This window comes from Tympanuchus pallidicinctus, unplaced genomic scaffold (assembly GCF_026119805.1).
Source record: "Tympanuchus pallidicinctus isolate F22 unplaced genomic scaffold, pur_lepc_1.0 scaffold7, whole genome shotgun sequence".
Lineage (NCBI taxonomy): Eukaryota > Metazoa > Chordata > Aves > Galliformes > Phasianidae > Tympanuchus > Tympanuchus pallidicinctus.
In genome coordinates this window covers 10,588,993-10,877,350 of record NW_026294791.1, presented here as the reverse complement: position 1 = coordinate 10,877,350, position 288,358 = coordinate 10,588,993, and the positions used below count along the sequence as shown (strand labels likewise).

General features: G+C 37.8%; 4 protein-coding genes and 1 long non-coding RNA gene across 10 annotated transcripts in view; 3 read left to right on the top strand and 2 right to left on the bottom strand.

The window, feature by feature from the left end:
- The window catches only part of ZZZ3 (zinc finger ZZ-type containing 3), a 56,565-nt gene extending 16,259 nt beyond the window's left edge, over nt 1-40,306 (top strand). For 2 of the 3 annotated variants that reach the window (XM_052665921.1, XM_052665920.1), the window contains exons 2-13: nt 7,461-7,617; nt 9,156-10,714; nt 22,984-23,122; nt 24,500-24,647; nt 24,730-24,848; nt 25,129-25,200; nt 25,397-25,498; nt 26,334-26,429; nt 30,872-31,024; nt 34,165-34,299; nt 36,666-36,766; nt 37,118-40,306. In XM_052665921.1, coding sequence (XP_052521881.1) covers nt 9,207-10,714; nt 22,984-23,122; nt 24,500-24,647; nt 24,730-24,848; nt 25,129-25,200; nt 25,397-25,498; nt 26,334-26,429; nt 30,872-31,024; nt 34,165-34,299; nt 36,666-36,766; nt 37,118-37,262 — 2,718 coding nt within the window. In that variant the 5' untranslated portion in view covers nt 7,461-7,617; nt 9,156-9,206 and the 3' untranslated portion in view covers nt 37,263-40,306. The remainder of the gene's footprint in view (nt 1-7,460; nt 7,618-9,155; nt 10,715-22,983; nt 23,123-24,499; nt 24,648-24,729; nt 24,849-25,128; nt 25,201-25,396; nt 25,499-26,333; nt 26,430-30,871; nt 31,025-34,164; nt 34,300-36,665; nt 36,767-37,117) is intronic. The other variant, XM_052665922.1, reaches the window with a different exon arrangement.
- Nucleotides 40,307-40,310: 4 nt separating this feature from the next.
- AK5 (adenylate kinase 5) lies at nt 40,311-124,780 on the bottom strand. Of its 2 annotated transcripts, XM_052665924.1 has the most exons (15): nt 124,560-124,780; nt 123,996-124,069; nt 122,827-123,013; nt 121,650-121,817; nt 116,008-116,177; nt 115,767-115,880; nt 104,025-104,216; nt 82,696-82,786; nt 76,580-76,656; nt 61,379-61,421; nt 60,583-60,627; nt 53,503-53,666; nt 52,400-52,516; nt 49,230-49,418; nt 40,311-41,666 (listed from the first exon to the last, which is right to left on the bottom strand). In XM_052665924.1, exons 2-15 carry the CDS (start codon nt 124,014-124,016, stop codon nt 41,562-41,564), a joined length of 1,683 nt encoding a protein of 560 aa, XP_052521884.1. In that variant the 5' UTR covers nt 124,017-124,069; nt 124,560-124,780; the 3' UTR covers nt 40,311-41,561. The 2 variants fall into 2 exon arrangements, with proteins under 2 accessions (XP_052521884.1, XP_052521883.1); XM_052665923.1 differs by lacking the exon at nt 123,996-124,069.
- A 15,298-nt stretch (nt 124,781-140,078) lies between these two features.
- PIGK (phosphatidylinositol glycan anchor biosynthesis class K) lies at nt 140,079-204,602 on the top strand. Of its 3 annotated transcripts, none has more exons than XM_052666080.1 (11): nt 140,079-140,243; nt 141,299-141,352; nt 143,463-143,554; nt 144,945-145,080; nt 146,057-146,168; nt 146,501-146,597; nt 146,941-147,058; nt 148,143-148,253; nt 154,879-155,051; nt 183,257-183,332; nt 203,343-204,602. In XM_052666080.1, the coding sequence occupies exons 1-11, from the start codon at nt 140,094-140,096 to the stop codon at nt 203,457-203,459; spliced, it is 1,236 nt and encodes a 411-aa protein (XP_052522040.1). In that variant the 5' UTR covers nt 140,079-140,093; the 3' UTR covers nt 203,460-204,602. The 3 variants fall into 3 exon arrangements, with proteins under 3 accessions (XP_052522040.1, XP_052522042.1, XP_052522041.1); XM_052666082.1 differs by lacking the exon at nt 203,343-204,602 and adding an exon at nt 189,506-189,553; XM_052666081.1 differs by lacking the exon at nt 140,079-140,243 and adding an exon at nt 140,692-140,811.
- A 7,429-nt stretch (nt 204,603-212,031) lies between these two features.
- Nucleotides 212,032-276,950, bottom strand: ST6GALNAC5 (ST6 N-acetylgalactosaminide alpha-2,6-sialyltransferase 5). Its single transcript, XM_052666083.1, has 5 exons — nt 276,729-276,950; nt 275,950-276,180; nt 224,932-225,341; nt 220,686-220,793; nt 212,032-213,522 (listed from the first exon to the last, which is right to left on the bottom strand). Exons 1-5 carry the CDS (start codon nt 276,792-276,794, stop codon nt 213,291-213,293), a joined length of 1,047 nt encoding a protein of 348 aa, XP_052522043.1. The 5' UTR covers nt 276,795-276,950; the 3' UTR covers nt 212,032-213,290.
- On the top strand, nt 212,148-224,997 carry LOC128072369 (uncharacterized). Its single transcript, XR_008202233.1, has 3 exons — nt 212,148-212,243; nt 221,683-221,852; nt 223,458-224,997. It is a non-coding gene; the product is annotated as an uncharacterized LOC128072369 (long non-coding RNA).
- Nucleotides 276,951-288,358: the final 11,408 nt, after the last annotated feature.

Genomic DNA, 288,358 nt, shown 5'->3' with positions numbered 1-288,358 from the left:
AAAGTAGCATGCTTGCAGTTATTTTGAAAGTGAATCAGAGTGGCATTTCTAATGTTGTACTCTATACATATGAACAGTGGTGCTACAGCTTGCCTTGGGGCTTTTAAGGAAGTCAGACAGCACTGTTTTCCTTCAACTTCTTTTCAAAAATGAACTATTAACACTGTTATTAACTTCTTGATAACTTCTGTCAATAGCTGGGAAATTTGGGAAATGATATCTTTTCTGTGATTAGTATTTTTTGTATGTTAGAGAAATAACAGAAAATAAACCACATTTTTCTTATTTGCTTTATTGTATATGTAAATATGTGGTTAAGAAATTCAGTGCTATTGGAGTCTATTTTACTAGAATAATATTTCAATAAAATGTTATTATAACCAAATCACTGCTACTGATTTTTTTTAATGAGCTGCTTTCCAAAAGCCTGTTTAATCTGTTGTATCTGAGATATTAATCACATAGGTGGTTTTCTTTGCGTAACAGCAAGTTTACTCAGCAGCTGAAAGGTTTCACAAGAAAAGCAGTGAGTTTCACTGGCATGGTATTATGGAATAGATAAATGAGGTAGGAAGGATAGTCAGTGATAACCAAGAAACGTGGTGAAGTATATGATTTTTTTAAGGGGTACATTGAAGTTAATGGTGTAGTCTGTTTTTAATTTTCTTGAGAAGTTAATGGTATTAGACAACAATTACTAAACTTACCAATCATTAAAGTAAGAATGTTTAGTTAAGGCTACTGTCCTTAATCATACTGAATGCAATTATTTATTAATTTGCAAATTTGTATTAAATGATGTTATAGTAGTTGGAATTTTGTGCATTTTTCCTGTAAATTAAAATGAAGCAGTAGTAGGTATATTGAAGCGTGGAATCTAGTTTATTATTCCTGTGGCTTTAGTAGCACCTCACAGAGCTCGCATCTTTTCATTTTATCCATTTAGACACATCTGAAAAGATAAAAGGGAAGCTGATGCTTTCATCTTTGAGCTATTGTTAGATTCATTTCATAATACAGTTCTACAACTATTTGTGTTTACAGAGTTGTCACAAATACATGTGGCAAATCCACGGGGTGACGTGCTGAGGTGCTGTGTGTGCAGCTGTGAGTGGGTGAGCTCCCAGGTTCTGGGAGCCCTCTTTGTCTGCTCCCAGTTGGTCCCAGTTCTGGTTTCTCTCCCGTTCTGTTGCAAGCTTTCTGTCTTCTACAAGTTATTGGTGATTTCCAGTCTCTCCCTCACCCAGTTGTCAGTATCCACTTGCTCTGTTGATCTCACTGCTCTCCTTCCCTGTCTAACATTCCCCTTAGCTTTCTTCCCACTTTCACCAAGCATGGAGGTAGACAAATTCCTTGAACAAAAGGTCAACAGTCTCTTCACCAGTAGGAGGGTTGGTTTGTGTTTGTTTTTTTCTTCTGTATTTGTGCACAGAAATGACTAATTATTTTGACTGAAAATTGAGGTGAAAGGCAGCAGGGTGGGAATAGCAATCCAAGGCAGATGCCTCAGTGTATGATTTCAGCTCAAAATCTAATTTGGCCAAGATACAAGAAACTGAAAGTGGTTTAGGGCTTGTCTATAAGGAGAAGAAATCTGATAGAGTGCTTTCTTGAGCTCTGCTGTGTAGTTACACCTGCATAATTTATACTTGCTTTTATATAAATTGGCAACCTTATCTTAGAATTTGCCTAGGAAAGGGATTATGCCTTTGTCATATCTGTCCTCCCTAATGCGGGTAGCAGCCTTTAGATAAACTACTGCAGACTGGAAGAATTACAAAGAGACAGATGGGCATTGCTAGTCATTCACATGTAACTTGCTGTTTTGACCTTTCTCTTTCATTTGTGGTTTAAAAATCAAAGTTCAATGTAAAACAGTGCAAAAAAAAAGCAGCTTATGGTAGAGAAGAGGAGGTTAAGCTCTTGTTTATATGCTCATGACATGTATTTATTTTTACTCTTGCTTCTTCTAGACTTACGTTATAGCTTTATGCATCTTATTGTTCTGTATTATCTGTGGATGTAGATTGTTTGCTTGTGTTTGATACAGTGTAAATCAGAAAAATATTATGAGTTCTTCTGACAGCTAATTTCTTGTGAATGTAGTTATTTGTAGGAAGAGATGCTGGCATACTTAGTTTTGAGAGACTGGTGGATATAATTTGTTAAATGGAATTGATCCCTAATTTGATAATATCGCTTTGCTAGGAGGCAAAAAGCTTTATTTTTGAGGAGAAACTGAAGTCCTGATAGTCTGAGGTCAGTGAAGGTTCTCTTCTGTTCGAGGTAGTTTTTGTCTTGGGCAAATACTTCTGTAAGTGATTAGATTCTGTTTACTTGAATAGCTACAGATACAATAGGTACAATAAACATCATTTTTGAAAATGTTCTAAATAACACACTGCTGCTTTACAGGGAATTTAAGAGTTGCTGTTTTATAACACAGAGGTGTTTATTAGTTTAGGTGATCCTTTAGTATTCTTCTGAGACGCACTGTATCTCAGCTGTGCTATGCAAGCTTAAAATTTGTAGTCTGATTGCCTTTTCTGTCTCTGAATAAGTGTTTTGGAATGTATAGATGATGAAGAGAAGGCAAATGGTGTAATCATGGGAAACATGCAGCCAGTGAGAACACAAAAGCCTATTCATGGTTCCTTTCATGTAATATTCTGTGGAAAATGCAAAATCATAAGATGTAATAGCACTCCTCCCGCAAACAAATGTGAGTCCTGCTGCTACTAAATCTACTAAAGATTGTGTGCATCTGTAATGCATGGATACAGCAGTTGGTTAACAATTTCTAATGTGCGTGTATGTATGGGGACTGCTGAATCACGGCCTGAACCTCTGATTGATCCCCTGAGGCGAGCCATGAGTCAGCCACAGGAGCACAGGTGAAGGCAATTCAGCTGTGCTGCCGGAAGGGGGGGAGCCTGGCTGCACCTCTCCTAGACCCATTTAAGAGCTGACCACCAGTGGGGAAGGATCTCTTCTGGAGATCCACTCCTCTGGAGTTTCATAAGTGAACCCAGGATGCGGGTAAGCATCCTGTCTTTTCTGCTTTGGTGTAATAACTATGTAGCCAAGCTCTCTGGTATACCTCGTAACTATAACATCTGTACATTCATTGATTGTACAATGTAATTGACAGTAGTCACAGAAATTCATGGTAAATGTTACGCTTTTTTAAACCACTTATAACGTAGAAGACTGAGTTATATGCGCTTGGTCTGATTAAACTTAGCTTTTGTCAATTCTGTTTTGTATCTTGGCGGAAGATTCAGGAATGAGATTTGCGAAAGGCCACTTCTGACAACCAGTTTCATATTGTCACTGTGATACACCAGTGGGAAGCTCTTGGCTTATTGCTCTGTCCTGAAGTGTGAATAGTGGCCAGTGATCCAGAGTGATTTCTGAGAGATTCTAAAGAAAAGCGACAACACTTACAGGCTCAGAAATATGGCAGGCTTTTCTTTACTCTGGTGTAAAAGTCTCTTATTTTAATTGCTCCATACACTGTAGCAGCAGGCTAAAAAAAATTAGGTCAGTGGAAGTAGCATTTCAAAATTAGGGAAGTAGATTGGGATGAGATACAGAATTATCCGGTGGACATTGTGTCAAACTCACTAAGTTATACACGGTCTTAAACTCTGAAGTCACACCGTATTACTTTCATTGGTGTGGATTTTCTCATTTTCTTTTCCTTCCCAGAAAACATTCTGTATTTTGGTATTAAAGAGATATGTGCCAGGGGGATGCTTCTTTTGAAGTGTTAGAAACTGGAAAAGATAATGTAAAATCTGGCAAGGTGTTTTTTTTTTTTTTGTTTTTTTTTAATATTAAAATACAATGCTTTGAAAAAGGATATACATTAAGGACTCTTAGGTTCTGATGACAGAAAGAAATGTGATCAAAGGGTCTTAGAACTGAAATAGAAAATTCTGCAATCTTCCTTTGAGGCAGTGGCAGGCAAGATCCCACACATCTGGAGCAGAAGGAAACTGAAACAGGAGAGGATGGTTATGTATATGTCACATTTGTTCATGTAAATGGTAACTAAACAAATAATAGATTTTGTTTCTGAAGTCATTTTGGAATTTACTGCGGCGTGGGACATGAGAGCCCTGCTGCTAGTAGGAATCTACAGTTGTAATATCCAAGCTGTTGAAAAAGTTTTGATCTTTATCACCATGCATGCAGTGTTATGGTTGTGCAACTGTTGCAGTTTTTTGTTGTGCTCTGCCACCCAGGCATGAGTTGTCTAGTTCTTTGCTTTTTAAGATATTGTATATAATGTTAATGTATCCAAATATATAAAGCACCACCACACAATAATAGTAGAAGCTTATGTTGCTTTGCTCCTTTTTGGGCCTGTTTGCTGATGTAGCCCACATGTTTTCATATTGACCTCTTCTCATTGATACTGCTTTTCTTGCTTAGGTCTATGTTGAACATACTTTCTCTAACTGTGCATGTGTTTCTTAGCTCTTGGGTTTCCTTTAAATTATTGGCTTGTGCTAGGATCCCACATTCCAAGTACTGGCGTAACCCAGTTAGGAAATGGTTTATTCTACGTATGTAGGAAGAAGTTTCTTCATTCTCCTTTCCTCAGCTGTCATCCATGTATGTATAAATTTGTGTCTTTTGTTGCTGGAGGTTTTCATACACACAGCTTGCACCTTTACTAAATAGGATTTTGGTTAATTTAAATAATAATGATCTAACTAGAATTTGTATCAGTGGAGTCCACGTTAATCTGTGTAACACTTCAAAGGTTTTCAAATATTAAAACACATATCCTGAAATGCCATTCTGTGTTCTTATCAAATTGTTAGTTGTACATAAAGTGTATTAATTTCTGTAAGCAAATTAGAGTCTTGCTGTGTCCAAGTGCCACACTGATTAATGTATGCCCACTCCTTGTGAGGTTTCAGTAGCAGCACTTGCTGTCTGACTTCTTACCCATCCTTCCCATTAAGGGACAAATTCAGACTTTTTCTTACTTTAAAGCCTTGTCTCCATCTTCATGATATTCTGCATTCATCTGTGACTTCTCACTCCTTCATTCTAGTAGACTGCACATACCAGACTGTGCTGTTTCTTAGCTGATTCTGTCTTTAGAGTTTGAGTCTTCATTGTGATATTCCCTTCATTAAAAATTGATTTCACTCTCTGAAGAAAAGTTTGAACCTAAAATCATATTAAGTTTCCCTTTCCACACATTTTTCCAAGAGTGGTGTCCAAAACGTTAAATTATGATTGCATCGGACTTTTAGTCATGGAAAAGATAGCTGTTCAAGGTGAAAAAGAAGTTACTGTGTTTGTGAAATATAAATAATTTATCTTCAAGTCATTTTTTTGTTTTCTGGTTTTTAAGCAGCAATTGAGGTGCTGCCATTTCAGTGTGCCTTGCCTGTTTAAAATTTTACTTCCTGCCTCCCCCCCCAGCAGATTCAAAAAGAAATAAAAAATCCCAACTGAGTAAAAACTTTTTTGTTCCCCGTGGTTTCTCCTCATGTGATATTTGTGTTCTTTTTGCTGTTTGAAAAGTCCTCTTTTCCTCCCCAAGGCAACAAGGCACAGCAGGGATGCTTTCCTTCCTGCAGTGAGTAAAACAGGGTTGTTTTAGAGTAAAGTAAATTGGAAGGGATATGAAATATGCAAATCTGTGGAAAGCCTGGTGTTGCTTGTTCAGCCATTCCTGAAACAAAATACACAAATCTATGGACTGGCAATTACGTTTTTTGAGATTAGGCCTTCTTCTGTTTGACTCAACAGTTGTATGTTGTCTCATGCTTTTCCTGTATTTTGTATTTTACCAAACTTAGTGAGCTATGGGATTTTTGTTGGGATATGATGTTTGTTTTCTGTAAGGCTGCCAAAACCTGTCTGTGTTTTTGGAGTTGTGTGTCTTTCCAGTCACTTAAAGGGCTCTATAAAGAACTTGTATATTGGCTTAAGTAACTGAGAATATCAAACAATATAAAAAATAGAAGAAACTTGATGAAGGAGGCAAAAAAAATAGTCTGCAGTTGTGTGTAGTGGAGCTCCTGATGGGGTTCATCTGTGACTGTTCTGGATGTGTTCCTGCTTTGGTTAGATGGCAACTGTTCCTTTTTGTTCATTCCTTTCAGTAATTTGCCTATTGTGTTTTTAAATATTTTTCTTTGCCTTCTTGCTTCTCCATTCTGTATTTGTCTTTTGTTTTGACAGTTCCCTACTGTTCGTTAAATTCAGAAGTTCAACTGAATATTTGAAATCTCATTTGATTTCATTATCTAGATAGAAGAATTGGTGATACTTACGTAACATCACTGTATCTTTAATGAAGTATCTTTCAGTATTTAATTTTGCTGTAACTAGAAACAATTCTGTAAATACAAATAGATACTCATTTTTATTTGTATATACAAACAGATACTCTTCTGCACTTCCTTTGAATTTATGTTTTGAATTGCCAACTTCAGAGGGAATTCATTTTCTACTCTGACCAATAGGAATCATAATTAGGCTCAAAATAAAAAGTCCATTTCACAAGGCTTTGTACATCTGTAATCCAAATGTAATAATGGTGTAGAAAGAAAAGCGTGGAGCAGCTTGTCAGCTTGTGGTTTGCACTATGAAGTTTGTGCTTTGTATGAAAAGCAGTTTACTTTTATGAAGTCAAAAAAAAAAAAAGAAGAAAAATTCAGTAACCTCTGTTCTACAGTGAGCTATAGCATCTCCATAGTACTGGATTTTCTTAGATGTGATTCCAAGTTTTTTTTACTCATTGTAGTTGTTGGGCATCGGCACTGGTGCCCAAATCTGAGAAAACCCAAAGTGCCAAGAATTTTTCGGATCGTTAGATTTATTTCTGTCTTTCACTATCAGAATTGGTTCACTTCTGCTATTAAGAAGGTAGTAAATGGTGGTATTTTCCTTGTGAGAAAAATAGTATGAACTCTGGGAAGTTGTTCACTTGTAGCGTGCCTATTAAGGGTAATTCTGGGATTTGAAGTCATTGTAGATTTTGATTTTCTGCTCAGCAGATAAAAGTTAAATAGCAGAAATAATTATTTTTCACTCTGTGTCTAGTTATATTTGACTATGTATTTCAGAATTCATTACAGTAAACTATATTTTTTACTACTTGCTTTCTTGTGTCTCGTGAAGTATGTTTTGAGGCCTGAACACGTTCATGTGGGGCTCTGTTGTGAATTCATTTTGTTGCACGTCTTCAGTGAGCTATACTGAATCACTTAATCCAAGAAGGATATTTTACATTTGAAATTTCAATTAGCATTTCACATTAGCATTCTTAATTACTTTATAACATACTGTTCTGTATGTGGGGCACTCTTAAAGCTGGTAATTGCTTCTTAAAAAAGAGCTCCTATTAAATACTGTGGCATCTTTTTCTTAATTTTAATGAAGTAATTTACATGTTTTATTGATGTCCTTTGTCCTTTTCTCAACAGTTCTCAAAATCTTGCTAATGTGATGGCGTAAACTAGTAAAAAGGCATTTGCATAACATCATGGATGTCAGCAATGGTGTGTGATATTACTGAGGTGGTACAGTGAGAGTCTACTGTGTGAAACATCAGAAGTTTATATTTCTTCTAATTTTGCAATGGTAAGATTTTTATTTTCTTGTAAGTAATAGATTTTTAGAAAGTAACAGCAAAACAATATTTTTGTCTTGTCAGAAATTAAAAATAATATACAAGTTTGACAGTAAGTACTTGCCAAAATGTACATTGGCTTTTTTTTATTTATTATACTATAATGGTATCCATTTTGAACATCAGTTACTAATCCTCGAGTATATTGGTAGAGCAGTGTAGGTGGAGTATCTAAATGATCTTGTCTTTCACATTTGTGTTTGTCCACAAATGAGAATGCACTCTGGAAAGCAATGAGCTTGTATGTTAAAAGGAAGTATACAAGCACCAGTTCATGCATATGAAGTATAAGTACGAAATCACCACTGTAGACACAGTAGGAACACCAAGCAGACAACGTTGTTAATTAAAGTGTCAAACTTAATTGCTTAAGAGGTGTATCCTTCTTGTTCTATTCTGCTCTAAGACTACATGACACCAAGTAGTAGAATTTTGAGAATTTATACTCTCACTTATGTCTCTTCATGAGACATAAGTCATTTCTGAAATGAAAATAACTTCATGAAACAGTTTTCTTCCATTTGTCATTTAAGCCTTCCTAAAATAAACATATAAAAGGTTTGGTTCTGTACTTAAAATTTTAAGTTTTCACATCATATGACAACTGAGCGGGTCTCTGAAATCAGGAATTTGGCTATGTGGAGGAGGGAAGCAATACAGTTATGCACAAATGTGCATCTACTGATGATCATGTATATTATGACACTTGTGGTAAAGTGCTGTTTGATATGTTGACTTTTTAAAGATGAAATGAACAGAAGAGGTACAAGACTAAACTGATGCTTATGAAAAATGCTATTTTGAGTTTGGGCAAATTGAGTACTCCCGCTTTTCACCCTGAAGGCTCAAATACATCCACTCCCAAACTGGTTGTTTTTAGTTTAGCATTGAGTCTGAATTTACTTCAGTGTTGGTAATGATTCATCCAACCAATTGCATGGAAAGTTTAAAAATGGAGAGAACTTGGTAGATAGCATTCTAGTACCTCAGAGGAGGAAAATACTGACAGTATAGCCAGGCTTTTCATTGATGTAAATGTGCAAAAACTGGAGACAGTGATCATAAATTGAAACAGAGGAGGCCTGACCTGTATGTGAGAAAAAAAATATTTTCTTTGTGAGGTCAAACACTGGAACAGGTTACCAAGAAAAGCTGTGGAATATCTGTACGTAACGGTTTTCAAGGCCCAACTGGATGTAGTCTTATGTAACCTCATTTGAATGTTATTTGAGCAGCAGGTTGCTTCTCAAAGTCCCTGCCAACCAGTGAATGATTTTGTGATTCTGATTCCGACATTAAAAATAACTATTTTTTTACAGGTGTAATTTCTTGGCACAGAAGAGGTATTAATACATAGCACAGACATGTTTATTTTGACACTAGATAGGTGTGATAATATGTTCTTCAGGATTGCTTTTTCTATGGTTGTTCTTGGATGTTCTATGGATGTTATAATTTTTTTCATTGTGGATTTTTTTTTTTTTTTAAGGTTTCCCAATGAGTGGATCAGGATGAACATACTTTAGGGACTTGCCATAGTATGGCTGCTTCTCGATCTACTCGTGTTACAAGATCAACAGTGGGTTTAAATGGCTTGGATGAAAACTTTTGTGGTCGAACATTAAGAAATCGTAGTATTGCTCATCCGGAGGAGGTTTCACCCCATCCCCAAGTACGGTCAAGGTCACCAAAGAAGAGGCCAGATTCTGTGCAAACTCAGAAGGGAAGTAATGGTGGAAGAACTACTGATTTGAAACAACAGAGTGCTCGGGAATCATGGGTGAGCCCTAGAAAGAGAGGACTCTCTACTTCAGAAAAAGACAATGTTGATAAACAAACTGTGGAAAATTGTGAGAAAAGACAAGGAGAACCTGTATCACCAGTTTTGAAAAGAATTAAACGCTGTCTACGTTCAGAGGTACCCAACAGTTCAGAAGAAGACTTGCCTACTAAAACAGAAAAGGAATCTTTGGAGCGTAAAAGCTTAGTGTCGGACAATGATGCAGTCTCTCCTGGGACTAAGAGAGCTTGTCGATGTCTTATATTGGATGACTGTGACAAAAGGGAAGTTAAAAAGGTGAATATCTGTGCAGAGGGATTTAATAATTCTGCAATAGTTGAAGAAATCACAGGCTATCAGACTGTCAATGGAGTTGGTGAGAGAGACTCAAATTCTCTAAACTGTGATGACTGTCAGTTTGATGGGAACTCTAAGCAAAACAGTGCTGGCTCCTGTATACCCAAGGACAAAACAGTAGCAGAAAATGGAAACTCATTTGCCCATTCTTCATTGTTGCTTAATAGCAGCAAGGAGGACGGTGTTGTAGACCATTATGTGCCTTGCACAAACTCTCAAGAACAGGTAAAGTTAGAGGACCACAAAATAATAAGTGACTGTTTGCCTGAGGAGCATGCTAATCAGGCAGATGAGCCAGCTACGGGGTCCTTTTCTGAAATCCAGTCAACTTTGTTGAGGGATTCTGAGGAGGAAGTAGATGTAGTAGGAGATAGCAGTGCCTCTAAGGAACAGTGTGCTGAAAACACCACCAACAACCCGAATACTCATCATGACAGTACATCAATCTCAGGTGAACCTGAACCACATTCTTCATTGCTGGACTGTGTTTCAGCTCAGATGACATCTATTTCAGAACTTCAAGAACACAGATACACATTGAGAACTTCACCACGAAGGGCTGCTCCTGCCAGAAGTAGCCCTACTAAAAATAACTCTCCTTGTAGAGAAAATGGACAAGTTGAGGAAAATAATCTTAGTCCCACTGAAAAGAATGTACCTGTAGGTATTAATAATATCAATGGATCTCCCAAAAATTCTGAAGAGATTAAACAGAATGAAAAAGAGAGAAATTGTAATACAGATAATGGGAGTGACGGACTAAGAAAGCCATTTTCAGAGGCTAGGCTTGTTGCTGGATATGTACCATCTGCCAAAGAGAGTGCCAACAACCACACTGCAGAGGATGAGGAGGAAGAGCCTGATGTGTATTACTTTGAGTCAGATCATGTGGCATTGAAACACAACAAAGAGTATGTGTAACTATGGTAACCATGAATTCTGCTTTTGTCTTATAAAAATACATAATAAGTATTTAAAGTACTTTCAGAAAAACTTAACTGCTTTATAATTTTTGTGTTCTTCAGTACTCATTTTTCTTTCTTGCTTCTACTTCAAACAAAATTAAACTATTTAATATGCAGTATGGTACAGCAATGTGGTTTATACATCTCTCATGATGTGAGTTCTTTGGACAGAAATTGTTTTTGGAAACACATTTGTTTTTTCTCTAGAAAACTAGCTGGAAGCAAAACCAAAGGATTAATAACTCTGTAATTAAAGAGCTCAGTTACGTATCAATCTGTGACAGAGCACAGACAGTTTGAAGATTTGTCATTCTATTGTACGTAGAATTTAAGGTTAGATACCTTGTTTTCTTGCTCATGGGAAAGACCATTATCATATTAAGAAAGATGAATTTACTAACTGTAGCAGTTTGAGAACTTCCTCTGGAGTAAGTTACACCTGCATTGTTTTGCATTTAAATGCAAATGTGTACATTCTAATTTTTAGAAAAGAGCACTGACTTGTTTTTACATCTACTTAGGTATCTGTAAGTAGAATTGTGGTAATTGTAAATATATGATATCTGTGACAGTGATCCTTAAAACAGAAGTATACTTCTCTCAGTGAAGAAAGTCTACATAGAAAAAAATTGTCTTCAAATAGTAAATTGGTCCAGATTTTCTTGAACAGTCTTTGTACTGCTCTACTGAGTTCTGCATCTTTTGTAGTTGCAATGTTTGCTTCTCTTTCTGTTGTGAGTACTGAAAGGCCAAATGCAGGTGAACTTCAGTTTGCTCCATATTAAGAGCTAAAGACACTGCTTTAATTTATGTAAATAGCACAATTGTAATGAATAAGAAATGCTAAGCAAAGATGATAGTTCAGCAGAAATTTGTCTGTTTGGGGAGGATAGTAGTTGCATTGTTTTCATGGTGAAATTTTGCTCAGTGTTGATACAAATGCATTATTTTAATCAGAGAAAACTGAGGATTAGACCATAATTAGAGCATGATTGAGTCACACTGAGATGTTAAAATAACTGTGAAAGATGTACAGCTTCAAGCATCAGTCCGAAGATACTTTTCCTGTTAGATACAGAAAATGTCAGCTTTGTCTAAACTGCAAATGAGAAAGATGGACTGTTGTCTTTGAAATTTTTGTATCTGTGTATAGAATGACTTTGCTAGGTATGATAGTAAAACTTATAGAGTTATAGTCATATAGTATCCACCTCTTTGGTATATAGTAGGAAAAGAATGATGAAGAGTAGGTCAGATTTTTACATGTAGCCTCAATTTTAACTTCTTCCAAAATAACCACATTCAAGACTCAGGAGTTCCTTAAACGAAAAAAAAAAAAAAAGTAACTAAATGTAAATGCTGTAAAGAGGAAAAAAAGAAAAAAAGGGAGGGAAGGGTTGTTATTATTAAATAAAACAGGTATTAAGGAGTTCTTGAAAAAATTCAGGAAGGTGCAGGAACGTGCTCTTTTGTCAACTCTTGAATATTTAAGGTTGCTCTGAAAGTTCTGCTACTTTTTGTTAGACAGGCAAATAGTTTGTGAGAGCTGGTCGGGGCCTTTTGAAGTTGGAAGTTTATATAGATTGCCTGCAACTTGGCCCTGCTCCTAACTTGCTGTCCAAATGCCTATTTTCTAAAGAAAGTGCTGTGGTTTTTATCTTATATCTAATTGATTTTTAGTGAAAAAAGTGAAACATAGAAGTCTCTTCTAGATCAAAAATCTGTAGTTTTTACTTTTGACAAGGGAAGCGTGCTTTTGAAGGTAGTGTTACTTAACTGGATATTTTTTTTTCCTTTAAAAAAATGTTACTAATGCTGGAAGATTTTGGATGGAAATGTGTTGTTTCGTTCTTTTTTTAATGTAGGGTAGAGGTTATATTTGTAAGAAAATAAGTCTAGTATTCTAATGGTTTCTCTTGATAATATGATCATATGAAAGATCTGAGGTCTATATTTGGCATTTTTGAATGCATTATGAAAATAAATTATCTTTTATCTGGAACTTCATAGTTCAAGAATTAATAAAATACAGTGCAATGCATTCATTTCCAGATCTAGAAATAAGTGTTCACTACAGGCTACTCTTAATTTTTGTATTATGGCTGTTCAGTGATGTGTTGGATTATTCCTGTTCAGTCTCACTTGATGCTTATTTTTGAAAACAGTAAATTAAAAAGTGATAGCAGAAGTGTTTTCCTAGATTAGTGAGGTGCAAGAGAACTTCCAGTGTTCCTGTGCTATCAGATAAAGGCTATATTCATTTTGACTTCGATATTTTTAGCTTAGCAAAGTGTGTGCTGGTCTTAGGCTTATTAGATGTACAAATGGCATACCGTTTTGTTTTTCTGTCTTGTTAGTTTCTGATTAAACTTGTCTTTATGGATGATATTTCCTCTGGCTTATGTTTCTGTTCACTTTTGAAAGCAAATTTGGAGAGAGATTAACATTTTGACTAGGATCAGGAGGTAGATTTTGCAAGACAGTAATATTGTTCTTCACATCCTTCGTACAGGGTAAAAAAAGGCTCTGTTCCTCTATACTGAAGAATCAATTTATGTCTGTAGATTTAAATTATTTCTAATTTTATTACATAGCTTGATTACATACATGTTCATTCAGCTGATTTTTCACTCTCCAAGGAGCTGTTGCAACATTGATAAAACATCAATATAGCAAAACCTCCAACAGCTAGTGATACGGCTTGTTGTGTGGAAAACAAGTATATTGTGATACTCTTGTATCTATTGTTCTTTCACTGTTCTCATCTTTAAGCAACATGCATACATGAATATTTTTAGACAACTGATGGTGCATTAGGAAGAATAACCACAGAAAGCAAAGTGTGGAATATTATTCTGAGAGGTCAGAGTGGTGGGTGCTCCACAACCCTCCAACAGGTTGTATCCATCCTGCAAAGAAGGATTCAGGATCTCTAAACAAAACATTTATTGCAGTGTTGGATGTTCGCATCAACACTGACAGGCTGATCTAAAGGCTTGCGTAATTGTAAAGTACTGTTAATGTTAATTTTCCTGTTATTACATTCCCAGTTTGAATTCTTGTGTATTGTTGTAATCATAAAAATTGTTGTTTCAGGAAAAAAGCATGGTTTGGTGAATATTTGAGAACTGTGCTTGTATTTCCTAGCTCAGAAGGGTTTGTGTTTTCTCTGGAGATATTTCCATAGAACCAGAGATTTTTGTTTAATTTTGCATTGCTGAATTTTATATGTTGTGCTTAGTGTTTTGCACGTGTCTTTTATCGATAGCATATAATATCTTTTCTTTTTTTACATTGTAATTCTCCCTTACAGTGCAAAAGCTTACTTTAATTTTCTGTCTTTGCATTAACTTCTCAGTCTGTTTCCCCCTTTGTCCTGTATTTGTGTTTCATTTAATGTTCTTTTTTTTCTTCTCTACTTACTGTTTTTGGAGGTTTGTATTGATTGGCAAGCATTAGGGTTGTATGAGGGGAAAAAATTCTGCTCAACACTTTTCTCTGGATCTACTGAACACTTTTGGTGAAAATATGATTGAGGAATTGAGTTTCCGTGTACATGTAAGGCATTGTGCAGTGTATTTATTTCTAAGATCATGTAATTTGGTGGTTAGCTTTACAGGGAGGGGATTAGGCCTGTAGATGCAGGCACAGTTCATGAATTGTGCATGAATACTTGCCTGCAAGCATTAAGATGCAAGAGCCTGTTTGTTGTGCTTGTTTGGTAAATAAATATTCTCATATCTTTGTTTTTATTACTTTGTAATATTTAAAATTGCAATAGTTGTACCAGCATTTAATCTGAAGTCAGATGGATTAGAATGAATTAGTTTAATACATCTCTTAAAACCCCATTTTATGAATTCTTACTGTGGATTTTATTGTTGCAGAAACCTGGAAAGACAGAGGAATATGTTGGATATTCCAGTAAGATCTGATATTTAACTGATCACTCGTAGAAACGTTGTTGATTTATTTGAATGTGTTTGACTTCCAATATTACATGCGTGTGACAAACAAAAAAAGCATCTCTGGCATCTTTTCCTATGTTACAAATTCTGTATTTTATTCAGTTGGTCACAAATGTTTCAACCTAATAAATCAGATTTTAGAAGTTCTCTGTAGAATTTCATCTCATTGCACTTGCTAGAATGCAGTCTGGTGCATCTTGGTATGGTAGTTGTTCATTTGGTATTACCAGTTCTTCTTGAAGTGCAACTCTAATGTAATTCTTCAGCAGCATTTTTCACTAATATCCATGTACCACTTTTTTTTTTTTCCCTTGACTGGTTGAGTATTAAAAATCAGACTGCTTTTCATTGATTATGTTTTATGATAAAAGCACCATATCTATCTTTATGTTTACATATTATTCAAGAATAAGTATATTACAACAGTATTTATCTCTGTATTTTCAGATATGTTCAGGTATGTCAAAGAATAGATCAAATTTAGTAGTACATAGTACGGATTAATATTAATGTGCGGATAAGATTGTGTAACATTCCTTTGTAGTGAGGGTTTGTAGCTATGAGTAGCCAGTACTGCAGATTGAATTATCCTTCTCCATTATTTTTCAGGACACCTTTATCTCATTTTTCTCTGCAGCATGCATGCAGTTTTATTGTGAGGAGACTGGTTGGTAGATTTTCAATATCTTCAGGAATACAACAAATTGGTGCAAATAGAAAATCAAGTTACTTTTCAGTGGCTGATTTTTTCCTTACTGAGGTGGAGAATATTAGAAGAAAGCAGTTATTTGTAAATATGTAACCTCTGCTGATTTCTTAATAGGAAGGTATTTTTCAGCACTGGTGAAGTATAAATTTTAGCGTTGAAGAATAATAGAAGTTAGCAGCTATTTTTTTTTATTTTAAAGGCATATGTGCCATATGCATTGGATCGGAATGTGTTTTGATTCTTGCTTAGTCTGCGCTGTGGAGTAGTAACATGGCATAAAGTGATATATTTTTCTTACATCACTTACTAATGCAAAATTTAAGCATAGATTTTTTTCACGGAGCAGGTTCTGGTTTTTGATATAGATCCATATTCTCAGTAAGTACCAAAATATTGGCTTTAAGTAAAAATCTCATTGAATGTATCTCTTGAATGCTGCAGCTAGTTTATCTGCAAAGCAGAAAAATAAGAGAAATCAATTAGAAACTCGTAATAGGAGTTTCTGATCAATTGCAGAGTGATAGTGTGGATAATTGCGTTACTAAATCATGTTGTGCTACTGTAATGGGCATACCACCAGATCTATTAATTAAGTCCTGATTACGTTTTCCACCAGTGTAAGATAGTTAGGATTTTGATATATTTTTTTGTAATTTTTACTGCTGGCATTATTATTTTTTTATAATGTACTTACTCTATACTTACAAAAAAAAAAAAAGGTAAATGACATAAACTATTGCAGGATCAAAGCAAGCTTTAGTAAGAGTATTTTCATAATCATAGAACATGTTTTATAATTACATAAACTATCCAATAAACACTAAATAATAGAGCTCTTAGTTTGCAAGAGGGAATGCTGTGCTGTATCTGCTTTTTTTCTCACTAGTTATAGGTTTATCTGGGAACTATGAAATGTCAAATTCATTTGTCAAATTCCTTTTTTTGTCTCTGAATATATTTATCTTGCTGTCCGCCACAGGACTGTCCTAGTGAACAGCAGTATCAACCACAGAGCAATCCTCATTTCAGTAATGTGTCCTGTGGAATACTGTGTCCTTTGCTCCTTGAATTCTCTTCCATTCTGATTTGCCTGATTTTTCTCCTTTTTTCTTTCTACACTCTTCCAAGTTGTCACTTCCTGACCTGGAAGAGAGCACAAGCTCTGTGGTGCAGAGTAGTATGTCTGCTTTGCTTGCCTTTCCCTTAGTGGAGATAGTAATTGTGATCTCTCCCACTTCCAAACTGCAGATAGAGAACATTCAGGAACTCATTTACTTTTCGAGCTTCCTTGATCACCATGGTTCAGAAATCACGGAGGAAAAAAATGTACAAATTACGAACAAAACACCCACCAACTTACTATCTTAATACAGAACAATGGTAGAAATTTTTTTCCACCTGGTCATAAAAAGCACTTAAAATTCCTGAAGGATCTTCATAGCAATCAGGTCCTGATTTAAAAAAAAAAAAAAAAAAAGTTAAAAAAAAAAATGAGATATTAATTTATAAATTCAGCACAACTGCTGTTCTGGTTGTGTTTTTGGTTATACATGAGTGACACTTGTCACAAAAGCAGAAGTATATGTGATGACATTTAAAAGTTTTAAGACAAGCGCAAGCTGTGTTTGTCCATGGTTTTGTTTTCATAGTGGATGTTAATAAAAAGTATGTTTTATTCCATTCTTCTCTTTTCTCTTTTACCCAAAAATGTACGTTCTGTTCCTACAGCAAGAACGTGCATCTAAATGGGGGTTTTCTTTGTCATTTTTTTTTTAGTGAGAACCTGCATAGGGTAACACAGAATGAGTTGAATGAGTTCAGTAATCAGTACTGCCAGCTTTCTCAGATTTGATTTTCTTTTTTTATGAGATGGGGTTTCTGTTCAGCTGGTTGAGTCTTGTGGTAACAAGATGGGGTACTCATATTCTGTCTCTCTAAGAAAGCCCCTTGGCTGCTTTTCCATTATCTTTTAAGAGAAGAATATCCAAGGGGAGATAATGAAGAAATCAAAGTGGCGTTTTCTTTCAGTGAAGGAATTAGAACTGTTTTCATTACAGATGAGAAGGAAGAAGTAATAGTTGAAAGTGTGCTGTTGGTATTCCCTTTCATGCCTCTTGTGAGGAAAAAGAGTTCTTCTGCAGTTTCTGCATACCACTTCAAGCATCAAAAATAGAGGAATGACAGACCTACAGCATCTTCCCCGCTCATGACTGTCTCACAAATACTTTTATGTGAAAGGAACATCAGCAGCAGGCTATATTAATGTGTTAATTTGGGGAGGGCTAATGGTTGATGTTTTAACCTTTTCGTGTTGACAAAATTGCAATAAGTTACACATTCATTCAGAGGCACAGAGATATAAGTGCTACTAGAAAGTTTGAAAACTAGCTGGAAATGCAGTTACAGAGATATAAGTGCTACTAGAAAGTTTGAAAACTAGCTGGAAATGCAGTTATTTGCTAAGGATGATTTGGTATGGCTAATAGTAAGCACTATTGAGTGTGGTGGACAGCTCTTGACAAGAGCAAGGCCTACAGAAATGCATGGGTGTGGATGTTCTGTTTCTGAGCCAAAGATAAAGACTTAAGAAAGAAAGGGACATCAGAGGTTCAGAACCAACAAAATATTGATCAAATGCTTAAAAATAGAAAGCCAGGAAGTTAGAAGGAGCATGTATCTGTTTCCTTGGGCTGCCTTTGAAATAAGGGTGGAATGGTGTTCCTTTAGCATCCAGGTAAAAGGCTGCAGAAGAGTTTTTTGGTTTAGTGATGGTTGTTGTTTTGTTGTGTATTTGTTTTTGTTTTGTTTTTAAGTTCTTCCTTTGAGAAGAATTATTTTGTTGTACTTCTTGACTGTATATTGTTTTAATTGAGTGCTATTACAACTTCATTTTGGCGTTCAGAAATTGCAATTTTTATTGTTATCAGCAGGGTGAATATGGAGAACTGGCCTTGTGTGTGTAGGCTTTGTTGTTGTTTTTTACATAAAATGGAGATATGGGTTGATTTATCTCAGAAGTCTTTTAAATGCCTTGAAATAGAAACATAATTTATGGATATAGAAAGTACAATGAATTATTTACATATAAAGAAATCATGTTGTAGAAGAAGAAAAAATTAATTATGGATTGCAAAGTTTGGCTGTAAGTCAATTATCTTAGTCATGGTATCATAGTATTAGTAAGGAAAAACCTACCACGTGCTGCTTTCTTTAGGTAAAGGTGCTTTTGTCCTGACAGGAGTTGATGTATGTCCATATTGATTATGTGCTTTTCTGTTTCTGAAGGGCTGTCAGAAAAGGGCCACTTTTCATCGGTCTCTTTTGCTTCCATGTTGCTGTCAGGTGTGTTCTACAAGTCTTGCACTCACTTGGGGAATCTCAGCACTCTTCCCCACTGTAGTAATGGATTTTCAAAAATCTCTGCTGGACATTAGAGTAATTTGTGAGGAAAAAGTACATTCAAATTTCTATATCGTGGTACTGGCAAAGATTTTAGATGAAGCTTAAAAGCTGGCTGATTTGTCTGATGATTCTGATCTAAACTTTAAACAGCAACAAAAACCCACCATTTTTTATTTTTTAAAGAGAAGATTCTATTTGACTAGAAAATTTCTCCAGGAGGCTGCCTTGAGTTAAACTGGAAATTCTAAATGTATTTTCCACAACTTTAGACTAATACTGGAGTACACTTTTTCTGCATTAGTTTTCAGTCCTCCAGTGCAACCTGATTAATATGCCAATCCTTTCTTAGTTTAGCGCCTGATAAGGATTTTTTTCTGAGCTGCTGATACTTTTCCAAAATCTGAAGTGACTGAGTAGAGCATTTTAATATCCATTTTGTTAGAGTGCCAGTAGATGGCACTAAAACAAAGACTTACTCAAAGCCTCCCAATGAATGATAGGTAACTGATTGTTCTTGAAGATACAAGTTTCAAATACTGCATATGTTTGCAGTAATAGTCTAACAGTGATAATAGTGATAAATATATTTAAACAGTAAGGAGGTAACTTTGAGATAGCATCTGAAGTGTCTAAAATCCACAACTGACTGTACTGAAAACAAGTGGTAAGCGATGAGTGCTCACCTCTATGTCAGTAAGGTAGTCTGTCTGAATGCTGTGAAACAGGAGTGATCAAAGTTACATCTGCCTATAAAGATAAGCAAATGTGAGAATATTTATTGTATCACTGAGAGTGTCATATAGTCATCAAATGTTGAAAAAGATGAAGTAGTTCATGTTAGGAAATAGAGACTAGAACTTGGAATTGAGGGGATTTCATTCTATAAGTTCCATTTATTTTCATTAGGGGAGAATGGATGTAAAACATCTGTCTCCACCTTAAAGATGAGAAAATGCCTTAAAATTATGTTTCAGTATTTCATGATGACAACTCAGCCGATAGTGCACTGTAGCATACTGAGTTAATGTGTACGTTTACTTTGGATAAAGATACTTGAAATAGAACTTCCTTTTTATGGATGAGACAATATCCATACGTGGCTCACAGTTTTCTCAAGTGTTCCTAAATGTTTGTGGATTCAGACTTTGTAGGGAGTTTGTTTGCAGAGAAAGCTTTGCCACTCTTTTACATCTGCCCCTTACATTGTCTAACAGGACAAAACTGCTTCACGTTACTTTAATATGATTTAACTGAAAAGCTTCACTCGTTGATTTCATTCAGTTTGCAGATGTGAATCAGATTAGTTAAAATCTTCATTTCATGCTGTCTGTTTCTCAGAGAACTCATTCACTTAAGACTTAGAGTATATTTTCCTCTCAAGAAATGTTCAAAGACCAGAAACTAGCATCTGACTGTTAGTGCAACTCTGACATGAGTTTATTTAAATATGCAGAATGACACGGCCTCTGGCATAGGCTGCTGCTAAGCCATTTCATGTGTGAGTTGTGGAAGTACATTGTGTAGGATGAAAATTTCCCTGCAAAGTAAACTGTGCTTCAGGCTTACGTCCTAAAAATGTAGTAATTTCAACTGAGGAAAGTGTAACTGTAGACTGGCTGCACTTTTCCTTAGGTAACGGATATGTAATCATATGACTTTGTTTTGTTTTAGCAGAGAATGTGGGATCATTTTCCATGATAATTCCTCACAGATTTTGTACAAAATCACGTGGTTGCTGCCGGGCAGTGCTGAGATGGTGGCTGTGTGGTTTACCTCTCTGGTGTGTGCCGATGTTCTGCAGCAGTGGGGAGACAGGTTGCAGTAACTTTCTCCATTCACTGCCCCATACCTTTATATTCTCTGGGCGTTTTAGATTTTGGAGGATGGTGGCTCACAACTTCAGGAAGTAGTTTGAGTTGTTGTGTTTATTTACAAAAAAGAAAACCCTGCAAGATGTATGGTAAAATTGTTTGCTACTTTCTTGTTGCTGTTTGGAACTGTCATGGAAATTATGTGCATGCATGCACTTTTTTTGGTAACATGGTAGAAGTATTATGCCAGAACAGACAGACTTCAAGAAAATGCTGACTGTGTGTTATTTCACACAGAGAAATATTTGCAGAGAAATGCTTGGCTCTTTTGCAGTTGTGTGGGATCACAGAACTAAAAGCCTGTACAAACATATGAAAACAGTAGTGATTTGAAATGTAAAGGACTCGTGCACTGCTATACAGTTGGTTAAAAACTTGTGTTAGAATTTAAAAGAATGTTTCAGTACTTAGCAAATATGACATACCTCAGTGTGGAAAATGTTAATTATTTTCAGTGTTTTCTTTGGAAAATAAGAACACAAGATGCACATTTTCCCCCACTTGAACAAATCTGATACTCACATAATAAACCTGTGGTCCTATTCCAGTGCTTCAGAAAATAACCACTCATTAAAAACCAAATATAGAAGTTGGAGTTACTTGAAGTAAACACATTTCTTTAGCAGAAGTATTAAAAAGTACTGTGAACTATGTTTGCTCAAAACCCTCTTCTCTCCTGAAGTATTTTATGAAAAAAGTGCTATGTTATGGCAGATCAGCATCATGTGAAATGCTTCAGATTGATTCTGACATTGTTGTAGCATTTTATGTATTCCCATGAAGACCAGTGGGATCATTTGTGAGCCATTGAACTTGAAGTTATTTCTGAAATCATTTTGTATGTTCAAGAATAACCTCGCTACTTATTTAATGAGCATTTCAGGTGTCAATTAAATGTAACCTGAATATGTGAGGACTAATTTAAATAAGAAATCCATAGGAGATTTGTATCACGCTGTTTTTAAATGAACTCAGCACTTTAGTTTCAAGCTGAAAAACTTGTGGCTATAGTTTGTGTTTTCAGCTATTACAGAGAAGTGGAAAGAAAATTACCTTCTCTGAGGTGATGCAGTGTCTGGGCAGAAACTCATACGCTTGATGATATGAAGCCTGTATTTTGCCTCGAAGCTGTTTACTTCCCCACACTTACCCAACTACCAATGTAGTGGATTGAAAATCTTGTATTTCTCTGAAACCTCTGGATCCTTTTTATAGTATGTGTGGAAATGATTGCGTGAAGATTCTTTTTACTTTAGCAATAAGGGAACAGAAAGAAGATTTTACTGAAATAGTTTAGTAGTAAATAGATCTTAGTTGATTTTAATACGCACTGGGTTGCACTTTGCATTAAACTAAAACGTAGTTGTAATACTAAATGTCAGAAAGCATTTTCCTGAAAGCATTGATATGTAGTGATTTGTAGCAACAGGGGCCACAGGTGTCACAGGCTTGTGATCTGAAGTGGACAACCATACCTATAAAGCTAATAAAAGGAATTACTCATTTATTGTAAGACTGTGTGATTTCCTGCCCTGAGTTAGCTTTGCAGAAGACAGTCTGGGCAGCCTCCATTACTGAGTGCAGATGTGAGTCTTAAAGTGATCTTTAGCATACTTGTTAAATAGAAAATCAGATTTGCATGGGGATCAAGCATGGTGTATTTGAGGGAACACTGACATTTCAATTAACCTCTGTATTATTAGAGAAATCTCTCCTGTATGTATTTATTTTGTAAATTTCTTTCGGTGGTTTATTGTCACGTTTGCAAATGGTTATTCTGTACTCTGAAGTGAAGCTTCTCTGAAATGTTTAGCTGCGGAGTTTTTAAGAGTCATTCTTATACATTCTGTAGGTGGTTGAGTGCAATGTTGAATTTTTGCAGTAGAATCATTTGTGGTTTATTTTGGAGTGAGTGAAATTGTATCATTCTGTTGGGTTTTTTTCCTTCTAAGTGAAGAATATAGATCATAACTGTTGAGAATATGAGAAGCGTGTCCTTGGTAGCATTGTTTTAGCTAGTATAGAATTTAGGTTTAAATGTATTAGTAGTAATAGTAACACTGTTTTTTACTGGTTTATATAAATTCATCTACTTAAAATAATTTTGATACAGTTATTTATATAATTCAGTAAAAATGCCTATCACCTGTTTCGGATAAGCTATGAATTCTGTTAGATACTAGGAGATAATCATGGCTAGTATTTAGATTTGGAGGTTCACTCTTAAAGACAAATTTAGTGAGATGTTTTCCTTTGTCTCTGTAGTTATCAGAGACTGTTACAGACGATTGCTGTACTCGAGGCTCAACGTACTCAAGCAGTTCAAGACCTTGAAAGTTTAGGCAGACACCAGAGAGAAGCACTGAAAGATCCTATTGGATTTGTGGAAAGACTCCAGAAGAAGGTATTTCAATGGGCATTTCTTAAGTCTTACTCAGATTTTTTTTTTAATAACTAGTGATTCATCATCTGTAGAAATTGGAATTCTTTATAAACTTGCGTTAGGACTCTAAAGCCTTTTATCTGCTGAGCAAAAAATGGCCCGTTGTTTGCTTATCAAATCTGTAAGAGAAAGCGCTCAAATATTTAATTAGATATATTTCCTTTTTTTCTTATGTGGAAATGTAATTTTAAAATTTCTAATTGTAAGAGGAATATTTTAGGACTACCTGAAATCTACAAGTCATAAACTTCAGATCAAGAATTTGGGACTTTTCTTATTAGAGAAATTAAGTCTTGTACTATGAGTGAATTTGGTAGGGTAGTTTTTAAAGAGTGGGAAATACAGTTCATAAAACCAAAATGAACTCTGGAAAATATGTCTAGAAGAGTGCTGGATAACATAACTGAAACATTGTCTGAGAGAGGAGAATGAATTTTGATAAGTAAGGATCTTGTTTTTCAAGTGAAAAGAAAAAAAGAACAGATGTTAAAAGGTTTAAAGGTTGAGTATTTTTTCACTCCTACATCTGCCAGTGACAAATGCCTCCCCTTCTTGTCTGGCAGCAATATTCTGTATTTCAGAGGAAAATGAAATAGGTACCTTACAATGCCCTTACCCTATGCTTGTAGAGACGTAGATTTAGAGAGGTCTTCTCTAAGCCCATTGGTTTCAGTGGTTATTATCCATTACATTTTGAGATGAACTTATAGCATGCAAGACTTAATAGGTTACATATGATAATGGTTGTATCACTAGCTGAAAGCATCTGGTGCATATGAGTGCCTGAACCCAAGGAAATAGGTACTCTTAAGCTTGGCTGTCAAATTGGTGATCCTTGCAACGGTTGTGTTCTGTGTAGAAGACAGCAAAGTCAGTGTAAAACATACACTGAATTCCTTGATGGGATGTGTTTAGGTTTATCAGACAATAAAACTTGAAGTCCTGTGGTTTCCTGTGTTTTCTTAATCTTGAGAAAGGTACAGATCCTAGGCAAAAAGTATATCTGAACAAAAGTCAGACAGCAGTGAGAAACTGAAGTCAGGAACTCCTTATTTCAACTGTGAAACACACATTTTCAAGTCTTACCTTAATAAGCCATCATTGTCCGTGCCGCTGCATATTTTATATGCACTGTTGTGTATTACTCTTGGAAGATACCTTCTCCTTAAAAACAAACGAACTGTGTGCTGCATGGCACTTCAAAAATATTGATTTTCAATTTTGCTGTTAGCTAAAAGGCAGCATTAGGTTTTCGTGTCTTTTTAGGATTTGTAGCTATTTGTTTGGATATTCAACTAATTTAAATATTGCTTTTCAATGTTTACTTTCTTTTTTCAGGTTGATATGGGTCTTCCATATCCTCAGAGAGTTGTTCAACTCCCTGAGATTGCCTGGGACCAATACACCACTAGCCTTGGAAACTTTGAGAGAGAATTCAAAAACCGAAAACGTAACAGTAGAAGAGCAAAGCTGATTTTTGACAAAGGTAAAAGGAGAAAAAATGTATGTTACAAAAAGCAGGAGATGAGTATGGAGATTTAATTAACCCTTTCCTTTGTTCCCTCCAGTAGGTATACCTGCAAGACCAAAAAGTCCTTTGGATCCCAAGAAAGATGGAGAGTCAATTTCATATTCTGTCTTGCCTTTAAGTGATGGTCCAGAAGGTTCTACAAGCAGTCGTCCACAGGTAGTTCTCACAAAAGGAAATTTTTATAAAATAGTAACTTTTTAAACTACTGTGTGAATATTTTAAACTTCCACATCAAATGCTAAAATTGGTCATGAAGTTCATGCATGTATTGAAATCTGTTTACTTTTTTTTTTAATTATTTAGGCAAAACTTACTTCAAATTTCCCTGCATTTATTTGGTCTGTATTTCGTTTTACTTAGGTAGGAAGAGGACCAGAGTATCCTAGCCGTATGTTTTCTAAACTCCTTTTCCATTTTATGTCCTCTGTTTGAACAGATGATAAGAGGGCGACTCTGCGATGAGACCAAACCTGAAACTTTTAACCAGCTGTGGACTGTAGAGGAACAGGTAACGGGAAACCTTTCTATTTATTTTGTAGCAGTGATAACATACATGATAATAATAAAAACAAATTGTGTAATAATATTTAATTAGTAATTAGAAGCTAAAGTCGCATATATAGAGATACTTGTACTTTGACAACTCATGCCTATATTAAAATAGGTTGTGTTTTTTTTTAACTCTTGATTTTTGTTTGATTTAGAAAAAACTCGAGCAGTTGCTTCTGAAGTATCCACCAGAGGAAGTAGAGTCCCGAAGGTGGCAGAAGATAGCTGATGAACTGGGAAATAGAACAGCTAAGCAGGTAACAAGTAGAACGCTTTGCGGACGAGTCCCTCTCATTGATAATATTTTTTATTGCTTTTTAGAAAGCGTGATAAAAATTTGTATCTGGATTTATTCTCATCTCTTGAATAATTTATTTCTCATCTTGATAATTGGCACACATTTTAATACTTGTATATCACAGAATTGGTTCTATATTGGTGTCCACCTCCACAAAGGAAGCCAAAAGTGGAGACACTGAGTGTTTCTGTGTCTGACTTTTAGGAGCTTTTTCAGTAAAACAGCATAATTTCTCCAGATTGGCCATGAGAAAAAATGCTGATGTCTTGTTTTCATAGTATTTTAATTTCTTCTGTTTAGCTAGTGTGCTTTCACATTAAGGAATATTAAGTATTTCAGTATAAAACATTACTTCATTTCTAGTGATATCTGTATTTATACAAATGTTGTAGTGGCAAATTAAAATGTATGAAGCTCATTTCATAAATAAAACGTGGAAGAATTTTCTATATGGTACCAATATATAATTTATGTGTTACTGTTTACTGTTAACACAGAAAAAGTTTAATTTCAGCAAGGTAAGAAGTTGCTTAAATTCTTTATCACTGCTTTTGGTTGGTTTCCTTGTGTATTTTTGAACAAGATGATTTTTTACTATGAAAGCTTCAAAGCATATGGAAATATGACAAATGTAGCTTACAGGATATATAACAGAGTAGTTGTTGCAGTGTTGGAAGTGATAGTTTGGAGTCTTTATATTGTGAGCCAGTGTAATTGGTACTGGCAAAAATTTGATGTGAAAGCCTGTCATATTTCATTTGACGTTCAATTGTTGCATGTTGGTATTTTTTTAGGTCGCCAGTAGAGTGCAAAAATATTTTATTAAACTGACTAAAGCTGGTATTCCAGTTCCAGGAAGAACTCCAAATTTATATTTATACTCAAAAAAGGTGAGACAGCAGAAATTCCATTTTTATTGTTACATTTGCATGCATATTGAAACTTAATTATTTCAATGGATTTGATTTGTCTTGATTACAACTTTCTTACTCGCAAGCTCCACCAATGTATTTTTTGATCTGTTATTTTAACATTAGCAATATAGAGTGAATTGGGTGTTATTCTAATTTCACATCAACACCTGTTAATTGAATAACCTTGGGGAGATGAAGTATCAGAAAAGAAAACACTGCATTTAGATTGCAGACAGAGCTAACGGGGCCGAAGGATTGATCTTGGGTGTATTTTTTCCTCATTTGTAAGTTTACTGAAATTAATCTAGAAAGGGATAATGAGAACTATACTGGAAGAAGATGAGGAGCCAAATACATCATATTCTATAGTCATCTTTTAATTATCAAAACCATAGAAAATTAAATATAACAGCATACTAAACTAGCACAGGCATAGACTTAATTCTAAATTGCTGTGTTTTATTGTGATTTGTGGTGTGTGCCCATTAAAATAGGAAGTTAATAGAAATTATCATTAAAATGTAGTGTTTTTCCTGGTTTTGGAAAGGGTGAGAAAATACAATCCTGAGAAATCTTCTTAATTTGCAAAAGAACAGACCCTAGATTTTTTGTGCTGACCAGTTATATCTTTTGATGTAAGTCTTGTAGTTCTTCTCTTGGTACTAAAGAGAACTCTAGATGTTTGAAGAGAGCGGTCTCAGTGTATATACTTGTTTTTGTTGCTGTTACCATTATATTTAAAGAGGTTGTTTAAAACCTGTCACAATGGCAGATTGTGGAGTAACGTTACTTTTTTGTTTGTTTGTTTGTTTGTTTTGCATTGATGTTTCCTGATAATGAATAGAGTAAGCTCCACATTGCTTCTGAAAAGCAAACATTTACAAACTTAATTCCTTGAAAGTTTGGGACCTGAAGTTGCTGTCAGACAAGCCTGATAGGAAGAACTGCCACTGTGTATCTATAGTGCTTAAAAATGGGTGTGTGCAACATTTATCTCCTAGTTGTCTCTGAAGTTGTTGCAAAGAAGGAGTGCTTTTATCAGAAATTTTCCAGTGTGCCATCTAACAGCGTAATGCCATTTTACTTTCACCAGGAGTTTAACCTACCATTCTACTCTATAAACAGAGGCATGATTCCGCTGCTTCATCTCTTGGAAAATTGCATTCTGATAGGAGAACAAAAAAAAAAGGAAATCCAGCTGCAAACACTGATACCTTATATACTGTAGTGAGATGCGTGTATTACTTGTCCATTACTTGTACAGTTTACTGTACTGGGGGCTGATTTCAAGAGGGTGAAAATTTCCTTCTGAAAACAGTCTTTTAATTTCTATTTATCACCTTGCTATTTTAAATTACCTTAGTCCCACCCCTTGTTTTCTTTCCTCTTAATTTTATTTGGGAAGACTTATTACTGAACATGAGAAATGCTGCAGGGCAGCAGATCACTGTGTTTGCTGAATAATAGGAGCACTTAATCAGTACACATGTGACTCTTAACTGTATTTTTCACTAATTTGAACAGCAATCCGTGAAGTTCTTTATGCTGTTCTGCTTACATACACAACACAGTAAATACAGAAACCATATTTTATAAAATTCTTAACATTTGCAAACTACAATAGCAGTGCTGCCAACTTAGATTTTTTCTTAAGCTTATATGTAGAACAACTCTAGCACTTATTTTTTGCAATGTGAGTAATACCTTTATTCTTATGACTGAATTGTAAGAATAAGGTCACTGTGCCTTGATTTGTAGCAAGGTAGCTTCTCCATTTTCTATTTGAAACCCACGTTAAAAAGAAAATATAATTATACAACAGATGAAAAAATGTAACAAACAATGTATGTGGGGGATTTGATTTCTCAGTCTACTAACATAGCTGTCTACTTACAATAAAGATTGTATCAGACTGTAGTTATTCCCAGTAGAGAATAAGATATCATGGCAGAAAGGAAGTGCAAGGGGGTAGTGAAAGCCTGGATTGTGCTTGTGCTGTGCTCATGTTTATTGTAATTCTGAGTATACACATATGCTATAAACGGCAGTATCTGCTTTACTGCCTGTAATAGATGTGTAATTGCTGGTTCTTAAAGTACGCATTTCTGAGGGACTAAAAGGCTTTGTTATGTTTAATGTAAATACTGGTGTTGGAAGAGGCTCTTCACACGAGGAGGTTTCTCCATAGGGATCACCTAGTCTGCTTTTTTGAAATGGTTACTGGGGAGGTGAGAGTCTTATTTCATTCTTGAACATCTTGTTGAACTCATATGACGTAATGTCTCTTCACATAAATGGTACATGAAGTTGTGCAGGATACTCCAGTTTTTCTGCCAGCCACTAGTGAAAATAATGCATAACCAGTGATTTAGCACTCCTTTATTCAGTTATGACTTATTTTTTTAATGTAATGCTTGTAATACTCCGTCATTATTTCACCTTCTTTTAAGCTTAATCCTGAAGATACACTTCCCAAAGGAAAAATGACTTTTTTTAACTGTCTGCTTGTAGGTAGTATTGTAGAATCATGTTAAAAAGCAGAATGATGTTAAAAAAAAAAAAAGAATTCAAATCCTTGGTTAAATTGTAGGCCATAACCGTGTGTGAGATAATGCAGGTGTGTAAGTGTAGACATACATTTTTCTTTCTTACATTTCAGATCTAATATTGCTTGTGCATTACACAAAATATTTTCCCTGTAAAAGCAGAGGTGCACTGGCACAGCTGCCCAGGGAAGTGGTGGGGTCACCAAACCTGGAGGTGTTCCAGGTCCGTGGGGATGTGGCACTGAGGGACACAGTTTAATGGACAGTATTGGTGGTAGATGATGGTTTGACATGATTATTTTAGAGGTCTTTTCCATCCTTAATGATTCTGTGATTCTATGTATACAGATCTGTTTTCCTTATATTAACAGAATATTTAAATCACTGTGTCAGCTCAGACTGAGATACAGCCTAACTTTACAGGTGGAATTGTTCTAGCGCGTATTTTAAAGGAAGCTAGAAAGGAAGCAAAGCATAGGAAGCCAGTGATCTTAAGGCAGGTGGAAAAAATCAGCACAAGTGATTCAACATCAGTCTTAAAACAAAGTGTTCACTTTTATTCTGTGCATTGTAATTCTCCTGCATAAATGAGGTACCAGTTTCCAACCAGTATTACTTCATATCTTTCCTTACAAGTTAATTGGGCTAGACTCGGTTCCTTTTGTATTTTTGTCTGCATAGCTACATTTCATCCAATATAATTGCTTTGCCTTTTTAAACTATACACAATTTTAAAATAATGTTACATGTTGAATTCCTCTTCAAATAAATGGCTTTGTAACTGGTTTTAGGAACCTCTGGGATACAAGTTCTTGATAAAAGATGAAGTAACAATTATGTTAAATATTTATTATGCTTTATCTATATGACAGAACCTAGACAAAGAGCAAGACGGTCCTCTCTTCTATAATTACAAAACACACAAAGAAATGCTTTTCATGCCTAGAGTTTCTGATTCACGCTTTTTTTTTTTTTGAGCTATGGAATATATCAAGATGCTTAAAAGGTAGTTTGGAAAGGAGCTAAGTAAAAAGTTGAGTCAGTTTCATTCATTAAATATTCTTCTATTTGGTGTTAAATATTCCTCCATGGGGAATATGTAATAAGGGCTAAGTGCCTTTAAGTAATCTACTTTCAAATTGCTGTGCATTCTACACCTTCAGACAGCATTACAGTTGAAAGGTTTCAGATGCACGCTAATGGAGTAATTTATCTCTTCTGACATTTCTTGGGTTCCTTTTCCAGTCAGTGGCAATGAAAAAGAACCTTTGGAGAGCATTTATTCCTAACTTGTAGAAGTGTCTTTTGTGGTGGAACGAGCTGCTTTTAGCAATAGCTTTTTCTCTCCCTAGACCAAAAAAGAAATCTGAACAAAATTAGTCTAGACTTGTATTAACTGGGTTCTTGGAATATCTAAGAATTTGATGATGTGTCAAGCGTGGGGTTGTGTGCAAAGCATTTAGTTGCTTAGTCCCACACTAGCAGCATCCATTCAGATTTGGAAGTCATTAATATCTTTGCACTTCAGTTCTCAGTCTTCAAAATCGTGGCAGTTTTATTTTCTGTTTTTCTGTTATCTCATTTGTTTAGATGGTTGGGTTTTTATGATGTGAGCACTTTCTTGATAGGTTTTTACTAGAGCAGTGTTTCACTTCCTATTGGGGAGTCTCTTTCACTTCCTACTGGGGAAAAAAACTCCACAGTATGAGACTATACAAAGCTGTGATACAGAGATATAAGTAATCATAATGGGAAAGATGATGCAATGTTGTTCAGTGCAGGAAGGACTTCTTGACAAGGTTGTATTGGATAAGGATTGTTTAAATGGTAACCAGGTGATGTCTTTTAAAATGTACCATTTTTCCACTATAGTCATCGAGTAGACGGCAGCACCCTTTAAATAAACATCTTTTCAAACCTTCAACTTTTATGACATCGCACGAGCCTCCAGTTTATATGGATGAGGATGATGACAGATCCAGTTTTCACAGCCATATGGATATTGCAGCAGAAGAGGAAGTATCGGTATGTCATTTAAATCAGTCAGAGAATATATTCTTTACTGTCATCTAAACTTTTCAAATGAATAATATGAGGATTAAGCATCTGTCATAAAATGAATATCACATAAGTATTATAGTCAGATTCATCAGCTATTTTGAATTGCAAGCACATTACAATAAAGGTCCACAATTGCAGGAAATTTAGACCAAATCAGAAAGGAAGAAAAGGAAGTAATAAAGAGTTCTGTGGTGAAACAGCTTCTAAATTATTTTAGTTATATAGTTTCAAAAAGTCATCTGACATAAGATCACTCTTAAAATCACACAAACTGTATAGATGTGATTCCAGTTAATGCGGTGCTGCATTGCATACAGTCCTGGTAAAATTTCTGTTGGCGGTTGCTTTTTGCCTTCTTTCACTGGCAGAATTATGGATTTTTTTTCAATCTGCTTCAAGGCATGAAGTAACAGACTTGAGTCTCAAGCAGCAGGCTCCAGTACATATCCTATCCCAGCGTGTCATTGCATCACGCAGTGTTCCAGCTTCCTAATTTATCATATGCAGTAATGCACGTCTACATTCTTGTAGTTTTACATACATGCATACGGGGTAGTGTATCCACTACTAAGATGTTTGATGAGGTTCACAGCTGGTGTGAATCACTGCAGGTTTACTGTGCTTAGACCAAAGAACATGACTTGTAGTGTTTTTTTGGTGAGCCTAGTGCCATCTTGTGTGTGAAAAACCTGTTGCATAATAACAGTATTAAGGCCACCCAGGATAAGTCCGTTCTTTTACTTTGCTGACTTTTTTCTTACGTGCACTGCAGAGTCTTCCTTAAACTCTTAAATTTCCTTATCTATTGCTCAGTCTTAAATTGCATCTTCGCTCATATTCTGCCTTCTCTCTGTGATGGTCTTTTTGTTTGTGTATAGGCATTTCCAGTAATTTTTTTATTCCAATATGTATCTTAAAAGGCATGGGAAGAAAAATGCAGATTAGAAGAGCTGCAGATCACTATTAATTTTTATTACCATTATTAATCTCAATTGAACAATTTTTTATCAAACAGTCCTTTGTCCTGTATTTTTTTTTTTTTTTGAAGTAGTTATTCTCTCTGTTCCTAGTATTTTCCTAAAGCATTTTGTTTTTTCCTGTGGTGTCCTAACTCTAGTAAATAGGGGGCAACTAAGATTTTTTTTCATTGTTTTGATAGAAATGGCTGTTTTACTTTTTTGCAGTGATAATGGTGGATGTGTGCCCCTTCTCCCTGGTTTCTTTTTTTTTCCATTTTCTTTTTATTTTCCCCCAAATTTGGCTTAATCTTTTCTTTCTTCACTAGTGCAACATTTCCAGATGGATATATTTCTGGCTTGCAGTAATGTAGAAAGACACAGGTGAGCTCAGTTATCAGAAAGATCCCCATTATCAGTGCAAAATAAAAGCAACATAGAAGGAAAAAGAGATTGTGAACTATAATCAAAGTGAATATACTGGAGTCTGCTTTAATCCAAGTTGGAGGGGGCCCTCAGGGATCATCAGGTCCAACAAATCAGGTCTCTTAGTGACAGCTGGTATCTCAGGGAGAAATACTATACTGCGCATTGATGTGGTCAAGAAGATATTTGGTGTAGCTGGAAAATTATAGGAAAATTTTTTTTTGAGTTCTTCACAATAGAAGTACCAGGTAGTGTTTCCTTGTAAAAACAGAAGATTTTGTCTGGGCGTTACCAGTTGATTGGCATAACCATTCCTCAAACATCACTGTAGTATGAATTAATTATTCTCAAGTGAAGACACTGTTCTCAAAAGAGAGAATTTAACTTTCAGTGATGATCACTTCATGGTGTGAATAGTCTAATTATTCTAGAATACAATGTACTAATCCAGAATCAAGTGTCCACATGAGGAGCTGTTGTAGCATATTTTATTCAATATATGATTATATCATTCCTGGCTTTTTTTTTAGTAAAACTTATTTGTGTAAATGGTGTTTTTTTTTTTAATAGGAAGAAGGTGAAGCTTATCACAATAAAATTGTGTCATTTAACCTTGTGGGTTTTTTTGTTTTTTTTTTTCAGGGTACTTGCAGTCTAGTCCTCTAAGTATTTTCAGAATTACAATTAAATAATTTATATGGCCCTTAGAAAAATAGTTAACACTAAACAGTATGCCATTTTCCCTCTTTTCCTTCAGTAAACTTACTAAATAATGCAGACATTTCAAGCTTCACGGATTTTTAAAAGGGAATTGAGATAAGGCTATATTCAGAGAATGATTGCTTGTAATTCTTTTTCATAACTGAACATGCCTACCAGTATAGTCCATACAGACTTTGCATCTTTGAAGACATCTGACATATACCAAGTACAGCTGCTGCAATTAAATAGCTATCTTGAAGTAGTCCTGTGAATTAGAGTGAGAATTTGTCTTCTCATAACATACAGGTCTTCAATCTTTGCTGAAGAAAATTGAAGGAGAAAAATCAGAAATTGTGTTTTTTATTTAAAAAAAGAATTATGGGTTATAAGTCTTTGTCAAAGTTGTACGCACCTGTCTATAGGGATACAAACTTTTTTTCTAATTTAGGGAAAGTAGAAATCCATTTTCTCAAGCTATTAAAAGGCAGCATGAAGTTAAGGGAGTTAGGAGTGGTCACAAGATGAAATAAGTTTGAAACTTCTGCTCTAAAATCATGGGATGATATTTCTCACCACTTTTTATTCTTACAGTTAAAGGTGAGAATCTAATACTGTTAAAATTGGCTTTATTGATTGAGAAGTACATATCACTAAAGCTTGATTCTGTCTTGAGTTATGGGTCTTTCAAAAATAAAAATATAGGGCGTACCAATATAAATATAGAACTTAAAGTTAGGCACTGCTGTTGTCTTCACCTGACAGCAAAGCTATTCGCCAAAAGAAACTTGTTAGCGTGGTAAAGTTTTGGTATAATGCAAATAATAAGTAGCACGGAATAAAATTTAAGTTAGTTGTTTGTATTTTTTTGTTGTGTTTTTAATTATAATTTCCAATTTGTCTCAGAATATATTGCCAACTTTTTCTCAGAAGATAGCTACACTTAGTGATTTGTGAAACAATATATATTACTAGTTATATTCCTAATGTAAGTAGTAATTCTCTTTTTTTAACCATGAACAGGATGAAGAGAGTATTCCAATAACGTATCGTGAGTTACCTGAATACAAAGAACTGTTAGAGTTTAAAAAATTGAAGAGACAAAAACTACAGCAGATGCATGCAGAGAGTGGATTTGTGCAGCATGTGGGATTCAAGGTAAGCTGATGCTCTGCACTCTGCTGAGTAACAGGAGAAATCTTCAAAGATAACACAGTTGGAATTTCCTAAAAAGGCTTTGTTTAGGACGCCAACTGTGGTTTCGTAATTCTTGTTCAGTGTCTGCTTTTCCTCATCTTCACTCAGAACAACCCAGGTAATTCACTCTTTCCAGTACCTCAGGTTTCACAGAGTATGTGGAATGCTGTATGAAAATTAATCAGCATGCAAACTTCTCTTCATTTGTAGTATGAAAATAAAAGTCTAGAGCTAACACCACAGAATTCTATGTTGGCATTACACTCTGTCTTTCCAGTGATTCCCTGATAATAACTCTGCTTTTTGGAGTTCTTTTTCCTGCCCCTTAGACCAGTGAAAGGACAGTATGAGAGTGACTGTTTTGTTTGTTTTTCACTGCAGAGAGAAAAGGTAGCAGCTTCTTATTCCTTTCAAATAATGTTTGCGGAAGTTGAAACAGTTCTGTAAAACAATGTTTATATGAAATTGAGAAAATAAACTCAGAGTTAAAATGGTGTGTTGTCCCAGTGTCAGCCATGTCATAAACTATATGAAACTATAAGATTCTCTAAATTAGGTTTTCTGGTTTGCAAGATGTTTTTGTTGCGACGGTTTGCTATGTTGGAACAGCTTCTTTGCCATGTTAAAAGTATTAGGCAGCTACATTTATTTTCTGGTAACCATCCAAATAAGAATGCAAAAACATACAGTTTAAAGTTGAGTTCAAAATAAATATTATATATAATATATTATATATATATGTATATAATATTATATATAAAATAACATTATTAGTTGACACCAATAGACTTAATCGTCTTAGGTTGCCGAGGCTTCATCCTGTCTCCTCTCTCCTTCAAGTTAGTGGTTTTGTTCAGAAAAAAGAAAAAAATCAAAATTTTGATCAGGTAGAGCAGCCTTCTAGAAAACAAAATAAGTACTTTGTTCTGCATAACGTTTTATATGAAATAATACTGAAAAGTAAATTGGCATTATATACTGTCAAGCATTAATAGTTTGAAAGTTTCTTTGCAACTCCAATTTGCTTTTAATATGCATTATAATCTGTGAAATTACATGATTATATACAGTTTTCCCTCAGGAGTGCTGCCTTGCTTAGTACATGGTCTGGACAATAGTCACCTAATAAGCATCTCTTCAGAACACTTAGTTCTGCATGGCCTTCAGCCTCAATTAGAACACATTATTCAATTTCTTTTCTTTGAATATTGAATTATTGAATCACATGTGGGCTTTTTACAGCTTTCATCACTTTAGTATCAAAATACTTTGCAAATACTATTTTTTTTTAATAAAATGAAAGGTATGGTATTATGTCTGATTCACAGAGGAGCAGGAAGCTGGAGCACAGAAGGGTTATGGGTTTCCATTATTCTTGACTCTGAACTTGGGATAACTGAAACTGGATTTTTCATTTTTTATTATAATATAGCATTATATTGAATTCTCTGTTTTCAGAGAAAAGTCCTAAGTATGCTTACAACTTCCTTCTTATCAGCCCTCACGCTCTGAAAGCTGTCATTGTGAAAGCAGGGAATACAGTTGTGACAGTCTATTAATAAGGTGTTTGTGACCCTGAGTTGATTGTGCTCAGGAGCAAATCACTCTGCAAGTGAGTTTCGCAGATGGTACCCAAAGCTCTCTCAGAGCACTTCATGTCCTAAATGAAGGAGAATAAGCTAAGTGAGCACAAGATTGCTCCCACATTTTTCTTTCCTTTTCTGTCCTGTCCCTGCAGCACTCTTCCTGGTTTAGATTTTGAGAAGTTCTTGCCTCAAAGTCCTATTTTCTAAGTTTTATCTTTTTTAGAATCGAATCTCTTTGCATTTCTGCACCTCCTATCCAAAGTCATGAACTTTTCATTCCCTCTTCTTGTTCCGTTTGTAGTTTTTCTTTTCTTCTTCCATTCAGCTGCACTTAACTATTCCCTGCTCTGAGGGGAAAGTGGATCTGTGTTAAGATATTTCACATGGTTGGACTTAAGCTACAGAAACATCGTTAAGCCATATGAGGATAAGCAGTGACTACAGGCAGGACTTGGTGTGCTTTTGTTGAGCAGGAGAACAGTGTCGATGTGTGGGGCATTCAGGTAGTGGGAAGCAAAGCAAAGAGAAAGGTTGATCAGTCCTCAGGGAGAAGGACGTGTCTCTGAGATGACTTCTTTATCCATGAACACATTATGGTCTGCGAGGAGAAGAATTCAGCTGTGCATGCAAGCAGTAATCGACCTACATCTGTGCCTTTATATGTGGCATATTGATATATACTGTTACTGGCTGAAGTGAATGCAGTTGGTTTTCTTCAGTACTCTTCAATCTGCTTCACAGTGTGATAACTGCGGAATTGAACCTATTCAGGGTGTTCGGTGGCACTGCCAAGACTGTCCTCAAGAAATGTCCTTGGATTTCTGTGACTCTTGTTCTGACTGGTGAGTAGGATTCTTCTCTACTTGTTTTTTGTAATTAACATGAGTATATGTGTGGCTTAATTGCAGTGCCTGTTGGGTATCTACTCAAGCATAGTTGAGTGAAGTGAAAGATTCTTTAGCATATATTTGTGGGAGGTATGCATCTAGGACATGCTTAAGAAATATTTTAAATAACAATGCAGTGGACAGATTCAGTTTAGTACTGTTAAGTAGTGGGGGAAATTGTAATTTGTGAAATAATTTTTCAGTGTCAAATTTGGTATGACTCTGTTAATGTGATCAGTATTTCTGAAACTTAAAAATAAGAAAGTATTTAACTTTTAAACTGTTATCTTTTTCTTTCCCTTGCAGTCTGCATGAAACAGAGATTCATAAGGAGGATCATCAGTTAGAACCTATTTACAGAGCAGAGACGTTTTTAGACAGAGACTACTGCATGTCCCAGGGCACCAGTTACAATTATCTTGACCCAAACTACTTTCCAGCAAATAGATGACATGGGAAGCAGATCTACAATCTTGGGCTTACTATACTATTTGAAAAATAACAATGGCACCATTGTTAATACTGTGCACATTTTGGAAAGACTGTCTGCTTTCCCTGAAATGTCGCTCACAGCATGACAGCTTCCTGGGTGTACTTGTCAAACTACAGCTTTGAGCTGTCATGGTCCTAGATCACTGAACAGCAGCTGAACATTCCTAGTGTGCAGAAGGTTTCACTGGGAGACTTTTCTTTCACCACATTAGTCATTTTTAGGTGGTGAATCTAAACACAAAAGAAAAACATACAAAAGGGTGAGCCAGAAATGAGAGCACACATTGAAGATAGAGTAAATTCCAAAGGCATTGAAGAACTCGGTTATAATGAGATCCAGAGGAGATGAAGTATTTATATAAAAAACAGTTTAGTAGCTTGCAGTTTTGTTGTGAAATAGTTTTCAGCACAGTAACTGACTTCTTTAGGCAAGGTTTTAACCAATGACAGTGTTTGCTTCTAGGATGTACTCTAAAAAATGCTCACTGTCTCAGCGATGGTTGGTTACAGGCCTTTATTAAATCGGAGCTGCTTAATCACATTGACTTTCAATTTTTTTTATTTTTATTTTTAAACCACGATGAACTCTATTTACCAACAGTGAAGCACTAGGGGAGGCAACTGTGGCATTGCTTCCTTAACCAGCTCATGGTGTGTGAATGTTATAAAATTATCACTCAGATATATTTTTTAAATGTAATGTTATATAAGATGATCATGTGATGTGTACAAAATATGGTGAAAAGTGCCAGTGGTAGTAACTGTGTAAAGTCTCTAATACTCAACATTAACTCCTTTAAAATAAAATACACAGCCTTCTGCCTCTGTATTTGGAGTTGTTAGTGCAACTCATCAAAGAAAACTGCCTAATATAAATCATATATATGGTAATAATTTTTCCTCTTTTGTAGTCTGCACAAGATCCATGAAAGATTGTATTTTTATTACTATTTAAACAGTGATTAAATTTAACCTGAGCAGTGAGCAAGGGTTCACATGCATTCTTTTATACTGCTGGATTTTGTTGTGCATCATTTAAAACATTTTGTATGTTTCTTCTTATCTGTGTATACAGTATGTTCTTAAATAATGTTCAATTGTCAGGAGAACTGTGAGAAATAAACTATGTGGATACAGTCTGTTTATATATAGAATGCTTGCTGTGACTTCCTTTCTGTGTAGTTTTGACTTTTTAATCAGAATTGAGAACATGAAAAGGACAAATATTCACTATGCAGACCTGCAAGATGACAGCACCTTCCTCTGCTGTGAGTTCAGTGGGAACCGGTGGTGTTCTGCGCCCACTGAACTGTGCTTTGCCCTTTGCAGGATTAGCATTTTAGTTTTCTCCTGTCTTATTCGTACTTGGTTCTTTCAGATTTCAGCAGATCAGACCTACGTAGCTTTGGTACACTGTATGCCATCATCTGAGAAGCTTTGTAATTACTGTGACATATCTTTAGTTAATATATTTTTTATTGAAATGTATAGCTGGTGATTCAGAAATACTTGATTATTTTATAACTAGTAGACTTCCAGTTGCTTTAAAACTTGAATATTCCAAGTAATTTGACTTTAAAATGGCAATAAGAAGGGTAATTGGCTGGCTGCACCTAAGAACTTTAATTATAGCCTGATCGGTGTTAGCTTTCGCAGTGACATGTGGGTGTAGGCATTTTCTGCCTCAGAGAAAAGTAAGTTTAAGCATCTAATCCATTTAGAAGGTAATAGAGTACGGTTACTAGAACACTGAGCAAGCATCCTGTGTAAACATCTCACGTATCTTGTATACTTAGATAAATTTAATAAACCTTAGAAATACAACAGAAACATTCACGAGATGTATTTCAGTTTCCTCTCTAATTCAAAAGAAGCTCTGAAAATCTCTCGTGCAATGAGGGGATGTGAGACCATTTATGCTGTTCGTAAGGTGGAGATGTATTATCAGGGAGAGAATCTGCAGCAATCTGCTTTTCTGTTGATATCCTGAAAAAATAATTGGAAGGAAGTAGCAGAAATTAGCGAGCATGTGATTAAATGCAAATATCCAGGCATTGATTGAGATAGCTTTGGAAGAAGAAAATCCGTATTGTGTTTTGAATGAGATTGGAAGCAGAAGGAGAATTTGAAATCTGAATTGCTTAGCAAAGAAGCATCTTGGATAAGTCCTTTTCTAATTGAATGTGTATAAATATTTATATTTCCATATGCATGCATATACAGCTATTTCTCTTGCATACATTATGGACAAATGCAAGTAGATTTCTAACGCACATGTGCCCGATCGAGCATGGGATTCTTTGGTTGTTTTGTTTGTTTTTTTTTTTTTGAAAAAAAGACCAGAAAAAGCAGAAAGCAGTAAACTGGAACTGTATGTTAAATAATGTTCCTTTTTAATTTGTTTTTAATTAGCAGCTGATTCTTGCTTTTATTCTTATCCTGGCAATAATGATACTCCACATGTTTCAAGCTGTGTTGTCGTTACAAGTAACAAAACAATTACTCTAAAAAGCTACCCAGATGAATTTGCAGCTTCAGGGTGGCTGCAGATTTTTTTAATCTTATTTTTCTTAAGTACTGCACAATACAGCTGCTGGTGCTTTGAGGCTCATTGTAGAAAAACCTGCCTTTTTCCAACTGGTGAATTATGAAAGTCACTTGCTTAAAGCTGTTGTACTGCAGATGTTACTGGTCACGTAATGCCACTGTTCTGGAGCTGGAAAAGCATTTCCTAGAGCATCAGAGGTAAAATGTAGTCTATAAAAGGACCCAGGGAAGGAGGAACATCCTGGATGTGAAGGATAAGAACATATCTAGTACACTCCTTTGAAAAATAACTGAATTAGCATTTACAGGGCAAATGCAAGGAAGCGAAAGAAAACAGAAGAACCTGCCCTGAGTGAAAAAAGGACCTACTTTGTAAGCATGCTAATTTGAGCTATATTTTCAAGTTATGTACTGTGCTTTAAAAAGGATTAAACCCACATAAATTATAACAAATGATCACTTCTCATTTTTGTATGTTTTATTTGTATTATGTCCTCATTACAAGAAAAGTAACTTTAAAAATACAAATCTGCCGCATCGAGTACAACTTTGACAGAGAGCAATCATGCAGCCCGCTTCAACTGAACGTGTCCAGCGGTTCCAGTAAAGGGTGCAACTTGACAGGAATGTCAAACAAGCTTTTATTTAGTTATCAGTAAACCAAAGAAATGCTACAGTATTTCAGTTAACTTAATGGAAATACAATAGAATATTTACAGATTTTTTTTTTTGCACATATTATGGATATAGCCTACTAAAAAAGCAAGCAAGATGAATCAAATAATCCCTGATCCCTTTTTTTTTTTTCCTCTGTCATTTTCAAAGTTTTGGCAATGTCAGTACAGGACAACAGATGATGATCTGAATTTTGCATTTGTCATCTTTTCGTAGATTAAGAGCGTCTTCATACACTGGTTCATGGTCAACTTTCTATGTAGACTTCAATATATTAAAACTCTGTTATTGTGAATATTTACCAAATTGCACATTTAATGATGCTATGCAATCATTGTTTTCAACTCAGTCTACAAAATTAGGAAGCCATGATTCTTAGCACCCCACCTTTTCTCACAGAAGATGGGGCTGTCTCAAACATGGTGTCTCTCTGTGGCAGTGGGTCAGCAGACTGACACCATATTCAGTCATATCTTCATTATTTTTTTTCCTTACTCCTGTTATAACAACATTCTGGGGATGGCTGGAAACTGTGTTTAAACATCTAGCTTGACTAATTCCAGCTGTCTTACAGTGGGATGGAACAGAGAACAGATTCAGTCACTAGAAACCAAGAACAAGCTAAGTGATACCACAAAAATTTAATAGTGTTAATCAAAGTAATAACCAGTGAGAAAATTGTATGCAGCATTCTTGCTCTACAATACAGTGAGTAAGTGGTTGAAGAGCTCACTGCTGATCAGGCAACGTGTCTGACTTCCCATCAAATATACAAGATGATGAAATACAAACCAGAGCTCTGTTCACCATGCTGCTTTTAGCCCATGAAGAGCAAACAACCAATGAAATGTACGGTTCTTAGTGCAAGTTAGCATACAGGCTGCTTCCTATTAAGTGTGTTGTCTGAATGGAGGAGAAGATTTCATCCAAAATAACATACCACATGCACAAATTCCAGAGATCTCCCAAAAAAGCAGTATTGCTTTGAGGAGCATTTTATTCATGGCTGCCACGTGCACACGCAGTGTATACACCACTACTGTGTTTCTGTTGAAAATGCTGCTTCTTCCTTGTTCAGAAAAGAGTCAATTGACTTGCAGACTTCCAGAAAAACATCCTCTGCTGTTCCTTCTGCATCAACCTGTCAAGGAGACGAAAAGCAATACTTTTGACTATGTTATAAAGGATTATCTTAAAATAGCACAAAGAAAAAAACAAAAACCACAGGTCTAGTATAACAGAGAAGTTCTGTTTCATGTTACAAACAGTGCAGAGGAACAACTTCCATACATATCAGCGACCAGCGCAGATTGACATGAGAAGAATCTGAAAGTTCTCTTGTCTGAAGCAAAGAGCATTGATCAAATGAGGGAGCTTAAGCTCTCTATCCAGAGTACTCATTTTAAAGTAAAATGACATCTTTGATATACAGAAAACTTTCAAAGATCATCAGAAACTATTTTAACGTGTGCTACCCTCCAAAAGAACCTTAATAGAATAACTTTGAAGCTCTACTATTAAATGAATAGTATTGACTTGTTAGTTTATTCTTTGTCGTCTAAAGCATCAGAGTGTGAGATGCTGTGTCTGACCCAAGGACAGTGAGCTGCCATGGGTCTGTTTTTGGGTCTCTTTATTTTCAAGTTTGCTGAATTGGCTCTGGTTCCCTTAGGCAGCATTCATTTTGTTGTACAACCTTTTGTTGACATTGTTTGGATTTTTTTATAATGCAAAGATTTTGTTTTTACTTGAAGTTCTCCAGGACGTTGATGTTATTTTTTTGTGAACTGAGTCCAACAAAAACAAGGCCAAATTGTTATTCTGTTTGAGGAACAGCGTACTGCACTGTAGTGACAGGGATCACTTGCAGCCACTAATGCTTCTGTGTGCTACCTACAAAACATAACGTTGCATCAGGATTTTTGGGCGATGAGTTTCACGCCCATCCTATGCAACTAGTTAGTGCTTAGGGAAGGTGAACTTTTGTCTTCACCGTAGTGGCAAAAACAGCTTTCCTGCTGGCTATGCGCACCGTACTCATTGCACCCAGTTGGTATTCAGTTCCTCCCACATGGAACAGTTCCTCCTTGGTGAGGGTCTGGCAATTCTGTACCCAAAATTTTGTTTCCTCTCTGCTTTGCTGCGCGTGGTTTTCCACGCATGCATGCTGTATTTTGCACGTATTCTAATTAGATCCATGACAAGTTGCCTGAAGCCTGTTTTTCTGAGCTATGTGCTGCATTTTTATCTCCAAGGTGCCAGCTAGGATGCCAGACAGCTGTCGTGTTTGAAGAGAACATTCCGGCCCATCGTGCTTTCTGCCACCTCTTTGTTCTGCAGGGGAAAAGGAACTTCAAACTCAAGGAGAGCATTTTTGAAATAGGCAGTGAAATTCCCCTCAGACCCAGCATTGTCTTGCAGCCAGCTCCTGTATAGCCGTTTGCACTCAACCCACACGCTTCCGGTCTGATGACAACCAGGTGAGACTAATCCTTCGAGGGCAGTGTGAACCTGATGGCAGACAGCCTGTTCCCTGCCAGGCTAACCAGGTCAGCCTGGGCAGATACTTTGTTCCTGTTCAGCTCAGTCACACCTGTGTAGCACAGCAAAATGATTCTGCCATACAGTTGGATGAAGCGTGTGGGATTACGGCTTGATAACTGGTACATTAGGCAGGCATTCTTCAAGATGTTATCTCCACGTCTGTGGAAATGGCTGCCCTCCTCTTCCTCTGATTCTTCCTGGAAAGCTGACATAATGGGGCTGTGGCTTGCAGGGAATTAAACAGCACTGTGTGAATGCTGCCTTGAACAGACAGCTCTGAGCCTGAGGCAGTAAAAAATGTGAACGTATTCTCTACAGCTCCTACAAGTAATGGTTATCTGTGCTGGAGCTGCAGGGTGCATGCCAGCCTGTTGTGAGCATTTGGTGGCTCCTCCTAAACAGCTCCAATAGTGAAGAAAAGTGCAGAAAAGTGTTTAGTACTAAATGTGATACTTCACTTATATCTGAGCTTACATAGATTGTCAAATACACTCACATATATACATACAATTTCTGCATAGACTTACATTTATGTATATAAACATATGCGTATTTGATGAATATATGCATCCTTTCCTCTCTTAATATGTTGGTTTCTTTTTTAATCTCTATTCCATAAATGCAGCTGAATTCCATAAATGCAGTTGGATTACCAACTTAGCCTCATCAGTGCACAGGTGTCTCAGTGCCCTTTTCTAGAACTGGGATTGATACTCAGCTCTAGGTCTAAGCAGCTATGGGGAAAAATCAGATTAATGAGCTTGGAAATTGCTGCCCTTTTATGCCTGGAATGCTGCCTTCCTAACAGTCACAGTAGAAAGAATATGGGCAAGTTTGATGGCAGCCCGGTGCTTCCTGTGATGGCCTCCCAAATAACAAAAGTCCAGTTCATAAAGCTAACATAACATTGTACTACAAAACTAACTTAATGTGGCACTACTTCACAGCCAGTACAGCATCAGTGGCACTCTGCAGTTCCAGGAGAGAAAACTGTATTCTTCAGATTATAAAACAACTCATGAACCATGACTGTTTTCAAAGTTATTCAAGGCTATGTTCTTATGTCAAAAGCAAGATCTAGATTCTGTTTTATGTAGTGCTTCTTGTTCTGGAATGTCAGTATGGCTCTAGATAACTTCTAGTATGGAACAGTGTAATGAGCTTATCTGAAATGATTAAAATAATCCTCTTCATAATACAATGTTGCTCATTCTAGGATTAAAATCAGCTAATTACATTTACTGTCATCAAATCTCCACTTGTATGTTTGGGAGTCTAGAACCCTACATATATACTGCCACTGAAAAGAAACTGAGGAGAGGATGGCTGAGGACTGTGGTTGTCACAAAGTCAGACCAAGACTGGAATAAACTCAGTGGTTAGAAGCTTCTTGTTGCAGTTAGTCAAGGTCAGCTGTGTTGTTGCTAACATTTTTATCTCTGTCATTAAGTAAGAAATCCAGGGGAGACATGCTGCTGCCCCTATTCATGTTAGGGGTGAACTTACCTCTATGTATTATCTGTAACCCTACAACTGATGTTTCTGATGTACTTTTCCACGCTGGTTTATCATCTAATGGGCCAAACCACCAAGGGGAGTGATGAAGAAATGCATGGGTTTTTTGTTCCTCAAGTCCTTATCTGCTGGGGTTGATGACTTTCAAAAGATGGAACTAAATTACACATCTACTGTCACTATAACCATTGATCATCCCTTCTCTAAAGGGAAAATTTCACTTTGCCCCTCCCTAGAGGAACTTCTAATAGGGGATATTAGCATGAGAAGGTTCAGAAATGGAAGGCCATGAGGTGGTGGGTGTTTGCTGATTCAGTGTGGCCATCTGCTTACAGTTGTGTTTGTTTCATAATGGTTACAGGAAATGTTTGTGATTAGAATTGAATAGTTTCTACTTAGCCAGTATGTAACTTCACCTGATTTTAGAAAAAACAAAAACCCAACACTGTAACAACACTATGAGGAAGGAGAAAAAGAAGAAAAAAAAGAAAGAGAAAGGGAAAAAAATGAAGAAAAAGAAAAAAGAAAAGAAGAAAAAGAAGAAGGCAAAGAGGAGGAGAAAAGGGAATGCATTTTGACTTGAATCTACTACAGTGTTGTGCAATCTGAAATAATTAAGGTTTTTGGACATCTTTGAAAACCTGCTCTGGGATTTGCTTGTTTCTTATAGTAATATTACTTTTCCTCAGATGACTGTTTGAATTGGAAAGTTGTATTTAAGACACCTTCTATTTTGATGTTAGGTTCATAAGGATCGGTCTTGTCTTGCTTGACTAGCAAAGCATTGCTCTCCTGTATTACTTATTACCTCCTACCTACTGTCACTTGAGAAAAGCTTTGAAGTATGAGTCAAATATTAAAAGCAATCTTTTTCTTTCCTTTCTTCTCAATTGACATTCAAAGATATTTAAATCTAGGCATGTTAAAACACAAGTACATGCTTACTACATTTTCAAACACACTTTTCTGTCCAGCTGCCTTTGAAGTTACTGAGAAATAAATTTTAAAACAACAATATCTACCTGCTTCCTACAGCTGTCATAATACAGTTCATCCATCTGAAACATCTGCTTCCCACACAATTAGGTAACTTACAACTGTTGTTTCTGTGAGCACTCAGATTCCCAGCAAGCTCCTTGTTAAAAAGCATCTACCTGTCATTAGCAACAGGTGGATGTTCTGTAGCTGACCATAAAAGCAATCATGAAAAAAGAAACTATATCTCCTCAACATGATTAGTTTTTAAAGTAATTGGAAATATCCTAACTCATAGTTACAACTACTTTGCCTTCCAAAACATAGTTTACAATCTGCTTCAGCAGAAAAGGGTGCAGAGGACGCTGTCTTTGCCAGTTTTGTCAGTTTCCCCCTTTCCTTGTAAACAGATCACAGGTCTTCCTACGATGAGTGGCTGGAAGATCCACCAGTGTTTATTCCTGTCATGTTCACAGATATTTCATCTGCATACAAAGGTTCCACCTTTTGTGCATATCTTGTTCTTGCACTGCTCTGTCAAAACACTGACAGGTAATTTTGGACAAAGGGAAATTTGAAACAGTTCTGATCTTCTGGTAGCTTTGTCAGGTCACCATTCTTGTTCAGAGATCAGCAGAATGGAAAAATGCTTCATTTCCATGTATCAGATTAGTTATTTATTGTGCATCAATGCACAATAACTCTGGGTTTAGAGGATGTCATCAAAGTCTCATTGCTTAAAATGAGAATGCTGTTGCAACCACGTACCTTTGTCTTTTCCATGTAAATAAAGCAAAGAGACAGCAGACTGCAGACAAAGCTCAGTCAGACTTGAATTTTTTTGTCTGCAGTGGGTTGAGGAGGCTCCTGCCACTCATGCGTAAGGCCATTTCACACACAAGGAATGAGCAAGCTAATTTGACAGCGTGGTCTCAAGCACACCTTGATGCGGCTCAACAAACCAGTTCCTCCACTGAGTGCATATCAAGCCTTTAATCTCCACATCAAACCCTTTTCTGGCCTTATGCCCAGGTCTGAATTTTACATTTGCATATTTGATTTCCTGCTGAAAACTTCTAGGCTGGATTGGACAAGTCAAACACATACCACCATTGCCATGTGCCACATACCACCAATCCGTGGAAAACTGCCCAACTCTAAGTACACTTAAAATGGAGCAATCAAATCATACCAATGTGCCAGAACAATTTTCTTGTTAATTAAATCTATTTAACAATTGTGACTTTCTCCTCTGTGACAAAGCAGGAACTGACTGCTATAATTAAGCCCTACAAGACAAAAAAACACCACTGCATTTAGAATTATTACTGTGCTTAGTCACACATTGCAGTATGGTGGCTACAAAAGGTTGATGCTGAATTTCAATGGCAGTTAGGTGGGATTTAGGCTCTTAAGATTCCTCAAAAAATCTCAACACCCAATGGATTCCTAAGGAAGACCTGACTGGATTCTCCAGGGACACACAGCTCACACAGGCCCTCCACAAAGGCAGGGCAGTGGAAGGATGCCACTACACCAGACGCAATGTTTGAGTCGTGTGACTGACCAAGTCAGACTGTATGAGTAAATTATCTGGGATCTCTTATCCACGAAAATTATCAAGCAGGATTTCTTATACAGGCATTCCTTCAAGAAGAAAATGGCTTTGTTTCAAAATATTTGGTACATTTCCAAAATTGAAGAATAATCTGGGAGGCCTGGTTTTAGAAGCTGACTTTTGCTGAATATTTTCTGCAGTGTTCTCCAAATGCTGATAAATAGCTGAACATATACTTGTTCACATCATAAGAGTTTGGAGTATGAGGGAGGTCTCCCTACTTAGATTTAAAATGGGTGCACATCTTTGATAGCAGATACGTATTTTTCAGTTTAGTAAAAAGGGGATGAGGTAGACATATCTATATGGAGTACCTGCGTTCAAGAAAATAGAACCATTTTTCAACCTTAAAAGGACATTTTACAATGGTGATTAAAGCTGATTTTACTGAGCTTTCATACCCAATAGTTCCACACTCAGAGGATGGAAGTTTGCTAAACGCCTACATTCATCAGAAGGAAGTACAGATACTGTGCAGACACTGTAAGAAAAAACAGTGTATGCACTGTTCAGGCAAAGCATGATTAATTTTTGACATGCAAACACATGATGTCACTTCCCACAAAAGTAATGGTGAAAGAGTGCAAAGAACACATCCGGTTCTGACCCATAGAGTAGATAAGTCCCTTGAGGAACTAATGACCTATAAACTTGTAGGAAAAGACTGCGTGTTTTGTCATTGCATAGATTGCAGGAGATATAAAGAAGGAACATACAGTAGAAGTATTAAGGAATTCCAACGAGAATTCATGTCAAGTGAAATACGGTAGAACGTAAATGCAAAAATCTATGTGTTACGTGTTTAATGTAGATTCATTCTTTTGGGGGCTGTCAATTGCTTAAGGCTTCAAGAAAGAGAAACATGGTGGCTACAGCTCGCTGCTGTAAGATTTTGGAGGTAAAGAGAGCTCCAATTTCCTTTTAAATTGCACTGTGTTAGTATATTGTGTATTATACCGAATTCTTAATTAAAAGCAGCCTTGCAATGTTGGCAAGGTAGTTCATAAGGAAAGAAAACCGAATTAAAACCAGATAATTAGGTTCTTGAGTTTTAAAAATTATGTGGATTTTTTTCTTCCCCTCTGCCTTCTGGGCAGTTCTTATGGGGTTAGCAAAGGACACCAAACAGGACTTTCCCTTTAGTAATCAGTTGTTTTTCTCAGGACCATATCATTTACTCTCTCCTCAGGTCAAGATGTGGGTGCACAAATTAACTGCATGTTTATTGTTTGGATACTTTGCAGAGGAGAATGGTTTGGGATTGGTGATTTGCATATTTGCTACATCCTCTAGAAGAAAGCTTCCATAATATTTCAAGAAGTATTTTTGGCTTCTGTACATTTCAGGACAAGAAGAATCAGCAGGACTAGTTTTTTACAGTTGACCATAATTGACATTTGCTGTGATGGAGCAGGGAAATACAGAAAATTAGATGTAGACTTCCCATATAAATGAGATTACAGATGTGCCAACATATCCATCAGTTAATTGCATTGATGTAAGCTTACTTGCTTCTCTGCAAAGTATTGATTAGAGAATATAAAAATGCTTTAAATATCACATTGTCAGCAGCATAAACTGAAGTAATTAACTGAAATTAATATAAGTATGTCATTTATTCCAGCTAAAAGGTATTATGTGCAGGTCTGTTTTATTTCAGGATATACAGTGTCAGTTGTGTAAATGTAACTAAGGGACTTCAGATTAACATAACCTTTAAACCTAATCATGAAAGCCTTTATAGAGAAACAAAGCCTGATACCTAAACGCTTTCAGCGTTGATGTTAATTAAGATTCTATACAGATGAGGCAGTGATTCAGGATGCATTGTCAGGTTCAGGATAAAGCTGTCTTTTTATTCTTTCAAGTTGTACCACGAAACTCAGAAGTCAGCAGAAGTTGGAAACAAACCACGGAGGTGGAAGGTGAGATCAAAGTGGAAAGTGCAAAAACTAATACAGTTCATAAACGGTGTGCCAGTTGTTTCCTGAATGCTGCTTATATAATGGAAGAAAGAAGCAATAATTTAATTCAAAATTTCAATCAATTTACCTTGCGTAACTGTGTTTTTCTCTCATAGTATGCAGTCAGAGGTTTTGCTGCTTGGTAATGGCCTTCAATTCTTTCCTTGATGGTTTCAGCACTATCGAAGTGCTGACTGGCCTGATTTCTCATCAAAGAGCGACTATTCATGCTTTCTGCAGAGCAGTCCAGACAGATCACGAGTTTTGGTTCCCCAATCTAGAAACAAAGAAAAAAAAAAAGTACTCAAACCAGTACTCAAACAGTTTTATTTGGAAATTCTACCAAAGGAGACTTCAAGAAAATTATTAGCAAATTATTTATTACTGTAGGCAGAAATAATGCTTATTAACACCTCTTATTGTAGCAGCATTTAGAGATCCTAGTTTTCAGGATCAAGACTTGACTGGGCTGTATGCATGCAGAGAAAAAGAGATACGATCTGAAAATTCTAGCTGCTTGTCTTGAAGCTCATCAATATGTTCATTATTTGCAGTTGTTTGATAAAAGCTGGACTCACAGTCAGGAGTTGGACTCTGTGATCTTTAAGAGTCACTTCCAACTCAGGATATTCTGATTGTATTTGATTTGTATAATTGTATTGGGATTTTATATACTACTTTGCATTTTCAAATAGGTTAATCATTTCCAAATTCAATGAGAAGCCAACCACTTAGTGTTTTATGGCTAGTATCAGCCTCATCCTGAAAGAAAGTCTGCCCTTTTCTATATAAACAAGTAAGTAAAGATTTATTTATTTTTATTCTCCAGCCTTGGCAAAACTAGAACTGTCTCTATCTACATTTGATAGTATATGCTTAGTACTTTATGGATGAAAAATAACTTGCAGGAAAGAACAATACATTCCTGATAACGGGAGACAGCCAAAAGCTCTAACCACAAATCTCCATCATTCTTTCTTTAAGCAGATAAAAATATGGATATCATTCAGAATAAATCAGCCTGCTCAGGCACAGCTCTGTCTGACACAAGGTTTTATCTGAGCAACAACTGTTGACCTGAGTGTACAGCAATAAACTCCACTCTAGCAAGTAAAACAAAAGTGCTATAGGATTGGAGATAAATCACGTAATAATTTTTCTGTGCAGATATGTATTGAAGATTTCAATTATGCTTTCAGGCTTTTTCTCACTTCTTCCAGCAGGGATTGGAGAACATCGTATTGGGAAAAACTGAGAAAGAAGTCTTTAGAAAAAATGACTGTTTTTCCCACTAATGACCATTAGAAATTCATGTTTTTTCCATGGTTACAGCAAAGTAAATCTCAATTACTGATGCATGGAAATTATTATCATTGCCCCAGTTTGCATTTCATAAAAGAAGAAATATTCTATAGGTAAATATTTCATGTTAGGATTTGACTGGGGATGGCTGGATTGCATTGACCTTTCTACTACCATAATGTCTTTCTAAGAGACAGCTGAATTGAAGGGATTATTTTGGACGGTTCAATGACAGGCTTTTTTCCAAGCATTTTTTTCCACACAGCTCAGAAAACATTAATTCCATTAGCATTAGCAGCAGCAGTATTGGGTTTGGGGATTTAAAAAGCAAGCAAGGCAGTTTTAGCAGTGCAGAGATTTGAACTGAGAAGTTAAAAAGATATGTGGGCTTAATCAGTGATTTCAACAAATGCCCTTCTGTCTAATTGGTGGGAATTTATTTTCCCCCAGCTCCTCATTAGGAATTTCATGATCTTGTCTAATGGTATAAATGAGTAATAATAGTATCTTGTTTGACTGACTGATTTGCTATTGAAAAACCTATGTGGTTCTCGTAAAGGTTTCAATACTCGTATTCTCCTGATTTCAACACATTACAAAAACATCACTCTTAAGTGTTAAAAATTGCAAAAGGTAGAAGTAATGTCCCTATCGAATTTATAGCAATTTTTATTTATTTATTTTTTAAAGAAGCTACTGAACCTGGTAATGTGGAATTTGTATTTCATAGTGTTTTCTACTTCTCACATATAATAGAAAGATTGAGGAGGAAACAAAGGATTGCAAACTTTTGCTTCTCTAAAATTACAGCTAGTAAAAAATGTATATATTTCTTTCTTAGAAAGGCACTGGGCAAAACTTAGGAGAGAATAAGCTGTTTCTACAGCTAATTCTAATTAGAGCTGTCAGGCTTTTAAGTAGAAGCACTATTTCCAAAGTCTTCTAAATAGAATATCTCTTTGTTAACAATTAAAGTGCTTTTTGCACATCATGTAGATATGTAGCATTATTCATAAGCACTTTGACACCATTAATACATAAAGCCTATGCTCCATCTAATTTCATTCAATTATAGCATAGGAAGAGTTTCTGACCACCTTCAGAAAGAGCTGCAGAGCATTATCTCAATAATGACTCATTAAAAAAAAACACTATAGAATTTCTGGGCAGGCAAATTTACCCTGTGAAGACTGAAGTGAATGCACTGATTCACAACAGGTATAACGGCATATTCAACGATAAACTTTGGGGTCTTTGTATTTTACTGAAAGTATCAAAGAAGGCTTAGGACTATGGGATCTTTTGCTATGTCCCAGTGTCTATTGGAACTGGTAATCAGCTAAATAAAGCAGATTTATTTTTTTTTTACAAGAAAATGATGATTCATTCAGCAGGCTTGTATAGAGTATTTTCTGCAGATTTAGAAATGGATAGCTGAGATTTCTAAGTTAGTCTTTGCACATTCTGAGGAAATCAATAACTCTCTGAACTGCCAGATAGCCACTTGCCAAACACTCTTTCTATGGCTGCTACCTGTTACTCATCACAAAAACTTTATCAGCATTTGCTGATTCAAAGTGGCAGCAAGCTTTAGCAAGGTCACTCAATGGCAAGAAATTAACTGTGGTGACGTAGGCCTTCATGTGCCTTTCACGAGAAGAGAAGCCCCCATCCACTAGAAGTAGAAAATAGATGCTAAAAGTCATAATTTCAACTACGTGAGAATTGCTCTTTGTATTTATTACATCTAGTTAAAATTAGCTTTCTACTGTAGGTAAGTGCAAAAGCCCTAGTCACTGTATTGGTGATATGATCAGCATCAAAACTATTCTTTGGGCTGTTGGATTGGCTCTTTATAAGTCCCCACTGCAATCAATTGAAGGTGGTTTCCCAAGCAGAACCAGAAGTCTAGTTGTATCTTACGAAGAGTAGTAACAGAGCTGACTACACATTCACCTTGCTCTCAAACTCTTCTGCTTCTTTCAGCTCACGAGGATAACCATCAATCAGAAATCCTTTTGTGTCTCCTAAACTGGTGATCATGGCTTCTTTCAGTAGCTCTAGGACAATACTCTGCATTGGAAAGAAAGGGAGTTACTTGATTAATTGATTAATAAGAATAGTTGGTATCTTTACTTGCTACACTGACTTATGCCCTTAAGAATCACTCTGATCTGGTTTGCTAAAACCACATCCGGTGATAGCAGGTATTTTTCTTTGATACCTGCACATGTTTTGCAATCCTAGCATTGCAACCTGTCCTTGAGCTTCCAAACCATCCTCTAAGTAGTTGAGGATATTTGTAGTTTCAAAATTAATTTTAATATCTGTAAAACTGCAGCCACTGCTGCATTTTCTAATCTAATTGCATTTGCTATGTCATTGTTATAATTATATTATATGGAAAGTGTTAAGAGACCCCATCTGATCAATCTCACTGAGGAGCAAAGCAATCAAAATCAAGTCTCAGCATAGCTTTTAGTTTCCCCTGAGCAGCACTTCCCAATTTCTTTCATTAGTAAACACACTCTACAATCTAACTGCACTTGCTGAAGACCCATCAAGAGTTCAGGCTGCAGACCTGCTATGTAAAAGTCAAGTCCAGCTGAGCACAGCACTGTCTCATGGTCTCCATTAAACTGCAGTACAGCTGCTCTGGGATCTCAGCCAGCTCTGCAGGAAACCACTGCAGGTACTGTAAATTAGAATAGCTGCTAGAAGTACAGCTCTGAATCTGAAATGCGAAGCTATAAAATGTACATAAAGTTTCTGTTTCCTGTATTTATTCTTACATATTGCAATGCATAGCACAGCATCTGTCTCGCTGTATTTCATGATTCGTATATATGGTGTATAGAGCTCAAATGTAAATTACTTCAGGCATAGAAGAAGGAAACAAGTGTCACATATCTGCCAATGAAGAAGATTCTCTCTCAAGTTGCAGATTCCTTTTCCCTTAATAGGAATCATCTCTTATTCTCTTATTTCCACCCTTTAAAACCATCTACGTACTACTGCCTTTGTAAACTGTTAGGACCCCAAATAAAATTGTATCTTACTCCAGGCACAGGTTCACCACATTCCATGACGTCTTTGATAAATTTACTTCTCTCTGATAGTGATGATAACTCATTTTGGAGGAGTTCAACAGTGGACAGATGAGTAAATCCGTATTTCTTGGCTAACTGTTCACATTGGCTGCTTTTGCCAGATCCAGGGCCACCTTTGTGAGGAAGAATATCAAGAATTACAAAGAAATAAATATCTTCCTTTTCTCAATTTATAGCAGCTAAGACTGATGACTGCCTGTTATGTTTTGTTTTGTTTTTTAAGCACAGAGACTCTACACTGGAACAAGTCATATATCTCCCTTCAACGCTGACTCAAAAAGTGTGTACTGAAATTAAGGAGTTAAAACAATGAAATGTTTTACAGAAGAGAATTTGTTCCTAAAGCACAACTACCATGTCAATGAAAACCATTGAGCAGACAGGGAGCAGGGTAGTGTGTTGGATTCGGTACGCATTCAGGCTTGCAAGTTACAGCAAACATTAGCAAGCTGATCTTGCTAACGTGGCAAAATATAGTAAAATCCCTGCAAGGGAAATATTTTGCCCCCACTTGTGGAATGGAAAGATATAAACAGAGTCATTGACACCTGTCTGCGTTACAGGGCACACATGTGGAAGTGGAGCAACCAAACCACTATTGCAAATGCAAGAGCAAGGCTTTTGTGCTCGCTGCCTTTCCCTCTAGCTAGCTGGCTCCCACAGGTGCTGGTACACCTGCTGAAGCAGCTGAATGCGGGTGCCCCTGCAGTTGCAGATTTGTCTTGCTCTTTGTGCATGCTGCAGGGTGGTATGAAGGCTCGGTGCTCTGCATGGCACCTTGTCACCACGCATCTGCTCGTATTTAGCTGAGAACTGGAAAACCACCTTGAGTCAGAGCAGACTCCATTACTCTGGTGAAGCTGCTGAGGTGATTCTTCCCCTGGCTGAAGGGAAGGCGCCTGCTGCTCACCGCAGCTGTGGGCTGGGCACTCCTCCCCCCTCCAGAGGCCCACAGGTGACAGCAAATGTGAGCTGGGTAGGTGGTGCTGCTGCTGAAAGAAATATCTCAGGAGATGCACCTGTGTCCTCCATCAGGACAGCTGCCACTGCACCAAGAGTCCTCAAGCACAAACTCCACCTCTTTGGCAAGTACCCGTTCTGGGGTCTGCTCATAGATGGTGGGCGCCTTGTGCTCTATGTGCTGGCACTGCCCCGTCCCATTTCCTCACAGGAGGTGGCTGCTCTTCCCACATTGCTATGAAGCCCACTCCTGAAAGGCTCAGCACCCTCTTAGCTGCCTGCTGAACAGCCACAGCTGTCCCATTCCTGCTATGGAGGAGGAAAGTTATTTCTCATGGATCCTGCTTCTGTGGTGGTGACCAGAGGAGCTGAGGTGAGCACCTGTGGGGGGAGCAGAGGGGCCATGTGGGCACCCAGGTGGGGAGAAGCATGGAGAATAAATCCACATCAGGAAATGGAGATTGTGGGGAGAAATGATTTGGATGTGTGGTGGTTGGAAATGCTTTTATGATCTTTGATGGATTTATTCAGAAGAACTGCTGCAGTAAGAGGTAATTATACCCTGGCAGGTATCCTTACAGGGCTCGAAATCAAGAGGTAGAGTTAAGATTGAAGAACGAAACTAAAGATAAAAGTATGCTTTACTATGTAGTTGTGGGTTTTTTAAGCGTATGACTTGTGTGTATTTCAAGACTCAGAACTATGGCTATTTAGATCAGTTGTGTGGACTTAAGATACTAGAAAAAATGTGATGCTAAGCAACATGATTTTCCTTCTTTATCTTTCTGTGAATGAACATAGGATTAATGCTTCCACCATACAGTGAATTTGGCATGATGTCTTCCTGACCAGAGTTCAATTGGCATTCAATTTCAGAAATAACTACACTGAGAAAATAATCTTCAGAGATGTTACAATACTGTAGCTGAGAATAAAATTTGGGTCATAAGGCAATAGGTAGGAAGGAACAGTTTTGTCTGGAGTAAGCTGCAGTCTGCTACTTCAGATTCACAAACATAATTATCAACTTGTGGTGTGAGATTCCTGCTTGCACTATGATTTTATCCAGAAGTGTCTTTGTCACAGTTATTTTCCTTCCAGTGTAGGTTACGTATTGTTTTTCTATTGCTTTAAGATGAAGAAAAATTATCTTTTGTAAAAGCAGTCATTGGAAGAAAATAAGGTCAGTGTAAAATTAGCTATAGAGAAATAGATATGGAGCCACAATGGGCAAATCACCTCTAAGTGTCTATAATGATAAGTTAGTTCTGTTTTTTTTTTGTTTGGTTGGTTGTTTTTTTTTTTCTTTTTTTTTAAGATTAGTAAGTTTGTGCATGCATCTGCTTGATTACATATTCTGTCTTCCGGCTTTAATTCACTAACAGAGCAGTCATTTCATGCTACCTATTTGGTGTACACCCAGTGCTAAGTTAAAAAAAGAAAAAAGCTATAAAAGTTACTTTATTCTGCTTCTTATGTAACTTCTTCAGTGTCTCTTCACATACTAAATAAAACTAGATCTCTTGCAGAAATGACAATACAAGAGCAATTTTAGGTTGTTTAGCTTGAAGATAAATACTTATGAAAGCTAGTACATTTCTGTAATACCTCTGTCTTTTTAGTATTTTAAAATAGAATGCTATCAAACATGCAGGACATATGCCAAAGTATGTATTACTATTCTGCCAAAACATTCAAGTTGCCCATGTATATTTTCATAGAAAAATTCCAGCAAAGCTGACATTAAAATGCTGAGCCCTTTAAAGAGCAAAAGATGTAATTATATTAAATAACAGCTATGTGGTGAAAGTGATAATGTTTATAGCCACTACTCTTAATTTTGCCTCATTTGATGAGTAGCAAAGCATCCTATTGCTTGACAAATGTATGTGACCCACTTCACATATTCTTGTGTTTTTCATAGTGATAAATGAGCTTGCAACTCTTGTTTTCTCTGATTTGAAAAGAGATTGAATGCCTCCAGGCATTTCCTCATTCCTGAGGTCTGAACACGTATTCAGTGCTTATGCCAGCATTAATTTATCTAGCTGAAATTCAAGTATTGGTTAATATCTTAACTCCCTCGGAAGGCTGGAATGTAACGTGACTGTGAAAGAGCTATCAAGGTGGGAAAGGATGGTAAAGAGCATTTCCTTACTACAGTACTTTCCTCCTGCTCAGGGTATGTGCTTAAAGGAGTGCTATATATGTAGCTTCCACAACACAAACTCTACAATTATGAGGCTTACCAACCTGTAGTATTGCACTTCATTCTTTCAGAAGGTCTTTTTATTGAACCTATGCATCTTTCTAAGAAATTTGAGAAAAACAGTCTAATTTATGAAAATCTATAATGAACAACAGTTGCATAGTATGTGTAACAAAAGCTATTACAAAGATGAGAAGCCTTCACCAGAACTTGTTACACTGCTTTTCAAACATAAAAAAAACTTGAGGTGGCAAAATTTCCACAATAGCTCAGCTGTCCAAAAGAGGAAAATAGGCCCACGTTTTTGTTACGGAGGCGTATGACTCTTTGTGAACACTATCAATTTTCTGGTATGTTGTCATCTTTTATTCTGCTTGCATCTATTTTGGACTAAGCTGGTGTTAACCTGTGACAGACTGATTCACAGTAGCTTGCTATTCAGAGTTAGTCACGTTCTTTTCTGATTTTCAAATATGACATGAAGTTAGAAGAGGAAAAGAGTAGAAAATACCTGGAGAAACTGAATGTGCTGTGACCTGTAGGAAAATGTGGAATTAGTGTGTGAGTTTTAACTTGAGTTGTGGTGGGCTTCGGCATAGTTCCTAGAAGCAACTGACTATGGGGAACTAATGACCAACAATGACCCAAATCCTCCTTGTGAAGACCTGAGGTTGCCAGGGATGGGATGACCTGGACAGACCTTGATGAGATCATGGATGGCTTCCACTAGCTCTTAATTTTCCTGGTCAGGGTCACAGCTGTGTTAGTGCAGCAGGGGAGCTCTGTTGGCTGCCTGGCAGCCAGGAGCTCTGTAAGCTCCTGCTGGAGCTGGCTACACAGCTTCCTCCTCAAAAACAAGGCAATGGGAAAATGATGGTGGCATCACTCTGTGAGATTAACCTTGGAATCCTCTGTATCTCTCTCTGCACGCTGATACAAAAAGTGAGCAAATACTCAGAACTTGGGCGCTACACTGAGCATAAAATTACATGCCATTCTGCATATTATTCTTCCTACAGACAAGGTTATGATTTAAAGGTCTGCACACCATCTTAGCACAGGTTTCTGTTCCATGTTAAATTGATTCAACTGCCTGTGAAACTGTATAAGAAGATCTTAAGTAACTTTCTGGCAGCTCTGCTGGCTTAGGTGGTCACCTTTCCCAATTTAATTATGGGATGCAGAAGTGCTTTGTGGAGGGTGGTTCAAAGGCAGAAAAAGAGGTCTCAGTGGGTGGGGAGAGATGACTGCTACCTGAGCAGCACTTCTGAATTTTTAACTGCAGCCTGCACTAGATCTGTGAAAGATCTCAGTTTAAGAAGTCAAGCCTTACACTCGCTCTGCTTCAGGCCCTCATCACCCCCAAACTATGAAAGACTGCAATTCCAGGCTTGCAATTCAAGTGCACTGGTCTGGTCTGGTTTGGAGCACAAGATCACAAACACGAATTGATGGTACAGGGAGCTGAGACTGCTGCAGGGAGCAAGCAGGGTCAGGAATAAGCAACGCGAGCCATTTGTGAACTGGCTTTGCTGTCAGAAGCATTAGCAAAGTGGAACTGTTGTACAGACAGCCTGTGATGTCTCTGTTTTAAGCTTGCTAGGTCTTATGAGTTTATTGTATACCAAATAGTATGGGCATTTACATAAAATGCCAACAGCAGGATTTACAAGAATATCAAAATTTATTTTAAAATGTTTTAATTTCTAAGCCTTGTTTTTTGTAATGAGTACAAACTTTGTAAGATGAGAAAGTGCTTGCAGGTGAAACTTAGCTGTACAGTGGAGCTTAGAAGTCAGAACTGAAAGTAAAAGAATCTGTCAAACTATTCTTAATGTTCAGGCTATGATTTTGGGGGCCTTGATGAATTTGGCAATGCTATCTGAATTATTTGTTTTATTTATTTATTATATTATTTATTTATAAACACAAAAAGCTACAGAACATGGCGTTTGGAAGCTCCTAAATACCACCTCATCTGTTGCTCAGGTATGATTTTAGTCTGAGTGAAACCATATAGGAATGATACTGCGTTAAAAAACAAATAGAATCCTTTTTTTTCTGAAAAATGATTTTAACCAGAAGACATCCTGGAGTGCACGCTGGCAGTGATGTGATGTCCTGGGGACATGACCCATGACATCACTGAGGTTTTTCTCTTAGAGAGAACGTACAGGTTCTCCTTACATGGAAAGTCAGAGAAAGCAGCTTTCATCCTTTTCCACAGCTGGCGCTTTGGCTGATCTGGGTTTAAATTGTCAGCACTGCTCACGCTCTGCCTGTCTGATTGTAGAAGGACCTTTAATCCAAGTACCGTAGAATAATTTAGATTGGATGGAACGTCATCTGGTAAGTTAGATAAGGTTGTTCAAGGTCTTTGGACAGTGATATATCTTGGACAAATAGTGTTTTGTTGTTGTTCTCCCTCTCACCCCCGTATGCAGAAGCTAGTGTTTGCAGCTGATAATATTTTATCTGCAAATGTAGGTGGAGATCATGTCTTCAGAGTGCCAGCTGGAAAGTTGGTCCTATTTATCCTTACCTTAAAACACTAAATTTAAGAGTAAGTGGGGAGTTTGCCTCTGGTGCAGTAGAATTCCTGGAAATGTTCTGCTTAAGTTTCAGCTTCAGCCAAAGTCAAATGTGGCTGTGTTTTACAAAACTCTGTGAGAGGATGGGGAGGGATAATGTACCCACTAATGCTGTTAGGAAAGACAATTTTCTGGATGTGCTATTGTGTATTGCATTAGCTAAGTATGATAAAGTCATGAACTGATCATTGTGGTTAAGTCTACTTTTCATGTTGCTCTGATGAAAGAGTGGAGTTTTGTTCTTCTTAGGAGAGCTCTGCTTGATTTTAAACGAAGCAGTGTTTCTTTCTGAGTAACTAGTACTAAGCTTTCAGTTGGAACTTGTTAATCTTCTAGTATTAATGTGCTTTTTTAAAGGTTCTTCCATGTGTCTGTGGCTTATTTTAGGCTTATTTTGTATAATACTGAACATTAATATGGTGTTTCTCCTCAGCGAACTTCCAGAAAACAAGTACACTGTAGACCTTGAGTCTGCAAAGCCTCACTGCACACTAAGCATTGTGCAAGGTAATGGCATGTTAATGGCACACTAAGGAAATGCATGAGTCAAATCTGTGTTTACATAAGATGTTTCAAAAAGACCTGATTTTTCACCTGAAGTTATGAATAACAACTAAAGCTGGGGAGTCAGCTTTGTCATGAGGTCACCCAGCAGTGCTGTGACTGCACAAGAACTATGATTGTTTTGCATTAGTTTGCACTTTGATGTATCTCCTGCTCAGGACTTTACAGGGTGACTGTTAGCATGGTCACGCACAGGTTAAGAATGTGATATTGCATCCTAATTCCTTTTCTAAAGACTGAATAAGTATGGTTGAATACGAGCAAGTGATGTGCCCAGGCGGTCAAGAAGGCCAGTGGTATCCTGGCTTGGATGCAGCCAGCAGGAGCAGGGAGGTGACTGTCCCTCTGTGCTTGGTGCTGGTGGGGCTGCACCTGGGGTGCTTTGTTCTGGGTTCCTCACAGCAAGAAAAGACATAGAGGCCCTGGAATGTGTCCAGAGAGGGGCAATAGGGCTGTGAAAAGTCTTGAGGAGTGGCTGAGGGAACTGGAAGCTTGTGGGTGAGGTTAGTGGGCATGGTGGTGGTGAGTTGTCTGTTGAACTAGATGACCTTACAGGCCTTTTCCAGTCTTACTGATTCTATAATTGCACTGTAGATACTCAGCTAAATAATTATGCTAGTCTTCAGAAGACATCACATACTTATGATCAGAGCTTAAGAAAAACCATGGATTTTTAAATTCAGTTAGACAAAAAAATCTACTTACCGACTATAAAGAAGATGTTTGATTTCTTCAGGTCTTCTGAAAAATCTAAGATAAAAAAAAAAAGAAGTCATTCCATTGGCGACACCTGCTCATATTAGTCTTGCTGACTTTCCACACAGTGATCTATTTTTTTTTTAAACTGGATTTGCTTTCTGCTCCGCATTGCAGAAGAAACAATCGCCCTGTTCGTTTATCTCCCACCCTTGTAGCTTTTACTGGAGATACGATTTCAAGAAAAAAACAACTTGAAAGCTGGACCTTGCATATATAAATCATCTTTAAAAAAAAAAAAATTTAAAAAAAAAGAGCACATGCACCATAATGTAATAATTTGCCTTCCATTTTATCTTTCTTTTGAATATATAATTAGATCATGGCTGGTACAGAAATTGGTTCACAGCCCATTCAGATGTTATTTGGTGTACTACATCTGAGAGATAACCTTAAATTCCTCTGAATCTTAAATTCAGCCAAATAATAATAATAATAATAATAACCTTAATTCAAATCTAGGCATCTGCTATTTTTGTTCCTACCAGAATTCTGGTGCTACTGCACTACCTTTTGCTTAAATTGTTGGGTGTCTTTTTTGTTTGTTTCTGGCCAGCTCCCAGGCACTGCTCTGTTTATACCAAGCTAGAGGGTGGTCCTGCACCATGTCTGCTGGAACTTTGCCTTTGAGTTAACTACTTGCAACACGCTCATTTACCTCATTTAATGTTGTTTCTTATGCTGCATAGAAGCATCTACATCTCTTGTTGTTAACTTTAAAAGGTTTAAAAGGCAATAAACTCACCTCCCGTGCTTTCATAACCAGAAAAACTTGACTGATCCTCCTCCTGTTAATTAAGCAATTGACAAATTGAAATGGATTTTTCTTGCAGAGTAGTTTGCATTTCTTCTTCTATTTACTTGTCTCTATGTCTGTCTTCTCCATTTTCTAACCTCTGAGCCTTAATCTATATTGAGAGATGGTTTACAATGTCACTGGAATGCTGTCTGAGTCTGTAGAATGTCAACCTGGAGAACCCAAGGTAAATGGAGAATTCAGTGGCCCCTATCTATTTTTTTTGTTTTTATTTTTTTTTGAGAAGAACACCTTTGTGTGTTCCAGTTTCCAGCTGTGCAGTTCCAGTCTATGGTGTAAGCAGCCCAGGTGCATGCTGGATTGAGTTTGAAGTGTAGTGGTATGATAAGCTATAAGTGATGGAAAGGCAACACTGGAGCAGTGGAAGAAGTGAACTACAATGAAAAGACAAAATTAGTCTTTGGTCTGAAACAGTTTGAATTTGTTGACCTTCAGAATACACTGCAAGACACAAGTTGTTACAGGGGCTGCTAAACTACAAAGAGGGATGAGGCAAGGGAAATGGAGAGCTTGGTATGGTTGTTTTCATTTCCTGATGTTTGGTCATTTGGAATTATTTTGCCATGTACTGTATGTATAATCACTGAAGAATTATGGATTCTGACCAGCGAGAGTCAGAGCAAGAATTGTTTGCTATTCTTATTTATAGGAATTATATACATATATGCAGGACATAGGCTGGGCTGTGTAGTGTCACTACATTCATATAATCACTGCCATAATATAGTCCATAAAATAATCATAACCTTGACAATAATATGCATATCTTATAAGACTGATGTTTAATGTCATCACAGTACACGTTATGCTGGTTCTCTGAAAATAAACATATTTAGAGTGGAGGTTTAGGTTATGTCCAACACTAGTATAGAGTTAACAGGCTGTAGTAGTTTGGAGTTCTGCTTCAGTATAGTGTCAGAAATAGCAACCATCAGAAACCTGTATTTCTGCATGAACAGATGAAGTGGAATGAGAAATGTGGTGACCAGAAGAGAGAAACTGCTGGCTGCTCTAATTCATGGGGCTCCTGCACTGCACTTGTGAATTTCTCCCTGTCTTCCCATTATCACTGAAACACAAGCACTCTTCATTAGGCTGAAGAGCCATTACTCTGATCACATTGAAGGCTTTCATTCTGTGATTCTCAGCCTATTACGCTGCAGCAGAACTGCTTTAACTTTGCCTTTTTAAAATATACTACTAATAAATGAAAGTTTGGAGGGGAGTATTTTGGGAAAATGAAGTAAAAATAAAACATTAATTTCTTCCCTGCAATTCAAGTGACAGTATTAACAATGCATGCTTTTTCTTTGAAGTAATAACACCTTAGACTTGCAGAGGGCATATTACATACAGAAAGCCTGGTTTGAGATTCAGCCTTTTATCATGCCTTTGAAGTTTATGAATGCAAATAGTTTTAGGCACAAAGTTTAAAGTTTCTTGAAAAATCAAGACTGCAGTCACAAGTTTACCCTACAATCAAATGAATGAGGAGGTATTCCTTGCAAGTAATGTGGTTTCAAATCATGTATTTTGTTCTACCCTGTAATAGCAGCATGGAACTGTCTCAGTAACCCCACTGGGCTGCTCAGAGCAGCAGGTGATAATAAAGGTCTGGACTCTGGCAGTCAACTGAGCATGCAGCCTGGTGTGAGTGGAGCCACTGGCCAGGGGCAGAACAAGCTCCCCATATTCAGAGAATACATCGCTGTCAAAACTTTGTTTTTGCAGAGATTTCAGTGGCATCCAGCTCAGAGTGAGAAGAGGTCCTGACAGCTTGTCTCTGGGGGAGTTGTGAGAAAAGACAGGAGGAAGAAGAGTAAGGCCACAGTTAATCTGGCTCTGATTATAAAGTATTCCACCACAGCTGAGAACCATCTTGCCCCTTTCTTCCCAGACTCCCCAGAAGGACAGCCACTCTGCCCTGATCTGTGTGAAGAGAGCACACTGCCTTCATGGCTTGTAGTCCTTTTTAGACAGTGGCAGACACTGGTTAATCCCAGTCTGCTTGTGGCATTTGACAAGATTGTGTGTTTCCAGCAGTAGGCCTCTAACTTGTGAACAGCTTCATCTCTGTTGGCTTGAAAGCACTGTTCTGCCTAGTTGCCAAAGTAGTATGGAAAAAGAGCTGTTGGATTTAGTTAATGTCACCAGATCCTAAAATATAAACTGGCTGTTTCTATCAGGAATATAATGACAGAGTAACAGAACAGTTTCAATATTCTCAGCATAGCTGTTTGTGTTTATTTAAAAGCCAGGTGAGAAACAGAACTTTTGCTAATGAACTCTGGAGAAAAGTGTGACTTCAGCTGCCTTTAAAGCCAGGTAACACCTACACATATTATCTGGAAACAGTCAGTGGGGCACAGCTGGTCACATAACTGCTTTGTCAGTGTAAACAATATATTGGATTCTATACAGCCAGCAAACTTCTTCATCTGTCTCTAGCTGATATTTGCCTTCAGAGTTGGAAAATGCAGGCTTCTGGCTTGTCATGTAAGTTGCTATCAGTAAATTACTGAATGGCAGTGGGTATGTTACAGGTTAATGAGTGTAAGTTGTGCCTATCATTGCTGGATGTGAGGTTATTTCCATAATAAAACAAGCTGACAGCAAGTCACATTTTGCAGCAAGGAGATGATACAGAATTCTCCAACTGTTTGAGTTTTGCTATTTGTGAACTTGGGCACTTACAAAGTATCACTTCAGAGAAAGCAGTAAAACATTTTTTCTCCCAATGGGACTTTTTTTGTTAGGATTAAAATATAATTGCTGTGAATGTTTGTTGTCTGAGGCGAGAGGTTTTCTGTTTCAGTCTCTGTTCCAGTCTTTTTTTCCCCACCCACATTAATAAGTTCTTATTGCCCTATTGTTGCCGCATGCTTTGTGAAAATAGTGGTGTAAAGTGCCTGATACGTTTTATTCAATTTTCAATAGATATAGCAGAGTTCCTCTTAGAAACTTTAGAAAGTGCACAAATAACCATGGGTTAAGGAGAACAGAGGCAAAGACACAAAACAATTATGATTAAATATTCAATTTGCATCAGGGAAAACCTTCAGAAAAGGAAATGCTATGAGTAGTATAACAGAGAAAGGGAGAGAAGTTGCTTTCATTAGTCAGTGCTAAACAGGATTATTCAGACGCTTAAAAAAACCTACCTTAACAACACAATAGTATAGAAAGCTCTGTGTCAATAAAATGACATTTGCAGGGAAAAGCACTTCATACAGCTCCTTCACAGCACTGCATCAGTTCTCAGAAAAGAATTTATCTTCAAGCAAACCAGTTCAGGAGGAATGTGACCAAACAGAGAAAGCTTATAAGAAATTCCACGGCCGATTTTATTTTTAAGAACTGGATGTATGCTACCAGGTAGAGTTTGGTCAGTCATTTTTAGAAGTCACTCTGGATATAATGATATTTTGAAGTGATGAGTCTGATTACATAGAGAAAAGAAGAAGCTTGTGTGAACAACTTTAGAAATGTGCAGAAGGTGGGCATTTATACTATCTTTCCCATGGTATAAAGCGTTACGATTGTATGAATCAAGTGACATGTAGCTACAGGGGGATGAGCTCCACAGAGTCAGCTAATGAAGCAGTTCAGTGAAATAAAGACACTGTGCACACTGAAATTGCAAACAGGAGTGTATCTGTACATACCAAGAAAAATTTAACTGAGAACTGGCAGCCAAAGTTACCAAGGGCAAAAATAAACTAAAATTAAAAAGGAGGCTAAGCTGTGTATGGAAAGATCATTCAGTTCCAATCATTGCTGATAGGAAATCCTGGAAGGAGTACTCTATCTGATGCTTCAGCAAGAAAAACCAATCTGTATTACAGATCTGGATAATATTGAAATTGGAAGTAACTTCATGTTTTTCTTCAGTGATTTTTTCCACCCCTCCTTCTGAGTTATTTGGCATAAGATTTTAAAAAATAAATAGCAGCAGGACCCTAAATAAGGCTGATCTGAGTCTGAAGGCAATCTGTATGTTATCAGCTGAATATTTTCCACATGTGTGTCTGTCATACTTGTGCAATACTGGCAGTTCAGTGAGCAAATCCAAATATATGCTAAAAAAAAAAAAAGGGGGGAGTGGTGTGAGGGGGAAGACCTATCTATATACATGTGTGTGTGTGTATATGTATATATATGTGTGTATGTATGTGTATCTACATAGACCTTTTCAAGTAAACTGTTCCACACCTTTGACTTCGTAAGTTAGGAATTAAAACACAATTTTTCAATTGTCTTTGAAGTCCTTGGAGAAGAGAATGAACATTCGGTGTTTCTATAACACATTGATACATTTCAATCAAATTCAAGCATAACTAACTCAAAATATGTTACAGACTAAGAGAATAGCAGTAAATGCATGCTGCTTCTGTATCCTACTGCTTATTTTGCTCAGTTTTGAACACCTGATATTCTCTTTTTATCTACAAACTCAATTTGGCAATAGAATGAGACTGAACTGAAATTGCACTGACTTGTGCCTAAAATTACACACAATTTTAAGGATTAACTTTAAGAATGTAAATATTCAATGGAACATATCGGTCACAAATCCTTTAAACAAATGAAAATGGCATGTTTCTCTCCGTAGAAAATATTTGTTGAGAGCAAAACTTAACATGTGAGTAAAGAAAAAGGAATAATGCAAGTATAATTAATACAAATAACATCATGTGTGCAGTCCAAGTAAGAACTGAGTATGTGGCTTTATTTAAGTGATCTCATCAGTGTTCTTTCAATGGGGATGTAGGTGTACATAACTATCAATTTTTCAGCATGCTGTAGTGCTGTAGATCTACTTTCGCTATGTTAAAATGTTCTGCATCTGTAGTGTTTTACTTTTTTTTTTTCTTTTTTTTTTTTTTTCCTTTTTTACATAAATCTTCCCTGTGATTCCTTTAGGTAAGGGCATTATCTGCACTTCAACAGAGATATTAAGTGGACACAATTATATATGAAAGAAAAGGCAGATCTAGGACTTAAATTTTCACTTTCACCTGTTTAGATTGGAGTATATTTACTTTGAATTCTTAGTCCTTAATAACAATATGAAATTCAGTTACAGATGTAGAAACATCATTTGCAAACATCTAGTACCTTATAATCAAATTCAGCTGACAATTAAGTAAACTCACTGATTAAGGTTGGTCAAGGGAATCAGAAAGCAGTGTAAGATGTCTGTCAAGCATCATCTGGATATAAAACTTTTCTGCTTGAGCCCAGTCCAGACTGTCACCACCTGTGTGTGTTTTAGTTTGCTATGTGTTTGTAACCAAGCTTAATAGGCATGTGCCTAATCCTAAGGGAAGGTCTTTCAGATTAGATGTATGCAGTCTCTGCTTATCAAAATTGGAATGGACCCTTATAGGTGCAGTTCATCTGCATTCAGATCACAAAATGTGAAGACTTTTGGCAAGCTTTAGCTGGGTGAAGCTGAACATCAGAAGAAATTGGGTGCAGTCAGCTCTGAGCTGTGGAATTTGTCTTCTAAATTCCTGTTTTCCTCTAAGAGCAAATGTTTGGTTTTGAGGAGATACACTGGGTTAGTTGCAAGTTTTATGTATGGGCAGTGGTCCCTGGGGGCTGATTTCATGAGCTGTATTGTTCCTTGCCTTTAAATTAGGTTTAAGACTTGAATAGCTTTTTGAAGCTGAGCTGATTTCTGCACACTTTGTGTTGAAATATGGCTCTGGAAAGAAGGGGCTGCTGTACTCTGACCTCCCCTGGTCAGGAGCTAATGAATGTGTGTAAATGAGATACAGTGTGAATACACCCCGACTTGGAGGTTTTTCTTCCCCTGAAGGTGTATTTTCTTACACAGTTCATACTGCTCATTGGAGTTACTTGTGGTAAAAGAGATGAATAGTAATTAAGACGAGAGAACAGTGCTAATGTTATTTGAGGTGATTTTTGTTTGTTTGTTGTGCATGCAACCAGGAAGTGCAGACCAAATGGTTTTTTGTAATAACATCTACAGAATGCTTTTCCCTCTTGCTTCTGGGATTTTAGCAAAGAGAAGCATTTCTATGCTACCTTCCTCATAAAATAAACCTTATCATACCTATACAGAAACGTTAAAACAAATTGATTTCCACTTGCAAACCGAGATCGTATATCTTGATTTAAAGAACATGCAAGACATAAAATGTGTGTGATTATCAAGCAAGAAAAAATGTATTAGCTTGATATTGATTTCTGGACACAATCATGGTAGAAAAAAGAATCACAGTAATGAACTTTAAAAGGACAAACCTAGGATTTGGGGTGAGAACACATTTTCCAGCAGGGTAGCAGCACTTGGCGTGATCAGAGCAGTGTGAGTGTTCTGGTAAACTGGACTCTGAGTTTGGGTTGAAAATCTGACTTGAAGAAGAACTGAGGCTTTTTCAATGTGTCTTTGTGACTTGAATGCAGTGGCAACACTCGGTGCCCACGTTTTCTGTGCAGTTATTATCTATTGCACATTTTAAAATACAGTATTGCATACAGGTTTGTTACTCTTCAGTAGGTCTATTGTTACGAAAGTTCCCTGTACCTACAAAGTTATTTCCAGAAATTATTACTTTCTCTTTCAGCATGTTTTTTTTCTGTAACTTGCCACCACTCCTAAAATGATTCCTAAAATGTGTGGAGTATTTATGCTCCTTGGGGCATTTAAGCTCCCATGAGGGAGCTTAAATTTACATCAGGCCACTGCAGCAGGGGAAAGTGCAGCAGAAAACCTTCCAATGCATTTCAACTGCATCCTCAGTGGTGCTCAGCTCCTGCTCTCAGGCTGCTAATGACACTGCTAACAAAAGGATCTCTCACGTTGCATGCCATTGGCACTATCTGCAGAGCTGGAAGGCAGTTCTATTTGCTTTTTAGTTTAGAGAACAGATGAAATCTCAATTAAATTTCCAGTAAGATTGTGGCACAAATGTATAAATGCTTTGTCAAGAAACATACAAGGTGGAATTCAGTAATTACTTCTTTTGGAAGAACTAAAACTTCAAGAGTTAATTTCCACAGATAACCTACAAGATGTTATACTTCTGATTGCATGCATTATCTTCACCACTCATTTATTTTGCTAGCATCAGCTCTATTACTTCATGAAAACGCAACTCCAAGACAGGTGAGGTAAGCTGTAAAAAGTAACTTGTCTTTCAGTCTTAAAGATGTTGCAGCAATTCAAACTGACTTTAAGAACAAAGACAGCAAAGAGCAGAGGGCAGAATGTGCCTTTCACTTGTAATCTCCTGAGTTTTCTGAGGACATTTCATTTTCACTCCCTTTGTATCATTCTTTAAGATGAAAGCATTTGTCCTCTGCTAGCAATGTCTACAACAGACAGTATGCTCAGAAATGTCTTTTCTCTTGCTCCCTGCTAAGCTTTTTCTAACCCACACACAGTGTCACCTGCTGCAGCACTCGTCCAAGATGCACAGTAACACATTTTGCTATAAAGCTCTGTTCTTTAAACTGCCAGTCATAATTCAGTACTGCATAGTGGGGGAGAGGCAGTTTTATTTCAGGATAGCACAGCAAAAGTTAGCAGGCGTCTCTCCCTTGTGTGGCAGGTGATCAGGTCTGGAGGCAGCAAGTGTTGCTATGCCTCGGTTACATCTGCCATTTACAGAAAAGCAGATGCATGCACAGACAGCAAGCAGAATTACAGCAGGGAGAAAGAGGGAAGAAATGTAGACCCAGGAAATGTAACTAATGAGAGCAGGTCTTCTAAAATATGGAAGTAGAGCGCTGCCTGGAAGAACTTGGCATGGAGAAAGACATGGACAGGGTGTTGTAAAATGAGAGCAGCCTGTGGCCTCAGATCTATGATTGCTGCTACTGAAATATAAGTTGACAGCTGTGCTCAATTTTTTCTCTGTCCAAGACCTTTGAGACCAGCTTAACTTTTGACCAGGCCTGTTGTAGGTTTACTGGAACACCCATTTATGTTTTATTAGGTACTTTATAGCTTTCAAAAAGAATTTTCTACAGAATTTATAAAGAAGTAATCTGTTGAGAAGGATTTTAACTTTAAGAAATCCACAGATCCAAGATGCTCTATTATGAAGGGACTGTAAAAATAGGTCAGTTCTTCCTCTTTACAACCAGTATGTAAGCCCAAATTACTAAAGATGACTGCATAATCACTGGGTACGTGAGGAGAAAAAATAAACTAAATAGGAAATATATGGTTTCAAGAGGATACACTGAGGATTTTTATTTCTTTTTTTAAGTATTGCTACTGTACCCAGGGAAGCCATTCTGCTGCTTCAAAATAATGCAAATAAGTTATTTAAAGAGCAATTCTGTATCCATTAAAGCAAAATAGTATCCTTGTAATCACTGCAATTTGAAACACAGAAGTAGAAATGAGATTAGTAAATACTTTCTACAAAAAAATGTTCTGTTTCTTCAATGCTTTAAAGTACAGGAATTGCTGCTGAAATACTTTGAAGGAAGGGCTTTGGTAGAGGTCTCCTGGGGTGCTGGATGTGAACAGAACCTACCCAGAGCCCTGACTGATGTGCCTAAATATAGGAGAATTTAGAAACATCTGTGTGTTGCTTTAGGAGCAATGTGAAATGTAAAGGTAGGCATGTAATGGGTAGTACTCATAAATTCAGCTGCGAAGTTGTTTGTGCATGGAAGGAGAAGGCCTCTAGATTTGCCAGCAGAGAAGCAAGCTAGTATGAGGAAAACAGGAATGTTATCCTGATGCTATTTCCAGGAAAATGCAGGTGAAATACGGTAAATTGTAATGTCTTGTTCTACAGGCATCTTGTGCAAGTCACAGAGCTGCCTGAGTTGCTGCAGAAATATTCAGTAGAGCATAAATGCGGCACATTTTGAAGAACAATGCTGTCAGTGTGTTTAAATCTCCAGTAACTCACGTGAGCTCACCTTCCTTGTAACCCTGTCCTTGCTGAGGGGTAGCCATGCCCTGCCTGACCACAGTGGCAGGGGACTGCTCTGGGTTCAAATGCAGAAAAGAAATGGAGACATGAAGATTTCATCTATCCTGAGCAGTTAATTCCCCTAACACGTGCAGCATCAGAAAGTAAAGCTAAATAATTTCTGCAAAAGGAAGAACAACTATTTCCAAATTAAATGCAAATTGAGTTCATGGCAATTTTTCTTGCCAATTTTGCTATGGTTTGCATGGGGAAAAAGCGAGCACTTGGCTTTTATTCTTGTGCCTTTAGTACAGTGCACCATGGTGATTTTGAAAGACAGAAACCTTCAAGCTAACCAAATGATACAGAAGCACCACATACACTTAGTTTGAGCTTATTAAGGGAGCACTTTGTAACAGACAAACAGTAGTATTTTGTTTCTAGAGCTGACTTTTTTTTTTAACATTTAATAGGGTAGTTTCCATGACAACTTGAACTGAACAGATTGTTCATTGACTTCAGTACATTTCTATTAAGTATCTTTTCTCTGTAGGTATGCCTGCCTGTCCAGCTCTTTCATCTATCTGGATGCTTTTGCATTATCATTGTTTTGTAGTTATCCCTAAAGATTAGACTCCGGCTTTCTCTGCTCTTTATCAAAAACAAACATTGAAGGACAGAGTTTCTCAACTGTCCTTTAAGTTTTCCAGAGTCCATTTTCTTTTCTGCGCCACGCTTCAGTTTTTAAAGAGTTTCTCTGTCAAACAAGATGTAATTCAACTTGATTCCTCTACTGGTAAAAGAGAAATGCACACAGCTGATATTCAGCATTAGAAACCCAGAGGGTTTCTGGATACTTATGATCATTTTACTCAGATGTGCAGTGATTAGTGCTGTATTGTACATATAAATAAAGCTGCTGTTATACCAGATGCTCCCTATATTCTCACAGATAAAGCAGATGATTAATATAGTATACTGTAGGTCTGGCTGTTATAAATAATTTCATTGATGTTTGCCCAATTTTGAAATGCAGTAGTTCCAATCAAAATCTACCCCTGCTAATGTGGATGTGCCATTTGCTCTTTGTCATATTTTAATGGAACTGCTTGGAGAACTGTATCTGTATCTTGGGTTGGGTCTTCAAGATGTAGAGAAAATGGAGTCAAAATGCTGGTACAAAACATAGTAAATGCTGCATGATGACCTTTTGGTTTAATCCAGAATGTTTTAATTAAAATGAGCTTCAAATGTGCTGTTGCTCATCCATTTTACGAATATTTCATTTTTGTTTCTGCATAACCTTTTAGGGCACTTTCATCACCTTTGAATTTAGGTTTTGTGCTCTGATAGTCAGTCAGGCTGGAAATGTTGTTATAGTTCTGGTAGCAACAGAGTCTGCTTTTCTTCAGTGCTTGAAGCTTCCTGTTCCCAGCAGCCCAGATTTGTATATGTGCTCGGGGAACTGACAGCAAGCTGCAAGCAGAATTGTCACTGCATGGCAACAACTTTTAATCAAGAGCTTGTTTCCTCTCGTCATAATGAGAGTAAATCTCTTTGAGGGCCTTTTTTCCCTCCATTAAACTTTGGTTTTGCTTGTTGCTTTTCAAGTGAGCTGTCACATTTTCTAATTATAAAACATTCTGCATTTGCAGCTAAGATTGGGCTATGCAATTTACTTAATTCAATAGATTGCTTGTCACTGCTGATCAGAAAGTTTTTATTATCTTTCAGGCTTTTTTACATCTACTTTTCCTAGATTTTTGACATACCAGAGTGGGGCGGGGGTAAGCAATCTCTTCTTTGCATATGCTGCTGCATTTACCAAAGTGTGGTCTAACACTGGAAGAGTATGGAAGAAATACTTTGGTTATGAACTTGTAGTTTCCCTTGAGGCACAAAATTGTGTTCGTGTTTTGTAGATTTGAGCTATACTTCTCTTCCAAACCCAACCATTGTATGATTCAACGAAAACCTTAGAAGAAGCTAAGTATATTTTAAAAGAATTTACTTGAAGCTTACCTACTGTTATTACATTTTATAGGTATCAGTTTAATAATGACTTGTTCAGGGATGTATTTGCTTCACAGTCATATAACCTCTTCATTAATTAGTTTAAGTTTTCCTCAGACTAGCTAAGGCTGTCTCAAAAGCCTTGTTTTCACAAGAGAATAATTGGATGCTCTTTTGTTCTTTAAGTCTTTGATAGGATTCACTGAAGCCAATTTTTCAATATTCCCTCTTAGCCTGAATGCACTCGAAATATGCCAAATGATGGGTTTCTAATTAAAAACCCAATTCTTAAAGGTAAGACTTGTCTGATCGCTGGAAACAAGTGGTGTTATATTAACAGCCTCTCTGGCAAATCTGAGAAATTGAATGACAAATACAAAAGAATGCCATGGTGTGCAATGAGAACCTGCATCACACTTGAGAGCATTCCAGCAACAAAAGGCAATTGTTATTAGACCAAATACTCAATTGTCACAACAGCAAGTGCTGTAAACTGAGAATATTCTGTAAAGCCTAGCCCTTTAGAAGCTATGATGTTGCACCCAAAAATGAGTGGCCAAAAAGATATTTCCTGTGTCTTAATACACATGAAAATATCTGGGACTTATCAGCTTACTGCACTTTGTTTTTCAATTGAGTCGTGAGTGGTATAATTGCTGTTCCAAGAAAGGTTAAAGAGAGCACGACCATGTGAAACTTTGGTTCTTCTACAAGGCATTCTCTTCAAGAAGTACTGATGGCCTTTTTGGTCAGTCATTCTAAGTAGCTAGCTTATTCCCTTTAATAGAGTATTTGCCAGCTATTGATCTGAGAAGAAAAGGAAAAATAGTTACTAGTGATTTGAAATGATTTTTTTTTTTTTTTTTACTAAAAACATAACCAAACATTGGTATTTCCTTCTTACCTTATGGTGCTGAAGGGACTTAGTGACTACAAGTGTTCTGATTCCTGAAGCATTCATGAATAGTCAGCAGGAAATAATCACATTGTTTTCAATTGTTACATGAATTCAATTGGAAAACAACTCAGAAAAAGCTTGAGCTTTGCATTGTATATTTTATAAGTGAATGTTCAATGTCCCCTGTGCTCTCTTCAAGAAAAGCCAGAGCTTAGCTTGCAGTAGTACTGCTTTGCACTGTTTCAGTGATAGGTACAGAGCGTTTCTCAAAGCACTTCCCTGTGTTTTGGAGCACTCCTCATTGAGGTGATGAGTGTGTAGGAAGGTGGAACCACACTGCTTGCTGGCCTTGTTCCTGCCAGCTAGCAAGAAAAGTTACTTTGGAAGTTGTGTATGTCTGAAGAATTCAGGTGATTCTTCATTGGCTTAGTTTACACTGCAGATTTTCCTGCCTCCTTCCAAGAACAAATAAATGCCAAGGTATCTGTGTACACCTGCTTCAGTTACACTGAACACTACTCATCTCCAGCAATGTCTTTGCCTTCGGTACATGCTGTGTACTGCTGTAACCTCCAGCTCCTCTTGTTCAGTGACTACCAAGATGTTCTGCTAAAAAAAACATTTTTAGCAGCTCAGCTGTGTAAGGTTGCTTAGAAACAAGCCTTCTTCTCCCCCACATTCTCATGACAGATTTCCTATTCAATAACATCACTGCATGACACATTTGTATCCAGACAAGCATTCCTTTTCCACTTGAAATGCTCATTGTAAAGGTTGTTGATGCTTCACGCAATTCGTAAACAGCATGTGGTAAATAGCTGGCGTATTAAATCACTGCCACAATCAAAATGAGCTTAAGTTTTGAGTGTAAGCAGTTCTTCGCTCCTGAACTGAGTTATTGATCTTTTCTTCCTTAGAATAATTTCTAATTTTGTTTCTTACACTGGGTAACCGGGATGACTCTATGGTAATTTCTCCCTTCTCTGCTCCTATATAGAATATTTCTTTGTATCATATCAAAATTTAGCTCCTAATGGCATGGTTGTAATTGCTTTCTTCTTTATATTTTCTTCATATTTGTATAAAACAGCTCATATTAATTGGATATTAAAATATTAACAATACAAATATTTACATATGTTAAGTCATTAGTAAGTATCAATTATTTCTATTTTGAGCTGAAGGCAACCATTATCAACCACTTCATATTTGTACATCTCTTTATGACTGAAAGGTTTGTAGCACTGTGTTTACTTAATTTCTCCTTCTCTGCTTAATAACAGTATTACACTATTTTCAGAATGGTGATGTGCAGGTCTGATAAAAAAATCTAACAGCCATGTCTGGCAGAAAGAATAATTGCTATAGATGAAGATAACAAGGTCCCATCATTGTCGTCCTCTTTGGTCTCATGTAAGAACAACATACAGGTTTTTCAATGCTTTTAAGGACTGTGCAATGTATCATCAGGGAAACAGATAGCTGGTAATTATAAATTAGCACAGTTTTCATATCTGTATCCATTAATGTCATCTTGTAACTATAAAATTCCTTGTTCATGTTGTTGTAACACATTTCAAACATTATGAATTCATAATCTATATAATAGCCTTTGCCATTGAAAATGCCAGATTTAAGGTCAGTGCAATCCAAACCTTCCTGGGAGAGAGAAATTACATGAAGGATTTATGAAAGAACAGGATTTAAATCGGGATTAGGAGACAAAGGCATGCTACCTAATTGACAAAAAGCCAAACTGAAATAACTGAGCCAAAACATGCAGTAGAAGGATCATTAATTAATAAGAATCAATAGAGTTAGAATATGCAATATGTTGCAGATGAGGATAAAGGACTGCATTGAATACAGTGAAAGAAAACTGATGAACGGGTGGATGATAGCAGATGAAAAATCAGTTTTCTTGGTCCTAATTTTGCCACTTGCTTTAAAATTTCACAAGAAAAGATACCTTTTGCAAATAATGGGGGAAGTGTAAGAGAACACTTTGACAAATGGTAACAGAAACACAAAATAAAATTCCTCGTCAAGTTGTTCACAAATCTTGGTGGCATTTGTTAAGAAACTGCAAAAGTAGTCAAGAAAAATTGAAAGCCAGAACCCAAAACCTACAAAACCACCCTCCTTAGCAGTGTGATAGGCAGATGGCTTTAAAAAGAAATTCTTCTTAATTAAGCCAGTCTTTATATTATAGTTAGTGTATAATATTGTTTCTGTGCTGTTAAAGCAACACTTATGCTTAACATAGTACCCAAGCCATACTTAACTCTCATGCAGTTTTATTTTAATTCTCGTACGGATCTGTATTTTTGATTGGCTGCAGAATCACCAAATGGTTGAGATTGCAAGGGTTGGAAGGCTCCAGTGCTCAGCCACCCTCACTGTGAAAAACTGTTTCCTGATGTTCAGACTGAACCTTCTGTGTTCCAGTTTGTGCACATCACCTATTGTCCTGGCACTGGACACCAGTGATGAGAGCCTGACTCTGTTGTATTTGTATCCCCTCTTTTAGACTTTTGTGCACACTGATGAAATTTCCTCTGAGCCTTCTACAGGATGAGCATTGCCTGCTCTCTCAACCTTTCCCCCTAGGAGAGATGCTCCAGTCCATTAACCATCTTAGTGGCCCTTTGCTGGACTCTCCACAAAATTCCCGCAAAACATGCAAGCTCTCTATTTTTTTTACATATACCTTGGGATATGATACCCTTTTCTGCCTTCTTTCTTTCTTGCTATATATGAGAAACTTATACACACACACACACATATACATATATATCTACATACATGCATATTAAAAAGAAAACTTAGTTTTTGGCTGTGGAAGGCATGGAATCGGTAGAAAAGCTGGTTTCAACACACTGTAAGCTTTGGGTTGAGGTTTTTTCCAATTTTATGTAGACTGTTTCAAAGGAAGAGTGCTTGGTTTCAGTTGTTTTGTATTTTGTAATTTCATGCCTCTTTTTTGCAAATTGTTTTATCCCCAGTTCTTAAATACAGAATAGACTTGCAGTGCATTCCAAAAATCACTTGGCAACACTTGAAAATTCATGAAGGAATGTCAGCAGTGTATAGCAATGGGAGGTATAGGATCTTAATAAATATTCATTCTTTTCTCATAATCAGAAAGCAACCTTTGTGGATCACAAATTTACTTATTGCCCTTAAAAGCACTTATGCTAAGCTATGCTTACAGTTCAGATGTCAGCCACTCTGCTCAGACAAATTGTATAGCACAGAATATACATAATCTAGAAAATTGTCTAGAAAGAGATCATTTATATATAAAATTACCTGGTCTTCAAAGTCAAATTCTGTATAAGCAGTATCTCCAGAATCCATAATCAGACTGCAATCAAGTTCATTCGTCCCTAAAATAGGAAAGAAAATTAGACTTCAGAAATGTCGAAAATCTTCAATTCCTGTGATAGGACTCTGCAGTATTTCCAATTGTCTCTATGTATGCAAGAACTTTGATCCAAAGAGTCATTCAAATGTGCTAAAATACCTGAATGAAATGTATTCCATTAACAAGCCTACAAAAAAGCTTCCACAAATCTTCAGTAATGGTTACTGTAAATTGTAAATTTTTTGGACAAGGTGTTTTGTGTGCTGTGACTTGCAACTGTAAATCCACAAGAATCTTAGCTTACAGTCATAGTTTGGAAAGAGAATGGAAATACTAATTAGTGGTTAGCAGAGGTGGATCATGGAGAGATGCTGATGGGAGCCAAAGCAGCATCCTTCCAGCAGCAACAGTCCTTGTTCTTCTCCCATCCCTTTTCTAGATGACAGTGTGACTCTGTCCCTTATTCCTGTGTCAGGTGAAGTAAGTTGTGAGCCTCTTCCGCTGGGGATGACAAAGTTCAGTTGCTGAGAAGTCTTGGGCTGGCTGAGCTTTATAAAATTAGTTTAAGCTCAAGGTGCAGGATAACAGAAAATCAGGCTAGGGATTTTGAGGAGTCGCGTGGGTGGGTGGTGGCTGCTTAGCAAGGATGGGAGGATTAACCACCATTCTTCTGCCTAAGTATAGCAAAGATATAGCATGGACATCACTATCATTTTATGGCAACACCAACTCATTTAGGTTATCTCACTCTTGGGCAGAGAGAAAGAAAACAGTCTCCTTGACAGAGATGATGATTCCAGAGTGTCCTGATTTGCATTCCATTTTAGAACTGCTGCCAAATTCATCTTTGATGCAACTATTCAGTCTAAGTACGAGACACAAAGGAAAGTCTTGGACCTACCATCTGCTGGTGCTTTGTTATTTCTTTTTTCCCCCCCTCATGTTCATATATACTTCAACAGATTGTTACAGAAAACCAAAACAAAATAGAAAGGGGTAATATTTAATCATTGGTTGCTGGGTGTATGTAGGCAGTGTGTTCTCTGCCATATAAACTTTTTTGGTTTTTTGAAAATACTTGTCTGTGAAAGATATATGCAAGCAAATAGAACTACAGCTACCAAGAGAAGCTTAATTTTTTTTATTTATTTTACACAGCTGGCACCTTGCTCTTAATATTGTCATTGTTGATAATATGATTTAAGTAAGACAGAGCTGGTGCTAGTACTGGCTTACCTGGACTCATCAATCACTCTTAAATGCACTTATGTGCAAGTATTTGATTAACTGTCATGTAGCTACCACAAGCAGAATGTGTCCCCAGCTAGGAAAGTTAATATGAAATATGATGCTGGAGACTTAAATGATCAGGCTGAAAATGAGTACTCATACATAATGTATCTTAAGTGACAAAAGCCATAATGGTTATACAATTTTAATGTTGTCAAGCATCTTAAGGGGCTTTTTCTTGAACTAGGACACCAATTTCCTTGGGGAAGCATAACTCTTCCAGAGAATATTCAAGGAAGGTCAGGAAACTTGAAAATATGTCTCTTCTTTCCTGGTTTAATGAAATCTAATGAAAACCATAACCATTTGTCACTGACCAGATTATAGATGTCCCATTCTACTCAACCTGCCAAAATGCAAACCTAGCAGAAATGCATTGAAGCAAATGGCTATTCCCAGGGCAAGATAAAGCAGAGGGGGGACGTGCCTGTGATACTCCCGGATGTGTAAGCATGAATTACTTGCTGCCTTCCAGCTCAGTTTTTTGTTGGATGGACTATGTTTTGTTAACAAGCTTTATTTTAGAACAAGGCTTCTATGGGAGGAAAGCAGGCTGGCTAACAAACCAGTGCTACAAGTGGCAGCATAAATGTACCAGATAGCCTCTTAGCAACAAATTGGAAGACTCCAATCTAAAGACAAAGCTACTATCAAGACTAAGGCTGAGAGGAGGATGTTAGGAAAAGTAGATAACTCAAAACTCAGCTCAGCAAAATCTTATGTAGTGGTTAACAAAGGAGAAACAGAAAATGTTGGCTAAGAAAAGGAGAAAGTTTTGTTTAAAGCCTGTGTAAATGAACACACCCTGTTGTTTTAAATGACTGCATGCTGCAGATCTTGCAGTCCTACAACAAAACAGATGATCAGAAGTAAGTTTCATTGTGCTTTCTGTGTAAGTTGTTTTTCCTTTGATAGTTTCATAGACTGAAAACTAGGCTATGAAAAAAAACCAACTCAACACTTGTTTAGCACTAAGAGGAAATTATTGTAGTCCAAGGTGTCCTAATTCCTTTTGGATGGATGTTGCATTGCATATAATTACTTCAGCTGCGATTAGAATAATAAAATCACAAGGTTGGAAACGACCTATAAGATCATCTAGTCCAACCATCTCCTCATCACCATTGCCACCACAAGCACTAAACCACATCACTCAGCACATCGTCCAGACGCCTCTTGAGCACTGCCAGGGACGGCGACTCCACCACCTCCCTGGGCAGCCATTCCAGTGCCTGGCCACTCTCTGAGAGAAAAAGTTCTTCCTTATGTCCAACCTAAACCTCCTCTGATACAACTTGAGGCCATTACCCCTTGTCCTCGTTGCCTGGGAGAAGAGGCCAAATCCCTCTTTACCACAACCTCCCTTCAGGAGGTTGTACAGTGCAATGAGGTCTCCCCTGAGCCTCCTCTTCTCCAGACTGAACGATCCCAGCTCCCTCAACCGCTCCTCATAAGACTTGTGCAAGACTTGATTAATTTAGAGCTTTTGTGTGCCTGTATGAGCTGATCACAAATGATGAGCAACTATCGGTTTTTTGAAAGAGGAAACTCAACAGTTAAAAATGAATAAAATGCATGAAAGCTCCACTGCCAGAGAGCAATAACTTGCAAGCATCTGATCTGGAAAGACAGGTTTGTGACTTGAAATATGCTTCCTCAATTTCAGTGCATGAATAAAGTGCATGTAAGGCCAACCTGGTAATTATGTGCTCTGTGTTTTCCTTAGGGGAAAAAACAGAGGATTACAGCACAATTAAAAAATAAATCAGTTGGAAGTTTTTATTAAATCCCTGTTAACTGAATAATCAACTCTCCAGGGAGAAGGGGGCCACTGAAAAAGAAACAACATGTTAGCTAAAATGCGCTCCCTTTTTTGCTAGGTTTTGCATTTGACACTGAAGGTATCATTCATAAAGATTTCTCTTGCTAGAGACCCGAGAGGATATAGAAACACAGCAGTGGAAGAACAGTTGAATTAGTGAGTGTCTGCAGTTGTACAAGGGTGTGCTGACAGGCACAGCCCAGCCAGGTCTGAAAGGCAGGGAGGATACATCCCCTGCCCCCAGGAGGGGTGCAGGATGCTGCTCAGTTGCTTCATTCACCGTAAGATTGTACTTCTGAATTTGTTGCTGTGCTTCCTTATTGCTTATTACACCCAAATCGAATTGTACAGGATTGATAATGTTAAGCTAAGAGGATATGGTTGTTATGGGCTGCTGTGAAGCTCCTACCAAAAGAAAATGTACCCCAGAATCCAGAGCCGTAGTGGTCATAAGTAGCTCTGAAGCTAAGTGTGTCACTTTCTCTGAAAGCATACTCACCCTTAAGTTTTCTCAAATGCAAGCATCAGGCATTGTTTTTTCACAGTTCACTAAATTAATTTTTACAAAGCTCAATTGTACCGAACAGTCTATATTTAACAGCAGTTGATTTAACTTCTCATTACAAGCTAGCTATGTGCCATCATGTGAAGTAATTATGCCCCTTGGACCGTTTGTGTTTTGGCAAATCAGTTAGTGTATTTCCAATCCTTGCTTGATTCTGTTACTTATGTGAGGTCCTAGTAGCAATAGTATTCAATATGGTTCACTGGCTGTAATATTCCCATACTCGTGTATTAATAACTACAGTATTTGCACTGTCGTAAGTTAAGATTATCCTGTGAAGTGTCTTATGTTATGGAACATGCTCTGAAGCACTAATAACTTAGTTAATATATGTGATATGTAAGCACTTGATCAAAGACATGATTGGAAGATACATTCTTGGTGTGATAGAATAGGAACGATTATACTGAAGGACTGACTAGCATTAGAATGATTACAATGTAATTTGGCTCAGTAAGATGCTTCTAATACCAATTTTAATGCAACCTTACAGTGTTGAATTTCATGTCAGGTTGTTGCTATTAGCAACAGTCTTAATATGTCATAGGAGGCAACAATGAGAAAAAATGTATTCTAATCCATAAAAACAGTTGTTTTCTTTCAGTGTATTTTCTTACATGATTACAACTAGTTCTTACCAGAATATGAATTACATTGATGCAGATATATTAAAATACTATGTCTCCATTAGCTATAGGGAATCAAAAGGATTAAAACACAAAAAGTAATTAAGAGAATTCTGAAATTGTCCTTTAGAAATTAAATACCTGGTCTCATACTAGAAATCCTGCTTTGAATCTTTCAACCATTATTGGTGCTTAGCTTGAGAACCAACTAAATGATCGTGGCATGGTTTCTGTCTCCTGTTTGGTGAGGACTTAAGCAGATCAGACTTTCAAGGAACTGACATCACAGTTTGGTTGAAATAGTTTAGCTTTTGCCATTCTGTTTTTCAGTGATAACACCCTTATGTCATGTCTTTCCTCGTATTGTTGTTGAATGTTTAGCATATTTTATTAGGAAATCCCCAGTTAATTAACAATTCTACACAGTGGGAATGTCATTTTCGCTTTGCAGTCAACCTTTTCTCCCTAGGAAAAAGGCTTGTACAAAAGAGGTATGTGTACTGCTTAACAGAGAGAACTAGTGGCCTTTAGTTTCCTGTACATCTTACCTTGAAGATCACCACTACAAACCTGTAGGTTAGGTAATGCGCTCTTCTCAATCTTTTTCACCCTTCACTGATGATCACTCTTTATCTCTTTTTGAACGTTATCAAAACCACCCTTCTGGGTGGGCTTCATAGGTTGACTAGCTTGGAACTCATTTTCACATCATCAAAATATGAGATAATCTTTCTGTCTGAAGCAACTACTCTTCACACATGTCCTGTTAGTAGATAAGAAGTAATCTCCCCTTTGTCAAAAAGAGCACTTTGGTAGATTTCTGATGATTGTTCATGAATACAAATGACTGAAGCCATCTTGTCTGTCAATTTAGGGTAGATGAGTTTTCCCTTAAACAGAGGAGAGATCAGACAGATGGATGTAGTAGAGAAAATCATATAATATTTATTTTAGTAATAAAGCAAATATATTTTACAGAAAAGCATTTTGCCTAGAATTTCTTTTTTGCGTGTCCTCTTTTGCAAGACAACGTTTTGAACTTCTACCTGTATAACCCTCAAAATCTACTTGGAGGGAGACCAGACATTCTGTCTGTAGAAAAAAGTTGTGAAGTTACCAAGGAACACTTTCCTGTAAGCCTCAAACAAAATATTTCTGACAGACGTCACAGATTTTTAATGCTCTGATTTTCAGCTGCTGTTTCTTCTTGTCTTTTTTTTCCAGTTCTTTGTACCCCACAGGCTTTTTCTCTGAAGATGTTCAAGCCTCAGTAAGCACAAATAATAAAAGTAATAGTAGCAATAAACCTTTAAAAAAAAAAAAAACAAAAAAAAAAAAACAAAAAAAAACCCTCTGCTGTCTTGTGCTTGCACACAGTTTCCAAATTAGTACCAATTTTTAGGGAGGATGTACAATCGTTAATCTCTAAGGCTTTCAGGTGACACTGAGATATCTGTAATTCAAACAGATGTATCTGGCAATTAGAATCAATCAACATATACAATTTTTTTATTAATGATATAGTTGTGTAAGATACTATAGATAATCCACTGAAGTGAGCTTGTAGAAAAGCAGGGTGATAGCTGGGTTCTATGAAGTTACCAAGTCTAAGAGATTTACCCTTGGTTGTGGAGATATTTGAATTGGGCAAAGATTTTGCTACAGTACATATAGTCGTACTTGAGGAATATGAAAAGTGTCCCACCACAGTCAGATGCAACAGAAAAAATGTGGTTCTTTAATCTTGCATTAACTCACCTGCTGCAGCCTCTTTGTTAGCAAATAGCTTATTGTCAACTGCTGAACTTATATCAGAGAACACTTCTTCTTCATCTCTGTCTGCATCAAACTGTTAAGAAAAAGAGAAGGTGGCAATCAGACACTACTCACTATTTGGCTGATCATCAGTGTGTAATCTCAAGCCTTCTTAATTCATTAGGAATCTAATTTTCTCGGTTCTGTCCATTGCAAATTTAAAGTACAATTCATCTTAGTTTTGACTAAACCATTCTGTCAATTTCCAGTTCCTTGTCAGGAACAAACTATAATAAAATTAACTAGGTCTCAGAAAATGAAATTTCAAAGCAAAAAAGCAATACTTATAATATCTATTACATGTTTTAGGTGATTGAAAAAAAAAATGACAGTGTAGTGACCATTTATTTTCACCTCTTTTCAGAGGCAGTGCAATTAACTATGTATGATTTATAAGAAAAACATTTTCAGGAACCTCTGACTTATCAGACAGCAATTTGTGTAATCTGTGCGTTTTCAAGTAGTTATGCAAAATTCTCATGCAAAGGTGAAGTATTTTTGAAAGCACATCTGTGATATAGAAAATAAAGCTTTCCTTGCTTTAGCACTAGCACAGAGTGTACTGGCTTAGTTATAAAGTAGGGAGAAAATGACAATTAATTAATTTATTTAAACGTTGAATTCTTTTCATTTATCCTGTCTCTTGGTAGTCTGACACTGCATCTCCCAAATATTCTTTCAGCTCTCTCCAGCTGGTGTTCTCATGGCCAGGTGACACCTGTTCATCACTTTGGGCTTTTTTCTGGTTCGTTAGTTTTCTTTTCCTTAAAATATTTAACAAAATTCGTTCATTTAGGTCATTGTTTGCTGAGCTTTATTGGAAGAAAAACTGAGTACTTTTTATCACTCTTGCTTTTAAATTTTTCTTATTTCTTGAAACGGAGGCCAGTTACATGACTATGAAAAAAGGGAAACAGGAACCTCTTGTTACTGAGGAGTTACAAATAATGCCACATGAGATGCCTCTCATTCAGTGAATGCCCACTGAGTAAAAATTGCTATTTTCAGTCACTTTGTATCTTTAGTGTAATATATCTTAAGATGAAGAAACCAACCACGGGGCAAAAAGCATCATGTTACTGGTTGCAGATTGGTGAACTTTGGTGCATTCATTCTTCCAAGTCTGAAATGGTTGAGCACCTTTTCAGATATCTCACCAGTACCTGTTTTAAAAAAACACGGTTTAAAAAAAAGAAAAAAAAAATCACAGACAAGGAAAGGTTCTGGAGAGAGAAATTCAAACCCCATCAGAATCTTGGCTGCTGACATTCATAGAAACTAAGTATTTTTCCCAATATCTATTACAAAGTATGGCACAACAGTTAATAAGTAGATTACAGAGATACTGAATTGTGTATCTAACACCCAGCATTGCCAAACCAGCATCAGTCTTTTCATTATATTTTATGACGACCTATGTGGTATCTATACTACTTAATTAAGCTGGTCTGTCACTGGCTAGTGAAATTTGCTTTCTTAGAGAGTTTTCTACTAGCATCTCAGGATAAATCTAGAAACAGATCAGCCCAAAATTCAGATTATTATTATTATTGGATTTATTATTTACAGTTATTATTTTAGTGGTAGGTGTCACAAATAGTCCAAAAAATATGGAAAGAACATTAAAGAGACAAAGACTGATTCTACCGACTTAGAGCTATGTGAATGAAAGAAAATAGAAACCTGTGGGAAGCCAGAGTATATTAGAGAGAAGCAACTGTTACAAAACATCTGCTGCCAACAGGTTAAGCTCTCAAAACCTGAGTACTTAAACGGGTACAAGCTCTGTTTTGAATCTGTAACATCTTAATAGATTTATGCTTAGCTCAGCCCAACAAGTTGTTTCGATCATGGATGAAGCTGCTTTTATTGTCAATGCATGGAATTTTCAGATTGCTTTTTAAAATTGATTTTGTGGCTCTGACTCTGAGGAGCACTCAGAAAGTTCCTCCTGTGATGAAGCATGGTTGTCCGCCTGTCTGGACAGACATACATCTAATTTTGAGGAGGAGTTTTGCCATCCTATTGAGTGTTGACTGAAGCACAAATTGTTATTGCTTATTTCAACTTGCTTGCATTTTCCTATTGGATTTCATCTTCATTTGTGCCAAAACTGAGGCTTGTGGAAGAAGAGGTCTTAAGTGAAATGTTAAGCTGCTGTTGGGCGATTTATTGTCAATGCAGAAAGAGCATCTTAGGAATTTCCTCCTTCATAAGGAAGGTATTATCTCTGTGAATTCTTTTGTATTGGCTTCTTCTTAGGAAGCGTGGGGGTGGGCATTTCTGTCTCGGTTAAAAAAAAGCAAAATACCATGCATTTCATCAAATATGCTAAGGAAGACAAGTCATCTAACATCTGTTGGTATCTATAGACACAAAACCCAGTACGTTGTAATCAGGTTGTTTGATCCTTACTGTGTAGGTCACATCACACTTGGAGAGATGACTGGCTTACTTTCTCATTAGTAGCATTCCTTTGAGTAATTCAGTTTACCATGAAAAAAGTACAATCAATCTCAGTATGTTCTGAAGGTTCCTAGAACTTGAAACGTCAGCTTCCCCATTCAAAGAACACCAGCTGTGCTCCAGCATTTTTAAAATCTGAGCTTTGTAATGAAATCCTATATTGTGACCTAAAGAAAACCAATTATTTGAAGCTTGCACATAGGCTCATTTTTCTGCTTGCAAAATAAGAATTGTAATACCCTGAGCCACAGGAAGGCAAGGTGGCTTTCACAGAAAAAATGTTTTTGAAAGAAAATAAGTATCCGTGTGAGTTCTGTACTTCATTGAATTGCTAAACATCTTAAAATGAAATCCTTTGGTAATTATTGGAGCCCTGAATAAAACGTAAAGGGTACTCAAACAACACTATTCACAAAGAACAAACAGCAGCAAAACTCTTGATTTTTACTGGAACATGTCTGAATCAATAGGTTGATTTCCTTACTGAAAACAAAACCCTACCTGCTTCAAAACACAGCTCTCTGCAGAAGAAAAAAAAAAAATGAATTATCTACTGGGATCTTTATGGATGGCCCTTCTTTCTTCTCTGTGAAGTCAGTGGAGTTTGAAGTCTCACCCTACAGTTTTCCCCTTGATAAGGCACTAATGAGGTTTCTGTACCTATCTGTTTTGCTGGGGCAGGCAAAGAGGGAGGAGCTGAGAGGACAGGAGAATCGCACCTGTTTTAGAGACCTGGCCAAAACTCTGAGCCAACAGGATTTTTCTGAAAAATATCCAAAACATGTTCGGTGTCTGCACTTGATAAGAACTTAGAGAAGTGTTTTCTCCATACTAACACATACAAGTAGGAGCTGCAGGGCAGCAATCTCCACATCACTTGTACAGAGTAGTCTTGCTTCCAAGATCTATCTCCTTGTCATTAAGGACAGTATGAGAGGCTTTCTCTCTACCTGTCTCCATCATCTCAGTATTGTTGCATCTCCTCTTCTTCCTGTTCCTTTCAAAACGAAGCTAGCAATCCTAACACACAAATACCATTATTTGGTAGGATGTGAGTTTACATTTACACCTACATTTTAAATAACTGGTCTAGGGAGAGAAGTTTGTATATGCTGCTCTCAGAGCCTAAATGATTAGTGTTTCTAAATCCAGGTCATCAGAAGGAGCCTCCCAGGAAAACTGTCTGAGCTGTTGAACATTGTGAGTTGCACTAGTCAAGGATAAATAGTTGAGCTAAAGAAAAAAGTTCACAACCATTTCTTCACGGGTTACCAGGGGTTAAGCCTTGGGAGTACTGGTATGTGAAGGTGAAGCCATTCCATTCAATATGTCACTGGCCCCTGTGGACTGGTTTGCCGTAAGTGACACTACTGGTCTTCACAGGTGATTTATGGAAAACAACAGCCCCCCAAAAAAGAGGAAGATCATAACAGCCTTTCATATTGCAGTAGAGGAAAACTACTTGCAGGCAATTCTGGTTTGTGCACTTTCAAATAATGTTAGAAATTGGGAAAACATAAATCAAGGTAGTTAAATAACATTTGTGACAGTAGATGAAAATCTGTTCTATTTTAGAACATGACAGATGTCGGTGAGAAGAAAATAAGCCATGTTCCAATTAAAATAATAACATCAGGCTAATTGCTCTGTGGCAATATTCCCATCCACCTCAAAAAGAATTTCAGGAGTTGGATGATGAATGCTTTATTTGATTGTCTCACAGGCAGGCAACCACTCCAACAAAAATGCAATTCATACATGCCTGAGTTTTTTCTCAGTCCTTGAAAGATGTATTATGTTACTTGAAGAAATACTTGAAAATATTAAACATTTCAAGGTACTAGTGATCTGATTATTAAACCTAGGTGCTGCAAGTAAGATAGTATTCACATGTACTCTCTTAACCTCTTGATCTTGCCTCAGTAGGGAGCTATTCATCACGTCTTCAAGAGCAGAAGTGAGCACAGAGTGGCAAGCCTCTGATCAATGTGGTCAGTGTTGGTCAGGAGAGGGGAAAAAAAAAACAACAACAACAAATAACCAGGTACTTTGAGTTGTTCTTTTAAGACATATCCTCACGTACAGACATAATGTTAGTTAAAAAGTGGATTTTTTTCTTGGTTAAAGCAAACTCTGAAGGGAGATTTTTAGTGAACAGTTAAGAAAACAGGTCTCAAGTTGTGCTAATTAGTCATAGAGTATAATTACATAAGCATATGCACAGGCATATAAGTTCAGAGATGACATCACGTCTTGGTGTTTGGTTTAGAAATGGGTGCTTTTGGATTCCGTGTGCTGGGCTGGTATCCCCAGCTGCTGAACTGGAGGGCCTTCCAGATGGGCAATAAGAATGATGACTTGACTGTTGTATGATTTGGCTGTGCATAAACACTGCAATTACTACAAAAGGCAGGCTTTAGTTTTATTGTTCTTAAAGTGAATTTCCAATATTCCAAGCTAAACTTGAGAGTCTAGTGCCATGGCACACAAAAAGTGTGGGATGTTCTGGCAGTTTAATTGCTTTCACAGTAAAATTATGTGAAGCCAGGATCCACGTGTATAATATGGAACAGCAGGATGCCAAGTAAATGGTATGTCTTATTTGAAGACACAATTAACAGTTAGCAGTAGTAATATCCTGTCTTTACAGGTTTATTCAGAGTAATAGTTTTTGACAGACAGAAAAAAAGGGAGAAATCCTACCTTTCTGCTGTGATTATGCTGAGCACCATTGTGAATTGTATTCATTTTTATGTCTTACTGTGTCTCTATAGAACTCAGGAAAACATTCAGCCTGAGGGTGAGAGATCACCTTAATTTTTCCTCCACTGGGTCTAGAAAAAATTGTATTTTTACTGTACTGCACCTAACCCTAAAGAAAGGCACAAACTGGATATCAGTCAAATGTGGTCAGATGCTGTCCAAATTCCCACAGCATTAATAACTCGTTATTTCTTAATATTCAGTATTCTTTTTTTTACCTCTTACAGTACAGGATTTCATAGTGATACTGCAAATTCTGCAGCATTTATGTAAAATGCAGTATTTTGAAACCTAGAAAAAGGCCAGAACTGTACAAATATGTTGTGTGAAGCCCAGTCAACAGCAGCTGTTGTTGGCAGTTTGCTATATACATCTCAGTGACACTACAGATCTAGAATCACTTGACTCATCTCCAAATATCTCCTGTGCTGCATTAGACAAATACTTCAGTGTTCCCATTCCCACAGACCCCAGCAGAATAATAGCTCTTATTACAAACATGTGATTTCCTAGAAAAGGTCATACACTCAACAACTGTAAATCACATAAGGCAATTAAAACAAATTTAAAAAAAAAAAATAATCAGAGAAATAAAATACATTCCTTCCCAGAAATGTATCTTCTTCCAGTGATACTTTGCTTCAGTGAAAAGCATTGGTATTGCTGCTAAATGCCTCAAATATTTCCCTTTCAAGATCAACAACATTTCTTCTGTTGGCTTTTGTAGCAGAGATTCTGAACAAAACTACTAAAATACTGCAGACTGGTATTTTTGCATTAAATAACCTCAAAACTGCTACTATCAAAATATGATTTTTGCCTGCACAATGTCTGATCTTTCTAAGAAGGGATGCTACCAAATGAAAGCTAACATGAGAAGTCCTCCTTAATCTCAACTGCATATTGAAGTATGAGAAATAGACTTGGATCCAAGGACAAATATGGGATCTACCATAAACCTAAAGATTAGCTGATAAAGTTTTTTAATATGTTAAATCTGTGTTCAATTGGTGAAATATCTTGATGTTTGTAGGTGTCACTTGGGAAGTATAGGTGGTTTGATCCGGAGTTGTTCAAGGCCTTGCTGGATGGGGCAACCTGATCTAGTTAGTATTTGATTTAGTGGTTGGCAATGCTGTCTGGGGCAGTGGGGTTGGAACTTTGAGGCCCCTTCCAATCCAAGCCATTCTGTGATTCTAATGTTCCAAGTGGAATTTCAGATTGTAAGAACTGTAGAACATTTGAACATTACTGACTTCTCCTTGGAAGAAAAAAGAAAAAGCTACTTCTCAGCCAAATGTTTCCTGTGTGTGTAAATAAATTCTGATCTAGGGTAAACAGTATTTCCACTTGTGATCTCTATACCAATCAACTTCATAAAAACACTGGACTTATTGACAATAACCCCTTCCCTATTCTTCTTGAGTTGAAGAGCATTACATTTTGATCAACTGTTACTGTTTGTCTCTAGGAGCATGACTTGTACCAAATTTGGGATAATGTTGAGCAAATGTCAGTTTGAGCTTAGGACTGGCTTGTAAAACCAGCTTCCAATTGTGCTGCCTCAGGAAGGACATGAATTTGTTTCCTGCAGCAAGAAGCGAACGTACTGCTATTTTAATTTCTGTACCAGAAAGTTCTGTTTAGTTGTCTAAATTATTGGAGCATGTTGTTTCCGAGCACTAAGGAGACTATTTGATTTATAAATGAAAGCTGGCAAGCTAAGGAGATAAAGACGAGCTACTGCTTTAGTCATCATGGAATGTGGCATTCCTCCATGTTGTATGCATGTTTTGAAAATGAACGCAGAACAAAATCCCACGATTATGTAGGTTGAAAGCATTTTTTTTAAAATACCATAACTAGAAAAGTGGACAAAGTGGACCTGAATGACATAATTTAACTTTTCAAAAGCTTATGGCTCAGAGGTTACGAAATGAAGCAATTGTAGGGAAACACTAAGTAATATCATGAATTTAAAAGTGAGAAAGACAACGTGACAAATCTGTGAGGGATGCCTTGCCAACAAGGTAGCAGGCAGAATGGCCACTTCTTTGATCAAGGAAACAGAAAACACAAATCAGAAAACTAGAGCAGCTCACTTCTTCAGGTAAGAAAATGAAGTCTGTGAAGAGATACTGGCAAGAAAAACATGTATTGTGGCTATAGGGTAAGCTACAGAGAAAAATGGAAAAATTATGTTGCTTCTTTTGAATCTTTCTAATTTTGGGCATTTCATTTCAGCTAAGTGAATTATAGCATACAGAAATATATAATATAAAACTCTAGCACTTGAGATATAATACCATAGGTTGATAGATTGAGATATAGCTTGTTGCAGAAAAAACAAGCCAAGTAACCCATACTGTGTATTTATACATCATTTATACATCACAACTCTCTTTTTCTCTGGTTTAGACAGAAAATTACAACTTTTGATATACTAAGGGAGAACCCACTGCCTTACTCTTTGTAAATATTAATTATCTTATAAGCTTTGGGTCTTCTCTGTATTACAATGGCTTCTGGATAGTATTCACTGTCAATACAGCTATTTTACCATCGCTGTATTTTTCTGTTGGATGATACTACATCATGGAGTTTCTTACACAGTAGTTGATGTCACTGTCATCTGGTGAAATGGCAGGTGAAGGACTATCTGTGAAGCCTCTAACTTTTCATTTTCTAAGGGCTTTTTTTTTTTTTCCCCTGGCTGTTTCTTTAAAACTGCTTAAGTAGAATAATTTCAGTCACTCAGCTGTGCAGTGATATTCATTTCTACTGGGACTCAGAAAAAACGTGGGCAGCAAACCGCAAATCAGAAGTGTCATCAAAGAGTCTGCTTCTGTCGTGTGTCAGCTCAGAGTTCATGAAAGGCATCTCTTCCCTTCAGCCTTCACTACTGTTATAGTACTGACTTCAATTCAAATTCTGACAGGAAATAATGGCTATTTAGAACATTTTTAAATTATCCTATCTTTTGATTTCTTTTCTTTTATTATTAAAATTATTATTAATAAAATTATAATTAAAATGGTTCACGTTACTCAGAAATGGCATAAGCTCTGGCATGCTTATGGATACTGAAAAACAGGATAGGCTTGGATGCAGTTTAGGCTTTGGGAGAAATCCTTAATTTGATTGTATTTTGTGCTTCTAAATACTTGACAAACAGCCACACAATTACAACTATGAATTTATGCACGTTTATGTTAGCAACTGAAAGCAATAACAATTGAAGAACAACTGAAAAAACTTTAGTACAAGCTTATGGAAGCTAAGTGAGAGCAACTCAAAGTGAAAATGGGTACTTCTGCATGATTCTTAGATAAAGGACGTACAGGAAATGAGATGGATAAGATGAATTCTAAATTACCTGTTTCTTATATTGCCAAGATTTTTTGAAAAGTGGCAGTGTGAATGGGTAGAAACAGTGTAGTCTTTATTTTGAATACATCCAGTAGTGAAAAGAAGATTAAGATGCAAATCATATGAGAAGAACAAGCTTACTATTAAGTTGTGTGATGGTTAATACCAATTCATGATACTAGGCTCAAAGATATTTTTCTTTCCTTTTTTTTTTTTTTGTTTAAGAAAAAATTCCAATGAAACAGAAGACATTCAAGGAAATGAAGATTTCTTTATCTTTGCAGTGAAATTATTTGGAATGTAGAAAAATATTTAAAAAATCACAATAATTAACAAATAATCATTATTACAGTTCAAATTCCACCCTTTTGCATGTGATAAACATTACTAAATCTCACAGCTTTTATGGAGTATTATATCAAACACTGTAAAAAAAGTTCATACTAATGGCCATGTTATGCTGTATATGATATATGTTAAGCAATGTCAACTCTGACTCATGCTAAAAGTAAACTTGTGATAATTTGTAGATCAAAGACAAGATTTGTGAAGTTTTCCAGAAAGTTTAGATTCTAGTTGTTAAAACTAGGTGTCAAAGTCTTAAGTTGAAACAATAGATCTCTGTATGTATAATAATATCTGATTGTAGCCCCTTAAAGGGGAAGATATGCTTGGAGATGAAACATCTCCAGGCTGTTCTGAAGTTGTCTTTCTAGATGTCTGGCTTTAGTATGTGCTTCTACACAATTTCTTTGCCTTCAGAAAGTTCAGATGGGGGAAAAAAATGAAAACTTATTGTAGGATGACTATATTATCCTCTTTGGATCTGAGCAAGAGTGGCATCTTCATTCAAAAGATGTTTCCAATTACTACTAACATTTAGGTAACATGAATCAACTATTTCTTCCTTGTCTGTACCTCTATGTTATTGCATAAGCATTGTGAAGCCTAAATGACATGTTTCAATGCCAATCAGTAGACACTGTTTTTGGACACCTGGTGCACATGTTTGCTCAGAGCAATATTAGTGACAGAACTCCTACTGACACTGGTGAGAAAGCAAAAATCAATTTTACACCTTTCTGAGGATATACACATCTCATTTTTCTCTTTGTGGAATTGCCCTGATGTGGACAAGTTATAATGTATTCCTTTTTCTATGCCAAACATAGATTAGGATCTCAATGCTTCACATTTTGTTATTACTGTTTTTGTCCTGAGTACAAAGTCCGCCTCAAATAAACTTACTGAAATTTTGCAGGATGCTGTTTTAATTTACATTCCTGCAAACAACAGAAGCTTCAACAGAAGGGAAGCACTAATGTAAAGAATGAAAGAAGAAATATTGTCTTTGGAAAGCATGCTTTTTTCTCATCACTTTTCCTCAACCTTTCTTGGTTTACTTTGGCGCAAGACATTTGACTCATAAATAATGTGAGTGACAAACTTTTCTCATACACCCTTCATAGAAGTGTGTTGTTGCAAATGAATAAATCTAGTAAGTATCAACTTTGAAAATCCTGTTAGAATCAGTGAACAGTGCCAATTTACACCAGTTTATGATCTGAGCATTTAATGTAGAAGGGTACTTTTCTCTATGATTGAGTTTTTAACTAAAATAAGAGAGACATTTAACTAATTGTTTCAATGATTCCCCACTGCCTGAGCAAGCAATAACAATTTAAAAACTCTAAAAAAAGCTAAATCAAAACATCAGATAGAGAGCTTCAAAATCCAGCCATAAATTCATGAGCGAGATAACAGTAAAGATTCCTGCCCTTATAACTTGATACAATTCTGTGTATTTTAAATTCATTTGACTGAGAAAGCCAATAGTTGTCATAACAAATCCGCAAGTAAAAGGAGGCAAACAAGCTTTAAGATTATTGTGTTGCCTTCAAAAAAATCACTGACAACTGTATAAAATGAACCACCTCAATGATGCAGAAGCAAGCTTTCAGAATAAAAACTTAGATTAATCAATGTTAAGGTTGGAAGAGAGGACTACAATAATTTAGCCTGTTCTTTTTGTGTAACGTAGATAAAATAATTTGCCAATAGTGTATGCATAAAGCTCACAACTGCTGTTCTGAGCTGTAAGCTTGATTTCTAGAATAATACCCTCTGCTGAGGTAAATGACTGGGAATAACAGTAGATGTGCATATGAAATCTTGGCTCTCTAATGTTTAGTCCACATTTATTTTACCTCAATTTTCAGTAAATGGGATTGAAGCTCCCAGCTCTCCATAGCAGATTTTTAAACAATTAACTGGTCTCACTTGTGTACTGTGAAAAGTGGTGCATGCACAAGCCAGCAGCAATGACATTGCAAATGGCAATCTGGCCACCCCCTCTTAAAACAGAGCATTGGCAACTACTCAACGTTCCAGCTGCTACAATAACGGGCAGTTGTTTAATCAGAATTCTTTGTTTTCATTGTGATTTCTTTAATGTATGTAGCTATGCATTAAAAGCCTTTCAGTTAGTAACTCTGGAGTGTGCTGCAGCACGTTGAGTCAGTGGATTTCAGTAGGAGATGATGTGAATATCAGTCCTCTGAGTTTTTATCACCTGTTTTTCATAAGATCAACATGGAAGTTCTAAAATCAGTCCGTTAATTTCATGCTTTTTTCTGCTATGAAATTGTAATTCATAAATAAGTTATGAAAAACAGGTTCTGACAACTGTATGTACCTGAACATGATGTTCATAATGTTTGTTCCTGACTGAAACACCACCAGAGATGATGGATAAGGTCCTTTCTTCTTATTCTTTCTGCTTGTGACTTGTCTAATTGTCATCACTTCATAAGCTTGCTCAGTTAAATACAAATTCTCATTGTAAAACATAGCACTGCATTCAGTGTAAAGAGTAAACAACTTATTTTTCCAAATGGAAAAAAAAATCAACTAGAAGGCTATCTTTGTGCAGTTAACCTCATGTAGCAGCAATATTTCTAACAGAAGTTCACTGTCTTTTCGTGGGTTGAGGGGTATGATGTGGGAGGTGTCAGATATTTTTGTTTCCAAGTGTTTTTTTGAAGGAATTGTTGCAGTGACTGGAACTGGTGACTGCATTCCATACTGTCATTATTGTCAACAAAGAAGGCATACAATTTTTATTAGCTTGGACTCCAGTGATTTAGCTCCCAGTAACTTTTGAAGCTCACTGTCCCAACTTCCAGAGAGCTGTAATCTCTTACTTCTAGCAGTTCTGAGGCTGGTCTGTACTGTAGAACAAGAAGATCCTAATTATTTGTAAAGCTTACTCTGTATTAAAATTACACCAGGGGAATAGGAGAGCTAACTGAATATATATCCCCTGACAAAGGAAATTCTGCATGGTCCTATTCACACTAACCAATTTCCAACTTCCATTAATAGCCCTCCATTTGGCATGTTGACTTCTGTCTTCTTCCAGTACAGAAAGCAAGAACCTGCAGAGAGCCCCTTTATCTATGTTCCCTGTGCAAGCAATTGATTTCACACACCTGCTGATTTTTAACAGATTCCCTGATGTGAACTCAAGCACTCTTTTACCTTAAATAGTGAGGAGCCTGGACACTTGCCTATGATTTATTTTGCAGGTTTCCTACATACTCTTGTCTCAGAGCTGTACCATTTTTATAAATACATAAATTATAAATCAGAGTGGGGTTACAACAAATTGTTTTGCACCCTTAATAATAGGCTATCAAATAAATTCCACTGAAAGTTATTTCTAGCACAGCTGCCTGTTGAACTGAGGGTCAAAGATCATCTGAACATCTGTCAAAAAAATACTGGCATTGTTTCTGTTACTAAACAGAAACAGGTTAGTTAAGTCCTAACCTAAACTATGAGAGAATATCTACATCTGTACAAATTGTTCTGTATAACTTCTTCTGTTATAACTCTCATTCTTTAAAATTTAGTGCTTTTCTAAGAGATACCCTCCTGCAGGTAGTTAAAGATATAACAAATGGTTCTCAGAACCAAAACCAAACTGACTTCAGAATTCACGTGGCTCCTGACCCTCTTTCTAAATTCAAGAGATATGAGAGAATAAGAATTGTAATAGATAAAGAAAAGCTTCTGTTCACACTACAGGTCTTGATCTCATTAGTGTCTTGCATCCATGAGGGGAATCAAAGTTGAAAGCTGATGTACCCACAAAACCTTTGATGACCCTTACGGCAGTTACAGCAGGCTGAGGCAATGCACGTAGTTGAAGAAGAGAAGAAAATTGTGATAACCTTCTTGTAAAAAGAAAACAAAAACAGAAATAAGCAGTACTGAATATAAGTGAAATAGGTAGAATATTTCTAGCAAAATTTGTGGGATAAGACTTTGGGATACAAAGAGGGTTATTGAAACTATTTTCAGTGTATTACAGAGTGAGAAATTTAATAAGCAACTTGAATGTAAACTGCATTGCCCACATTCTAGGTTCCCTCTCTGTAAGGGCTCTGCGTTTACACAGAATTTTGTTCATTTTAGTAGAGAAGACCAAAAGAGCACAGAAGATGGAATGCAATAGGAAACTAGTGAAAAGAGTATTTTAACATTGCCTAATTGGCCTCTTGCAGTGGTAGGAGATAGAGATGACACAGGCACTATAGAAGGTATATTATTAATGAAACACAGTGAATGGTAAAAAGCAGGAAATGACCTGACAGGACAGAGAATTCTGAAGTCTTGAAAATGTGGTTGTAAAATTTTAATTTAACTTTGTGGTCAAAAGTGGGAAGGAAATTCCAGTGGAAAATGTAAAGAAACTGTTCTAAGATCTGCATAAAAATATTTTTAGCAGAACAGATTAAAGGGTGATTTATTTATAAAAAAAATCCTTGATATATAACCAACACATGAGAGTGAGACTACTGTCCTCACGCTAGCACTGTCTTGTGCATTGTGTTCCCTGAGTCAGACAATATGAGAGCAGCTGTTCAGCTTTCTTAGTTCTTCACCAACACTGTAGCAGTATCTAACCATTGTTGAACCTAAATGCTGAAATAAAACATGAGAATGCTAGAGAAAAAAGCAACAGTGTTCCAGAACATTAGCTGCATCACTTTTTGCTGACAATCTGAGCATCTCCTTCATTTTGACACTTTCCTGAGCATTCACAAATGTTAATAAATTTACCTTTACAACGCATTAAAAAATGAGAAGGGGAAATCTTTTGTCTGTTTTTGCTGTAGTGAATCCACAGAAAAAATAAAGAAGAGGAGGACCAAAAAAATGCTCCAACAATCAGGATAATATTAGATGGCATGATGAGAGGCCAGTCCACTCAGTTTCACTTCACCCATTTGAATCCAGACTGTGATTGGTATCAGATCAAACATTCAGTTGCCTAGTGCATAAAGAAATAGAAATATTAAGCAGCAGCTAACGTTACTAGTTTAAGATTCAGGAAATAAGGAAGCTACATACCAGAATATCTAATATCTAATGTAGTTATGTTTTATCAAAGCTGTGAGACTGAGAGCTTGCTGGAGAGAAGAAAGACCTGTTTCTGTTGGTGTAGTAACTTACATAAGCTGGTATCTGAAATTCTTTCATCAATCAAATGTCAGAAAAAGCATTTGGCATAAAATCAGGAAATCATTCACCAGCAGTAATCAGAATTAAAAATCGCTTATAATTTTTTTGTCTATTTGGGGATTTTAACATAAAAGCGTGACTGAAATGGGGTTCTGGTTCTTCTGCTAGGTCCTCACAAGATCAGGTGCATTTTAATATAGGAAAATTTCCTCATGGATGCCAGATACTCTTGATCCAATGCAAAAAGTCTTTCCAGAGATTAAGTACTTTTTCTAAGCTGATTTCTTAGCATGAGGCTCCTCTAAATAAAAAAAAAATGAATATTCTGTAAATCTCACTTTAGCTTCTAATTTCCTACTTGTAGTTAATATTCACCCAAAGGACCCAGATTAATTACCTTAAGATGAACAGTTTAAAATGACTTGAAGAATATATAGAGCATGATATTTTAAATATCTCTAGCACTTCATTTCTCTGCATGAAAACCTGCCTTCATCACTTAGCTTTAGCTCCAGATCTGTAAAAAACAGCCCTGTTAATTTTAAACATGTATTGGTATTCACAGTGCCAGAAATGGATAAAATCTGGGACAGTGTGCCTGTCAGAAACAGCATTCCCTCTCTCTTGTATTCCTAAATCAGTTTTGGACCATGTACTCATCTATAACCAACTATATAGACAGAATTTTTTTTTTTAACATCTTTTTTTTTTCTTTTTTTTATTTTTCTGCTTATCAGGGGTTATAGGGCAAGATTTCAGAAAGCTTTTATTTACTTAAATCATCACACTTTCAAAGTTAGAAAATAACACAGTGCTGTAGGAATTCTGTTCCCCGCAGCAAAGAAACACCAACCTGAAGGTTTTTCTGCACACATGCACACGCACAAATGGCAACTTTCTATGCTTGGCCACTCTCAGGCAGACATCAGTATTTTGATATGCTGAATTTGCTAACATAAATCATATAATCAGATTATTCTGAAGCTTTGGAAGTGAATACGGTGCACATGGCTCTGCATATACACAAATTAATCATCTCCCCCATATACAATGTGTGTATATTTATAAACAGTTTTCTTAGGAATATTCCTACATATATTTCATTCATATACATACTTTGGTACATTTTTCAAAATATCCTGCTAAGTAGTAATACATGAATACCATTGAGACACCATGTAAGACCTAGCAGTGATGACAGCATGTATATGCATGCTCTAGTTCTGCAGTTTTACAGGAAACAGCAGTTATGGAGACAGGCTTGCTCTTTTGTCCCAGTTTTTCTGCAGGAGAGCTATCAAACATATCAGAGATGCACTGACCCTTAATTAGCACTGGCAGCTTGGTGACTATCCGTGTCTGCTGAGGCCTGATTACCTGTTCTAAGATTCAGCTTCTCTTTCATTGCTTTGAATCACCAAAGCTTCATTGCTTTGAATCACCAAAAAGAATGAAAGTGATTGCAGTTATTTCCTATCCAGCATCTCCTTCCCCCTCCGTAGGAATTTTTTTTATAACTACATAAGCATACACATTCAGGAATTTACAAAAAGATTTAGGAACTATGCAGTAAACCACAAGACAACTCCAGAACTGCACACAAAACCATGGTCTTAAGGTTCCTGCAGACAGGTGCCTACATTCTTTGTTTGAACTGAGAAGTTCAAAAAATATTAGAATTTGGCTGACTCTTTTGTCACCACCAAGAAACAAGAAGTATCCTGAAAAGCCAGTATGGTAATCACAGTGAGAGCACACCTAACATGCTTCTGCAGGACTGCACTTGTGACTACTGTATTTTTAAAACAGTTGAGAGATAATTGAGAACATATTGGTTCACTGGGACAGTCAGTGGAAAACCTCAGCTCAATGTCCTCTGCAAAGCAAAACTCACATTTCTGACTTGTGTGGAGAAGGGCTATGTTGAGGTATAGACAGGTCTAGGTTTCAGTGAAACTATCTGTAATACTAGATTCTGTATTACTTTCCTGCAAAAAAATGCAAGATGTAAGGCATCAGATGGCATATAAATGAGTTCCTGAGCCTCTGGTGGAGAACAGATCATGCAGGGGAGGTGGTGGCTAGCAGTCCCTATTTCTGGAATTATTTCAAGGAAGGGAGCATGGGACTTTTAAAAATTATTTAATGTGAAACTGCATGGAGAAGTACAACTACCACAAAACCAAGTGCAACAAATCAGTCTGCTTTCTGCCAAAAAAGATGCAAATGCCTTCAATGAGGAGAAGATCCTCAGAGCTGGATTGTCATTTGGGAGAGGTGCCCAGCGATGGCTCCCATCAGGCAAGCAGGGTGGAGGTTCAGGTCAGGCATTTGCTTACCACTTGCTATCAGTAAGATCTGCATTGACCCTGAGAGCTACTGGCAGAACCACAGGACCCACTTCTCAGAGGAAAGCAGGGCAATTTAAAGGGAATGAGTAACTGAAAGTGCTTTGAACTCAAAATTCAGAGCTAATGAAAGAAGGAAAACAAAAGGCCTAAACCAAAATTTGAAGTTGGAAGTTATATGATACCACAGAAACTTTAGAAATGGATTATAACTTTTACTTTCACTAGTGTATTGGTAAATCACAGCCTGGAGCTGAAGTTCATGTCAGTGCGCAATGCTATTGAAAAACACTTTTTATAACCAAGTCAAGAGAAAAATTTATATAATGTTGTTCCATGGGGAATTTTTCTATGACAGTTGACAGCCATTAGGCTTGTTTGATGCTAATGAGGGCAGTCAGCTCTATAAGCTATTTCCCTCACCCACAACTATTTCACTTCTAAATTTGTGCTCAAAAGCTTGTTTCCAGCTTCAACTACTTTTTTTCATTTTTCTTCATTTCTCTGCCTAGTCTGAAAGTCATTTTAATGTTTTACCATAATAGATTCCCTAAACAGACAAGTGAGATACAAAGACATGGGTAAAAACAACATTTTCCAAGATAGGATGCTGTCCTGTCTTGACTGTTTAAATAAGGTCCTCAGCCTTCTTTTAATGCATAATGTTTCTCTCTCATTAAAGACATTCTTCCTTTTTTTTTTTTGAAGAACACACACAGACTTACTAACATAACAAGGTTGACACTGAAGCTCTAGACTTACATAGATTTTTTACAAATAATGGTATTATATCCATGCCAGATAAAATTCCAGTTAAAGTGATGTGATGACTTAATCATCCTTCAGAAAGTAACTAGTAGTTGGGTGATAGCTATCACTGGGGTAGGAATAGCAGAGATTTAACATGCATGTCTGAATAAGGCAAAATAAAGATCCTGCTTCTCCTCTATCCTACCATCTTCCCACAATTAGCTTTGGTGTGGTACAAATCACTAGTTCCTAAAATACAGTTTCTTTCAACTTCCCTGCAGCAGGATGAATTATGTCCTATGGGGTGTATGTGAAAAAAAGTTTTCTAGTTAGGATAATTTTAAATCATAGTAATTTATTCAAAGGTCAAATGATGTGGTTATTTGAACCTGATGCTTGTGTTCTTAAGATCTAAGTAGTTCACTGCAGAAGTCTAATGATGATGAAATATCAATATAATGTCCAGAAAAGAAATACATCTTAACACTAAGAAACCATTTTCAGCTTTATTTTTCAAAGGATTTTTAAGGAACTCTTTTAATAGATATCTAACAGCAAGATCTAAGCAGAGAACACTAATATGCTGGTCTAGACCTTCAGCTAACCCATATCAGCTTTTTCCTGGGGTGCCAGAGGTGGAGGGAAGAAGGATTAACCTTTTATTATTTGTAACAAGAAAAGTATTTTTTCAGAGCATGGTAGTTGTAAGGACAGCAACCACATTAAAAGCATTAGAACATATTAGTCCCATAGTATTTAGGATTGTATTTTTTTCCCCCAATTTATTTTATTTACAAATTCCATCTCCAATATTGTGATATTTATTACTATTTTCTTGTTATTCTTTAGAAGCAATTAGTAAAGTCAGGTTTTGATGGTAGATCTGCTGACACACTGCTAAACAGAATTTTAAACACAGGTTATATGTGGTTGTGAAAATATCAGATATTTTCTACTTAATTATAATGCTATTTACAGGTGTGTTAAATCTGAGCTAAAATCCAAAATGTTGGATATTCCAACTTTATTGTTCCAAAGAAGGACTTTTTAAGAAGGAACAGGTATACCTTCCCATTCCTTAGAAGTACTCTAGGCCCTCACTTCCTTCCTTGGAAACAGAAAACAGGATCAGCCTCTGAGAGTAGGGACAGAATGCCTTATCTGAAAAGATAAAGCATACAGAGCAGCAAAGAAGTATAAGATACATATTATATAATATTATCAAAGGCCAAGGGCAGGGTGGGGAGATATGGGGAAAGAATTACACCTGAGTAACATAACCAATAAGATCTGAAACTAGAAGAATGTGGTTTTCTATTAATTTGACCAAAATATGTCAATTATAGTGTGAAATATCTGATGGAGCAATCTTCCTTTTTTTCTGGTTGACCTTGCCTCAAGAATTCATTCCTCCAGAAATTAGGCTAGTGTAATTCTATTTTATGCTTTTCAAGTTCTTACACTGCTCTCATCCTCAAAATATTTCAATGCCTTGCAGGTTCAACATTATAATCAGAAGGGTGAATGTGATAATCTGTCTTGCTTCCTTTTCCTGTAAGGAAATAGACTGCGCAGGTGTCTCAAATGTAGGTAGAAATGCTAGCATTACATATACAGATACATACTAGTAAAGGCAAGCTGAAGATATAAGACTTCCACCAGGAGAAGGTGATGAGTCCTTTACTGGTATTGGTTGGATCCTAGAGCTTTGAGAGAACTATCTTTTCCACTGATGAAGGGCTATGAAAAAATTTATAGATTTCTTTCTTTTTTTTTTTTCAAAATGAAAACAAAGATCAAGTTTATCAGCAAAGAAGGAAGTGGGATTTTTGAGTGAGAGCAAACATGAGGCAGAGTAAGAAAACATCTGTTGTGTCCATTGATGTTTGATTAAAGGAATAGGACAGGAAGTTGGCAGAAACACAAATAGATTTCCCATTGGGCAAAATAATTTCCAACAAAACAAACACAATAGAAGTAACTGTTGTCAAAAGTCAGTAGATAATTCTGGTCTGTCAATTGAATAAAATTGAACAAAATAACCATTTTTTAATGTTAAAGTTTCAAACTTTCTGTAGAGGTGTGTAGTTTTTTCCGTGGACTTAGAATATCTCCTCTGTTTCAAAGTCACATGGTTTTAGAAATGCACTTTTGTAGGAATTTTTACTTGCTTACTTGTTCTGGAGTACGCATGCTTAATCTATTTCTTAATCTATTTTCTATTTTTACTTCTTTCCCGGGTACTCCTTTTTCTCATTTATTTCCTATCAACTTGTTCTGCCCTAAGCATCTGCAAAGTCTGTTTTCCATGTGTAATGAAATCTTACAGAGACGAGATATGCCTTATGTATTCTTTATCATCTACAGGAAAATATATCCTCATCTTTTGACCATAAAACTGCATCCAAATCCCAAGGCTTAGCTTCGCCACTGCATCCTGTTTTGCAACAAGGGAAAAACAGCTGCCCTGGAGCACCTCTAATAAGACATGTGAACTACAGTTTCAATTCCAATTCTAGCCAAATGCCCCACATGCTTTCTCAACAAAAGACTCATCTTCCCTTAAGAACTACACAGACTTTCTGTAGGAAAAGCACTTGAAAAGGCTATAGAAATATTACAGAACACATACTTCCCTAATAATTTAAAGCAACTCCCAAGGCCTCCAGTCTTCTGGAGTCCTCCTCTACACTGTTAATGACAATCCTCAAATAGAACAGATATTCTCAGGAGAAAACAATTGAAGTATTTCTTGGGATTTTCATTCCAAAATTCCAAAAGGAATTACATTATTAGGACTACCAGCACCATTAGATGACTTTGCATTTTAGACACTCTGACCAGAATACGGAATTTGTGATATTTTCCATGAAGAGAACATACCTTAATTATTTAGGCTATTATAAGAAACAGAGGCCAACTGTGCTCTTATAGTACCATATATACTACCAAGTTCCACACACTGTTACAAAAACACTCAGCTTCTAATTTAGAACTTGTCATTAATTCAACTACTGTCAACTGCTCATTGAATTTGCCACAATTAAGCACTTATGTACTTCAGAAGCACTTAGTAGCCCTATTTCTATTAGCCTTGTCTAGCTTTATTTATGCATGCAGCTTCTGGTTTGTTCTGTGGTTAGAGGTAGTCTTTCTTGCACTGAGTACTGCAGAAGTCTGCATTCTTACTAATTTCCAAGTGGTCTGTTTACATCCCAACATTCTCATCACCAAAATTTTAACTTAAAACGTTAAAGCTTCTAGGACACCACATAATAAGGCACATTTAAATCATGATTAGATAATCTATGGACCTTTTAGTTACTGGTGTATTTATATTTTGTTACTATATATATGGTGTGTGTATATATATCTGTGTATAAGGTTAGGTGTAAATATTATATAGACCTTACAACTCCATGCAACAAATATAAACTAACTTCTTTGACAACCTGTACTAACTTACTCTAGGCTAAGATCTGCTTTCCTTTAGAATTTATTTTTTCTGCTTTCCTCACTTCCCAAGACAAGCATCCAGAAATTACGTAACTATTTGAAAGACAATGAGACTGCTGCAGTGAAATAAAAGAGCATAGAATGCATAGTGGCCTAAGCCAGTCTCAAGGTTTCACAGCTGTTTATCTCCCCGCTTTCAGAAAGTGTAAAATGAATGGCTAAATCTGGTATCACCATCTTGGAAATACACAGTTAGGAAGACAGCATAAGTCTTTGCCAATATTATCTCTCATACATACTTATATATACCTACAAGCACACACCTTTGATTCTCATGTACTATTCTTAGAATAGCAGTTGGAAAATGTTATGGATTTCTACAGAGCAACAATGTAAAGAAAGCCATATTGTATTAAAGTAGACCTTCACCTCATAGCTACAGTCAGAAGATAAAGGTTTGCTTTCAGTCAACACGGTTATGAATACCAAAAGCATAATTTGAGTCATTTAGCCTATCTTAAAACAAAAAGAAAACCAAAGAAATCAAATGTAACCACAACAGTTTTCAGAGGTACATATTAGAAGACTTACTGTGACAATTAGCCCTTTCTCCTGGAAATATTTAACCAGTGGAACAGCATTTTGCTTGAAATTCATTAGTCTTCTTTGAGTAGCTTTCAGGTTATCATCAGGTCTCCCTTGCTGTTCAGCACGTTTCAGTAACCGTTCTTTGAGCCTCTGATTGGAACATGCCAAGAACACCACCAAATCTGGGGTACAAATCTGCAGGAAAAAAGCAATTCAAGAAGCCTGTGAATAAGTTGATTGCTCCAAAAAACAGGACTCAGCAAATCCATTACTAGATAAGACTCAGCTATGCAACATTTGCATAAAGTGGATCTTAATTAAGTACTTTCATTTTGGGGGAGAATAAGAATTCATAGGCTTGAGGAAGAGTTACTTTTTCTTATTTGAAGGCCTGCCTATTTGTCTCATGTGAAATTATAAAGAAAATTTTGAAGGAAATCTTTTACTTTGCTCCAGAAAACTTGTTTAGCCTTACTTGCTGTTTTCATTACCAGAAAGTTCCCTTAGCTAAAATTCAGATCTTTATAAAGAGCAAAATACAAATGTCCCTTATTCTGCAGGGAACTGTATGGTTTCTGTTTGTGGAAGGTTTTCTTTTCAGTAAGGTAGCATTTAAAACCCAGCAGCTATGATGGAGCTGACAGATGCCTAGGACTAGGGGAAAACGGACCTGTTCCAAGATCTGCTGTGAGTTTTCCATGCACTCTGGTATGGCTCACTTTTTCCTTTTTAATGAATGTTTTATAATTCTACCATTCCCTTGTTAGAACATATTTTCAGTTTGGCTGCCCTAGGAGGGTTGTGGAGTCCCCTTCTCTGGAGATACACAAGACACACCTGGATGCCTACCTGTGCAACCTGGTCTTGAGAGCTGGCTTTGGCAGGAGGGTTGGATTAGATAATCTCTAGAGGTCCCTTCCAGCCCCTACAATTCTGTGATTCAGTTCAAGTATTACATAAATGTTGCCTGGACCTGTCAGTATTATAGCATATTATTTTCCTGTAAGCCTTTCTCCATTCCTGTAAATTTTGCTGAAGTCAGTGCACCTCTCAAGAGGTTGGGTGGCAGTTAAGAGGATTTTAATTTCTCCTTTCCTTTTTGGTCAGTGTGGCAAGTTCTGTTTCAGCCCCACTTAGTAATTCTGCTTAATGTTCACAGGCAATCTTCAGAGGTCATTGCAACTTAGTACATATAGTAGAAGAAACAGAAGTCAGTCAGAAATGTGAATTCAAAGAATTTTACAATTTACAAGTGTTTATTGATCACATTTATGAGATCTGATTTTGTTCTTCTATCTAATTTATTGTTTTTACAAATAAATATCCATCCCTTGAAAGACTCACTTAAAAATCTTTTTCTCGTTGAGATTGCCTTTTAAAATGTATGATGATTCTCTGTATGATAAAAATAAACCCTATTGTACTGTGCATATTTTAATCTCATTACAGATTAGAAAGGGTTTATTGGTTCTCACACACAAGCATGAAGTTATTCCTGCAGTCCATACTTGTCTAAAAAAAAGTCTTTTTTATATTAGTAAAACAAATTAGCTTACTATTCTTGAAATGACATAATCTAATTACATTAAAAATTATGGTAGATGATCAAGAACACCAAACAGACATGCATCACATGGTGTTTCCAATGTATAGAATAAATTTCTTTGTTCTTTTGTTGATTTGAGGTATACAAGTATATCACCAAAACATCTACATGTGTTCTAAAGAATTCATCTCTTTATGTTCTTCACACAAGTTGTTACCAATATATTACTGTTGACGGCCAGAACAAAAATGTGTTTCTGAATATGCTTTCTATCTAGATCCCTTCATCCAGAGATCTCCAATTGCCTAAGAATAGCCATACACTAGACTGAATAGTCAAGACTAGCAGGATTCCTGTCATTTGAATACAACAAATGACATGATGACATGACAAGAAGTACATGGCCTTTTCTATTGGCAGCGTAGGCATAGAAAGGCTCCTCTGGAGTAAAAAAAAATACAAATACAACTGTTCAAAATTGGAGTGATGGTCATTAGCTCTTGCTTGCAAAGCAGCTCACTAAAAGAGCAGGATATGGAGGAGGTAGAAAGCAGAGCTATTTTCCAACCACAAAAGACAGTCTGATAAGCAGCAGTAGCAGGTAGAATGGTGGCCTCTTTACCATTATTGAAAACTAAATGAGATCTCAAAGAAAATGAATTTATATTTTATTCACATTGTGGATGATTGGAGACAAGGGGACAGAAACTAAAACCTAAACCCCAAAATAGAAATCTCATATTTTTTTCTGAGTATACATCAGATTTTGGAACAACCAACCTTGAACTTTGATTTTTCTTTTTTAAATCATTGTGACTGAGAGAGAAGCTGTGTCCTACTTCCAAAACAGGTACTTCAACTTTTAAAAATAAATAAATGATTTCCCTGTCTTTTTAGCCTGTTTTAATTGACAGGTTATTTCATCCTTTTATGGGATGAATTAATTAATGACAGTTAATCTTATTACCACGCAGTAGCTTTAGGGGTATACAATTATTCATGTGGAAGACTACGAAAGTAAGCTTTCGTGTTAGACTTTCATGCAACATGGACTTATTAAAGTGAAGAGCTTTATTTAGTATTTCCATTTTGGCAGATTCCAACAGCCATGAGAAAAGATGGTAAGAAATATTCAGTTGAAGCTTGTAGCTTCAAGCTGTAGCTGGCCTTCTTCCCACTTTCAACACTTACTCCCAGGCACCTTCCACACACTCAGCTCTATGAAGTCTATTGGACCTCCTCTGGTGTACAACCTAAGGTCTTGCTTATCATATAACTTCTCATACAGCACCAAACCTTACACACAGGACTTAGAATAAATAGATCTCCTGTTAAATAACTACCCCTAAAAGAAAAAGAGACAAAGAAAAAAAGGCCTCTTCTTTGATACAAACCTGAGACTGCAGCTTTCCACAGGCAGCCTCAGTTCTTTAAAGAAACCGTGGCTGAGTAATTGCAACCTCACAGTGAGGGAAGGATCTGAAAGTCATCGTGACCCATCAGCTGTGTCAGTTCTCATTTGCTTAAATCCAGCAAAGAAGACAGAAGGCAGCAGACAGTTCTTTTCTAAGAAAATGGGAAAGCATACGCTGGGCCTATTTTTCAAAGTTTCTAATTGTAAAATGAAGATAATAATGAGGTGCAACATAGTAATTGCTGTGGAAAATTAATTAATTAGGCTTTAATTATTCCGTATCGCTTTTTAAAATGGAAAGTTCTCTACAGGAACTAAGCATTGTTCTTAATTTTCTGATCAGTGACAGTAACAATAGAAAAGGCAGTACCAGAATCCCAAGAACTAAAACTATTTATTCTGACAGTCTGGCTTTTGTAGTTTGAAATACATTTCATTCACTGAAATAAAATGTCACCAAGAGCAATGGCTTAGTTCATAAAGCCTAGTTTAAATGAAATATTGTCCAAAACTTTTTTGGAAGTGGAAAAAAAAAGGTAATTCAAGCCCATTTGAGATAGGAATACAAAATAGAGTCTGATTATGCGATGCCTTCATGAATTCCTCTGGCTTGTAGAATACTCATCTTCCTCATCAGAAAATAGCTGGAAATCATTTAAAAAACACATCTCTGCTTGGTTTTTGATGCATGAAATAGTAATTTCTATATCCGTATGGAAACAGACTTAACAGCATTTACTATATTTCTCCTGCATGCATTTATAACCTTCAGGATAAACCCTTGAAAGTCTATTGATATTTCATTTTTGTTTTCATAAAATGCTCTGCTTTCATTTACCTCAACTGCACCCATTTGCAAAACATGCTTATAAATAAGGTGGAATATAACAGAGTAGTGTGAATATATGAACATCTGAGCTTACTTCTCTGGTAGTACAGCTAGCTCTCTATAAATAAGAGGATAAAACTACTTCTTTTTTCCTTTTTTTTCCTAACAAAGTACTTTTTATGACTCATGTGAAAACAAACCTAATTCAGAATTAATCACTGTTGAGTATTTTGACTAGGCAATAAGGTTTATTCTTAGACTGAGCTTACAGAAATGGTCTTCTGTGTATAGATCCAGCAGAGGTAGGAGAACTGCTTTCCTTCATGCTGATTTCCCCTTACACACTCATCTTATGCTGAAGGTAGATAGTGTTACTCACATCCAGGGGAACCAAATTTAACTACTTACAAATCAGGATTTGGCAGAAGGCAAAATCTTGGTTTATGAGAACAGATAAGTTTCTTGTTATTCACAACTTTCTGAATTTTAACTGATACAAAGAACATATGGCAATAACTTAAAATACCACTGGTAGGAAATGTTCAGTCCTCTCATTCTTTTAGAGTAGTATTTACTAGTAAGTAAATCACACTGTTTTTGGTTCTAAATCTCCTTCTTTAAAGTGGTACAAAGAGTGAGTTGAGAGTATTTCATTCAAGTCAGTAATTGATGTAAAGCAGTATGAATAGAAAGAGGTTGTTTCTCTTGGGATATTTTCTACTTCTCTTGTTAGTGAAAGTAAAGTGGTTGTTTGCTAGAAATTAGATGATTACACTCTGTTGTTGTTTCTCATTAGGCAAGAGATAAAAATACTTTGCTTGTTAATTCCTGGTATGTTCCATTAGACACTCATGAGAAACTTAATGTACAGCTCATGAAAAATCATCATTAATTCAGCCGTGCATTTCATTTCAATTGGTGAAAGTTCCTAGCAAGTACATTTATGCCAATTTTAAGGATGCTCTCACTTCTAATTACTGATTTGATTTTACAGTTCCATCTCTGCTGGGTTACCAGTCTACATAGTTTCTTCATGTTTTAGAAAAGTAAAATCATGAATCTTCTTGTCAAAGAATGAATTCTAGAGATAGGATTCTTTCTGGCAAATGCTTCTGAACCATAGTCATGTTGCCTGACAATAAGCTTCCAGCAAATTTCCCAGACTAGGTGATAAGGCTAATTGGTAATTGATTAAGAGAGCCAGGTGCCTTTTGAGAGGACTAATACAGATATTTCCCTGTGTTGAAGAGCTAACCAGTTGAAATCCCTAGTTGTAAATACAGTACTTCTACAAAGAAGCCTACACAGACCTCAAGTTCAGAATTCTCAGCAGGCATCTTAAGCTTTTCTGAACACAGACTGTTAGGTTATTTCCTGAGAGGTAAGGATCAGCAATGGATGAGCTTTCCTTTGGAAGGCAGGGAAAAGTCTTTGCACAGAAAAAGAGAAAACATGAGGTCTTACCCAGCAGAAACTTGAATCATTGCTTGTCTTTCTCAAGAGAGTGCTTTATCTACCCAGGGAGAAGACAGACAATGATAAGGCCATTCTACAGGCTTCCTGCTCTTGCTTGACTTTAAAAAAGCAATTTATAACTCACAGGGCTAATGAGAATTTATGAGAGAAACATAATAATGCGACCTTACGTTGTAGTATATTGCTGCTACTCATACAAATGACTGGTTATATATATTGATCATCACAGACTGTATCTGTGAAGCTTCTCAGACTAGGACAGTAGAGTGGAAACGTGGGGGAAGGGAGATAGACACTAAGGAAGGAATGAAATGAAGAGTATACAAAGACAGTGGCACAGAGAAATAGCTTTACCGTAACAAGAATACTGTCACTGTGTTCTTTACTATTGCAAAGAATAGATTCTTTCCCCTTCAGTGGATTATCAGAAGGATTGCATTCATTTTATTAGTTGTTCTGGAGTTCAAATTATTGATGGAGCAGGTTTTCCATGGGAAGCTCTTTGTGGACTATGATCTTATCAGTCAGATTGCCATAGGAGAGTTGGCCATTAACACCTGTCAAGCTTATGAAGGGACTGCAGGCATCACTTCTCCTTGGAGGTTTAAGCATCAGACTGTTTTCTTGGCACTACGAGAGGAGGTCAGCTCTTCCTCAACAACCAATACTGTCCCTTCTGCATGGCCTGCTTTACTTTAGCACAATTAATTTACACAGTATTTTTCATAAGGAATGTATCTGGGAGATAAAAAGTAAACTTGAATTGCAGCTGAGATGAACTAGTTATTCTTTGTAGACATAGTACATTTATGAACAATATACTTGAGGACATTTTAAACTAATAATCAGATAATTTAAGTAACAGAAGTAGTAAATTTTAACATTTTACATCTTCAAATATGTCCTTGTCACCCAAGCCATACGAAACAAAAATATTTCTAAGAGTACATTCTTATAGAAATTAATCTCTTTATTAAGGAGTTAAATGATATTCATTAATGACTATCCATTAATTCTAATAATTGTTCCCCATTTCATTTCACAATTAATGAAACAAAGTATTTTAAACAAACTTCATCAGTACTTAATGAAATTGAAAGTGTTAATATTAGTAAGGCAGTTGCTGAAATCAGAAGGAAAGTTAAGCATAAATAACTGAAAAAGGGAGGAGGGGAAAAAAATCCCAAAGCAGTAAGTGAAATTAACTGGTAAATAATAACATGGTAAATTGTTTCTCCTGGGAAGGGTAAGAACGTATTGCCAGGTGAGTGAGGGACTGCACACAAAGTCAAACTGCAGTTTCTTCTTCACAAGCCATTTGAGTTCAGTACAGCAGTCAGAGCATTTCATTGCAGTGTTAGTGGAGATGAAGATATTTAGAATGCTTGAGCATGCTGGTACTCTAGGTGACTTGCTGAATTTCAAACTGACAGGTTAATGGTAAGTAAACCATTTGCTCCTTGGTATTTTTGAAAGCGTGCTTTGAATCTAAGCACCTTTCTTGTGTTTGCACTCAGCAGAGATAAAGGATACCTTAGGAATTTCTGCTTTAGGGTTACTATATGTCTGTGACTGAAAAGCTAAATAAACTAGTATTGAAGCAGCATACTGCCAATCAGAAGGAATTTTAAAATGACCAAGTTCCAGAAATAATCAGATATTTAAAATAAGTATATAAACTGGAAGTTCTGTTTGCTTTTAATCTATTAAAATTCATCTCTTCATTTTTTTCTCTGTAACCACGAGTACTTGAAACTTAGTTTGCTTTATAGTGAGAGCTGAAATTCTCATAATCATGGGACTGAGGGGAAGTCATAGAATATTCTGAGTAGGAAGGGACCCATAAGCATCACCAAGTCCAACTCCTGCAGTCTTCAAAGGCAGAATAAAAAAGAAAAAATATAGGCTTTACTTCAACTCCAGTAAGAAGTTCCCAGAAAACTGACCAACTTCTCCAATTCTCATGGCTATGAGGTCTGACAAGTTGAAATGAATAATTGAACATTAAGAAATTAAGGTGGTGTAACTAACTGACCAGAATGGCAGAGTTGTGCTGGCCTGGAAGCACTGATGAAAATCTGCAAATATCATTGATGACATCTTAAGACTTCTTCCCTGCTCAAAACATATGGGTGACAGGAACAGTGATATTACAATGTTCAAAATAATAACAAAAAAAGTTTGAATTTACAATTTACAATTGTAAATTCAATCTAATTTACAATTCCTCATATCTGTAAAGTGCTTTTCATCCACTTGCTCCATATTGACAACACTGCTTGGAAACAGAGTGAGTTCCTTCTGGCTTTGAGGTCTGAGCAGGAAGAGAAATACTGTGATTCTGTGAGTGCTGCGAATGATACACAGACTTATCTTAGGCACTTTATTCACTGATATGTGATGCGTTTTAATACAGTTCTGCCTAGCAACACTTTGAGTACTTACTGTCCACATCAGAGCCTAGCAACATAATAAGAAAGAAGTCGTAATTTTTTGTTAACGATGCTTATCTCTGGGAATGTTAGCATAGCTGGTATGCTTTGGCTTGTTTACTAACATTTTTACTAGAGAAGGGTTTAGCTTCTGGATTAGATAATGGGATAAAAACATGCAAGAGTTTTCTAATATTGTGTATTCCTGTACCATATGTTATACAGGACAGGTATATTAACCAGAGTTCAGACATATGTGTATTCATTTAACTTTTTCACAAAATAAAGAGATAAGGAAAACTAAAATGATGTCAGGTCTCAGTAACATCTATGTCAGCCATAAAACCAACAGAGTTATTATAGCATAGATAATTTATTTTAAAGCTATCTGCAGATGTAGCACAGTTAGATTCTATGTGTGCTTGCAAAAGAAACCAGGTACCTTAGCTAACTTTATCCTTTTCTGCTGGCTATTAATATGTTGAACCACTTCCAATATAAATTAGTTTATCTTTGCAGTAACTCAGCACACTTCTTAATAGTGAGAGCAATGTAATAACATATATGAAAATGTTTGGTAAGTAGAGTTCAAGGAATTACAGTGTTTCTGGGAGCAGTTCAGATTTTATACCTTCCAGTTCATCATCCATAATATGCAGAGGCAGAGAAAGGGGAGATTGTGTAGCTTAGATTAAAATTATATAAAGCATATGGACAAAACAATATAGACTTCTTGTGATTAATAAAGACCAGATATGCTTGCTTGGTCTGTAATTACTCTTAGTTTTCGCAGCCTGCTTTGTTTGCAGACCTCTGATTCTCCTTACATTTGTTCAGTCTGTGTTTGAACTTAAGCTATTCTCTCAGTATCCTGTATTACTCACCTCTACTTCCATTAGGTTTAATAATTTGTCCTTCACATTCTCCCCCTGCAATTTATTTTTGGTATTATTAATTATATGCTTGGAGTGTTTTTTCTGTCTATGTAAATAAGGGCAAAGGAGAAAGGCTATACAGTGGAAAGTACTCCTGGTAAAATGAATGTTTGTTTGCTTATTTAAAGCTTTTATGGAATTACAGATAAATATACATCCCAGTACACACAAAGGATGAAGGTGAACTAATAGTCACCCTTGTCTGCTTCACAGAACAAATAAAACTGTTAAATCACTATTCTAAAGGATATGATTTAATTTTAGAACATTGTAATGAAAACAATTAGCTACAGTGAAGAGATCACTTAATAAGGGAAAACATTATACAGATACTTCAAGTATCTCTTGACAGTTCGCTAAAAGTAACCTTTATTATGGCTTGTGTCTTATAAAATGTTCTTTTTTCAGGCATATAAATATGCAATGGTCCTAAAAAGTGGCTACTTACTGTAGTGTATTGGATGGTCTTAAAGTGACCATCCGTAAAATAAGTGTTAGTCCCTGTGTAAGCTGATGGTAATGAGAATAAGGATTGATTTTTATTCAGAACTTTTTATCAGTACATTTCAATATTCTACAGGTGAAGTCTTTGTAAGAATAGGGTATATGAATTACTGAATAATGTGGTTTGTCTATTTGCATTTTGTGGTATTTCTCTATTTTCTTCCCGGCTTAATAGGTCTTCTAATTAGAAAGAGTCTTATTATTTAATCAAATCTTTCTTTCCTGAAATTTCCATTAATTATTTCTCATATTGTCAGTTTTGGATAATGAGACAAATTCTGCTTCTTGCTCATTATAAATCATAAAAACACACTGCGAGGAAGAAAGGGATAACATTTCTAAGCTGTGGAAAACACCTGCTGCATTTTTAATTGCAGACTTACACAAATCATCACAACAGTTAATCACTGAATCCTCCACAACTCAATTACACTTCTCATTGAGGGATCTCTGAGTTGCTTAAAAATGTTAACATGTTTAACGTAAATAATTTGACACGCCCTGGGTTACTGCCAGCCCCATTGTGTGAGGAAAGACAAGTACCATGTCTGCTGGTACTTCTCTTCCTTTATCACAAGACCATCCGTATGTGAGCAAGGTTATGGCTTACTAAACAGAGGATTTTAAAAAACAGCAAACATTTTATTTTTGTAAATATGAAGTCGATATGAAACACTGGACATACTCCACTGGATTAAAAAAGTGTATGTTGAAATATGTACCTCCTTTTTCTATATTTACTTCTATGGCCTTAGACATATTCATATACAAGGTCAGCTGCAAGGATAGATTAAATCGGAAGATAGTCTAAGTAGAACAATTTTTCTTTCTTTCCCCATATTGATTTTGGAGCAGGTAAGATTGAAAGGTGACCCTTTATGAAGTGCCGTGGGATTTTCTTTAGAGCGCCCCAGTCATCTGTCTTTCAGGCAGAATCAGGCCTTGAGGAGGACGATTTAGCAAATCACATTAGACTGAAAATGAACGAACTATCTGAGAATATAATCAAGTCTAAAATGACTACATACATTCTCTCTTGTCTCCAGAAAAATATGACCAATCTACAGCATTCTTGAAGAAATGGAAGATACTAAAAAGGAGCAGAAGTCAGGCTTTTTATCTTTCTATCAGTATTTTATCAAGTTGTCTTATATAATCAATAAGGGCTAACCAAATCTGTAGAGGGGAATCTGATAAATTAAATTAGGAAATACTGGAAAAGCGTATTTGAATGATTCAGTGAGAGAGCCCAAGCATACATTAAATAGTTTTAATCTTTCTCCCCTTCCATGGTGTGGTATGCCAGAGCTTTTTCTAATACATCCTGGATTCCACTTGTTAGTTGGTTTTCTAATGGATCCTATGATGGGTGCTCAAGTGATGTTTAACTGTTTTTCCTTTGTAAAGGGAGAATTTAATAACCTGAAGCACTCAATAATTCAGATCCTGTCAGTTCTTCCACTTTCATTCCTCCCCCTTGTTCTTTCATCAACCATAACATCAGCACAAAATTAGAGTACCAAGAAATACACTTAAGTCGTGCTATCACAAAATATACTGGAGATAAAAATGAGACAAGGAAATGTCTAAATTTATGCTCTGTGTTTCATTTATAAAATAATCAATCATCTCTTTCATTAATTATAAGGAGATACAGCTGGCAGTCATTGGCTCTTTTCTATAATAACTATTTTATGTATTTCGTTTAATTTCCTCAAACCAGTCTTCTAAATTTCACCCACAATACTACTTTATAAAAGCACATTAATGAAATGCCTCGTTAACTGCTTCCTTTTGTTACTTCTGTCTTGGCAATGCCATTTAGAATTCAAAGTACAGAACTGGTCGTATGCTAGCAATTGTGAGGTACTTTGAAATGCTCTGCTTGAGAGGCGGTCTGAAAATGCAGCACTGAAACTGCAACCATTACTTGTGACCATAACCGTTACGTTAACAGCACTTAGTAAGAAAATGACATAGCCTGTTTTTTCTCCACTGAATTTAAGTATTTTTAGATGAGTTTAAAATATACATATAAAAATAACATCTGAATAGAATTCACAAATACGCTTTCAGCTGACTAAATCCTAGGAGTGTAATTTATAATAACCCAAGTGACTTAAAAAAAACCCACATCATTTCTGGTTCAGAAAACCTGTGAAACAGGCAATGTTATTCCAGTCTTTTCAATGCACAGCAGTAATATGAGGCTAAATGCATTGTGAATATATGCATTGATATAAGTATGTTTCTCTTAATGTAGATTAAACTGAACATTTAGATATGGAAATACACGCTTTCTAAATCACTAATATGTATAAAAAATAATTGTTAGATTTTATGTTACTTTCATACATCATGAGAGGATTTTAATTACTGAAGCAGGAGGCTTGGATTATTGGTTATGTTATTAAATTTTCTTTTTACAAATACTTTGTCTTCACGCTCCATAGCATAAACCAAAAGAATGACCTTCTTTTAGTCTGTAATTACATACTTGCAAAGATTTAAAGAGCAATGCTCAATTAGAAATAGTGTGTAGTCTTTCCTGGAATTTCGAGGAGCCTGTTAAAGAAATACCAGTAAAATAAACAGAAACAATCTCTTACTTGGTCCTCAAAGGAGATTGCCTGGGCAACATCTCTGGGAAATCCATCGATCACTATACCCTCTTCATCAGGGATCTGCATTAATCTCTGTTTGATCTCAGTTATGGTTGTTTCCTTTCACAGAGAAAAGAAGTTTATTCAGTATTGTGAAGTAGGTTTCCTTGATGGTGCACATTAAGATAGCACATACAAATCCTTAAAAAGTAGACATTAACAAAGGATAGGCTTAACTCTGCTGTACCTGAGGGGCTAGTTCTCCAGTAGTAATTATTTTAGCAATTAGACTCCATTTTCTATTGCTGCTTGTGCTGTGGATCTTCTTCCTTAACAATTCACCAACTGATATGTAGTTAAATCCATAGCGTTCTGCTATTTTCAAACTCTGTGTTCCTTTACCACTTCCTGGGCCACCTGTTGTTAAGAATAAGCAAAGCATTAAATTAAACTGTCATCCTAAGTACTCAGTCATATGAGAAATCTCTGCTATAAGCACCAATCCTCCAGTACCAGAACACACCTTGCAGTTGCATGATTTGTTACCAGTCATTAGAAAGGGGTCTCATCCACCCCGTTATAAAGGTAACAGTTTTTAAAACTACGAAGGAGTACAAATCAGTCTCCTCTGAACTCTTTGAATCCAAAGGTAGATTCAGATAGCCTTGTTTACTTATGGCAGAATCATACCTGTTTAAATAAAGCAGTGAAATCAATGGACTACTCAAAAAATTGAACTAATAAAATCTGCTCCTAAATATGAGTTTCTGAGGTTTCATAATTTTAAAATACAGAAAAATATTAAATTATCAACTGAGATGTTTCCACAGTAATTTGGTAGATGGCTTCTTATTGAACTATGCGTACTTCTGGTATTGATGCCTGAAGCATCTGGTAGAGAAGCAATTTGTCAGGTTCAGTTTGCTGGACAACTTGAAGAATAAAGAGACCCTTCAGTGGAACGCAGGCAGAATAGATATCAAAATCACAACCACGTTAAACAATAGGGAATGCTGAGGTGAGGGTCACTTGGACAGAGAAGCAAGAATACATGTTTAAAAAAGACAGAACAGATCTGAATTAATAGAATGTGATAAGAGGTGAGGAACATTGAAACTGGAACCCGGTGTGTAAGAACAGGGAATGGTTTTGATAGAAATAAATACTTACTTACAGAAAGATGCATATTACTAAATAGCATACAAAATTAAAACCAAAACAAGTGTTTTGATATTAACTCCCAACACTAACTAGCTATTTTGGGAGCATCTTTTGCATGAGAGCATTGAGTTTTAGTTCAACAAACAAGGAATTAGTCTTAGTAAAAATATACTACACATTTTCCCTGAACATTAAAAAAGTGCAGCAATGTGAGAAAAGTAAATATGGATACAACGAGCTGCCTTCTAGTAATAATAGAACTCTTTCTTATCATTGTCTGCATAATTCCCATAAATAGATTTTAGAGATTTATATAATTAATACAGATCTGGCTGTAGAACAAGATTTCCAGGATTTCTTCCTACACAGTTATGACACTCTGTATACCCAGGCTCAAACCTGTATTGTAGCATTCCATGGCAGAGGGCTTTCAGTGCCACCAGCAGCCATGAGCAATGTTTCTGCACCCTGACTGTGCTGGTAACTCTGCTGTGCTGTTGAAACTCAAATCAGGTACTTCTCTTGCCTAACAAGGCACAAGCTTTCTCCTTTTTGTAGATTAAATTAGGCTTTACAGCTATTCTTGAATGTCAAGTGTTCTAGGTGATCTATTTTTTTTTCAGCTATCCTCTTTGTTAGAATAAAGAATGTTTCCTTTTTGAGACATACAAGCATTTGTTAACCAGGAATCACGTATATAACAATCCACCCAAGTGGCTACAAAGCAGCTCTGCTTTGGCTCTCATCAGCTCCTTCTGATGGCACGCTCAGCCTTCTCCATGACATTCACCAAACCTTATGCTCTGTTTTGCTCCTGTATCAAAACCATACCTGATACAGATGTTCTAACAAGATAATACTATGTTGTTTGCAATTTATTACAGGCTCTTGGTAATCTGGAACAATAGTGGGTTTGCAGTAGTGGATTCCCAGCTTTTCCCTAGGTAGATGAAAAGCACAGCACAGAGAAGTACTGCTAATTGCCAGCTGATTGCTGCTGGTTTGCATGGAGTAGATACTGCCAGGTGAATAAGTACGTACAAGAATGTCTACTCACTCTGTGTAAAGATTTCTGTAAGCTATATATATAAAGTCACATACTGCAATCTAATGTGCATAACATAAGTAATGTCTACAATATTTTCTGTATATTCTATTATGTGTTTGTTCGAGTGTACCACTTACTTGTATTAATTTATGTGGCTTTTTTTTTTCCCCAATAATACTAGCTACCAGACATAAGCAGCAGTAGGTTGTGACTGCCTTGAAACAAAGGGTTTGTAAAACATACTGGATCCAGTGCTGTGCATAATCCTTGCAGATATAAAACATTCTTTCAAAGATGAAAATTCAGTTTATTTCCCCGAGGATGTTAGACCAGTTTGAAACAAACTGTCTTGCACTTCAGGAAAAGAAAGATTCAAAACATAAATAGCTTATATGTAGAAAATTAGAAGCAGTAGAAAATTTGAGAACAAGGAAAATAATGACAGTGGAGTTGTATTCCAGAAAAAGAGAAATTGTTTCTTGGAAAACATCAGTCTCTGTAAAAGCCTAAAAGAGCTGGAAAAAAAATGAGTAGAACTTTTTGAAACCAAGCAGATCTCGTGTTTCTGTAAGGGAGAGATTTCCTTTGTCATGAAAGAGAAGCAGAAAAAAAGGTGTAGACTGACACTTCTTTCACTTCAAATTTGCAAGCATAAAAAAAAAAAAAAAAAAAAAAAAAAAAAAGAGAGAGAAAAGATTTGCTTTAATGTTCATAAACCTCTCACAAATCACATTTTTTACAATCCAAAAGAATATTCCTTCAGAGCAAACTGGGGTTATCCATTTACAACCCAATGGGAAACAGGTTATGAAAGAAAAGTGATCAGACAAAATTAATTCTCACAGCAAATCATTATAATTTCTGTTTTTCACTCACATAAATCATACTGGCAAACTGTACACTAGAAAAGAAAATCAAATCACTTTTCTTTTTCATTATTTCCAGTAATTCTGAGATTATACATTATTAAGGAAAAGCATGACTACTTCTTAGATTTCCAGACCAGAGAACATTTGTTGCATCTAAGATTATGTTTGCTAACTGATTTTAAGTGATGCTTGTTATGCCCAAAAAGTTTTACTAAGGCAGCTGTTTTAATGTGATAGAAGTTCAAACTTTTGACCTTGCTTACAATGTTGCAAATTCAAATTAAACTCAAGTACTTAAGATTCCTGACAATTTTGTCAGGAAAATCACAATCCTGTATGAAGCTGTGGACTGAATTTAACAAGTGAAAGGGTCACCAACTATCGACAGCTCTAACTTTGATTGACTCTTTTCTTATTAAATGAAAACTTCATTTAATATTAACTAATGTTTTTCACTAAATGCATTTTAAAAACAGCGGTTTAAAAGGTAGTGCACAATGTAGCTAGTAACATCAGAGAAATTTTTAAGGTATCCAGATTGTATCAACAGTAAAAAATTATTCCTCAAAAGACATTAGGAAGCACATTTTTAAAACACAATCTTGTTTCCTAGTGCTATAATGTTCTAGAAACTTAATTTTCCATTAATTTAGATGCATACCATCCTGGCGGATTCTACCTGATTTTTCACATACTCAATTTGCAGCTTTACATTTCATCAGCAGACTTTTCTGCAAATGTAAAAAAAGAACCAAAATCCCACTCATATGGGCTGCTTGATGCATTACATACGTGATAAATTTCATAAAGTGAAGAAGCTGTAAAAACCTTAATGGAAGCATTAAGAAGATATTGAGTTAATGCATTATTAAAGTTCACTAATATGTGAAGCAGAAGACAGTTCCTTAAGTGTTGTTTGTTTCAATCTCCAACAATGAATGGAACAAGTGTCATAGCAGCTAGGCAGTAAGGTAAATGAAGTCTAGTCCATTATAAATAGATTGCTTAACTGGAACTTTAGTGGGCATTTTATGCAAACTGAGAAGTATGCAAAACATTTTTTTGTGTACAACTTTTGTCTCTTGAAATACATAGTGGCCTTTTTTTTTCATTTTCTTTCTTTTATACTTTCCATTTATGTTTTTATGTGCTTTCTCAATACAAAGTTGAATTTGGGAGACATTTTCTTGATATTGTATAAAATTGGACAGTAGCTGTTAAGCTTCGTATATTGTTGTGCTGCTGTCAGATCACACTATAATAGACAGATTCAGAGAAACTCAATTGAAAAATAAACCTGAAATAGCCTTTGTGGGATGTTTTCAATGTTCTCTATATAAAAGGGGGAAAACTTCTGCAAAATCCACGCTCTGCTTACTATATGCGGGTGTTCAAGGATCTCACTTTAAATACTCCTGCACTCAGTTCCAGAGGTGAAAGCCAACCTCTTTCTTTTGTCTAGATCCAGTCTTCATTCATTGCTCTACTGTAATAGAGTGATGCAAATTTCAGTGCATGAGAGACTTTTGTGGTCACTGAAAAAGAGACAGCTTTTCTCCCTATTAAAAAGAAGGCTAGCTAATTAATTAAGATGAATGAAGGGCATGTGGTCTTTCTCCATCTAACATGAACTTGATAGTTCAGTGGTGCGTGGAGAGATTTGCCTGTTGTCATTTGTCACTCAGAAACAAAATATGAAGGCAGTGTAAATGTCTAAGCCATTCTTTTGGCATACCACAAGTATTTAGAAAAATGCCTGTTTTTCTGTTTGCGGTGTATTCAACTGTCACATGTCTGAGGACTGCTGGATGCAGACCCTGAAGCACATTCTGCTCCTAGAGATCCCACTTTATAATGCAGGGAAGACACTTCTCTTCTGTTTTTTGCTGTTCTCTGTTACATAGAAAATCTCTCTTTTTAGTATAAATAAGGATTTATAGACAAAAATGTTATCCTCTATCTCCTGATACCTGTGCTTGTACCTATTTAAACAGTGCAGAAAGGCAACCACCTCAGATGACAAAGAAACTAATTCAAACAACTAAAATTCAGCCAAAGAAGAAAACATTGATTTAGCCTTAAACTACAGTTACCTCTTAATAAATAGCATGATTGTTTGAGGCTGGAAAACAGGAGTTGCTTAGAAAGGGCACTAAACAGCACACAAGAGAGAACCTGGAGAGACAGCACAATTAACTCTTTCAGGGCTCTGTCTCTCTGAAGTTGGCACAAGATTCACTTGCTAATAGATCTAGAGATTACTTTATGAATGCTATGCAATGCAGATAGTATACACTCAGCCCAGATTGGCCTGATGATCAGTTTTTAAGGTTCTAAATATAGAGGACAGCATTTCCTATCCCCTATTTGAACTGGCTCATCCATTATTTTAAATAGTCCCTCTTTTTTTGTGAGCAGCTTTGGGTACATCTGCATCAGGTGTCTCAGTTCAGATCCAAAGGAAGAGCACTTTGATTCACATGGGGACCTGGGGAATCATTTTAGGTACCAGCAGATATGCTCCAAAAGTAAACCATAGGCACTCCAGCCACTAATGAACACTGAAGCTACAGAATAGGACCAGAAATGCTCTTGGTAACTCCATTATAATGCTAGCAGTTGGAAGTTATATGTTATGGCCTCAGCACTAACAATTTCTCCTTCTGATTCACTCTAATTGGGCTGCACCACTTGCAGAGCAGACAGAATACCTGCATTTAAATACAAGCAGGCACCTGCTGTGTTTGCAGAACAAGTAAAAAGTCAAAGCAGGGAAGACAAAATGTTGTCAAAATGAGTCTGTGTTCATACCTATGACAAGGATAATTTTTGGTCGAGGTCTTGCAGGATCAAACACATCATATTCCTCAATTAGCTCAGCAGTTTCAGAAAGGTCGGTGTCACTTTCTATAGAAAACTGTTGGATTGGAGGGAGTCGGTCATACCGTCGGTAAGGGAAGTTAGAATTATCAGGCATCACTGTAAAATAGTAAGATAAACTGGGAATCGTGCAAATATACAGAAAATTGAAAACCTATTCTGTACACAGATTTAAAGATAATAAATAAGCATAAGGCATAAAGACTAGCTTTACTGTAATAAAAAATACAGTATTTTCTCATTTTACAATGTGCTTGCTGTTACTGTATTCCTTGCCTCTGGTTATCTGATTTATTACACTGGAACCACTAAGAGTCCATTCTCCTTGGTGTTTCCTTAAATTTACAAACATTTCAGCTTTTCTGTGAAAATCTGTTCTTAGCACCCAGAGTTTGGCAGTGGCCTCTGAGAAGAGGAAGCTTGTGTTATGCAGACAGCCTGTACTGCTAAGCAGAACTCCTCTGGTGATACATGTTGTACACAGAGATAAAATAGTATTCTTGCTAATTAGTTTAATGAACTGCTGGATGGCAAGGAAGAATAACTATGGCAACTGAAAGACAAGCTAACTACTCCTTGTTAACATTACAAATAAAATAATTAAAGGTATTGATAATGACATTTGCTTGACTTTATGAGAAGCATCTTTTTCTAAGAATTTGTAGTTTGCATCATATTTAGTACATTCTGCATATAGCTTCAATATAAATTAGGCAAAGTGTAAATGCAGTGAAGTTGGTACATATGTTACCCATAAGAACCAATCAAAAACATAAGCCAAATGCATTAAGAGAGCTTTGATCTTGTCTTTGCAAATATTTTAAGGAGGGTATGAGAAACCTCTCCACTAATGTGTTAAGCATTTACACAGCAAACATGCATTATCAGGCTGCAAAAGGATTACAACTTCCTCTCTCACATAACATTTGTTACAGGAGGAGAAACCCAAATGTGAAAACCCAAGTGAACAGAAAACTTAATCCTTTGCCTAAAGAAGATCAGAATGAGGCTCGGTCTGCTACAGATGTGAGTATAAAATAATTCAATAGTGGATGTAAAACCATTCATAATACAGAAAACACAAATATTTTCATACTTAATACATTACCATTTCTGAAAAAAGATCTCCTCGATTGTCCTCCATTGAGTGGAGGCAGAGTCTTCTTTTCTGGGCTGACAAAAGTGTCCCATTTCACTTTTTCTGATCCTCCAAGCTCTTTCACCTTCTGCAAGCAGCCTTCCAAATATTCAATAGGGTCATCAGGTTTGTAACACATTAATCCATTCAACAGACTCTGCAATGTCAGATCAGAAATACATACAATAATGATAGATGATAAGAAGAAAGAACCACTTATACTTTGAATTCGACCTTGCACAGAGAAATTCTGTATTTCTTATAGACTTCCCATTCAATCCAATACATGAGACTGAGGCCTGCATAGATTACATGATTTGAGCATGCCGGTCTCACAAAAAATGATTCAGAACAGGCCCTTATGGCTATGTCTTTATACTTGTCTGTTTGCATCAAAATGGAAATGGAAAATAGTTTTTAAAATAATGTCCTTAAATTTTCTTAGACCTGCCACTGGCAAATATATGTACAGCAATGCATGAGCCAAAAAAACCCATTTATGTACACTGTGTATTCTGTTAAATCACTAAAATGTATATTTTTGATGAAAGTGAGTTCAGTCACTGGTATAATACGTATTTTGTATTTTAATGTATAAAATAATATTCCTGAGTCAACAGTTTAACAAATAATTAAAAAAGATTTTTTAAAATCATGAGAATTGCCCACTCCTCATCTTGGTAAGTATTGGAGAAAAAACCCAAACCCAAAGTTCACACAGAGTGGAAATTCCCCACCATTAGAAAATCCCTGTCTGTGCCATTCATTCCACACTCATTGTGCCAACAAGCATTGTGGAGTGTGTGGAAGAAGGAATGCTAGGCCCTCCTCTGACGCATGGGAATTGATTTTCCTTGACAAAGTGATACATAGGTCACCATCTCACCTCCCCACAAGACAACTGCATCCAACCTGCTCCAAACAATAAATGTGACAGGGTGGTTTCTCTTCCTTTGTGTTTTTCCCAATCTGTGTGCACATGCTCTGAGGGTCATAGTTGATGTTAGTCATAAAGAGCTCTGATTCAGGATTTGTTCAGTTATTATCTACAGTTCATACAATGAGTGAGTCTACTTAAATAGGTTTGTGGTTATAAAATAGGGTACAATGTATATGCATCTAGGCATTATTTGACTTACCTGACCACAGCAACTAGCCATGTATTTTTGCAGATGTGCACCATTACTGTAAATTGCTAGCACCAGCCTTACGCCTGTATAGGAAAAACAGTTTGATCTGCATCTCTTGCTAAAGCATTCACATTTTCAGTGTGTCTGCAAAATGTAACCATGCTCTACACCCTGTCATTTCCAAACACACAGAGAACAATGTCTTGCTTCGGAACAGACTATGGAAAAGGCATATGTGTGCGTTTTATATAGAAGGCGGGATGCCTGCTCCTGAAAAAAATACAGATATATACATATATAAATCCATACTGCATTGGGAAGAAGTAATCACCGATCATTAGCAGCAGGTAACTTGCAAGAAGCCAGAGTTTGCTCCCTCCCGAGGGGCTGAACGAGGGCAGCCGCTGCCCCCCACCCCGGGCCGGGGGCGCTGCGGGGCTGCCGCCTTCATACCTACCGCCCGGCAGCACTCGCGCCCCGGGGTGGGGGTCCAGCCTGCAGCGGTGCGGCTCCGTCCTTCCAGCCACCTTCAGCCCCCCGCCCCCAATAAACACCCAGCCCCGCTATTCCTACCTCGAAAAGCTGCGGGATCTCCCTGCGGGCAAGATACTCCTTCGCCTCACCGGCGCTCATACCGGCGGCAGGGGAGCGGGGGCACGGCGGTGCAATGCGGGAGCCTCTCGGTGAGGCTTCGGCGGGCGGGCTGGCGAGCCGGGGCGGAGGGAGGAGGGAAGGCAGGCTGCCCGCCTCTCCGTCCCCGCTGCACGGAGGGAGCGGGAGAGTGGTTCTGTCCCCCCTCCCTTTCTCCCCAAAGGCGGGAGGAAGGCGGGCGCAGGCTGCCGGGGAAAGTTTCAGGGGACGCCTGCTGAGAGGCGGAGGTGGGAAGGGGCTGAGCACCGCTGGCGCTCGGACTGCTAAAAGCCCGTGGGCTGTGATCATTCATAAGCATTGTGAGCATTAGATCACAGGGACGGTCCTGACAAGGTCTCTGGTGCAACCTTCAGCTCGGAGCAGGGTTAGCTCTGAGATCCCAGCAGGTCTCTTAGGGGTTGAAGTGGTGGTCTCACCCTGCAAACCTCCAGGGGCTGCACAGCGTCTCTGGGCAGCCTGTGCTCAGCTGCTGTTGTGGTTTCCTTCCATTCCGTTACAGCCTGCCTTGCCTCAGCTTGTCTCATGTCTACAACCATTGCATGCACCATTGTGAAGTGCTTGGCCCCATCTGCATGGCAGCCTCCTCAAAAGCAGTGGAGAGCTGCTACACACCCTGTAAGCTGTTCCCAGGCTAATCCAGCCTAATTCCCTTAGATTTTATAAGAGCAGGTGCTATCGTAGAATCTTTAAGGTTGGAAAAGACCCCTAAAATCATCTAACCCAACCATTAACCCAACTCTACCATGCCCACTAACCACATCCCTCAGTGTCGCATTTCCATGGATCTTGAACACCTCCAGGTGTGGTGACTCCACTTTCTCCCTGGGCAGTCTGATCTGAGAAGAAAATTTTCCTAATATCCAACCTGAACCTCCTTGGTGGCAGATTCTGGATGTACTCTGATTAATGCTGTTGAGAGCATATCTTCTGTGGCACACTGGAAGTTGCAGTAGGTTATTTCAATTGCTTAATTGCCAATAGCAAGTTTGATGTTCTAATTGGGTCTCTCTTTTTGATGATGTTGATTTTTTCTAATTCAAACAACATCCATGTGGTTTCACTGATGTACACACCCTAACAGGACTAGATAGCTAACTTCAAGCAAAGCATTTTCCTTCTGTAGCTCTGTACTGTTCCTACAGTGGATAGGTCTTCCCAGGAGTCTTGCAAGAAGCTTTTCCTCTTGTACTTGGATTTATCTATGTATTAACATCAATTTGACATGTTGCTCCCTCTCATAGCAGCCATATTCCTTGTCTTGCAGGATCTGTAGTTAAATTGCACCCTTCGTCCTTTGCCCTACCTCCATCCTTTTCTATAGACATTTTCCTTTCCTTTCTCCTGTAGAGGCTTTTAGTCTGCCAGTGGCAGATCCATTATCTTCTTCAAACAAGACTGGTAGGTTTTCCAAGTGTTCAACCACACAGTTCTCCAAGTGGCTTCCACCTTAAGGGGATCCACCAGTATCCCTTTGCATTACTCCATCAATGATGGCCTGTGCTTCCCATCAGCTGAAGTATCTCTGGAAATAAGCTTGGATAAGACAATGTCAAATCCAGCTCCATTTTCTATGAACCCAATGGCACCCTCTTGAGTAATTTGCAGTGATGTCATGGAATTGGAACATCTCATACATTAAGTATGTGGCTTTAACCCTTCTTTCTATAGGCAAGATTTGAATACATCCAAATGTAAATTCATTGAAAAGTGAAGTATCTTATTTTTTGTTTAGTGAGTAAAAGGTAGCCTCCAGTGTCCTAGTTAAAAGATATAAGATTATGTTTAGAAGACCTTAAATGTAGCTTGACAAGAAGAAGAATGAATTAAACTGAATAGATATTTTCTTAAAATAAATTCTGATCTAAGAGTGGGCTAATTGAAGATGCCATTCTATTTAGGAAAACAGAGATGTAGTTTTGGCAATTTGTGGTTTTAAAATTTATTTTTAGTTTATGCCAAAAAGTCTAGCTATTTGTCCCAGACAAATTCCATTTGTAAGATTTTAGCATGACTGTATTTATATGTTCAGCTTTTATGGGTATATAGCTATCCCATCCGATGTCCTGGAATCACTTTTCCTTTCACGTGCTTTCCATACTGCTGCACGTACCATGACAGCTTTCTCAGGAATGGGGTTTTTGTGTGTGTGTAAATTCTTGTCTGACATGTTCATTTTCTTTAGTAAGTTACCCTGCATTTTGCTCAATTAGATCATACTACCAGGAAAAAAAATATCTGACTTTCTGCCATTAAATTATTACCATTGTGCACACCTAAGTTATTCTTTAAAAAAAAAAAAAAAGAAAAGAAAGAAAAGGAAAAAAAAAAAAAAAAAAAAAGAGGGATTTTTAGCTTATCTGTTTTTTGTTACACAAAATCAAAATCTATGTTACAGGAATTACCAACTCAGAAAAAGTGTGGCGGTTTAGGAAATATGTCGGACTGAATATGTCAGATATATCTGGAAAGTATACTTTTTGATCTAACAATATGGCACCTCCTCCTAGAAATAATTTGTTATGCATTTGCCTGTGGCAAAATCCCCATATTGAAGCAGGGTCACAGATCAGTGCTTCTCAAAGGCTCTGAAGAACACCAGCAGCAAAGAATTAAGAATACATTAATAAAATGTACACACAAAGCTGGGTTATTTATCATTTCAGGTACGTATGTGTAGCTTAGGGGTATCTGCTTGAAAGTTAGCTGTTTGTCTTTTAACAGCATCTGATCAAGACTGTGGATGGAACTGAAGTGATTTTACTGCTTCAAAAATAACACAGGATGCAAAAGAAGTAGAAAGAAATGGGAACATGAATTAAAACTCCAGAGCAGTGTCCACTTCTGAAGGTACAGGCAGCCCTTCACAGTACTGCGGTGAGACAGAATTACTGGTAATACTTCTACAACTTCCTACTTCTTCTGCAGGCCAATAAGCCGCAGAAGAACAACATTTTATTGTCAAAATGGTAATTCAAAAGTTCTGAAAATTCACCTTGAAACCTCTAATGGATCCTACATCGCTGGGCTGATTCCATTTCCATCCTTGTTGGTTTCTCCAGTAAATAAATGAAGCTGAACTAATATGAAATTAGCATGGGATCAGCTGGGATATGCTGTTCTGGGCCATCTCTTCTCCTTCCTGGTTAAAACAATTATGTAACACCCAGAGCCTTCAGTGATAACATAGTAAGTGCTGTTTTCAAAAATCACTTCAGAATCTCCCAGTGTTTTCTGAGTCTCGTTTTCTCACCTGGTGCCCATTCAAGCCTTAGTGGCTGTCATTTTTCCAAATGACCCGCAGCTCTTCTAGATGTCTTTATTAGATCATAACCGATGTCCTTGGATTGACGTACTTTATACAGGCTGGTGCAATACGTGTGGACAGTTAGAATTTGTAGATTCTGCAAGTAAAACAATTACGTGCAACATTTAAAATCCAATATGCTGAATTATGTGCTTCTGATCCAGAAATAGTATGCATTTTAAAGTAAATACAGAACTTTCTTACAGCCCTGTGCCACATGTAGACTATTAGGGTGGTGTAAATTAATCCAGTATTACTAAACTCATCTTTTCATTTTCATGACAAACTTGTTTCTGCACTGTGCTGTTTCCCTACAGTGCTGTTAACACGACCTTTTTTTAAACTTCCTGTTATTCCTCACATTTATTTTTTACTTTGCTAAATCTTTCTTCTTTTTTTTTTTCCTTCTTTTTTCTTTTCTTTTTTTCCTATGAATATCTAAACAGACTACTTAAGTGAGCTCCATCACTAATTGAAAGATAGGGAGAATTCTACCTGACAAAATCTAGTGTCTGGATGTAGTTTTCACCAAGTCCCAGAACTGCCATTTTTTGTAATGTTAGTGGACACAAAAATGAATAAAACCTGAGAGGGAACAAAGAAAGTTGTGCTGCTTTAAAACTTGAAAATGAAGACTTCAATATGATGAGAAAAAAAAATAAATTATGGGCTATGATCACATCACTCCTTAGGCTTCTTTTTGATAAGCTAAATACGTGTGGCTTTGACTTTCCTATTAGAGCATAATCATTATTCTGACCCTTTTCTGAACTCTTTCCAGTTTAGCAATAGGCTTCTCCTACAAGCATCAACCAGAACACACTGTTCCAGAACCAGTCACGTCAGCACCAGGTGCTGATGTGATTCAACCTGCCTCTAACATCATAACACTTCTCTTTCCACACTGATGGATTGAAATGGTGCGCTGGCCTCTGTGTGCTGCAATGTAGTTCATCCTTGGCTGGTTATCTAGCAGGCTCCTATCAGCTCTGCTTTCTACTCTGCTGCATTCCCACATAGATTCCTCATTTCTAGGATAAACACCTGTTCTTTATTCTTAGATGTATAACATCATGCATTTGCTTGCAGACCATTTACCAGATTACCCAGTACCAACACCCTCTTTGTGAGTTACTACTTCCCTTGTCTTTGCTGTCTTCCAGTGTTTCGGTGTTATTACCAGTGACTTTGTCTTTGTTTTTGTTTTGTTTGTTTGCTGGTAATCAATAAAACAGTTATACAGCACATGGCCAAAACCCAGTGCCATAGGATAAAATTCACTTAACATTTCCCATTTACATTTCAGTTGGTTTTTATTTTTCAGTTCTGGTAATGAATGCAAAGATTTCAAGGGTTCATACAGTCCTCAAAATGACTTTTCCAGCTGTTTTAATACTGCAATACAAGTTATCCAGATATGCAGATTTACTCAGTTGTTTTTAGTGGCTACGATTTATGATACTTACCTGGCTCTACATTTGTAATGGAGAATGTTTCATCATAGCCCTATGATATAATTACATCATCTGATTATTTCTCCATATACTGTACAGAAATAGGTAGTGAAAGCTTCCAGTTGCTTTTGTTATATCTGTGCAATCAAATTCAATCTCGCTAAGATCCTTTTCATTCTTCTATAAGGAAAAACAGTTCTTTTAATCTTGTTTCACCTCTCTGACCTTTGGTCTTTATGTCATTTTGTTTCCATTCTTGATTTTTACAGTTTTTAAATCTCTGTCATATTTCTTGAAGTTTCCAGTATTTGTTATGGATGCTTTTCTTATTCTTAAGTATCTTAATTTTCATGCTCAATTGCATATTTTTCAATTTAAGTACTAAAAACTGATCTGACTCATAATAATTAGATACTCTGAGGATATTTTAGAGACATTATGTAGCTTAATAAATTCAAGGTTGCCACCTGAGGAAGTCCTTAAGTCTTTAGCAAGATGGAAAGCAAGAGATCCTGTAGAAGTTTTCCCTGTTTTTAACTTGATTCCTATGATTGCTGGACTCTATTGTTGAGATCACAGTGAACTTAAACAGACCTTCAGCCTTATTCAATATGGCTTCTTGATGCTTTTTGCTTTTATTTTATGGTACTTAAACTGGAACTTCCCGACCAATATACAGAAATCACTCTTTGGAAGATTATTTGTGTTCCTCAGTTACCATTCTTCAATATACTGAATAATAGGCATGAAGTGAATAACCTGGGGAGATGGAAAGAAAAGAATTCACCCACAGCTATTACACTTCATTCTGGAGACTCAAAAGAGTATAAGATTGTTAGAAAGTATGATTTCCTGCTACTTATCATTTGGGTTTTATTTGAGTGATATAATGTACCAGTGCCTTATTTGTATAACCAGTTATTCAACCATATGGTGAAAATCTTCTCTACTTGAAAATCAGCATAGAAAGTACAACTTTTGAAAAGAGAAGCCTGTTGTTCTTTTTTGCTTGTTTGTCTTAATAGAAAGCTAAATGAATGGAAAGTAGTGACAACTTCCAATTTGAAGGGCTTCGAAGAGGCGTATGATATGATGATATGATTGCTCTTATTGAGAAACTTTCAGCAATTCTTCACACTGAGGTCTTTACAGTGGCTCATCATACTGTGATGTCAAGTAATGGGGAAAAAGGTGCAAGTTAGATTGATACGATTTTTTTACCTAGAGTCAAGGAGGATTCTAGACTGAACTTTTTCCAGTAAGATAGAGCCCATAGGACATTTACATTTATAGGTTTTTATTTCAATACAGAAAACCCAAAGTACTGTTAATTTTGGACAAGCTGTAGATGTAAACAGAAAGTTTATTTTGTGACAGTATGACTTATTATACTTAGGATTCACAATGGAATAACATTGGCATGTGTTCTTGTTGAGACTGATCACTACAATAACTCGTGTTCTGGAAAACCTGAAGAGCCACCTATTGCCATACTCAGTATTCATCACAAAGCAGTAGCTGTCAAGATTCAGGTTAGCCACTGGTATCTGTTGTTTCATCGTTAAAAAACTTAATTTATTTAGAGTTAAAGCTCTGCTTTTCATATTTCATTATAAAGTGGAGGATGATTATCCAAACCCCCTTTATAGACCTAGGAAGGTTGTAACTTAGGAAGGTGTTGGCTCACAACTCTCAATTTTATTTTAGGAGCAAATATTTTGTGGACTGAATTTTAGTTTTGATTGAGCTAAGCCCCTTCTGAATGAGCTAAGGTTCTTGAATTCATCTATTTAACTTTTTGCCCTTGCAAATGAACATAAACTAATTTATAGAACTTTAAATGTACATGGTGCATAATAGTTAGATGAAAATCAGAACACAAAACAAGGAAAAGATAAAAAACAATATCTTAACATGCAATGAGCTGTGTTGAGAGATAACATGAGAGGAATTGGCAGAAGTTTTAACCATGTAAATGTTTTAATGTTAATTCAAAATTCATTCTGACTTTCGGCTGACGTACAAGAACATTGAATTTAGTCACTGACTTCAATGAATGCTTTCTTGACATTATAACAAATGAGAATTGGATCAAATGCCTGTTTTCAGTAGAAGATGACACCCTGCCAGATGGCTTATTAGCAGAGGTAACAGAACAGTTGATGAAACTGTAATATGCTGGTTGAACCTGAACTCAGAACAACAAAGCATGGGTTGAAAACTATTGGCTAAATGGAAGAAGTGTATGGCTTGATACGCGATAGAACGAGATACTGAATAACATTTTTAACATTTGAAATTACTAAAAATACTCAGCACTTCTTGAATCACCAAGTCCTCTCCTCCTATCCAATAAAATTAAGTAGTTGTTCAGCCTCAATTCCTAACAGGGCCTTTATATTCCTAAAGAAATCAAACTGTTCTGGATAGCAAACATGCCCTGACTGGGTGTTAGAGTCATGACACAAGGCAGCAATCAAGAGAAGACTGTTAGTGGTTTTCTGGAGAACTTCTTACAGAGTTCTGCTCCTCCCTGAACATGTTTCAAGAGGCAGGTTGCTACAGATCTGCACAGCTGTACAAGCCACAGGCTCCCTGCAGCTTTCATATTTATTCATAAATGTTCAGGAAAAAAAAAAACAAAAACACGTTGCTTTAAACAGTATTTTGATATGCATTTGAAAAAGTGATCACTTGCTTCACATGTTTTTCCTTGTATATTCTGGATCTTACTGAGCTCATGATGTTAATATCTTCCATTTCATTATTCAAGTTATCTTATAAAACTTCAATCACTAGCATGTTCCATATCTCCATGTATTCAAAAATTAGAAAGCATGACAGCCTGGGAGTCTGCAGTTTTAAGAATGTCTTTTACAGCCCCCTGACTACAGTGGGCAGTAAGAAACTAAATTATTAACTTTACCATGGATTTCCAATTCCCCTCTCCTCTCCTCTCCTCTCCTCTCCTCTCCTCTCCTCTCCTCTCCTCTCCTCTCCTCTCCTCTCCTCTCCTCTCCTCTCCTCTCCTCTCCTCTTCTCTCCTCTCCTCTCCTCTCATGTTTCATTCATTTAGTCTCTAGGTTAGAAGAATTATGACTTGTAGAGCTAGCTTTCCTATCTGACTTTTATTATGGAAAAAAAATGTTATGAGCAATTTCTGGAAAAGAGCTGAATTTACTACTCAATATTACTAATGCAAACACAAAGATATTTCTCTTCCAAAATACATTTTTCATTTGTGACCATAAAAAGATCTCCTCTGAGAGAGTACATTTTCTTTCTAGAATTCTAAGCAGATAAATAGCCTAATGGATAAGCTTATTTCAGAAAAGGATTTGAAAACCAATCTGACAATTTTAGATTATCATAACTAGATACAGAATTACTGAAGGAAATGGAAAAGATAGTTTATGCTTTTCTGGTTGCTCAATGAGGATCTAAGGGAGACAAAATATGTCAAGCCCCCTTAACTTTAAATATTCTTGTGATAAAAATTCATCCATGGAAGAGGATTTGCATTAAAAATGCTTCCCATAACATCATGATATGTAACAACCTCCTAGAAATGAAATCATTTTCCTCATATTCTGGAAATATGCAGGTAAACCTAATCAAACGAAACAGTGAAAATGAATACGTAGTAACAACACCCAAAAATATTGAGTAAGTTTGGCAGTCTCCGGTTTCAAGATATGAAATTAACACCAATGCTTTGATGTCCTTGGGTAGGTACTGGTGGACAGATGGAAAATGTCTATTATTTTTATAACTATAAAGTCAAATTATTATCTGATTATTGTATCTATTCTAAACCAGAGACCATACATTTCTGTACCTGGTAAGCAAATGTTATTTCTTCAGATGTATGATCATTTAGCTAATAGACCTTATAAATAATATGTATTTGAAGTGCTTAAACACTGAATTGAATACTTTTATTGAAAGCTTGTCTTGAATGATTTTCAAGCTCCAAAAAGGTTTTTCTTTGTTCTTATTTCCCCCAGTACTATTGATGGGCTGTCAGAATGTCATATCTTCCAGAGCACTCAGCTAACAATTTGTTAAAAAATGAAGAGAGGGTGTCACAGAAAACAGCTTTGAATCACCTTTGTAGTCTCTACAATTGAAGCCAGGCATATATTCAATTAATACATGACTCTGTTGACTTGGATTGTGCTGTTTGGGTTTTTGGGTCTCTGAACTTTGTGGAGTATGGCCATTTCACTAATGTGAACGTGTCATAATGGTGAGGCAAAAGCCTGCTAAAATTATCACACTGAATGTTCCATGAAATATGTATCAGGCTCTGTACTTTAAATCTTTCATATATACACACACACAATAATTATTCTTTATTTTTTTCCAAGTGCAAGACAAAATATAAATTTTTCAGCACTTTATAATGAGAGAATTTTTGTTTAAGGAAATCTTTGCTAGCTCTCAGAGAGTTAAAGCTCAGGAAGATGACTGTCACTGAGAAAATATTTTTGCAGATGTACCCCTTAAGAAATCGACTAGTTGAAACTGATCGATTGCTGTCTTTTCTACATATAAAAATAATTCACCTTGAATTAATGTGCAAATTCAAATGCTTATCTTAAAAATATAAAAGATCATTTACCACAGTAAACATAGGTTTTAATTTTTCATGTAATATATATTTAATAGCTGAAATAATGTATTCAGGTCACAAAACAGGACAAATACATAGAATCAACAGATACGTATTAATGTGTTGCTAATTACTGTTATTACTATGACTTCTTCTTGACAGTATCTTTCAGTTTCTAGAGAAAAAAATTTCATTAGGATACACTCCTCACAATTATTATTAGAGGTGAAAAGAAAGCCTTTAGTTTTTTTATTCATGAGAAGAGTGCAGAACAATATGGAAAAAACTTTCATAGAATTCATAACCAACTGCATTCTCATCTCAGCAGTTCTCCTCAGTTTGCACAATACCCTGATCAATTTATGCCACAGAATTTGGCTTTTAAGAAATGAAGTATCTGGGGGATTGCCTAGCCACCAGTTCACTTTCTTGCTGAATTTGTTATTTGGTTTCATCTACACTCTTGCTTAAGTAAGATCCCATTTCATTTTTTAAGTAAAATTCCACTTGGCACTGACTGCCAATGCTTCAGTGGTGAAAAGGCATTTAAGTGACCTACTGCACAGAAGGAAATTCCAACAATGCTGCATTTTTATAACTCACAGCAAAATCTGGCTCCCAAGTATTATCATTTCAATTGATGAACTCATTCTGGCATTTTTACTTGGAAACAGTTTCCAGTAAATATGCTCAAAGAAATGAGTACTTCTAATTCCAAATAGCATTAAGTATAATGGCGTTAGAAATTGTAATATGTTGAAGGATATTCCACGCTTAGTTCAGCACGAATTCTTTCCATCTGACCTACAGCAACTTTCAGAGTATCATGCTAAAAGTAGCTGAGGAGGGAGCCAGACTCTGTGTTTTACATTGTTTGAACAGTCTGGGGAATTATTAAGGTTTGTTGATCCATTGCTACTTTTGTTTCCAGCTTACCAGCTACTCCAAAATGTTCCAGCAATCCTTTGTCTAAAATTTTTTTTTACTCTTGATCACATAACACTTGGGAAAACAAAAATAATTGTTCATATTTACAGTGGCTTTTTTTTTTTTAATATATTAAATCGTTCCATCTGTTAAGAATATCTCTGTGAATATTTCATAGGTCTGTTTTTGAATTTGCCTTAAATTTTGCCTTTCAGTTTTTCAGTGCAGTCTTCCACCAGTCAGTTCTAGTAACTCATCACACTGTGATCTACATAACCTCTGCTGATAATTGACTAGAGTCAGTATGCTCACTGTTCAAATATTTAACATTCATCAACATTATTGTACTTGGTGTCTGAGTAACCTTTTTCAAAGTTGACTCTATCACTGTCTATTTCTATTACATTTTTCATAATATTAAGTCTGTTTGTTTTTTTTTGTTTGTTTTGTTTTTTTCAGGTACTGCTTTTGTGCATTCAGCCTGTAATTCTCAAAACTTTGTGCTTGTTTTCTCATTTAGCTAATGAGTAGTTCTCAACAGAGTAAAATAAAACCTTGCTTTCAAATGAAGGTTATTTGTAATACAAAAGGATGTATTTCGATTGCAGGCTATAGAGTAATTTAAGAATACACAAGATAGTTTTAAGTAATGATAAGGGAGCTAAAATCAGTTCATCAGCAATATAGCCCTTTACTTGAGTTAATTTAACCAGCAAAGCAGAGAAAACTTCAGCTCATTGACTAGGAGGTCTTTCCACCTCATGGTGTGGAACAGCAATGAAAAATCATGAATCCATGACACCTGAGACACTGCAATACTTGGCACGTTTCAGATGTGTGACAGACTTTGCACAGAGGTGTCAGAACTGGAGCGGAATAAAAATTATGGCTTCTTAAGGATTCTCAAACATGATTTGTTATATCCACTGCTTGAAGTTAAGAGTAGAACTATGATTTTAAATTTAGGTTTACTCAGAGCAATTTAAATAGGATTCATATCTTGTTCCTAAATAAAAAGCCCGTAAGCTTTTCATTTGAGAATGAACCCCTTAGAAATATCAATGGAAAAAATGCAAAGAAGGGGATGATTTAAAAAAGATGAAGGCATTCTTTTATTGCTGCATTTTTCACATATTTTGTTACCTTAATAAAAGAGAATGATAAAAGTTTTCAGCATTGATTTCTACTGAGAAAAGGTATTGTTCCACTAGACCAAATGTAATATTTGATGACTGCTATTATACCTAACAAACAATGTAAACAAGGTACCACTTCTTTTTATATTTTGTTTTCTCATATTTTACTTATGTTACTTACAGGATAAGCCATTGGGACTCTTTGTAACCTGATGTCTTCTGAACATGAAATACTGGATTACCGCACAATGCAACATAATGGAAACTACACACTTGATGAGATTTGAGTCATTAATTACAAAGCAGCACTAATGACATAGTAGATGGTTACTTCATTAGGAACAAACGTCAACTGAATTTCATTCTAGTGTCCAAGGTTTTTGTCTGAGCTCTAATTTGACCTCAAAAAGCATGGTGAAAAATTATTCCCGTAATTTCACTTTGTAAATAAGAGTGAAAAACATTGTTCAGTTTGATTGTGGGCTAGACATAAGCAGCTGGATTCTATGAACAAAAATGTAGTTTCTAATGCATTTAACCAGTGTACAAAAAGAATATATTAAAACATACAGGCCAGTAAAATTGTTTCAACTTTATAATTGTAGAAGAAAGATGTCTGTGTAGTTATTTTCCTTTGGAAGTTCTGTATTGATTACTACCATAACACTGTTGCATATTTTTGATCAGAATTACCTCACTATTGTATATCTTCTAAATTATAACATTCTGTAGAAAAGCCATTCTCCCACAAACAGAAATTGTAAAAAACAAACAACAACAACAAAAAGAACACTTAAAACCAACAAAATAATCCCATACAAACAACAAACAAATTAATAAAATCTGTCATTAACTTGATTACTTTTTTTTCATCAAGGTTCCATAATTGGAGGCAGCAATTTTATCAGCTCAGGCACCAAACTTTAACAGACTCATTTCTTGGTTACAAAACCCAGAAGCAATATAAAAATGGGAGATATTCAGGGACTTTTCTGAATTTTCAAATGCACTGTTCTGACAGTCAAAATGAAGAAAGTAATAAATCTGCATTTTTTTTAGTGATAATACAGTTGACCTATTACTGCTGATTACTCAAGAATCTGCTTGTTGACACATTTCATTGCAAGAGTTCCTTTTCATTTTTCTTTTGGAAGAACAATAAATGAGCTAATTTTTTTTCCTTTATCTTATTTCTACTGTAGAAAATTATTGGCCAATATGTGCATGTCTGATAAGAGCAGCAGAAGAAACACAAGACCAGGATGAAGAGTACACAAGAAAGAAGAGATGGGAAGATATGTATAGGTAATATAATCGAGGTTAATACTAGCAAAAATCAAGATATTTAATTGGTATATGTATATAATAAGCACAACACTTTGTGGCCAAAAATGTTTAGATAAACTCTAGTAGGCACAAATTCTTGTTTTAGTAGCTTACAGGTTACATTTGCAATTGCTGCCCCTCCTCAGAGGAAGGCCAGGCACCATGCTGGGCAGGAGGAACTGACAGATGGCTCTAAGAGGGCAGTTTCAAGACAGTTTAGATTAGAGGATTAAGGCTGGAGCAACCTGCTGGAGGAGGGAAGAATTTGGAAGGGCACCAAGAAGTGCACTAATGTGAATACCAGCTGCAGCTACAGCAGTTTTTTAAATAGTTGCTTTAATTACAAATCATTTTGGAATACAAATTTGGTGTCCTTTCTAATTACTCAGCATGAGGTACAAGAAACATGGTGGCAAAGGTCAATCTAAAAAGACTCTGGGCATGAAAAATACTGTGGTTAGCATGAAAACAAACCAGAATGAAAATGAGAAGCAGACAGCACAGAGCTTTATTCTAGATCAAAACTCCCCTACAGGCATGGAAGCAAACACCACATTTGTACTGAGAGCTGCCTATAGGACATAGAGATGAAAGGCTAAGCTTTTTTTTTTTTTACTATCTTACTGGGAAAAAAATAACAAGTGATGCCACCTCCAGGAGTAATGCCTGAAGCACTGAAGGGGTGTTCCTGTGTGGCTGATGAATACTAAAGCCTATAAAACACAGACTGTACAGAAATAAAATTCATAAGAGATCCATTACAAAATACACTCGAATGGGCTATGGGAATCTAGAAGGCAAAAAATGCTAGAGAGACCTAAAAAGCTGAACTGCGCACTGTATAACAGAGCATATAAATTTGGAGACCATTCCTTTGGTCTCCAAAGTGCTTGTTAAACTGAACTTGCTGTATCACAGCACTGTTTCCACTCTGGGAAGGGAAGGCATCAATACAACCTGAATGCTTAGAATAAAAGAGTGACACTTGCAGTGTTGCTGCAGACGATCTGAACATTGCTCAGATGCTGCAGCAGACAGCACGTGACACAAGTGATGAATTTGCAGCTATGCTTTTACATCAAGAGCCAATTGAACCTTACTGTATGTTGCCACATACTGTCATGACAAATAACTGCAATATTGACAAGTGCGCTTAAACTATTCCGTCTGTGAAACCCAGTATCCTGGGTTGTCTCATTCCCTGCAAGTGATATTTCACTTCTCAATTGCTCAGTAGATGTCTGCAGAGTCCAAAAGTGAAAAACTATGTTTACATCATTCCAATGCTGTCAGATTCATGACAGAAATGTTCTTTCCTTTTTTGTTACATAGCAAATCATATACAATGAAAAGAATATTAATAAAACTATAGTAAAATATTTCAAAGAATGCCATGATTAAGGTTGCTTGTGATGCACATTTTAAAAGGTTCAGAAGTTTTCAAGTGAATTTGATGTGGGTTTTTTGTTGTTGCTGTTTTTTAAGTTTTATTAAGAAAACAAAAAAACGTTAATTACTTCTTGTGCCAGGAAAGATTCCTTGTAAGGAATTGTTCTTTCTAGTGGTAAAATTTGACTTAACTTTTCCTTCAGTATGAACAACAGATTCAGAGAATGGCTTGAGTTGGAAGGGGCCTTAAAGACCACTTCCAACTCTGCTGTGGGCAGGGTGCCACCCACTAGACAAGGTTGCCCACACAAGAGCTAAAAGGTAGTGAAGGACCACCCAAGTCAAAGAACACAAAATTAGCTCACCAGCTTATAAAACTGGATGAGGATATGCTCTGAAAGATAGCTGCGTGTCCTTTGGGATCAGTGACGCATCCTGAACTCATCTGAGAACGATAAAAGCAGAAACAATTGAAAGGGCAAGGAGAAATCTTATACTTGGACCCATTCTAAATTCATGTAGCATTCTGGAGCAAGAGGCTTCATAACGTGGCTTACAAGTAGGGACAAACAGACAGAGATAGCCACAGCAGTTCTCAGTGCGTTCATAATAAGCTCACACAGGAGATGTGCTCAAGCTAACAGGAGCTGGTGACTGTTGTCTTTGAAAGGCAAAAAATTCATTGGCTGTAGGCACAAAATTTAATCTAATCACAGGTGATTATGTTTATCACGAGGAAACCAGTCATGATTTCAAACAGCAAACATAACATTACTGAAATTCCAACACCAATATATTAAAATATGCTGCTGTCTGAAAAGTCATTACTGACGACAAATACATGGAGCAGGAAATAGCTTCCACGGTCCAGGACAGATTCTGTATCTTGTAATGGAAGGCATCGGGTAACTGAGCAAAGACGCTGAAAAGGTGAGTTAGTGGAAATCAAAAGATCATACCAAACGGTTTGGTAGATTGTGTTACAAGCCTGATGATTCACTGGCTCTGATGGATGAGCCATGTGTGCTAAAGGCAAGGCTATAGCAAGACATCTTGACATAAGATCTGCTCTCATTCCTCTGCTCCTTTCCTCCAGCCCCCCTGAAGCTGCTCCGCTCTGCATCCTGCCCTCACCGTGCCTCCACAACACCCAGCGACTCGAGCTCATTTCTGGTACGTAAAAAGCGCACGTAAGCCCGCACTTTAAGTATGCAATCGCTCTGCACAGCTCGGAGCCGGGGGTCGCTCTCGGTCTCCCCGCGGAGCAGCAGCCGCGCCTCTCCGGCCGGGGCGGCACCGCGGAGCATGCGCAGAGGCCGCTTCACCCCTTCCGGCAGCGCAGCGGAGCGGGGCAACATGGCCGCCGCCGCGCCCGACGCCCGCTGGGCCAGAGCCGCCGCCGTAGCGGCGTTGCTCCTGGGGTGCTGCGGCGCGGTGCTCGCCAGCGGCATCCAGGTACGAGGGCTGGAAGGAGAGCGGTGGTGGGGACAGAGGGCGAGCGGCGCCGCAGACTCCGTTCTGCTACCTGGGCGCTGCTTTCTTCCTTCATCCTGCCGCGAGCCCGGACTGCCCCTGGTGGGGTGGAGCCCCGCCTCGCTCCGCCCCAGCGCGGCTGCGGTGCCGTGGCCTCGGGGGTGGGGTGTGGTGCAGGAGCGAGAGCACGTGCGGCTTGCTTAGGGAGCGAGAAGAGTTGTTAAAAAACCCTCCTTTCTTTTAATACGTTCGCTGCCTCCTGAAATGCAGTTTTTCTGTGGTCATGCAGTATAACTTTCAGTTGCGCAGGCTCTCTTTGCCTTTCTGGACATTTGCAAAGCCGTGTGTGAATAAAGAGTTCCCTCGGCCTTCATGCTGTAGTTCTGCCTGCTGTGAGCGAGTCTGCGGGCCACATCGCCTGCTGCGTTGATTTCTTATATCAGTAATGTGCTTTTTGCACGGTGCACTCATTGCTCCTGGAGCCCCGGTCCCGCTCGGTGTCCTGATGCTTGCAGTCTGCAAAGCCTGCGGGGAGCCGAGATTGATTGAGGTAGTGGACTGCTGTTGTCCTGGCTCCTTGTTTCTAAACATGGGGCATAAAGTATAGGTTGACTTCTCTGCTAGAAACAAGACTAAAGACTTTTTCTGAAGAAACAAAAGGAACAATAAAATAGAACTTCACCCAAGCTCCTTATCTCACTAAGAAAGAAATTGTAAGTCAGTAAATTAGTGTATTTTGTTCTTGGAGCATACTGTGGTATAGACATGGGTAGGCTTTCCTTGTTAACTAAGCTGAAAGTGACTAATGGATCTTCTTGTTGTTTAGCAAGTTTCACGGAAACTTTAGTTACGGTTATCGTGGGTAGAATGTGTGATGTGGGATAAGAAAAATCTCTGGCTTTGAAGCTTTGGTAAATTTTATTTTAGGTATGCTAAGTCCAGGAAATCAAATATGCTTTGTTTTGTGGAAACAAAAATAGAAATGATCGTTTGTTTCTTTCTGCTGAAAAACATGCAATATTGTCTCCATCTCTCAGGATCAAGCAGAACAGTTCTTCAAAAGCGGCCATACAAATAACTGGGCAGTTTTGGTAAGTGTAGTTCTGGCAAATTCTACAAAAAAAGGTTTTCAGTTTTTCATAATGTACTGTATTTGCAACAGTTGTGCAGTAATTCTGTTCATTTGAAAGAAAAGGAATGGAAGGATAAAGACTTGGAAATAAATAAATTTGCAGTGATCCCTGAAAATCTATTAACTGTAATAAAATTATCTGTTCCGTGTAATTACACATCAAGCACTCAGAACATAGAGTTACATGGCAGATTTCATTAAAGTTCAACAGCATTAAAACAGTTAAATTATCACAATGCATATTGAATTAGCATGTAGTTACGATATCAGAGAGGTATGTCTCTTTGACCAGGAAGGTATAATTTGTTTTTGATTTGTGTATCCTTAGTCAATCTGTTAACTTGTGATAACGGGCTTAGAATGAAATAAATTGAGGAGAGATAATGTTTAAATCAACAGTTGTTAATTTTTTTTCTTTGCCATGAATCTTTTATTAACTTTGAATCATACTGCAGAATTGGTTCTTAATCACAGCTCAGGTCTTAATGACTAATTTGTTTCAGAACACTATCATGATTACTCGATAGCAGATGTTTGTTTTACAGATACTAAAATTTAGCAACATAAAATGAAAGTAAATAGTAATGAATTGAATTAGAAGGAATAATTTCTATAAAGTACAAACTAGAAGCTATTAAAACATCAAGTATTTCTTTTAATGCTATTAACAAATAAACATTTTTGTTAGAGTGCTTAAAAAAAAAGATGAAGTGGAATGTTCTGTCTCAATAACTATACTTTCTATTCTCAACAGATTCTCTGCAAATTATGCTTTTTTAAACAGTTCATGATTTGTCTTTGTAACAATTATTACAGATTTTTTAAGCGATAAAATAGGGAGGATTTGGCTGCCATCAATGGCTTCAAGCCTGGGCATGTTTTCTACTGTGTTGTGAGAGGTAATGGAGGGGATGATAAAAGTCACAGCTGTATTTGCTGGGGTCAGTTTTTGGAGCTGTGAGTCTTGCTGAAAGGCAAATGTACACGTGGGAGTTTTTGAAATTTGTAGCTGAATGGACTTGAAAATCTTTCCAGACTGAATTTGGATTTTAAGTTTCTTTAAGTATAGAAAAAAAGAGGTTAGAGGCACAAATTTGCTTAAAGATATTTCTATTTAATTTGGAATTGAGGAATTTAAACTGTCTGAAATGCTATGGTCATTCCTTCTTTTCTATTTTTCTGCTTTTAAAATCAGATCTTTTATAAAGCTTTTTTCTTCATCTGTCTGAAAGATTGGTAAAGCAAAAGGAATTTTTCTGCAAAAGAAAGTTGCTGTTGATGTACAACAAATGAAAAGTAGTGAACTTGATGTAAACACAAGGACAGTGATAAGGCCAGCAAGGAACTGCAGTTACCTCTGAAAATTTTGGAATCTCATTGGTTTGGAGCTTTTGAGGGCAGATTAAATAATATCTCACCTAGGGAATTGATCTCTTCCAACCTTAATGATGCTGTGAATGACTCATCCCCAACCCTTCACCTTGTTAATCTAACTGAACTCCTTTGAAATTTTTTGAGACTTTGTGTTCAGATTTTGGTTAGAGTTTATGTAGCTCTTTATTATGTTTGACTCCTTAAATGCAAAGTACTCTCATTGTATTTTCCCCAGTGTGGTTTCTGCATGAATTCACTTATGCATTTATGCAGTCGTGCTCCCAGAAGGGGTTTGCTATAGAGATGAAAACTCTTCCTTAGATTTTTCTTTTATTAGCTATGGAGACAGTAAGAGGAAATAGAATAGCTTATCTGCTCACTGTTCTTGCTGGTTTATTCCCTAAAATGGCTTTTTCTATACTTAGTTGGGTTTTATGTCAATTTTGTCATGAGCAAACACATAAAACGCTTTTTTTTTTTAAACATTTATTTTCCACATTTATTTCTTTGGTACAGCAAAGGTTTACATGTATATAGCTTACATCATGACTTTCTTGATGTTGCTGTTTTCTTTCTGATTTGTTACTTTGTTCAATACCTGTTATCAGTGTCTTCGGATGCATAAGCCAGGCCTCTTTGTATATTTTACACTACTTAATGTGGTGCTGTTTTTCCTCTTTCCTTAAAAATTCAAGGTATGTACGTCTCGATTCTGGTTTAATTACCGTCACGTGGCAAACACTCTTTCAGTATACAGAAGTGTCAAGAGATTGGGCATTCCTGACAGGTGAGGGGATCTTGGTGAATGCAGTTCCTTTCAAATGTGCTACTAAAGTCTTTCTGCTGTCTGAAGCAGTATGAAAATACATTTTTCTTCCCAGTTTAAGCTAACTTAGAAATAAACATTTATCACGGTTCTTAGGTGTGCTCTTCTGTGTTGGGGTTTGCTTGATTGTTTTGAAAGGATTTTTTCCTTGTTTTAAATGGAACTGTCTGGTGGTTTAAATTACTTGTCATCTAACAGAAGAATTCATTGGGAAAATGGTTTGTGCGTCTATGAATATAGGTTGCTCTGATTTGCTGATGCATGGGCACAATGATTCAGTTTGTAAGAGGAAAGTTCTGCTAGGATAAAACTAAACCTAAATGAGTTAAGGAATAGTTTTTGATTGCTGGAATCATTATGTGGTTTAAGTTTTACAGTATGGGAATAGCAGTAACATATATGATTGGATTACTTTAGTTTAACAGTTAAGCACCAAATTAACACCAAAATTGTTTGGCTGGATGTATGGACAGTGTGTTTTTTAAGAGTGCATATGGTGCATGTTTGTGCTCAACTGTCTGCATTTTATTCCAAATGAAGTAATTTACTTTGATTATTTTTGAGGATCTGTGCTTCAGTTATTTTGGGTAGCATTTATCTTTCTAGCGTGTGGAGCGTATCAGCACTTAATGAACAACAGAATTACTCTTAAAATACTCATGTAGACAAACAGGCGGTGACATAGTAAACAAACAGTGACCTCTTGGTGTTTCATGTATTGACCAAATCCTGACCGTGCCACATGCAGATGTCTGGCTGCATGCAGGTTGGTACAGTGTTCTAATAGTCCTTCAGGTGATAAGTTTTTTGTTTTTTTTTTAAATGTTACTGTGAATAAGACAAAATCTGTCAGCTGTCAACTCATATGTGTTCCGTAGAAGAATTTCCGGTTAGTGCTACTAACCATGCAGCACTGTATCAGGTGTAGTATAATAGTTTGAAGAATGTTTGCAAGCTCCTCAGATTTAATGAACAAAATGATTTTCATTATGTTTTTAATTGCTCTACTTGAAAGGGCACAGACAGGCTGGGATTTCTTCTGTGGAACTGCATGAAGTGATTTAGCCCTGTTCTGTCACCTAGGTCTATGCGAGTCTGTACCATAGAGTTGCTAGTGTTAACTGCATATTCAGCTTTGGCCTGAGTGAAACCTGTTGCTAGATAGCAGCTAGCTGCATTTCCCTCTGTGATAACTCTATCAGTGAGCGTGTTCAGAAGGAAATACCATGTAACTAAGCAAATCTTCACTTACAATGACAGGCATCTTCTTGATGTCGTAAGCTACTCTTTTAATCATGGGATAATTTTCTTGTAATTTCCTTTAGATTTATGTCTTCCTTGTATTTCACAGTCACATTGTCCTGATGCTGGCAGATGATATGGCATGTAATCCCAGGAATCCTAAACCAGCTACTGTGTTTAGTCATAAAAACATGGAGCTAAATGTCTATGGAGATGATGTAGAAGTGGATTACAGAAGCTATGAGGTAGCCATGCTTTAAATTATTGGATCTATGTTTTTATATCTTGCAAATGCTCAACACCTATGTGAAACTTTCAGTGTGCAAATGAAATGTGCTGTAGCTATTTATATTTCTGATCTTAAGCTTACGCTTTTATTAAAAAAAATACCAAATGCCATAACCTACTTTTTTTTGTAAAATAGTCACTATATAGAAATCTGTGTTCTACTGTCTTTTTATTTTTGTGTCATATTCTTTCAAATAGTTTACCAGGAGATCTTAAAGCAGACAAATAAATGATTTAATAGTGCTGAATAATTGCTGATGAAAGTTTCTAGGAGCATCTAAAGGCATACATAAGATGTGAAGCTTTGTATAAAGAGATGAAGATACTGTACCAAAATGGAAATGTGCTGGTTTTTTCTTATGTTCTTTCCTGAGTATGGATTTTTGCTAGCATTTGCTGCATGCGTCTGCATGGACAGCAAATGGAGTTTTATAGGAGGTTTTACAATCACCATCTTGATGATATCTGATCGTACAAAGACTTATGTAACTGAAATTGATCTTGTTTTTCCTCTCCTGAGTTGCAGAAGTAATTTAAACTTTTATTTTTCCATGGCAACACACAGAAATGTTGGAGCATTTTGTGAGCACGTGAGCAGCTTTGACAGAACAAAGGTATACACTGACAGGTTTTCAAATCAATGGAAAACATATTTAGAAATTAAAATGATAGCAGTCTTATTGGGTATAGTAGAACACCAGGCTGATATTAGTGAGATATAGTAAGAGATGCTGTGTAATTGTGAGCCTTACTGCAGTAAAAGTCTTGAACAAGAAGATGTCTGTTGATGCAGTTTATACCATACAGTATTGCATCTTACTGGGTACGCTGCATGTTGTATTGTTCCATTATATTTTTTTTAATGTAATCCAACCTAGAATTGTTGACCCATATTTTTATCTCTAAAAAATTACTTTATGCTTCTATTCTTAGGTTACTGTGGAAAATTTCTTGCGTGTGTTAACAGGAAGAATCCCACCAAGCACTCCCCGATCTAAACGTCTTCTTTCTGATGACAGAAGCAATATTCTAATATATATGACAGGTAATTAGAGTTTTGTGTATACACTTCTACTGACATTTATTGTTCAGTTGGATGGATCTGTATGAAAGCATGAATTCTCATGAGGAGCCCAAACAAAAAAAAAAAGGATTGACAAATGATTTTTTTCCTTAACATGTCATGCTAACAAAGAAAACCTTTAAGACTGTACTTATTAAATGTAGTTTCCAGTCTAAATTATATTTTTACTGTCCTTGTGCTGAAGTTTTATTGGAGCAAAGCAATTGTTTGTTTATTTTTTAAGAAAGGTGATCACCCAGACTAAATATCTTTCCTTAACGTACATACTTGCCTAATTGTATATTTTCTATTAGGCCATGGTGGGAATGGTTTCCTAAAATTTCAAGATTCTGAAGAAATCACAAATGTAGAACTTGCTGATGCCTTTGAACAAATGTGGCAGAAAAGAAGGTAATAAGAATGTATTATGTAGAGGTTAAGTACTGTATTTCATTAACATGCCTGAAATCTTACTGGTAGGCCTTACTAAACTTTCAACAGTGATGCTGTTTGCCATCCATAGAATTAGGTGAAAATTTACATTCAGAAAGAAGAGTTTTAAATTTCACTTTCAACTTCCTACTGTGAGAACTTCCCATATAATTGATTTGGCTGAACTTGCCATTTTAAAATCAATCAGTGCAAAGTCTTCTGTTCCTTAGGTTGGTAGTAGCTATCCTGGTGACTAGAAAGCAAAGTTCCTATATTTCAATCTGAAGAAAATTGAGTAAGAGGGCTGTTTTGTTTCTTTTAGGTACAATGAATTGTTGTTTATCATTGATACTTGTCAAGGAGCATCCATGTATGAACGATTTTATTCACCTAATATAATTGCCTTGGCTAGCAGCCAAGTAGGAGAAGATTCGTTATCAGTAAGTACATTTTTGTGGTCCTGAAGATGATTTTCAGAATATCTGAGTGAGTTAACAGTACAGCCATTGCTGCTTTTTTTTTTTAATAACTAAAATTTTCTTTCTAATTGTGTACTATATAATGTGTTTTGTTATAAAGTGCAGCTTTGACAAAAATGTAAGGTGTATCTTCCTGCTTTTGTGGGCTGTCACAAAGAAACAGGCTAATATGTTTTATTTTTTGATGTTTCCTATCACAGGAATAATAGCAAATGTCATTTCATAGTATATTTTATACATGTAAAATAACAGAAAATTATAATTGACAATGCAAAAGGTATTTTACATGTAAGGAAGATGATGACTCTCCTCTTCCTTTGTCTACATGTTGATTTTTAGCTCTGCCTATCAACACTAGCTTTTATTTGTGTCTCTTCGACTGACATTATCTTGCTCAGTTCCAGTTCAGTTCTAAAAAGTTTCCAAGGACTTGGAAAGGTTTACAGAAATTCTGAGGACCCACATGTCCAGTGAAAAGGAAGAGGCAAATCATCTTTAGCTAATTGCTGATAGTTAAAAGTGGTGATAGAATTCTGTGCTTCCTGGTTAATTTATATGTTACCTAGATTGGGCAAAAATCTTATGGAAAGACTGATGAGAGATCTGAGAGGGGAATATTCAGTCTTGTGTTTCTTACACTTGGTATATGGAAAAAAAAACAAATCAATACTTATACCCCATTGACATTACAGAAAGAATGATAGGAAAGAGATCCAAGCCAAACTGAAAATAAGTTCTCTTTCTCAGCTCTGTTTTCCAAGCCCTAGGAAGCTGGGGATGGTACATAAATTCACTGGACTTCTAAGAAGGGAATTCCCAGCTTATTGTCTAGATGTAGTCTAGAAAAATGAAAATGATCCATATATTACATAGTTCACCACCAGAATATTTCTTCATGAGTAGTAATTTGCTTTGTGTAATTTTCCTAGGAACAAATAACACATTATGCTTAACTTTTGTAAGATGCTATTATATGCTGTTCCCTTCTCTAAATTCTGAGTTCTGTTCTGCAAATGCCCTGTAACTGTTTCATATTATTTTGTAGCATCAACCTGATCTTGGGATTGGTGTTCATCTTATGGACAGATACACTTTTTACATGCTGGAATTCTTGGAAGAAGTTCATCCAGCCAGTCAGACAAATATGAATGACCTTGTAAGTAGAATCTCAATGCTCAGCAATTTATTTTTTCATGGTGTTCTCCAAATGCTTTCTGTACAACTACTGTTTGTCTTAGAAGTAGCTTTGTGGGGAGGGCCTTTCTGCCATTATTAAGCAAAACAGTAGTGTAACATTTAGAGGATTGTCCTTTGTGTGAAAGTGGCTTTCTGGCTACAGAAAAAAGTTAACCAAAACTAGCCATTAAAAAAAAATCATTGAAAAATAAATAAAATTTGTTAAATATTTAAATAAAATGATTGTGCATAAAAAAAATAGTTGGAAACTTCTGAAATATGTAAAATCAACTTAATGGATAACAGGCACTTTGTGGATATGGAAAGGCAACCATTGGTAGAATTTTGCAAAGTTGATTAAACAGTTAAAATTCTATTTGTGCACTCACAAATGCCTATAGAGGCTGATTTCTCCACTTAGCTTCCAGACCAAGAGATGTCAAAATCTGTCTGTGTTTGGAGTATATTATATCTTAGGTGAGTACTGAATGAAGCTTTCAGTTAAGAAGCAGTGAAAAAAAAACAACCAAGATAATCTAAGGTAAAATGTCTGCAAACGCCCTTGTAACAGTTAGATATATGCACTGATAAAATTGCATAATGCTAATTTTGCTATAGTTATATGTTCTGCTGTGTTGCCTTGTAGCTGTGAATCCTGATGCCATGACTGTATCAATGATCTGGGCGCACCACTGACTGTGCACACTATGTTTGATTCATTTGTGTAAATGGAGCATCTACTCCTTTGTCTACAGAGGCTTGTCCTAGGCTGGTTGTCAAATCTGTAGTAGAATTCAGTCTAAACAGCTCCCACTTAACAGATTTTATGTTGATACAGAATTGATTCAGTGACTAAGATTCATAATTCCTTTACTGGAATGAGAATGAAACTGGCTTGTAATTTAGTACCTGTCTGATCACAAAATACAAAAAACCTTAAAATCAATCTTGTTAAAGAAGAATATGCAAGTTTTTTATTGACAGCACTTCTGCTTCTACCTTGTTCATTCAAACAGCATTCTAGAATTCTGTTTTGTAAACTAGAAAATGAATTGACATTAAATAGAAAAATATACTAGATATTAGTTCAGGTATTGTCAACAGTACAGAAAATGTAGTAGGTGGTCAAGTAGCTTACATTTTGGGCTCTTTTGAGAAGATATCTAAACACTCTGCTTTGCATTTTTGTTTTATGTTGTATGCCGAGTAAGTAGGAAGACCCATGGAAACTTACACAGATAAATTACTTACATCTTGTAAGACATCACAGCACAAATCTCTTATTGCTGCTCTGGGAAGGGGAGGGAATAGAACCAATTATGTGAGACGGCTTGAAAAAGTACTGAATCATGATATACATATATTTCAGCAATTGTGTTATAGGATTCATATAGGTATATTTGGCACTGGAATACAATGTTAGTATTGTTCTGGGTTAAGAAAAAAGAGCTAATGCTTATGCAAGCCTGATTTTTAAAACTGACACTTGGGAAGTCTGGGCAATATGTTAAGTGGCTCACTAACGAGTTCACTCATAGCCGAAATGTAGTTGTTGACCAGCCTTCTGTGTCTGATGTCTACTCTTTCAGAAGAAAGTATTTATTACATGGTGTCCATCATATCACCTATGTAATTTTCTCCAGCCACTCTTTAAAAAGCTTCACTTCACATCCGCCTAAGGTTTGGATATCACATTCCTGTAAAGAATGAGGCATCTTTCCTCCACCTACTTCCCACCTGCTCCATCTGTGTTGCTAAGGGGATAGCAAAAAGCTGTGCAAATGACTGAATTTCAGTTTGACTGCAATTCCAAAAAAGTAAAAAGTAATGTGCCACACATTCATACTTTCAAAATCAGATTCACGTATGTTCTATATGAGACCTGATTTGTCATAAAATAACTTCAAAATATGGCAAGAAAATTTCAAGATAACAGAGTTTCCATTTGTGGAAATCAGATGGTTTTATTTAATTAGTATCTTAATTAAAAAGTTTGGAAACAGCAGCGCATCAAGAAACGTGTTTCATTTAGCCAGTTTCTTGCTTTTTGTTTTTTTTTCTCCTTTAAAGACCTTAGTTATCAAAGTGCTAGTCTGTAATTGCTTTGCAGTCCTTTTTTCACATAGGTAATGGGTAGTTGGATTGTTAATACTGGAATCCTCTTTTTCTCAGTGCCATTACACATTTTTGTTCCAAAATTGTCTCAAAATTGTCCTATGGTAGTAAACTGTTGTGGGACAGGTTGCAAACACTTGAATTGTAGTATCTGTTTCACACTTTCAGAGCTGATGGAGTTGTTTTGCAATATGTACATGTATTCTAAGAGCTTAGAAGAGAGACCTTCATATTACACTTAGTGTGACCAATTATATCATCTCAGCACAAAGCAGCTTTGAGTAAAAAATGAACCCAAAATAGGGACAGTAATGGCAGAGTTACTGAGTCAGAGTCACTAAGCTCTGCTGACTGTGCTTTGCTAATTAATCTGTACAGCTTTTCTTCTGCTTACTGAGTGATATTTTTGCAATGATATGTGATCTATTTTTTTCCATCTTGTATTATAAAATGTTATTTTTCTTTTCCTATCAAAAACTGTATCTAAATACATTTTTCTAATTGTAGACAGGTATTTTTCCCTTTTTTCAGGGATGCTCGGTATTAAATAATGCTGGAGCCATTAGTTCTGTCCTCTGTGTTAATGTTAATATATTTAATATGCATTATAATTAATTTCACTTAGCAAGAGTTTAAAAAGAAAATGTATGTAAGTTGAATAAATTAGAACCCCAGGATATCTGCTTTCAGTTCTTTCTCTATTAACAAATACTGTATTTCAACAAGGAGTGTTGGTTATCTTCTGAATGTTCATATGTGATCTGGAACTCTACCACCCAGGAAGACAAATTTGGTGTTTAGCTGTATTTGGGTTTTGACTGCCACAGAGAACAGAAGCACATTGCAGGGTGCTGGTGTGCTTTGGAATTCATGCTTTCTAATAGGTTTTTAAGGAGTAGTCAATCATGTATAGAAAATCTATGAGGGACACCATATGTTTTATGTAATGATATTTTAAGCTTTTTTCCATTCTGGAAAATAGCATGGAAGGTAACAGCTTTTCTGCATCAAAATGACAGCTCTGATTTATTTGAGTGACTTTTTTTTACAAAATTGTTGTAGTTTAGGTGAGAGAACTGCCATCTGTGTCTGTTTCTTACTGTCCAAAAGAAGTTTACATTTGAAATACATCAAGGTAGATTATGAGACGCAATGATAAATACACTAGCTTTGATCTGAAATGTGCTTGCTTTTCAAGTAGGTTGAATACTTTACTTTCAAATTATAAACTTACAGATCATTGTTTTACTGCACTGATTTATACCTTTAATAATATTTTTTTTTCCTTCGGTTTTTTGTTTGTTTTAAAATGCCATGAGCTTTTTATCATCCTGTAGTGCTTTCTTGAGAGTTGTAAAAGGCAGGTGGAAGAAATGCAAGCAGTTCCAGGTGCAGGAACAATTGCTGAGACTGGTGCTGTCCTCCTTCAAGAGTTAAGGGATGGTAACTGTGTGAGAAATAAGTGGCTGAAAAGCACTAAACTTCCAACAAGCTATTTAGTGTGTCCATGGAGTTAAACTTAAATAAATGATTAAATCATCTGATATAATATCCTGCATGCTCTTGGCATGCTCTTGTTAACAGCCTATTGTAATTCTACTTAGAAATGTGGTGTTTTGTTCTTCTTTTTTTTTTTTGGCCCAGAAATGCATTCAGTTTGTTTGTGAAAGCGTAGAATTAATCCACTGAAAGTTTATTTTAATGGTCAGACAGCTTTACAGGTAAACCTGTGCTTGTAATTTTTTTGCAGAGATGGGCATGTGATGAGATTCACTTTGCCCATGAGGACGGGGCTGTTATGCAGTGTCATGCAGTCTGTACGTGTGATATTCTCCCAGCTGAGTCCAGTAACTGAAGGCTCTGAGGAACACTGATTAGATCCCTTCTCTGTACATGTTTACTGCAATGATTTTGCAGATCTCACTCTTAAACTGCATTTGTTGAGAGCAAGAAAGATGTTTCTGAAGTCTGTGTTTTAGGAAGGAAATGGAAGTATTTGCTGTGACCAGCAAGGCAAAAGTTCAGTGGGCCCTCAGATAAAAAGAGCACTGGGCTTATGTTCCTTTAGGAGCTAACATAAAGCAGAATTGCGAAGCAGCTCTTTCTTTGATGTCTTTGAAGCTATTTGCAGTGGTTGCCTATGATCAATAAACTTTTGACTTGCTGTTGGGAGTCTGTTTGGGGCTGATAGAAGGCAGCTGCATTGAAAGGTCATTCATAATTTGTTGAGTCATTCGTTCTCATCATATATTCTTATACTGGTGTTAACAGTACAAGAATGTAAAAGCAATGTAGTTCTTAAAGTGTTTTGTAGCCTTTCTAGCTATTACCCTGACCTAAAAATATAGCTGCAGCAAAGATTAATGTATCTAATAGAGGGATCAAAATAAATATTTAACTTATGTAGCTTACTTTGGAGACAGGTTTTATGTTTGTGCCCTTACTTCAAGTTGGAGAAAATGTATTGTCTTTTGATGAAACCAAGAAATGAATGTTTATGTGCGCTGGCAAGTGTCTTCTATATGTACGGGAAGCATGATGCTGGTCAGTCCGGTTCATTTCCACTTCACATGGAGGATAGCAAAGATCTTGTTCAGGAGATGTTGATACTCTGCAAACAAGATAAGTGGGAATTACTGAAAAACAGTTCAGCGGATCTGTGTGCGTGTATCCATCGTTTAGGGTAAAGGTTAATGTGAGCTGAAGCCTCCCTGGATTTACAAGCTTAGACTGTAAGACCAGGTATAAAAGAGAAGTTGTAGTAGGTGCAGAAGGGAGGAACAGTGAGACAGAATCTGTAGTGGGACCAAGTACATTGCTTTCCCTCTGAGAAACTTTTTAAGAAAAGGGTTCTGCTGTCCTAAAAAAAAAAAACTACCATACAAACTTGTCTATTTTGTGCTGGGCTGTGCAAAGAATTTCTGCTAGGAGGTATGGAACTGAAACTCGCAGGTTTTATCTGTCAGCATCTGTTGTAATTGAGGCTGCATCTGCGCTGAGCTAACTAGGACCTGTGATTCTGCCCTGAGAATGCAACCAGCTGACTCATGACAGAATCAGGTGTATAAGATTTATATCATGTAACCAGTGGACCTGTTTATGAAAATCACTTGGAAGATGTCATTTCAGGAAGGTAAGTGTACTTGGTAATCCCGTGCATGAATGTGCTAAGTATTCTTTGTTGCTAGAACACACAAGGTTGCATAACAAACTGTTACCACACAGCCTGCAGGCTGTTGGAGAGGCAGTTGAGTGTGCAGCAACGTTTGGTCAAGAAGCTGCTCAAGGTGCTGTCGACCTTTCATCTGTGTCTTAGAGGGTTGCTTGTCTCTGCCTGTGTTTGGCGGGGTTGTGTGTTTAGTTACAAAATGCCTTCTGTGGACTGAGACACAAACTCAGCTTTCCCAGCTCAGAGGCCAGGAAGTGGGGCCCTGATTGACTTTCACAGCTATGCAATTTGAAGTCGTGTAATGTTACTAATTAAACTACAAGCTATGTAATCTAGGAGGTACCCTGGAATAAGGAATCTGTCTGGATGGAAAATGCTAAAGACTTGTGTGGGCAGTGTAGTAGGACCTGTGCAGAAACCCCCGATCCAAAATTTTCCATCCAAAATCCACTGGTTTTGCCTTGAGTAACTTCTGGATTTGTAACAGTTCTACTGCTTAATAAGCATGCTACTTAGTCAGATATTTTAAGTATTACAACTAATGTGTTGTCGTTGTATCTACTTTATTCAGTATAAAGATACATTTGCAGAAAATGAGTCCATCTAAACTAGTTTAATTTGTTAGTGTTGGTTTTGCTTTCCCACTGTTGGAATTTGTGCTGGAGGTAGTGGAACGGATAGGTACATAAAATTAATAGAAAAGTAGATAGCTAATTTGTAGGTGTTACAGGCATGTCTGTGTGAATTTAATGTGCATAGTACACCTTTGATATTTTAAGGTCCTCATTGAGTATTAATTCATAGGCTGTAAACCAGAAATAAGGATAAGGATTTTTTTTTTTCTGATTAAAATTTAAATTCTTGATTCAATTTTAAAACCTTCACAGCTAGCTACTTGTCATGGCTTGTGAAACTTGCCTGCCTCCCTTTGGTAAGCATGAAGAATTTATACCACCTTTTGCTTTTTGGAAGATACAGCAGTGTTGGTGCTTCTGTATTCAGAAATGCATTTTCACATTTAATCGGTCAGTTGCAGTTGGCTTTCACAAAAACATTTCTTTGCTCATACTGATAGCTGAGGATTAAGGTTTTCTGTTTATGCTTTTTAATAATTTTTATTATTTTTTATTTGTAATTTTTAATAATGCTTTTTATTTCAGTCCCTTTTCTTTGGCTGTGGAGCTCGTATGAAAATTAAGGGTACTACCAAAATTTATGTATGGTATTTGTCTTAATTTTATGATCATTTCACTTTGAAAAGTACTCGTAGAAATTGTTGATCAATGTGGGACATGATATGACTTTCCATATTTGTTTCCAGTTTCAGGTCTGTCCAAAAAGTTTGTGTGTTTCAACTCCTGGGCATCGAACTGATCTCTTCCAGCGAGACCCTCAAAATGTTCTGATAACAGACTTCTTTGGCAGCGTAAGAAAAGTGGAAATTACTACAGAGACAATTGCTTTGGACCGTAATTTAGCTGGCTTTGAAAGCGAGTGAGTAGTCATTATCTATTATATTTAGTATATTATTTAGCTTTGTTCAGCAGAAACAAAACTGCCTTATAACTGTCAACGGAAGAAGAACTTTGTTTTCTGTGAAAGGACCAAGGAGTCAGTATGGACTGTTAATATTGATAAAATGGAGATTTGTCAGTGGAGAGCATTCTGTTTAAAAAAAATTCCCACTCCTTCCTTCCATCTTCCAAGTAAATACTTCTAAAGACCAAGGTGTGGCTATCATCGTCAACAGCAAAGAAGGTAGTCTAAAATTTTCTTTCTTCTTTGATAGTTTAATGTGCAGAGACATTTTAATTTTTATTTTTATAGTAGTTTACTCCTTCCAATAAGCTCTGAGTTCAAAGCATGGGTTGTTTCATTAATGTTTTCTTAATAAATGCTCTGTTTCTATTCTGCAAATTCTCTGCCTTTTGGCTTTAACTTTCCAGAGAATTTCAGTTGCAGAGATGTAATGATTTACCTGAATAACACTGCTGGTGCAAATTTGCTGGTAAAGTTAGTAGGGATTCTATTTCTTTGTGGATGAAGAAGGAGTTACAAACTCCTTTGTATTTTTGGTATTCTGTTGCCACCTATTGGAAACATGTAAAGGAAGATGTGCTTGTACAGCAGTTTATTTGGCGTTGTACTGCCATTTCTGATGCATTTTTTAGCTTTCACCATACTTTCCTCTAGGAGAGAAGAAAGAAAAAATTGTCAACTCTAACCAAGATTGTAAGATTTTTTTCAAACTCATAAATTTATGTGAATTAATATTAACTGTCACTCAGATAAATTGTTAGTGGATATCAAGTTCATTAATTTTAAAGATAATGCTAGCTCTGGCCCTTGTAATTAATACTATCCTACACTGAGTCCAGTGTATTTTATAATTTAGTTTCATATTGTGCTTTTAACTATATTGTGCATGGTAGTACTAACCATATACAAATTAAATAATTCTTTGCTTAATTCAGAACAATTTAATGAAGCTAGATTTTCTTTTGCCTCTGAAATAAAAAACAGTTTTTGCTAGGACACCATGTGGGATTCTAGTTTGTGGAAAATTTAAAGGAGAATCAGGTTTTAGACTTCTTAATTTCAGAGCTGCAAATTATATACCCTCTTTTTCAATTAAATGTAATAGTGAGATACATTTCTTGTTATGAAATCTTCTGGTTAAGGCTCTAATTAAATGTTATTTTGCTTTTAGAATACTAACAGTAAGTGAACTTTTTGTAAGCTTACTTTGTTACCTATGAGAATGCTGGATTATGAATTGTACAGGATGCTTTCTTGGACCACCTCAATACCTCATTTGCTGTTTTTTCCTATGCAGCTTTCAGAATGAGCTAGGATGTTTTGCTGTTAGGATGAAAGATCGTTGTTGTTTTTTTTTTTTCCTTCAATGTATAGTGAAGATACTATTTTCATTTTATTTTATATTGATGCCAAATTTTAAAATAATTTTTTAATGAATTTTCACCTTAATCCACAAAAACCAGAATTTAATAATCTTTCCAAACCAGTCATAAATAATCTTGTTTGTGCTTAATAGTGTTTCTAAAAGCCTTTGTGAAAGCAGAAAAGTCGCTTGCACAAAGAATGGAACTTGCACTCCTTTGGAATTTGCCTTAAAATAAACACACGTATTTGCCAGGAGGTGTCTGATACAGGAATCAGAAATCTATTCCCCCTAATACAAATGTTGATGTGTTACGCAGGTCACTGTAAATCTGTGCTCGCTGCTCTTTTTCTGAGAAAATCTGTGCAGAATTTTGAATCTTTTCCTTGTTCTGAATTGTATTTGCGTCATTTTTGTTTAAAAGATATTTTGCAGTGTTATTTTATTTTTAACATTTAATATGTTCTCTTTTGTTCCTTCTTTTTTGAATCATTTTCAAGCTTTTTCCTTCTGTTCTTACATATTGGTGGCAGTAGAGTGCTACAAAATATTTGTGTTAGGGAGAAAAACGGGAACGAAGTAGGGACCCCAGCTTTGATCTGGTCATTAGTGAGTGTTAGATTGGAATTGTTTTTGTTATGAAGTTGCAAGGATCAACGTGTGCAGCTAAGCATGTTGCTTGAAACACAACAACCAAACAAAACCACTGACTGCACAGATAAGGGGCAGAGAAGATGCTGCTGTGTGACATGACCGTGCCTTGGAATTGTGCTGTTTTCAGACAGGGCGAGGTTTCAGCTAACTCACTGTGCTGTGACTTTGCCAAATCTTTCCATAGATCTCATTTCTTCTGTTGCATGGTTCTTTAGCAATTTCTTTGCAGTGTGGCTCAGTGCAAGCTCAGCACAAGCAGTTCCTGCATTGCGAGGTCAGTGTCTGATGGTGGTACCAGCTCTGGTAGTCCCAGTGCAGCCTTAGGAGTTTCCTTTGCTAGAGCTGAGCTCATATAAAGAAATGACAACTAGATAACCAAAAGACGAAGCATTCTTTCTATCTGTTTAGTAATTGGTGACTATTTCAGACTAAAAGCTTTAAAATTGAGGTGGAAAAAAGGAATCCCCTGCCCTTTCTTCATAGTAGTTTCATCTAAGCTATGTTCACTTCAGAGGGTTTCTTCCTGACTGGGCCTGTAGCTGCAACCTTCAAAACCTGGATGACATTTGTGGACCCTGGGGCACTGGCTGTTATGTGTGTGTCTAAATCACTGTAAGAGCATAACGTGAACATGAAGAACGAGGTGGTGAGTCTTGGAGACAGGTCTGTGTGGAGCTGAGCACTGCTGATCAGTGTGGGGTGTCTCAGCCTCGGATTGTGGCTGTACAGCATGTTAGATCACCTCCTGCTGCTCCTATCATAAGGAAAAGTTGTGTAACAGAGAAAACACTGGGAAAAATGAGGGGTTAATGTTTTCCTAAAGGTAGTAGAAGGTGAATTAAAGATAGCATCATATAAAACCATCCTAGTTTCATTGCTTTTGAGGTTTGGGCTTCAGATGTATTAATTGTGCTGGGCTGAATTGTGCATTACTTTCAGGGGCTGTTGTCCTAAAACTAAAGAGTTTTAACCAAACCACTTGGCTTAGGAAGGGTGCTTGTGTGGTAGAGAATAATTGTGAGTGATTGGTTTATTTGCAATACACTACTACCAAAGCTATCTCCCATCCATTTTTTGATAGTAACTCTTTATTTCTATTTCCTGTTCTTCTTTTCTACTGGCTATTTTCAGTTTTATGCACTTGATGGGTGCAGCTGCTGTTGTGTATTCCTGAATACAAAGGGATCCAGTTTGTGAACAAATACGTAATTTGTTTTGGCCGGTGGATGCTGCTCAGCGCAGTGAACTTCTCCTAAAATAGCAGAGGCTGTGTTTGTTCAGAGATTGCTGTTAATTTTTGACCAGGTGCCTCAGTTTGTTTGGAGATAACCATTAACTTCTGATTAGGCGCTCGCAGAGGCAGGTGGGCGCCGGGAGGTGGCAGCAGCGCGAAGGCAGCCGGGCCGTGCTGGGATGGCAGCGGCTTTGGGTTGGGTACCTTATCCCCTTTATTTGATCAGCTTTAGAGTGAAATTAAATGAGGAGAGGAAGAAGGAGTTGAATTATTATTATTATTATTATTATTATTATTATTATTTATTCAGTGTAAATTCTGGAGAGGCTCTGTTTTTATTTTACACTTGCTGGACGTCAGCACACATGAAGCATGCTCATCAGTTATGCATGTAGTATACTTTCCCTTAATGCCTTACCATTACAACAAAATGAATTCGTAATTGTGGATGTTCTTAATCCGTAAGTGGTTTAATAGCCTACAACTAATTTAGAGAGTTTGAAGAAGTAATAGGCAGTTAAATATTACTGCTGTATTTCTTAAAGTATTTTGTAAATACATTTATTTTTTCTCTGCTTGCCTGGGAGAAGATAAATATATGTGCACATATGTGCGTGTACACACACTACTGTGTTTGCAAATGTAAAAGTTAAATTCAAGGTAAGACAATTGCAATGGCAATAGTAGAAGTTCTATGGAAAGGTTGCTCTGAAAATAACGCTTCCTATTTTATTATTTTGGCCTGTAACATCAGGGGTGAGTGTTGATGGCACGGAAGTAGAGGTTGAACCTTCCCACCACTATCCCATTACATTTTATTGCTGTGCAACAGATGGCAGCAGAGGGGAAGTCTGACAGAATGGTGACCTGCATTGTGTATTATATGGTAGGATACATTTTCACTAGTGTAACACGACTATAAAATAAAAAAGGATGACTGTCAATATCAAAAGGAACTGCTAGCTATAAATTGTGTTGGGAAAACCTTAAAAACACAAAAATATTATGCTTGGTTATTGTGCTCCCTGTTTAGCAGTAAAAAGCAGAGTTGAAGTTGAGTAATAGATTTTTTTTATTATTTTTTTACTAATTTAAAATATTTTTAAAATGATAATTTTTACTAGAGATTTTTGCTGTTCATAAGAAAATATGTTTTCTTGCACAACTGTAGTTTGACTCAGATTTGTTTTAATCTTGGATGTATTTCCCCTTCTTCTACCTTTAGTGGAGTTTATAGGGCATCCTGTATTTGTTCTGTGACAAAGCTTTAATTGTTACTACTAGGCTGTGCTGTGATCATTTTGTGCATTTCCAGTTGAATGCTACTCTGCTGAACCTATGTGCATAGAGTTTAAATAGGCATTGACACAAAAAAAAGAAAACTGTTGATCTGCAGAGTTGCTGTGTACTGTGAATGCCCCACAAAGGTCACTTTAGATAAGGACTAAAGTACATAATAGTTAATGGCAATCTTTCTATTAACTTCAAACTTGTTCTTTGTAAGTGACTTTCATCTGCAAATTGACTTATGTATTATAATAGTTTCAGGTACTAGACAGGTAATGACTAAATTAGTTGGATGTCAGATTTCAAAGGAGTCCTTCAGTAAATTTAGCAGATTTTAACAATCTAAACAGCTGAGAATATCTAGGAATCTCAGGATCTTCAGTCTGGATTATTTTCCATTGTTTATCTATTCCTTTTTACATCTTTATATGTAGTGTTCTTGGTTTTTTTTTCTTTCTTAATATTTCTTCACCTTTTCTCCCTTGTGTGATCTTTACCTGCTATTATTTTTACAGTTGAGTGGGCTGCTTTCTAATTCTAGTCCCCTAAAGCACTCTTTAGACTTTCTACTGCTCTTCACGTGGAAATCATGATTTGATTTTCTTGCTTTGCTGTCCACTCACAAAATTCAAATTATTGTCTATTCAATGAGTACTTCTATAGTTATGTTCTATATTTTGCCACTCAGGAATACCGTGCAGTCAACTGTAATGTTTGTCCTGTATCTGACCAGAAAGTATTTCCATGTATGTATTTCTTCAGGGCTTTGAGACAGCTTTATAATTTCAGTAAAATTATATTAGTTATTATTGTTATTATTATCATCATCTTCATATAAAAAAATACCAGAGCAACTGTTGATCTTTCTTAAGTGTAACCTTTGTTGCGTACTTTTTTGTGATTTCAGAAGAAAATATCAAGGGAATAGAAAAAAAAAAAGGGGGAAAAAGCAAGGAGGTGTCTTGAAACAATTGTTATGGGACTGTTATGTCTTTGGAATTTAGTGACCAAGCATATGTTAGCATTCTTTATGCCCCAGAAATGAATCTGGGCACATAGCAATTAAGTCTCCAGGCTCAAATAACACTGCTATTTTTTTCTATGTGGTATTAAAGCATATGCACAAGCCCTTAGTCTTTCTGTTTTGATATTGTGAAAAAGCTTACACTTGTTTTTTGAGTGCCTGAGGGATTACCTTCCAGATGGCCAGAGATTTATGCCACTGAAAATTTACATCTCGTCCAAAGCTGTGGGGGGGAGGAAGGGGCATTTTGACTTCACAACACATTTATATAACTGATGGCTAAAAGACCGTAAAATGATCTCTATCTGCAATTCCCAGCCCTTCCAATAGGGGATACATTTCTTAAATCAGGTGTTTGGTGGACTGAAGTTTTTGCCATAGAGCTGTTGAATTTCTTACTTAAGTCCTTGAAGTCTTATTATTGATTTCAGTAAGCTGCAAGATGATCTCTTTGATAGGAAGAAGTTTCTCTGCATTGCTTATTTCTGAAGACTATTAGACTCGAAGAAGTTACACTTCACAGTAAGCTTTCTAGGGGCTTTAGTTCCTCAGTGGGAGAAAAAAAAACAAGGAAAAAAAAAACAAAAAACAAGAAAGAAAGGAAAAGTATAAATGTATGTTGTGGGAGGAGAAGAAGAGCAGAAATCCAAAAAAAGCATCACATTATTACTAGGCATCTCTTTTCAGTCCAGTTAGCTGCTTGAATAGACAACTGGAAATTTCAGGCAAGGAGAGAGAAGGGAAACCACAATTGCATCCAAGGATGGAAAGAAAACTGAAGGTGATTACAAAAGCAGATCTAATCATATAAGAAGTCGGTTTACAGATGGCTTGCTGAGCACCATATAATACTACTTTACAAAGTGATCTTGTTTATATGCTTGGTCAGAGGTATCAGAAATCTATACAAATTGTGGGAGGAACAACAGATGCTGAATATGTCTACCAAAGTGTTCAAGCTACTGTTAAGATTATTGTATGAAATCTGTTGGACAGCAGAATATTAACTGTGTGGCAAGATTGATCTTACAGGAAAAAAAAAAAAGCTACAACTAAAGAACTTTCTGCAAAATAGAATTTATTCAGCTTTTTTCAAAGGCAGTAGACTGTAATTGCATGAAGGATAGATATTGGTAAACAGTAGGAGAAATGAACGAAAAGTAATGAAACATAACAAAGTGTTTTGAATGTCCTGAAACAAAATTGTACAGCAGGAGGAAAACAAAGATAGTTGGAGCAATTGCTATTCAGACATTGTATGCGATGTAGAATTTTTTTGGATCCTAGCTAAGTCACTTCAGTGGGCTCCAGTTACTATTCAGTAGTAATTGTGGATGTTCAGCTTTTGTAGGATGGTGATGCCCATCTTTGTTGTGCCAGGTACTTTTAAAAGGGCAAGACTAAATTGGACACAACTTCACGTAATATTGAAAAAGAACTGAAAGGCATGAAAATCCTTTACTCATCTGTCTAGAGGTCAGATTCAGTTTGGAACATAAAGACAGGCAGGATTTCTCTTTCACAGAGTGAGCTGGAAGATCCTGTGTATGTTTATTTACACTCAAGTTCCTATTTTGTAATACAGTGTCAGAATTAGTACAATTGAAGGCAGTTTGTTCCTTTGTCACCAACAGGACAAACATGTTTTGATTGCAAACTGACATTACTAGACTTCTGCAAAATCAGACTGTATTTGTGTTTCTTGTGGATGTAGGAATCGTTATCACGGGACTTCTAAAAATGTAAATTGAACTGACCTCCATTATTTGGGGGAATTCCACTTTCATTCCACATATATGATAGGGAATTAGTGAGAATGCAGTGTCACCTAAATAGTATTTTGGTAGCTAGCAGGAATTAGGATTTGGGAGCAAATGGAGGGGTAGGATGTCCCCTTCTTGAACCCTGAGTATTCAAACTGCACTTCATTCCAGTAGTTTCCGAGAGAGGACAAGAATACAGTGGAGTCTGGATTTTCCTTCACTGTGGGGAAGGAAGGAATAAATGCGGAGCATTTATATTCACAGGCACTTTAGCATAAGCTCTTTGAATTACATGATAGCTATTTGAAGTTTCTATTCCTCCTGGTTAAAAAAAAAAAAATGGTGCTGAAGTCTAGGTGACATACAAATTTGTTCCAATATTGAGTGAATGCTTGATTAGAAATCAAAACACTTAACAGTGTTGCATCATCCTCCTGACACCCGTTGGCAGATTTTCCATTTTATAGTTATATTTTCCATGTAATTTCTCATATATTGCTATGCGAAAGATACAAAATCAATCCTGCAGGGACCAGATATGGAAGAAAAGATGGAATAACGTAGACTATCTCTTGATACATTTTTAGGCACTCTGAAGGATAACTAAATTTTTTTTGTTAATCTCTAAGAATAATCTTCAACAGATTATAGTCTTCATCATGACTAAGTGTATGTTTTCACTCTGATGCTCATCACTTTAATATACTTTTGTAAATGTTGATGAATTAGATTATTGGTTTTCCAGTGACAGATGGTGGATGACAAATGTTTGGACTCACGCAGTTTCAAAAGGTGTGTGGAGGGGTACTTTGTGAAAGTGGGCTACCTCTTATTCTGCAAAAAGTTTAAGTACATATTTAGCATTACATTTAACGGGGCCACAAAGATGATGAGGGGCCTCTTATGAGGAAGGGCTGGGAGACTTGGGACTGTTTGGTCTGGAAAAGACTAAGAGGGGATCTTATCAATGCTAATAAGTATCTAAAGGGTCAAGTGGATGGGGCAGGCTCATTTTAGTGGCTCACAGCAACTGGAGAAGGAGCAACAGGCACAAGCTGGAACACAAGAAGTTCCATGAACATGAAGAAAAACTTTATTTTGAGGGTACCAGAGCACTAGAATAGGCTACCCGGAGAGGCTGTGGAGTCTCCTTCTCTGAAGATATTCAGAACCTGCCTGAACGCTTTCCTGTGCAACCTTCTCTAATGGAGTTGCTTTAGCAATGGATTGCTCCAGAGGTCCCTTCCAACTCCTAAGATTCTTTTATTAGGAATCAGAATAGCTCCATCCAGTTAGCCACTACTGAAAGTGTGTTTATTGGTGTGGTGCATCACATGCTCTTAAGCCAATTCTGCGCTTGTTTATTCTGCTTGGAATAGCCAAATTGCCTATCAGAATAAACAACTAAAATGCATGTTTTCTGTAGTCCAGCTGATCCCAGGTAGTTAGTCTGTATAATTTATACTCCACTGACACAGCAGAGCTGCTGCCCTTGCGGGAAAGGAGATTATCTGCAAGGAGTGAGCAGATGGTCTTTGTGCTCCCTGCTGAGGGCATTGTATCATGGAGAGGGCAGAGCCAGTCGGTGGCTAGGAGTTACTAGCTTGGCCAGCCAGAGCAGCCAAAGGCATCCTGCTGGCTGCTGCTCCTTGCTTTGCAGTTTGTGCAGAGCCCATATGGGCTCTTAAGAGGACAGGAGGGCGAGGGTTGTGAAATGCTGATCTTTTCCCCATGGCTGACTTCCTTGAATTACAGTCCAGGGCTATGGTTCTGCTGGCAAAAGCTTTCCAAAACTAGGGACAAATCTGCCTTGCAGATTATACATCTAAATTTCCTTTTGCACAGCACAGTGCTCTGAAGGATAGGAGTGGACAGATTTTCAATGCAATAGGAAAGATTATTTAAGTGCAAACTGTGTGAAAGAAGCACATAAGGGATGTTTTTTCCCGTACATCCACTGTAGCTGTTTACATTTTACAGGTGGGATACTGTATATTGTATTAATTATGTTAAATAATTCAGATGAGATAAAAATCAGAGTTACTTGTATTCCTGCATGATTTCTGGTTCTGTGTTACCTGCAAATGAGACATGTTGCCATAGGCACGTTTTAGCTGCTCTGAAATTTTAATATTATTTTTCTGTTTGAAATACTAGGACAAAAGCTACATCTCTACATGTTTAGCAGTTTATGACTCAGTTTGTGAAAAGAGAATAATGAACCTAGTAGCTGTTAAAAGGTTTATCTCAATTTAAGTACAACATAATATTTAAACTTCTTAGTTCCCCACTGAGTAGCTTTTTTTTTTTTTTTTTTTCTTGTTGGTTACTTAAGAGTCTGAACCATGGCTCCCCGCTAGAATAAAATAGGAATGAAGACTGCTTGCTGTAGGTCTAAATTTTATCTGGGGAATTGGAGCAGAACAGCCACTAAGTGAAACTGCTCTGCATCTCAACTATAGAGGACATAACCTCTCTTGCTTCCTTAGCTGTCAGATAGTGCCCTACTTCGTTTTTCTTTTGTGTGTGGTTTCCCTCTGATACAGTTTTACTAATGGATAATTTATTACAAAATATTCTAAGCTGACTTCTATCTTATTAGATGATTAGAAGCTTTTATAAATGTCTTCATAAAAAATATATAGTGTATCTGTAAAACAGATAAATCCACACCGTACTGTAACTTTTTAAAAGTAAAAGCTTTGTATAGGCACAGAAAATGTGATTAGATAGAAAAAAAATCCTTAAAACAGTGTATTTCTACATGATTTGTGAATCTAATGGTACTGTAGAAAAATATTAGCTTCTGTAGGAATCTGCAATGTATGAAGTAATTTAGGAAGGAGAGAAGAAAGAGGTGCTCTTGCTGTGGCAGGTAGAATTTCCATGCCATGTGTTCAAGGTGGCTTAGGTCAGTGGTCACTCTGATGTACTGTATGTATAGTTGTTGTATTTTAAATGATGTATAATTGTTCAGTTTCTATTGAGCAAACATCTAGGAAGCACCTTGAAAGCAGCTTCTCCCGTCGCTGTTTCCAGTAACACCGGTGACTGCTGAAAGGCCATGGAGAGGGACGTGCTTCCAGTCTGGTGGTGGAGTGGGGATAAATTGTGGTAGTGGGGGACATGTTCTGCTAACAGAGGTTTAACATTAGTCTGCTAACAGAGGCTAACATTAGTCACAAAATCCATACTGCATTGGACTATCAGGGTTTTATGCAAACATAATTATTTCTTTAACACCAAGAGGGAGTGAGTATACGAGTCATTTGGTAATTATGTGCCAAATTATGACTGTTGTTAAATCATCTAATTCTAAATACAAAGCATTTTAAATTACAGTGCAGATCTTAAAAGATTATCATTATCGCTGTGTTGGATTTGTGTACACATACATGAGTTTTATGGCAGGTAATAATAGATGCAAAAGATGTATTAGAATAATAGTGATTGGTAGTCTGACATGGAATTTATTTGTGATAGTATGGCACCCAAAGCATACTTGGTTCAGTCTGTGGATATTCTAGATAATTGTCTCTTACTGGTTTCCAGCTGTTTCTTCCCTCTTTCTGTAGATGTGAAATGAAGACTGAAATAGCTGTCCTTTACAAGATATACTGAGACTAGGTGAAAAAAAGGAGATGGTAAGGGGAGGCTCATTTTACGTATAAATGATTATATTAAAAAATGCAGGTATGGAGCAGACATAATCTCAATGTGACTGTTGCCTCTATTTAGCTGAGCGTAAGAGAAAAAGCTACAGAAACTATGGCTAATGAAGATATTGTTATAAAGGAAATCCCACCTACAGAGGAAATCCCATATTCTTTTAATGTGCCAATTGAATATGCAACCTGCACACTGTAGCAAACTGAAGTCTCAGTAAAGATGGTGTAATATAAATTGAAACAGGAATTAATTAATGTATTAATGCATTTTGTGCCTACTGTGCTCATCTGGTGATCAGATTATTTTGCTAAATGCAATCAGAATTGTACAAAAGAATATTTATATAATAAAACTTAATTAACTAGAAATTGAAGGTGAAAAAAATTATGGGAGTGAAGGAAATTGTGGAATGTTGTCATCAGTAGCTGTCTTTGTGAAGTATAAATATAATTTCTCGGTATGATTCTCTTCAAACTGAATTGGAAAAAAAATAGCAAGAGAGGAGCAAGTCATGAAGTCTGTAATTAGAAATAGCAACAATTTACATGTTGCTAAGTCAAAAATACCGTAAAGTGTTTTTGATTTTAAGAGCTGAAATGAAGGATCATCTTCCTATCCATTAATCTGTGATAAAAAGACAAACTGTTTGGGCAAATGAGTATTGAATGCAACTTACCCCTGAACAAACTAATGGAGAATCGCTCTGAGTGCCAAATTCTTTGATGTAGTAACTTTCTTAGCTTGTAAATCCTTCATATATTTTGCTAGTATTTTTGATAGTGCTTAAGAGGACAACAGTATTAAATGCAAATTATTCTGGTTTTCGGCTCTGTTGCAGTTTTCAAACTGTTTTCAAATGTCAGTGTTCCAAAGAGGATAAAAACTTCCTTGCTAACTTGGTTCTTATCATTTATTTTTTACATTATGCCGAAGTGCATGGCCCAGAGTTAGGGCAGCTGCAGAAGTGTGGTAACTGAGGAGGCTAATTTGAGACCTGCATTACATATTGAGCAGGTCTGCAGTCCTCTGCTTCTTCAGATGTCGAACGCAGAATCAGTTTGATGCTTTAGCTGTGCAACTGGGTGTGTTTCACAGGAAGTTATCACTTGGTTTGAAAAGATGGCCAAGAGAGTGAGACAGCAAAGGGTGACACTGCCTGAGGTTATGGAATGGATGGGTTGTGAGAGTCTGCCTCGAGGATGATGGAATGGGCTGAAGAAGCAGTTTTGGTCAAACCAAGCTCAGCTCAATAGAGAGAGGGAAGCAGGGTTAAGAGTCATTGCTTACAAGAGGTCATTTCCATAGCCTACTCTTGTCAACTGCACCTAGCTGTCTCCAGCACAGCACTGCCAGTGTATATATTCAGGAACAAAATTAGGGGCCAGATGTCCACATTGGACTAAAACTTCAGAGATGAATGCTACTTTTGGATCTTAATTAATGAATGAGGAAGTTAATCTGTTTATTGTTAATAGCTTGGTGTGGATTTATATTTTTAGTGTTCAGTCATGTGGATTGAATAAATCTTTTGTAGTTTAATCAGCCCAGGGTTTGTCTAAATGCTTGTATTTGAGTTACTTTTCATGAGTAGAGGGGCAAACATTCATGAGAGGTGCTTGCCATGTGAAGTAGAAAAAATATGACATTGTCTTATAGGAAATATCGAAAGAGCATTTACTATGCATTCAAGAAAAACAACAAACAAACAAACAAAAGAATTTAGTCCTGTACTTATATAATCATGGAAAAATAAGTGTAAGAATCTGAGTGAAAAGCATTTGGAGATGGCTCAAGCATTACCGTGTACTTCATCTGTTTGCTGGCATATGCAGTTTGCTTCTTATATGTTCTAGACCAACTTGAGAACAGACTGCGTTCTAATGTGAAGAGTGAAAGTGACAGGAAACATTTCCTATATGATGGAGTGATTTGAACTGATGCTGATCTGCAGTGGTAGCACAGCACTTGAGCACATTTAGCAGTTTCAGGAAAAAAAATCGCTCAATGCTAATTTGTTTATTTGTGTCCTGCCTAATCTGCTTAAAACAACGGTGGCCAGTTTTCTTTAAAAAAAAAAAAAAAGGTGCCAAATCCAACTGGTTTTAGTACGTTGCCACAGAAGTTTCTTAAACATTACAATTTTAAAAAATTGCTTTGTCCTACGTATGCTCTCAATGTATTTTGTATGAATAGATTTCAGATTGAAATAAGTAATTGTGCTCAGACATTAAAAAAAAGAAAAGCTTCAATTGCTAGCTTTCAAAAAGTAGTAGAGCGCCTTTTTTTCCAGTTACGAGTGTGAAATAGCCAGATTCTCATCAGTACACTATACAGCACTTTAGTCAAGGAACTATTGTTATTGAGCAGATAAGATTTTAAAAAAAAAATCATTGGGTTTGATGAAAACCTGCATGAACAGTGGGGGAAAAAAAAGCTGAAGTTACCATAGCAACCACCAGGGCTTTAGACAGAAGCTAAGTAAATAGTGGAGAAATGTAACAGAAAATGTGAGGGCCATTTGATAAAGCATTAAAAAATGAAAATGAAATTTTAAGGCAAACATGATTAATACAGAGCTTTTATCCCTTCAAAATCCCTAATCATCAGCTGATTGCCCTTAAAATAAAAATAAGAGGACTGTTATCGATAAAGTTTTACTGTTGGAATCCATTAGACTCTATTAAAGAGATTTTTTGTGAATTTCTTGAAGAATGGGTGACAGTTGTATGAGATACTTCTGCTTATTTTCTTCACAACAGAGTTTAAGGCTACAATGTTCACCTATAGCTGATGAAGCTTTAAGAATGCCTCTCCTGACATAAACAACGGTTAGACTGAAAGTTTGCCTGATGAAAGTGGTCCCACAGTAGAAATACCATGAGTTCTCTGTGGGATTGTATTAAGTCAGCTGACTGCATAGGATTGTCATAGGCATCTTTTAAGTTCTTGGGCAGAATTCCATGAATGGACAATGTTGGTAAGCTGAGGGGGGCAGAATGTCCTGTATAAAACAGGTTTATGCAGTCTGCACAGTCACTTTCCCATGACTTTGTGTCTGAGCCTGTCCTTTAATTTACATGCCATGCTTTGCTTTTTGTCTTTAAATGCAGTTCTTCATTCTGTGTGTTAAGCCTGGTATTTTGCCTATATACTGCTTCACAGTGAGCACAATTAGTTGTTATGTGGGTTAATATCAAGATTGCAAATATCATTTCTTTCTTACTTTCCGTGCAGCTATTTAATCTGAAATTTGGTTTTAGTCATCATAGAGTGGTCCACATCTAACCTTAAGTAAATAAGAAACCTTTGAAAATGGAACATACACTTTAATGTTCCATCTTGAAAGAGTGTGAACATGGAAGCATTCTGAATGTTTAAGTTTGACAAAAGAAACAGAGAATACTTTGTCCTTTCTTTAAAATACTGTCTGACTTGCTTCTTGTTTTCAGGACTGTGTTAGCACCTGCTTGGTTGTCACTTATGTTACAATATGCTGGCATGGTGCAGGTGGCTGGTACCAGCTATCTGTGCTGTGCCCTGGGGCTTTGCCTGTGTCAGTGCAGTTCTTAACTGGTGTCTGTTTCTTCTGTTCTTCTGATTCTGAAGTATTGTTTCTGAAGAGCCAGTGATTACAAATATATGTGTACATTAAAGTAGGAACTTAAACTGGTAAAGTCCAGCATGGCTGGGCTTCAAGAGAGAAAAGTTCTGTGTCAGAGCAGTGGGTTATGATGGTGCTAACTTAGCACTGGGGCAGCGTGGGGGTTTGGTTGCTCTGCGCTCAGAGCCATTGCAGGTGGTTGCTGCTCCCAGATCCTTCCTGCAGCCAGAGCACTTTGCTCAGTGTGCCCGCCTCTGCCAGAGATCTGATCCAAAAGCCCTGCAGAATCAAATCACAGCATGAAGCCTTATTATCTCACAATGCAGTCTGTTAGGGCTGTTGAGGTTTTTTGTTGTATTGGTGTACACTTGAGATAAGAAAACTCATAAACATTACATTGTGAAGTAGTTTTCTGTGACGACTCAGTTAAGTTCCTGCTGAACATGTTTAGCACAACTAAAAGAGGAATGGTTTTCTAGCACTTTTTCTTAATATGCTTTTGTAGATGTGTGGAAACCCAGAAATGTGGTGCTGTAGTAGGTCATGCAGGCTTGAGATACTGAGCATATTGTGAGAAACATGGTCTGTCACTGGTGCCATGAGGCAGGAGCATGGCTGAACCCTGCATTTTTGTCACGTGAAATTCTACCCCACTAGGTGGTGCAAGCAAATAAATCATCTTGCAAAATACTTCTTGCCAGATTAGTAAGCTTGGGGAAAATGTGTCTTTTACTAAACTAGAACACATTATTTATTTTTGCCTCTGTAATTACGTTTTTATATATATACGTGTGTATGTATTAGTTATTAGGAGTGTCGTAGACTTCTCTTTCCACATGCAAGAGAAGGTGCATTTTGTTCTTTGCTGAGACGTGTATCTGCCTTTCAGGTAGCATAGGCTGGCAGCAGGGTGCTGTGCTCACAGCTGAGACTGTGACCTGCAGAGGAAGTGGAAAAGCAAGCTTGTAGTGTTTGTGTGCTGGCAGAAAGGCCTGCTTATATCCGTTGAGGGCCTTTCCAGAGAGTCGAACATACCTTGCCTGGCCCTCAGAATCTCTCCCATTAAGATTTATCCTTCGCCAGCTGCACTTGGGATTTGCTTACCTCTGCAGCAATATCATATACATGCAGTTAAATAATATATTTACAAGAAAAGCAGGTTTCAGATGGTAAGTTAAAATACCACACCATCAAGTTATTGTCCTGAATAGTTAAGTGTATAAAATTCCAGTAGAAATTCACCTTTGCGATGTAGTGTGTACAGCTGGCCTGTAATGGTCACTGTGCTGTGTTAGATCATTGGCTCTATTATGCGTTAAACAAACAACAATGAACAACAGAAAGAAACCCCCTCAAACCTGGAAACACACTTGTGTTGTGCTCCTGGACATCATTGTAACATGGTATTATGCTGTACTAGGTATACCATTGTGTTGAATTTAGACCATAATTTCTCAGTAGTTCAATCTTTTACTAGATTTTCTCTTCCTTCTCCTTCCCGTGAAAAGTCCTCTTGTTGAATGGCAGCTTTGCTGAAGATAAGCTGGACAGTGGTTGATCAACAGCTTTTCATAGCAGCAAGCCATTAGCAAAAGTATTTAAATTCTAACAAAGTGCATTCTTGAGATAAGTAGAAATTCCTGGGGCCTTCCATTTATGGAGAGCCATCAGCACTGTTGATTTTCTTGTCGTAAGTCTTAATTTATTCTGAGTTCACATGGCTTCCCAGTGGAACCCAGGCTGCCAGCTCTCCGAGAAGGTGGTGGCATCGTGGCACTGCCGTGGTGCTGAAGCAGCCCCTGCCTGCGCTGCTGGGTGAGTGCTGCAGTGAATGTGTTGTCAGCTGCTTAGCAGTCAGTGTGAGACAGCAAGTGTTCTTGTGTGGTGCTGTTTTCCCCGCTTATATCTGTCTTTCAGGCCTTTATTTCTCAAGGAGTGCAGTGTGTTCATAAATGCTTTATTATCATGTTTCAGACTAGGGTTCTGTAATAAGACAACGACTGCAGCTCTGTAGTGAAAGTTGAGTACTTTTCAGTGCTGTGTATTTACTGAAATGGAAATTTTTCATTTCAAAGTGACTTAAATATTCGTCATTTAAGATGGGTGTGTTTGCCACGTTTGTCCTAGCCCTTATAAAGCAGGGTATGTTTGTGTCGCTGCTGTTGTTGTGGGCTTGTTTTCTTAATAAATAAGGCAGGGAGACATTAAAGTATAAAAAGTAAACCCAGCAATATTTGACATAAAACACTGCACATATAGCCTGCACTCCATGAAATCTCAATTGACCAACAGCCAATACATGTGCCAGTTGCAAATAATAAACATGTACTCAAAGTTTTACAATAAGATTTTATTAGAATGTATGGTCTCTTTAGGATAGACAGAAAAATTGCAGCAGAGATGTGTTTAAAATGCAGAAAGAAGGTTTTTTTCCTTAGTTTTGTTGTGGTAGGCGACCAATATGCTCAATTATCATCATATAGTTTTGGCTCTTATTAATTCCAGAATTAGAGTAGAATTTGTACTATGAGTGAGGTAGAAGGATTTCATATATTAAAGCACTTTGATATTCATCCTGAAAGAAGCGGTGCTTGCGATAAAGTTGAAAGTTGCATGGCAATCTGAACTCTTCACTTTCTCGATATATTTGATAATATATAGAGCACAAAACTTCTTTTGACTCTCACTTGTGTTTGTGCCTTCCTCACTGCAGATTTTTTTCATGAGCATATTACTGTGCAGTTGGAGAGGTTCTATTGTTTATGTAACCATTAGTTATTCCATATGCAGATGGTGAAGGAGAAATCTGGCCTCATTATCTGTAATAAATGGACCAAGAAACATAATTCATACCTTGGTTTCATATTTGTCCTTTATATGTACGTGCCCATGTACAGATACATGTATTGCAAAGGTCCTGAGCAGCACTGAGAGCTTTGTTCTTTTACATAAGGCATCTTGAGAGGTTGAAATTTCTAAGTTGTGACAGGTTGGCATTGTGATGTTTTCTGCTGTATGTAGTCTTTTCCTGGTAGTATCTACTCTGTAGATGGTAAATATTAGCAGGAAATAACTTTTAGATAATGGAGAAAACAATTGCTGAGATTAGGTTAATGAACCTTGCTGGACACAGGCACAGCCAGTGAGATGTGTGGCTGGAGAGCATGTTCTATCTAAATACTGAAGGTTGGATTTTAACAGTTAAAGTCCAATTTTCACAAATAACTATTTACTATCAGTCTTCAGAAGACACTTTTTTTAGCATAGTAATTCTGCTGACAAGTTATTTATTTACTTATTTTACCCCATACAAGGACAACCCATGCAGATGTTCTTGAAAAATGTGCTGCTTAATTTTTTAGGAAATAAAAATATCTCATGCACCTAGTTTTTGCTGAATTATTTTGTAAAGAAAATCTTGGGTGATTGTGTAACATTGTTTAGTATATACAACGTTGATGATTAAGACCATTCCAAGATTTTTATAAAATAAAATTCATATAAACATAGATATGGAAAAAAACTGAGATTTCTTTTAAAAAACTTTTTTGTATTAAATGTTTTTAGTTCTTTGCTGTTTTAGTAAACAGAGTAAAAACACTACAGAAAATCTAAGGTAACTGAGAAGGAAAGATGAGGAGGGGTATGGTTGCATCTCACTCAGAGCTGATTCTGTTCCTGCTTTAGCCTTGTCCCTTGAAGACTGCAAAGAGAAAGGGAGCTTATAGCTTGTGGCATGCTCAGAGCTACTGCATCTGTCTTTTTCCAGCAAGAGGAGAGTGAGGTAAAAAGAAAACTGGATTTGGCACGTGTCTGAGATACTGGATTTTGTGTCAGGTATTTGGATTAGAAACCACCTTGGAACATTAGAAGCCTGGGTTGTCCAGCCTGCTGTTCAGCTTTGCAGCTGGGGATAACTTACAAATCCAGGAATGTCTCTTGTGTGAGTATATCTGGCAGATAATGGTACTACTACAGCACTGAATTGATTGGAAGGCGATAGTGTCCCTGTGTCTGTCCCATGTACTTTGGACTTAGTGGCTTACCTTGACAAGTGGCTTGCCTTACTGCTGCTGTTTCTGTTCCTAGGAATAGAACGCCAAAATAATTCTAGCTGCAAAATCTGTACAATCAAAGAACTTAATATAAGGTACTCTGTTTAATATGCAGTGGTCTACAGTGGACGGGAGCTGAGTCCTTTCTGGCCCTAATACTAGAACCAGGATGTAAGGGAGAATGGAAATACAAATCATGAAATACCTATGGTTTTTTTGTCTGCTTTCAGGTCACACAGTCATCGATTCCTTGTTCAACATCAGCAGACTCCATAGCCTGCAGTACCTTGACCTCAAAGAATGTAATGTAGCTAAGTGTTAGGATTTGAACATGAGGTTTCATCTGCCATTAACCAAACAGAACCAAAATCACGACAGAAATGATACAAGCTGCCTGTAAAAACAAAACAAAAAGGAAATAATACTGTAGAAGATTAGACAGAAAAACCTTAAGAGGTGTCTGTGTTCCGTGCAGCTAATGTGAAGAAAAGCTCTCTAATGTGCTTAATAGTATACTGTTACCTAGACACGTGCTGACAGGAGAGCCATTGGATCTCCTAAAGTATTTATTGTTGGCAGTCGGCCGATTTGGAATGCTGCTCAGTTCAGCCATGGCTGCTCAGAGCCAGCTGCAGAGAGAGAAACAAAGGAGGATACCCAACTGGTGAAAGAAGAGAAAATGGTTAAGTTATGTAGTGTATTGTTTTGCTGTCCATTGTGTATATCTGTTTTCTGCTGTATACAAATGTGTTACTGATGCTGTATCCAAAGAAAAAATGCAACATTTAGTGTCTAGGGGGGAGCTGATTGCACAGCAAGTCACTTCTTGAAAACCCATAACTGTAGTTTTTAAGATGAATATTCTGAGTGCTCAGGATATAGCATGTTTAAACATAGCTTATTATTGGTATATGCCTTTTTCTGTGTAGAAATGCTTAAGTTCCTTTTTTGTTGTTTGTTTTCTTGTTATTTTGTACCAGCAGAAGCTGGAAGCTGGCAGGGCTGATTAGCAGCCCTTCTTTAAAGAATCTGAGGAGCTGTGGTGGACATGAAGTTGCGTAGAAACCAACAAGAGACTGTCATCATCAGTAAGGCAAACTGCCTGCTGCTGAGGTACATGAGATTGTTAGCAGATTGAGCGATGTTACTACTATTTCTCCTTGATCAGTGCTAGTGGAGTGTCACCTGAAATACTCTGCCTGACTTTTGGCCTTCCCCTTCAAGAAAGATGCTGAGATCCAGGAGGGGGTAGAGGTTGGGCCAAGATGCTGAGGACCTTGAGCACCCAGCCTTGAAAGGTGGTAGAGGAAACTGGGCTTTCTTAGGCTTGTAAAGACAGGAATTGTAGTGGCAAAGTACAGCAGTTTGAAATGCAGTTAGAGATGGTAAACTCTCTTCTAACCAAGGGATATTGGCTGTAGGTTGCAGCTTGGACGATTCAGATTTATCATTAGGAGAAAAGTTCTCCTCTTTGAAAAAAATGTTATGTGGAGAGGTTGGTGAGGTTTTGAAGGCAACTGGTGAAGCTGTGACTGACCTAATGTGGTACTGGGAGGTCTAACTAAATGATCTGCAAAAGCCTCTTAGAAACAATATTTCTTTAATTCCAGGTGACTGTCTACATTGAATTTGAGTGAAAAGAAAAAAAAGTGAAGTAGGAAGCTTCAACTGCAGGGAGTATGGTAGGAGTTCTGATGGCAATGTCAGACAGGGAACAGACATTGCCACTGTTACTTTGACAGATTCCTGTAGTGAACTAAATATTCTCATTAGAAATTATAGCTGAATGGTACATTACATGACTCATGAACTGAAAAAAACAAAAATACTTTCTGTAGGTGTAGAAATATTGGGACTTAAAAACCCTGCACATTTTAGAAAGTGCTTGTTGAAAAGCATAACAATTTAGACAAGAGCAGATACATTCTCTTTAATTTAAACATGCAGAAAGGAACAGTGAAATGAAACAAAATATGAATTTAACTGTAGTGGCCGCTAAAAAATGGAACTGCTGTGCTGGCATGCTACCATGTTAATTGTTTGTTTTAAAAATATCTTCCCACTGATTTTTCTGATGTTTCATGTGCTGGCAGGTGTTGTTAGAGCCTCAGTTACTGTGCATAGCAAAAACACACTTCAAACAAAATTGAACTTTTGCTCAGCTAGGGGGGAGATAGTCTTTTCTGACTGGTTTGGATCATCAGTAAAAGCTCCTCTGATATTGCTAGACTGTCTGTATGACGTGTCCCGAGTCTGGTGAAATTTGTGGAGTCTCTTATTCTCTTTTCTTCCCCACAAACTGCATGCTGAGGAGATGAAAAGTAAAGCAAGGGCAAACTACTTTTTGCTGTGGACTCAGATGGTGATTTTCAATGATAAAGGAGAGACTTAGCAGGTCTTTTATCTCCATTTTTTTTTATTAGCATTTTGTGCTTCAGCAGCATCATCATGTTGAAGTTTAAATTAATTCAAGACAGATTTTCTAATTTACCTAAAATGTGGAATATTTGAGATAACAGAATAAGCCCTCCAGGTCATGTGTTTTCCAGTAGCAGCAAAGACAGTTCTGCTTAGTTAAGCTAATATTGTTTCAAATTTCTTTCCTGTGTCTTGCCTAAGTATAAAAATAGGAGCAGGAAGAACAGAGAGTCCCTTCAGTGTCTAAACATGTTTTAACAAAAGTCATTGGCCAGAAAAGAGAAGAGGAAGTATTGGTCAACCTGTGTATTTGGCTGAAACGCAATGCAGATTTCCATCACCTCTTTTTAGGATCTTGGGATGGTTAAGTATATGTAGCTTGGCAGAAGTTAATCACTTGAGATTCTTCAGATGAGAAATTATATCTGGATCATAGAAAGGCAGAGGAACCATTTGTTACAGTCTAGTTTTATACAGTTTATGAAGCAACAGATTAAAGCTGAAATGTGTCTGGCAGACTCTGGAAATGCTAACAGACCTTTTATGATAGCATCCAACAGAAATCACCAAGTGCTCAGAGACTCCAGGATTAAAGCTGTGCAACTAGTTTGGGTCAAAATTATTGATGCTTATTTGAAAGAAATGAACAGATTGCACAAAGTATTTGCATTTCCAAACAATAAGATGCTTTGCTTCTTTGTTCTATGTAAATGAGGCCAAGTAAAGGTCAAGTTAAGTAAGTTGACTGCAGCAAGAAATTTTTTCTTTTCAATACAAGTCAGCAATACTGCTTCCTTCTCCAGAAGATAAATCCAATTGCGTCTAACATTGATTTAATTTTTCATTGTATCAGAGATCCTTTTTTTATTTCTTTTTTTTTTTTTCATGTTATATTGTTCATTTTTCTTTTTAAGCTTGAGTAGGCTACCCGCTGGATTATAGTTTCTGCAGACATCGTGAAGTGCAGGTTACTGCATTCATCTACCCGAGGAACTTGGTGTGCTTGGCTGTAATTGTGAAATACTTGCATATCTCCACTACAGACATATCTCCTCTTCATCTCTGAATATACAGTAACTCATCTGTTGACTTTCAGACTTCACAATAGTGAACTGCAGAAGGTGCACATTAGCATTCTTCTGGACAGTCACACTAGGTAAGCTGCCAGCTCTCTGGCTCACCAGAGTTCAGTACAGTGGAAGTGAGTGAAGTTGTTTGCATCATTATGCATATCAGATTCTTTCAGGGGGACATCCATACATTTTTGAGCAAAGGTGGTGGCTGCCAGTGTGTGTTGAACATTCTGCTAAATAGTCGAAAGGCTTATTTTGATTATTTAATAGGAGAAATTGATACCATAGAGAAGACATCATGAGGAAATTCCTTGGGATGGTGATTACTTTTGAGTGTTTGGTTTTCTTAGATGTGACTATCAGCATGGTGGACATGCCTATAGGTAAATCTTGCATGCCCTTGAAAAGAGAAGAAAAGAATGTATTTGCACATTTTTTGAGGAAAATCAAAATTAACAGTGTTCTCTTCTGGCATTTTCCATGTATTTTAGTGCTTCTGTTGGTTAAATGTACCTTATTCTTAAGTACACATGAAGTTAGGACTTAGCAGGTAGATCAAGTACCTGGCATTGATCCAAGGTCTAATTCTTAATTTTCTGTAGTATGGCTATGGTAGATGAATTTCTTAATGGCCAATTTTAAAAACTATTCACTCAAACCTGACATAGACCATTTCAGTCTCTCTTTAATGGGAAACCTAATAACTTTTTCTGATGTGGCGCATAAAGCTTTGGTGTTCTGTTTTCTTTTTACTGCCAGATGCAAGCACGTCCATGTATTTATAGTCAATAAAGCTATCAGTGCTCTACATGGACTTAGATTAAGAATTTCAGCCTTTTAGCTTGGGATATCTAATTTAGGCTGCTGCTGTGTTGTTTGCATCCTTCGGTAGCATGTTGTCTGTCTGATCAGTTGCAGCATTTCTGCTTTCAAGCCGCTTTTAGAAATGGGACAACCTGTTGCAGTGCCTTCATTCACAACTTTCAGTAGTTATCTTTTAAACAAACGAGGCTGCGGTTTGTGAGCTGTGCAAGGCTCTTCTTCCTTACTGTATTTTTGTCTCTGATTGCCTCTTCTCTTTACCCTGACTTAACACTCTGACTTTGATCTTGTGTGGTTTCTGAGAGGAGTGGTTATATGTTAGGACTTACCTTTCAGAATCAGTGGCTTCAAAGGGGTGCAGTATTACTTGTGCATGGGTCTCACATGTGCTCTTTTCAAACTAGCATATCTAGAAACTGTATAGGCCTTAGCCCTACTACCTCATGTAATTAATGAATGTTTACATTGACTACTGAGCCAGGCTTTATGGCTGTGTTGTGCAGGTTGTCCTGATTATCAAGTCTTTTCTCTTTCCTGAAGTGTCCTAACTGCACATTTCTGCCATGAGCAAACCAGGTAGTGATCACATACTGCTCTTTTTTTCTTGTATTTTTTACAATACTTGCATGAGATGAAATATGTCTATGCCCTAAAGCCATTGCAGCTATTCTGTGTAGCAGACCATAGCACTTGTGGCAAAATATGCCACTTCTTGATTGTAAGGATTTGTACTTCAGCACTCATTGGGTCTCTCAGGAATTTTCCCATAAGAAAGAACATGTAAATGTAAATAACAAATAAGATTTTTCACTATCTTGACACATTTTACTGGATTTAGACTCACTTTCCATAGTGTCTGTTTTATGCTTACTTTCCTCCATCTGAGAACACTCACAGCAGCAGTATAAAAATAACTTCCAAATTGAATTTTTCGGGATCCTCCTCTTTTGCTCTCTTATTGCTTCCCGCATCTCTTCTGATTTTCTGTTTCTTTCTAGTCTTCTCTATAAAAATCAAGATCTCCTTATGCTTTGCTTACCAGCTGTCAGGCGTGATGCAGTCAGTATATGCTGATGTGCTGCTGTGTTAGCTTGCTTTGCCACTGTTGGCAGCACTCTGCTGTCATGCTCAATTGAGACAGAAAGGAGCATTTCTCACTGGAAAATTAATTCATGAAAGATGACTTTTGTTTTTTGTAGTAGAATTGTTTTGAAAGACATCAAGCATACAAAGAAATATGTATTACAACAAATTAGCTCATAATGTTATAGAGGTTTAAGTGTCAAATATCAGTGAAGTAAAAAGTGAGGCCAAATAATTTTGTGAATTTACAGCCTCAAATTGCCTCGTGATTTGAGCACAAATTCCATCCACTGAGGTGACTTTCTGTATTTTTTTTCCTGACATAACTGCTTTTTAACAAAAATGAATGCAATTCCAGGCATCTGGAAATTCTGTGAGCAAAATCAGCAACTTCCTTGTGTCTGTCTGAAAGAGAAAAGCAAGATCAGAAACATGGCAATGGATATGATCTTTTTCCTGACCTGTTCTTCTTCATCCACCCTAAAAAACACAGGAGGAAATAGAACGTCCTCTGTGTCAATTTTTTTCTCCTTTCTAGTTACGGCCTTTCTGTCCTTTTAGAAGAGTCTTTTACAGGTAATTCATCCAGCCAGTGAGGCTCAGCTACAGTGGGGCTCATGTAGGATTCAGTTGCAGTTTTGCAGTAGGTTTTCCCATCATTCTTTATACTGACTGTCCTGATTGTTGCTTTTTTAAATTTGATTGCAAAGCTGACCACGCTAACTAATTCTCTTGATGGAGTATGACAGTGTTCTGTGCTCACGAATTAGACAGACGTTTGTACTGTATTGCAGTTCTGTGGTGTTTATCTGTCAGCATAGTTTTTCTCACTAGAAGTAGTGCTGTCCCAATGTTTGCACGTGGCTCAGGCTATACTGGTTGCCAAAAGTAACCAGTTTTGGATGCTGCTGCTTTGGGGAAGGGAGGTACGTGGTGTTGCTGGATCTTATTGGCAACGAGTTGTGTCTGTTCTATATTAAAAAGACTATTTAATACTTAGTAAATGTGTCTACTTCCAGAGGGTTTTAGGCTCTGGTAGCTGTATTTGTCATAGGCTCAGATAGCTGTATTTGTCTTATACATGCTTATAAATATAGGCAAAAACAAAATTTATGTTCAGTGAGAGCTTAATGTTTTTGGTTGGTTCAATTATCTGCATATCCTCTTCACAGCTGATTTTTCTTAGAGTGAGCTGAGCATTTGGTGGTAGGAGGTGGTGGTCTGTTCATTCTCTTGACAAAATGCCCTGCTGTAACTTCAGATGATAGCACTGCAACATCATAATAATGAATACCATGCTACTGTTGTCAAATTTACAAATGCCACTTACTGTGAGTTATTCTTGCACCTTAGCCCGTAACCTCAAATGCCCAAAGTTTATTGATACAGTGCTTTATCATACCTGCTAACTCAAGTTAATGACTTGCTCCAAGTAAAGGACATTCTTTGGCAATATTTCATACAGCTTTTTTGTCACTTTTTTGAGCTTCCATGCTTTAATATATGCAGTTTAATATTAAAGATTGAGATACATGCTCATCCAGTTGAGGAGGCAGGAGAGAAGAATCAAAGCTCTTTTGTTGTCTTGACAGCTAGTAAATCACTGAGTACAGAAGAACTTTGGAGAGAACAGTTCTGAATTCTTCTAAATTACTTTTGTATGTGTGTGATTAATGTACATATGTATACATGTGTGCACATATAATAATTTGTCTATCTAAATCTTGTAATCAGTATAAAATATACAGTGTAGTGTAGTTCAATTGGCTTGATTTTTTTTTTTCCTGAAAATAGATTAGAAAAAAACTAAAAAATCTTTCTTGAACTTGAAATTCTCCTGTCAGCCTAATTTCAATGTAAATCTAACTTTACTTTAAAATATGCATATAAACATATATGTTTATACTATTCTTTCTTCTCTCCCTGCTTTTTCAGTAAAGATTCCTAAAGCTCAAAATTATCTTGATATTTTTTTTCTCTTTTTAATCCATTGACATTTAAAGAAAGGTCTTTTTCTGCAGTTGATGAGGAGGTTGTTTGACTATGCAAAGGGTGCTGACTCTGTCTAGACAGAAAACATTGCCAAATGTTCAAAGTCCTTCATAGAACAGACAAGGTTTTTTTATTTCCTGCTAACATTCAGTTTAGAGTAATTTCAGCTGTTGCTCGCAGCTTCAGATCTTCAGTTTTGGGATTTGAGATGCAGTTTTTTCCCCGACTTTTGTATTGTCCTTTTAAAGACTGCCGGAATAAGCATTCAAGATATAAATGAGTATTCTGTGTGCAATGTTTTAATATGCACAACTGTGGCTAAGAAGTGCATTGATGTGACTGGTATCCATAAATCAGGGTAATTTATCAATTGACAGGCTCAAATTCACATCAGATATGGATAAGTAAATAGACAGTGATATGTATCATGTTGGACTAAAAAAGGAATTTATTTCTTACCATGTATCTTCTGGATTACATAGGCATTTCTTACGTATATTTTTTAATTGGGAGGAAAGGAAAAAGAAAAAAGTTCATGCTTTTTAGAAAGAATCAATGCCACCACCAGTCAGCTGAGCCAGCAGAGAACTTGAAACTTTTAAAACAATTGAAAAAAGATGTGGCTACTTTGTGAGGAAAACAGCTGGATGCAAGTTCTCCTGCAGGAAGAAAGAATTGGAATATTGTTTCAGAATTGATGATAGTTTTTACTGGTATTTCAACAGAAAATGGTGAAATAAATAATTAGCTTGTTCAGTGTTGACCTCCTTGGAGCACCAATCATTACTACTGAAGTTTGGAAAGTGGCAGTTTGTGAGTACAAATTCATCATTGCCATTAACAGTCCCTTGTAAAAACCTTGTAAGTAAATCAGCTGTTTCAGTAGACCAAATTCAGTAGTTAACAGCTTGCTTATTTAATTTTCTTTCATTCAGCCTCTTATGTGAAACTTAAAAGCGTTCCAAACCACAACAAAAATTCAGAAGTTGAAAAGAGAAGAGATGTACATGTATGGTTTTCTCTTTTATCATTGCAGAGGCAGTCTGTAGTTTTTGTCTCATGCTTGGCAGCCAGTCTGCAGCTAGAATAACCCTGCAAGCCCTCGTATCAGTTTTGAATTAAATGAGTATAAGTTAGTAACCTGAACTTGCAAAATAGCATTTTGGCCAATGTTTTTGACTGAAAGTAATTCCAATTTAATATTGTAGAAGGGGTTTTGTTTTGTGGAGATCATTTTTCCTTCATTTCTTCTCATGTTGCTGAAATTCCTATGCTTAGAGCTCTTTAAAGGAACTGATAAAACCTTGAATGATATTTTAAAAATTTAGCAAATGCTGTGAGTTTCAGTTAAAGAAAGCACTATGATTAAAGGGTTTAAAACATACTTTTGTACTCGTTTACTATCGTTTAAATATTCTTTTGAGAACATGCATATGGATCCTGCATTTTCATTTGTGGCTGTGGTTTGTTTGAAACTTAGAGATGTATGATGCATTTTGTTGGTGAAGTATTCTGCTCCCAAAGTTGATGTTCTTTGAAACATCAATTTTTTTTTTTTTTGAAACATCTTGTTGTTTGAAATAGATAATATATGTTGCTCTGCTCTCTAATGCAGAAACATTGTGTTGTTTAAGTCATCAGCTGGATACTGATATGCACTGGCAGGAAAAGAAGAAAGAGTAAACAAACCCTCTTGCCTTTTGAGGTGGTCATATTTGAGTTATGTTGGTAGGATAGAGTGAAGAATCTTGTGTTATTAACAATCCTGATCTGCTTTGTGAACTTATAAGGCTTCTTGCCTGTGGGATTTTCGATCCATTTTTCACCAACGCTTTGTTCATTTGATACTAAACTGAGAGATTTTCATGGATTTCTGCCACTGAATTGCCGATTTATCTGCTTTTGTTGTGAAAAAACTCTACAATAATATTAACGTTCGTTTATAGTGAGCTTATTATTTTACTCAGCTACGTAAGAAGATCCTTTTGTTTCATTGTAATCAAAACAATATCACTTCTAGAATTTTGGTATCTGGGATATACCTGAAATTCTTAAATTTCAGTAATTTCATTTAGCAAACATTTTTTTGACTATGATAAGTCAATTCTTCATTTCTTCCCAGGCTGCCAAAGGATGTGTTGGCAACAGAACCACTTAAATATGCTGATCAGCTTCCTGTGGCTCAGATAATACACCAGGTAAGTCTTTCTATTTTGAGGAATTTCTTTGAGAATAAACAACATCTGTAATATTCTAACTGCTTTTCTAGGTCATGCAAAATCAATGAGCTCGTGCTAGAAGTATGTAAAAACAACACACTCTTGTTCAGATGACAACCATTAAATTATAAAAGGCTTATTCAGAACATGGCAATGAAACGATAACTTGCTGTATGACACAGTTGTCACTTCAGAGGTTACTGTTAAAATTGTTGTATGTACTGATGTTAAAGAAAAAAATCCATGAATTTCGTCTAATTTGAGTATTTTCCCAAATCATATTCCTGCTCCCCAAAAAAGCAGACAAACTATAGAATCGCTGTTGTGGAATTATGAAGTGTTGAGAGGGGAAAATAATGTCCCCTTCTGAATGAGGTGCTGGCAGTATTTCTGCTTCCAACTGCAGCAGTGTCATCATACTTCCTGATTTGCACAGGTCTTTGTTTGCTTTTTGTTTTTCACAACAGAGAACAGAGATTGAGATTTTGCCTAGATTGTGCCTACTGAGTCCTTACTTCAAATCAATGCTTTTCCATTGATTCAGACACTCTAATGAGGGAGTTGGGGCTGGAATTGAAAGGCAGGCTACGTTTTTAATTATAGCATATCTAATTTTAGTTAACTTATGGCAAGAAGGAGGAAGAGATCTTTCTTCTGCAGAAGATTCTATAATCCCTTCTTGCTCTTTTCTCAAAGTTCAAGGTCTGACACACAGTCCATCCTGCTGATAGATGAGATGCCCAGCCTTTATTCGTATGTCTTCTGAAGCCTGATGGCTGGCTGTTAGCCACAGTGGACTCTGCGTACTGTGTGGAAAGACTGATGACTAAGTAACATCCATAAAACTTGGGGCATACTGTAAAACCTGAATATTGAAGCTTTGCATCTCTGTTCTTGGTGATGTTTGAAAGAAAGCAAGAAGACCTATTCAGTTGCAGTCATTTGGAATTTTGTCTCAGAATTTTGTTTTTGAACTTTGTAGATGCTAGGCCTGCTTCAGGGACAGGCAATTGTGATTTCCCTAATTTAGGAATTAATAGGTCAGATTACTGCTTTCTTAATAGTATCTCAACAGTGTGGAATCCTTCAAGTAATCAGGTACCCAATGAAAGATAGACCTGAAAGCTGGGGAGCATTATGATAGTCCCCCATAGGAGATAAAAATGGTACAGTCCACCAAGTCTTTTGAGACAACAAAAACTTCCATTCAGGAAACTGGGAGATGATATTGATCAGGATAGTAATAAGCCAAATCAGCAATGTTAAATAAAGCTGTGATGTCATCCTGGGCTGGCTTGAACACATGAGAATAATCAGGAAGAAATGTCCAAATATAATTATTATTGTAGATCTTTTGAAATACCTTTGTCAATTGGTGTTTATGAGCAGTTGTGTTGCATGCTGCAGGCAATGCTGGTTTTACCTGGAAAGAAACACAAGCTCTATTTTAAAACTTTAAAATGTACAGGTCTTTTCTGCAAGATGTAAGCACAAGGGATTTAAAAACTTTTGGCTGAAATCCTCACCTCTGGGAGGAATATCTGATGTGTTCAGAACATGGAAGATTGGAAATCAGGACCAGTTTGTATGTCAGGAACTCCCTGGTGTTGTCAGGGCTTCAAATGACCCAACAGCCCGCAAATGTCACATTTAAAATTCTGCCTTCATGCCTGACTCTCAGCATAAATGAATTAAACAGCAGAGCAAGCAGCCAGTCAATATGTTCTTAACAGTGAGAGTGAGCAATGAAACAGTTTGGGGGTTGTTTGGAATCAGTAAATAGAAACTGCACAGAATATCTCACCTAGAGAAAAATCTCAAATAGGAAACAGAATTAACCTTTTAAGATGGTTGACCGGATGAAATGTCATAGTAATATTTTTACAACCTTGGGTGGGCAATAACCAAGGAAGGGTTCATTTAGCTACTGTGTATTATACTGCAGTAATAGAATATTACACTGTAGAAAGGCAAAAATATGCTTTTATATATTCTTGTTAGCTATAACAAATTTACCAGTAATGTAGGTCCAATCCACACAAAGCAGCAATTCAGTCCTAAAATAACTAGAAATGTCTTTGATGTAAAGAAACATAATAAAATGACCATTGTTATCATGTCAGGAATCAGACATCGTGTCCTGATTTTGTGTTGTTGCTGCCGTTTTTGAGGCTCTTAGCTGTAGTCAGCTAAGGATACTCTTCACCAGTGTGCAAGTGAATTAGCATTTCTAAGTTTGTAATGTATTGCTTCGGAGGGACCTTTGATAATTGGAACATAAGGCAAGGACCATGTTCAGTTTATAAGAACAAATATTTCTGTTTTACTTTGAAAGTAAAAGAGATAGCATGAATAAAAACAGTGAATGCTGTTTGTGGTGTTAATCTTTATCTGAAGTTAATCACTGTTAATTCTGGGCCTTTTTTTCTTGTTAACTTGTCTATATCTTACCACTAGCTAGGAATAGCAGTGAAGATTGCAAATGATTCTGTTGCATAAATCAGGATTTGTATTTGTATTAAGTACATGTTAAAACTTCCCAAAGAGAGACAGTTATCCTAAATCCACATCATGCCAAGGTGCGTTTTATATGTAGCAGCCAACATGGCCACTAATTTTATCCAAATTCCACTGTTAATTTATGCTCTTGAACATTAGTAAGACCCTACACAGTTTCCTTGGGAATTTACACATGACTTCTAACATACTCTTCAGTACTTAATGTCTGGTATTTTAAAAAATACTATACTAGCCAAGAGAAAGTACTTTTGTGATTTCTGATCTGTCAATTCCATAAGGAAAAATTAGATGGATTAAATCCTAAAATATGTAACGAAAGGACAACAATAATCTGATTTGGAGTTTGATCTTAAACTTTATGGTACTAGTAATTATTACTGTAGGCAGCATAAAAACAAAAGAATGAAAACCCCATAAAATTCCCGGTTCCTGTTCTCAGACAAATGTTAATGTCCAATGTAGTTAGACCACAGTCAATTAAAAAGACAGATGTGAAGAAAAGAAATTAAACAGTAGAATGAAAACAAATAGTAACATTTAAGCCATTTTTAGACGTGTACCAAAATTAGACATTTGTAAACAAAATAAATAGTTTTCTCTATTTTGGAAGGAAAATTAAAAAAAGGAAGAACATGTGTATTTAACTGAACTTAAAAAGATATATATATACCAGTTAAGGAATATAGTCAATATATACTTCAAAAATGGGAAAAGTTAAGCTTTCAGAGGAGTACCTACCTTGGGTAGCCTTCTAAAATGAGATTCTTTGTGTACCGTAATGTGTGCAGTGCAACTGCATAGGATGAGTTTAAGTAAGGCCAAAAGCTGGAGAAAACAGAGAGCTATTCATTCTGTGTTTGACTTTAGTGAAAATAGGTCTATTGAAAGAATAAGCAAAACTGCATTTGAGAAGATTGTTTTTATATATCATTAAGGATATTCATTGCTGAGCCTCCAATTCAGCATGGTATTTTAATAAAAGTACTTAACTTCAGTGACAGTGCTCATGCTATGAATGTCACTGTGCAGTAATATATTTTGCCTAACTGAGATTTAGGATATTGAAGAGATTTAAATTGTTACAGGTGTCTTACTGATGGAAGAATGTTTTATTGATGAAAGGCATATTTCAATGGGTAAATGCCAGATTTTTCTGATGTTATAATTGAAAACAAAATGAAACAGCAAATTCAGAATAGAATCAGCTTGCATACATAGTTATTTTAGTCCATGGTAAAATATTAAGCAGATAAATTAATACGCTGTTAAAACAGGATGGTATTTCAGGAAACCAACTTCTTACTCTTGTCAGGGATTAAAAATTGACCTGGCTTACAGTTTCAGATTTAAGTAAAATAAAGGGTTTCTGGATGCTTTCTCATGTGGGGAAATGCATGAGAAAATGTTGTGAAGATTTCCCAATGAAATTTTTTTTAGGTGGTACATGCTTGTTTTGTGACGTTTTTAACCAATGCATTACTGTAGCCTCTCTCTGTAGAAGCTTCAATGGAAAATGCCTTTTGTATCTCAGGAGATAACCATAAGAGCATGCTAACTCTGGTGTGTTGATTGTAGAATCGGAATTGTAGGGATTGGAAGGGACCTCTAGAGTTCGTTGAGTCCAGTGCCCCTGCTGAAGTAGGTAGCACAGGTGGGTGTCCAGGTGGATCTTGAATATCTCCAGAAAAGGAGACTCCACAACCTCTGTGTGCATCCTGTGCTTTTTTATTAAACATCCCAGTTGAGCAAAACATGTGAGCACCCTTTGGAACTGTACCGTTAGTTTTGCTCAGTTTAGACTCAGTGGGCATTAGGAACTTGCCCCGTCAAGTCCAGCTTGGGGATATTGACTGGGGTCCACAATGAGGGAAGTGAGATAAGAAATTCAAGAGAAAAGATGGGAAAGGAATATTCAGAGTTACAGACAGGCTGATGGCCATCAGAGATGAGTGCACTTCTGTACTGAGTCTTCCAAGAAGGTTTAAGTTTCCGTAGTTTCTGGGGTTCTGTAAATATTGACTAAAAAAATCCTTTTTGCTTGGAATTTAGTGTTTATTCATTCTTGGGACTTTATTCTCTTCTAGTAGAGCAATGTAAATTTATTGCATTCATCAGTGTTACTGCTGTGTCATGCTAGTTTAATTGGGAGAGATTTTCTATAGCAACATTTGGCAGAAATTGTTGAAACAATATTAGGAGAATAGAAAGCAACATGTATAAGTTTTTGAAGTGTTTTTGATTGCCTATAACACAGCAATTTTAGCTCTGTATCGAATATATCACAAACATGAATTTAAGTTGTGTCTTTGAGAAATTAACCCTGATTTGAGAAATTACATGTTGTTACATTGTCAGTAAAGCATAACTTTAATGTTCGGGGGTCACACTGGTGCCTTCCCCTACCCCATTGCTGCCCTTTGGCAGTTATGTTCAAGGAGAAGCCTTGCGCTTGGTGTGGTTCTGTCCTGTTGGTGGACTCTTGATTCCTATTTGCACTTTATGGAGACTGTGAGGGATGTTCAGAACTGTAGGCAAACATGCAAAGTGCTGATTAGAACAATGGTAGCACAAGTATTTATTTGTTTTTGATGTGGACAGTAATTTTGTTTTATGGATAATAATTTATATAAAAAATTTCTAAGTACTTTGATAATTGATACTTGCTTTTTCTGGTGTCTTTACACGCTAGAGGGTTCAAAAGCACCTTGTGATAGTAAGATATGTCAGTCTGGATGTGTAAAGTTTTAGACTCTGCTGCTTATATGTTCTCTGAAAATCCACCCCTGTACATATGTTTAAAAATGACTTGAAAGCATAGCTTGCTTTTATAAAAGCCTGGTCACTGTATCCAGTGGGATGCTGTCAGAGGTGAAATGTGACATTTCATCAGAAGATCCTTTTTTGTTGTTGTTCTTTTGCATTTGTTGGTTTTTTGTTGTTTTTTTTTTGCATCTCTTAGGACAGTCACAGGACTTCTCAGGAAAGCTTTTCTTTCCAAGAACTGATTTTTGGGGAAGGTGATGATTAAAAAATCAAATTTTTCATGTTATAGATTCAAAATCCTATTTCATTGTAATGAAATATGGTGTTATCCAACACAGGGAGACCTTGAGTCCATTTCATTAGGTAGGCAAAAGCCTTGCATCATGTTGCCTTACTCTGGGACACCTGTCTGGCTTAGGTTTTACTTTTGTAGTTTGGAGCAGCACCAGCAGCATGCTTAGAATGATGCTGTGCTCTTAATGCTGTGCTGCTTCCTATGGCCTTTTTGGAGTACACCAAGAGCAGCAACGTGTTCTGATGTTCATGCCTCTCTGTAGTAGACTAGAAGTGAAAGAAGATGTTTCTGATTCATGTCAGGAAAGTCTGTGGATGTCTTCTTCCTCACCAGCTGACCTGAGCTCCCTTCAGGGCTCAGCTGTTCTGACTCCATTCATGCACAGAACAAAATCCAGCTGTGTTGCACATCTTTTGTTGAACCAGCCCTTCATCTCTGGCTCTTGGAGTGTGTTGAAGTTAGAAAATAGAGTGTTTTAATACGTTTTTTTTTTTTGCAGTAGTTTTCTTTCTCATCTATGTTAAATAAGTTTGTGAATTCTGTACCCTAGTGGTAGTTTGCCTGCATTTTACAGTTCTCATGGATGTGGTGTGAAGTGGAATCATGACTGGATGTTATCTAGTAAATAAGAACTTGCTTTTTTCCTCCAGATGAGATACATAATATGGATTAAATTTCTTTCAGTGTTGCAATTGTTTAAATTTGTTTTGGCTTCATTTAATGCTAAAGGAGCAAAACAAACCTGTCAGAAGCTGTTAACTGCACATGTTACTGCCACCAAAGCAGGGCACAAAGGCCTTCCTGTCAGCAGTGTGATACAAGTAGGTGCATGGATATTTACTCCCCAGTGCTGCTTCTGATGTTAAGGCTGATTTGTGCCATATGTGAGCCATGCAATGTATGTAATGTGTACCATTAAATCTAGAGTGTGTAATTGTTTTAATAGTACTATTTTCTATAAACAATTTACAAAAACAAAATAATGTAATAATGTATGTAATAGTTTGTATGTATGTAATGTAATGTAATAGTCCCCTGTTTTCTCTGGCTCATCCCAAGAAATCACCAAACACATTCTTGACTTCGTTATAACTGCTACAGATCTTCAGTGGCAAGCATTAAACCTGCAGCATTTTCAGGCAGTTCTTCATCTAGAATTACTGCAGCAGGAGTGATGATGCTCAGTATCCTCTGTGTAAGCCATTAATACACACAAGCAAGGTCGATACTCTTTTTACCCTCAGTCAGAAGTCTCATAAGTGATGTCCTAGTACTCTTGAAACAGAGCATATTTCTAAGTGTAGCATAAAGTATTTTTGTAAAAAAAAATAAATATTGAATTTTTTTTTTTTTTATGTGCTGCTGTTTTTCTCATCTGTTCTTCCTGATCACAGGATACAATGATAAGGAGTTAGCATAAATCAGTGAAGGTCTGCTTTTACAGGCAAGGCTCAGCTACCTCTGTTTTGTTATGCTTTTCACCTGAACATGATGGGAAATGTTCTGGAAACTGAGACACAGTATAAAGCTGTCTCTTTTCTTCCCTCTTCCCATTAAAGGACTGCTGCAGGTGATCACTCTCTGCCTATTCAGAATCATTATTTTTCTGTTTCTCAACCACAGTCTTGAAGTTTTGCTTCTTTATCTCTTAATTAAATTGAAGTATTAGGTGGAATCTCTCAGTCTTTGTGACACAATAAAGATAACTATTTGGGAATTATTTTTCCTTCAGATGCTGCTTTCTAAATCTTAAAAATTTAGCAGTAATTACAAGGAAATTCATTTCCATAAGGATTGACTACCAAAATATTCATGCATGGGGAATTCTTCTTTTGTCTGCACACAACACTGCTTGTTAGAGCCAGAGAAAAAGCGTTAGTTTTTTTGTTGCTGACTGAGCATTACAGGGGAACTGAATGTAGTATTAAATTCTTCCAATTATGGCTGAATACAATGGATTGAATGAGCAAATGCGCTGACAGGTAGCTTGCGTGAGGCACCTAGCAGTCAGTTGTGGGGTTCTTGCTTTTAACTGTTTCCTGGTAGAAATACAGCATTGAACATTTTCTGTATGCCAGGGAAGGGTGGCTTTGCCATGCATGACCTGTCCCAGCTGCTCAGAGGCACTGGAGATTGAGGGTGGTTGGTTTTTTTTTTCTTGCCATAAGTATTGCAAGACATGTTTCAGCCTGGCTTGACTACAGAGTTTCTGAGGCCATCTAAAATAGATGGTATAAGCCAAAACTGGTAAAGTATACATATATTGCTTGAAAATGTTTGTCTGTATTTCTCATGAGTAGGTGAGAGAGAAACTAATTGTTACTCTGGAAAGTAGGTATGGGAATTAATTAGAGACATTTGTACATATTATGGGAGTGCTCAGCTTGTGCTTGAGAATAGTGATAATATGAGGCATTATGTGTGAATGTGGTGTCATTCATTTAATGTATTGGGCTTATGAAATATCATTTTCATATGACCAGCATGCAGAACTGTCAGATGTACTGTTAAAAATATATGAGAAGATACCCAGGGACTCAAGTAGCTGTAATTGTTAGAGGTGCCATGTTGGAGCTGCAGCTTCTTTAAGACATAATGTCTGAAATAATTTACTTCTAAAGCATTACCTAAGATTTAAAATGAAGGAAGAGGTTCAAGAAGTGACTGTAACATGTCAGGCTTCAGAGAGTGCTATGTATCTTCGTGGTTTATTCATCTGAACTACAGGTGACTGCATCTGGAGGGTCATTAGTAGCTGTATGACCATAAGCTCTAAGAACTGTTATATTTCCTTACGTGCCTGATTCAGACAGAAAATACGTAAGCTATTTTTCTGTATGTATTTCATGATCCTATATGCACAAACCTTTTAATATATTATATCAATCTTTATACATTTTATCTTGGCTTTTGTCTTGATCGTGCCATGATCACCTTTTATTGCATTTTACAGCCTGCCCACAGTCATGATTTTAAGACAGTGGTTATTGTTTATACTGTGCTGTAAATATGCTTAGAGCTTTACAGAAAGACACAGGTTCAAAATTGCTTACAGCTTAAAGTAAACTTCATACAGCATGTTGGCAACAAGCAAAATAAAGTTAACAGTGAGAGATTTTATTTGTATAAAGCCATGAAGGACTGTTATGTTAATCTGTCCTGACTTTCTGCACAAAGTGCATCAATGCTTTGTTTGTATGCTCCCCTTGTTGACCTATATTAAGGTCAGGAAGAATGACAGAAAGAGCGAGCGAGTTGTTAGATGTTTAATCAAAATACCTTAATTATAGCGGGAATATAAATTAGGAGGACAGAACTACACCTCAGTACATGTTTGGGATTATTGTGAGGTATGCATGATATTGCAGCTGTTAGGAAGGAGCATTGTGTGTGTGTGTGTGTGTGTGTGTGTGTGTGTGTGTCCCAGGAGTCTCAGTTGTTAGCGTCATATGAATTGAGGACTGCTACAGATAAATATCAATACCTATCTTGCTCTGTTTTGGGCAGCTGATATTAGAACTGCTGCTGTTGCTGACAATGTAGGAAAGTTATTTTTTTTTTTTAAGTGAATTCTGTGATTTGAATCTCTTTACCCACCTTTGTGCTTGTAATAAGCTTGGGCGACATCAGAGCTTTCTTAGAAAAATTCTCTCTGAAAATTGCTTTCAGTTACAGTCCTCTGTTAAGAAAAATTTACATTTTTCACCATTCATTGCATCCATGTGATTTATTTTTTTCTTTTCTTTTTGGTTATGCACTGATCTCCATTCATTATCATTGGATCATTGGTCATTCATAAGCCCGGATTCTTAGATGTTCATCTCTTTTTGGGTCTATCTGCACTAGGTTCCATTTATTTGGTATTCCTGCAAATATTGGGAAAGTGAATACTATTTAGGTCACTGTGGAGTGTTGTCTCCAGTGGGGATAACTGAATAGGTTTTCAGTGCATAATGGTATGCAAATAATATACTTCTGACTCACATGGGAATAGACTAAATATATGCACAGGCTTTCTGTGACCTTAATAGATTTGTAGGCATCATAACACACCATGTGCTGCTGCAGTATAGCATCTGATGTACAAATATATGAACTGTGGTGGAGGGTAAAGAAAATTATGAAATAACTCTGTAAATTTAGTGTGTGATCCACACACCTTATTGTATCTGGAAATGCATGCCAGCAATATATTAGATTTACTTTGTAACATAAGCAGTGAGCATAATAATAATCACTGGTAATAAAACAGAAAGTTCTTATGCTTAGAACACACTAATTCGTTACGCTGATAAAGCTTCTTCATGCGTGATAAGATGAAACAGAAAACATGTAGGAAAATGATAAGTAAGGTATTCCATTAGGTGGTTTTTTACATTTATGATGTTCACAAGGAAAAATAACTTTTATAAATCTTTCTTCGTTTTAGTTTATTTTTTATTCCTGGTTCTAGAGCAACTCAGGAAACAGATGCTGCTTTAAGAAAGCTTTCTTTTAGGGAAGCTTTCTGTGCAAGAGAATTCATTCTTCCTAAAACTTCATTTCACTTAAATTAACTTGTATTTCCACTGAGGATGGCTTATATTAAGCACAAAGGGAGGCTTAGCGGTTTAGACTTCCATCAAATAAACTGCATAACTAAAAAGAGGAGATGCCAAGCCTCATACTCTTGTACTTGAAAGTATTGTGTTCCCGCTTGTGGGAACTTGAGATTAGTAAAATTATAAAGGCTTTGCATTAAGAACAGGGAGATAGAATTAATTTTTGCTTAAGCAGGGAAGTGTCAAAAGCCTATTATGGTAATTTTTCAATTTTGTCTTAACTGTTCACACATTTTAAAATAGTTGTACAATTGAGTAGAGACATAATTGATGTGTTGTGGTTTCTTTTTTATTTCTTGTCCTTGGGCCATCATAAAACATAGCTGAGGTGCACTTAGAGGCTTGGGAGAAGTAGGTGTGCTAATTAAGTAGTTGACAGTTTTCATATCGTAGTGAGAAAATTTGCCTAATGGATTTGAAATAGTTTTATAAGAGTGGTTCCCCTATTCTAAATTATGTCCAAGTACAAAATATTGATATTAGATGAAGACAGCTAAGCCACAAAAAAATTAAGTGTGAACATGTAATTCCTAGCACTGGAATTTTGGAGTTGTAGAAACTGTCATGCTCATTAGCATCATGGTCAGCAGCAGCAATAAAGATTTGTATGAAAAAATGTTACTTTAATAACTTGATTCATTGCCTTTTAATATAAGCATTGATTCTATTAAAGATGCTGAAAATATCAAAGAATGCAGAGCTACTGCACTTATTTTGTTAATTATTATGGAATTTAATTATCAATCTTGTCTGTATCACAACACGCAATGGTACAGCTAATGGTATTGACTATGTTGAAAAGAGCGTTTTGTAGCTGAGAATGCGCTCTATTGAATTGTGTTATTGCACTCTTTGCATCAGTTGTAGTTTCCATGGAAATAAATAGGAGGCAGTATTTCCAGAGCAGCCTCTGTAGATGAAGCCCTGCACAATTCCTCTTCACTCTGCAGCCCAGGCAAGCCAGAAGGTGGAGGAGGGGACCTTGTTAGATCCACAGGCAAAGGGCAAAGTATTTGTTAAAACAATTGCTTACTCTCGGTGGCGCAGGGTATAAAAATACTGTTAGTGTGCTTTTGGTGGAGGCGTGTGCAATTTGAGCCTAAGACTACATTCTGTGCTTTGTTTTACCTGTCACTAAAAAGGTGCAGGATCAGAACATTTCTATAGGAAACGGATTACTGAAGTTACAGTGGGTTGTCCAAGATGCAAAGTTTAATTTCAGTGTTCTGGTGTCAGTTCAGTGCTCTGTAATGCTTCAGTTTCTCTCATAACTTTGTTTGGTTTTTTTAATCGTTACATTTTACTGTTTACACATGGAAGTTTCTCTGCTAGACAGTGTTTATTTCAGTGAATAGTAAAATTAACAGTAATAGTTTTCCATTTTTTTTCATTCTATCGGCTATATGTCTTCTGAATGCATGCAGGATAAGAAGAAGCTGTTAGAATGAACTTACACTGGTAAGGACAGAATAGAATGTTATCAATTTTAGCTTGACATATTTTGTGGAGCTGCCTGTGATGGTAGATACTTTGCTGAACATTTTTCCTCTGGTGATGGCACTGTTAGCTGCAAATATATTCACACATTTATCCCACTTAACCATGTAACTCAGTGAGGTGTTGTTGGTGATACTTTGTGTTAAGTTAATTATAGTTTGTTTACCCCTCAGTAGCGTGCTGCGAGGAGCATGGCAGTGTAGCTCACAAGCTCTTGACAGGACTGATGAATGGCTAGAGATAAAGATATTGGCAGGCTGCTCTCTGGTGTTCTGTCTGGAATTGTTTTCCTAAATAATTCAGAGAGTTGAAATTTGATGAAATCATTTCCATTTTAAGAATGGGTGGAAGGGGTAAATGAATGAAGACTCCAGGAATGGGAGAGCTCTGATTATATTGTTGAGCAGATAGGACAGCATCCTGTCTTCTTGTTCTCCTGGAAATCCTGTGTGTGTGTGTGTGTGTGTGTGTGCGGTTCAGCTTCATGCAGGCAGACACTTCTGTTGTGCTTTACCTGCCCTCAGCCGCTCTGCTCCCAGCACCCTTTCCCTACATGTTGTCTCTTGTGACTCAGAGTTCCTGGAGAAACCCAGCTCCAGCGGAGGGACGCTTTGAGCTAGGGAGAGATCTCGTGTTTTTAGAAGGATTGCATGCAAAGAGTTCTGAAAGTCCATCTACAAATAAAGGGCTGTCAGACCATTAGTACTCACATGGGACTGAGCGACAGCGTGGCACCAGTAGGGAAATAACCAGTGGTTAATTTAGGTGGGAGGAAGCTAAAGGGGAACTGGTTTGCTGTTAGATATGAAGATCTGTGGTTTCATCTTTTTAAAGGACTCACCTTTCAGATCAGTGCTGGTATTGCACGTACTGATGTGTTTATCTGTGGGGGTGCGTGCTCAGCTATACTCACTCATTTATTCTTCCAGAAAGATGGACTGTTGAGCCCCAGGTAGCATCTGACTGATGAACTGGTGCCATGCAAAGGATATGGGGGAACAGGAATGCTGAATATATATGACACCATAAATCTGCCATTCTTTCTCAATGGCAGCTGCCAACAAAAACTCTTTACAGGAATGAATCTGCTCTCAGGGTCTCTTTGTTATTTGACACATGAGGTGTAACATAAATGGCTTTCTGTTGTAGTCTAATTATGTGCAACCACAACGTAAGTTCCTGTATTGCTTCCATGTTTTATGATTTGTTTTCAAGGCTGTATAGCAGCTAGAACTGCCAAAAGTTTTGAGTTGATATTTCAGAAGAGTTCTTACTCCTTTAGTTTTTTGTTTTTTTTTCCTTCTGCTCACAGGGAGAGTATATGCAACATAAACTTGGGTGAGAATACTTGTCTGGCACATGAGTGCAAAAGCACTACAGACAATTGCTTTTAAAAGCAGGGTTGTGATGGGAAACAGATCTATCAGCAGCTGTGGTACCCTGATTTCTCACTGAAAATGAAAACGTGTGGCAGTAGAAACACATCTATGTTCGATCTTGCTGATATAAATGTGTGGGCAGTGTTTGCCTCAGTCCTTCTTCCCCTATCCATTTTTTTCTCATGCCTACCTCTTAGCTATAATGCAGTTTTGAGTTGTACAAGCTACAGCTAGAAAAACCTGCACAGGTATAATGTCACACAGAGCTCATGGCAAAGGAGAACTTTCAAAATTATAGTTGTAGAGATCCCAGAGACACTTAAAAAATGAGCAGTGAAAAGTACGCTAATAGAGAATATTGATTTGGATTTCAGTTTCTTTAAATGTAGCTGTTAAGATGTTTGATTAGATTTTGGACTCAGTATGACATAGTGAGTATAAGATCTAATGTTGTCTAACATCTGTTGTTAATATTGCCTGCCACCTGGAAATGAATGAGGAGTTACTCGTGGGATATCCAGGAAAAAAAAAGCGTGGTTAGAACTGTCACTGCTACTTTGACAGCAATTGATGAACATCATGGTTTCTCCATATAAACAGATAAAACTTCATTTGAATGTGAGTGATCAAAATTCTGCTTCATAATGGAAGTTTTGAGGCATGCAATTAATTTTATGAGATTAAAGAAAAGAAAAGAAAAAAACTGCTTCAGAATCCATTGATTTACAGGTACTTAGAAGGGTTCACCTTGAGGCAGTGACACCATGGGAAATCCAGGTGGAGCTCCCCGGCAGGAGGCAGGGCTGCCCGGTGTGCATCTCCCAGATGGGGACAGGATGAGGCCTCTTCTCTGTTGAGCTGGGTCATTGGTTCTGGTTCTGCTCCCACTGGCTTTGAGTTGCTGTAGCAACAACATCTGCCCTGTAAAAGACTTTGAGGTAAATCTTCCCTAGGGGAAAGTGGGCAGTGTATGCTGCTCCAAAAATGGAGTTGTGAGAGTGGGTTGGCACACTTTACACCTTTCTAGCAAATATAAATACAAGATAACTTTGCCCCAAGAGCAGCCTCTGCAGACCCTTTTCACAACTTTTGTTCTTTTGCAACAGCCTTTTCTGTCTGCTTAACCCAACATTCGGGTTGCAGCAGGTGAGTCACTTTTACATCTAATTGTTTTTGGAGGTCCTGGCCATGGAGCTGCAGCCACTAGTGCACAATCCCTAGTTTCTCACCTCCAGTCAAGAAAGTTTATCACCATGTGCTGAATGTCTTTACTCTTGTTTTTGCTAATAATCTTCTTCTTGTTTAAATTAATTACAAACATTTTTGAGAAGGATGCTTCTTGAAGTAATGGTGGCCAACTTTTAATATCAAGTCTGTCTAATTACTCTGCTTATCTTCTATTTTTGCATGTTTCAGTTGGCATGAAGCTCAGTGTTTGCGAATCTATTTCATATATCTGATGTGGATTTAAGTGCTCTTTTATGAAAATTATGATCGTGGCTTCCTAGAAGTATATTGAATGAATGTGAATTTAAATATAATTTGCTTAGTAGGTCTTAAATAGATGTGATGTCCTTCAGTGTATGTATGCTTCTAAGTGTCATAATGGCACTTGTAACTGAGCAGGTAAGAGCTCAGCCCTCTTACCTCAGCAGAGTTAAGAGTTCTGCAGTGCTAGTCTGCCAAAGATAGATGTGAATCATTACAGCTGCCAGTGCAGAGCTGTGTTTGTTGGCTCTGGTTGTATCAAATCACACATCTTGGTTTGGAGGGCCCTTTAGCACAATCCCCGTTTGCCAGGCATTGTTCATATGAGCGCTGGCTTGTCTGGAATTGAGCTGCACTGGGTCTCAGGTGCTGGGAAGGCTCCCTTTGATTATAAGAAGTATATTATGTGTTGTGTCAGAGGTTGGAAGATTAATGAATAACTGTTAAACCACCAAAAACACTTTAAAGTGCTATATAATGCTGAGAGATAACACTGAAAGTAGAAAATAGCAAATGAGCAGCCATTTTTGAAGTAGAGGATCATTTCTAATAAGCCCTACAGATTACATAGTTTAGAAGGAAATGAAAACTACAGTATTTGTTTTATGGTGACTGTAAAATTTTCAAAGTACATATTTAAAATGCAGATGTTGGTAAAACTCATGTTGTCCATGAGTTTTTGTTGATGAATGAACTTTCTTCACCATTTTATTAACGCTAGAGATATCAGTAATCGTGGCACTGTGGTTAATAAATACAAACCAGGAGATTAGGCAAAAGGCTTTAAAATATTTTGCAGATTAACAGGAACTGCTTGTGTTGGAGTTCTGTTCTGACTGTAATCTTGCTATGGGCACAAAAGAGGATTAAACTATTTCTAGATGGCTGGAATTATTTGATTTCCCCCACCCCACTGTGGGGATCACGAATCAAAATGGTAACCAATAAATTAGAAGTGCATACTTACAGAAAAAGCTCTGAGGATATGTTTTGTGCTGTGATTTAATTGTGATGCATGTAAATTTGTTCTGAAATTAAACTTTGTCGTGTGTTTGCATACAAGAATTATACAATGATTGTGTGGCCTGAAATTTTAAATTGGAAGCAAACCTGAATTTGTATGGAGCGTCTCTGAGAAATACATGAAGGGCTCTTGGCATGGTGTGCTGTGTGGTGGAATTTGGCTCCTCCATATCCTTTGGCCTGAGATCAGTTTTTTCCTGAGTCGAGAAGCAGGTGAACTGTTTCAGCCCTAGGTCTGAGGTCAGCCTTGGATTTCAAAGACCTTTTTTTCCAGATTTCAGTAATGGTCTGTAAATCAGACCATAACATAAAATTAGCTATCTTCATTGTAGCATTGTAAGGTGAAAGAAATAGAAATACTCATTCAAATGAGAATGACTTATAAATCTGCACCCTAAAATATATAGCATTTACCCCAATGACCAATGTCCAATGATGCAGGACACTGTACTGGCAAGCAGCACACGTGATTTACTTCCTGCTGCTGCCTGCTGACCTCCAAGACTGGCAGAGGTGGAGAAATCTACAGAGAGATACGCACAGAGCTTCCCCTAGTAGCTGCTGCTCCTGCCAGAAAGCCCCAGGATCCAAGGTGGTGTTTTGTATCATCAAAACTGGGCTTAGGACACTTTGAAACTCCAGTTTCTCTCTTACATAGACAGCTGTTGACATAGACAGAAGCGTTGGCCTGTCCTTTTCTTGTCTGGAAATGGCTTCAATTCCTGGCTATAATACTGCTGTGTTTATACCGTGTGCATTGCTTTATGTACTGCTGCCATCCAAATAGGAGTTCTGGGTTTAACTTTTCTATACAGTATTTAACTTGGAACACTGATACAAAGTTGAGTTCTCCTGGAAGTGGACCATAGGGTTAGATCATAATGGTATTTATCCAAGTGTTTTCCATGCTGTGTTTTAAATCTTATTTCTGTTCTGATCTAACATTATAAATTTAAACCATTCTTAATTTAATTACTACTTCTGATCTAACACTTTTTATTTCTTAAATAAAACTAGTTTTAATTGCAATAGTAAGTACTGTATGTTTTACAAAACACTTTCAATGAAAATCTTGGATACTTTCCATTATGGTCCCTGCAGACCCATCCAGTTTGAAAATGCACTGTTTTATCCTCTCCTCAATTACAGTACTTGGAGCAACTTCCTGTTAACTGTTTCTTAAGTTCTCAGAATAATGAATCTAGCAGAACTAAAGAGAGTGCAGCAGAAAACTGTTCACAGGAGGAAGCTTGCTGTTGCTTAGCTACCTATCTTCTTAATTTGGAATCTCCAGCAATTCAGTAACGACTGGCCATTAAGCTGTTGACCGTATTTGTTCGTGAGGCATTGTGCCATTTCTGTGTGCATTTCACCTGTGTGTTACAGCTGTTATTGTGGGGAGGAAGGGGGCGTTTTAATGGGGTTGTATTGTAGCAGAAATCACAAAACCTAATAAATATAAGCAGTCCTTAGTAAAGTTCTTATGTGGGTACTGTTACACTGAAATTCAGAATAACCTGAGTCAGTGCTGCTCGAGAGAAGTCCCAAATAAGAGAAAATTATGCAGAAATTTGAAGTAGTAAAACCTGCAGTCTTCTAGTAATACACATTTTCACATCAATTTAGGCATAGTAAAGGTACGTAATTAGTTGCAAATCAAAATACTGCAGCACTTAATATTTTTTGTCCATTTAGCATTTTATTGTGAGTGAGAAAATGCCTGACTTTCAAAAATTTGCCTTACAGAGAAATTTGCTAGAATAAGATGCTGAATTAGGCCATGTTCATATGTTAAATATTGATTTATTATTGTAATTTAAGAATCTAGAAGAAAGTCTGTATTCACTTATGCTTTCTAATTCATGCATAGCGACAGTTTATCTAGGGATTGCTTATGGCTGCAGTACTGGTATTCCTCCAGCTCTTGCAGGTATGCTTTAATGGTTTAGACATGAATCTGTGTAACACCTTTCAGGTGTTCATAAGGTTTTGATGTCTGCATGTTGCTAATGGAAAGTACTGGCATATTTCGATATAATTTTGTGCTCAATTAACCTTGCTATTGACTTACAGATGTACAACAGAGTTGCATTTCTTTGCCCTTTTATTGTGGTTAAGTATTTACATGCAGTTACCAGTCTTCACGTCTGTAAAAAACTTTTTTGTTCAGGTAATTTATTTTTAAGATGACCAAGCTCTTGTATAGCTTCAGATGCTTCTTGGGGTACTTTCATGTTTTAAACAGTAACATATCCTTCATGATTTAGCACTGCATCACATGGCTTTAAGCTGATTATTTCTATGCCCTTGATGTCCCTGTGTAGAGACATGACTGCAGTAGCCTTTGTTTCCTTGTGGAATTTCCTGGAGCAGCCTTCAGCACGTGGTATGACAGAATGTAAAACCATACCCATAGATCACCTTATAAATATTTATTCATATAAATTCTTTAAAGAAATTAAATTACGTGATCTATACAAAATAGGAGAGAGAGGCTTTTAGTGTCACTGACTGCAAATTGAAGTCATTTGTCTAGAAGGGTCAGGTGCCACTTTGTGGTAAGGAATTTGTCTGAGATCCAAGAGAGGGAAGATTGATAGTACAAAGAGATTGATGAAACGGGCACTGCAATATGCATATGGAGTTATGGGTTAATTAGGAGGATTTGAACAAGAAAGTTCCTCTGTGTGGAGAAGTGTCGTGTGCTGTTACCTGCAGCAGTGAAGTGTGCTGGCAGCCTGTTTGAACATTCAGAGTTGATTTCCTGAGATCTCTGTGTGGAGATGCATGGCTGTGAATAGCAGTGAGGTGGCAGAGTAGCAGTAACGCCTCTGCTGCAGGTGATGAGTGCTTCTTAGGAAACAGTATATGTTGTTTTTGCTTATAACTGTAGGTTTGTTGTTACAAATGTAAATTATAATGCCTGTTGTGATTCCGGTTTCAGAGGAAATGAAATGTTGAATATTTCTGGGTATCAGCTCCTTCAGGTGCCAGAGGAGACGAGGCCACTTGTGCCACTTGCTAAGTGCAAGCACGGTACTTCAGCAAAAATCTGAACGTTGTATCTATGGAGCTTAGCAGATGGAAGCTGAGCAATCCACAAACGTTGTTTTCTTCTTGGTAGAAGAGATGTTTTGAAAGAACAGATGCTGCAAAATGCTCCTTATTGCCTTCAAGTTCACCAGCCACCTGGTATGTTTACTGGAGAACAACAAGGCAAGCTTCTGTAAGCAAATTTGTGCAGAAATTGAAGCAGTACCATCTCTTGTAAGTTATTCATGTTGCTGGCAGAGGATTTTAAATTTGACTTAAAGGTGTTGGAACCAAAATACGCTTTGTGCCCCTTGTGCCTCTTTCTGTTTAAGGACAGAACAGTGCAAATCTTTCAGCAAGGCAGAGTAAAATAACCCAGCACTCACTTCAGTATTTATTATTGTAAATCATCTCTGTCTGCATAGAAGATGTATGAAGCACAGCTGCTGAGGGCAAGAGTTGACATAGGCATGACAGGCTGAATTATACCTTTAAATACCATAATTCTGATACTTTGACTAAAATTTTGCATTCATATGGATTCACCGTAGCCTTACAGAGACAGATCTTGGGGCGTGCAGCAGCTCTTATCTTCCCCAATCCATTTCTCATAGTATGTGGAATATCTGAAACTTTTGTAAATATGAGAAGAGGAGGAAGGAGACAGATGAGTTTTATCTTGCCTTACTGTTAAGTGTGTGTTAGAAAAAAAGAAAAAAACAGACTGCAGTGTATTTCTTTTTACCAAAGATGAAAAAATTGTTGAAGGGACAGGTATTCGAATGGCAGAATATATTTCTCCATTAGGGAAAAGCAGTTAGACTCAATGAGGCCTCTGGGAAATGTGACTGACATTAAAAACAATCCTATTTTGTGTTATGATACTCCTTTAATAATGAATCTGAGCTTTTTATGTGTTTAGGTATGTTTATTTAAATAACTGCGTACAGAAGGAGCTGTAGAAAACATTCAAGGTAATGGAAAAACAACACCTCTCATATTTTCAATTCCTGAAATTGTTTTTCATGCTTGAAACATTGTTCTCTTATATTAGCATGAGACCAGATAGAAGTTCTGTCTGAACAAATGAGTTTGGACGTGTCCCCCAGACTGATACCATCAGTATCACCATCAGTGGTGTCCCAGGCACAGTTCTGGTGGCTTTCTGTGGTGCTTTGTCTCCTTGCCTGAGCATCAGTCTCTTCCCATCAACATCTACAAGAAGATGCTTCTTCACGAAGAAATACAGCTTGTGTTTTTCTCTGCAGCCAGGATGTTATTTTTTTTCAGTTGGTGAAGCACAGTGCCTGTTTCATATGAAGACGTAACTACTAATTGTGTTTCTCTCTTTCCTTTTTTTTTCTTTTTTTTTCTTTTTTTTTCTTTTCAGAAACCAAAACCAAAGGACTGGCATCCTCCTGGAGGATTTATTCTAGGACTGTGGGCACTGATTATCATGGTTTTCTTCAAGACATATGGAATCAAACACATGAAGCACATCTTCTGAATTTGAGCAAGCAAGACGATTGCGTTGACTGCTACTTTGGATTCACTGGTGTCACCTGAGTTCTCCTTATGTATATTATGGTTATAGTGAAAAACAGAGTTGGCATCTCACTTCTAAGTGTTCTTTCCTTCTCTGTTAAATACAACCCTTAGGTCAGTCCTTACACCTTAGACAAGTTTGGATTTAGGATTCTGAGTTGGTACAAGTGAAACAAAAATATGATTACCTCACTGAATCTACTTATAAGATATGCCAAAAAGAGTGAAACTATGGGAACGCCGTGTCCACCAAGAGCATGTCATAGATGTCATCTTTTTACTCCACGTGATCTGGATTTGGACATTTTGGGGTTTTCAGTGCACTGGATTTTTGCATAAAGCAAGACTGTGACTCTAGGATCAGGATGGAAAATGTTATAAGTAGTATTATTGTATCCAGTAATTTCTGAGCACTTGGAAGATGAGATTTATAATTTAGGTTTTGTAAATTCTGTTCAGGCATATTGATTTGTTCTTCTTGGACATGTAATGATGAATGCATGCTAACTGTGTTTTGGCTGGGTAATACACAGATACTAATAAAGAGAAGAGCAAATTTCTGCATGTATAAAAACAGTAGGTGCCAACTAGGTGATACTCTTGCAGAATGCTTTTGGAATCTCTTCTCTCCCCTAATCATAATAAAGCTGATGCATACGTGGTTTAAAGTTACTAGGTGTTATCTGTAAACACTTTATGTTGAGGCCAGTAGTGTTATCTTAGAATCAGGTGTTGAGCATTTTCCTATTGCACAGAACAAATCTGAGTGCTTACACATTTTTATTGTTTTTCGCTTTCCTTCTCTTTCAGTCTGGCTGTGGCATCATAATCTCATGTAAGAGGTAGCAGACTTGTCAGAGACCTCTGTGTATGCAGTGACTGGAGAGGATACAGGGAGGGCAGCTACTGAGACTCTCAGCTGTTTCTTGGGTTGGATGTTAGACAACAATAAGCAACAGAAGTGTAGCTCATCTCGTGAATGTAAAAATCCTTTTTCTCCCTGTATCTTCTAGGCTTGGATAGGATAAAAGTACCAAATGAGCCATTTTCAGGAGGTAAATGCTTGCTGCACCTTGACCTCACAATAAAGTTGTGGTATCTAGAACCTTGTGGTATTTTTTGCTGAACAGCAGGAATTGCTTTCAGCATTTGCTGAGCTCCAAGAACAGCAAGTAAGCTATATTGAAAACACCAATGTCCTCATAATTTTAGAAACTGTTCTTCTGTGGAAAATATTGGTGATTTCTTCCCCGTTTGCCACTGAGAAGTTTTTATATAACTGAAGCAGCTTAATCAGAAAGGTGAAAGCTTTGTTCGCTTCTTCAGAGAAGGTGGAGGTGAGAAGCTGTGTGAAGCATGAGGAATGGATGTCTTTGTGATGTACTGGTTTGGTGGTTTGTTTGTTTTTTGGGGTAGGATCTTTCACAATCAGTAGGTTCATATGCAAAACATGATGCCAGGGTTATTTCTCTTAAAATGCAAGAAGCTATACGTTCTCATACAACAACCTACTGAGATCTGTTGTAGGCTGCTGCAGAAATACAGAGACATGGATATGTGTAGATACTGTAGAAAAATGAATCCTGCAGAATTTGTTCTTAGAGGATTTGCTTGCATTCCATTTTTTAATCCAGCCTTTGATCCTCTTTTTCTATTGTAATGAATATTTTTAATCAAATATTTATTTTATGGGCTGGCTTTGTCACATATTAAAAATGGCTGAAGTGAAATTGATAGAGCTTTCTGCCTTGCTTCAGTTTGAATTAGAGTTACTGGGAGCCCTCAGCACTTACTGAATTTTTTTTCTACCATCTTTTGCAGGAAATGTTGGGTACAAATGTCAGCAAGAAACAGCAGATACCAAACTTTCCGTCTTTTTAAAACTTATCTGCTTAGGGAAAAGGAGGCAATTAGGTAGGTTATTAAAATGCAATTTAGAAATAGAAGCACTTGGTAAATGTGCCCGTGAAGGTGATTAAACTGAAGTGAGAACAACAATTATACTAAAATGCGACAAACTACACCGTGGGCTTTTCTAATGTTTTTATAAGCACAAAGTAAGGGACTGGAATACATGTTTCTCAGAGTCACCATAAAGTTGCCTGTACTACATTATTCTACACATTATTTTTTATACAATATGTTTTATTCTTTGTTTAGCCTGAAAACAACTCTAGAAATATCTTCTTGCTGTCTGTAAATGTGTTTGTGCAATTACATATTTATTTCTTCTAAGTTGGTATCTTTTCCGCTGACAGCCCTTCAAACTCACTTGGGATCTGGACTCCAGGAACAAATGAGGACATTCTTATACACTATTCGTGTTTTACAGGCCAGAAAATATGCTTGTGCAGTGCAGATGCTTTCTGCGTTGTGCACAGATGATCTCTGTAATGGAATTGAGAAAATAGGCAAGTTGACAGCTCCTTTATGTTTCCTTGCATAGAAACTTACAGAGCAGAATTAATTTTGATATTTTGAGAGTCTGTATAGGTAGGTCTGTGAAGCAAACACACTCATGCTTGCAGTATTTGGTATGTGTATGCCTGCACCTTTTGCTGTGTAACTGGACTGATCTGTCTGCAATGGGTTTTGTAGATGTTGTTTACAACACTGGTGGCTGATAAAAATAATTGTTTCATTTCAGTATTTCAGCTCTCTCAGAATCATGTATTGAAACAGTATTCAACTGAAGAATGGTAAGTTAACTGCTCTTGTACTCCTATATGCGTTCTCCTATGCCTCTGCACTTCCTTTCATTTTTAAATTGTCTTTAAAGTATTGCATGCATTTAGAGCAGTTTCGTATGACCATGTCCAAACATTTACACAAATGCAGAACTTAAACTGTGCTTCTGTAATAGACTGAGAAGTGAGATTCCTCGCAAATCAGTGAAGGAAGTCTGAGAAGTGACGACACAGCATTTAAATTGTCTCAACCAGCCAAATATTTTTTATTTTTTATCTGAATATCACAAAGAAATGCTGTCATCCTAGCATAAGCAAAGGTAACAGAGTCATCAGAAGTATTTTTACAATAGTATAGCATAGACTATATAGAGTATAACTCTTCTAGAGAGTGACCTGTCGCTCTACCTTCACTAAAAAATGGTTTCCATTATTGATTATAGCAAAGCAAATGAGTGCAAATTGAATCCATTTCTCTCTGTTCAGCAGTCAGGGATTTCCATTCTCTGGTACCACATCCTGGAAACATGAACACGAATCTCATGGCCTAATGCCCTGCAGATGGGCATTGGTGTGTGCTAAAGCAGAGCTGAGTTGTACGTAGCCCTAACCCAGTGGTGTGTGAAAAAGCAAGGACCAGACTCAACTCTGAATTTATCATGAGTGGAGAGGATCTGCATGGTGATGGGGCAGGAAGGTGTTGTGTGTAGGACAATTTGGGGACAAAGCTTGGGAGCATCAGAAAACTCAATCTACCTTGCAACTCTGTCAGAGAGCTCTTTGTGAGCTGGGAGAATGATGCTTTCTGGATGAGTTCACCTCTGGACTGAAGACAAGCATAAAGTATCTCACCCAGGAGGCTAACAGAACCATAAAGTTATGAACTACAGAAAATAGTGTGCATAATGAAAGTGTCTCATCAACCGTAACTTCAGCACTTCTTTACAGTAATGAGCATAATGGAGTTTTTGTATTTTTGGGGTGTTGAAAAGCAATTTTTTAAATAAAAAAATAAAAAGGAGAAATGTTTCTTTTGGAAGATATCTTCTGCTCTGTGTGCTCCACTGTTCTCTCTGCTTTATCTCTTTCCATTAACTTCCAAAAATAACATGCTGTAGGGAAACATGTCTTGAAAGTATTGAGGTTTTATGATGAAAACTTGAATATGCTGTGTAATGTGCTCTGAAATCAGCATTTCATAGCACTGATTTCACTTGCAAGTTATTTTAAATAAGTCACTTTTTTCTCCTTAATGAGGATTTCTGCCTTGTTTGATGATTAAATTGATAGCGTTTAAGGTTTCAGTTCAAAGTTTATAAACACATACAGCTCTTAATGTTTAGTTCTGCTGTGTTTCCCTATCCGTGCAAATTTTAGATTTTTGTTTGTGTTGCTTATTTTGTGTATACAGACAGCTCACTGAAGCCTTGACAGTACAGGCATGTCATTTTTGCTGCTCTGGCCAACAGGCTTACTAGAGGCGTGGATTGTATCAACACAAGTTATTTTGGTAGCATTGTTTGCAGGAGTCCCTTCAACAAAATAAGCACTACCAGAAACAGGCTGTCTCTGCAGAGTAAGAGCAATGCTGGCAAAGCTCTAGCATAGATGCTCTTTCTTTCAGTAAGATTTTTTTCACACTGCTCACTGAATCATTTCTTTGGTGACACAGCTGCTGGGATGTATTTTGTTGGGGAGGTTTGTGGCATGTCACGCTTGTTCCTATGTCAGAGTCAACTAATTTGAACTAGGAAATGTATTTCTTTCCTTGCCTGCAAAATGACATGCTGGAATAACACTGTCATACATTACACATTTATTGGTTCCATTGGTTTTGCCCCTGTGCTTTCTTCACCTTTGGTTCTAATATAACGATAGTTACTTCCTTTGTCAAATGCTTTGATATTTACCAATGAAGAACACCACTAAGTATTAGCTATTGCTGTTTGCTTTTTGTTAGTTGCTTACTGTTTTTGTGCTGGTTTGTGTGTCCAGGTTAGCTGTGTAGCTCAAAATACGGTGGCTCAAGTTGCGATGATTTTAGGTTCCTGTGGTCTTTATAGTGCAAGAGGAGCAATGAGCAGAATTGTCAGTATATTGTGACAGTGCACGGCAGTATTTTGTACAGCTCTTCTGCATAGCCTCCTTCACACTTGTCCCCATCTTCTGCACTTGCTTTTATCGCTTATTTCTGTGTAGCTGCTGCTTGTGTGCAACAGGATTTGCAACTAAGTGACCAGGGGAAGCCTCTTACTGTATGGTATACTCCTTGTCTAGAAGTGTATGGCTGTATTTAAAGGGAAAAAAAAGCTGCAGTGGAGATATTCCAGTTTTGTCCTACACAAATGAACAACACACTGAATACTGGTAACATCTTCTGGTTTTGGCATTGTGTGCAGCTTGATTAGGGCAGAGATGGAATGAGTGGAACACATCCTCACCAAAAGCTAACCATCCTAACCAAAGCTCTTCCCTTAGACTCACGTGGTGATTTGGATCATGTTGTGTGTTTGGATTATAACTAATAGGCTCTAGCTTGATCTGATGGCCAAAGCGAAGTCAACGAATTTCTAACACCTTATACCCTGCTAAATATGCATTATTCCTTTTATCTTCTCTATGCTTTAGGAAGTACTTTGTGTCCTAAAAGCCACTGATGTTATCTTAATGGTTGTCTGTCTTGGTTGCTTAAAGAAGCTGACAGACTTAAATATCACTGTGCATCTCCTCAAGGAGATAAATCTGCTCTGAGAAATGAGAAATGATTAAGATAGCTTTCCTTGACTGTTAAGTAGGGTCCAGTCTTGCTCTCCATCTGAGCTAGATGCTTTCACATTGCTTTCAGTAAAATGAAAATGCAGTTACTGTTGGATGTTATGGCTGCCTGGCATGTGCTGCTGCTCTGCGTTGGCACAGTGTGAGCGTGGCAAGACTGTGACTGGGCTTCAGCACACGAATTAATGTTCGTCCTGTACAGAAATGTCTGTTGTTTTGTAATTTAGAGTCTAGCCCCTACATACTGTGTCTAGGTGTGACCTACGATAGATGTCAAGGGAGCAGTTCAGAAAAGCAGCACAAATATATTGTGACATTTTCCCGTGGAATTCTGCTTGTAACCTTGTCCTGACAGGAAATCACAGAATCACCCGGGTTGGAAGGGACCTCAAGGATCATGTAGTTCCAACCCCCCTGCCTAGCAGGGCCACCAAACAAAAATCATCAAATCAAACAAAATCTGAGGATGTTTCTCTTAACTTTTGTTTCCTGTGTTCAGATGGGCTCCTTGAGTGAAGATCTCTGTTGTGCTGTAGTACCACAGTTTCTTTGCAAGCCTTTGAAGTGCAGCCTTGCAAAACCAGTTGTGGAGCTCCATGTGGACTCATCACCTGGTTCTTGTCTACTTGCTTCAGAAAACTTGACACTTCTTGGTTTCTTCAGCAGTTGATCTCAATTCCAGCTGTCCATGGTATGGCATAACAGCTATGGTTCTTTAGGGCAAAAAACAGCTGCTCAGATTAAACCCAGCATAAAAAGCTATGGTATGCTGAAAGTTCAGAGATAAAGTAACACACCTCTTAAAACTGCTCTAGTGTGTAAACACTGTTTTACAATAGTTTTTAATATGTAAAATGATGCATAATGAAGATCATGAATCAGTCAAATTATAGTGATAAGTGTAAGATGACAGCATAAACTAGAGAACGGCAACAGCTTCTGGTTGCACTACTTATCCTTGGCCTGGCAGTATTTTTTTAATCATAAATCTGTTTATCACTAGGCCATAAAACCTTGCTTAAAGCTGAAAAGTAGCAGGATATGCTATAGCTCAATGTATTGCTTTTTATAAATTACTCATGTATTTTTATACAATTGAAATTGCAGCATTTTAAAAAGTTTACCAATTTGTTTGCCATCCTGTAACAACTTCCATATTTCGGAGTGGATTTATGTTCCCTCTAAGTCTTTGTGATCGTTTTTTTTTTAAATTGCTGCCTTCTTGACTTCATCAAATTCCTTTTACAGAAGTTAAGCTTTATGCATGTGGGTGTGACTTAGGAAATACACCTCCATACTTTCCGTAATCTGGTGAATGCTGAACCGTCACAGGAAGCTGATGAGACTGAGTTTGGGGTTTTTTGTTCTTTAAAAAGACTGGAAATGTACTGATAATAACTATTTACAGAAACTGAAGAAGGAGTATTTACAACTATTAGTTTTACTCTGTTGAAAGTCAGACGATCTAATATCAGTTTATCCTACCTTTCTTCTTCAGATTCTTAATAGTTCACCTGATCTGTTCTGCGCTGACCGGTCCTTCAGGCAGGAGGCATGCACATGGAGCACAACGCAGTCTTGCAAGTGTTCAGCAAGTTCAGCAAGTTCCTGCTGAACACTGTAAGTAGATCACTGTAATCTATTTTAAAACAATCTATTTTTACCAGAAACATCACAATCTGAACATTTAGAATGTAGGTCCTGCAGCTCTCAGTTAATGGGAAAACTACAAGCTTATATGACATATATGATACGATATGAAAAGATCTTCTTATTGTATCACTAATAAAATAACAGAAGGGTTGTGGCATCACAGTACCTGCTGTGATCTGCACCATCTCTTGCAGTCACATTAGAAATGATCTGTAAATCAATTTGACAGAGTTCATCAATTCAAGTAATACATGTTGGATACATGCCCCAGTACACATGCTGAAAGGGATGTGCAAATTACTATCAGTTCAAAACCCATTCTGTTCTTCGTAGAATTCTGTGAAACGAAGTGGAAGGGATAAAATATAATCACTGAATGAGGGACAGTTAGAGATCAGCTGGCAAGAGATGGGTCACAAGTAATTGGCAGAAGCAGAGATTTGTATTAATTTTGTGTGGTGAATGATGTATAGCAGGAAAAGCACTAAAAGAAAAGTTCCAAGGCAAAATAGGTTGCACTTTATTTCTTTGCTTGTGATAGTGAGGAGTGCTGCAGCAAGGAAGGGAGCTGTTGGAGAAGTTCCAGAGAGAGCCACAAAGATGGTCAGAGGTCTGGAGCACCTCCCCTGCGAAGACAGACTGAGGGAGCTGGGCTTGTTCAGCCTGGAGAAGAGAAGGCTACAGGGTGACCTCATTGCAGCCTTTCACTACCTAAAGGGAACCTACAAACAGGAGCAGAGTCAACTCTTTGAAAGGGTAGACAACAGCAGGACAAGGGGAAATGGTTTTAAGTTGAGGGAGGGAAGATTTAGGTTGGATATCGGGGGAAATTCTTTAACAGAGAGAGTGGTGAGGTGCTGGAACAGCTGCCCAGAGAGGTTGTGGATGCCCCGTCCATCCCTGGAGGTGTTAAGGCCAGGTTGGATGGGGCCCTGGGCAGCCTGGTCTGGTATTAAATGGGGAGGTTGGTGGCCCTGCCTGTGGCAGGGGGGTTGGAGGTTCGTGATCCTTGAGGTCCCTTCCAGCCCAAGCCTTTCTATGAAGGAGAGTGATTCTCTTACACAGCATTACAGGGGTAACGCTGTTCTACCTCTGACAAGGTGCTTTACTGCAATTTGTCCCTAGAGAACTAGGGCATCTGCTGGGCAGCTGCAGCTGTTGCTGTGACATTTTGTGAAGATGAAGTCATAACATATCATAACTGAGTTTAAATGATACTGAGTTTGGTTCCAATTCCATGTATTGTCTCTGAGGTTGAGCTCACTGGGTTTAGAGGCTTCAGTACCTTTGTTCTGGCTTTACTATTTGGCCAATGAGAGACACCTTTGTCAGTGTGTTTCATGCAATAATTTCTTCAAAATAATCAACAGGAGCAGTTAGAGATTTTGTATTTGTGAGGCAAAAGGAGAAATAATGGCATAAATGAAATTTTCTTTATTCACAAGCCAAGTGTAACCCAGTAAGACACAGTGTGAGCCTCCACATGCAGAACTAGCATTGTCCACTCCTTGTGTTCGCCAGGCTTGCGTACGTCACACAGATACTGCAGGTGTAACTTTGCTGCTCTCAGGGAGACAATTTCATGGAAATCTTTCTGCATCCCAGCTTCGGTGCAGTCCAGGATCTCTGAGGTCAGTGGTGGTCTTGGAACAGTGGAAGGCATGGATTACACAGGTGTGGCACTACCCTCTTTTTGGCTCGTCCTGTAGTACACTGCAGCACAGCTTCCTGGTTTTAGAAATTTGGTTGTGTTGTTGAAAGCCGTTGTTACAAATTGTCCTTGCTTGTTCTGCAGATTGTTGCCTCAGGAAGGCTGCTCCTTCAGCCTCTGCAGGACCACAGCAAGCAAAACCAAACACAACCCCTCAGCTGTAGTTGGACTCTTCTGCACTGAGAACATGGTGCTGTAAGCCAATTTCTTTGGGATGAACTCTGCCTTCCTTCCCCCCACCTCTAGATTAAAATAGAGCAGTTTGATAGCACAGCAGCAAATTCACATTAATATCAAACAGAATTTCCACTACCGTTTCCATATTAACATGAGATGCCAGAATGTAAAGTTAGCTAGATCTGCACATGGGACCATTCTTGCTGTTAAAGGCTTTAGGCTGGAATGGAGCCCAAAATTTTTAAAAGAAATGAAACATTTCCAGATCAAATATTAATTACATGCTATATAGAATCATATTTTTCAAACAAATTTTATAAATAAAAAGCTAGGCCTTTCAAACCATCAGCAATATTAATTTTGGATTTGAAAGATTATGAAAGATCAACACCCACAGAACTGTGAACTAGAAAAATACTGGCCTAGGTTGCATAAAAACCTCCATTAAATAAATACTGTCAGTTTTCACTATGAAAATTCAGTGGTGTTGTACTTTAAAAAACCATAATGAATTACCCATCCCGTTAATGATACCGAGTTGCTTTTCACAAATCACACACACATACAGGAAGTCAGATAATGGCCCAAAAGCGACAGACTGGATTAACACACAGTTCAAAAGAAAGTACCCTGGATGCACTCCTTCATCGGAACTTCTTGACTTGCTGCAGTTATCAGCTGCAAATCCTGTTACCCTTTTGCTGTCAGTTGCCTTGCTGTCCCAGAAGGTCCAACACCCTGGTGGCTGATACAGTCGGTGATTGTGGTTGCAGTCTTATGCATTCATCCCTCAGACCGCTGCTTTAATCTCGGGGTGATTTACAGTAAGAGGTTCTGGTTTCCAGTCTGGCTGGAAGAAGTGAATATTGAATGTCCTCGCCCAGTTCTCAAACACTCGTTTCTCTGTGATGAAACGATGATGGCTGCCCTTTCGTCCCCGCTCGTGAGAAATGTACATTGTGCATTCATCGGGTCCCAAAGGTTCATAATAATGATAAGGTACTGAAAGATGATTAGGATCCCTGCGGGAGAAAAAAAAAAAATAGATGGAAGCCCCAGATGTTCTATTTTACTGATTGAAAAGATGCTATCTTTAATAAGCTGATGGGCTCAAATCTACTTTTACTCCCAGTTAAACTGCATTTTCAGGTATCTGCATTTTTCCTGAATATTTAACACATCAGAATGTGGCAAAGGTTTTTTCTTTGCTCCTTCTTTTAATCTCCTCCTCTCGGTTAAATAAAGGACAGCAGTAGCTCAGAAATAAGGGAGAGCGCTGCAGGGCTGTGCTACTACTCTGAAATTTGAAGCAAACTGCTTAAGAGATTTATATCTAGATAGTGATTTGTAAAAAGCTTTGCAGAGGTATTTACTGGAATAGGGAAAGAAAGGGAAAAGAAAGATGGAGGGGCAGTGGTTATCTGTGTCACAGCAGCTCAGCCGAACACTCGCAGCTTGGTGCACACGGGTGTGAGTGCACAACTTCAGTGAGCACATCTGCGCGCCAGGTGAGCGACACAGCCCGCTGGTCCTGGCTTTATATCAAAGATCTAATGCCTGAGCGAGTTGTTTGCTATTGTAAAATGGCAACTTGCACGTGTGTATGTGAGCTGAAGGTTCAGGCCGTTCACACTGACCTCGTGAGCCCGTCAGCATTAACCAGCAGTTATGGTGTCACATAGGATGCGCCAAAGATTCATGAAATATTTAGGATAAAGATCATTTCAACAGTTTTAACATCAGTGCTTTGATGTTGCATTCTGTAAGAGACACGTGTATTGTGTTTATAATGTAATAAGCCACAGTGGTTCACTCTCCTTTTATTCTCCACGTTAAACTATACCCATTATGTTCTTTTGCTTTGAGCACAGACTGACAGGAGCTCATACAGCTGTCTCTGTCCTGAATTCAAGGAGAGATAACTGTCCTAGACAGAATAACCCAACTGTACAGCGCTCAACAGTTAATACCAAGAAAGTATTTTGTAGTGGCAGAGAAAGTAGCAGAAAGTTGATTGATTGAAATACTGCCATTTAGTAAAGCCTTAGTGCTCTCTATGAAAACCTGAGTCGAGTAAGGATTGCACGACAGAGCAAGAAATCTCACACAGAGTCAGGGCTGTCAGCTCTAATATTGAGTTGATTATTTTCATTTTGAAGAGCTAATATTTAAGCTCAAATTCAATTGAACGCATCCACAATCTGTCACTATTCTGTCTTGGTCATTATTTTTACTGTGTAATTCTGTCACCTATGCAATTCTCTAATTCTTCTTATTTTACCATTATCCATATTGTATGCGCAGAGGTAATGTACGATATTACTGCTGCTTTCCATTTGTACTGTAAATTAACATTTTAATTCAATCAGTCTAGCTTCCCAGTAACACAACAGGGCGATCAATCTTACCACAGTAGAATAACAATAATATTGTGTTTCCAGAACAAGATGGATTCTAACTGTACTGTACGAATTCTCACTGGAATACATAAGAGAGCAAAAAGAAATCTTTTAATTTCCCACCTCCAGACAGTGTGTTTTTAATGTAAAAAAATACCCTTTTCTGTACATTCTTTCTAGGTACAACTATTAGATCTCAATCTTCAATTTCGTTTTCATATAAGTTTCTCTTAAGACATTGGACTTCTTGTTACAATCTCTAAAATGAATCATTTGTATGATTACTGTAAAAGTAATGGGAAACGCTTATGTTTTCTTACAACTACTAAACACACAGACACCTGCCTTTCATTTAGGCTTCTTTTCTTCACTCTAGATGGGTTTTACTTGTGTTCTCCAGGGTAAACCTATATTGCGTGATGGAAATTTACTGCTTTAAAATTATAATTAGTGAAGTTGAAATCTTATCTCCAGCAGTCTTTGAATAAATGCAGTCACAGAGGAACTAAATTAACTGCTCAGGCCCAGTACTGCACCATGAGCCAGTCAGGCTGCTGTGCTGATAGCGCATCTGGCTCGCATCCTCCTGCCTTGTTTTCTTCTGACATTCTGAGGCTTAAAGGTCCACATGCATTTTAGGTTTAGGAACACTGAAAAGCTGTTTAATACCTACCACTTTTTGTCTGAAGTCTTTTTCCTTTTGAGGAAGTTCTGGATTCCCCCAGATATCATGCTATTAAGGCTTGGATTGGAATTCTGGCCTGAGCAACTACAGCATAACTGAAATTAACTGTACTGTGTTATCTTCTAACTCTGCAATTAGCTTGTGTCACCAGCAAATGAAATGCATGAGTAATTTCTATGCGGAAATTGCTTGCCACCTCATTTATTAACATTAAAACAGATGCTGTTTTATCACTGACTGATACTGGACATTAATCAGTATTTTGTCAGGCTTCGCATGCATATTAATATCACAGCTGGGAGGAATCGAGAGAAGATCCTTTGTAAAATATACTCTACTTCCTGCCTAATCGCCTGCCAGCGCAGCAGCAGCATAAGTGCTTGTACCCAATGTCAGTCATCCACTGTTTGCCACTTCAGTGCACATTTTCCCACAGATGGTATCCACCCACAGCAAAAGCTGAAAATACAGCAAGCAGTGTTTGTCTCAAAAGAAACGAGACAGAAAAACATGGCCATCCCATCCCGTGTTCTGGTCAACCTCTCCCTTTACAAACAGGGCTGTTATAAAGCAACCCACTGAAACCACAGGTGCTTGACTTGCTTTGTCAAACAGTTCGTTCTTTGAAGGGTGAACAAAACGCAATTAACATGTTGAGCGATGGGCAACATGCTGCACCAGCAGTCCTTAAGTTTTTGGATAATTTTTTTGTCTTCTGTTCCCAGGAGCTCATTTCCTTGGCATGCATTCCAGCCCGGTTTTCCAAACCATCTAAGCATTTTGTTACTAAGTTAGTAAGGTGATGAAGTGAGATTTGGGTATAAGGAACTAAAGGGCATCGCTATCTCCCATGCAGTTTATATTATCATCTACGTGCATCAAGTCCTCCGTACGCCCCAGCAAATGTAAGTAGCAACAACTGCTTCTTTGCAGTTGAATTAAAGCAATTGAAAGTGGAGAGAGGAGGTAAAAAAAAAAAAAAAAACCAAAAAAAACCACACTAGATTTAAAAGCGGTGCCCAAAGGAATAAATTAAAGGATTTCAAATGCCAATTTTCAGGCAAATTATCACAGATGGGAAATGGCCTGGCAGTCAAATGAGGATTCTTCATAGGAAAATGATCTGACTCCATAATTGGAGCAAAAATTATTCATATCAGTTAAAATAAGGCTCAGAATTAAGCTCTAAGTTTCTTTGAGTTCCAGAAGGCCCATGAAGGGGGGCAGGGAGAGAAAGAAGGAGGAGGACGTTAAAGGGATCTCTTCAACACCTTGAATTTTCCTTGCATATGTAAGAACACAGAGATCCCTGTAAGAAACCAACCTTTCAGCGCTGCAGAGAATCCAACAGACAGGAACTGGTGTTACTATAAACTGCATTAAGCTTTGTCTCTATCCTTTGCAGATGCTGCTGAGCAGCCACAAGGAAAAGCAGCAGCACTGCAGCTTCTGCAGGAGTCGTGGTGCTATCTGTGCACTGCAATCTGGCTGCTGGTGTAGGGAAACAAGAGGAAAATGCTTGATATCCATCATAGGCAGAAGTGAGTGCATGTGGCAGACTGCTTAAGGCTGCTCAGAGAGAGCAGTGCTTCCTTCCTGCCCGGCTAGGATCAGACTGGATCCCTGGACACAAACAAGTACAGCAAGATGACTTGTTTTGTGACAGAAAAGGGAGAGATGCACACTCTCTCCAAAAAGCTTCGTAACGTGCATGCGAGCACAGGCTTTCATCTCATTCCAGAATGTGCAAGACAGACATATCTAGCAGCGTGAAAGCAATATCAAAGCCATTAACCCTTAGCACAGCAGAAATCTGAAGCCAAGCAAAAGGCAGTTGGTATTACATACAGCTTTGCTTTGTGCTACCAGAAATTTATAATAATCACATCGTCAATTCCAGTTAAACTATCAGTTCAATGTCCAGTGAAAGTAAATAGAAATGAATCTAAAACATGTTGTTGCAATTAACAGAGGCAGATCTTTTTAGTCAGTAGTGCAGACTGCTTCACTGGACTATTTTTCCCGCATGGGTTGCAAGCAATTTGGTTAATGATCTTTAAGCTAATAATTTGTAGCAGAATCAACTGTATAATGTTCATGATACCTTTGAGGTGTCCTTCATGTTACGGACGTGATGCTAATTCAGTTCCATGACACTGATCACCCACACTCATTACTTACTCCACAGATTAATACTTAACAAATAATGAATATTTGCTGGAGTTGTGCTTGGTGATATTCAATTTGAATAATATTAAGGACATTAATGTATATTTTTTAAATCTTAATGATTCCTTAGTTGCACAGCAAGTAAAATAGTCTTGTACCTATACCATCTCATGCATACATGAGAGGTAGGGTGGGTTGGGTTGGTTTCTCTTAGTTTTGTGAAATGGTAGTTTTGTTGTTTTTTTTTTGTCTGGAAGCCAGACAAATCTGCCCTAACTTACATTTGTTTACAGAATGTTTCTTTCTTTATGATTTCCTATTTTGTTCTCTTATTTCTCTGAAAGGATGCACTGTTTAAATTAATGAGTGGCTGATGAGAAAGTAAGTTTAACTTCATTTATGGCAGCTGGTGCATTTGGAACTGTAGTTTTCCCCTTCATAGTTAGTTAAATAAACCTTAAGACATTTTATATTATTTTGGTTAAGAAATGACCTTCTTCCTCTTCTATGGTCAGTTAAGTGCATCTTTGTTATCCAAGCTGTAAGCATTATTACATTTACTGACAGTAGGATTTATTACAGCATTTTTTTGTTATAATTTAATATTACATCCATTTGATTCCAGTGTGTTGTTTCTATGAAAGCCTTTCATGTGGTCTTAGTTACCATTTTACCCTCTCAATATTTTTGTATGTGTTTTGCTGTTTTTGTGGGGGTTTTTTTTGCTTTCATTTTTTTGGTAAATACATGTACCTAAGCTTATCTGACTTTAACAAGGAACCTGACCTGAAAAATTCAGATTGAGCATTGTTATCTTCTGCATTTCACATAATCACAGAATGACTTAGGTTGGAAGAGATATTAAAGATGATCCAGTTCCAACTTGCTGCCACAATCTGGCTGCCCCCCCTACCCCCCACCAGCTCAGGCTGCCTTGGGCCTCACCCAGCCTCCGGGGATGGGACACCTGCAGCTCTCTGGGTGGATTCTCTTTCTACCATCTGACCTAAATCCTCCCTGTTTAATGCCACTCACTCTTGTTCTGTCACTATCAGACTGTATAGAAAGCCCATTCCCCCACCTGCCTGTAAGCTCCCTTTGAACACTGCAAGGCCACGAGGTCTCCCTGTAGCTTCTTCTTCTCCAGGTTGAACAAGCCCATCTCCCACAACCTTTCTTCACAAGAGAGATGCTCCAGGCCTCTGAGTATCTTTGTGTCCTCCTGTGGACCTGCAACAGTTTGCTTCCCTCCTGTGCTGGGGGCGCCAGGCCTGGACACAGTGCTCCAGATGGGGCCTCACAAGGGCAGAGCAGAGGGGGGCGGTCCCTCCTCTCTCCCTGTTGCCACCCCTGTTGATGCAGTCCAGGATGCAGCTGGCCTTCTAGGCTGCAGGAGCACACTGCTGGCTCACAGCCAGCTTCCTGCCCGTCAGGACCCCAAAGCCTGTCCATGTCCACTGGATTTTTAGACGAGAAAGACAGACCAGCCACTTACAGTGATGACAGGGCCATAACCACTTCAGAACAGGAACTGAAGGAATGTGGCTTTGCCGACTGAAATGACAAGGGAACCAAATACTGTGCTAGCGAAGGTATTTATCTTGCCTGAAATATCTGATCTAGTTTGTTGTTTTCCTTGGAGAATTCATGATGAGATCTGGCAGTACATCACAGCATTTATCATTGGGGTTTTGTTATAATTTGTAAAAATTCTCACAAAGTGGGATTTATTGTTGACATTTTATACTATAATTTCTTCAGGGATTTCTACTGTTTTGTGCCCAGGATAAATGCAGATTTTTGAATGATCCTTTTTAGTGCTCACAAGAAAGTCAAAGCAGTCCTATTCTCTGTGACAGATGAGCTAAGCTGTCACTGCAGCGTTGCTCCCCATGCCCCTGAAATGTATCTTGTATTAGCCAAGGAAACAGACTTCAGTCAGATCACTTCAGTTGCTCTTAGTGAGAGGAGTTCAGGAGCAGGGGATGAAACATTTCATACTGTGCAAACCAGCTCTGTGCAGTGCAAATGGATCAGGACTAGGGGTGCAGATGTTAAGCACACATTTCAGAAGGCCTGAGCGCTACGTCTGGTTATGGGCAGACAGATGATACTGAACAGCATAAAAAGACCATTGCTGTAAACCACATTTGCAAGGAGCTTATACCACAACTACCAAGTCTTGAAGTCAGTTTCCCAGTACCTTGGGCCCACCACAGGAAACCCTAACCAACACCTCAGGTCTGAGGCCTGTATAGTGCTGGGGCATCGTGGAGTTGTGAAATGGACACAAGCTGTTACTTTATAAACCAACATCAACATGTCCCACAGCTTCCACTGAGAGAACATGTCTGCTCCTACCACGTGTTCCCCACACTCTGCACGACCAAAGTGGGTGAAGAGAGGACAGAATGTATCTACTCTGCAGATGCAAATTCTGTGGGGTTGTTGTTGGGGCTTATTTAGGTTATTTAGGGAACCAGTTTACTGGAAGATTGGTATTTTTGTGACAGCAATACTACAATCTTAACTTTACTTGTATAGGAAGTTAATTTAGAAGCTAGTCACTGTAAGAACTGCTTTTCTCTCTTAATTGTGGGGGCAACCTTTAAAAACAAATTCAAAGTAATATTTTCTAGTGCTCTTTTTCAGATTAATTTCATGCCAATTACTGCTTTACTTTTAGCTGATAAATATTCAGGGACTAAAAGAAACCAACAACATAGATTAATTCTCCCGCACTACAAACAAAAATTTTTAATATTTTATATGACATAATTAAATGCTGTTTGTTGCTTTCAGAATCTGATCTTGGGACATGTTAATTAATTGCTTTAAGAGGATGGAAGATGTTTCAGAGAGAAAATTCAAGATTCAGATATTTGTAATGTTCAACCTCGTTGGCTAATAATGGTTCCAAAATAAATCCTACCTGCAGAAATCCGGTGGCACCATGCCATAAACATTTATCCTGTCACACAGCTCTAATGCGATAGTCATTGTGAACCAGCCCGTGCTAAGCCAAGTGTTGGATATCTTCCTGAAAGCAAAAACATCATTAAGTTTCTAGTCTGACAAAAAATTCTTTAAAATATCTGAAATAATTTCTGGGCATTTTTTTCATTTCTAAGAAAGGTTACGATTTTTTTTTTTTTTCATTTTTATGAGAGGTTATGAAAATTGAGCAACCAGGATGACTTTGCTCATTCATCTTTTAACAGTTTTTACCAGTGTCTTCTGTCAGTCAACTAACCTGTGCACAAATACTCTGTCCGTAATTAATTTTGGGCACAGCAGCGTTAACATTTAGCTGACCTTTTGTAAAGTTTACCTTAAGTGAGTGAAACTTCATGTCCTGTATATACGTACTCCTGCTAGTAATGTGCTGGATAAACACCACCCATCTGTAATCAATTAATGGAACTTATATACTAAACAAGAAGCATCACAGGGAAGAGGAGTGCTTAAAATGCAACCTCCCATAGCATACAGAGGAGCCTGTCTGGTAGAGGAGATGAGACCAAGTACTCGTCTCATCATCTGCCTTCACACCTTGGTCCACAATCCAGAAGCTCTCAGCTATGCCCTGTGACTACTGGTGGGAAGCTTGGTTAGGTGCAGCCACCTGGGAAGCTTTCCCATAGACCCCAACCCTCTGCTTGCTCTGAGTCCCTTCTCTGCCTGGTGGCACCTTTGATTATGACCTATGAGTGCTGCAAGGGCACCCTGCGTGGCTGCTCCTTTCCTGGCCTTTTCTACAGGATGGCAGAAGTTCTCAAAGAAGCACAGCTGATCCCAGCAGTATTTATGCAGAATTAGTAGATATCATCCTGTGACCTCACATTTTAAGGAGATTTAATACCTGTGCTTAAACTGTGCTCTGTCACAGACTCTTACAAAATGGCTACAGTAATGTTTTTTCATTCTAGCACTTGTTTGTCACTGCTGTTTTGTGGTTAAGAGCTGGCAACTAAACTGTAGTGGTTACTGATTGCCTGGCACATGGGGCTGGAAGTCCCAGTTCTGCGTTGAGCTCACACACTATGCCTGTGCCTGGGAAGAGCTGGCTGTCTTGGAACAAGAGGAACACTAGATGCTGGTGAGAAGCAAGTATTAAAGGTGTAACTGTGTATTTAGGACAGCCGTGCAAGACCAAGTCAGGCATCAATCCTGGAAGGAGAGACTCAAGACTACAACAGCCATTACAAGCAAGTGCTGTCATCACTAGTACAGAAATTCAGCAGACAGGAGCACGCTATACAGCTTCCCAAATGAGTGCTGTGTTGGCTCCAAGTAGGTTATCTGCAGGACAGTAAGAATGCTGTCAGACTGAGGAATGCCTGGTACTGAGGTCTCCTATTTCCTGGTGCTGAGGTCTCCTATTTCCTCAATGAACAGTGAAACTATTGCAAGTTAAGCACAACAAAGTGGTACAGAGGATGCTGGGGAGCCTCCGCGTTTTGCCCTATCAGTTACGTGGTAATGTAAAAGATCCCAAAATGTATGTATTTACTACTTCTGACATAAATTCAGGGCTAAACTAGCAGTTGGAGATAAACTGATCTAAGCATCTCATCAGTTCCAATTAGGGGCCTTATTTCTTATCTAAATTTGCACTTAGACTTTTGGGGGTGGGGGTGGGAAGAGGCATAGTTTATCACAGCGTAGCTGGGTCATAAGCTCAGCAGAGGCCTTCAGGCATAGCAAGAAAACAGCAAATAATTTCTGGCTTGAAATTATTAGGAAAAAGAAAGGTAGGAAAAAGTCCCAAGCAGTTGCTTTCCTGCTGACTCACGAAGTAATTTAGGCTTAGAGCAGTCCATGCCTTAAGACCTTGCATTCAAAACCAAGAGAGCAATTGCACTTAGGCCATGACCTGGGTTCTGCATGTGTCAGGAAACCCAGCAGGGCTGTCTGCTGGGTTACTTTCCTTTTTGCTTACGCACACTTAGTTCACAATTCAGTGTTTTCAGTAAGTCAGAGAAGAACTGATTTTGAATAAACAAGCTTGAATGCTAAACAATGGAACAAAGATTTAAAAACTTACTCAAGTACTGCTTTGGCCTCTTTAAATACCATGTCTGTAGGACAGCTCTGTAGAAACAGGGTTACAACGTTTTGCCTTTTCATAAAAGATCTGAACAAAATTCTAACAAAAGAATCCTGTTTTTATACCTAATCAGCTGTAATGAAAGAATATGAAGAACTGTCATGTGCTTATTAGGGAAAATTATCAGATATTCTTTTATACTATGAACTAACACACTGTGCTGATAATTCTGTAGTGCTCACTAAATTACAATTAAAGGCCTTTCTGCTCCACCAAAATCTCATTTATAATCTCTATGGAAATACTCTTCCTGCAGTTATTTCATTTATGCTTCCTTTATCTAATTACTATAATATTGGTTCTGAATCATATTTTCTTAATGTACCCTTATTCAATTATAAAGTTATTTTCAAGTACAGTTACTTTATAATACCAAGGATACTGCTCTGTAGCCTTTGTCATTCACCATACTATTTAACCGACAGCATTTTCTGAAGGTTCCCCTTCATTTCAGAATCAGCTTTTTTTTTTTTTTTTTTTAAAATCACAATGCATCCAATTACCTTTTTCCCCATCATTTCCAAGACAGAAAGGAATGGTTTGATTACTGCAACCTTGCAGTCACACTTCTCTCTCCTTTGTTTCTTTTTGCAGGGACTGATGTCGAGAGCTCAGCAGAAACCTCCCAGGGAATGGCATCATTCCGGGCTGTACAATGCACTGCTTCTGCTCCCACAGCTACATGGCTGTTCTTCCCTTACAATGCCTAGCTGTGTTTCTTTTCATCTTTCTTCTCTTTTTTCCATGCTGCCTATTCATTTATTTTCACCTCCTGTTTTAATCCTTTAGTCCTTCATGTGTGCTGCATGTGCCTTACTAACCAGTGGTTCCTGCAAAGCCTGCAGCTGCTTCAGTGCAACAGGACCTGGACAAGAACGAGGCTGCATTCTGCTGGGATCCATGTGCCACTGATTCACGCTGGGAGTTCAGGGTGTCTACGACTGAGTACACTACAAACCCGTTATAACACTGTTATCATCTCAGACTCCTTGAGAATATTTTGGGAGTCAAGACTGGGCCCGGTGTTCATGTGAGTCAGTCAAGTAGCATGATGCTTAGTTTGATCCACAGTAACTGAACTCTGACAGAAAAGCAGATGGGGTACCACAGACACCAAGCTAAGATGCAGTTACCACAAGCTACAGGATACAGGAGCGTCCATGCCGCTGGCTCTGCCCAAAAGACAAATCTCCTGCTCGAGTGTTCTCTGTCCACATAGGACAGAGACCAGCATATGTACAGTATTTGTAAAATTAGAGAATTTCACCATGAGTTACTGTGCCACCACAAAGCCACCTCTTCATTTGAACCTTAGTAGAGACCCCTTCAATTTTTTTACAGCTACATATTTAATATATAGAAAATACGAGTTCATTAAAAATAAATGTATTTCTCTCTAGGAAGTCTCTGGCTTAAATGCCCATTTTTCAAACATTATATATGAAAATGCTCGAGTCCTGCAGTGGGTCACCAATTAAAATTTTGATTTGAAGATCAGCCTACAAGTCACAGACAGCCTCATAAAGATGTAACTATCATAACTTGCCTTTTCCCAGTTGGAACTGTAAGGTGAACGCTTCTGAAGCACCTAATGTATGACTAATGTTTGTTTGTTTTACAAGAAGCTTTACAGCTGCAGTGTTCCAAGAATGCTTAAATTCAATAAACAGCTATTATAATTCACAGAATGGTAGCATTTCCTCTGTAAGCAAACATAACCTATCCATCCTGATTTTTCAGAATCAGTAAAAAACTTCCAGGTATATAACCTCAGAAGTGAGATTTAAACAGCTCCAGCTCCTACCTCGTTGGCTGTATAAACAGTACAGCCAGATGCTGGCATTCTAAATTGATGAGGCAATCCTCCATACAAATTATTTAGAGGCATACTTTTTACTTACGTTGCAAGTGATGTTATTTGGCGTATTATACCGTACCACAACTCATGCAGCGGAGGATTTAATGGGTGTGATGGTCCCTCTGAGCAGACCTCAAATTGGTACATATAAACTACATTATTTTACTACTGTATGACTTCCCCCAAATGTATCCCCACAAATTTTCTCACCTGTCTTTCCCAGTTTCCCGTTTAAAAAGGTCATCAAATTGAAGCATCTTGTGGCGAGAAATCATGTATGCTTTTAATTGAGGCAGTATCTGATTCATCAGCTGCAGGTTGTTGTACACCAAGCCTTTACCATCTCTCCTCATGTAGCTGCTGGGACCCCAGAAGATGAACACAGCACCGTGGCTCATGTTTAAGAGTTCGTTGCGATTGCGCAAAATCCTCTGAATACTGGAGTGTGCAATGACTCGCAGGCTTGTTTTGTTCCCAACATCCTGCCCGTAACCTCGAGTAGGTGCATCATTCATTCGTATTACGCACTCCGTCTCGTCGATTCTGTCACCTTGCTTACTTCCCAGAAGGTGTCCAGAACTGGTTACCAATGCACAGCTCTTGCAGTGCATTTTTAAAGGCTGCAAAAGACATACATATTTCAAGATCAGCTGTGAACACCTCCCCATGCACTAGGTATAATTCATATTTTACATATACATTGCATATTTTAGAGCAAAAAGACCTCGGAGGGTTTTGCACAGATCTCTCAGCATTCTTCCCAAATAACTGGGGATATATTACCTATATCTTTTATAGATGGGGAAAATCATGTGTAGCCCTTAAAAATCCTCCATAGAATTGAATCCACTGTTTAAGTCCTCCTTCCCACCGCGGTTTAATAACCTTCATATTTAGTAATCACAACAGCTTCTATGCCGTTCACAGCTGCACAGCGTTGTTCTTCCACTTGTTATAAAAGAGTTCTAATTGGAGTATTGCTGATTCTCCTCCTAATTTCTGCAGGAACTGATCATTTTTTTAAGTCTCCGTAAGCACAGGCGTGAATAGCTTTTCAACCTTGGGGTCAGGACATTTTGCACAGAGAAGAGAATTATATCCTGGTCTAAACCTTCCACACCATTTCCAAGTCAGTGCCATGACCACAGTAGTGCTCTCATGCCTCCACTGTGATTCAACAGTCAGAGCTGCTCATTAACGTCTGCATATCTCTTACATGACAGCAAGTTAGAGCACTGAACTTTTTCTAGCTTGTCAGGTCATGCTTAAAAGTTACACAATAAAATGAAATAGGCAGTGCCTGTTCAGTCAGTGCCTGACCTAATAGAGCTGGGAGAATAAAACAAGCATTCAGGAAAATGAAAATACTTTGCAAATCATTCTACTGAAGTTTGTCACCAACACATATATAAACAAGAGACGTATGTGTGTTCATCTGCTGCTCAGTGAGAGAGCTGGAAAGGGGCAAAGGGCCAAAGACCATCCCCAAATTGCTGATTTCCAACAGCAATACAGCAAAGTGGGAGGCACAGTCTGTTTGAGGGTGTACCTCTCTATACTGCAGCATCTAAGATCAGCAACACTACATTACAGACCATAGATCTGTATCTGGTGTATCCAGCATGGGGAAGAGGAGGTGGTCAGAGCTGCTGTCCTGACATGGCATGCTGGCCAAAAAAAACACTCCCAAAATAAAACACAACAAACTGAACTGTGGTTAGCCCTCAGTTTGACATTCTGAAGGTAGCAAGAAGTGGTTGCTGTCTGCATTTGTTTTCTGCAAGAATGGCTAACTGCTTGTTAAATTAAAACAAAAAAATAACTGTATGATTTGTGTAATGACAGAAGCAGCAAGCTTTGTGTCTCAATCTTTCCCCAGAAAGAAAAGTCCTCTCTCTCACACGTGTTTGGACTGCACTCCAGAGCTAATGATATGAGTATCAACGTTTGTGCTTTTGTACTCAAGGTTTCCTAATGCAGTATTTACATGTATTTTCCTTTAAGCTTTTTCCTGGCACTTTGATGAATTACCCAGCAAAAGGCTTTAAGGTGAACTAGCTTCTCCACCATCCTGCTTGGGAAAGCAAGATGAAGTGCTAATGAGGTTAAAGGAAATGTAGTCAGCACCAATGTTAACTCACATGGGTTCGAATACCCACACACTGCAAGACTTTTTCACCTACACCAATCTCTGCTGGTTTCTGGCCTACTGAGCTACAAGTACTTATTTTAAATGTCTGCCAGAGGATCCATCACCTGTGAGGAAACAAGCGCAACCATCAGTGGGGCAGGGAGGGAAATGTCATCATCTGCTAGGTGATACACATTAATACTCCCACAACATCTGTCCTGTAGCTTGCTAGGAAATGGTTCCCTTTGGAAAAAAAGTCTTCTGACTGAAACATGCAGGTATTACCCAACTAATTCTTCAGTGATGCGTGGGGGCCGAGCAGCTGTACCTGCTCTGGGCCAATCATTGATGCTCACCTCAGAGTCTTTCTGCACAGATCTACAAATCTCACACCTAAAACCGTCAGAGGAATTCACAGCCAACAGCCACAACATTCTCACACCAGCTGTTTCTAATGCCTTGACAATATTGAAAGCAAGGGGAAAAAAAACCTACTGCTGTAATGTTAGCTGGCCAGGAGGCAGTGGTTGCACCAGAAATGTCATCTACTTAAGCAATAATAATGGAGTCACAAAGCGTTTCTTTGGGATTGATGACCAGCTAGGAAAAGTTGATGGCCTGAGAATAACCAGGGGCCATTAAGCCAGAAGAACATTAAGTTCACAGAAAGCTCTCTGCTAATGTAATTATTACAGTGATATGTGGGGAAAAAAGCAAACTAAAAAAAGCAAACCCGTGACATGCGAGTTATATTTTAGGTAGGCAATGCAACCCACACTCCATTCGTCTTGCTTCAAAATGCCCAAAAAAGGCACAGGGTGAGAGGACTTTCATGGTACCTGTGCTAGCTACCTTGAAACATAACCCACAGAGTACATAAACCTGCTGACATTTGACAACGGCCACTGATACCCACTGTGTTCACCCAGTGAAGCTGGCAGAACAAAGCCATTCCCTGTTAGAAGGGCTGCCCCAGGGAAGGGAAGGGAGCAGGAAAACTTGCCCGGTTCTGGGACAGCCCACAGCAGCGCACTGGGGGACACAGCAAATGTGCACAACCTGGCACAGCAGAAGTACTGCGTGCTGAAATGCTGCCGGCAGCTGTCACTGCCACGTGTTACAGCCCAGTAATACTGCTGCTATATCAACGTCTTCTGGTTTGTTAATAACAGACCAACAAGCAAATGGCAATGAAAAAGCATTGCCACGGTTGTTCCTGTACTTTCCAATTTAAGCAATCCCTGCTCTGTTATTGACTTCAAAATCTATGCCGTCCAATGACAGAAAGATGTTATTTTCAGACACTTTATTGCTCAAAAGAAATCAATAGAATGTTATTACTGATTCAAACTATGTTACTCTTAGATAAAATTATTTTCTTTGTGATGAAATAAAATGCCTTCTTATTATTTTTTTTATTTCTGCTTATCACAGTCCTTTGATTTTAAAGGTAAGATTTTAGAAAAGACGACAGTTCCTCCCAGTAAAACCAGCAGCACTGGGAAGCATGATGCTTCCTCCTCCTGAGCATTTAATGACTTACTTTCAAGACCCCTGGGTTTGGATCATTCCACTATCAGTAATATAAAAGGTTTCTTTCTATAAATACATTATAAAAAAAGCATATTTTACCTTAACAATGATGAAAAAAATGAAAAAAAAACCACAAACAGTGAAGAACACCTCACTACTGAGCTCAGCAGAAAACAAGCACCTGTTCATTAACACCAACATTCCTAATAGATAATGCTGGACATAGTGCAAATGAATCCTTAATGCGCTGAGAGAAGGCAAGAAGCAAAGCAGATGAAAAAGTGCTACAAAATACCCAAACTCCTTTTGGATACGTGATCTTTAACCAAACGTTTGAGACCACAAGTGCAAAATGCCAACGATTCTATGAAAATAATGCCTGCTCCCCGATATTTTTTGCTTTGTAATATATCAGCGTTGGAACAGGGCACATGAAAAGAGCTAAAGGTGAAATAAATGTACAAGCACAATGAGTTTGCCTTAGTCCCATGCACACGACACACTTGCAATGATGCCCTCAAATCAGTCTTCTCTGAACAGTGAAAATGAGCATATTTTGAGCAATACTTTGGTGTACAAAAAGCTGGAAGGAAAGTAGAGTGAAAAAAAGCACATAGAGACTTCTTTTTTACCTCAACCAACTTAACCTTTCTGAGGTGTTCAGGTCTCTGTGAACTTTGTTTTCATGGTGCCAAGTTCTGATCTAAGACATGGCATTGATTTGACCACAGGCTTCTCTCACTCACATTTGGTTGGGGAATGTAGCTTGCTTTCTACATTCTGCATGCCAGCTCTGATTTTCCACTGAAGTTTCATAACTTTTCATTCTTTAACCCAGACGTCAGCAAGTACAGAGAGGTCTTAACGAGGAAGAAAAATCCCCTGAGCAAACGCATTTGTAATTTTTGTTGAACTAGACTTTTGGAGCATTAGATGCTCTGCTATGAAAACAAACTGCATTATCTACTGAAATAAAAGCACCGATTGCTTCAAGAACTGTTACCCAGTGACCGATAGCACACAAGTAAATAGAAAGGGTTAGGAGATACCACTTCCCCAACACTGCTAATCCTTATGCAAATCCGCATAACAAGCATCCGCAGCAAAACTTTGCAATTCAAAAAAGGTTTGGCAAATCTGTTTAGGAAGATAAATGCGTGTCTGCTTAAAAAGATAAAAGATAAAACAAATGAATTTCTTATTACTTCTCTTTGTTTTTCGGGCTGTAGAGCTTGAATATGCAGGCTTCGTGGAAACATTAGCATCCTCATTTCCTATTGATTCTTCAAGAGTTAATTGTATAACTGGACTCTGCCTTCAGATGTTTGTTGAACAGCAACAGTGCAAGAGCCGAACTTCAGTATCTGCCTTCATCACGCCCTGGGTTTTATTTCTCAGAGGAGCAGAATATTTTTGTCTGCCACGATATTATGCTGATGGGCACCTGCAAAACTTGTAGTAAAAATACAATAAAATTCTATTTTCAAACGGTCCTTAGGCGAATCTACTTCAATTTCTAAACATGAGGCTGGATTACGAAAGGCAAAATAAAAAAAACAAAACAACAAATGCACTCCATAAAGCTTTCACTGGGATAATTTTCTTAGAAAAAGTACCGTTCAGCACATTAGTCACTGAAGAGTTTTGTGCTCGTGTGAAGTGCTTTCCGGCACATTAACTCTTTTTCAGAGACCTGCCTGCTAGTCAAAGCTTCCATTAGATTAATTAAAATATGGCTCCTCTCACTGGAAAGAAATGGCATGAGTTTGGTTACAGGACATTGACCACATCCAGAAAGCAAACCCTTCCCAGTCACACGAAGAAGCTGCGCAGGAGACGGAACAACAGGAGAAGTTCTGGTGTACAGAGCACTTTTCTTTTCTTATTTGGAAGCATGATTACATGGTGCTGATGTTTTCCCCAAAGCCAACTGAAGTGAATATAAGGTGCAACCTTGTAAATTGTCAGTGCGTATAAAGCTAAGATTTAGAGAGTAGTTTCCAACCCGCATCCTATAAATGTGTCCCATGGTGCAGATTAGTATCAATCATAGGCTTATTGGAGGGGGAGATAGGATACAATGATAACCTGGAGCTATCCACTAGAGTAATGGTCTAAGAAGAAAAAGCAATCAGAGAAAGAAAAGAATATCTTCAATGAAAGACAGCACTGGAAAATCAGGCAGGAATGCATCACGTTGATGAACATGAGCTGTTATACAAGAGAGAGAATCATATGAACAATATGCAGGCTCAAAAGAAACGGTTATTGCCTAATGTTTATCTTAAAAGCAGTGCAAATAGACATCCATATTACATCAAACCGCTTCACTTTTGTGCTGCCGTTGAAGTACTTGCACTGAAATGCAATAGAGCAACAAACGTGGTGTCTTACCAACTATGCAAACAGTCATCAATGGCATTTTAGAAAAATGGGAACTATTTCAACGGTCAGACAGCTTGGATTTTTGCTTTGGAAAGCATTCACATCAACTCCTCCAATCCACTCTGGCACGCTTTGGCAATTCTTCCTTGTTTAAATCCCTCAGGGAAATACACCCTGAGCTGCTCCCTCTGCACCTGCCGTTGCCGTGCAAGGTTTTTTTATCCAGCTTTAAAGGTGAATACCATTGATCCTTAAAGACTGTTTTCAACCGAAAGCACTTGGGTCTTTCTGTGACACTCTCTGCCTTTTCCAAATACATCTAAACTAGAGAGCCGTATCTCCAAAAGGCAATTATGGGATAGCACTGGAAAGGAACAAGGGTTTAAGCCCCTCCATGCAGCCAGCTTTCACACAGTTTCAACATCACGTATTTAGTCCAGAAGAAACTTAAGATCAAATGTCTGATTAGAGTTACCCACCCCACAGAGAATTCTCACTAACACGTATCTCGTATTTCTCTACCTTGTTGAAGCCGACTGTAACAAAAAAGCACAGCTCCTTATTGCTTTCAAAAGTCTTTGTTTCAGTAACTGTCAGAAATGTCTGACCTCACCATGTCTACCAAGACCTTTTGATTTTTATGGGCTAGCTTCACGTAATCCTCACCAGTTCATTTTGCATTAACCCCAACTGCTCTGTATGTCCCTACTTCTGTTCCTCTACGCTAAGAGTACATAAGAAATCAGAGAGTTCCTTTTTTTAACTCTGTCAGAAGACACTACTTCTGGGTTTTACATGTTTTTTTGAGGATGTTCCAGGTTCAGTGACACACAACACTGTACCACCTGCAGAGCAGGATCCCACAGCAGCTTCTGCAGTAAGGTCACTGAGGACAGAAACTGGTACTGGTGCTGAAACCAGTGATGCTGCTCATTACATCCACTGCATTCAACAGCTGCTGGCTGCAGATTGTCACTGGGACTTTCTCCCATGCATGTATGTGGAGAGGAAGAAGGGTGAGTTTGGGGCTAAAGTATTTGCATATTTACTTTCGGACTAAGAGCAAACGACAAGAAAACATCCCAAAGACAGCTATTTAAAAATCTGCAGTTGAAACTATTCAACTCATGGGTTTTTAACTTTTTGGGAAGCTACAGCCAAATTTGAATTTAGGGGTTGGCTTTGAGTACTTTCAGAAGGGTCTCAAGTATTCCTTACACATCTCTCCAACTAATTGGTTCCCATTATCAAGTCCCGATCCAGAGACAAACATAAACATATTTATCCCACTGGGATGTCTGCACTGAGCCTATCTGCCAGAATGTATGTTAATATGAAATTAAACACTCATAGGATGGAAACGTTTTGCACTGAAATGCTCCTATCACTGAGGGTTAATTATACAATCAAGCAAAAGAGATGGCACTGTCTGACAACGTGGATTTCCCAAGGAGATAAGATGCTCTTAATTTATAGCAGGCACATCAAAGCTATCTTCTGACTAAGTCAGGGGTAAGTCAGCTCAACGGAAAAGTTTGAGGTTAGCTGGGTATCTCTGGAGGAAGCAGAGAAAAAGCCTGACTGGAAAGAAAGGAAGGGCTCTCCCCAACAAAGGCATCCTGATCTGCAGGGCAAATGAGAAGAGAACCCTTGAGAAAATGCGCCAGGGAAAAGCTGATAGCAAGTCAGCTAATTATTGGGAGAGAGGGTGTCTGACCTTGCTAGAAGTAGAGTTAAGTATATTTCCATATCTGGGTATTTCACAGACATTTATAACTGTGCATCTCTTGGGGCCGTGGCACTTAAGTGCTTTTATTTATGTTTTACTGTCAGCTGATGTGAGTGAAGAATGATTCCCAGGCACTTGGCTAACACTCTTCAGTAATATTCCTTGCTTCAAGATGCAGCTTATCTACACGCTGGGGAATGGTACTACTTACATCCACTGACCCAGCACGTCAGGCCGAGGTGTTTGAAGCACAGAAGGGCGTGCCAGCAAGAGGAGGAGGGAGGCAGCTGTACCAACAGATGCCACAGAAATCAGGGAAAAAAGAACCATCTCTCAGGGTGCAGCAGCAGACGGGAGCCTCCCCAGAAAGAGATGAGGTGCAGAGTACAAGCCCCAAGGGATTTCGGAGTGCTTTAGACTTCTTTGCTTCTTATTTCACCTTAATAGACCTAAATTGCACTCCTTTACCATGATATGTGTGTCATTTGAAATGCTTTTTACCTGGTAGTGACATTAAGCTGTTCCTGCTCACTTCCTCCTGTATTTTTTGTGGGGAATATACCTCCTGAATTGGTCGTGTAGGCACTGCACTGAGCAGAGATGCATGCAGTTACTTCCTCCTGTCTGTACAGCCCAGCCCTCAGCTGCACGCTGCTGTCCTGACAGGTGAGCCTAGCTGAAGGCACCCCTCGTTGGGTGCCCACACACTCATGACAGATGTCTCCTGAGGACGCCCAGCACCCCAACACCCTACAAGACACTGAATTTCACCTTCAGGATGGCACTGCCTATACGTCACAGATGTGCCTGTTTGTGCATCCAAGGGAAAACCACCCCATCCTGCCAGAAGTGCTGCCTCTGCAGCACACATGGCCGGGGGAGCCTCTGTCCAGGGAATGCATCCTGAAGGCAAAGAGCAGCCGAACTCAGGCACGTCCCCATTCAGGTACAGCTGCAGTGTGGGCAATGCCTTTCTGCCACGTGTTCTGCTTCTCAAAACACCAAAAACTGCAACCATGCAGAATTTCTACCCTCAAAAAAATAATAATCACAACACAGCTCTACTCTAATTAAACAGAAATTAATTACATCCTCTACAACAGGACAGGTTCTGAAGGCTTAACTGGTTTCCATTTAATTATTGTATAACTTTGTGAACACAGCACAAATCTTCTTTTTAACATTCTAAACACAGTGGAGGGTTTTGTTTGCTTTAAAAGACTGCAATGGATGCCACGTTTGCATTTAATTAAAAAAAAATAAGTTATTAAACTAGTTTATTTTGGTTCAATGTGTATTTGTTCAGCCTGGGACGATTTCACATCAGAAATCAGATTTTTTTTTTCCAGTTAGTATTGAGCAACAGACATTGGGGAAAGCAAATAAAAAAGAACAGATCGATGCATTTTCAAAGGAACGCTTGTTAATACAAAAGCATTTGGTCTTGTCACAACTAGATTATCTTTGAATATTCATTGTTTCCAAAGGAATCAATCCATATCGTGAAAGTTGAACATTTTTGGCAGGAACAAGACAGCACGCTAGAAAGCAGAACACATGCAGAAACCTGGTGCTCAAGTAGGAACTGCCCTCTGGTCAAGGGCAATGGGAAGGAATGGAATCACCATCTCTGGACGGGCTCAAGGAAAGGCACTGAGAAACACGGCATGGTGGGGATGTGCTGGCGGTTGGACGAGGTGATCTTAGTGGTCTTTTCCAACCTTAATGATTCTGTGAATGATATCCATACGTTTGGTGGGTGAGGCTGTGGGATGAGTGCAGTAGGGCTGTGGCCCAGGCACAGAGCTGGCAGAAAGGTTCTCCTTTCCGTATCCTGAGCAGCTTCATGCAGAAGGCAGGCAAAGCTGCTGGCAAGTGCAGGAAAAGAACGGCGGGCACATGAAATTCAGATGAGGAAACAGCCCTCTGGTTTACGTTGTTTCCAGGGCTAGGCAGCAGCTAAACTAAGATTCTTCTAAACTGCAATTTTACATTTGGGTTTAGGAGCTTTAGTTGGGCTAAGTCCTGCTTTAGACATCAAAACTCTTCACAGGATCTAACTCTCTGCCTTTGTATTAAATAAAAGTCCTAGGGAACCACTTCTTCACAGTCACATACCTGATTCATCACACTTTGAAAGCCCACAATAAATCTGTAATGGAAGCCTACTAATTGCTAGTAAATCACCAAAGCTGGAAGTGTCACAAGCACATGCAAAAAGAGTGAAAGTGAGTAGCACAGCATTCATAGAGCTCTGGGGTGAAATCCTGTCTTGAACTCATAATCTATGTGAAAATAAATGATGGATAACAATCACTAACTTAGAAATCAAATCTTCACGTGGGGACAATTCAGTAAGGTTAGGTGATTACAGGACTATGCAGCAGCATCAATTATGGAATCAGAAATAGTGTCACGGCCCTCAGAAGCTAGAAAGGCTTTGCAATGCTTTGTTCAGCAACATCAGAGGGCACCCAAACAATCTGGGGGTTCTCATTTGGAATAAAAGAAAGAAAGAACAAACGAGCTGAAGGCACAAGCCCAGAAATGACTGGCAATGATCCTAACTTATCATCTGAGCCACCATTTGCTCTGTCAATTGATGGGAAATGAAGTGTGATCAATTCTAGCCGATCGTACATTGTTCCCCCTGACTGACCTGCCAAGGCTTTGATTGAATAATTAGTTAAGATGTGAATATCACACATTTTGCACAGAGTTCACAAGTCAAAGCCCTACTATCACACAATGGAAAATTACCGTATTATCTTTGACTTTACATCTTTCACCTGAGCCTCAATATTGCAAAAATCTGGAATAAAAACATAACAGTACATAAGAAGTGGTAAAATCCAAAAGCATGAAATCTTGGACATCAGTGTAACTCCTCCAGTAATACTACACAGGTTTTTAATCCTACATATGGATAATAAGCCATATCAGAAGGGATTAAATCCATGTTCCTCATTTACAATAGCTCACTTCTAGCAGCACCTGTCCGTTTGCCCATCTCAATACCACGGGAAGCAGCTCCATCCCCAGCGCTGACATCAAGGCTGACATTTTAATAGCAGCTACTGTTTAAGAGCACTATCACCACCCTGCGATTCCTTGAAAAGATTTAATCAAGCTTTGATACAGCAAAGCTCTCTAGAGCAGACAACCAGCTTGTAGGGTTTGTAAAGAAGTGGGGGCTTCTTCACTGATCACAGTGACCAAAGATGCTGAGTATACTGTTTTATCTCATACACTGATGGTGCTAACTGTGAAGACAAAGCAGTTATTAGTGCAAAACGTAGCCTGACTTGCCAATTGGGCCCTTTATGTGCACCTTGGCATTTTTACACTTGGCTCATAGGTGGATGCAGTGCCATAGCACCATAGAGGCGTCAGAAGACAACAGCTTCCTCAAACCATTCCGCTGTACCCTTCTCTGCACTCAGCAGTTCTTTCTTTATCTCTCCTGCCTATTCCCTTCTCACCTGCCAATAGATAGCAGAACCAAAATGACAAATGTATAAACTGGAAACACAAAAGCATCACCTAAAATACAGAAATGTGTCAGCAGCATAGGAAGCAGAATTGGAGAAAGCACGAGAAAGAGAAAATATCCTACTCCTCATTACAAGTGACTGATTTTTTTCCCACCCTACGCTGTAATACATCGCAGCCTTTGCTAGGAAAGCTCCTTCCCGGAGCTAATAAAGACATGCCCTGATTAGTGCTTGCTCAGTGTGCTCCAATGGAAGGCATTTCTGGTTTGCCTGGCAGCAGCACCTCAGATAATCCAAGGGAACAGGTTCAGCTTTCCTTCTGGGCTGACAGGCACACCGAAAACATAATGCTACAGCTTTGCGTCCACAAAAGGCTTCCTTTGGACTTTACCCGACCCTATCCCTGATCATTTTAAACTGACAGAAAATTCCATCCCAGTGTAATCCCAACACTTACTGGCAGATTGTTTTTCCGATTCCCCAGCCCAGCAGGTGTGTGAATAGCTGGGACACACTGCAGTGTACTTCTACGGCTGCTTCTGTAGTGCAGCAGTTTGCATAACACTTTGAAGTGAGCACTTCTTAAGAGAGGAAATCTGCATTACCGAGGCAGCACATGTATTGCACACAAACTATATATATTCAAATTCAACCCTCGTCTTTTTATGTCAAACCAGCTTTCCTGTATCAATGGGATTTGCAGATTATGGAAGTGACGTGGGTCGGACTGACTGCCACACTGTATTTGCCTGTGACGTCCACACCACACTTTGTGCGTCAAGCAGACACATATTAGGGAAATGAGAACTACACATTTACTGCATGCAGGCTGATAAAAGAATGGGATGAGTAACATAAGCTCACAGAAAGACAAAATGCTGGCATTCCACCCTCCCTAGAAATAACAGCTCACCTCCCGTGGTTATTTATCCACAGCCATCTGGGTTGCAGTGGTTCCTCTGCCACTCTTCTTTTCAAGAGCAAAAACTTTATCTGTGGTTTTCTACAGGGCTTAGCTCTGGTGAGCCTTAATTAAGCACTGAATCATTGCAGAAAATTGCCTCCTTTCTGCCTGCTGGCAAGAGTAGTTAGCAGGGGGTATATAAAATATGAAATAAAATATTCTGCCCTTTCCAGATTAGCCCAAAGCACAAACAAGTACTAGCATTCTCTTTGTTCTTCTTACTCAGAGTGAATGGTGTATCAGGTTTGAGTAAGACAGTTGCATCTTGAGCAAATTGGCTCCAGGAATCAATCAATGCACCCCAGCCAAGGAGCTGGGATGTCTAGACGTGTACACTTGTGGAAATGGTTACTAGACATGCAGTAATAACGGCAACACGATGGGCTGACAAGATTTCATTTCCTTCTGAGATTGGAAAATTCTGATGCTGTTTGACAATAAATGTAAATTATTTACAGCACAAAGACTGGGTAGAGACTGTATGTACAGGGCTCTACTGGGTGTGGGCAATTCTTATTTACAGCAATCAGGGCACTATACACACACTGATAAAGTGGACCGAAGGCAGAGTATTTCTATCTTAAATAATTTTCCACATATTAGCTATTTATCTTAATACCATATCCTTTCATATCTGCTTATCTTATTAACATTTGGTAGTTTTTTTTATTCAGCTAAAGCTTACTGAATGAAGAAAGTCTTGCAATTGTTCAGCAGGTCAGGTTAAAAGTGGCTATCAAAGCCTCAGTACCACATAAGATGCCAACATCCTCCAAAATAACTCACTAAATTGATTTTCACAAGCAGCAATCTCTATTTACTAAAGCAGTAAAATCAGCCTCGCAGTATCTAAAAGAATTAACTGTTCTCTGTGAAAATTAGCCATACAGCATCACAGGAGGTTCCCCTTTACCCAGCATCAGTTCAATTTCACTGTCTCTAAGAAGGAGATTATATTTCCCCTTTACAACTCAGTTGCCAACTGTCTTAACACACTTCAGCAAGCTCTCAAAGGCAGGCTGACATCAGCCAATTCTTTCTCAGATCCAGGCTGCTTCCCTTGCACCAAGCTCCTCCTCTCACTACTTTTTCAGCTCTCTTCCCTCTCATTCCTGGTTTCAAAGTCCCCAGCACATCTTTACTGTCTAGGATAAAATCTCTGTGCCACATACGAGTCACTTCAATCATGCAACATAAATGATGCACATCTGGTAAATTAAGAACTCATTTGAAACATCCCTGAAATGCATTCTGGAGGATGAAGGATGCTACAGAATGTGAATTTTGGAATGTGTTAGAAATCAGCTGGGCATACTACAGATTTCAGACTTTATTTTCTGTTTCTATTGTATTTGCTGCCCTCATAGAGTTATCAAAGACTCTGTATGGATAACATAGATCCTACAGATTGCTTATAAAATGCATTTCTGTATGTATTCCTCATTTATTACAGACTTATGTAGTTGTTGCTTTAATAAAACACATTTTGGTATTTATTTACAAGTTTGGGGTTTACATTCTAGGTTTTTTTTCCCCCTCAGGAATAAAGCGGAGGTGGCTTACATCTAGAATGTGCAAATTAACAGCTTTTCTGGATCTTAGTAAACAACTTTTTTTTCCTGGCAACCACATAGGGCTTTCCTATAATCAGGGGCATCACCAAGAGAAAAAGGATGAATTACTGCATACAGCAGTTTTAGACTGAGGATCTGATTCCTCTTGTTACCATACTGCCCACTGTTCAAATCTTATTGTATATTTCACAATATTGCATGCTTTATTAAATCTCCAGCTCCTAGACTGGTGAGAGTACAAGAGAATACATTCCTCAGAGAAGCCGAGAATCCGTATGCACACAAACTTCAAAAGCAAATGAAGAACTCCAAACGCAATACCAATGTTTAAAGCTCACGATATTTAAACTAATATATTTGTTATATTTAAACTAATATATTTGTTGGACATGGTTTCTGGTTGTCTGACTTGGATTGACCACAGCAGTCATACAGAAGGGTAGGAAGGAGGAACCAGGGAAGATTATGGAGCAGATCATCTTGAAGGCTCTAAGTGGGAAGTGCTGCATAATGTTCTAATTTTTAACCTTGTTAGTGTTAGCATTCCTATCAGGGGCCTGGAAAACAATGCTCCAGGTGTTGTCTAATGTATTCCTCTGTTTTAATTTAATATGTTCTCCACTTCAATATCAGTTCTGCACCTGTATACAGTCTCTTAAGGGTAACAGGCCTTCAGCATCACAGCAAATCCCCTCTGCTTGGCTACCCCATTACTGGCTCCCTTCCTGTACTCCCAGACAAGCCACATACTTTCCAGCACATCTATTCCTACTCCCTCCCTAACAGAAGCACAAGTGCCTACATTTGCCTTACTCTTCACACTTCAGTAAAAGACTCCATTGTGCTGCTACTCCTCCACTCCTCCTTCTGAAGAACAGGCCACCCAGGAGTCACTTGCCATATGTCCTGCCATATGTCCTGGTAAAAAAGTAAGGTTATGTGGACCACTCTTTTCCTCTAAGCTTTTGCCTTCACCCTGAGAAAGTCAGCAACTCTTCAACACCATTTTAAAGGTGAAATTTTTGCTCACCTTGGGAAAGTAAATTTATTGAGTTTCAATCTCTGTCCAGTTCTTGGTACTCATATGCAGCTCTCAGAGCAATAATGTGAATGGAAAAATTTCTTTTTTTTTTTTTTTTTTAAACTTGAGTGAGACTGTAACCAGCTCATTCAAACACTCAGCAAAATCCTTCATGCAAAGTGAGGGAGATGTTACAAGCTGCCTTAAAAATTGATCCCAAATGAATGAGTCACCTTCTTACTAAGTAAGACTTGGCAGGACTGATTTCCATCACAAAGCCACCACTGCCTCCCAGCATCCTGATGGCACTGTCAGTGACAATGTCAAAGACAGAGTGGGTACAGATACAGATTAGAATTACTCCTAGGGCATGCTTTAACTGCAGAGTTGCAGAACGGTAACTACTACTCCCCTAAAACACTTTCCTGCCCACAGAGGAACATTTATGATGTCTCAGAGGACACTTTCAACACTGAGGAAAGTATTCTTGGCCCCTGCTCCAGCTGCTTTCAGACAACACATGGACCCAGCAATCCACGTGCTGCTTCCTGAGCCTTACAGACTGTGCAGATAGGATGTGAGGCTACTGTTCTCTGGCACAAATCCCAAATTTGCTACAGAAAACTGTGATCATCAATAATTTTTGGAGAAAAAGATACAGCATGAGAAGATACCGTGGTTTTTTTCCATGTACTCTTATTTTGGCAGAAAATAAGCTTTTAAAAAACCCTTTTTTGGTTAGCAGTAAATATTCAATACAGTAATTTATCACTAACAATTCAACTATTACACTGAAACTAACTACATTTAAAGGATGCCCATGGTATGCCCATGATAATGGTTTCAGGTAATTCCTGATGAATTTCCATTCCATGCCTAGATACGTCAATCAAGTCAGCTTCTTCAGCAGCAGAAATAATCCACCATGAGCATAATAACTGCATTTACCAAATGTATGTAAATAAATTAGACTAACAAAGTACCAGTTTAAAAGCAACACCCAAACCTACTTGTATTTATCTGCATTGAACAGTCTTGACACATCTCCGTTGTTTCACAGAAGACAGACTGGAAGAGTGTGATTCTTTCACAGCCAGTAATCCTGCTGAGCGTCACCTTTTACCCCAGTCTGTTCTCAAAATCCATTCCAACTGCTGAGTGTGACAGGTATGCAGCAACACACACTTGGTGATAAGCAATTCCGACAACATTTAAGTTGACCTAGTTTTCAAGGTAGTTCATATTGCTCAGTGAGAAGAAGAAAAAAAAATCTGTATCAATGAATGGGATAAGAATGCTATTATAAAATTATTGTCTATACAGACCCCTCCCAAAGAGAAAAAGAGACACTCTCCCTCTCAAGCCTTTTTCATTCTTAGGTTACTTTTCTTTAAGAGGGACACCACTGTCAGAGCAAACAAGTAGACTTTGTAGAAAAAAAAAATGTGGTCGTAGAAGGGATGAAGCTGTAGGATAAAGAAGTGCACTGTACAAGACAAGTTGCATCACACCCTCACAGTCAAGGCAAATTCTACCAGATACGTGGGAACAAACACTTCTATGTTCCAGTCTCTGCAAGAACAACTGTGCCACTCTGTGATCACACCTACTCTCCTCTCTCACTACCTACAGGTCTCCTAAGCATAAATCTGCTTTCTCATTTCCTCCCTTCAATACCAGAAGTAGCACTGATACAGTTATTCCTGTTAAGATGCCAACAGCCCCCACTGCCATTTTGACAAGGCATTCCCTTCACAAGCTCTAGAAATTCCCTTTTTCATGAGCTTTTTTCTTTTTGACAAACAGAAAACTACCCCAGTCCTCCCACTACCAACTACAAAATCAAACTGACCAAAAGTTTTCTACCAGACTGCTTCTCTTCTTCTCACTTCTCTGTTTAAGATCATATTCACTACAGTCTTACCTGCTATTAAGTGCTTTTACAGGCAAGAATAATGCTACTTTGTTCTTCTCAAGTATTCAGTAGTCAAAACCTTCCTGCATCTCTTCCATGTAAAACTTATTTTAAAAAGGCAGTTTGGGTTTTCTTCCACCTAACTCCCAGCACCAAATACCAAGCATAGTTTTTTCTTATCTCATGAAGAATAACTCAGTATTTTTTGCTGGTTCGCAACATGGCTGAGGAGGAGTAAGGCAGAAAAATTCAAAGTTTAAGACTCCTTTCCATCACTTACTGCAGAAATCAAAGCCAAGGAATATCTAATATGAACGAGAAGAAACGGTAAGCAGAGACTGTAGAGCACGCTTGCCCAAAGGCTAAAGAAGTTATCAGGTGCTACAAGGAATTTCATGAATGAAATTCATGAACATGAATGATGAATTCATGAATTCATGAACATGAACATGAAATGGTCATTGGATAACATACAGAAAGACGAGCAGGGGTTGAAGCTCTGCTCCCCCAACATTCAGCTCTCAGCACTGCTTGCTCAGTTCTTTGTCCCTAGAGGCCCAGTTGTAACAGGAAGTTACAACAAAACGTGCTCTGACCCTTAAGTTAGTTTGTTGTTTGGAGATTAGGGCCGTATAACCTCAGAGAAAGAGCTGTAAATCACCTCAGACCAAGACAACATTAGGGTTTTGTCTTCTGCATTCTCGATAAGCATTCTAACCACCAGGCTATGCTTCAGGGCAAAGCTCAGGACCCTCCTGTTTGGCGGAGGATTACATGTGCTTTTTGCAAAAGTGACCTTGATCTCTGTTTTAAGGAAAGGGCTCAGGAGGTTATTCCAGGATCAGGACTTAGATCAGCATGAAGGAAGGTGTTCCTTCAGAGGCATGAATAAATTTGAAGATACGAGACATATCGCATCCGTCATTGTTTCTTATTATCTCCCGTTTTTTCTTTTTTTGTCCAGGTAATTGTATATCACCCAAAACATCTGTCAGTGAGTAGATATTCACTAAATAGTGCATAAAGTATGCAGATTTTGCATTTTATGTGCATATACAGATATACCTCCAAGGCCTAAACAGTATCTACTGAAATATTTAGGACCTTCAAACGCATCATTGTATTTCACACATTTGATTCTATGGCATTCCTGAATTAAGACGAATTTGTATTTTCAATAAAGAACAGATGTTATTTCCTGAAATATAAGCCACGTAAAAAACATTTCTGAGGTTACATAACATGTTTTTGTACTCCCTTCTTACATCTTTACCTCCATCACTAGTTTTGTAATTCCACGTAAATCCCTAGGTGCATCTCCTGTGAGAATACAAAACACCTTCTTCTCTTCACATTTACAGGGAAGCACAGATACTGCACTGTTCTTCCTCAACATTTAAGTGCCTTCTTGACAGAGAAGCGTCCACCTTATTAATTCAAACAATATCTGAAAGGCATGAAAGCTGTGCCAATACTTCAGCAGCTACCACGAATCACAAACTCTTTTTCAGGACATTTGAACTGGAACCTTACTGCTGTGAACACTGATTTCTCAATACAGTTATCTGACGTGATGCAATTTTAGAGCAAAATCACATCAGAGACTTAGTACCAAGTTCTAGATGAGAGTCTAATTCTTTGCTGATTACTTAGAAAGCGCAGCTTCAAAGGCCCTGTAGAAGGGTAAAATAACACCTATAGAAAATAATGTGAATAACCTTCCTGGAGAGATGAACTCTTCAGATTTTAATTCTGCTTCACTCCTGTTTAGCAGAAGTTCATTAAACTCCTACATCATGAGTCTGACCTGGAAAAGTAAACAAGTACTCTGTTATTCCCTTTAGAGCCCTGAGTTACTAATATGGAATTATAAATCTCCAGTCACTTTGTCAAGCAGCCAAATACATCCCAAGTGAAACACAACTGCAAAGTTCATAAAAATGAGACCGATGGAAATGCAAGACTAAAAAATGTGATTTTGTTTTATAGACCATGAATTAATACTGCATTGTTTCTGCCTTTCTGAGCTACAAATATGGATAACTAGGAATGAAGAGAATACAGCTACATTTGCTGACCTAGTCAGCTCTTTTACTGGCCCTTATTTGTCTCCTCCTTAAAAACATAAAGAGACTGCACTTATACAGCACTATCCATCACAGATATTTAAGCTTTTTATGAAGACAGATTGGCAGTTTGGATGTGGAGAGACTCCGGAGCAAATAATCACAAACATTCACATGTGACTTAGCCAAAGTCATCGAGCAAGCCAGTGATGAAGATTTGGTAATAGGACCACAGAGCCCTGGCTCACCCCTTCCAGCTCTAAAGATGACAGCATCTCATGGGCAGTGATCCAGCAAAATGCTAAGTATATTTAATACTAGAAATATATGAATAATCAAGCTGAAGATGTTTTTTGAAACAAAGCTACAGTTCTCCTACTCAAACAATGAAATCCTGGCTCTGCTGAAAAACCTGACTCCTTCTGGCTTCAGAAGATCTAACAATTTCCATTCTTCTCTCATCGTTTTTTGAATATCTGCTTTAGATTTGTTAATCTGTTTGCTGGATAACCTCAGTTATACTATCCAGGCTGTGTTAAATATAGTTGCTTGAATTGTCATTACCTACAGCGATTAAGCCTATAATTAGATCTCCTTCAATGTCTTCTTGACTTGCAAATGCAACCCTCCAACCTTCCCCAATTCTGTTTTACCATTTGACCCTGAAATATCTGATTGCTTTCCACATGCAATAGCTCTGAAGTCCTCTTTGAAGTAATTCGGAAAAGAGCTGAACACTACTTTTAAAAATCTAGTGAGCATTATTTATGATCAAGATTCCTGTGTCTAACAACAAAAGACCTAAGGCTCATTTACAACCATCTTACTACAGATCATCCAACTGCTTTTGCAGCTGTCAGTCAGAGCACAGTTTTGCCTTTAGAGCATTCTGCCTTCTGAAACTTCAAAATACACAATCAGCCACGTAAACATTGTGTTTGGTAGGAATTCGGAGATATTTATAGTTCTGGTGTACACTCAACCCATCCATCTTCTTGTGAGTCTTCTCAGTCTGTGAAGAAACCCCTCTAAAGAGCCATAAAAGTCCTACATTCCCACAGATATGCCTTTTTCACAAGATTCATCTTCTGTTCTTGAGTCAGATGCTGTCCACTTGGCTGCTGTTTTCCCAGTCCAGGGTGGTCTGTGCACTGCACATTCTGCACAGGGACTCTGCACAACAATAATTAATACAGCTTCACAATTTGAATTGTATCTGATGTATTTATCCCACCGATTTTTAATTCTCCATCCACCTCTTAAGCTGAGATGGCACTATTAATTACATAGCTGAAATACTTTATAAAAATGTGAATGAAATCACTAAATTAAGATTGCCTTCATGAAATCATTGCTTTCTCTCATTAGCAGTACAAAAGTGCAGTAATTGCATACCTGCAGCTGTTTGTTCAACTGGCCAAGAAACTTGACAGTTAGTGAAGGCAATCTCAATTCAAACAAAGAGAGGGTTAATTAGAGATATGCAAATAATTTGTTGTCTTGTATTTCAAACTAGGAAATTCCTAGTGTTCCATTCAAATAGATGATTGGAAGACAAAGGATCCTTTGAAGACCGCAGTGAGATGTGAAACACACAGAATCATAGAACCACCAAAGTTGAAAGAGACCCCCAGGACCACCCAGTCCAACTGTCCACCTGCCACCAATATTTCCCCATGAAATGACGCCACTCAGTACAACACCTAAATGTTTCATGAATGCCTCCAGAGATGGCGACTCAACCACCTTCCTGGGCAGCCCATTCCAGAGACTGACCACTCTTATCATTTTTTCCTAACATCCAGCTTGAACCTCTCTCCCTCATTGCAACTTGAGGTCATTACTTCTAGTCCTAGTGCTAGTTACACGAGAGAAGAGGCAAACCTCCACGTTACCACAGCCTTCTTTCAGGGAGCTGTAGGGAGCAATAAGCTCTTCCCTGAGCCTCTCCCTTCTCCAGATCAAACAATCTCAGTTCCTTCAGCTGTTCCCCGTAAGACTTGTGCTCCAGACCTCTCACCAGCTTCACTGCCTTTCTCTGGACACTCCAGGGCCTCAATGCCATTTTAGGGAAGGTGTTAGAAAGAATCAACTGTGTGAAAATACAACTAGGAAAATGAAAAACAAAATACTGCATTTTTGGTCCAATTTCCATGTATTCCAGTATCCCACTGAGGAAATAAACATGCTTTTTAACTACTGACACCTTCAGATGAAATTCAGAGACCTACTCTCTGAGGGGGTTGGGTTTTCACAGAATTGAATCACAGAATTGTAGGGGTTGGAAGGGACCTCCAGAGATCATCGAGTCCAACCCCTGTCCATACACATGATGTTTCAAAGACAACACGTCACAGTTTTTCCAGCTCTGATGGAAAGAGACAGACTTGGCTTTGGGCTGTGAGAGAGATGATGCTACATGGGTAAACCAACTAAAAATTCTCCAACTGTTTTGTAAACTGAAGAGCAATGCTAGCAACTGGTTATTTTGTGTCTCCACTGCAGGCAATTTAATATCTCTTATCTTTTATTTTTCTTCTTTCTATATTCCATAAAACGCCAATAAATCCTCCTTTTCTTTAATCTAAGCTTAATTGGGTTTTTGGCTGTTATCTGGGGAAATTACTTTTTCACATTCCTGAGGGAAACAGAGCAGCGTCCTCAGAAGAGTGAAACACAGCCATCCAGTCAAGGACACGGGAAAAATGTTATCTTCTTTCAAGGAACTGCCTCGGAGGGGTCAGTGAACACATTATGAACACAGAAAAGGCTAAATGACTAGAGAATATCGTGCACCATCAGGGACTTAGATCCATGTAATAGACTACAGTTAGTGAGAGGTAGGATTATACACAAACATGTTAGGAATAAGATGGATATCTTCAGAAATATTTCATAGGCAATGCGTTCACTGAAATACACTGATGCAAAAATCACAACACTTCAATTATAAAAGCAAATTAAAGTAATAAAATGTCTTAGCATGAATGCAGACAGAGGTATGAAGGTGTTTATTCCATGATAAGCTACTCTTAGAGAATAAAAGCATGTCTGGGATAAAACATCTTAACACTGTATCTATATCTATGCTCATGGAAGAAGATGACTACAAGAAAGGTAGACAACACAGTTCTTTATATTTAAAATGTGTGCGTGTGTGTATACATAAAAACTTTTGTTTGCTTACCAAAGGAACCACATTATCATCAAAAAGGAAACTTTTCCTCACTGATGTCCCCAACAAGAATTTCACATACAGACTTTCTACTAATAGTTCACAGCATCATGTAATTACAGAAGATAGAAACAGACCAACTGTTACGAGGTACTTTCAATGGAATTATCACTTTGCAAGTCTGAGCTTAGCATTTTTATTATTTTTGCTGCTTTGTATCCCTGTGCTGTTTGGAATACTTATTCAGAGCATTTGTATTCCAAGTATTTCCATTTTCAGAATACAATTTAATGTATAGACACAGCAGCAGACCGCTTCCTGACAGTGCTGATAAAAGCCCCAATGTTTACAATGTAAAATTCTGAGAAGGAAAGCAAGAGACCTCTGCAGGACAAGCGCTCAGACAAGAGTATCTAGTGGTAAATCTGAAACATGGCACACTGACAGAGCCATCCTTCTTCCCTGCTACCCAGAAAGAAATGCTCCTCTGAAATGCCAAAATGACTACAATCAAGACAATTCTGAATGTAAAAATACTACATCTCCCTCTACCATGAACAGATATACACTGGACATGAACATATTTGGAACATTTTGCTGTACACCAGCAAACATAGATTTTTTTCTGCCTAGCTCAAACAAGATGCTACTGAATAGTCTGTGATGTGCTAGGACAAACATATTCATAGAAAATGAAAACTTGCAACCTTTGTGCTGTCCCTAGCACTGAGTACTGCTATCTTCAGCTGCACTCTTTGGCAATGCTTCCTGCAATCACAGCCTGCAGTCACAACCCACTATCCCACTGTCTAGTACCAAGTTTCTCTAGCCCAAGGAATCTGCCAAAAGACCACAGCATCCATAATTCTACTTGGCTACGTTGTGAGAGGGATAGGGAGGAAACGAGCAGCCCTGAAACAAACAGCTCTATGAATTATTCTGATGCAAATTTGTACTCTAAAACATTTCTGTGCGTGCTAGGAGAAAAGAATGTAAATGACTGAGAATATATTCTTATATATGTGAATTTATCGTTATGAAAAAAAATCAACTCTAACAAACCTCCAAACAAATTTAAATGTTAGGTCAAAAGTACAGCAGTGATGACCAGCTAACCAATTTATTCACCCAAGACAGACTCACAGTCAAAAGATGCTAATTTTCATTTTTCTTTTTTCTTATTTAACGTTGCAGATTCTAAAACATTTTGGCCTGGATCTTTAAAACATACAGACACATCTTTCTGAAATGAATGAGAATTTTCATCTAACCACTTTTGAAGAACCGAGCCTCTGGATTTCTCAGGGCATTATCATCAGTTAATGCATTCACACAGAAGTGAAACTGGCTTAGTCACACAATCCATCAGGCGAGGTTTGCAGCACCCTCCTCACTGAAGAAAGTAATTCCCTATCAAACTTTCCAATGTTTTCATGCTGCCTCAAGTGGCAACACTGTTTCGCACAGCCTGATCCCCTCCTACAGTTGATGCTAACACGGGAACGTCACCACAAGATCAAGATTCTAAATCAACAAAGTAGTGAACTGTACTGGAATTACTATTATCAGCGCCTACTGTAGCAGGCTGGCGGCTCCCCAAGGGCTCCTGACAAAGCCTGGGCCTGGCTCAGCACAGCAGGCCTGGACTGGTGCCATGGCAAAGCTGGAGACCAGCGCTTCTGTGGTGCGGATTTCAATGTCAACGGACAGGGCCTGACAGCCTCAGGCAGGACTGAAATGGGGCACACAGAAAATGGAGCAGATGGGGAAGCTCTTCACATCCCTCCCCAAAGCAAAAGCAGAGTTTTCATACAAGTTGAGCAAACAGTACCTGTAGGTTCTGAGGGGAATGCAAGATGACCACTCTACTGGGAAAGTCCTGTCAAGTTAGGGAGGAAGGTCCCAGCACCTACTTATGCTGGAGTACCAAGTCCACAGAAACGTCAGTCACAAATATTTGCTGGTCCATAAAGGAGATCTAACAAAGTCAGGCATTAAAGAAGAGGTCAGCAAGTAATTACAGCTGTAACAGTCAGTGGTAGGATTCATGGTTAACATAGTTTATAATAGGGGTAGAAGTCATATGAGACATGGCATTGCCCATCACTCCCAGTTACAGTGATTACACAGCATGGCTAGATCAACTCAAACTAAGTGTGATCATTTACAGTTTTACCACTCTAAGGCAGTATCTGGGTAAGGTATCAGAACATGACCTTTCTCCCATATGCATCATTCTGATAACATTTACAAAATACCAAATTATAAATCTGATGTCATTATTCCATAACAAAGAGTTCAAATCTTTCATTTAAGAGGCCTAAACGTGAGACACCAAGCTCGATCCCCAAAGCAGTCAACTGCTGTCAATTTAGGGCAGCTCATGTCCATCCAACCAACAGTTTATTGCAAACAACCTTTCTTTATCTTCAAATAACAACTTGTAGCCAGTCTTTCATAGAAGACTGTCACTGTGAAACTCGTTTTGAACAATCTCTTTATTTTTTCCCAACGCAACTTTAAATTAATGTGTTCAATAAAGCAGGAAACACTCCAGCTCTAACAGCCAGAATCAGGCTTGATCCTCATTTTATCTTAACTAGAGATAATCACTTGTTAGTAATGTTGAGTGCTAAAGACATTCCAGAATTTCAGTGAATTATTATTAAACAGATTTTGATTCACATCACTCAGTACAGCTATAAATGTCAGTTTACTTTGTAGTTTCCTGCTTGCAGACAAAGGTTTGCAAACCTTGACTACACTTTCAAGTAAATCCACAGACTTCAGGACCAATTCCAAAATCTGATACAAACAAGCAATTGCATCTGTTGGTTTGCACAAATCCTTCTCAAATAGAAAAATGCATACTTGTTTTGCTGAACCATTTTATGTGTATTTATTACAGATGGAAGATGTGGAATTTACATTCCGAATAAGGTATCGTACGTGTCATACATCTGCTATGTAGCAAGTAGTCGCTGTTTTTTTGTGGGGGTGTGTTACAAGCTGTCAATAGAGTTTGTCAAGCAGTACTTTGAAATTCAGTTATATCTCACTGGATGACTGGCTAATTTTATGGAGTCTAGACAGAAAGTCTGAAAATTAATAGGCATAAATTTGAATCAATCATTCCTATGCATTTAGCACTCCCTGCACTACTGATATCTATGGAAAAATGACCAAAGCTGTCTGGAATATCAATAAGAAACCCTCTAGGTAGCTACTGTCAACAAGCCCTGAAGTACCTATATAGTGACAATTACAACTACATTGGAAAGGAGATACAGTCTCTCTAAATGAGGTAATCATGTCCTTAGCAGCTTGTTAGCATTAAGTAGCGGTCACTAACGGTGGAAAATCTCCTGGATTCAGGCTCAGTATGTACAGCACTGCGTTCTGCATCACATGTGCAAAGACTGGCTAGGTTTCCACTAATCAGTTCTCAGGGTCAAAGGCTCACTGATTGTTTCATCAACTCAGGTTTATTCCAAGGACAGCTCATCAAATTACAACAGCCGGACAGACACTGAAGTACCATACAGCATTACACAGCTGATGAGCACAGTGTCACGAGATTAAACTGAAAAGAGGAAGAATTTTTCTTTCAAAACACATTCTACTGAATATTAAGCTTCTTCCTTCAAAGTACGCTTTGAAAAAAATTAACTGTGTCATGCCAAAAAGCTTTCATATTGGTATGTCACTACTTTGCTGTACACTCCAAAACACCCTACTTTTACTGTGTGTCTGCAGTGACACTTCTGTACACATTGGAGTAATATGAAAAATGTGGCCTTTTGTATTCTTAATGGATCAGAACCAATACAAGGACACGAGTTGGTTGATCTGAGAAAGCAACAGGCAGACAGACATTAATTCAACAATGTACCTGATACATGAGGTAATCCCCATAGTGGATGTTTCACATGCATCAGATATGCTGCTTTGATATTAAAGCTCTGAAGAAATATTTCAGCCTTCCTCTGCAGTCTAGTAAGTAGTTAATAATCTTAATCTTGTCTAGTATATCTTTAAGCAGTGTAAAACATTTTGTTCTGTTGTATCTACCACACATATTCAGCAGAACCAGGAGCGACACTGAAAAGCATATATCCTCAGTCTGGTACTGGGACACACACTTTTACTATCAGATAGATCATTTTGGATCATAGGAGTTTAGAGCCTCTGAAACATTTTGCAGTACCGCAGGAACCTTTCACTGCAGCAGCATCTACAATAAGCATCTGTAGGTAGTTCAGTTACTAACTTCATCCAGTGGTATCTCAGCATTCTTCTTGTTTTTCTGTTGTTTAATATACTTATTTACATTAACCTGTAATTACAGGAATGTGAAATAAACAGTACCTAAAAGATTTTCACTGAGCACCAACAAAACTTCTCATAGTTCAGATACAAGTGTACCACAGCAGTAACTTGACTGATAGTTGCATTACCTTGCATCTTCTTGCTTTAACTATTGCCTTCCATCTTAGTCTTCAGCAATTAGAGTCTGGGATGATCTATTTATTATATGTTTGTATGATTCCAGGCATGTTTAGGCTTAGTCCCCTACTTGTTTCTTAAAACAAGCTCATAGATTCAAAAGATTCTCTGCCGCAATTCCCTAAAGACAGTACTCACTCCTAGCACCTCAGTGCTCATTTCTTTTTGATTCCCAGACCAAAGTAATGCAGACTCGCATATTCTACTCACAGGAAAGTACTGCATCTAAGAAAGGGCTGACCAAATGCAGCAAGCAGGACTTGATTCTTTTCAAAAACAAAACAAAGCAAAAAAAAAACAACCCACCTCTCTAATCTACACTTAGTAGGACTTGTAATTCTGTGCAAGTTAGTAGACACTACAACTGAACTATCCTATTAGCTTAATAGATATAGAACCAATACTGTCCTCCTTTATTCTGATCTTTTTTCAAACATAATCTGGCTATCAATGCTGATTGATATCTGACTATCAATTCATATATTTTCACATTGCTAAGGTACAACATTACAAGAGAACAGGAGCCCTTTCTATGCCACAGGCTTCAGTTCTGGATCTAAAAGCACTAATACTTTTATGGATTACATCATGCCAACAGTAACTAATGACAAGCCACCCATGAGCAGATTTAAGTAGCCACTTATTCTCAAAGGAGATTGCATTTCTTCGTGATGATGTTCACAAGCACCAGGGGAAGTCAATGCTGGTTTGGAATCAGCCTAGGATTATCTGGAGTCCAGCACTAATTGCTACAGCCTCAACTCAGCAAGATAGTTAAGCATGTGCTTAAACATTAAATTATTCTCACTGAAGTAACAGAAGAAATCACATGCCTAAGTAATTTGCTGAATTATAGCTGTAATTATGGACTATTCTTCCTGCCAGTATCTTTCAACATCACTGAAGATGGATTCTTCAAAGTATGTGGACATTTCTAGAACGAGATCAGCTGTTTAGAGGAGTAGGACCTCAGCAGCAAAGCCATTCAGTAATTTCTCAGCACAGTCTCAGTGAGTACTCACATCTGGTCTATCTCAAATATTAGATATCTGTAAGTTTAAGAGAGTCAACACAGTGATGCTTCTAAAATACAGTACAATGCATAATCTGACAAAACTCTGCTCCTCCCCAAGGACTTGTGAAGCAATAGAAAGTGGGTTAGGCATTAAATAGCATTAAAACTGATTCTGAAGCCCCCTTTCTGATAATCTTCTATACTGAATAAAAAAAATAAATCTTCATCCTCTTAAATAATTCATGATAAACATAATCCTGGGAATCTGAACACATAATTAAACGCTGCAATCATTAAACATTTATAAAGTTTGACAAGTATGGGACAGTTGAAAATATCAGGCACATTAGTTACAGAGAAATATGACTTGCCCTGATTATTCACTGAATCCCTGACATGCAGTAACACACAGCACTACTCCTAGAACTTGGCACTCGAATCACTGCATTCAATGTTTGCTCATTATAGATCTTCACAGACTATAAAGGAAATTGTTTGTCTGTTTGTTTCCAGATTTTGCTTTCTTTGAAGAAGCAGAAGTTGTACAGTGAAGGTATTATGGGAGGAGAAGTGGAGGGCAGGAGTCAGATGAGTCCTGGCCTGAAATTATGGATTAGGTATTTAGTTCAGTTACGTTTTTAATGATCAAGCTTACAAAGACATGGGAGCACTGTGAAAGGCAGAGTGATCTGGCAGGATAAATAAAAGCTCTTAATGGCACACCTTTACCTTCCAAACTATCATCCCATCATAATCATTTCTTCTAAAGCAATCAGTTAGTAAAGCAAAGTACTGATCACAGTCATAATTTGACCACAGAATCTCTCTGCAGAAAGTCTCTCTAAACCCTTACTTTAAAGGCTGTAAACACTAGAAAACTAAGTTTCCTGAAAAGTTGTTTTTCTCCCCTTTAGTTTCAGGTTTACTCAGTTTTACTGAAACATAATGTCTTTTTCAAATGCAACATATTTTTCAAAATATATTATTTTTCCATATATCAAATTATATTAACATAAAATATGTAAATTTGTTTTCAAAACATTTAAAATGAAAAACAAAAATATGTTTATTTATTTATTTATTTATTTATTTTATCTTTCTGGTAAGTTCTTCCAGAAGAAAAAGACACAGATGCTGATATCAATGTATCTTTTCATAGAAGTTGGTCCCTTTATATACAGCACAAAGAATGATGAAAGAAGTATATCCTCTCATTGCTATTATATACAGCTCACTGGTAAACACAAACTGCATGCAACATTTTCAGAACCACTCCATTCACTTAAAAACAACTAAAGAAATATTCTTGCTATGCAAATTATTTGTTATTAAATCAGTAATTAAAATAACTTTAATTTCCCTCGGGTTTCCTTTTTATCTTAGAGCAAAATAAGTAAATAGATCCTATTTGTTTACATGTTTGTGCCTTCTTTGATCTTCAAAATCAGGGAAATATACCGTTTTTTAAAATAATTTTGTATGTTCGGTATCATTAATTCCTACTAACAAAGTCTCTAAACCACAGCCTTATTCTGGAACAGCACATGGCAATGCACAGAAGGAAGATTTACCTCTCTCCCATAGGTTATTTATGAATTCCCATTAAAAAGTACAAAGATGCAAGCAATTAATTTCTCCAGTAAAAAGCTGAAGTAATGGCTGGTATATCCTGCAATGCTGAGCACTGTTAGGTTTTTAGAAGGCAAGTTTTATTCTCTTACATAAGAAACAAGAATGTTCACAATCATCAGAACATTATGTACCCCCGATGCACAATAATAAAGAATATTTATACTTCCAAATAAATGACCGTATAGGATGGCTTTGATTTAGCAACCAATATAAGGATTTGGGTGCCTCATGTCAAATTTAACTTCACTTTTACTGCAATTGGGGAGGTAATTAACCACAGATTTGTTCAATGCTTAAATTCACGCATCTTATTTTTTTAGGACTAACGCTTTCTATGACAAAATAAAATGCATCTGCAGGAGCACAACTTAAAGATGAAGCTGCTTAATTAAACACTACTGGGAAATTTTGCTCTGCTCCAGGCAGGATTCCTGACTGGAATTACTCCAAAGTGGCACGACTTTTTTGAATTCTAAGGAAATCTGTAAAGTATTTGGCAGCGTTGTTACCCAAATCCCCAGCTGTTTCTGAACAGGTAAGCTGTGTTAGTTTGACTAGGGCATTATGTGCATTAGCTAAAGCTATGGAGCTCAAGCTTAATTGCTCTGTAAGGACAAGGAAGTCTGAAGTGGAACCAAGCTGAGGTATTGATCCTTATCACGTGAAGTAGGCAGAACACGCATCATGATCCCTGAGTAACATTATAAACCTCCAACAAACACATAGTGCAAATATATATGTGCAATTTAAGAAAATTAAAAGGCAGAAGTAAAGCAAAACATAAAATACGACCGACTATGCAAAAAGGAATTAGAAAGGTAGAAAGTAAAGAAGGCTAAAAGCAAAAAAGTGTGAAATTTCATAGAGTGTTACACTGTTATTAAGAAAGTAGAACACTACACTTACAGAGTAAGTGAATCTTTATGTATAAAGTCTAAAGGAGAGTACTGGAAAGTACAGTGGATAACAAAATGGGATTCTTTTGAAAGAAGCAGCCTTCAGTGAAAGGGAACACAACTCCTGTGCTGACAAGCACTCTCCCCCATCAGCCAGCCAGGTGGTACAGTGGGAAACAGGCAGTGCACCGTGTTTAATCAATTCACTTAGAAGCTGCGAGTACATGCTGTATGAATAAGCTAAGTTTTTAATTCAAGAACCTCTGTACTAAAGCATTAAGATTCACAGCACAAGTTCCTCTGTATTTCAGGCTTTCTCATCTTAGAAGAACCAAAATAGTTTCCATGTGCAAATTGCAATAATGTATTATACGACTGCACATAATATGCATACCCCCATATATAGATGTCTGGTGGGAACACATTCTACCACAGATACCAGTTCTGTTATAGCTCAAACTACTGCAACTCAGTCCTTTCATTCCAACTGCAGCATCCTTTAGTTCTGAATCTGTTCTTCTCCAGTACAAGCCTATGATGTCTATCACATACATAACTAAAATACCAATACAACTGTTACACTGTGCAAACATCTGAACTTACGCACGTATGTCAGGAGAACAGTGGGGCTTTTAGTTCTCAATAATTAGAAGTTCTTGGCAAATGAAACTAAAGGAAACATCTCAGTAAGGCAAGATACTGAAAGATTAAAAAAAAAAAAAAAAGAGAGAGAGAATGGAGAACTACCACAGAATATATTTCAGTATTACTACCCCTTAAGATAGCCCCTAGAAGTCACTGATGGATTTGGTATTGACTCCGGGATGTCAGAATCCAATTCAAACCATGTTCATTTAATAAATTCTAACAAAGTACAAGATGAAAGTGCTGTCTGCATTTCTGGAATGCCTAATGTTATGTTCACCACATCAGACCACCTGACATTGAGGCTGAGAACCAAGATAACCCAGAGGAAGAAGCAGTCATTAACATTCCAGAACATATCACTGCTACTGAAAGAGTGGGTAGCTTGGAAAAGTACTGAATTTTAGAGAATCATCCTACAAGAGATACAGCAAGGAATATGGATCCATATGCATGCCTACCTGGAGGTGAACAACTAAACTCCCTACAGGCCAACAGTTTTTCAAGGAGTCAAGATAAGGCTTTGCAAATGGGCAAGGAGAAAAAGCAGGTTTAAGACTAATTCCTCAAGTAATTATTTAGTTTTCTATAACCTCACAGACATGCTAAATTCAAGAAAGTATTAAAAATCATTAATGCTATATAACCCTAGCATTACTGATTGTCCTTCCAACTGTTTGCTGCTCTGCCGTACCTTCTACCACAAATCACTTAGATGACACTTGTTAAATCCTATGGAATGCTGCTTCACTACCTACAGCAGTACTGAGTTATTTCCTACAGTAAGACTCAAAGTCAGTAGAATGAACTTATGGCAGTACACACAGGCCACCCCATCATCATAACCCTCTATAAACACATGGATGCTTTATATATGTGGTCAGGACATATAATGAGAGGACATATAAAATGAGGGACAGGAAGGGAAGACACGACACAAGATGTACCTATCCGAAATGCTCCTACAGCAAGTCATTTCATTCTAAGTACTAATTTATCTGCAGTTTTAAGGGTAACTGCAGTACACACAAAAACATATTTCTGGTAATGAATGCTTAGCAGATCTAAATAACCAAAGCATTACAATGAATGAGCATGGTGAAGAGTCAAATATCCACTTCTCACTGATTTCAATGGGACTCAGTGTACTGTATCTGATAAATTGTACTGCCCAGCTAACACAACAGACATGGCACTACATGAATAATAATGGATATTTCCCTCAATTCTATAGTAAGTACTTTGAGTTTCATATTGATTTTAGGGTGCACATAATACGTTCTGTCCCATTAGAATTATTGAGGAGTGAGAATACAATTGCTGAAAATAATTTTGATTAAGACAAATATGATTGACCTTTTAGCCTTTTTCCAAGTTTTCCACAAAACAGGCTGAGAAACAAATTTAAGATGACATTTAAGTGTAGTACAAAGAGGTAAGAAGACTTGTGACATCCACAAACAAGGCATGGACCTACAAACCAGAGAGCAAAATTACTCAGGTAAATAACAAATACATGAAGAGTTGATCTGACATGTATTTCTTACTTCTTGCTTCTTGTCTGTCTCCCATCAAGCTTAGTTTTCTATCTAAACCAAACACTGAAATCATCATCACTTTTCTCCCAAAAACTGGAACTTAGATTCTATAGCATTTGCTTAATCTTCTGGAAAACAGCATTAACAGAAGCAAAGGCAATTATATCAGAATATCACATAAATGGATTTTACAGACTCTTGCAAAAACTATATAGATGAACTCATCAGTCAAATTTAACTGCTTGAGTAAAATGATAATGCTACTTGCTAAACATGGCCAGGAAGAGCTGACAGACTCCATAGTGAGTAGCAACACATACCTGAGAATAATCGCAAACAGCTCAGCTAAAAACAAAACAGGAGTCATAAACTTCACTCAGAGAGCGGGAAGACAAACAGCATAAAGAATATTGACAGAAAGGCAAATTACAAACAGTAAAAATCATCAACACGGTTTTTAGTAGTTATATCCTGAATACAGTAATGCAAACTACTAAGCTCCCTCATGCAGGACAGGGGAAATTAATTTTCAAAAGCAGAGTCTTCCAGAAGGCAAAAACTGAACAAGTGCAACTGTTCTGCTACCTCCAAAGAAATATTTTCCTTCCTATTTCTACAAACTTAATCATGTCTCCTCTGCTTCTTGCTTTTTTAAAGCACCTTAGCGCTGTGGGGTGGTTCTTTCAAACTAATGAGATTAGAGATATTCATTATTGCTGTCTACAAGTAAAAAGGGAAAATGTGTCTCACCAGACTTCAGAGCTGAGATTTTCAGCATTATGTATCTTGATGGTATATTCCAATCGAGTGCACAGCAACAGACTGCACTGAGATGTAATGAGATGAGAAAATGACACAGAAAAGATTTTTTTTCTAAAGTCACACTGAGATGATACAGAATATCCAATTGGCACCTTTGAACCTATTGTCCTCCCAGTACAGGATTTAATCTTTACTGAAGAAGAAAAAAAAAAAAAAAAAAAAAAAAAAGCATCTCACATCTGTGTCTTCAAAACAAACGTTGCACTGTGTTCCACTTCAGCACTGGCATCACCAAATAATTTGAGGTAAACACAGCTGCAATATGATCAAGATGATTTATATTTTCAGCACTGGACTTCAAATCACAACCTTTTTCTTTCTGCACACCAGATTTACCATGTATCACAAACTGCACATAAATTACATATCTCATCTGTATCCCGCCCCACATCCTGTCACCATCTATTCATGCATTCTCACTTTTACAGCAAGTAACAAGATGAACTATTCTGAAGACCAAACCAGAACAGGCACATCTGAGCCACTCCAAAAACTTCATTGTGGAGAAAATACTGAACCTAGTGTCCCTTTCTCTGAGATCTTCAGAACTGGTGAATTCATCATTGGATTAAATGTCAATGGAGGTTAAGGATGTCTGCTACTTTTGCTGCTAGATCTGTTACATGGAGTAAAATAAAAACTACAAAAAGAAATAAGGCAATCACATGCAAAACACAGATGCTTGGTTGTGATGTTCTCCAGTTTCCTAGAAATAAGAATGTTTTGCCTGGGTTTAGTGCCTACATTCAGTTAGGCAACTTTGTATAAAATCCTTGACAGAAAACATGAAAACATCTCATTTATTTCATTACCCTATTTCATGGCTGTAAATCAGTCTCCTTAAACAAGCAAGAATTCGCTGCCTTTCACTGAACAACCAAAACAGGCATCAGGTTCAGCAACTGTGGGTACAGACATGAAAAGAATTCACATCTGCTCATGATCCTCCTGGTCAGCCGCCGGCCAAGAAACAGAGAACTCCCAAGCAAACAGCATGGGTTGTCTTTCAGCCTAAGTAGCCCTGTGGATCATTATGGACACACAGGCTGCCTAGCTTATAATGAAATTATCACTTGGAATTTCATTTTTCAGCTTTAAAATGAGAGTCATCACATTGACTCATTTTTCTCCTGAAGAGCTCAAAGCACTTTAGGAAGAGTTAGCAAGTGCTCAAGTATATCACATTAAAGGAATAATCAATAGCATGGGACTGTCTCTGTCTCCTTGTCCTATGTCTGAAAGCACCCAGCACCCCAGAGCCTGCTCTGCAAGAATGCTTAAAGGAATAACGTTGACATAAATGAACACCAAATTGCATAACTGTGTCCTGTGTGCACTGCCCTCAGAGCCAATCAGTTCACCACCAGGAACAACAGCAAGGCTTGTTTGTAGCAGTCTATTTCTTGCATGGCCTTGAATAAACAAGTTCTTACATGGAGTCATATTTCATTGAGAAAGCAAAACATCACTCACTAAAGCCAAATTATAACTTGCCTTCTTTAAATGCTGCTTTTAATACATAGGAGATAATATACATAGGAGATACATAGGAGAGAATAAAGCTGGGGACAGCATGGAGCTGCTCTAACTCTCCCCAGCATCCAAGAGTGACAGTCCCATTCCAGAAGCATTTGGCTATTTCAATCTGTCTCAACTAAACCTAAACTCATCTTCAGTGTTGTATTATTTACAAATAGAATACTTGAAATAGTAAAAGCATATGGAAATATAGCAAGGCACTGCATTCATACAAGGTTTCTCCAACTACATCTCTGGTTTCAAGTTGAGTGACACACCTTCGAACTCGTCAGACAAATGATACTTTTATTTGCTTTCCCAGCCTTTTTTTTTTTTTTTTTTTTTTTCATACAAGTGCTCTTCTCCATTTCCTGAGATTTGGAATAACATATTTAAAAGGCATTCAGGACTCACATTAACATCTAACCAGCAGCAAAACCTGTCACTTCTATTTTAGCCCTCTTAGCTCCCCAATTACAAAGTTCTATTAACTGAAAGTCAGCACCAGTTCACAAAGATAATCAAGACAAAAGGTCAGTGGTCTATGAAAGGTAATTCTGGCTTTTTGGGCACTGCTGGGATTTGAGCTTCAAGAAAAGGCAGAGTGCTCCTCATTAATATAACCCTAGCACCACTCATAAAACCGTACCGATTTCATCACATCTGAGGATACCCTGTGAAACATCAGCTCTACAGGGGGAACTCCATATAAATGATCATTGTGCAGATATCCAGCTAGCATCAGAACAACATACTGCAATCATCACTGCCAACATCTGTACTTTAATAAAACCTAGAACTGTTAATAGAAAAACAAATGCCACTTTCTACTGCTGCCACACTGTATCATATGAAATCCTAAAGCAATGTTTCAAAATAGCAGTTATATTCCCCATCCCTGTTCGGTATCAGTGCCAACACTGCAGTTTCTGCTGCTAGCATTCTGACTGCTTGAGCTCCTTTAATAATGAGATCTACAAGCAAACATGTTTAGAAAGATTCAGGAAGTACTGGGGACTTAAAACTTATTAGCCCAACTCTTCAGCCTTCCACTCTTTTCCCTAAGCAGCATGAATCTGACAGAGGAGTGGACTTCGCATGACTATTTACCCTTCTGTCTTCAAATTTTATCAATCTGCAGATTTCAGCACTTCAGAGCAGACTTAGGAGATAGCCTATGCACCACTGTAAGAGAGGCACTCTGTTGACCAGCAGCTGATGCTGGGCTGTCAGGTCTGAGTCCACAGCACCGGCAGCTTTGCTGAGAACAATCAATTGGGCAGCAAACTTAGGTGCTGACCCTGCTTCTGCTGATTTCCAGGGGAGAATTCCACGAAGTCTTAGCAGAAACATGACTGGGCTCTTTGAATAACAACATTTCATTCACAGCGTTTTCTGGCCTTGTGTGCCTCTTCCCCACTCTGCAAAGCAGCACATGGGAACCATTCAATGCTACGCTTCTGCTCTCCTAAGAAATACAAAGAGATTGAAAGTAACATGAGAATCTGTATATATGTGACCATTAAGAGGTGCACAAGAAGTGATGGATTACAACAAGGAAAAAAAAAGTTGTTTGAGGCTGCCTTTCCTGACAGAGTCTCAACATCACTTGATGGATTATTTGTCAGAGTTCACCATTTGTGAGTCGTGTAGCTAGTCTAAGCTACAACGCTGTGGCAGGAATATGTGTATTTCAGCATCTAATCAGAATGGTCTGGTTCATACACCTTTACTCTGAAAGCAGCACGGTAAAAGAAGCTTTTATTGCAGTTTTATTATCCATGATAACAGAATTCACTACTTGAAATTCTCTCCTCCAACATTCCTATTTTGAATTAGAAGATCAGAATTGTCTTATCTTCGTTTTCACCCAAGAAAGGGAAGAGAAAAATATTTACACCTAATCCACGCAAGGCAAAGAAAACTGAGGTCACTTTGACTTCAGCTGCTTAATGTTACGCCTGAGAAAAGATTTGAATTTTTTTCCCCGAAGATGATACTCTCTAAATCCCACGTTTCTGTACCAAGTATCTCACCCCTGCTATGTAGAGAATACTTATACTTTTCGTATCTGTATTCTTGTACTTGTAACCCATTGTACTTGCTCTTTACACCCTGCAAACGTTAGGCACAGGAAACTGAGGGCTATCTAAACACTGAGCCTTTGGTGGATGGCCTCCTTTACCACTTTCACTTACAACAACAAGCACTCCAAAAGCAATTTGTCTGCAACTCCAGATTTCCATCTTGGGAAACTCTGGATTAGCATTCATACAGAGGTCAAGGACTGAGCTTGCAATGTAGAGACTGCTTCTAATTTTGATCTTAAAGAAGATCTATACAGGCATATTGCAAGAATTTTCCTGTTCTTCCCAAATTGTTCCTGTTTCATAGGATTGTGATAGACTCCACACTCTAATACTGTCAGTCAGGTACTTTATGCAATCATAGTATTTATATTCAGCTATGTTTCAAATCACCTTCTTTGTAGGTCTTCTGCAGTTGTGCAAGATTTTGCTTTTCTTTCAAAAGATGAAAGGATTACTTGAACATGCAAAGAGCAAATGTTTAACAATCTGAGATATGTGCTGTCATAACCCTTCTCCCCAACACTGAAACTTACTTATTTGATCATTAAACATAACGTATCTTGATATAACATCATATAATTGTTCCCAAATCCACAATATAAAATATATACCAAATATTTTTAAGGTGTATGACATTAACAAACTTTGTAGAAACAGCTGGTATTGATCTGATGAATATGCTGCTTCCCAAAGGACTTCAGTCAAAGAACCAAGAGTGCCTATATTTGCATGCCCCATTGAAGTTTATTACAGCCCAAAACACCATGCAGCCGTGCTGCACACATCAAACACCATGCTCCAAGAGTTAACCTGCCCAAAGTCACTACAGTTGTTGCCAAACACATGTGGCTCAACATTCTCTGAAAATGATTCATTTACATGCTCGTGCAGTAATGTGGAGTGAGGGCTCAGCATCACACAGACAACACCTTGGCAGCATATGAAAGCCTAAACCAAAAATCAGGGTCTTCAACAGCCTTGTTCAGCTACTATCTAAACCTGTGCTCAAGTCCACACTTGACCACAGCAGTGAGCAGGTTGTGCTGCTTCCTGGAACAGCTGACATAGCCACACACAATGAAGGAGCTGGAGGGGGCTGAGGGAGTTAATTTGATTAAACACATGGGGAGGCCTCTTTGGAAAATTACAAAGCAACACCGTAATCTTCAATTCATGCAGCAAAACTTTTTAAAACACATACTTCAACAGTTTCTGAAACTGGAACTCATAACTCATTGCAGTCGTCCCCAGCTCAAGACTACAATTGCTTTCTCTTCTGTTATTGGTTGCCTGGACTAAGCCATCCTCCACCATGATCCTGACCAAAAGAAATCTGCACTGGAATTTCACTTCAGTACTTTTCAGTCGGGCCGTTCTCAGGTAGAACAGGTACCTTGAATCCATTTTCAGGTGCATAAGTCTTCCAATCCGCTGTATATATTCTCATTCTCTCTATATAGAACAACGTCTGAAATTTCAGTTTCAAGTCAAGCATGACAGTCAGTTGTCTCACATGATTACGGTGGACCTATTCTGAGGTTGAGTCCCCTCAGTTTTCAATACTTGAGCACTTTCCAAACTCCTCTCTGAAATTCCTATCTGGACACTCAAAGGTCAAAACTATGGTTTGAACTTTTTTATGTTTCACTATCCCCCTAAGTAATAAGGAATTAATACTCCCATACTTTAAAGCAGAAGTTTCCATTTAACGTTTCTATGGCACTTGGAGATCCTCAGAAGGAAGGCGATACAAGTACAAAGTATTATTATTTAATGAGTTCAGGGACAGAACCTCTTGTTTCGGAAAATGGGAAAGCTGCATGTGTGTGAAATACAAAAATAGCCACTGGAAACTGTATTTGAAGGAGAATGACACAAAAAATTCTCACTTGTTGAGGTTTCTTTTACTATTAATTCTAAAAACGTAGCCTGATTAGCAAAATCCTATTTAGGCAGCTACCAAGCTTAAAAGTCTATCTGTAGTAATTTCAGCAAATGCTTCAACATTCAACCTGTACCACACCATTGGATGACTGCAGTACATCTTTTAAGGATCATGTGTACAAATTGCACTATTAGGCTATTTTGAGATAATTACTTTAAAAATTCCTCTTGTAAGTTTTGGCTAACACAACACTACAGTACATAAATTCACAGCGAAATCTAAACATTCAATCCTTACAACACAGCAGTGTGACTACTTAGAACCAGTTTTATACCTTGCTTAACTTCCAGCTTCATACTCTTTTCATACACTCTCATTTAAGTCTAGATATGCTGCAACTACAGCACATTTCTAATTTTTTTGGTGACTTAATGTTGTAATTTGAAAAGAAAATGTAAGAGTAATTACTGATGTAATAAAACATGAACACACTGTAGACAACTCAATAGAATTTTAATTAGGAATGCGGGTTTGCACAGTTTCCCTTGTCCTCCTTTCAGTGAGCTTTCACCCATAGCACATCTTATTTTCACGAATTTAGTATTTTGAACACTGTCACCTTTGTCTCCATATTTCACAAGCATAAACACAAAGCAAATTACGATGCTGCTAAATAAGGGCTTGAAATGCAAGCTTCTTATAGAAACACGTATGCCTAACACAGCTTCTCTTTCTACTGATTGATCGCTCTGTACAAAAATACGGAGGCGTAAATATTAGGAGAGTTGATTCGTCTTAATTTTTTTTGCACTTAGCCATGGCCTCAGTCTAAAGAAGGATCTAACCAGAGCCTGACAGTTACAGATTAACAGTCGTGCCATACCAGCAGGCTTGACAAAGGAGCTTAACTTAATCCTTAAGGCAGTATAAGATGTCTTACGTGTATTACTGGGTAGGAGCACAGCTTTAATAAACACAGTGTAATGTAATTGTCAGTACTTTTACTGATGTAAAATATGAAACAAAACAACAAGAAAAAAGACACATGTATTTGTTTTCCAAGGGAAACAAAAAGGAATTAGTTTTATTTTTTTTATTTTTTTTTATTTTTAAGATTACTTGTTTTGAATTTCAAAGTCTCAGTGCTCTGCACAGACTGGTACACAAAAAGCAATTCCTGTAAAGAAGACAAGCAGATGCAGCTAATCATCCACAGTCAAGAGGCAATGGGACAGCAATTGTTGCTAAACTGGCTTACACACTGACTGTCACAGCTGTCCTTAGTTTCCACCTCTGATCTCAGCCACAAGGTTTTCATGCACCTCCTGTGAGCAATACACTCAATTTTAAACTTTGGAGGATTTAAGTAACAAAGTCCCTGGACTTTTTATGACACAGATGAAGTCACCTCCTGCACCTTCAAGTGGAATAAATCTTCTTTTGTAATTAGCTACTGAGTGACAAATAACCATCATAACTATCATAGTTCAAATGTTAAGACACTAATAATCATTTTTAAACATTTTTTTTTTCACATTACAAATAAGAGGTGTCATATTCACAACACACTGAAAAATATCCCTAGGAAGAGGTATAGCTATAAAAAGTCATTTCTGAGAAGATTTAATGAAGCTGGTGCATGTTTCCACCTACATACACCTGAGAGCACCAATATGAGCATTACATCTCTGCCAGTGTTTTTAGTGTAAGCCCTGTTTTTATAGCTCTCCTAACACAGCAGAACTGCTGTACGCCATATCAACACAAAACCTGAAAAGCTTTTGGGTCCTGTGAATTGCCTCAAATCTAGTCTTGATCTAAAGATATGTGTTAGTACAGGTTATATGCAGATACATATATATCCCACCTGGTGAGCTCTGACACAAAGACTGAGAGCCAGCTGCACCTTCTGCTGAAGCCCAAGGTGTGATGCATTCATTGTCTTTCACAGGAGCAGAATTAGGAGCCTTGCGCTTGCAGCTGGGTAACAAGCTGTGCAAAGTTTCAAATCAACACAGCTGGGAGTGAGAGGTGATTCTAAAGCCTCATTTCACTTTCCAGGCCAAAATGTCGACAGGCATAATTAAAGATACCCTGAAAGCTGCTCTGTATTGCACAAATTGCTGCAGATCAAAAGGGATCACTGTGCTGGCAGAAATCAGACACATTAATACTGGAGATACCCTCCTGGCCCTGATATCCCTCCTCCACATCTACCAGCTGCACAAAGTACCTCATTTATGCCCTCAAACCATCAGGGACACACCAACACTGCCACTGAGAACGAATACTCAGCATATCTGTAACTAGCTCTGGTGCTTTCTCTGTGCTGCTACTGAGACATAAAGCAGATTCAGGGAAGAGGAAGAATTTAGCTCTAGTTTTCAATTCTACTTTTCAAAAAACATAGCTTTTGGCTACTCATAAAAATTAAAAGCGAAGTCAAAATTAAATCTATGAATATGAAAATTAGCAACAGGAAGAGTAACGTTAAGGCTCAGCAGTCTTATGTTAGACAGTGAAGACATGATTAAATATCCTATTGTGCTCAGAAATTCTTCACTAATTGAAATTAAGGTGCAGTTGTCAGCATTTCCAAATATGTATAGTAGGAACACCAGAAAACACGTTGCAAATGAGATGCCCTGTCCGTGTGTAGAGAAATGACTACACACAGAGAAACAGAAAAATCTTTACCTGATTTTCAAACACCATTTCCTATAGTTACACAGTTAAAGTCGTTCCTTTGACAAGTACACATCCAGTGAAAACAGCAAAATTTTCCTCAGTGGAGACTTAGATGAGTAAGTAGTGCTCTGTGAACCTAACTCAGGGTCTCACATCAGTTTGAAAACCTGACTCACAATGTCATCTATCCTATTAGGCTGTTGTACAACAGACCATGCTCTGCCTGTAGGTCAAGGCTGTAGGACGCACAGAAGCTCTATGTGCAAGCCACACAGCCACACTTTAATATGTGCTGAGTCCAGCAGACCCTTCCTTCCAGTCAAGCTTATTAGTTCTGGCTTAGCAACGTGCTCACTGCAGCCATTCAGCTGCCAGAGCAGAGCCGATGCATCTTCAAGCGGCTCAAAGGGAGGGCAAAGCACGCTCTCGTCTGCTGGCAAAATCCCATACAGACATATGCTTAGACATCATGTCAGCTGGCACTCAGCAAGATGGGGAAGCCCTTACTGAAGGACCGGTTATTTCACAGTCCCATTCACGTTGGAGGTGGTTCTCATGGATAACATGAACAATATTGTAACCAACTGACTCAGACTACAGACTCACGAATCAGCATTGAAAACAGACAGAAATCCAGAGCAGCGTTACAAAGAGCATACACAAGTAGATGAATGAATGGAAGTAGCAGTGATTTTGCTGTAGGTTTTTAATCAGTAAAACGTATTTCGGGGAGTCATCAGTAATAATGATTATTTTAAAGAATATAAGCGTTAAGAAAGAGACTATCTCAATAAAATATAAAGAGCTTTGGTTTGCTTTGATTTTTTAGAAAAGGAGTCCACCTACAAATATCCAGGCACAGGACTGAGGAAGGACAGGCAGTATTAATTCCTCATCACTCTGACAGCTGCAGCCAAACCACTGGCTGTATTTTTCGATTTTATGTTCCTATTTTAGAGTCAACCAATATGCTGAGATATGTAGAACTAGCCCTTTTATAGTAGCATTAGGAATAAAGTGGAGAGCAACAAAATTTAGGAGCACATTTGTCATTATTCTAATCTCCAGGGATGAAATTTAGCCAAGTATCTCAAGGACTGACCCAAGAAAGGCATACCGTAAGCTACACTGGTGCAGGGAAGGGACAGCACGAGTTGTACAACAGCACATACTGCCTGGAAGCTTCCATGTTCCAAAGGTTGGGAGAGCAGTGCCTCCACATAGACAACCAGAAGATTTCTCATAAGGACTATTTACAGGTTTTGAACATCATGTTTTTTAAACATATTTCTGATCAAATATTCAATCCATGCAAAATACAAAATGGTTCTTGTTTGCATGGCTAAAGTTAAGGAACAGCTAATATAGCAAATGCAGTTACAGTCCCAGGCACCGCACCTGAGAATTGTTCAGAAATGTTTTGGATATGTCTGTAAACCTGTTCCCAGGACACCCCACACAGCCTCAGCCCGTCCTGACCCTGACTGCACAGAGCAGCACAGCCCAGCTCCAGAAGAGACACAGCTGCCAAAGGTCAGCACTTATTTGCTCAGGTACAGACAAATCTGATTTCAAACTCGAGCTAACAAGCCTGTCTCCAACTACACTATGCAGACTTACTGACCCAGCCTGCTCTAGCTTTGGGAATCTCTACATCTCACTTTATTACCCCATAATGATGTGCCACCTTCCTATCAGTTGCCTCAGTTATGTACTTCCTCAGATGCTTACATTTTGTGCAAGTCACACGGGTGAATTTCAATGATACAGAATAAAGATGTCTGTCCACAGAGAATGCAATGCAGGCAACGAAGTTTAGACCATAACAAGCTTGAATTTACTATCGTGTCACTATCTGCTAGACCTGTCCTGCCATCTCAAAATGGAACAAAAGGTATTAAATTCCATGCAGGTGAACTGGCCAACAGCATGTGCTTGGTGATAAACGCAGTCTCCTGAAGTCTGTTTTTCAATGAGCCATTTTGTAAGCATAAACACCGTTCCTTTAACTTTCCTGTGTACAAAGCTTGATACAGATGTACATTCGTACAAACTTTCACTGTTGGATTTTTTCTTTTCCTTAGAGATAAGCCTTAGACTGGTGCTCTGCTGAGTGTCATTACATCTACTCTTATGACCTGCTATAGCTGAGGGCAAGATATACTCTAATTTAATACTGTCTGACAGAATAAACTTTACAGAATATTTTGTTTCTGCAATATTAATGCCAAGGCAGTGTCTAAGGAGGCTAATAACATACCAAAACAAATATATAATACTTGCTAAATAAAAATGTATATTACAATTGCACAGACTGTATAGTGAGAAATATCTTCCTCCTCTTTTCCAGGTTATGTCTTACCAAGTCATCCATTCTGTAATGGAACTTTTTCCACAGCTGCAATTAAGTCTTAATGTGTTCTATTAGAGGATGAAGCACATATTTATATATTCTTGCTCTGCATTACAACAGTCCAGATTATTAAATCCAAATTAAGAAAAGCTGATCTACACTGCCTGTATGCCACATACATTCATTACTGATCCCTTGTTTTGAACAACAAACATTTTGCATTTTGGGGGGGAAAAAACCCCACACTCTACTAATCTTTTAATTTGCCCCCTCAATGTTGTAAGATAATCTGTTCTTCTTCCGAAGTTTTCTTACAGCATTGCAGTAAAAATCCAGTGTTTATTACTGTACTTAATGTACACTGGTACCCCCATGAGTACAGCCCAGGCACTAACAGCACGGCCAGATTTGCCAAACCTCAGTTCTGATGTGCATTTCCTGCAGGAATGTAATACAATTTTGAGCCCAACTCTGTCTTTTATAGAACACCACTGGGGGCACCTCAGAGCTTCACATCTGCATTTTACACTCTTCCATTGCAAAGAGACTCTCTGAAGGTAGATGTTACAGCTTTGATTTGTCCCCTTCCATGTTTTAAGTGTCTTATTTTTAACTTTATTTGGATATTTTTAGAGTGACAACAAAGAATAATTAATATCAGTGTCTAAACCGAAAATATTTGCTTTTCCAGCTGAGAGCAGATTTCAGTAATTAACCTGGTCTGAACACTTCTAGCTGTGATGGCTGGAGCGAAAGAGTGATGAGATTGCTTAGGGGTGAGGCAAAACAGGATGAGGTGAGGCATCATGATGCTTCATCTCACCTTCAAAGTGGCTTTTGTGCTGTCACATCTGCTTATATCAGCACTGAACGACTGCTGATTTGATCATAATTGCCCTAATTAGAAGTTAAATTAATACACAGAGTTCTTCAGTATCAATGCCACCTCAGCATCAAGGATGTGCATACAGAGCATTGCTGAGCAATACAGGTTAAATGAATAAAGAAGGTCACAGAGAAAAGGAAACTACTTGCAGCCTATTGTTCTGAAGATATCACATAGTTAGGATGACACTCAATATCCACATATGCCCCAGGGCAAGCAGAAAGGGGAAACTTAAGGAACTCTATTGAGAGATATCCATCAGTTCTGAACAAAAATTACATTTCCTGTCATTGAAAATCTCATTTAGTTCAGACTTGCTTCCACTAAGGATTAAAACCCTTCAAAAGAACACTTTGTCTTTCTAGGAAGATGAAAATAGCCTAAAACACTCACAGTGAAAGTTGGTGTGCAAGAAGTGGATAATATGGTAAAATCAAATGGTTATCAAATATAATATACTTCAGCACGTACTGGAAATATAAATGTGGTCATTGAAATTAATGATGAAAATGAAAGGAAAAAAAATTACTGTTTTTCTCATGAGAGATGCACAAATCTCCCTAGCAGACTGTCACCAATTCCCTGTCCAGAAGTATTTTGCATATACATGAAATGAGGAAATTTTTCACTTCCACAACAGGTGATAGGGAAGGAGACAGAGGAAACAGGCCCTCTGCACTTATTACAGCATGATGCATATATATATAGGATACATATATATAGGATATATATATAGGATACAGCAGGGAACAGTGTATTTACTCGGCCTTCACTTTTCATGATTCAGATTAAAATCTGTAATTCAGAACCAAGTAAAAACAAGACATACAAAATAAATAAAAACATCTCCATGATTCTGCATTTTTTCTTATATGAAGAAGAAAAGTAAGAACTTGGCCTTAATCAGTTGCAAAAAGAAGCTAACTAGTATGGCCAATGTCATGGCATTGGAAATTGCTGAGAACTGACTTTTTCAAAATGTGAGAAAATTAAAACACATTTTTGCATTAACTGTCTTCATCTGACCATCTACTGACTATCTATGCTTGTACTGAAATCAGTCATCAAGATTTTGTAATACAGTCTCTGAAATAATCTTTTTGTTTCAGCTAGAATGAAAGCATAAAGCCACATCACAATCTGGGATAAAGTTGCAAATTACACAGGATGAGATCTTCACCTGGTACAAGCTCCAATACTTTCTGTGTCCCTGGTATAATGGCAGTGATTTACCCTGCTTTATTTCCTGAACACAGCTAGTTTGTGGCTGGTAGGTTATGCACAGCATTACATTAATTCATGTAAAACTAGCAGTATTAGATATCAAACATCAGAGGCACCCGAATGACTCCTTTCAGATATCTCTGTCCAGCAACAGACCTCAACCTGAAGTCATCCCCTCTACTAGATTCCATCTTCAGTTGTATTACTTTAGAAAGAATTAGGCAACAGTCAGAACTGTAAAATATTGCTCTGTTTTATCGCTCGGATAGCAAACATTCTTCATCTCTCTCAAGCAAGCACCAAAGTCAGAATCCTGCAGAAAAATTGTTACAACTACAAAGTATGCCCCCTTCCAAAAAACTCAATTAAAAAGATGCATAAACTGCTCAAGAAACTGATGCCTCTACATAAATAATATTTCAAAATACTGCAAGTAGGAACAGTGCCAAGCTAGGACTACTGGCTCTTTGCAGCAGTGCCAAGCAACTTGGAGAACAGAAAAATGTGCCATCATTTCCCATCACTGTTGTGTACACTGTACTGCACACTAAGTGCACATACACACTGCTAAAGATTTCAGACAAGGATTGTCAGAATGAATGAATCCAGTATTTTGATTTGTTAGGCTGCAAAAATTAGGCTAACACAGCAGTTCAAAAGCAGAAAACTTAAAGCAAAAAATAGCAGTTATTCAAATGCTGGGTACATCTAGTAAATTGTAATCGTCTCTGCCCTGCATGCTTGTATATTCAGCTCATCCTCCTATTGTAATCCTTTGTCTATTCCATTATGAAGGCTTTAATGAACTTACAGCTTCAGAGAAGGAAAGGTAAGTATCCTACCTCAAAACAAACACTCCAAGAAACCAAGAGGACACTGCCCAAGGGGCTCTATGGCCTCAGTCCTTGTTCACGTTTATGACAGATGTGTCCCTCAAGAAGGTTATTTCAGAATGAAGTCTCCCCCTTGTGGATCTCTCTCAAAAATAAAAGCTCCATCAAATAATTAATTGTAAAGCCTGAGCTCCTTCCTTTACAGGTAAGACTATCAGAGGCAAATAAGAGCATGTAATCAAATTATGAAAAGCATTCTTTGACTTAACTCAGGGGGTTTGGTCTCACCTCAGGAACGAGGAGCTGTTTTGTCCTAAGACATCTCACAATTTTGTGCAAAATTCATTTCAAAGAAACTAAAAATCTCTTTCCCTGCCATCTCCACATAGGGTAATTGTGAAAATTGGTTTAATGAACCCCCTCAAACTTCAACCCCAAAACGTCAGCAGTTTAACTATTTAGGTAAAATTCAAATTCCAAACTGCTTCTATCTAAATGAACATAAAACACATCAAGATTTTCCCCCAACTCTAAGTGGAAAAAGTTCCCACTTTCATCTGAGAACACATTCTTGTGTCTCAGAAATTATGGAGCTACAGAACTCTTTGCAGAATGACTTCCTCAAAGACTACATTAACTATGCCATTCTCTGATCTGCATTAATTTGAAGGGATCACAAAGATTTCTTTGCATATGATAATTCACATTATCATAAATTAAGAAAACATTGTGATCTCTTTCATTATCACGTTGGTTCTCATGCTCTGCTATGGCATTTAAGCATAGCTCTAGGAACTCATATATTTTGTCCACGAGATTGATTTTGATTTTTTTTTATTTTCTAAGAAGCGAAATGGCTTGAAATATTATTTAATTATGTATGTGACAAACTCATATTTTATTCGTAGTACCAACTGTTGAGTCGATACTGGGTAAAAAGCTTTTTAACTACTCAGAAATTGTTCTCATATTCATTTCAGAACAGTAATAGAATGGTTAAATACTTATTTCTTGCAAGTTTTGGAATTATGCTATGTTTCCTACTTTCATTAACAGTCTCTTATTTGTATGCAGTAATTGCTTTAAAAATAAAAGAACTGTAATTTCTTGCCATCACTGTGGTAAATCAGCAGAAAGTGTTACCCCCATTCCCGCACAGAAGAGCATAATTCTGCTTCCCTTGACACCAATGACAAAACAACTTTAATTTTAGGACCATACTCAAAGAATTAATGAAAGATGCTCATTGGACAGTCTGGGACTCTTGTCCTTTCATCAGCAGATGTAAAAGCTTAACAATCCTACTTTGCCAAAGCGCCTCTGCAGGCAGTGACAGCTATTCCAACTACAAGGGCAGCTGCTTCATCTGCTGCAGTCCTTGACCCCTCAACAGCAGCCATCAGCAAACCATGCTTTCTTCTCCAAATAAGAGAGTTTTTAGGACATAAGCATTAGGATATTACTAAGAAAAAGTATCATTGATCCATTTCAATCATCCATCAGTAGTGATCGTGAGCTGCTCTTGGACTGCGACATGCTGTGGTGAGATGCCAAGAACCCATCTCTGAACCTGGTGCTGTTTTAAACGTTCTTAAGAGTTCAATTTAACAAAAACAAAGTTTGCAGTCCTAAGCAACAAGAGGCTGCAAAATGGATTCTGATCTCTGCTCTTCCATTCAGGGAACGAGGCTTACAAAAATCATAAAGACAAAACACTACAGAACAAGCCATTACAAATCTGACTAAGTGATAAGAGACTCCTGCAGAAAGGCTCTTCAAGCCCATAGAAAGAATTTTCTGTATTTTAGTCATATTCTCAGACTGCCTGCTTATCTTGGCAGGACAGATGAGAAACTCCAGTTCTCACTGAATGTGCAATAAGAAGAGGCAAATAACTGCTAATTCCAGTATTGGAAGCTATATTTTAAAGTCATTGGTACTTCACTAAGTACTTTGATTTTCTGGGAAACGGTCTCTGTATGTGATCACTACTAAATGAGCTGTACTGCCAGTAGTGACAGACATAAGTAATTTGTGATGTACAATGAGATGAACAATAGTTAATTATTTTCCCTGAAGAGAAATGTCTATATGACTGTATAACACGGCCTCTGTATGTGACAACATTCATGCTGCAATTCTCGATTAATAACTACCACTTAGCATATAGCTTCAGTGTGCATTCTTAACTCTCATTAAACACAACCAAAGAGGTGTAACACTACAGACACTGAACTAGGTTGTCCTATTAAAGCACACTATGGGAACCAGAAAAATTCATTCTAACGTTGTGGACATGTTTTAGCTCCTAGATCTGAGTTCAACATTTACTCTACTACTGCCAACAGTCAAGAGTACATGCACACACACAGAAGATGAACTTTGTACAATGGTCATTCAGCTCCTTGACAGACAGTACAAAGATTTATACAGGAAACTAATGCAGCTGTTTTATGAAAAATCTACCATCCGTTGTGATTTTACACTGTTATCTCTTTGCCATCAAAATAACACATACTATTGCTGAAGTCATTCTCCTCTCCTTACCAAGCCTGTATATTGCCATACATCAAGCACTTTTTATCTCCTTCCAGACCTGCTATCTAAAGTATCACATCCTCCCCACAGACACTGAGGTTTATCATACGCTCTTCTTGCAGTTCTCCTAACGTTCCTTAAATCTCTCCAGTCCCTTCATTTGCTCTCACTTTGTGTTGGACATGAAAGTCCAACACGAAGTCCAATGATTGTTATCCAAGCTGTCTGCACTGCAGTCTCAGGTGTCCCACCCCAAGAGCACCTTCTCTGAAAACTGTTCACCCTTTTTCATTTCTTGCAAACTCTCTCTTCCCCCTTCTCTCATCATCACTAATCCTGCTCCCTTCTTTTTCCAAGCTATTAATGCCTGTGATTTTTGATTTCTCCATTTTTCATTCTGCCAGAATTGAGGTATTCTGGAATTCTAAATCCACGTTAAATATCTGGGTCTTTTAAATTACCAAAATAGCTACATTTGTTAAGAGTCAAATCTGAGCTCTGCTCTTGTCTATCATCTCCCCGTGGTAATGCAGAGTCCTCACTGCTTTGCGTACCACAGTGGCACAGCTCCCTGCACGATCTTACGCATTAAAATAAGACAAAGCATGCCAGGAACACATCAGGGACTACGTAATTTTTTTTTTTTTAAACCAGAGAACTTATGTGGGAAAGTTATTAAAACTTCAGCAGATTATGACTGTGAGATATGAGCGACATGAAACAAAATTTAGAAATGGAGTATCTATGGGTTTAGACATACTACAATATATTGGAAAGTCAGAGGAGCAGCTTGTCCCAAGACACAGAAAAACATTAAAACTACCTTGAAAGGTAATACACATAGAAGACTAATTTTAAATATATTTTAATGAGGAATGTTTCAGAGACAGGAGAACCATTGGCTAAGCACATGGACGGCTTAAAAAGCCCCACAGATGCCTTTACAATGATCACTGCTTACAAACATCACGTGCACACATACCCACACCACATCACGATGCTCATGTTCAGGAAGGACAAAAGAATTGCAGAGAAACACACCATTGGCATACACTCATTAGGAAGCCCCACGGCCAAACTTACTTTTTCTACAGCCAGCAGACATCACCTCTGAGAACTTTCAAAGAACCATGTAAGAAAGCAAAAAACACCTTGAAGGGACCATCAGGAGCTATTTTTCCTGTGTTAAGTGCACTACAGGTAACTCCTGCATAGAAAGTTGAAGCCAGAAGGAACAATAAAAATCCATGTATATCAAGGTCACTAATCCTCACACAGTACCTCTAAACTGAGGCCAGTAACCTGTTTGACAACACATCCTTAAGAAAGATATCAGTCTCGATGTCACAACATGAGAAAGTTGGGAATCTTTGCTCGGTTTTCTCGTCCTTACTACTTGAAACCTTGCATACTAAATGTTACCTGGGAGTTCAGTAGGGAAGGATCCTCGGAACTCGAAAAGCAAGAAACTGAACACTGAGTAAGTGGCAGAGAAATCTGCCTTCTGATAAAATTATTGAATATCAAGTACCTCTTCACTGGATGTGCCACCCTCCTCACTGTCACTAGGTCTGTCCTCTGAGCTATCAAAGCTCCTTATGCCTACCTTCAGTGAATGGATACCGCAGTCTGACAACCCAGCCTTGTAATTTCTGCATCAAGGGGAGGGACATCATTTTGTTCACCATTAGAGGTGTCCCAATTTCTGGAACAGAAACCATGGCTGACAACTTCTGCTTCTCAGAAGGATGAAAAGGTCATTTGTACAGGAAATACAGTTCTCTTCGGTTTCCCAAGACTGAATGAGCTAAGAATAAACACCTACCCATCGACTTTCCTTTGAGTAGCTAAACTTACTTTAACCCTTCCTTGATGCTAGAGGAAGCAGAACCCCAGCGTTCAGCACCAGAAGCAAAACGGTATCTCCTGCTGGGCTAAGGGAGGAGAAAACCAACACCTCACAGATGCCCAACCATTGGGCCAGACACAGGGCCAGGGGTCGGTAACAGAAGGCTGCAGAAGGCAGCCCAGCAGCCAGGCTGCAGAGCACCCCGAGCACAGCACAGCCGGGAGGAAGGTGAGCTCCGCGGTACGGGGTCGGGGTTCCCCGTGGGAGGCCGAGGCAGCGCCGGACCCCACAAGGAAAGCACGGACCCCGCGGCGGCGGCTCACCTTGTGCTCCAGGACGCTGATGTAACCCTCCAGGAGTCCGGCCCCGACGGGGAGTGCCGGCCGGTGCTGGCCGCTTGCCGGCGGGCGGCTGGGCACCGCCGCCACCTGCTGCTGCTGCTGCCGCCGCCGAGGCTCCGGGTGGCCCCCGCCGCCGCCTCCGATGCCGCCGTACATGAGCAACAAGCTGGTGCACATGGTGGTGAGCGCCAAGCAGACGGCCAGCCCGTGGCGCTGCGGGGGGCAGAGAGAGGCGGCTGAGAGCCCCGGGGACAGCGGCCGGCACCGCTCCCCAAGTTTCACGCCGCAGGAGCCCCGGCAAAAGTGCGCCGGAGATTCGGGACCCCCCTCGTCCACGCACTGCCACCCCCCGCCCACCCCTCAGCCCAGCTCCTCCGGCTCCCCCACACCTCTCCTTCCTGCCCCGTCTCCCTCCGGACACCTCACCCATGCATTTCAACGAGTGCCGGGCACGGGCACGCACTCCTCCCTCCTCCCTGTTCCCTCATCTCCACAGCCTCGTCCTTTACGCAGCTCGGTTTCCCATCCGTTTCTCACGACGCGCACACAAAATCCCCAAACCCCGAGCAACACGAATAAAAGAAAGCATGCGGAAAGTTCGCTGCCGCCGCCCGGCTCGCGCTCGCCTTCCCGCACCCCGGAGAGCCGCGAGGACGCGGCCGGGGCAGGCGGGAGCGCGTGCGCCCAACCCGGGGCAGCCCCGCGCCGCTCTTCTCCTCCCGTCGCCGGGCCGAGCCGTGCCGTGCCAGCGCCGCACTCACCATCAGGGTCTTCATTTTGTGCGCCTCCCGGGCGCCGCTCCGCCCGCTCCCTGCTAGGCTCGGCATGGCGGGGGAGCCGCGGCCATGGCTCGGCCGGGGAAGCGCCGCCGTGCAGGGGATTAGGGGGGAATTACAGCCGGCCGGACCCTCGGAGCTCTGCCAGAGCCGGGTCCTCGGCCGCCCCGCCTGCCTCCGCCTCCTCCTCCGCCTCCTCCCGGCGGCGCGGCGGCGGCTTTAGGGCAGGTGGAAGTTAACTTCTGCCGCCCCTCGGGCGCGCTGCTCCGCCGCCGACGGGCACGCGGAGGGCACACGGCGGGCACGCGGCCCCGGCTGCCGGCCAGCGGGGAGCCCCGCGGCGCGACCCTCACGTGGAGCCGCTCCGGGTTTTCCCCCGTGGAGAATCCGTGGCTCTTCCCCGCTGGCTGTACTGGCTGAAGCCGGCGGCGTTCAGGCAGCGCTTGAAATTCGCGTTCGTAAAAAAAATCGACGCCCTCAACTCCTTGTGCGGCGCTAACGCCGCCCTCCTTCGTGCAACCCTTCTCCAAAGCGATATAGAAGGCTTTTGATAGAAGCTCCACTCTATTTTTTTGTTTTGCTCCCCGTGCCATCTTTGCAGTGGCCGAAGGTGGGCATTTCTCCCCCTTCTTTTACAAGCGGCCTTCCAAAGTTTTTTTTTGGTTGTTTTTTTTTTTTTTTTTTCTTTTAATGTTTCCTTCTCCGTGCTGATGGTTCAGACGTAAAAACTTTATGAAGGGACCTCAAATTACACAGATCTCTTACTCTGACAGTTCTGTATATTAGGACGTGCTCCTTCAAAACAAGCCGTTTTAAGGTTGATTTCTTATGAAGTTATTAAAATGACAGCGTAGCATTTAAAAAAATAATCTATCCCCTAATCATGACGATATTTCTCTTGAAATTACTCATGGAAATAATAGTTCTAATATATGCCTTCACATCTAACCTATAGCTATATAACATTAAAGATTACATTAAGGAGAAAACGATCAGCAGGCTAACTCAACCATGGGCACAATAGCAGCTTTCTCAAGGCTGAAATTGTCATTGAAATCCATTTTTTATCTTCACTAATTCATTGGGGGACTAACAGTGAAACAAATACCATCTCGAGCACTGGCACAGAGCGCAGCATTTACCGCCCTTTAAGAAAATGAAAAGGAAGAAGAACGTATGGGTACATCAGTGGATAAGGTGGTAAACATGCTTTATCATTTCAAGGAAGAATGTCCTCATCGCACGCACCCTTGCTATTTATTCAGTTGGTGGGTTTGGTTTCAATGCACCAGTTGTTAAGACAAACGAAGCAATATAAGAAGAATCTTATCAGGTCTTGGTAATTCGTTATTATGTGGTTGCACTTGACACTCAAATTAGTGAAACAAAGGGCCAAGCTGATGAATCATTGAAAGCAAATTATCTGTGGCTCTCCAAGGCTTCCTGCTATAGACTGCAAGAGGCAGCTCATGCATTTTGCAGTGCTGTTTCTCAACTATCAGCAAGCAGGTTGGTAGTGACTGACCCTTCTAATATATTTTGCCGTGCCAAACTGAAGCGTCATTTTTATGATTTCGGTTCATGGCTCCGATGGCTAACGTGTCATGTTAGACATCTGTTACCCACTATATGTCCAACCAAAGTCATTAAACTTGTGGGTTTGGGTAGAAGAGACTGATTCAAAAAGCTTCTGATAAAGGAGACAAACTAAGTTTTCTGATGTAATGCTGAGCTGGACTTGAATAATGTCCAGCTTTCTGCTGCTCAGATATTTAATTAGATTGCTGTGATGGTCACAGGCAGCATTCTTGGCAGTCAAATGCACACTGAAACAAATACAGTAGCGTAATGTAAATCCTAGGGAGGCATTTATGTGTAAGCATGGGAACTTTAGAAATCATCTGGAAAACAGCCCAGCCATTTAATTTTAAATTCCTATGAATTAATAGTTTTAGCTATTGGGAGGCTTGCATTTTAGTAGTATTTGAATGCACATGCATGTGCAGGTAAGCATCTGAACAGCCAACAGTTAGACTTGAGAGGAGTAGAAGAGCACAGGCCGAACGCACAAGCATTTAATCAACTTGTAAACAAGTCAATGAAAAAGGTATGTTAAAGTGCATCTGACTTCCCACTTAAAGCAATTTATTTTCAATGTGCAGCCAATACTGAGCTGGATTTCTGGCTGGTCAACACTTTGCTGTAGTCCTGTATACCCAAGGCACTGCAGGTGCTTTTTCTCATCCATCAACAGTTTTGTTTGTCACTTTTGGCTGTCATGTTTCTCCATGGTTTGACACTCAGTAGGATACAAAGCACAGGCAAAGACTGTGTTCTTTACACAAAGATACCACTCTTCACAGTGGTGGTTATGTCACCATCCGTGTAATTCTCTTCCTACCTAAGAGCTAGGGGTAAGGACAGAATAAAACAACAGCTGCTTTTCCTAACCCAGGAGGAAAAAGAAGTGGCAAGGTCACTTTGTAGATTTTTCAACAAAGCCTGACTGAAGAGAACTTCCCATCTGCATGGAAGGGACTGGGCTGTCCCCTCCCCAGTTGACCCTGGTCATTGCCACCTTTCTGTAGCTGCATGCTGACAGAAGAGTCACATGAAATGAAAATCTGCTTGTGGCAGCTTCGGGAGAAACTAAGATACTAATGACAAATAAAAATCCATGCAGTGTGAGAAATCCATGTAAGAAGTAGTGATGCAGATAGAGACAAACTTCTCAAAACTGGCAGCTTACTTGGAGCAAGAGAGCTCTTTCACCAATTGCTCAATAATACTGCTCAAACAGTAACTTTCCCTGAGCTGCTGGGATGAATGAAATATCTATCCCTGTATCACATGTTGTTTAGCTTGTACTCCTGAGATTTCCCTGTGCAGATATAGTATACATCTAGATATTGGACAACATCTGTATAGATAGAGTGTATGTATTTCCCTGTGTAGATTTCCTCGTAGAGACATAAAACATCCTTTTAAAGAAACAATGACTGATTTCTCATTAAAAATACAACAAAGCATAAACTTCACCTTAATATCATGCAGAATTCTAAGCATGTTTTCCACATTATGGGTGGCCTGGAATGAATATTTGAAACTCATCATCCATGCCTTCCATAGCTTCTCATCAACTGGCTGCCAAAATATGTACAAGTTAGGACAAGAGCAAAGACTGGAATTTCTGCTGATGACCCTGATGTTGTGTTCCAGGATGTTTCTCCTGAGCGCCCTGGCTGCCATCTATGTGACTCCAGCAGTCTCCAGCTCTGGACTCTGCTGTCCCTCTCTCCTTTCCACCCACTTGAAGGTTGTAGGTGGGTATACAGCATGCCTCCAAACTGCAGCTACTTTTCAGCCCTTCTTGGAATGAAAGCCCAGACAGTCTTAAATGTTTGATTGTTCTGTGACTCGTTAATGGCAGTGTCTGCTTTCCTGCAAAGAAAAAAATGACAAAATAATTTGGCTCTATGCCCAGCTTTAAAGGGAGAAAGAAAATGGTGTTTCTGTTTATCTCCCATCCTTCAGAAAAGACTGAGAAAAAGACGGATCTGGTGTGATATAAGTAGTTAAACTCTAGGTGAGTTCAGCATATTACTTGGCAGGAGTGCTGAAAGCACTTTAATACATTCCCATCATGCAACGTGTATGAAGATGTTTTTCAGAAAGATATTGGTGCTGGAAGTGCTTAAAATAGATTGGAGGGGGGAGGTTGATTGGATCAGAACCACTTTGTGCCTCTGAAATTAAGAATCTGAGTTACTAAGATTCTGTACATGGCTAAGCGTGAGAAAATATTTGTTAAAAATATAAAATTAATCTAAAAGCGACTCTATTAAAAGTTGCACCACTTTGTCATTTCCACTGTATTCTGTTGTCTGTGAAGCCTTGGATCTGCCTCTTCGAGAGGAAAATCCTGGCCCCACTGAAATTAACTCCTATACATCTTTTATCCCTCTGCTTGCTGGGGCAAGGAGCTCACTAGCAAGTACAAAGCTCCCACTTCCAGCTCTGTAGGCTCATGAGATATGAGCTTAAACCCTGATCACTAGAGTAGAACAGAATATTGCTTCTCCTGGGCCTCAAGCCAGTGACATTTGGGAAATAGCTTTGAGTGCCACATTTCAAGGGGGGAGAAGTGAGCCCTGTTTGACTGACTAGCTAGGAAAATGAGCCTGAAGGTGCTAAGGAGGTTGCAAGATGCTGAAAGTTTGTGTGGATTAATGGACAAAGGGGCAGTCACAAGTACATAGGAAATGAAATAAATCACATGGATATCACCTCCAGATGTTGTTTTATTATTTATGTATATATGAAATTTTAACTTCTTTTTCCTGAGAGGAAGGGCTGCATTTTTGCATCGCAAACACAACCAATGGAAAATATTCAGCAGCCAGCAAAGAAATGAGCTTACAGTATAGATTTTTCAAACTGCCCAGTGATTCATGAAATGCTTTCCAAAACTAGAAATATGCATTGAGGATTGGTCAAAAAAAAGGTAGAAACAATAATACAGCTCAGTCAATACTGTCCCTCCTTTATGAAAGCAAGCTGCCTTTGAAGTTCTGACAGAAGCAAACTGTGATAGATGGATAAAAAAAATGAAATATTGCATAGAAATAGAAGTGCAAATGAAAACAGAAAGGGGAAAATAGCAAGATAAGATCTGCTGAATCTGCTGGTTTTTTTCTTTCCTATTTCTTTGTTTTATCCTCCATCTTGGAAACATAAATAAAGATATTGAATACTTCAGAAACAATCTGTCTAGCTCAACCGAGATGACCCATCTACTTTAAGAACACATAAAATGCTGCATTGATCTAATCACATTTTTAGGGGGAAAGTTAAACAAGGCACATCCTAGAACATACTACACACCAGTTGCTTACATGTGTTTATAATAGTTCAAAATTTCAAGTAGAAAAAGAAATTAGCACCAGAGTTCACAGATAAAGGCTACCCAATATGTAATGTAGAAGCCAAAAGGCCCGATAGTGACAAAAGAAGGAAAACATAGATAACCTCTGTGAATACAGAACAGCTTTAACATATGGACTTAAGCAACTAAGGACATCATTACCACAACCGAGTGAGAAACTGGGTACACTGGATAGATTCTGGTGTACCTTTGCTGTAATACAACATCATCTCAACAGGATCCTGAATGACTGAGCTTTCTCTCCGTGTGTGTGTATGCAGATAGGAAGTCAAAGCGTTAAAAGAAGCAGAATTTCTAAACTTTGAAAAAAAATTACCAAGCAAATACCAGGCATGAAGCATTACAGCAAAAAAGGGAAGCAAAGAAGGATAAGAGCTCATTATGGATTGCTTTGCAGTTCTTTATGTATTATTAGAGAGTCGATATAAAACTCTCCTGCTATTACTAACACAAACACAAACATCACTTATAATGACAGGCTGAACAACTATGGCAACAAGGGGATCCATTACCATCAAAGTGAAAAGGCACAGTCACAGTGTCAAGTAAAGCCCTTCAGTAGTCAAGATATAAATACCCAAGTTTGGTAATAGCTTTTGTTTTCATCTACAGATTTACAGAAACCTTCCTCACTGCTTCACATAGTATGTAACAGTATAAGCACACATACAAATTCAGATTAATAAATCAGTGAACATAACAGTGTGAGAATAGCTTCCCCTGACTCCTGTCATAGCTCTGCAATTTCATGCTTGGGTCCCATGTGCTTCTATTTAAAAAACAGTTATTTCCTATGTACCTGTGCTCTGTAATAGTTTTGTTTCCTTACTCAGCTTTGCTAGACAAAATAGACCGTACGTTTAATTCAGAGTGGTTAGGTTGAAATTATGTAGTGACTTTCTGTGTTATGTAAGAATTTCTTTTGTTTACCCAGAATACTCAAGTTACCTAAAGGACAAATGTCTTGGAAAGCTAAACTTAGTGCTGAGAGATCCTGAACACTCCTGTTTCCCAGGGAAGATGACAAGAACTGAAAGAGGTTCTCTGCATTCAAATGAGATGCCTGTTCAAGATAGTGTTGGTTCTAGTTGCCTGCAGATTCCAGTGGTGATATTTCTATCAGGAGATAGTAGAGAGCATGAGTGCAAGGTGCAATCATTTGAAGGAATGGACACAGTGTCCTCGTTTATATAACTTTCATAATTAATTGCAATTGAACACAGAATGTGGACCTACAAGAGAGTACATAATGGCTATGAAATTATCTCCTATGTCAAGGCCAAACCATCCTAGATAACTTTTCCAGCCAAGATGAATAAGCACTGCAGGAAGTAGTCTGAAACAGTGGGGGAATTTATTCACTGCCATAGGTATCTAACTGAATGTTTCAAACCAGCAGCCAAAACAAATGATTGTTTTCCTTTATGACGGGCTGTGTCCTTGTTTAAACATTTCTGTCACATTATTGATATTCGTCACAAATACAGACAACAAGGCTTCTCTCTATTTCATAGAGGATAGATATCTTGGGTGTCCACTGGCATGCTCAAATTGTGGCTTAGAGGAATCCATGGCTGCATACGTTCATTTTTCTCTCTTATGCTTCAGGGCAGAGGACCAAGTCCAGCTCAGCTGTAGAGCTGGATCCAACACTTCCCACAGCAGCTGTACCTTTCTTTCTTCGAATGGCTATTAATATTTGTTACCTCATTCCCTAGCCTTTATCATCACCACCTGCCTCGTGCTTTTCATTCAAGTAACAGAACTTTACAAATTCGTGTACTTTTCCTAATCATAGTAAATATTTTATGCAATACGACAGTCACATACGTAGTCTCTCCAATAAACTACAGTGCCAGGAACATACTGGCTTGAGTTTTGCCACAGTACTTTTGCTGCCTTCTGATTAATTCCTTGGTGGGAATTGCGTCTGGCCTTTTGTTTTTCCAAATTTCTTCAGAGACAAAAGCATTCTAATTAACATCCCATTTATCTAATTGCTTTGTTTTTCCTTTTAGTTTAGGATTTATTTCAGTTTAGAAGTGATTATTATGATGCCTTCTTTTTATTTCTCTAGAACAGCTTTTGTTTTTATGGTAAGTATCTAATTTTAGTCTTTACCAAAAGCCCCCAAATTCTCTAAGGCTTGTTCAATTTTCCCTGTAATCAGTACTTGAAGTGTGAAGCTAAGCTCTGCAGGGCAGGTGTTGTTTCTGTCCTGAGTTCAAATAAATGAGGCCTTAGGCCATTTATGGTTTAGCCCATAAATTCAGATGTCAAAGGAACAGGTGGTAACGTGACACAAGCTGTTCTTGCTCGTTGTCTGAGTTTCCTCTGCTCAGTCTCCTACAGCTTCATCTCTGTCAAAGTTCCGAATCACTCTCCAACATGGCTACTCCATTTTGGCAGCTTCTGCTTCTGTCCAGTGATAAATGAGAGCTGCTCTGCTTCTAAGTAATATCAGTCTGGAAAAGCGTGGAGCTTGGAATCCGAGAGCAGCTCTATATTGGCACAGTAACTCAGGCACAGCACTGCATTACTGTGACTAAAGCCTTCTGGGATAAACTGGCTCGCATCTGCCTGGCTTGGAGCTGGTGCAGAGGAGCTTGGGTCCATCTGTGCATCAGCTCTAACTGACTAGCTGCCTGCTAGGCTGAACCACTAGGGGTTGTGGTTCAAAAACCTGCTGTAAAGAAACAAAATCTTACCAGAGAAGTGAAAACAATAGGCATGATATATTAATGAAACATACTAGTTGTTCAGTGCTTGTCCAGTCACTAATTTGTAGATTTTTTTTGGTCATAATTTGATATGCTACTAATGAACAAGTGTGGATGGTGTTAGACTTTCTGAGCAAGGATAGGAAGAGTTATCTGCAAGTCTTATTCGCATAGCTGACTCAATCATTTTGATCAAAGAAACTACAACTTTGCCAATTTCTTTAGGATCCTCAAAAATTTTATCCTAAGCACTATTAATCTTCAAGCACTATCTACACCAAAACTACCCTCCCAGAAACTTTGTGCAGTCATCACTATTTACAGAAGATACTTGCATAGTGAAAGTAAAACACGCTGCTAACTCCAGCTGCCATCTTATAGTTATTACCCTGTTTCACCAGCACTGATTGTCCCAACTCATTACACCTGCAACCAGCACCTGACACACAAACCTTTCTCACGTTCTCCACCCTCAACTAGAATCACCTGTGCTTCCTCCCGTTCGCCCCCCACCTACAACTGACCCTTGTTCACTCATGTAGCAGATGGACTGGCTCCTCCCTTGCTCACAATCTTTCTTGCTGTATCTTTAATCCATGCAGAGCTCCATGATGTAACTGGCTAAGCATGGCTCTACTCTGCAAGTTGCTTTTCAGCAGAGCAGTGAGTGATTGGTAGCACAGCTACTTATCTGTAGCTGTATTATTACAGCATGTCTTTTTGATTAATTAGAAACAGTACTATACTATGAGTTTCACAGTCAGGGTATTATTAACTAACATGCAAAAGAAAGAGTGCACTGTTGGCAGTTTTCTGTATCTGAAGTGAGACAGAAAGGATTAGAGTAGGATGGAAGGAGTATAAGCAATAAAGGTAGTTACAGTGCAGGATGAAAAACCATATAAGGGGTTCTTAAGGGGCATACTGGGAATAAACAAGACACTATGTGTCATTACAGAGGGTCAAGGAGTCAAAAGAGATATTAATAGAAGTGCTAAGTCTGAGCTCATGCTTCACTCACACAAACAGAAATCTGTGGGACCTGAAGGCTGCCATGCGCTGCTGAAATTTCAAGCCAGGCAATTAGGATTTAGCAAAGCAAGTGGAAGATGGCACACAGGGTATGCAGTGTCAGCTCTCTGGCCGTACCAAATGGAAGTATCGTTTCCAAATCTTAACAGAGAGGTGATCTAAAATAACAGCTCTGCTTCACCTTGCATGAAGCTCAAGATCCATGAAGGCAGAGACGGTGTATGCAGACTTTGGTGATTAAAGTGTATTCCTGAAACCAAATGCATACAAGTGTGTTACTTTTCAGCACGCTGTATGGTCCTAAAAAAAACAGCTCTAGATCCATGCTGGATCTTTGTCTTACCTTTCATCTCACCCAAAGCTGCTTAGCCTTTGTGCACGTGTGGGCTAACCTTTCCCTTTTCTGGTCTGTTGCTATTGAATTGTTCATAAATCTTATGATCATTAGGTAAGCCTTCACATTTCAAAAAGGGAACATCCTTTTTGAAAGCTGATGTTGGCTGTTAGGATGACTTTGTAGCACTAGATTATGTGAACCAGGTACTGACCAGCAGATACGTTGTAGATGGCAGTGCACTGATTTTGGCAGCACTGAACCAGTCAAAAACATATAGCAATATAGGTTATGTAGATCCATTTTATTCCTAAATGTAGATATTAACAAATTGGCAAAGTCATTGGCCAATTGACTCAAAGTATAAGCATTAAAATAATTCATCCTGAACAATGTGTGGTTTTATTTTATGTTTAGTACAGTAGGCTTACCTGCATGAATTTGCTATGCTTATTTAATATCCTCTTTAAGATGAAAAATGATGCCAGTCCTATGGTAATAGCATCTTTTGACGCTGAGAAAGCATTTCCACTGGATTGAATGGCAGTTTCTCTTTACTATGATGGAAATTTTAAAATTTGCTCTAAATGTATTGCATCAACTACACTGTTCTGAGCAAGGATATATGCTAATGTTACAATACAATTTTGACTTTTGAGGGGGACTAGTCAAGGGTGCCCACTTTCAGGGCTATTTTTGCTAGTAGAAGGAAACAGGTCTTCAAAAGACCAGGGAGACTGGGTGGATACTCTAAAACAGAATGCAATAGAGCTGAGAGGTATTTGCAGAACTGCCTTTAAAACGTTGCCTCATTTTGTTATACAGTAGCAATCCTTTGGAGACTCTAAAGCAGATTTCTGATGAAAGAATTCTTGAGAAGTATTACTGACTGATCTCCCTATGGTCACTGGAGTGATACGAGGAAGAATCATCTCTTCCCTTTGTGATCAAGCACATCGCCATGAAGGAAAAAAAAGAAGATCCTTATGAAATCTCAAGAGATGTACAATTTCAAAGTTACTTTTCCTTGGTATCTTGACAAAGTTAAACAGAAACACATCAGCAGTATTATAATGATTGTCTCCGGAGGGCAAATTAGATATGAATGAACATACATTCAGGCAAACCAAACATCACACAAGCATCTGAGACACAAGCTCTTCTGCCATTACTTGGCTTTCATCTTTCCCTACCTGAAACATAGTAAGCATCAGAACATTCTTCTGTAATGTTTTAGAGATTTCTGGTACATTATGTTCACATTAATAACGTGGAGCGAATATCCTCCAATATTGCTGCTCCCCAGTGTGCACCAACCATTTAAGTCTTTCCCAACCCTGGTTTTTGTTGCTGTTCTCTCCAGCACCAGACAAGCTTAGATCTTCTTGCAGACAGGTGTTGGCAAAGTTCCTCCCACTGTCAGCTTACATACAGCTGAAACCTGCAACCTCTATACCAGCCTCACTGCTACAGATTTGGGAAACTGGAATTAGTCCCTATGGCAACAGAGAAATCAGCAAAGTACAGGTGAAATGTTGTGAGGTACCTGATGAAACTAAGTAAATAGTTGGTTCCAGTTTATTACAGGCTTCTGTGATCAAGTGTAATCAGACCATCATTTCCACTATGAAGAAGATTGGAGATAAGACTGCATGGCCAAGGAAATACATTCCTTAGGTAGAGCACTGTAGCACAGGGGAGTCAAAAAGGTGATGGGACATTTAATTGCTCCTAACGTCAGCCACTATTTTTTAGCAAGCCCTGTCTTTCAGTAACATGGTAGACAGAAGGAAAAGAAATCTAAAATAGCTACAAACTGATTTTCCATTCTCACATCACAAAAGATGTTGCTGAAGGAAATTCTTCCAAATTCATGACTTTTAATCTCTTGTTATTTGTTTTTTATGGAATTATAGCAGTTTTCAATATATGGTGATGCAAAGTAATACACATTTCAAACGTTCAGGAACAACGTCCGATAGTTACAGAAATGGAGATTTCACTGAGCGCTTAGAAGTTCAATACGAAATTAGTAAATAAAGTTTAACAAAGGTAAATTGAAAGGCAAAATGAACTCACTCTGATGAGTTAATGTAATTCCCTTATGTAATGCTAGTTTCCCTACAATAATTAATTTTAAACACTAAACCAGTATGTCGGTTTCTTGATAATTATAAAAATGCATTCATCCATGGCCTTGCAAATTATTAATATTTATCATAAGAAATATCCTGTAGACATTAAGAATCAAGGGAGACAGACTTTTCAGAAAATTCTTGCACAGCTTTACTTAAACGATAATGGATTTTTAAATACCTGGGACTGCAAACCAAAGAGAAGGATGGGACTAACTCCTCACGTCCTCTTCCCACAGTCTTCCTTACAAATCACTCAAGCAAAACTTGAATTGAACCTCAAAATCAAAGATTTCAGGACTGCGAGTGTGTGATACAAGTATCCTATGTACTCAATTCATTTTTGTTTCACTCCAAGGAGGCAAGAGTATCAACAGTTCTAAAGGGATGAGGCCATAATGATGTTATAAAAAGATTATGAAAGCCCTGTAGTTCTCTTCCATTTGAGG

Bases quoted from the DNA above. Each gene is read 5' to 3' on its own strand.
- AK5 (XM_052665923.1), bottom strand. From the start codon at position 124,619: ATGAGCGCCGGTGAGGCGAAGGAGTATCTTGCCCGCAGGGAGATCCCG. The intron at 116,178-121,649 runs GTATGAACACAG...TCTTAACAACAG, and splicing joins AAAAATTATCCTTGTCATAG to GTGGCCCAGGAAGTGGTAAA. The intron at 115,881-116,007 runs GTACAGCAGAGT...TCTCTGTGAAAG, and splicing joins CTGGAGAACTAGCCCCTCAG to GAAACAACCATAACTGAGAT.
- PIGK (XM_052666080.1), top strand. From the start codon at position 140,094: ATGCGCAGAGGCCGCTTCACCCCTTCCGGCAGCGCAGCGGAGCGGGGC. The intron at 146,598-146,940 runs GTAATAAGAATG...TGTTTCTTTTAG, and splicing joins CAAATGTGGCAGAAAAGAAG to GTACAATGAATTGTTGTTTA. The intron at 183,333-203,342 runs GTAAGTCTTTCT...TTTTCTTTTCAG, and splicing joins TGGCTCAGATAATACACCAG to AAACCAAAACCAAAGGACTG.
- ST6GALNAC5 (XM_052666083.1), bottom strand. From the start codon at position 276,794: ATGCCGAGCCTAGCAGGGAGCGGGCGGAGCGGCGCCCGGGAGGCGCAC. The intron at 276,181-276,728 runs GTGAGTGCGGCG...TGCCCCCCGCAG, and splicing joins ACAAAATGAAGACCCTGATG to CGCCACGGGCTGGCCGTCTG. The intron at 225,342-275,949 runs GTGAGCCGCCGC...TGTCTTTTGCAG, and splicing joins TCAGCGTCCTGGAGCACAAG to CCTTTAAAAATGCACTGCAA.